Source organism: Bos indicus, chromosome 8 (assembly GCF_029378745.1).
Source record: "Bos indicus isolate NIAB-ARS_2022 breed Sahiwal x Tharparkar chromosome 8, NIAB-ARS_B.indTharparkar_mat_pri_1.0, whole genome shotgun sequence".
NCBI classification, from domain to species: Eukaryota; Metazoa; Chordata; class Mammalia; order Artiodactyla; family Bovidae; genus Bos; species Bos indicus.
In genome coordinates, this window is record NC_091767.1 from 70,553,878 (window position 1) to 70,833,590 (window position 279,713).

At 44.6% G+C, this 279,713-nt stretch overlaps 3 protein-coding genes and 1 long non-coding RNA gene across 8 annotated transcripts; 2 read left to right on the top strand and 2 right to left on the bottom strand.

The window, feature by feature from the left end:
- Nucleotides 1-76,396: 76,396 nt before the first annotated feature.
- SLC25A37 (solute carrier family 25 member 37) lies at nt 76,397-123,985 on the top strand. 5 transcript variants are annotated; one of them, XM_019966359.2, is made up of 4 exons: nt 76,397-76,748; nt 116,815-117,043; nt 119,237-119,293; nt 121,146-123,985. In XM_019966359.2, the coding sequence occupies exons 1-4, from the start codon at nt 76,539-76,541 to the stop codon at nt 121,664-121,666; spliced, it is 1,017 nt and encodes a 338-aa protein (XP_019821918.2). In that variant the 5' UTR covers nt 76,397-76,538; the 3' UTR covers nt 121,667-123,985. The 5 variants fall into 5 exon arrangements, with proteins under 5 accessions (XP_019821918.2, XP_019821922.2, XP_019821923.2 ...); XM_019966363.2 differs by lacking the exon at nt 76,397-76,748 and adding an exon at nt 77,460-77,849; XM_019966364.2 differs by lacking the exons at nt 76,397-76,748; nt 116,815-117,043 and adding an exon at nt 117,116-118,476.
- Nucleotides 123,986-131,884: 7,899 nt separating this feature from the next.
- Nucleotides 131,885-152,296, top strand: LOC109563135 (uncharacterized). Its single transcript, XR_002181304.2, has 3 exons — nt 131,885-133,165; nt 135,183-135,388; nt 150,497-152,296. It is a non-coding gene; the product is annotated as an uncharacterized lncRNA (long non-coding RNA).
- A 39,476-nt stretch (nt 152,297-191,772) lies between these two features.
- On the bottom strand, nt 191,773-197,639 carry NKX3-1 (NK3 homeobox 1). The gene is made up of 2 exons (XM_019966367.2): nt 197,263-197,639; nt 191,773-194,676 (listed from the first exon to the last, which is right to left on the bottom strand). The coding sequence occupies exons 1-2, from the start codon at nt 197,573-197,575 to the stop codon at nt 194,270-194,272; spliced, it is 720 nt and encodes a 239-aa protein (XP_019821926.2). The 5' UTR covers nt 197,576-197,639; the 3' UTR covers nt 191,773-194,269.
- Nucleotides 197,640-229,781: 32,142 nt separating this feature from the next.
- Nucleotides 229,782-234,224, bottom strand: NKX2-6 (NK2 homeobox 6). The gene is made up of 2 exons (XM_019965743.2): nt 233,948-234,224; nt 229,782-230,407 (listed from the first exon to the last, which is right to left on the bottom strand). The coding sequence occupies exons 1-2, from the start codon at nt 234,222-234,224 to the stop codon at nt 229,782-229,784; spliced, it is 903 nt and encodes a 300-aa protein (XP_019821302.2).
- Nucleotides 234,225-279,713: the final 45,489 nt, after the last annotated feature.

The window sequence follows — 279,713 nt, forward strand, 5'->3', positions numbered from 1 at the left end:
AAGGCAGGAGATATAAGAAATATGGGTTCGATCCCTAGGTTGGGAAGATCCCCTGGAGGAGGGCATGGCAACACATTCTAGTATTCTTGCCTGGAAAATCTCGTGGACAGAAGAATCTTGTGGGCTAGAGTCCCTAGGATCACAAAGGATCAGACACGACTGAACATGCCAGCCTATCTCTCATTCTGTCCAGTTGGGTCAGGACCGTGGCCTTGTTAAGCAGAGTAATTTCATCCCCTGGCCATTATGAGTGGCACATGAATCAAGCTGTCCTGATTAGATATAAGCTACATTCTTTTTTTTTTTTAATTTATTTATTTATGTGGCTGTGCCAGGTCTTAGCTGCAGCATGCAGAATCTTCCATCTTCATTGCGGCATGTGGGATCTTTCCTTGTGGCGTGCAAACTCCTAGTTGTGGCATGTGGGATCCAGTTCCCCGCCCAGGGTTCTAACCCAGGTCCCCTGTATTGGGAAGGCAGAGTCTTAGCCATTGGACAACCAGAAGTCCCAAAGCTACATTCTTCAATATCAGATTCATCTGCAAAAAAGATGATATTTTGATTTTTGTGTAGATTTTGTTTCATTTCTCAAACCATTCAGACTTAGGCAGGAAGCAGCAGGTTATTTATTGAATTCCTTCACGCCAGCTACCATATTATTCTCCTTCTCAGCATCCTTTGTTAGTTCCTCTTCCCCTCTAGGTCAGAGTTGAAATTCCTAGCAAATCAACTCTGGGAATCAGTAGGCTGATCGGATTTTTATCGACAGATTGACATCATACCCATCTCCTTAGCATGACACCCCAAGGCCATGATTAAATCCCTTCCAGCTTTTTAAACCTCTTGTCCTCACACTGCTTCATATATTCCCTGTGTTCTAACATGCTTATCTACTTGCCTTCTCCTAGATTATTTCTTATTTTCATGTCTCTGTGTCTTTACACACATTTCAATGGTTGGACTACTTCCCTCTTTCTTGACTGCCTGGAAAAAACCTTCCTATTCATCCTTCAATTTGCACCTTGCAATTGTGTGTGGTCGTTTGGTTGCTAACCTCCCCTGGTAAGAAAGTCTCTCTCCTTTACCGCTCAGCACCATCATTTGGTATAACCACTGTTGGTTTTTGCTGCCATCTTATTCCTCTGTGTATTCCTGCACTTTGTGTTCAGTCGTGTTCGACTCTTTGCGACCCCATGGACTGTAACCTGCCAGGCTCCTCTGTCTATGGGATTTTCCAGGCAAGAATACTGGCGTGAGTTGCCATTTCCTTCTCTAGGGAATCTTCCTCAACCAGGGATCGAACCTGCCTCCTGTGTGTCTCCTGCACTGTAGGTGGATTCCTTACCTGTTGAGCCATTGGGGAAGCCCTCTGTGTATTCCTGCTGCTGCTGCTAAGTCGCTTCAGTCATGTCCAACTCTGTGCGACCCCATAGACAGCAGCCCACCAGGCTTCCCCATCCCTGGGATTCTCTAGGCGAGAACACTGGAGTGGGTTGCCATTGCCTTCTCCAATGCATGAAAGTGAAAAGTGAAAAAAAGTGAAGTCGCTCAGTCATGTCTGACTCTTCGCTACCCCAAGGACTGCAGCCTACCAGGCTTCTCCACCCATGGGAGTTTCCAGGCAAGAGTACTGGAGTGGGTTGCCATTGCCTTCTCTCTGTGTATTCCTAGCCTGGAGCAAACATGAATTCAATTAAAAAAACACATGCTATCTGCCCATACCTATTCCTCCTATCCCAGCAGAACTGAAAATGTTGTAGCTACCTTGCCTTCCACAGAAAGAGATATTGGGTTGGCCTAAATTTTCATTTGAGTTTTTCCATACCATCTTACAGAAAAACTCATGTGAAATTTTGGGCCAACCCTGTATATTTCACCCCTCTTCTACTGTGACAGACTTCTGCCCTATCTCCAAATCCATCCCTGTTTGAAATCCATGGTCTGCTTTTTTAGCATAGCTTCTCAGTAACGTCTACTAGAACTGAATTGAAGAGTTCATCTTATTCAAGTCAAGCTGAGTTTCATCTGCCAGAATCTCTGGAATTCATATTCTGCTATCCAATTCTCTTCTTATCCGTCTTAGTTTTTTTTTTTTTTAACTTTCATTTCCAACACCTCCCTAAGGAGTGTTTTTTTAAAATTTCATTTTATTTATTTATTTTTTGAGTGCTTGCCACATGACTTGTGGGATCTAGCTTTGCGACCAGGGGTCAAACTCTGGCCCCCTGCAGTGGAAGTGTGGAGTCCTAACCACTGCACCACCATGGAATGCCCTGCCTTCTTAGCTTTGAATAATACTTACTTGCATAGACATATCTTATGCCTCTTATCCTCTCCTGTTAGATTGTAATTTCTTTGAAGACAGAGACCGTGTCTTCTACATCATACCCTCCGGAGTACTTAGTACGGGGTGAGGCACATAGGAGGTGCCCAAAACATGTTTTCTAAGTGATTAATGAGTGAATGAATGACATGACCTTTCTTCTTGAGCAAAGAGAAACACTGATGAAGATTAACAGATTTTGGCAAGAGAGGTCTCTTCCCTGTTTACCACCCTTCCAGTTCCCTGAAGAGAAGGGACAGACAAGGGAGAGAAAGCAGTGGGTGATCCAGAGATGAGCTGTCTCTGTCTTTGCAAGATGCTGACTCCACTTGCCTTGTGAGCCTAACGGGAAATTTGGGAGTGTTTCTGGACTTGGATGGTGAATTTTCGCTCATGTGATGCAGGTTGAACCCTATTTTTACATTTTCTTTTCATTTCAGTTGGAATCGGACATAAGGAGTCAAATGTGTGTTTTCAGCCCAACATCCTTTCCTGGGATGCCTTTTCTGACCCCTGTTTGTTAGGCTGGCAAGAAAGTTCATTAGGATTTTCCATCACATCTTAAAGAAAAACCAAAATGAACTTTTTGGCCAACCCAGTGCAGTGGTAGGCTGTCCCCCTTGGGCCTCACACCCTCTACGTGTATCCTCTGCTTTCTTTTTTCTCTGTTGAACATTCATCATCTGACATACTACAGATTTTCTTATTTTGTTAGTTTACTCTTCATCTCCTTATATCAGTCAGGAGGCAGAAAGCATTTAGGTTATTGAAACAGGAAAAATGTAACATAAAGAGCTGTTGACTAGTAGAAGGTGGTTAATTACTGCTGCTGCTGCTGCTGCTGCTGCTAAGTCGCTTCAGTCATGTCCGACTCTGTGCGACCCCAGAGACGGCAGCCCACCAGGCTCCCCCGACCCTAGGATTCTCCAGGCAAGAACACTGGAGTGTATTGCCATTTCCTTCTGCAATGCACGAAAGTGAAAAGTGAAAAGTGAAGTCACTCAGTTGTGTCCGACTCTTCACGACCCCATGGACTGCAGCCCACCAGGCTCCTCTGTCCACGGGATTTTCCAGGCAAAGTACTGGAGTGGGGTGCCATTGCCTTCTCCGGTTAATTACTAAACGAGGTAAAAGATGAGGTTTCACGAAGGGGTGCAGAAGAAACAGATGAGAAAAGCAGCTAGCACCTCTGGCCAGGGCGGGGAGTAGACAGGAAGAAACTGAGGACCTAGGGGGACAGCACCCAGCCCACTTTCTGTTCTTATCCCCAGGCTGTGGTTCAAGTCTCTTTCAGGAGTGTGTGACTACCCCAGACTGGCTACTGTGTATTATACACAGTGCGCGCGTGCTAAGTTACTTCAGTCATGTTCGACTCTTCACAACCCTATTGACTGTAGTCTGCCAGTTTCCTCCGTCCATGGGATTCTCCAGGCAAAAATACTGGAGTAGGGTGCTGTGCTCTCCTGCAGGGGATCTTCCCGACCCAGGGATCGAACCCACACCTCTTCTGTTTCATGCCCTTGGCAGGCGGGACTCTTTACCACTAGCGCTGCCTGGGAAGCCCTCACATAATACACAGACTCAGTGCAAAACAAAAATGCAAGGCTTCTTGTTCCACAGTTATTAAGCATTTCAAGACAGTGGCAGCAGAACGTTGCATCAGTCAATGCAGGGCTTGTCTGAATGTTAGGTCCCATGGCTGACAATGTAATTGTGTAGCTCTTTGGTGACTGCAGACTTGAGTAGCCTGCTGGCGGCAAAGAAATTTGGCAGAGGGGGCAGGCTGGCTGGGATCTGTGGAAGCTGCTGTTAAGGATGTGGACCGGCCTGGGCCCCTCTGCTGTGCAGAAACAGGTGCTGGAGTGGGGACTGTGATGGTTTTTTAAATTTATTTTTTATTGCACTAGGTTTTCTTTGCTGTACATCAGCTTTCTCTACTTGGGGGTGCGTAGGCGTCTCCTGATTGTGCAGGCTTCTCTTGATAAGGAGCACAGCCTCTAGGCACTCAGACTCAGTAGCTGTGGCACATGAGCTTAGTTGCTCAGTGGCAAGTGGAATCTTCCCAGACCAGAGACTGAACCCGTGTCTCCTGCATTGGCAGGCAGATTCTCATCCACTGTGCCACCGGGGAAGTCTGGGAGAGTGTGGTTTAAGGAAAGAGCCAGGCCTTTACAGTTTACCAACCTTCAGGATTCTAGAAACTGTAGCTTCATACCCTTTGCCATTTTGTTGTCGCAAAGATATATTTCCAAGTTAGAACGCATTCTATTCACTTATATGTGATCTGGATTTACAATCTTGAACAGGTCTAAACAATGCCCATAGTCTTACCCCCAGTCTTACAGATGTTTGCAGCAGTTCTGAAGGGGAGTGAAGAGAAGATCCAGCCCAACAGAAAAGGTGACACAAGATAGGGTCACAGATGCGCAAAGAAAAGTTAATGTGAGGAGGGGCAGCAAAGACTTTTTTTTTATTGTGGCAAAATAAACACAATATAAAATTTACCAACTTGACCATTTTATTTGTTCTATTTTTACAGTCTATGGGGTCAGACATGACTTAGTGATGGAAAACATTATATTTTAAAAATACTTGTTTCTTTATTTGGCTGCACCAGGTCTTATTTGCAGCATACAGGATACTTTAGTTGCAGCATGTGGGGTCTAGTTCCTTGACCAGGGATCAAACCCTGATCCCCTGCACTGGGAGCATGGAGTCTTAGCCACTGGACCACCAGAGAAGTCCTTCAACTTCACCATTTTAAGTGTATAGTTCAACAGTATTAAATATCTTCCTATTGTTGTGTAATCAATCTCCAGAATTTTCCTTCTGAAAAAGCTCAAAACTGAAACTCAATCCATTAAACAATTCTCATTTCCCTTCTCCCCAGCTTCTGGCAACCACTCTTGTATTTCCTGTCTCTATGAATGTGGCCACTAAACCTCCGGTAAGTGGAATCATACAGTATTTTATCTTTTGTGACCAGCTTATTTCACTTAGCATAATGTCCTCAAGTTTCATCCATATTGTAGTGTGTGTCAGAATTTCCTTCCTTTTTAAGGCTGAACAGTATTCCATTGTTTGCACATACCACATTTTATTTATGCATTCATCTGGTGATGGATAGATACTTGGGTTGCTTCCACAGTTTAGCTACTGCAATGGATAGCAGTGTACAAGTATCTCTTTGAAACTCTGCTTTCAGTTCTTTCGGGTATATACTCAGAAGCTGGATTGTTGGATTGTACAGTAGTTCTATTTTTAATTGATTTGAGGAGCCATCACACTGGTTTTTGTAAGGTTGGCACCATTTTACATTCCCATCAACAGTGCACAAAGGTTCATTGTCTCCAAATCTTCATCAACACTTGTGATTTTTTAAAAAAATAGCCATCTTGATGGATATGAAGGGGAATCTCACAGTGGTTTTGAAAACTCCTTTTGAAATAGGAGGGAAAGAGGGCAGGGTGAGTGAAAAGGAAGAGATATTTTGAAGTAAACTGCCTCTTGAGAAACCTGTATGCAGGTCGGGAAGCAACAGTTAGAACTGGACATGGAACAAGAGACTGGTTCCAAATAGGAAAAAGAGTACGTCAAGGCTGTGTATTGTCACCTTGTTTATTTAGTTTATATGCAGAGTAGATCATGAGAAACGCTGGTCTGGAGGAAGCACAAGCTGGAATCAAGACTGCCGGGAGAAATATCAATAACCTCAGATATGCAGATGACACCACCCTTATGGCAGAAAGTGAAGAGGAACTAAAAAGCCTCTTGATGAAAGTGAAAGAGGAGAGTGAAAAAGTTGGCTTAAAGCTCAACATTCAGAAAACTAACATCATGGCATCCGGTCCCATCACTTCATGGCAAATAGATGGGGAAACAGTGGAAACAGTGGCTGACTTTATTTTTGGGGGGCTCCAAAATCACTGCAGATGGTGACTGCAGCCATAAAATTAAAAGACGCTTGCTCCTTGGAGGAAAAGTTCTAACCAACCTAGACAGCATATTAAAAAGCAGAGACATTACTTTGCCAACAAAGGTCCATCTAGTCAAGGCTATGGTTTTTCCATTGGTCGTGTATGGATGTGAGAGTTGGACTATAAAGATAGCTGAGCGCTGAAGAATTGATGCTTTTGAACTGTGGTGTTGGAGAAGACTTTTGAGAGTCCCTTGGACTGCAAGGAGATCCAACCAATCCATCCTAAAGGAGATCAGTCCTGGGTGTTCATTGGAAGGACTGATGTTGAAGCTGAAACTCCAATACTTTGGCCACCTGATGCGAAGAGCTGACTCATTTGCAAAGACCCTGATGCTGGGAAGGCTTGAGGGCAGGAGGAGAAGGGGACGACAGAGGATGAGATGGTTGGATGGCATCACCAACTCAATGGACATGGGTTTGGGTGAAATCTGGGAGATGGTGATGGACAGGGAGGCCTGGCATGCTGTGGTTCATGGGGTTGCAAATAGTCGGACATGACTGAGTGACTGAATTGAACCGAACTGAGAGGGACACTGAGGTAACTTATAGCTGATCTCCATTCTTAACCACTGGACCCACCAGGGAAGTCCCGGTAATTCTTTTTAAAGCAACTTCTAAAGTAAATAGAGAAAGAGATGAGATCTCTATAAATGCCTTTCCCAACCACACCCTACCCTATGCATACATGTTGGACAATCAATATTCATTGCTCCTGAGTCTCTCCTTCACTTTTGTCATGCGCTGTGTAGTTGTTTGGGTGTTGTAATTTTCTTCATATTAATACCATCACAAAAGTGTCTTCAGATAGGAAGCTAGTTGTCAGGGACTGTGCCTTCTTAGGACTCAGCTCACTGAGACTAGAGCCCAGCACCGCTCCCATGGCTGCAGCCTTTAGGAGGCACTTTAGAAACTAACAAGCCCTGACTTTCCTTGGATGGTGTTGGGGTAAAGAACCCCTGTGCCAATGTAAGAGACATAAGAGATGCAGGTCCAATCCCTAGGTTGACAAGATCCCCAGGAGGAGGGCATGGCAACCCATTCCAGTGTTCTTGCGTGGAGAATCCCATGGACAGAGGCTACAGCCTGGCAGGCTACAGTCCATAGCATCGCACAGAGTTGGACACAACTGAAGTGACTTAGCACACACACACAACTTTCCTTGTTCACACAGGGAAACCAAGGCAGATCCAGGGGAGGTGGCTTATCTGACACGGACAGCAGCATAAAAACCACAAGTGATGAATACAGCATCTGCTTGCCCAGTTAACCTGTCAGTGTCCTGGAGACAGAGAGTGACAGGTGTTGCCAACCCTCAGGATACAGCCCAGTGCAGTAAAACTCCCAGATACACAGGGGTCAGGCAGGCTCAGTGGTGGCCCCCTGGAACCAACCTCACTGGAAAGGACTTGTGTGTACAGCTGGATTCCTGCTGGGGAAGACCATGGCCCTATGACCTGCCAGGCTGTTGCTTGTTATTTTTCTAAACAACATATTCTGACCCTGCTTCCCCAGTCAGGAGCCTGCTGCAATTCCTACCCTGCATCAGGACTTTGGTCCAGAGGTTTATGCTTCTTCCTGCTCTATCCCTTAATATAATGATTATACCTGAACAGATAATTTAAGGAGGTTAAGGAGAATATTTATTATGCCTTGCCATTGCTTTGCTTCCCTCATAGCTCAGTAGGTAAAGAATCCGCCTGCAATGCAGGAGACCCCAGTTCGATTCCTGGGTTGGGAAGATCCTCTGGAGAAGGGATAGGCTACCCACCCCAGTATTCTTGGGCTTCCCTTGTGGCTCAGCTGGTAAAGAATCACCCTGCAATGCAGGAGACCTGGGTTTGATCCCTGGGTTGGGAAGATCCCCCCTGGAGAAGGGAAAGGCTACCCATTCCAGTAATCTGGCCTGGAGAATTCCATGGACTGTATAGTCATGGGGTCACAGAGTCAGACACAACTGAATGACTTTCACTTCACTTCACTTCACCCTTGCTTTATTTTGGGTATATCTCCTTCCATACGTACAGACCATTTTACATTTTTGTCATCATGGCACACCTCAGTACATAAGAGCAGTATTATCTACTTTGTGCCATGTGCGTGCATGCTTAGTCGCATCCTACTCTTTGCGACCCCAAGGGCTGTAGCCCGCCAGATTCTTCTGTCCGTGGAATTCTCTCCAAGCAAGAATACTGGAGTGGGCAGCCATTTCCTCCTCCAGAGGCTCTTCCTGACCTGGGATCAAACCCACTTTCCTTTCGTCTCCTGCATCAGCAGGCCAATTCTTTACCAGTGTGCTACCTGGGAAGCCCATAGCTACTTTGGTTCCCCTTAATGACTTGGTTCTTGGTACAATCCCTGGCATATAGCATGTGGTCAATAAAGGATCATTGAATGAACACCGTTCTATCATATGCTTCTTTCATTTCACACGATAAGACTATCTCCCTATTTGTCATAGCAAGAGTAATTGTAATTTTTAATGGTTTGCCTAATGGCATGGGATAATTTTGTTTGACTCTGTCATTTTTACTGTTCTAATTTTTTTGTAAAAAATTTCATGTACATTTTATTTAGCTTCTTGGGAATTAGCTTCAAGTAAAAGATTCCAATAGAATGATTGTATTAAAGAGGTTTGGACAACTTCATGATTCAGTGAGTATTTCTTTTTAAAAATATTTATTTACTTTTGGCAGCACTGGGGCTTTGTTGCTGGCCATGGGCTTTCTCTAGTTGCAGGGCACCAGCTTCTCATTGTGGTGGCTTCTCTTGTGGATCAGGGGCTCTAGAATGCACAGACTCAGTATATGTGGCTCACAGGCTTAGCTGCCCCGAGGCATGTGGAATCTTCTCAGACCAGGGATGGAACCCATGTCCCCTGCATTGACTAGAGGATTCTTAACCATTGGACCACCAGGGAAGTCCCAGTCAATATTCTTAAGGAGACAATGCTTCCTGGTAGAGACAATCCATTTCTGCTTTCTGTATGGTATATATTCATATTTCTATTTCTAGAGTGTGTCCTAGTCAATGATGAGGGGCACAGAAACCATCCCCAAGAGCGCCTTAATTCAGAACTCCTTGACGAGTCTAACAACATTCATCAGAAGCTCACTTTGTGTGATAGAGTTGATCTTATGGTTTCCAAGTAATAAAATAGTCTATTGACAGAAATGGCACCTTTTCCCTAGGTCCTGAAACAAAACTCCAAAAAAAATACAGTTCTGATCAGAGCAATGTCTTTACAGGCAACATCAAAGGAAGGCAGTCCTTGCTTTGATGCTGAATGAGACTTTGAGATCTCAAAACCTAAAAAAGTTTGTATGAGTTTTATTGCTCCTCTAACAAGTCCCCACAAAGTTAGTGGCTTAAAACCATGCAAATTATCTTACAGTTGTGCAGAAGTCTGACATGGTCCTCGCTGGGCTAAACTCCACAGGCTGCATTCTTGTCTGCAGGCTCTAGGGAAAATTCTTTTCCTTGCCTTTCTCAGCATCTAGAAAGTGAAAGTGTTCAACAGAAAAGTCACGTCTGTCTCTTTGGGACCCCATGGACCGTAGCCTGCCAGGCTCCTCTGTCTGTGGGATTTCCCAGACAAGAATACTGCAGTGGGTTGCCATTTCCTTCTCCAGAGGATATTCCTGACCCAGGGATTCAACTTGGGTTTCCTGCATTGCAGACAGTTTCTTTACTGTCAGAGCCACCAGGGAAGCCAGGCAGCTTCTACAGGCTGCCCACATTCCTTGGTTTGGGTATGGACCCCTTTCTCCATGTTCAAAGCCAGTAATGTCACATTTCTCCCAGACCCTTGTCCTGTTGTCATCTCTCTCTCTCTCTCTCTGATCATAGCCTGGAAAGGTTCTCTGTTTTTAAAGAAGTAATGTGTTTAGATAGGGCCCACCTGGATAATCCAAGACACTCTCACCATCTCAATGTCCTTAACCTTAATCACCTCTGTAAAGTCTCTTTGGTTCGGAAAGGTAATATATTCACAGGTTTTGGGGATAAAAGATGTGGGTATTTTTGGAGGGAGGGATTATTGTGCCAACCACAAGATCTAACCTGGACATATATTTTAAAATTAAAACTATATACAGGACTTTCCCGGTGGTTCAGTGGTTAAAGACTTCACCTTACAATGCAGGGGATGTGAGTTTGATCCCTGATCAAGGAGCTAAGATCCCACATGCTCCTGGGCCAAAAAACCAGAACATAAACAACAGAAACAATATTGTAACAAATTCAATAAATACGTTAAAACAGTCCACATCAAAAAACAATCTTAAAAGAACAATGTGCATTGACAGAACATGTAACATTATTCATTCACGTATATAAGGAATGACTAAACAGGGTGAATCAAGTACAAAAGTCAGCATGAGCTTGGAGAACTCTTCATCAGCCAGTGATACTCAGAGAAAATATTCTGGGATGCCTCTCCATCACCTCTGACACCAAGGTTAAGCCTGCATCTCTGGACCATTGAAACTGCCAGTCTGGAGTTGTCCACATCCAGGCTCTGCACAACCGCCTACACTGTTGGAAGGGGGACTGGGTACCAGGCAAGGAGAAGGGGCAGAGGGGCAGAGGGAGGCTCTGAAGGGAGCCTGGTGACCTGAGTGTCTGCTGCTGCTGCTAAGTCGCTTCAGTCGTGTCCGACTCTGTGCGACCCCATAGACGGAAGCCCACCAGGCTCCCCCGTCCCTGGGATTCTCCAGGCAAGAACACTGGAGTGGGTTGCCATTTCCTTCTCCGATGCATGAAAGTGAAAAGTGAAAGGGAAGTCACTCAGTCGTGCTGAGGATGCCCCTGTTCCCAGGGCTCTGTTAATGGGGGTTCCTTTTCAAGAACGGCATTTTCTTCCTCAGTTCAGTTCAGTTTCTCAGTCATGTCCACTCTTTTTGACCCCATGGACTGCAGCACACAAGCTTCCCTGTCCATCACCAGCTCCCAGAGCTTGCTCAAACTCAGGTCCATCAAGTCAGTGATGCCATCCAACCATCTCATCCTCTGTCATCCCCTTCTCCTCCTGACTTCAATCTTTCCCAGCATCAGGGTCTTTTTCAAGGAGTCAGTTCTTCACATCAGGTGGCCAAATATTGGAGTTTCAGCTTCAGCATCAGTCCTTCCAATGAATATTCAGGACTGATTTCCTTTAGGATTGACTGGTTGGATCTCCTTGCAGTCCACAGGACTCTCAAGAGTCTTCTCCAACGCTAGAGTTCAAAAGCATCAATTGTTCGGCACTCACCTTTCTTTATAGTCCAACTCTCACATCCATATATGACTACTGGAATAACCACAGCATTGACTAGACAGACCTTTGTTGGCAAAGTAATGTCTCTGCTTTTTAATATGCTGCCTAGTTTGGTCATAGCTTTTCTTCCAAGGAGCAAGTGTCTTTTAATTTCATGGCTGCATTCACCATCTTCAGTGATTTTGGAGCCCTCTCAAAAATAAAGTCTGTCACCATATCCATTGTTTCCCCATCTATTTGCCATGAGGTGATGGGACCAGATGCCATGATCTTAGTTTTCTGAATGTTGAGTTTTAAGCCAACTTTTTCTTCCTTGGTGATCCTCATTCTTTTGCCTCCCCAAGCTGCTGCATTCTCCCCACCTGGATCTTGTGTTTAGGAAGACTTCCCATGGAGAGGCTCTCTGATTAGTGGCCCTGCCAATAAGTGGTGGTGGTGGTGGTATGTGTGTAGCTGAAGAACTAGATTAACTGAGGTGTGTTGTTTTTTTTCCCCCTCTCTGTGTGACTAACATGAATGGAAATACAAGGGAGGGAAGCAAATTCAAAGTACTTTCCAGAAAGCCTGAAAGTGAAGGTGTGAGTTGAGAGAGGCCACTGAGTTCTGGAACACGCTTCTGATGGCAAATGAACAGCAGATGAATTTCTCTGGGGCCGCTGGGATGCGCTCTGGACCCACCTGTTACAGGGAACTCTGACTGAGGTCTTTAAGGATCACGAAGGCATTTTGACCCCAGATCCTTCTTTTTTGAGCCCTACAGCGAGGCTTCCGACTCACCACTAGATGGCGGGCAAGCCGTGGCTCTCCGCAAGCTGGGCCAGAACCCAATTGATCCTAGGTTCCTCTGAGGTGCTGAGCGGCTCACGGTAGCTCATGGAGTTCCACCTGGTAAGACACAAACGCTTCTGTCTGTGGATTACTGAATTCCATCTTAATATCCCCCCAGGACTAACCTAAGCAGTTTTTGCTCTATTCTTTGGCCCCAGTCACAGGTTTGAAAAAAATGATCCTTTCATTCCCTGGGCTCCAGAAAGGAAAAAAAAATAATGTGTCCTCATTGAAAACAAATTTGCTTAGTAATCATATTTTGTTTGTTTAAGGACAACATGGAGCCAGAGGGACCTGGGTTTGAGCTTTGGCTCTCATTCTCTGGGCAATCTTTTCTGGGCTCCAGTTTTTTGTTTGTTTTCCGACTAAAAGGAAATGAACCATCCCTGCCTGATGGGGTTGTCCAAGCATCGAGTGTTACAAGGATGGAGCATGTCAAGCACAGTGCCCAGCACTGAGTAGGCATTTTTCCATCCCACTTCTTTTCAGGGAGCAGGGGCCCTATTCTCCTCCCCTTCATTGTTCTTGTTGTTTAGTTGCTAAGTCGTGTCTGACTCTTTTGTGACTCCATGGACTGTGACCCACTCCAATGTTCTTGCCTGGAGAATCCCAGGGACAGGAGAGCCTGGTGGGCTGCCATCTATGGGGTCGCACAGGGTCGGACACGACTGAAGCGACTTAACAGCAGCAGCAGCAGCAGGACTGTGACCCGCCAGGCTCCTCTGTCCATGAGATTTCCCAGGCCAGAATACTGGAGTTGGTTGCCATTTCCTCTCCAGGGGATCTTCCCAGTCCAGGGATCAAACCTGTGTCTTCTGCATTGGCAGGTGGATTCTTTACTGCAGAGCCACCTGGAAAGCCCCTTCGCCATACTCCCTAGCTATATCAGGGCCTGGGGTGTGGATGGCAGGCATTGTGAACAAGTGGACAAGCTAGTTCATGAAAAGGACTTGCCTTGATTTTAATCCAATAGCCCTATAACTGAAATACAAGGTTTTTGTGCAGGATTCAGAAGATTACATCATAGCATTCCTGCCTGCAAATGCTAACTCTCTGATGAAAGGAGACCAAATTAACCAAAGCACATTTAAGAGTGAACACAGAAGCTAATAAATGAAAAATGATTCAGAATGTATGATACAGACTGGTTATAAATAAGTTTATAGCTCCTCCAATAGGACTCAGTTTCTCAAATTCGGCTGTTCACGATGTCAGTTTACATTTTCCCTGCTTGTCAATAGGAGGCTGTGTGTCAGAGCCTGAACATTTTGATGGGGAGGAAGAGGACTTACTTTGCAGTAGGGACATGATATCTAGAGAGCCGACCCCGCTGAGAATCCAGTGGGTGTCATGACAGCAGCAAGGGGATGGGATGGAAGTTCCTGGAGACGGATAAAAGGAGTCAGAAAAGGGAAGTGAGAGAGTGTCAAAAGCAACAGTTAGCCATTGTACTAATTGGCTGATGATTTCTTCTGAGTATGAATCAAGTCACAGAGTTTAAATCTGGAAGCTACCTTAAAAGTGTCTGGCTTGATTTCCAAAATGATGTTTGTTTTTCAGTGGCTAAATCTTTGCGACCTCATGGACCGTAGCATGCCAAACTCCTCTGACCTCCACTGTGTCCCAGAGTGAGTGTTGGGGTTTCCCTGGTGGCTCAGATGGTAAAGAATCTGCTTGCAATGTGGGAGACCAGGGTTCAATCCCTGGGTTGGGAAGATCACTTGGAGAAGGGAATGGCCACCCATTCTAGTATTCTTGCCTGGAGAATCCCATGGACAGAGGAGCCTGGGGGGCTACAGTCCATGGGTTCGTGTCCCACCCTGTGACTTCATGAACTATAGTACACCAGGCTGCTCTGTCCTTAACTATCTCCCAGAATTAGCTCAGATTCAATAGGAGCCTTTATATGATATCTCTGACTCAGTTCAGTTCAGTTCAGTTCAGTCACTTGGTCCTGTCCAACTCTGTGAGACCCCATGGCTGCAGCATGCCAGGCCTTCCTGTCCATCACCAACTCCCGGAGTTGAACACCAAACTCATGTTCATTGAGTCAGTGATGCCATCCAACCATCTCATCTTCTGTCATCCCCTTCTCTTCCTGCCCTCAATCTTTCCCAACATCAGGGCCTTTTCAAATGAGTCAATTCTTCGCATCAGGTGGCCAAAGTATTGGAGTTTCAGCTTCAACATCAGTCCTTCCAATGAACATCCAGGACTGATCTTCTTTAGGACGGACTGGTTGGATCTCCTTGCAGTCCAAGGGACTCTCAAGAGTCTTTTCCAACACCACAGTTCAAAAGCATCAATTCTTCGGTGCTCAGCTTTCTTTATAGTCCAACTCTCACATCCATACGTGACCACTGGAAAAACTATAGCTTTGACTAGCCAGACCTTTGTTGGCAAAGTAATGTCTCTGCTTTGTAATATGCTGTTTAGATTGGTCATAACTTTTCTTCCAAGGATTAAGTGTCTTTTAATTTCAAGGCTGCATTCACTATCTGCAGTGATTTTGGAGCTCCCCCACCCAAAATAAAGTCTGTCACTGTATCCATTGTTTACCCATCTATTTGCCATGAAGTGATGGGACCGGATGCCATGATGTTAGTTTTCTGAATGTTGAGCTTTAAGCCAACTTTTTCACTCTCTGCCATAAGGGTGGTGTCATCTGCATATCTGAGGTTATTCATATTTCTCCTGGCAATCTTGATTCCAGCTTGTGCTTCTTCCAGCCCAGTGTTTCTCATGATGTACTCTGCATATAAGTTAAATAAGCAGGGTGACAATGTACAGCCTTGACGCACTCCTTTTCCTATTTGGAACCAGTCTATTGTTCCATGTCCAGTTCTAACTGTTGCTTCCTGACCCGCATACAGATTTCTCAAGAGGTAGGTCAGGTGGTCTGGTATTCCCATCTCTTTCAGAATTTTCCACAGTTCATTGTGATCCACACAGTCAAAGGCTTTGGCATAGTCAGTAAAGCAGAAATAGATGTTTTTCTGGAACTCTCTTGCTTTTTCCATGATCCAGTGGATGCTGGCAATTTGATCTCTGGTTCCTCTGCCTTTTCTAAAACCAGCTTGAACATCAGGAAGTTCACGGTTCATGTATGCTGAAGCCTGGCTTGGAGAATTTTGAGCATTACTTTACTAGCATGTGAGATGAGTGCAATTGTGCAGTAGTTTGAGCATTCTTTGGCATTGCTTTTCTTTGGGATTGGAATGAAAACTGACATTTTCCAGTCCTGTGGCCACTGCTGAGTTTTCCAAATTTGCTGGCATATTGAGTGCAGCACTTTCACAGCATCATCTTTCAGGATTTGAATTAGCTCAACTGGAATTTCATCACCTCCACTAGCTTTGTTTGTAGTGATGCTTCCTAAGGCCCACTTGACTTCACATTCCAGGATGTCTGGCTCTAGTGAGTGATCACACCATCATGATTATCTGGGTTGTGAAGATCTTTTTTATACAGTTCTTCTGTGTATTCTTGCCACTTCTTCTTTATATCTTCTGCTTCTGTTAGGTCCATACCATTTCTGTCTTTAATGAGCCCATCTTTACATGAAATGTTCCCTTGGTATCTCTAATTTTCTTGAAGCAATCTCTATGTTTTCCATTCTATTGTTTCCCTCCATTTCTTTGCATTGATCACTGAAGAAGGCGTTCTTATCTCTCCTTGCTATTCTTTGGAACTCTGCATTGAAATGTGTATATCTTTCCTTTTCTCCTTTGCTTTTGGCTTCTCTTCTTTTCACAGCTATTTGTAAGGCCTCCTCAGACAGCCAGTTTGCTTTTTTGCATTTATTTTTCTTGGGGATGATCTTGATTCCTGTCTCCTATACAATGTCATGAACCTCCATCCATAGTTCATTAGGCACTCTGTCTATCAGATCTAGTCCCTTAAATCTATTTCTCACTTCCACTGTATAATCGTTAGGGATTTGATTTAGGTCATACCTGAATGGTCTAGTGGTTTCCCCTACTTTCTTCAATTTAAGTCTGTATTTGGCAATAAGGAGTTCATGATCTGAGCCGCAGTCTGCTCCCGGTCTTGTTTTTGCTGACTGTGCAGAGCTTCTCCATCTTTGGCTGCAAAGAATATAATCAGTCCAATTTCTGTGTTGAGCATCTGGTGTTATCCATGTGTAGAGTCTTCTCTTGTGTTCTTGTGTGAGTGGCTGAGAGGAGATACCCCATGTCCAAGGTCAGAGAACCCCAGTAAGATGGTAGGTGCTGAGAGATGGCATTAGAGGGCAGACAGACTGAAACCACAACCACAGAAAACTATCTCTGACTAGAAGCATTCAAATCACTACTTAAACAGTTCTAGGCACAGGGAACTCACGGCCTTGGAAGCAAGCCACTTCTTCATTAGACAGTTCTGCTTGTAATTATTAGCTCAAAATCTCCCTCCAGCTCTCACATACAGCTGCTGATTTTCCTCTGGAGCCACATAGATTACCTTGCCTCCTCTTTCAGAGGTGAGTTCTGCAACTTGCCAAGAGCCGCTGTCAATCCCATGGCCCTTAACTTTTTCTCCCCACTGCTTTCAGACATTTGCAAATGACCCTCTACATCTCCTAGACCACAAACTCCCTGAAGTTGAAGGGGCCGGCCACTGCAGGGAGGCCATTTTGTGCCTTGGTCTCCCCTGCTATGCCTTGACACAGCACTAGGTGGCGCCATGCCCAAGTTCCCATTCTAGTGCTCCAGGCTAACATGAAGATTGCCCACTTCCCCTAAGAAGTTATCAGTGCCAACCCCATCATGCCTCATATCCTTGTTTTCCTCAGGGGTCACAAGAAGTCCAAATCCCAGCCTCTGCAGTGATTCAGCATCAACCTGACCCTAGCTGCATGCTGCTATGTAGGTACCCATGTAGACAGCCTGGGGAGTTCCCTGGTGGCTCAGTGGTAAAATTTGCCTGCCAGTGCAGGACACACAGGTTCCATCACTGGGTCAGAAAGATCCCCTGGAGGAGGAAATGGCAACCCACTCCAGTATTGTGGCCTGGGTAATCCCATGGACAGAGGAGCCTGGTGGAATACAGTCTGTGGGGTCACAGAGTCAGACACGACTGAGCAACTAAACAACATGTGAACAGCCCATGTTTTGCCATCCAGTACCCTGTCCTTCTCCTCTTGATGACAGCATCGCAGTCTTCCTCTGAAGAACCATTCCATTACTCACCAACATGAGGTTCTGGTGGGTTCTGTCTACCAGGGGTGGGCAGTGGACCCAGGACCATGGCCACTTAGAGACGTCCCCATGTTAACCATCATGTATGGCTCAGGTTGGGATTTCACTGGTGTGGAAGGGAAGAAGCAGGTGGTGAGGACCACATCCACCTGGAGATGTTGGGCAGCCATCTGCTCACTGGTTGGGGAGAGGCTGCTTGAGAATACAGCTAACATAAAGGATAGAGAAGCTGAGAGACTGAAGGGATGCACCAGACTCACAGAAGACCGAGAACTTAATCAATAAAGGTTGTGTGTGTGTGTTCCGTTGCTCGGTTGTGTCCGACTCTTTTCAACCCCATGGACCACCAGCCTCCTCTGTCTATGGGATTCCCCAGGCAAGAATACTGGAGTGAGTTGCCATTTCCTTCTCTAGGGGATCATCCCGATCCAGGGATTGAACCACGTCTCCTGCACTGCAAGTGGATTCTTTACTGCCAAGCTAACAGGAATAAAGGTTGAGTATGGTATAATTGCTTCACTGCCTGGCTATTCACTCATATCTCTTTCTCTCCTTTTCTTTTTTTTCCTTCTTCTCTATCCACCCCCTCATCTGTCTCTCCCCCTCTCTTGCTCACCCCACCCTCTTCAAGTCTCCCTATTCCCTGAGACATAACTATATTGAAATTAGGCCAGTCAGTAACCCTACAATGGCCTTTAAGCATTCAAGGGAAAAGAATTGCATGTTTCTTTAAATTAAGAGCTAGAAATGATTAAGCTTAGTGAGGAAGATATAGTGAAAGCCAAGATAGGATGAAAACCAGACCTCTTGGCCAAACACTTAAGCAAGCTGTGAATGCAAAGGAAAGGTTCTTGAAGGAAATTAAAACTGTTATTCCACTGAATATATGAATGATGAGAGAGCAAAACAGTCTTACTGCTGATATGGAGAGAGTTTCAGTAGTCTGGAGATGATCAAACTAGCCACAACATTCCCTTAACCAGGGTCTAATGCCAGCAAATTTGGAAAACTCAGATGTGGCCACAGGACTGGAAAAGGTCAGTTTTCATTCCAATCCCAAAGAAAGGCAATGCCAAAGAATGCTCAAACTACTGCACAATTGCACTCATCTCACATGCTAGTAAAGTAATGCTCAAAATTCTCCAAGCCAGGCTTCAGCATACATGAACCGTGAACTTCCTGATGTTCAAGCTGGTTTTAGAAAAGGCAGAGGAACCAGAGATCAAATTGCCAGCATCCACTGGATCATGGAAAAAGCAAGAGAGTTCCAGAAAAACATCTATTTCTGCTTTACTGACTATGCCAAAGCCTTTGACTGTGTGGATCACAATGAACTGTGGAAAATTCTGAAAGAGATGGGAATACCAGACCACCTGACCTACCTCTTGAGAAATCTGTATGCGGGTCAGGAAGCAACAGTTAGAACTGGACATGGAACAATAGACTGGTTCCAAATAGGAAAAGGAGTGCGTCAAGGCTGTACATTGTCACCCTGCTTATTTAACTTATATGCAGAGTACATCATGAGAAACACTGGGCTGGAAGAAGCACAAGCTGGAATCAAGATTGCCAGGAGAAATATGAATAACCTCAGATATGCAGATGACACCACCCTTATGGCAGAAAGTGAAGAGGAACTAAAAAGCCTCTTGATGAAAGTGAAAGTGGAGAGTGAAAAAGTTGGCTTAAAGCTCAACATTCAGAAAATGAAGATCATGGCATCCCATTACTTCATGGGAAATAGATGGGGAAACAGTGGAAACAGTGTCAGACTTTATTTTTTGGGCTCTCAAATCACTGCAGATGGTGACTGCAGCCATCAAATTAAAAGACGCTTACTCCTTGGAAGAAAAGTTATGACCAACATAGATAGCATATTCAAAAGCAGAGACATGACTTTGCCAACAAAGGTCCGTCTGGTCAAGGCTATGGTTTTTCCTGTGGTCATGTATGGATGGGAGAGTTGGACTGTGAAGAAGGCTGAGCGCCAAAGAATTGATGCTTTTGAACTGTGGTGTTGGAGAAGACTCTTGAGAGTCCCTTGGACTGCAAGGAGATCCAACCAGTCCATTCTGAAGGAGATCAGCCCTGGGATTTCTTTGGAAGGAATGATGCTAAAGCTGAAACTCCAGTACTTTGGCCACCTCATGCGAAGAGTTGACTCATTGGAAAAGACTCCAATGCTGGGAAGGATTGGGGGCAGGAGGAGAAGGGGACGACAGAGGGTGAAATGGCTGGATGGCATCACTGACTCGATGGACGTGAGTCTGGGTGAACTCTGGGAGTTGGTGATGGACAGGAATGCCTGGCGTGCTGGGATTCATGGGGTCGAAAAGAGTTGGACACGACTGAGCGACTGAGCGACTGAACTGAACTGAACTGAATCCACAGCATGAGTTGCAGCAAACTCTGGGAGATGGTGAAGGACAGGGAAGCCTGAAGAGCTGCAGTCCATGGGGTCATGGAGAGTCAGATATGACTTAGTGACTGAGCAACAACAGCAGTCCAGAGCAGGGCCCCAGTTCTCTTCGGTTCTATAAAGGCTGAGAGGTAAGGAGGCTGCAAAAGAAAAGCTCGAAGGTAGCAGAGGTTGGCTTTTAAGGTTTAAGAAAAGAAGCAGTTTTTATAGCACAAAAGTATAAGGTGACGCAGCTAGGACTGGTGTAGAAGCTACAGCGAGTTATCCAGAAGATCTAGCTAAGATGACTAATGAAGGTGGCTCCACTAAACAACAGATTATCCTTGTAGACAAAACAGGCCCATATGGGAAGAAGAAGTCATCTGGGATTTTCAAGGCTAGAGAAGAGAAGTCAGTGCCTGGTTCCTAAGCTTCAAAGGACAAGCTGCTGCTGCTGCTAAGTCGCTTCAGTCATGTCCGACTCTGTGAGACCCCATAGACAGCAGCCCACCATGCTTCCCTGTCCCTGGGATTCTCCAGGCAAGAACACTGGAGTGGGTTGCCATTTCCTTCTCCAATGCGTGAAAGTGAAAAGTGAAAGTGAAGTCGCTCAGTCGTGTCCGACTCTAGCGACCCCATGGACTGCAGCCTACCAGGCTCCTCCGTCCATGGGATTTTCCAGGCAAAAGTACTGGAGTGGGGTGCCAAAGGACAAGCTAACTCTCTTGTTAGGGGCTCATTGGAAAAGTCATTAGCTGGTGACATTAAGTTGAAGCCAGTGCTCATTGACCATTCCAAAAAAGTGCTAAATTGACTCCACTTGTGCTCTATAAATGGAACAACAAAGCCAGGACGACAGCACATCTGTTTACAACATGGTTTACCAAAAACTTTAAGCCCACTGTTGAGACCTACCGCTCAGGAAAATGTTACTGCTTATTGTCAATGCACTTGGTCACTCAAGAGCTGTGATGGAGGTGGACAATGAGATTAGTGTTGCTTTTATCCTGCTAATACAGCATTCATTCTGTAGCCCAAGAATCAAGGGTTCATTTTGACTTTCAAGTCTTATTATTTAAGAAATAGATGTTGAAAAGCTATCACTGCTGTAGAGAGTGATTCCTCTGATGGATCTGGGCAAAGGCAATTGAAAACCTTCTAGAGAGGATTTCCCATTCTAGATGCCATTCAGGACATTATGGGGACTTCCCTTGCTGTCCAGTGGTTCAGACTAGAGTGATTCCTCTAATGGATCTGGGCAAAGGGAATTGAAAACCTTCTAGAGAGGATTTCCCATTCTAGATGCCATTCAGAACATTAGGGGGACTTCCCTTGCTGTCCAATGGTTCAGACTTCACCTTCAAAAATGCAGGGCATGTGGGTTCAATCCCTGGTTGGGAGGCTGAGATCCCACATGCTTGGTGACCAAAAACCAAAACATAAGGCAAAGCAATATTATAACAAATTCAATGAAGACTTTTAAAATGGTCCACACAAGAAAGAAAGAAAAGAAATTATGATTCATGAGACAAGGGCAAAATATCAACATTAACAGGAGTTTGGAATAAGCTGATTCCAAACCTCATGGATGACTTTGAGGGGCTCAAGACTTCAGTAGCAAAGTAACTGCCAAGGTGGTGGAAATAGCAGGAGAATGAGAAATGAAGCCTCAAGATGGGACTAAATTGCTGCAATCTCATGATAAAACTTTAATGGACAATGAGTTGCTTATCGATGTGTGAAGAAAGTAGTTTCTCGAGACGGAATCTACCCCTGGGGAAGATGCCATGACTTTTGAAATGTAACAAAGGATTGAGAACATTACATAAGCTTAGTTGATAAAGCAGCAGCCGGGTTTGAGATGGTTGACTCCAACTTTGAAAGAATTGTGGGAAAATGCTATCAAACAGCATTGCATGCTACAGAAAAATCGTTTGTGAAAGGAAGAATCAGTCAATGTGGCACACTTCATGTGGTCTTATTCTTAAAGAAATAGTCACAATTACCCCCACCCCGTCCCCCAGCAACCACCACCCTGATCGGTCAACAGCTGTTAACAACAGGGCCTCTACCAGCAAAATGACAACTCAGATGGTCAGTATTTTCTAGCAATAAAGTATTTTAAATTAGGGTTTCCCAGTGGTAAAGAATCTGCCTCCAATTCAGGAGATTCAGGAGACACAGATTCATTCCCTGGGTCGGGAAGATCCCCTTGAGAAGGCCATGGCAACCCACTCCAGTATTGTTGCCTGGAGAATTCCATGGATAGAGGAGCCTGGCAGTCTACAGTCCATGAGGTTGCAAAGAGTTGGACACGACTGAAGCAACTGAGCACACACACACACATTTTAAGAGTGTGTACTCTGCTTTCTTTGACAATAATATTATTGCACACTTAATAGACTACAGTATAGTGTATGCTGCTGCTGCTGCTAAGTCACTTCAGTCGTGTCCGACTCTATGTGACCCCATAGACGGCAGCCCACCAGGCTCCCCTGTCCCTGGGATTCTCTAGGCAAGAACAATGGAGTGGGTTGCCATTTCCTTCTCCAATGCATGAAAGTGAAAAGTGAAAGTGAAGTTGCTCAGTCCTGTCTGACTCTTAGCGACCCCATGGACTGCAGCCTACCAGGCTCCTCCGTCCATGGGATTTTCCAGGCAAGAGTGCTGGAGTGGAGTGCCATTGCCTTCTCCAGTATAGTGTATAGATACTGTATACTACACAGTTTGTATATTGTAAAAACACAACTTTTATACCTGGAAACCAAAAAAGTTCATGTCACTCACTTTATTGCAATATTCAGTTTATTGCAGTGCTCTGAAATTGAACCAGCAATATCTCTGAGGTCTGCCTGTATATGAGCAAATAAATTCTCTTAATTAATTAATTAATCTTCATTAATTAAATTAATCTGGTTTGAGTTGGATCTCTGACATTTGCAACTGAAAAGTTGTAATATAATTACAACTAACCTGACTCACCCATGCCCTCTGGGGATACATTTCATTGTGCCCTCTTAGAACACATGTTGAGTGCTCCACACGGTCCCCTGTATCCTCACCTCTTCCCTGAATGCCTCTTCCACCTCCTTTCATTGGGTGAAACGTGGCTCTCCCTCCTGTCCCTGGTCCCCACTCCCCATCCCCCGCAATGCTCCCAGAAGATAGTCCATTCCACACCCCCTCATCTTCAAGTACCTCAGGGCATGAACTGAACAGGAGCTCTCCTTGCTTTCTGTCACCATTTTGAAACCTCTTCTCTTTTTTTCTACTTGAAACTTTCCAGTTCTTTCAAGCTCAGTCTCCACCAGTCCTAACTGCTGTACCTGACAGCTTGCTCGTCACCGCCACACACTCACAGGGACTTCAGCTCCAGCCTCGCTCATAGACTTTCTCTTTGGTCCCCTCCTGGCCATTTTCAGTGACCTCAATTTCCACATGCATGATTCTTCCAACTCTCTGGTCTCCATCCCCTCAGTCACCTTAGACCTCCCAATCATCAGTAATCAGAACACATCCCAGAACTCAGATTCATAACCCACTATCATCTGTTATCCTTACAGCTAGCATACTCTAGTACCTCTAATGCAATAATTCTTTGAGCTTCTCACTGCCAATTCATGGTCCCCATATTCTGGATTCTATGGTCCATTATGATAGTAACTCCCCTGAAAATACACTAAATCTTTTGTCTCTCGTTTTCTATTATCCTTACCATGCTGTATTTTTATATGGGTTTTTATATTATTTTTATCATTATAAAATTATATTGTTTAAATGATTTTTATTAATATAATATTAATTATATATTATTTAATTACATTATAATATTCATTGTTATTAATAATATTTTATAATATTTCTTTTATTTTATATGTGTTTTTGCATTATTTACACTGGAAACTATGTTTCCCAGAATCTCTTTGAACAGTTCAGGGTTAGAGCTGATCAAAAGCAAAGCTGTATAAGAATTGGGAGGCAAAATGAAAGAGCAGTTGTAACACCCTGAAGGCAGTTGTCGGTTAGAGGCAGACACAAGAGTGCCAGAGGTTTGCTCTGGGTCTCTTCTTCCCAACTGCTGGCTCTGATGTCCAACAGTGATGCCAGGACACGCGGGACACATTGGTGTGAACTCCAAAGCTGTAGCCACAGAGAACCAACAATTGTGTATGGACTTCTATCTCAGCCCCCTTTGTAATCTGACTACAGCAGCTGGATGTGGCTAGCTTACAGAAAGCCTGCCAATGTCTACATGTCACTAGAGCTGGTTAGTGGCTTTTCTCTCATCCTTCAGCTCCGAATTTGGACATTTCTTCCCCAGCTCCTCCTACGGTTGTGTAAGGTCTAATTACTGTAATGAGCTCCTATTCCACAGTGTTTACTTAGCTCAGTCCCAATGACCCACTTTCTCTGAGCTCACCCCAGAGGTGCTGAATATTGCTGGAGAAAACACACAGTCCTACTGACTGGTTTCACTTGAATTCATGACCACATAGTAGTCACCTGCCTTTTGTCTGTCCAGCATCCTCTCCCTCTTCTTTGTGTAATCACATCACAGATTTCCTGACAAAGTAGCTGTCCCTCACTGAACAGTCTTGATGAGACTTTTAATTAAATCATTGTTCTTGGCTTCCATTTGGCCAATCAGATGCTCTCCCCTTGGGATTTCAATGTGGGGAGAATGGAACTTATTTATCCCAATGGTTGCCTTCTACAAGTGCCATCTGTGTGTTCTTGCTCTTGAGATTCCCCAGTGCTAAGCTAGTCCCTGGTGCTCTAGCCCTTCTTTTTCTAGGACCACATGAGCTCTCTCATTCTTCCAACAGGTTTTTTACTTAGTAAGAGCTGACATCTGAGGCACAGACCTCAGATGGGCACCCCACTCTGCCCAACAATCCTGCTAACTTTCCCTAGTCAACATATATTCTCATATTCCAAGGAATTTATTCCATATCATTTTATCTCTTCTCACACCTGTGTTCTGTTCTGCTCAACTTCAGTCTCATACTTCACTAGGGAAAGGGAAGCATTTGGCATCTTCCTATCACCAAATCTACAGACCTATTGGGAGCTAAACTCATATTTTCTGGTTTCTTTCCAGTTACAGTGCTGTCCTTATAAGTATTCTAAATCTCTCTGCTCAAATCAAAGGCCAAGTCCTCCACCTATGCTCTGAACCCATCTCCACTTACCATCTCACAGATTATATGCCTGAGTTTATCAATCTTCCCTCGCTTCCCCTTCCTCTATTGGATCTTTTCCATCAGCATACAATTGTGTCTTCCCATCTTTTAAAATATAGTTGATCCTTGAACAACATGGGGGCTGTGGGTGTGGACCATCTTTGCATTCAAAAATCCAAGTATAATTTACAATCAGTGCTTGATATCCACATTTCCTTCGTATCTGTGTTTCTACGTTCTTGGATTCAGCCAACTGAGGGTTGTGTAGTACTGTAATATTTACTATTGAAAAGTATCCCATGTAATTGGATCCACACAGGTCAAACCCATGTTGTTCAAGGGTCAACTGTACATCCTTCCTTGACTCTATGCATATCATTCCATTCTCTGCTCCCTGTTCATGGCCAAACTTTGGGAGAAAGTGATTTTTGCTTTATCATGTCTCATTCTCTCTGAAAGCTTCTCCTAACTGGGTTCCCATTTTGAGCACGCCAGTGAAAGCTGTTCTTGTGTTCTGGTCACAAACGACATCCATCTTGCCGAATTCTGCAGTTGCTTCTCTGTTCTCATCTTTCTTTTCCTCCCAGCTGCACTCAACACAATCAGTCTTTCCCTCATTTCCTAAGTTTTCTCTGTTTCTGTGATATGCCACGCCCTTTTTTTTGGGGGGGGGGGGTACACTGTGTGGCATGTGGGGCCTTAGATCCCTGACCAGGGATCAAGCTTTTGCCCACTGCATTGGGAGCACAGTAGTCGCCAAAGAACTACCAGGGAAGTACCTTCAGACTCTTGATTTTCCTCCATCTCATAGATTGCTCTAGAGATTATATGCAACACTCCACATTCCCCCTATATTTCAGTGTTTGTCATACTGTAATTATCTTGCTAATTTTTTTCATAAGCTATCTTATTTTCAGTCTTTCTCTATATTCACACCAGAATATAAAGCCCTTTGGAACAGGAATTTAATTCTTATTGTCTGTACTCTTCAATTGGCACATAGTAGGAACTAAATGTTTTTTGAAAGAAATCATGTCATGTATCCCAGACCTTTTATCATCCAGGTCACCTTTCTCTCTGTGCCCTCAAGCTGGTCACTAGCCCTCTAAAAATGTGGCCCAATTTGGAGGCCCACATGAGCACAATTACTTTTTTTTTTTTTTTTAAGATTCTTTAAAAATGTGGACCATTTTTAAAGTCTTTATTGAATTTATTACAATGTTGTTTCTGTTTCATGCTTTGGTTTTTTGGCCACAAGGCATGTGGCCTTGGGACGAGGGATCAAAGCAGCATCCACTGCATTGAAAAGCAAAGTCTTAACCACTGGACCACCAGGCAAGTCCTAAGCATAATTGCTTTGGACCCTGACAAAGATTTACCCCTTGACCTAATTCTAGTCTGGTTCCTGTGAACCCTCTTCTCAACCAGGCCCTGACTTTTGGACTTCCGTGTTCATCTCTGCTTAGTCCAGGCTTAGCAAGAATTCTGCTGTGTCAGTTTAGTGAAAATCACACTTCCTTGATTTCTGAGCAAATTCTTTATCCCCTACACTCAGTATCTTACCACCCTGGCCTGCCTTTGGCAAAAATCCTGTCGAGTTGGTTTAGGCAGAGTCCCCCTTACCCTTTAAGTTTCTTCTTAGTAATTTTCCATCAGATGACCCCGTTCCTTGGCTGTAAATCTCTACTGGCCCTTGTTGTATTTGGAGTTGAGCCCAATCTTGCTCCCCTACTATAAAGCCCCATTGTAGTATTCCCCTTGAATAAAGTCTGCCTTATCATCTTTTCTTGTTTGTTTTTAATTAATTTTTATTGGAGTATAGTTGCTTTATAATGTTGTATCAGTTTCTGCTGTACAGCAAAATGAATCAGCTGTATACATACTTTGTTGTTGCTTATTTCCTGTCATGTCTGACTCTTTGCAATGCTATGGACTGTGGCCCATGTGTCTTATGCACACCTAGTTTTTAAATAACACAAAAAATAAGAATGTTTTCAGAAAGAAAACAATCCAGTTGTATCACATGTGGAAGCAGCATCAAGGCTTTTAGATTTTTATATCTTCGTTCTTATCTCTGACACCTACTAGGTCTATGAACTTGCACTAGACACTGAAATTCTCTTGAGCGTACTGTATCTCACCTGTAAAATGCGGATGTGGGTGATTCTGGATCCAGTTACAGGGTGCTGGAGGAGTGAACCCCTTGAGGTACAGTAGATCTGTCCAGTTCATGGTTCTCTGACTCGCACTGGGATGGGGTCTTCCTCATGAAAGTAGAGGCCTTTTGGCATCTGCTCTAGTGTCATTTACAATAATGAAGCACTGGGGGTGGGGGGGGCGGAATCCCAATGACCACCAATAAGATATAAACTACCATACAGACACAGTGGGCCATTGTGAAAAATGGGCCACTGTGCAGTAACTAAAAATCATGTTTTAGAAGGATTTTTATTTTAATTATTTATTTTCATTTTTAAATCTTTGGGCTGCACTGTGTGGCATGTGGAATCCTAGTTCCCTGACCAGGGATTGAACCCACACCCCCTGCATTGGAAGCATGGAGTCTTAACACTGAACCACCAGGAAAGTCCCCTAGAAGCATTTTTAAAGATGTAAAGAAATAAGTGAAAGTAAATGAAAAATATGATTTATGTATACAAAATTATCCCAGAATAATGTGGAGGGAAGTATATGGAAATGTCAAAAGAGGTGATTTGGGATGTTAAGATTATTATTTTTCCCATTGATTTTACTTAGCTCTACGTTTTAACGTTTTTATATGTGTATACATTATATATTCTGGAAGAATAAAACCAGAAAACATTTTGATAGGCCTAATTATGTATAAAAATTCATAACCATTTATGCATTTTAACTATACTAATTCCATTTTGGGGATTCAGTCTAAGGAAATAATTTAAATTACAGAATATACTGTATTCAAACATGTTAATATGATTTTTTTCATAATAGTGTAAAATTGGAAACAGCCTAATAATGTAGGAATGATTAGCTACATTAGATGAGAATTCATCATCTATCAGAAATCAAAGGCAGACTTTTTTTCCCACAGCACTTTTAAAAAATTGGAGTATAGTTGATTTACCATGTGGTATTAACTTTCAGATGTCCAGTAAAGTGATTCAGATATATATATATTTTTTTTCAGATTATTTTCCCTTATAGGTTATTACAAAATATTGAGGATAGTTCTCTTGCTATAGAGTAGGTCTTTGTTGAATATCTATTTTATATATAGTACTGTCTGTGTTAATCCCAAACTAACTGCTAATTTCATAATGGCCCCAAATTAAACAACTTTCAATGGATAAGTTAAATACATGTGGTCAAAGGCAGACTTTTAAATTGTGTATATAAAGTCTACCATCACAAAAGATTATGAAGTAATATTCAGTGAGAAAGTAGAATAAAATTATATTGTTATTACAACTAGATAATTTTTTACAAAGCAAAAAAATAAAGCACTAAAAATCTAGAATATAGGAAGGAGATGATCATTTTGTGTGGTGAGACTATAACTGTAAATGTTATCTTGACTTTGATATGCTTTCCAAATAAAAGCATGTATTATGTGTGCAAATATTTTAAAAATTAAAAAAACCAACTATTTTAAAACAAAAAGTATCTGCTCTAGGGGAGGGAGACTGACAACTGAGCATATCTCTTTCTGGGTGGCTCCCAGAGTTGGGTGGAGACAAAAGTAATAATCGGCTGTCCTTATTCCAAGAGCCCGAGGCCCCATCCCCAGAGCAGGGGCTCCCTGGCCCCAGCCTCTCACTGCCAGATGGTACACACTCTCTTCCAGCCACACACAGCCTGGGCCATGAAGGTCCAGCCCAGGATGTGGGTCTCTCCAGCGACTGCCTGAAATCCTCAGAGATGGGGCGGCGGCAGGGGGCGGGGGGGCCTTCCATCACTCATTCCCCAGCCTGCTCCAACCAGAAAAATCCCCCTTCCATCACTGTCACCCTCTCCTGCTCTTCCTCTTTCCTCTAGGGCGCTTTCCGGAACCACGCTGATGCTAATGGACGGTGTATCTTACCGAGTTCCTTCGACACAACAGTCACATCACGTAGAACATTTTAGTGAATCCACAGCGAGGTCTGTACCCACCTTGAGAGATGTGGACAGTTACCCTCATTTTGGGCTTCCCTGGTGGCTCAGTAGCAAAGAATCTGCCTGCCAAGCAGGAGACGCGATTTCGATCTCTGTCAGGAAGATCCCCTGGAGAAGGAAAAGGCAACCCACTCCAGTATTCTTGCCTGGGAAGTCCCATGCACAGAGGCGCCTGGCGGGCTACAGTCCATGGGGTCACAAAGAGTCGAACACAACTTAGCGTCTAAACAACAACAACAAATCCTCTCTCCATTTGGTTGTTAATACTACTCCCAGTCCATGCGCTTAACCAACATCTCCTTGCAGACTGAACACCCAGCCGGTGCTCTCAGCTATACTGTCTCTCCTCCTGCAAGGGCTACCCCACTATTTTCACTGGCGGTGGCTTTCTTTTCTTATGTCCTTCTCCAGTCATCCTTCCTCCTCCAACTTCCTGAGATCAGAGGCAGCAATTTCAGTAGCCTGTGTGTGTGTATATGTGTGTGTGTGTATCGTAGTTTCTTTCCTATTACAGCCCCCACAATGGCACTTACATGATGAAACTGAAGCTTCATAATAAAAGTTCATAAAGCTCCAGTGAACAACTTTAAACTTAAAAACACTCACAACCTAAAAGTTGAGAGTTATGTTTATTCAGTAGGAATTTTTATGACTTAAGCCCAGGAGACAGCATCTCAAGTAACCCTGAGAGAACTGCTCAAGGAAATGAGTTGGAGCGGGGAAGGCGAGGGGGAGCCAAGTTATATAGAAGTTTCACAACAAAGGGCAGGTAATCTGAACATCAAAAGATTATTGCTAGTTAAAGAAAACCAGATAACCCGCGTTAAGGAATTGAGTGCTTTTCTATGTATGGGAAGATGCAAGAGTCTGGGTTCATTGAAATCATTCTTTTGAAATGTACCTTAGTTATCTGGGGCCAGAATCCCGAGTTTCCTTGGGGCTCGCTGTGGCTGCAGTCTGATGATTGCTAGATGGCAGGTATTCTTTCCTTTCTGAGTCCCCTCTGGGCTCACCAGCTCACCATCCGTGGTGGCTGCAACTGCTGATGACTGTGACATACTTCATGTACTGATTTGGCAGGTATTATTCCATTTCTCCACTTCCCTGGTGGCTCCACGATAAAGAATCTGCCTGCCGTTGCAGGAGACACAGGTTCAATCCTTGGGTCAGGAAGATCCCCTGAAGGTGGAAATGGCAACCCACTCCAGTATTCTTGCCTGGAGAATCCCACGGATAGAGGATCCTGGCAGACTACAGTCCACTGGGTCACAGAGAGTCAATATAGCTTAGCGACGCATTTGTGCTAAGTCTCTTCAGTTACTTTGTGACCCCATGGACTGTAGCCTGCCAGGTTTCTCTGTCCATGGGATTCTCCAGGCTAGAATACTGGAGTGGGTTGCCATTTCCTTCTCCAGGGGATCTTCCTGACCCAGGGATCAAACCTGCATCTCTTACATCTCTTGCATCGGCAGGCAGGTTCTTTACCACCAGCATCACCTGGGAAGCCCCTGGCTTAGCAATAAACCACAACAACTGAGTGTGACTAAACAACAACAATCAAGTGTATCAGGCTTATTAAATCTTATTAACTCTTCCAACCACGTGGAGTAAGAATTATCATCTGCATTTCATAGTTGAAAAAACAGAGGTTTAGAAAAATCAAGAAACTTGTCCACCATCACCTAGCTGGTGAGCGGCTCCCCAAAGCCCCCACCACACTTGCCTCCATGGGCCAGCTTCACAGTCTGGCTCACTCTTGACAACTTTTCTCCAACCAGTCTGGTGTTCCATCCATCAGTCCTCCCAAATCAGCCAGTGTCTACAAACCCTACTCTGGACCTGGGTCCCTGAAGGGACTAAAAAAGCAGGCAAAACATAGCCCCTGCCATGGAGTTACTGAGGAGACAGGACAAAGACACACAGAAACTGGACTTCCCTGTGGTCCAGTGGCTAGGACTTCACGCTCCCAGTCCAGGGGTCTGGCAACTAGATCCCACGTGCCCCAACTAAGACCCAGTGAAACCAATAAATAAATATTTTTTTAAAAGAAGAAAATGAGAAAAGACACACAGAAACTTAACACACAACCCCTGGGTGACCCCTGCCAAGCCACTTCCCTTCTCTGAGCCTCAATCTCCTTATCTGCACAATGAGGGAGTCGCACTGGAAGGCTGCAAGTACACAATCTTCCCCATCTATGATCACCTGAGTGTAACCCAGTTAATTACAAGGTGGGGATGCTGAGGCCCAGGGATTAGGGCCATCCCAGAAAAGAGTGGAGCAAAGCCAGAAAATAAAACCACAAGATTTGACCCTTGGAGAAACTGGCTTTGTTGCTAAGAATAGGACAAACACTCAAGAATGAGCCCAGTAGGGGCCCAGCGAGGGGAGAAGGGTTGCATTTACTGCTCTGTCCTTTTGTATCTGACAAAGCCGGAGAGAGTGTCTCCCCAGTGTGGATTTCCCCTTAGTGTTTGGGCATTCGAGGAAAAGTAAGCTGGTTGCTTCCAATCCTTTCATTTCCAGGGGACCTCAAGGTACCCTGAGAGCAGAAAGGCTACAAAATGAGTCACTTCTAAGCCTTTCTCTTAGGAACAAGAAAGAGTGCTTGAGTGTGGAGGAGGGAAGGGAGTGAAGCACCTCCAGGTTAGGAGATGAGGAGCTGAAGCAATTTGGAGGCTGCCTTTCCTTCAGGGCATTGGGGTAGGAATACACGCAGTCCCACAGTGGCTGCTCTCTGGGCCATCCTACTCCAGGTGTCGGAATGTCATCCGAACTTTCCACTGCCGATCCAGCCCCGTCTTCAGTACCAAACCAGGATACTCAGCCTGTAATTACGGCTCCACCATCCGAGGTTTATCTTTGCTCCATCTCTTTAAGAAGGTGCCTATAAATCACAGTGTAGGTAAGGTTAGATCAGGATTGTGGTAGGCTGAATAATAGCTCCCTAAAGGGATCCACTGGCTTCCCAGGGGATGCCTGTCAACACAGAGGATGTGGGTTCGATCCCTGGGTCGGGAAAATCCCCTGGAGAAGAAAATGGCTATCTACTCCAGTACTCCTGCCTGGAGAATCCCATGGACAGAGGAGCCTGACCGGCTACAGTCCATGGGGTCGCAAAGAGTCGGACACTAAACAATTTAAAATATATCTTTTTAGATATAATTCACAGTAATTCATTGTAAGCAGAAAGCATGATTGCTTCTCTTTGCTGGTTCTTGGATATCTGGATTAAAAATTCATTTTAAAGGAACCTCCCTGGCAGTCCGGTGGTTTAAGATTCCGTGCTTCCAATGCAAACAATGCAAGTTCCATCCTAGTCAGGAAGCTAAGATCCCACATGCAGTGTGGTGCAGCCAAATGAGTATAAAAATATTTTTTTAATAAAAATTATTTTAGGTTAGTGGAGAAAGGCAAAACTATAATGAACCAGACTTGGCAAGGCCTAATTTTATATTGGCGATACGAAACTCTTGCTTTTGTATTTGAAAATTAGTTTTAAAATCTCTATATCAGACGTGTACTGACTGAGACTGCCCTTCCTTCAGTGCATCTAGGAAGGAAATATACTTCAGTATACCCACTCCAGTATTCTTGCCTGGAAAATTCCATGGACAGAGGAGCCTGCAGGGTTACAGTCCATGGAGTTGCAAAGAATCAGACATGACTGAGCAACTGAGTATGAATGCATGTGTACTTTAGTATACAGGACACAAAGACTAATATATATACTAGGAAAGGAGAAAAAATTAGCAAGTTAATTCCTCTTACCTGTGTGTTTACTTCCATCCAAGTGAAGAATCATTTGTTCCATTCTGTCCAAAATGGGGGCATCTACATAGAAATAAGTATCTTTTTTAGGCACTAACTTATCAACTTCATATGCATCATATAAACAGCTCATAATTCTAGGTCTTCTAACAAGGCAAATACACTAACCATTAGCTTTGGAACCAGATGTGTAAATAAAAACAAAACACATGGTTTGCTTATCATTCTTCCCTGAGAAGGAGGTAGCATGTGGATTTCAGTTTTGCCGTATGTCTTGGATATGTTTGTGCTTTACATGTAATTATTATTCACAAACATGATGTTTATCACACATGATGGGAATTATCATTGACTCTACAAATCACTATCTGGAATAATGACTGTTTGGATTGTAATTCTGCTGATGAGCAAAGGTTTGAACAGTAGCATACAAAAATCCAACCAGCTCAGGCTAAGGTGCAAGTTCTGCTCTAGAAGGGAAGAAACTTTGTATCCTATTATAAGATAATCACTAAAGGAATGTTGCCTATAAACTTAAGTCATACACAAAGACTGCAGTAACCCTTCCTCCCAGGTAATGAGCATTAAGCTAAAATACTTTTGTTTAGCTCACAGGAAACATCCTGACCAGGCCCATCTGTGAATAGCTATAGGAAGGCAGAAATTAACACATTTCTACCAAAGTCTGGCTGGAGCAAGGTCTTTACTTCTTAGCCTTTTAGTATAAAAGAAGTCTGAATTCTAACAGAGAAGAGTGTTTTTTGGGACACTAGTCCATCTTCTCCAACTGCTGGCTTTCTGAATAAAGTCACTAACTATTCCTTGCCCTAACAACTCATATCTTGATTTATTGTCCTATCTTATGATGAGCAGTAGGAGCCTGGACTCAGTGGTAACAGTGTTGTCATTAGGTATTAACCCACTTGCTTTCCAAAGCAGCTAGTAAATGTTTACTAGAGCTCCTTGTATGAGTCAAATGACAGAGCATGGACAATCATTAGATACTGAGAATGGTCTTTACCATTATTCCCTCGTGACTGTACTGTTGGCTTTGTGGAGGTACCAAGATGGGGCTCAAAGAAGTATCATCTGTTCTACCCTAAAGAACGATAATAAAAACCTAAATATGAAACAGAAAATAAATCGTTAACCAGTTCTGTTAATGAGCTAGTTAAAATCATTAACTAATTCTGACACAGAATTGGAAGAGACATCAGTGAAGGCATGAACTGGACGTCCAAAGAGAAAAGATTAACATATATATACTGCTGCTGCTGCTAAGTCGCTTCAGTCGTGTCCGACTCTGTGCGACCCCATAGACGGCAGCCCACCAGGCTTCCCCGTCCCTGGGATTCTCCAGGCAAGAACACTGGAGTGGGTTGCCATTTCCTTCTCCCATGCATGAAAGTGAAAAGTGAAAAGGAAGTAGCTCAGTCGTGTCCAACTCTTAGCCATCCCATGGACTGCAGCTTACCAAGCTCCTCCGTCCATGGGATTTTCTAGGCAAGAGTACTGGAGTGGGGTGCCATTGCCTTCTCCGCATGTATACACTACTATGTCTAAAACAGTAGGGAAGCCTGGCATGCTGCAGTTCATGGGGTCACAGAGTCGAACGACTGAGCAGCTGAACTGAACTGATGTCTAAAATAGATAACAATGGGAACCTACTGTATAGCACAGGGCACTCTACTCAGAGCTCTGTGGTGACCTGAATGGGAAGGAAACCCCAAAGAGGGGATGTATGTACACGTGTAGCTGATTCATTTTGCTGTACAGTAGAAACTAACACAACATTGGAGAGCAACTATACTCCAATAGAAATTAATATAAGAAAAAGAGAAAGAAATACGATGCCTCCTAAGAGAATAAACGCAACAAATGAGAGGTGGGCTTGTTGGGTGTATCTGAGGCTGCGGTTGGATCTGGCGGCCACAAGCAGCTTGCGTGCTGTTGAAGTAAGTTGGTGGTGTTGCTATTCAGAGTCTACATCATGTCTGCTTTGCGACCCCCATGGATTGCAGCACACCAGGCTTCCCTGTCCTTCTCTATCTCCCAGAGTTTGCCCAAGTTCATGTCCACTGAATCATCTCTGTGCTATCCTCAGGGTAGAACACGTATAAACAGTGCCGGATACTATTTTTAAAGGCCCAGCTGCTGTTGCCTGTAGGTGGACACTGATAACCTAGAGTGCCCAGGCATGGTTCTGAGTGTCATCCTGTAGTTCCTTCTTTCCAAGGCAGAGGATCACCCCCACAGCATGTTCTTTTTCCAGGCTGGTACTCACTTGCAAGGGGTGCATTTTAGGATTTGGTCCTGAATGTGGGTTCTTTGGGATTCATGGTAATTTAGGATGAGTGTCCTTAAAGACTGTTTCACATAGTATGGTTCAGAACTTGTTGTCTGAGCTGTCCTGGGTCAGTTTCAGCCCATGAAGTGAGTTTTTCCTGGGCTGGGTCCTCTCTGGACTGGGGAGCCCGGGACCACATCTCACTCTTTTGTTATATCCCCCTCCCTATCTTGCCCAGTGACAGGCCTGGAAGGATACACCCTAAACCTGAACCAAATTACAAAGTTAAATGGATGTCAGTGGAAGGATTTCATGGGATTTGATTTTTTATTTATTTATGGCTGCACTGGGTCTTCATCGCTGCCCCTGAGCTTTCTCTAGTTGTGGTGAGTAGGGACTAGTCTCTAGCTGTGGTGCACGGGCTTCTTATTGCGGTGGCTTCTCTTGTTGCAGAGCACTGGCTCTTTGCACCTGGGCTTCAGAATTGTGGTGCATGGACTTAGTTGCTCTGTGGCATGTGGGATCTTCCTGGACCAGGGATCAAACTCGTGTCCTCTGCTTTGGCAGGCAGATTCTTAACACCTGAACCACCAGGGAAGCCACTGGTGGAATTTTAATAGCAACCTGTGAACTTGAGAAGCTAGGGAGTAAGGGAGAATGAGTCTTCCTACCATTCACATTGTCAGAGTTTCTCTCCTTCTGTAGGCTTGCCTTGAAATCACTGCTAGACACATTTCTTGTCTAAAGATAGGTAAGTAACTATCTTCAAACAGACTGGGGATGTCTCTAAAACTTCCAGGACCATATCTGAAGTTTTAATGGCAATGAGCCACTGATTACTTTTTGCCTCCATTCCACCTGGGGAAAAATCCCTCAAGTTCACTTTACTCTGAGGCCAATGGACAGATATGTGAAGGGCCTCCAGGCCATGTGGGCTGCTGGACATGGAGAAGGACATGGACAACGGAGTGTCTCAGAGCCAAATACATGGAAGACAGTCCAGGCTGGATTTGTCCTCACACACAGCACAAGACAAAGCAGAGACTGTCCACCCAGCCACAGCCTCCCTGTGTGGGGATCGCTGAGCTGGGGGCTATTTCCTCCACTGCAGACCTGGAAGCGGTGAGTGTGACAGCCATAGCAAGCTGCTCTGACATTCAAGTCTGAACAGGCATAGGTGGGAAGACCAAACCACCTGCCCCTTCCTGAGGGTATTAGGGCAGATGTGTAGCTGTAATGTCCCTTCCAGAAGCAAGAACACCTTCTTAACCCTTTGGTGGCATTTGCCTCTTGTAGATGGGCACTGGGGCTTCTCTGGTGGCTGAGTGGGTAAAGAATCTGCCTGCCAATGCAGAAGATGCATGGGTTTGATCCCTGGGTAAGGGAGATGCCCTGGAGAAGGGCATGACAACCCACTCCAGTATTCTTGCCTGGGAAATCCCATGGACAGAGGAGCCTGGCGGACTACCGTTCATGGGGTCACAAAAGAGTCGGGCACGACTGAGCGACTAAACAACAACAACAGATAGGGCACTGCCCTGGGAGGGGCACATGCCTTGGATCATATAGTGGGAGCCAGTGGGGGACCCCTGGCCTGTGGCTCTAACTCCCAACTTTGCCCAGAGGGCCACCCTGCCCTAACCCCACTGGCTGTCACCATCAGATCTAACTTCTCTTCTAGAAAGTACTATTCTCCCATTCTTCCTTTTTTTTTTTTTCTGTCCTTGTGGCGATTTGTTTTTGTTTGTTCCTTGTTCATTTTGTTCCACACTGGTTGGGGAAGTAGACTGGGGAGGCCCAGAATCTCTGGGCTATGGGTGGGTTGCTATCTCTGGTGCACAAGTCTCTCTGCAGGGCTCACCCCTCCCTCGCAGCTGGCAGCTGCAGCAGGGAGATGCCTGCAGTCTGGAATCTGCAGTGGTCCAGCTGAGGGCTGGCTCCCTGCCCCTGCAGATGGTCAGGATGACGCCTTGGCTGTGTCAAGCATCTTCTATGTCACCCCCACACATGTGGGGCCCCGCAGACCGTTTCTTCTCTCCTCCTGAGGTTTCTTTTTGCTGCTCTTTGGTTGAGAATGAAAGGCTTGGAGATTGCACCCTGTTATCATGTGACAGTCATTTACAGCCTCAAGCTCTAAGTCAGGGGTCAGGAATGAACCCAAAAGGAGGCATCACTGGGGAGGACTGACCACGCTGCTCTAGCTTGGGCCAGGCAGGCAGAGGTGTATGTGGAGCCCAAGAGCCTTCCCCTTGGTCTTCTGTGCCTCAGTTTCCCCATTTGAACCAATGTCCTCAAGTAACAGAGGATGAGATGGTTGGATGGCATCACCAACTCAATGGACATGAGTTTGAGCAAACTCCAGGAGATAGTGAAGGGCAGGGAAGCCTGGCATGCTGCAGTCCTTGGAATCACAAAGAGTCCATGGGGTCACATGATTGAGTGACTGAACAACAACCTCAAACAACTTATTGCTCTCAGAGCAGAATACTTGGAAAAACCTAAAAATATAAAGAAAAAAATCACCCACAATTCTCCCATTAATATCTTTCTGTTTTCATCTATTTTGCATAACTGAAACACCCTGCCTATACAATTATGTATCCTGCTTTTAAACGATGTGTGTGTGTGTTAGTCACTCAGTCATGTCTGACTCTTTGTGACTCCATGGACTGTAGCCCGCCAGGCTCCTCTGTCCATGGGATTTCCCAGGCAAGAATACTTGAATGGGTTGCCATTTCCTTCTCTGGAGGATCTTCCTGATCCAGGGATCCAACCTATGTTCCTGCATAGCAGGCAGATTCTTCACCACTGAGCCACTCGGGAAGCCCGTGTTTAAACAATAATCTTTCCATAATGAACAAATCATTCATGTTCATTGCACAACATTCAGAAAATTGAAACACAAAGAATTAAAATGACTTTTTATTGCTCCTTTGAGAAATAACAAGCATTAATATTTTCATGTTGTCTTTCTAAGTCTTTTTTAAAAAAACTTTTTTTAACTTTATTTTTCAACTTTTTTAGCCACACCATACCTGTGCTAATCCAAGCACCCAATTCTCCCCCCGCCCCCCCCCGCCCCCCACCCTCCTTGGCAACCACAAGGCTGTTCTCTCTGCCTGGGAGTCTGTGTCTGTTTCATAGAGAAGTTTATGTGTGTCATAGCTTAGATTTCACATGTAAGTGACACCACATGCTATTTGTCTTTCTCTCTCTGACCTACTTAACTTAGGATGATGATCTCTAGGTCCATCCATGTTGCTGCAAATGGCACGAGTAGCATTCCATTGCATATGTGCACCACGTCTTCTTTATCCATTCATCTGTCAATGGACATTGAAGTTGTTTCCACATCTTGGCTTTTGTGAATAGTGCTGCTAGGAACATAAGGGTGCGAGGATCTTTTCAAATTATGGTTTTGTCCAGACATGCCTAGGAGTGAGATTGTTGGATTATATGGCAACTCCATTTTTAGCTTTTTGAGAAAACTCCATACTGTTTTCCATAGTGGCTATACCAATTTACATTCCCACCCACAATGCAGGAGGGTTCCCTTTTCTCCACATACTCTCCAGTATTTGCTCTTTGTAGACTTTTTAATGATGGCCATGCTGACTGGTACGAGGTAGCATCTCACTGTAGTTTTGATTTGCATTTCCCTAATAATTAGAGATGTTGAGCATCTTTTCATGCGCCTATTGGCCATCTATATGTCTTCTTTGGAGAAATGTCTATTTAGATATTCTGCCCATTTTTCAATTGGGTTGTTTTTTTTCTTTGTTGTATTGTATGTGCTTAATTATGGCAACCCACTCCAGTACTCTTGCCTGGAAAATCCCATGGATGGAGGAGCCTAGTGGGCTGCAGTCCATGGGGTCTCAAAGAGTCAGATATGACTGAGCAACTTCACTTTCACTTTTCACTTTCATGCATTGGAGAAGGCAATGGCAACCCACTCCAGTGTTCTTGCCTGGAGAATCCAAGGGATGAGGGAGCCTGGTGGGCTGCTGTCTATGGGGTCGCACAGAGTCAGACACGACTGAAGCGACTTAGCAGCAATAGCAGCAGCATGGGCTTAATTGGGCTTTCCTGGTGGCTCATCAGTAAAAGAATCCACCTGCAATGCAGGAGCTACAGGAGATATGGTTTTGATCCCTGGGTCGGGAAGATCCCTTGGAGAAGGAAAAGGCAACCCACTCCAGTATTCTTGCCTGGTGAATCCCATGGACAGAGCAGCCTGGCAGGCTACAGTCCATCGGGTCACAAAAAGTTGGACACAACTCAAGCAACTTAGCAAGTATGCATATGCATGGGCTTAATTAGCTTGGCTTTTAGATGAGGAAGTTGAGGCACAGAGAAGTTAAGTGCTTTGCCTAAGATCACAGAGATAAGAAGTGGTAGAGCTGATATTCTAAGCCAGTTGGTTTCCAAGTCTCTGCATATAATCCTCTCTCTCTTTTTTTAAAGATTTTTTTGATGTGGATCATTTTTAAATTCTTTATTGAATTTATTACAATATTGCTTCTGTTTTAGGCTGTGGTCTTTTGGCTGTAAGGCATGTGGGATTTTAGCTCCCCAATTGCACTCATCTCACACGCTAGTAAAGTAATGCTCAAAATTCTCCAAGCCAGGCTTCAGCAATATGTGAACCATGAACTTCCTGATATTCAAACTGGTTTTAGAAAAGGCAGAGGAACCAGAGATCAAATTGCCAACATCCGCTGGATAATGGAAAAAGCAAGAGAGTTCCAGAAAAACATCTATTTCTGCTTTATTGACTATGCCAAAGCCTTTGACTGTGTGGATCACAATAAACTGTGGAAAATTCTGAAAGAGATGGGAATATCAGACCACCTGATCTGCCTCTTGAGAAATTTGTATGCAGGTCAAGAAGCAACAGTTAGAAATGGACATGGAACAACAGACTGGTTCCAAATAGGAAAAGGAGTATGTCAAGGCTGTATATTGTCACCCTGCTTATTTAACTTATATGCAGAGTACATCATGAGAAACGCTGGACTGGAAGAAGCACAAGCTGGAACCAAGATTGCCGGGAGAAATATCAATAACCTCAGATATGCAGACGACACCACCCTTATGGCAGAAAGTGAAGAGGAACTAAAAAGCCTCTTGATGAAAGTGAAAGAGGAGAGTGAAAAAGTTGGCTTAAAGCTCAACATTCAGAAAACGAAGATCATGGCATCCGGTCCCATCACTTCATGGGAAATAAATGGGGAAACAGTGGAAACAGTGTCAGACTTTATTTTTTGGGGCTCCAAAATCACTACAGATGGTGACTGCAGCCATGAAATTAAAAGACGCTTACTCCTTGGAAGGAAAGTTATGACCAACCTAGATAGTATATTCAAAAGCAGAGAGATTACTTTGCCAACAAAGGTCCGTCTAGTCAAGGCTATGGTTTTTCCTGTGGTCATGTATGGATGTGAGAGTTGGACTGTGAAGAAGGCTGAGTGCCGAAGAATTGATGCTTTTGAACTGTGGTGTTGGAGAAGACTCTTGAGAGTCCCTTGGACTGCAAGGAGATCCAACCAGTCCATTCTGAAGGAGATCAGCCCTGGGATTTCTTTGGAAGGAATGATGCTAAAGCTGAAACTCCAGTACTTTGGCCACCTCATGCGAAGAGTTGACTCATTGGAAAAGACTCCGATGCTGGGAGGGATTGGGGGCAGGAGGAGAAGGGGACGACAGAGGATGAGATGGCTGGATGGCATCACTGACTCGATGGACGTGAGTCTGAGTGAACTCTGGGAGTTGGTGATGGACAGGGAGGCCTGGTGTGCTGCGATTCATGGGGTCGCAAAGAGTCAGACACGATTGAGCGACTGAACTGAACTGAACTGAACTGAATCAGGGATCAAGCCTGCACCCCCTGCATTGAAAGGTGAAGTGCTAACCACTGGACCACCAGGAAAATCCCTATAACTCTCTCTTACGAAGCCAGTCCAGCTGAGTGCAGGCAACTGGGAGACTGAGCGTAGTGGTAGGGTAAGTATGAACCATAATTTTAGTGCATTCATAGAGTCCCATGTCATGGGTAATAGGCCCCTGGCCCATGTATATTTTTGAGGGAGCTCATTAGCCTTCAGAGTCTGCACAGATGTTATCTGGGACTTGCCTGGTGGTCCAGTGATTAAGACTCCCCACTTTCAATGCAGGTATTGTGGGTTCAATCCCTGGTGGTGAAACTAAGATCCCATAAGCCACCCAGTGCCACCAAGAAATTTAAAAAATAAAAACAACAAAAAACAAGATGTTACGTTTTAGAGGGACACTCTATATTTAGGAATAAAATGATGTGATGTGTTTTCTTCCAGATAATCCTGGTTGGGAGCAGGGTGGGGTTACACAATGAACACATGGGGTGTAAGTGATATAAAATCAGCTGTGAGTTGAATTTGTTGAAGTTGAGTGGTAGATCTATGAGGGCTCTTTCTTCTCTTGAATTTGCTGACAATTTGCCATGCTAAAATATTTTTTAAAAATCTCAAATCAGGGACTTGCCTGATGGTCCAGTGTTTAAGACTTCTTGCCTTTCAATGCAGGGGGTGCAGGTTCAATCACTGATTGGGGAGCTAAGATTCTGTATGCTTAATGGTCAAAAAATCAAAACACTAAAAAATAGCAGTACTGTAACAAAGTGCTGCAGCCCACCGGCTGGAAAAGAATGGGACAGGACTTAGGGACTGAACAACAAGAACTGTAACAAACTCAATAAAAAAGAATTTTAAAATGGTCCACATCAAAAAACACTTTAAAAAAAGAATCTCAAGCCATTAGATAGCTCAAGAATGACCTTTGAAGGGACATTCTAACCCAGAGTATAAAGGTTCAGAGTAGAATATAAAGATCCAGTTCTTTGTTGGGTGTCTAACTTCTTAATTGAAAATAATATTATTTATTTATTTCTATTCTGACCTAAAAAGCTTCCCCAGTGTTGCTCAGTCTGCAGAAACATTCTCAAAGGGCACAGCTTCTCATTAAGAACCTGTCCACTGAGTGTTAGAGGTTTGTTTATTCATTCAAGAACCCTTCTTTTTGGAACTTCCCTGGTGGTCCAGTGGCTAAGACTCCGAGCTCCCATTGCAGGGGCCCAGGTTTGATTCCTGTTCGGGGAACTGGATCCCACATACCGCAACTAAGACCCAGCACTGCCAAATAAATAAATTTTTTAAAAATAAATATCTTTTTTAAAAAAAAAGAACTGTTATTTTCCTCTTGAGCAGAGGGATGAGCTGTGAGGGAGATGGCTGAGTTTGGGAGAAAAGATACATGAAGGAAAAGTTAAGCACCCAAGGTAATTGTTTAGCAAATGTTGTTTCAAACCTTAGTGGAGGCTAAGGGATAAGGGAGGAGGGCATGGGTGTGTCCCCCAACCAAGGGCTTAGAGTTCCTGAAGGAAGGAGGACCCAGCCTGGAGCCTGGATTCCGGATGGCTCTCTTTTTCGTCACTCACATCCTTCTCATCTGACCGTCCTGGGGCTGAGGACCGTACATAAGATGGTACACTTTGCAAAGAGAGATCTACTTTCTAGCCAGCCAGACCAAAACAAGAGAGCACTGCTGAGACTTGTGGACACAGTGGGGTAAGGAGAGAGTAGGATGGAGTGAGAGAGTAGCATCAAACATATATATAACCGTATGTAAAACAGATAGCCAGTGGGAATTTGCTGTATAGTACAGGGAGCTCAACCCCCTGGTCTGTGACAACCTAGAGGGGTGGGAGGGAGACTCAAGAGGGAGGGGATATATGTATACTAACAGCTAGTTCACGTTGTTGTACAGCAGAGACCAAAACATTGTAACTCAATTATCCTACAATTAAATTTTTTAAAAATAAAGCATTCAACACCACCTCTTCTCCTTATATGGTGGCAAACATTCAGATAAAACTGGCAGCTGTGTGTTTTTTCAGTGACTTTACTTATGAAGAAGACTGGCAGTGTATGGCATGTATGTAACATATTCCAAACTGGATTTTACCCTAAAAGAGATTAGATTAATAGAAAGCAGAGGTGGGATGGGCTCAGCCCACAGACAATAAACTAGTGGAGTAAACGTCTGTGCGCTCTTGCTCAGGGAAGCTCCTAGGTCTCTTAGGACCACATGCTCATGTTCCGCCAATGGAAGTTCAGTGAGGTTGCACCGTCCCCTCCTCCCTCGGGCATCCGGGCTCCTCCCTGCCTGGAAAGCCAGTGTTTAGTTTCTGACGTCACTCACTATGCTGAATGCCTGGATTCAGGGCAACACAGAAAGTTGAGATCCTGAGCACTGTAATTACACCTCTTCCTGGATTTCAAGTAGGGCCGATTTGTGAATATGCCAGATTTTTCCAGGTCTGGAGGCAGCAGGCAAGGGCCAGTCACACACGGCTAGTGAGGCTGCAGTTTCCTGCTCTGCCCCCACTGCAGTGGCTTGTGCGCCCCAGGGCCAGAGCTCAATGGCAGGGTCACTATAGCCTCCTTCCTGCCCACACCTGCGCAGTCGGCTTGGGGTGCTGATGGCACAGCTCCATGGGGGAGAGAAATGGAAAGGTGAGCCCAAGGTGGGCATCTCTGGAGTCAGGTTCTCTGTGGATTCATGAGAAGTGGCCGGGAGGGCCTGATTGAGGTTCTGCAGGACTCCAAGGATACCAGACTCAGAATAATTGGGGTCCCGAGTAGTAATTTCCATTTTGTACAGAAAGGCACACACGTTGGCGTAGATAAGGCAGAGATTTAAGCTCTCCTTGCTTCCAGTCAGTCCTGAGAGGCAAGACTGAAAGGTGGCAAAAACTCAATTTTCAAAAGCTGACTTCCTGGGCAGAGACCTATGCCTGGAGTAAGGCACCCCCACAAGTGAGGCATCCAGGGGTTTCTTCATTGGTGGGCAAACACCGGCTTTCCATGGGCACTGAAGTTTTCATAGCTCCCCAAATTCCACAACATGGACTCTTCCAGCTTTTACATGGGAAGACCATTCCCCACCCCCCTTATTCTTGGCTTTAAAGACTTCTCCCAATTTCACTAAAGTCTGTTAAAAGTTCATTTTTGAGATGCAGATGTAGAGAACAAATGTAGGGATACCAAGGAGGAAGGGGTGCTGGTGAGATGAAGTGGGAGGTTGGGATTGACATATATATACACTAATTTGCATAAAAATGGATAGCACAGGGAACTTACTCAGTACTCTGTGGTGATCTAAATGGGAAGGAAAGCCCAAAAAGAGGGGATGTATGTATATGTACAGCTGATTCACTTTGTTGTGCAGTAGAAACTAACACAGGCTTCCAGGTGGTGCAATGGTAAAGAATCTGCCTGCCAATGCAGGGGACGAAAGAGATGTGGGTTCGATCCTGGGGTCGGGAAGATCCCCTGGAGAAAGGAATGGCAACCCGCTCTGGTATTCTTGCCTGGGAAATCGCATGGACAGAGGAGTCTGGCCGCCTACAATCCATGGGGTCTAGATGAGTCGGACACAACTGAGCACATACACACACAGAAACCAACACAATATTGTAAGCAACTATACGCCAATAAAAATTAAAGAAAAAAGTTCATCTCACCTGTGAGATCTGTTTTCTTGCTTAGGTGAAAGGACCAGGGAAAGCCCTTATTTTTCCCTGATTAAGGCTGAACAACTGAAACTTGAGTCTTTTTATCTTAAACCTGAATGTAACCTGAGGTGTATCCATTTGAAAAAAATGCCAAGTAAGGAATGAAGTTCTCCCAACTTACTGCACTGGTCAGGTGCAATCTGGAGAATTCTGTTAACTTCTGCGTTTCACTTAAAAGAAATGCTGTCTATTTTATACTTCCAGAGGAGAGACCAGGATGTGGAGAGATCAAGAACTCTGTTCCAAAAGGACTGGTCAGCAATGACAAGTCCAGGGAAGATAAAACTGGAGGGGACAGGAGAGCCAAGTCCGAAGCACTGAAGGCCAAGGTTGGCTCAGAAAGGCAGAATCAGGGCAAAGGTTTGGAGAGAGGAATGCTGGAGGACAGATTTTTACTTTCTAACAGCAAGAACCTTCTAATAATTAGGCTTTTTAAACATGAGATGAGCTTGATGAGTCAGGGCCTGGTCAGGCAGCAACCAAGCAGAGGCTGGACAGCCACTCCTAGGAGAAGTGCTGCAGGGGGATTCCTGCATTGGGCAGGAAATGAACACCAAGATTCTGTTCTTTTGTAACTCTCTGAAATGTCAGTCCTATACATCATAAGTTAGGGGACAGATAAAAAATTTCAGTGGCTTTTTAAAAACATAGAGAGTTTTTGTTTATAGAAATGAAAACGGAATGATGATCAAAAAATGAAAACCATAGATCATTTTTTCAGGCTCCTTGCAGCACTTTGATTTCCTGTGTCTTTGTGTTCTTCTTAATCTCAGACTCTGTTTTCTTTCTTTTACTTCTACCCATATATCCTTATACTCTCTTTATCTCTCCTTTTACACAGAAGGTTTTCATTTGTGCCATGGGTGGTAGGTCTTTGGAACATATTAGAGGAATTTAAGGTCTGGTTACTTGGAAATGGTTAGAGCAAAAAATCTTACCTAACCTGGTAACTGTTATACTTTTTCTCTCTTCTCCAACCACATGTTTTGGTCAGGGCCGTGTTTTGGTTTCAGAAAAATCATTAATGCTGATAATATTACAAGTAAAGAAAAAAAAAAGGAGAATTGCCAGAATGATTCTGGAGGAATATGCACACAAGGACAACCAAACTAATCTTGACACAAAAAAAGAAAAAGAAATAATGAGAACTTTCCATAATACTAGAATTGCCTACACTGTAATTACAATAATTAACATAACGCTGGCAACAGAATACACATCAATTAAACAGAAAAGTCCAGAAAGAGACTCAGTAAGTATATAATTAAAGTTCCATTTAAAAACTGCTTAAGAAAAAGAGGTGACTTTCATGAAATGACTAACTCTTTGGAGAAAAAGAGAGTCCCCCAAAATTTCAAAGATAAACCAAGGAAACGGACGTGACTTAGCGGCTGAACAAAGTGTCAAAGCCACAATAAACCATATGGGCAAATGGCAAAACAAAAAGGAAAGTATTAACAGCATACATGAAAAAAACTTAATGTCATAACATATGAAAAGTTGTTACTAATCAATAAGAAAAAGAGGAATGTCTCAATGGAGGACAGAGTAAAGCACAAGAATAGTAAATCAACTCAGAAGAAACTCAAGTGTCCAATGAACATGAGGCAGTTGAATCTTGGACTGATGGCAAATTAAAGCTATGAGGTGCTATTTTTAAAAATCTATCCAATGGACAACATACTTTTGTTCAATGTAAATAGTTAGCATTGGCTTCAGACCAAGGAGCCTGGTGGGCTACAGTCCATGGGGTTGCAAAGAGTCGGACATGACTGAGCGACTTCACTTTCACTTTCACTCAGTTTCATACGGGCTTCTTATACTGAAGTGTGTGTGAATTGATGTCGATTTTTGATAGTATACTTGGCAACACATCTCAAAAGCCTTGAAAATAGTCAGCCTCTTTGACAAAGGAAGTTCACTTATGAGAATTTTTTTCTAAAGAATTCATTAGGGTTGTATGCTAGGGTTCAGTTATAGGAATGTTTGCATTGAGCAGAAACTAGAATCAATCTAAATATCTAACAATGGTGACTCAGTAGTGACCATTTAATCAATTTTGACATGTCCTGTGTAGCCATTAAAAATGTTATAGAAGACAATAAATGCTGGAGAGGGTGTGGAGAAAAGGGCACCCTCCTACACTGTTGGTGGAAATGCATATTGGCACAGCTACTTTGAGAAACAGTACAGAGGTTTTTCAAAAAACTAAAAATAAGATTGCCATATGATCCTGCAATCCCACTCCTGGGCATATATCTGTACAAAACCATAACTCAAAAAGATACATGCACCTGTATGTTCATAGCAGCACTGTACACAATAGCCAAGACACAAAAACTACCTAATTGTCCACAGGTGAATGTATAAAAAAGATGTGGTACATATATACAATGGATCGTCCTAACTCTGGGATCGAACCTGGGTCTCCTGCATTGCAGGTGGATTCTTTACTGTCTGAGCCACCAGGGAAGCCTCTATACAATAAAATACTATTCAGCTATTAAAAAGAATGAAATAATGCATTTGAGCAACGTAGAGGGACCTAGAGATCATATGATATCATTTATATGTGGAGTCTAAAATACAACACAAATGAACGTATCTATAAAACAAAACAGACCCACAGAGAGAACAAACTTGTGGTTGCCAAGGGGAGGAAGGTGTGTGGGGGTGATGGATTAGGAGTTTGGGATTAGCAATGCAAACTATTACATGTAGGATGGATAAACAACAAGGACCTACTGTATAGCACAAGGAACCATTAATATATTCAAAATCCTGTGATAAACCATGGAAAAGAATAAGCAAAAGAATGTATATATATGCATAACTGAGTCACTTTGCTCTACAGCAGAAGTGAATATAACATTGTTAGTCAATTATACTTCAATAAATTCTTTTTAAATGTCGAATATTTCATCACATGGAAAGGTGTTTAAGGTGTGTATTTCTGTTGCTGTTGTTACAATAACTCTTTTGTTCTAGTTAGTTTGTTCTTTCTTTAATGGCATACATTTTGAGTCAAAGAAGGAGATTGGGAGCTGGAGCAGAAATGTGGCTCCAGGGTGGCTTGGTGTCCCAAACCATTCTCCTGGACACAACCCGGGAGCACTCAGCCTCTGGTCTGAAGAACTCCTGGCCACGCTCTGCATTTTGTGTGCTCCGTGTTGGTGTCCATGGCATACCAGGGCTGGAAGAATGGACTGAGGGTGAAATATAGCAGCCCAGCCCTCCTGGTAACTTTTCCCTGTCACGTGGCTTCTATTCCACGTCCTCCAGGCCTGGAGCTGTGCGAGGTCCTGGACTGTTAATCAAGTTAAATCCAAGAACTGTCCCATCCTCCAGTTTACAGTAAACATGCCATCAGGCACGAGCGCCCAAGAGCTGGACAGCAATTCCAGGGCAGGCACTGGGGAGCCAGCATCTTCGGGGAGAGACTTATTCTCCGCTCGCTTCCCCTCCCCTCCTCATCCCTCTCCTCTTCTCCCCACCCTCCTCCTTTCTCTCTTCCCTCCAATCCCCTTCCTTATGCTCCTCTAGGGATAGGCCTGAGGCTAATACACTTGGGAGAGGAGAGCCTCTTTGAAAAAACAAGTACAAAATTACAAAATAAAATTCAAGTACAGGACCTTGAAAAGGTTCTGTGTAAGTGAGAGGCCGGAACATAAGCTTCATAGCTGTTGTTGTTGTTCAATCACCAAGTCGTGTCCAACTCTTTGCCACCCCGCGGACTGCAGCACACCAGGCCTCCCTGTCCCTTACCATACCCTGAGTTTGCAATACTGTTCTTTACAGCATCGGATTTTACTTCCGTCACCAGATATATCCACAACTGGGTGTCATTTCCGCTTTGGTCCAGCCAATTCATTCTTTCTGGAGCTAATGGTAATTGTCCTCCACTCTTCCCCAGGAGCATGTTGGATACCTTCTGGCCTGGGGGGCTCATCATTTGGTGTCATATCTTTTTGCCTTTTTATACAGCTCATGGGGTTCTCACGGCAAGGATTCTGGAGTGGTTTGCCATTCCTTCTGCCAGTGGACCATGTTTTGTCAGAATTCTCCACTATGACCTGTCAGTCTTGGGTGGCCCTACACAGCATGGCTCATAGCTTCATTGAGTTACACAAGGCAGTGATTTCATGGTAAATCCACCTTTAACTCTGAATTTGGTTTTTATCACTCGCATGTATTTCCTTTTAGTTTATATTGCTGATGTATTCCTCCTGCTGCTGCTGCCTGAACTACATTGAATATTGTTTTTCATATTGTTGAGCTTTATATAAATGGTATTCTCCATGAAATTTTTATGCAGCTTGTTTTTCTTACTCAGTGGTACATTTGGGAAGTTTATCCAGGTTGATATGAACAACTTCAGTTTCTTTTAATTGCTATATTCCATTGTGTGACTCTCAGATTGTACCTACTCTTTCCTGCTGCAGTTTTTCAGTAAAAGCAGCAGGATATGTACATATACATATATATAGATATCTATATATAGATATATATATAGATATATATGCAAGTTGTAAACAAACACACAAACAGACTGCAGAGCAGGTAAATCAGTGTCGTTTTGTTGTAAGACTAGACTAGAATTAGGTAAAAAAAAACATGATTTAAAAAAGAATTCAGAAACAATCCTAGGAAATTGGTATACAATATAGAAGCATTTCAATTCAATAGAGAAAAATGGACTATTTAATAAATGGTATTGAGAGAATTGGATATATATAGATAAAATAAATAAAAGCAAATCTCTACCTTACATGATACACAAAATTACAGTTTAGATGAATTAAAAACTTCAACCCTCAAAAATACAAATTATAAATATTAGGCAAAAATGTATACCAAAATATCATTATGATCCCAGGGAGAGGGAACCTTAAATAAGTCATGGAAAGCAAAACTCACACAGTAAAAGGCCTAACAATTTAAATCAAATTAATGAATAAATGTTATCTAAAGTATAAAAAAAGAACCTGAAAAATAAAAGATACCCCAACATAGAAAACAAACATGATTATCAAAGGGGAAACTCAGGGGGAAGGATAAATTCAGAGTTTGGGATTAAAATATACACATTATTGTATATAAAATAGATAACCAACTGCTGCTGCTGCTAAGTCGCTTCAGTCGTGTCCGACTCTGTTCGACCCTAGAGACAGCAGCCCACTAGGCTCCCCGGTCCCTGGGATTCTCCAGGCAAGAACACTGGAGTGGGTTGCCATTTCCTTCTTCAATGCATGAAAGTGAAAAGTGAAAGTGAAGTCAGTCATGTCCGATTCTTCGAGACCCCATGGACTGCAGCCTACCAGGCTCCTCCATCAATGGGATTTTCCAGGCAAGAGTGCTGCAGTGGGTTGCCATTGCCTTCTCCGAGATAACCAACAAGGACCTACTATATAACAGAGGGAACTATATTCAATATCTTGAGATAACCTATAATGGAAGAGAAAAAAAGAATATATATATGTATTTATTTATTGTGGTTGTTTGGTCACTGAGTCCTGTCTGACTTTTTTCAGACCCTAAGGATTATAGCTTGCCACTCTTCTCTGTCCATGGGATTTCCCAGGCAAGAATACTGGAGTAGGTTGTCATTTCCTATCCAGGGGGTCTTCCTGACCCAGGGGTGGAACCCATGCCTCCTGCATTAGCAGGCAGGTTTTTTACCACTGAGCCACCAGGGAAGTGCATGTGTATGTGTGTGTGTGTATATATATACACACACACACACACACACATATGTATAGCCAAATCACTTTGCTGTATATTTGAAACTAACACAACATTGTAAATCAACTATATTTCAAAAAAAACTAAAAAAACAAAACAAAACCAGACATCCCAAACAACATGAAAGGCAAGCTGAAGACTAGGAGAAAATTTTGCAACTTATGTAACAAAGAATGGGTATAACAGATATAACAGATATATGTAGGAAAACAAACAAACAAACAAACACCCTTTAGAAAAATGAGCAAAGGATATGAATAGGCAATTCATAAGAGAGGAAAAACATGTAAGAAGATGCTCGAACACAGTTTTCATCAGGCATCTCCTAATGAAAACATTGGAGAGATACCATTGTATACCTAATATACTGAGCATTTTGAAATGTCTGGTAGGTGAAGCATTATTGAGACTGCTGAGAAGTGGGAACTTCTAGATTCTGTTTTCACACTTCAAGATGGTGGAGCCACTTGAGAGGCAATGTGGGCATAGCCTTGGATCCACAATTTCCTCTTGTAGGAATCTGGAGTCTTGAGACACAGAAAAGACACATAGGACATTTATTGCAATGTTGTTGGAAGTAGTGAAAAATTGTTAACAATCCTAAATATCCACTAGGGCTTCTCTGGTAGTTCAGATGGTAAAGAATCTGCCTGCAATACAGGAGAGCCAGGCTCGATCCTGGGGTCAGGAAGATCCCCTGGTGAAGGGAATGGCTACCCATTCCAGAAATATTGCCTGGAAAATTCCAATGACAGAGGAGCCTGGCAGGTTGCAGTCCATGGGATCGCAAAGAATCAGATACAATTGAGCGATTAACACTTTCAAGTATCCACTAAAAAGAGAGAGGATAATAAATAAAATACGGTATAGTAATACAATGGAATACTACTCAGCAGTTAAAAGAAATTCACCTGGTCAATATAGCAACACAATTAGATTCCACAAATACTGCTAAATTATAAAATCACACCTATAGAATAATGCCTCTTACATAAACACAGCACACAAATACATCAATATACAATGATCAGGTTCTGGAGGGCCTCCCAAGTGGAGCTAGTAGTAAAGAACTTGCATGCCAATGCAGGAAACATAGGAGACCTGGGTTTGATCCCTGGGCTGGGAAGATCCCCTGGAAGAGGTCATGGCAGCCCACAGGTGTATTCTTGCCTGGAGGATCCCATTGACAGAAGAGCCTGGTGGGCTATAGTCCATGGGGTTAAAAAAGAGTTGGACAGGACCTAGTGACTAAACAACAACAATACATATTCTTTTTCCTAAAATTTTCACAGTATTTTCTCATCACATTTGCAATAGGAAACCAGTTATTTGTCAAGGATTGTTGCAAGTTCAAAAATTCTTAAAAGATTAGCTTTAGGTTACCTTTAAATACACCCTCCTTTCTTCCCCCACCAGCTTAAATACATAGCATGTGTTTGGGAAGACTGGCATGTTTTATTGCAATATTAGGCACATTCCCCAAACTGTGGAAGTAGAGAAAAAGGTTCTGGGAATTATTTAGTTTAGTTTAGGGGGATCAGGGGAAATAGCTCTTATTTTTAACTCACCGATGTTCCATTAACCAGGACACTCCAGAGACTTAAGATTTACTGACAATCAATGTTTAACCACGGTTAAATTTAGCTACTTTCTGGGGATGAAACTTCTCAGATAGCTTAGAGATTTTCATCTCTTTTACATTTTTACACTGTAATGATCTGGAGTAGAAAAATGTATAGAATGTTTCAGGTACTTCTCTGCCTTCTTCAACAGAAAAGAGTATCGAGTTTCAGCTTTTCCAACTTTGCTATTTCTAAAGGTTGCCATATTGCAACACTGTCAGGATCTGTCTTATAGCAACACTGTCTTTCCTGCTAAGGCTTTGGAAGTCAATTTCTTGGAATTGTTTGTAAAATAATCAGTGTATGGGGCTCACATGAAGAGGATTGCCTCAGATAAAAGAACACACAAACTTCATGGCATCTATTCTGGCTTTTTCACAACCCCCCTTTTCCCCTCCTCTTCTTTCTGGTTTTCAGGGACGTTCTGAAAGTGCTGGCTGCAAGCATGGAAGGTGATACAGGTAGAGAAGAAAGAACAGGATTATTTCTTGTAAAACAGTGATCTCTATCAAGATCAAAGCTTTAGCTGTTGGCACAGGGCTCTTGCCACAGAACTGAGCTACCAATAGATGAAATGCATGCATGTGCTAAGTTGCTTCAGTTGTGTCCGACTCTTTGCAACCATATAGACTGTAGCCCACCAGGCTGGAGTGGGTTGTCATGCCCTCCTCCAGGGGATCTTCCCAACCCAGGGATCGAATAATTCTAAATGAAGACAAAAACCATAACCTTATAGCAATTGTACAGCATCTGCTAGAAAATTTTGTGATCTTATACAAGAATTTCCCAAGATACAGCAGGTGATGATTAATGAAGCCTTTGTAAGTAACAGCCTTATACATACATACAAGTGTTGTGCTCAGTCGTGTCCAACTCTTTGTGACCCCATGGACTGTAACCCACCATGCTCCTTTGTCCATGGGATTTTCCAGGCAACAATACTGGAGTGGGTTGCCATTTCCTTCTTTAGGGGCTCCTCCCAACCCAGGGATTGAACCTGCATCTCCTGAGTCTCCTGCGTTGCAGGCAGATTCTTTACTCACTGAGCCACCTGGGAATAGTCTTGTACATCTGAGTAAGGTGGGGGTCCAAGAGGGTCCATACAGAGCTGGATCTATAATCTCAGGCCTACTCTTTGTAAAACCAGAAAAGGGAAGGGAACAGAGGGTATGAAATGGAGCCACGAACCTCAAGAATCACAGATAAGGTCTTTTCTTTTCTTATGCACAGGTCATGTTCATTTTTCCTCCTATTGCAATAATCAGGCAGCAACACAGAGAAGTGATGATTCACAACTACATTCCAAGGCTCTGAGTCAGGAAGTTAGGGCTCATTTGATGTTATCAGTTAGCTGGCAGTGGTAGTGACCAAATCTAATAAAAACACAAAGGACAGAGGTTTCAAATTTCTTTCAGAAGGATTATGCTCACTCTAAAGAGTACAGGACTTGTGCAAATTGCTCCTGCCATATGTTCATGTGAGATAAACTCACAGAATACTGTAGCAGAGAGATAGCCTGTTCAGGTATCTCATACATAGATACGATGTTCATCGGTAGCAGACGCAGAGCAGATGGTGGCTCTGAGTGAGTTGAGGTTGTTGCTCTGAAAATTCGAAGAGGATGGAGATGAAAGCATAGGAGTTAGGGATAGACAGGCTGTCTCTCCCATCTCCCTTTGCCTCAGTCCTTTTTTCAGTAAACAAGGAAGCTCATCCTTTCCCAGCCTTAGAAAAGGCAAAAATAAATGATGCCTGTGGAAGTGCTTAGAGTTACTTGGAAACAAAAGTGACTGTGTTAGAATGAAGTATCATATTGTCTCTCCTTGGGCTTCCCTTGGTGGTTCAGTAGTAAAGAATCTGCCTGCAGTACAGGAGACACGTTTTTGATCCCTGGCTCAGGAAGATCCCCTGAGAAGGGAATGGCAACTCACTCCAGTATTCTTGCCTGGGAAATCCCATGGACAGAAGAGCCTGGCAGGCTAAAGGCCATGGGGTCACAAAGAGTCAGACACAACTGAGCAACTAAACAACAATTGTCTCTCCCAAGAGACCTAATCCTTGTAAGGGAACAGGAGAAAAACTTCTTTGGTTTATCAACTGTTGCCCTTTAGGGTAAGCTCAGTCTGAAGGTTGGTTCCCATTCTAGGAGATTCAGAACAACCACAGCCTTGGGATATTGTGAATATGCCTGAACTCCTAGAATATGTGTCCTGGAAAGGGTCTGAAGATCACTTCCCTCATTGTATAGACACAGAAATGAAGTCCCAGAGAGGTGAATGGACTTCTCTGAGGTCACACGGCTTTTCTCAAATACATAGCTTCAGTTGATGAGCCCAGGGCCCTTTTCACAGACTTTCTCAAATGAGGTCCTCTGAGATTGCATGTCAGAATCACCTGACATGTATCTGGGGGCACCAGGGAGGTATTGGTGAAGAGAGTTGATTATATAAATGCACATTCCCTGATCTGAATCACAAGCTTTGGGAACAAGTACCTGAGAATCTGTATTTTAGGATGAAACAATTCTTTTTTTTTTTTTTGGCTGCACTGAGTCTTCATTGCTTCACGTGGGCCTTCTCTAGCTGTGGCAAGCAGTGGCTACTCTCTGGCTGCAGTGCACAGGCTTCTCTTTGCTTCTCTTGTTGTGGAGCATGGACTCTAGGCGCATGGGCTTCACTAGTTGTGGTACATGGGTTTAGTTGCTCCATGGCACGTGGGATCTTCTTGGACCAGGGATCGAACCTGTGTCCCCTGCACTGGCAAGTGGATTCTTAAGGATGTCAAGGATGGGAAGTCAAGGATGAGGGAAAGATGAGGGAAGTCAAGGGTGAGGCGATTCGTACACAGCTCTGCTTTATTTCAACAATACCTTGAAGTGTTGCTTCTAAATTGCGTACTTAAAATGGCCACCCTTAAGGAATCATCTCCTAGAGAATATGAAAAGAACATGTGCTATTAGTTGCCACCAGACAATGCCATGTCCTCAATTAGCTACATCGTATGACCGTCAGTCTCCTGTAGGGCACCATCATCTTATTGAATATTCTGAACAATCAAAGCACATTTGGAAAACAAACACAGCTCATGTGGTCCCTTTAAGAGACTCTCTTTGCCTGGGTTTGGGGATGGGTGTGCTCTTCTTTGCAGGTCACTCCCAGCTTATCTTACTGTCCCCGCCACCTCTCTGAGACATCTGGTTTCATACAAGTGTCTCTGGCCTGAAAGTAGATAGATTCTGATACAGGGCTGAACCCACCCTTCCCTTAATCAATGCAGAGTGACTTGTCAGGTCCATGGGAGATAAATAAAGCTGAGATCGTCCCTGTAGAAGCCTCCTGGGAGGTTAAATAGGGTATGTAAACAAGTGATGGGGTTGCCAGCAGCTTCCACGTAATGCCCACGAAGGGCTCTTTGCACAAGGACCTCAGCTGGGCTGGGCATGTCCAAGCAGAGTTCATCTGAAAGGGATGAAAACCTCTGAACCCAGCTGGATCCCTGGTTACTCCATAATGGCTCAAGGTTAGGGAGGATCTGTCTCTTGTGTGCTCACGCACTGGATTTCTCCCTTCCTGCCTCCCAGCAGGTCCTTAACGGGCTTCAGAGTGCCCAGCTGGAGTCAGAGTGCCCAGGCAGCAACAGCAAAGATGGAGCCAGATTTCAAGAGAGGCCCCGTCATAGAGAACCACTCATTAAAAGACAACCTTCATGTCAGCAAAACCCCAGGGTGTAACAAAAGAGAACTGTAGAACTTTCCTTTGATCTGCACCTATTTTTTTTAAAAAGGTAGTTTTTAGGTTTGCAGAGAGGTCAGAAAGGGCCATTATTTGAATTTCTCTGAAATCTGCTCTAGAAAACAAAACCAGAGGCTCCAAGGAAGCAGGGGCCTGGTGTTCCCCAAAACGCGTCTCAGTGTCTAGCAGCTAAGACAGTGCTCAAAAATGTGTCAGATAATAAGCCACTATCTGGGGGTGGGACTTCCCTGGTGGCTCAGTGGTAGAGAATCCACCAGCCAATGCAAGAGACACGGGTTCTATCCCTAGGTTGGGAAGATCCCCTGGAGAAGGAAATGGCTACCCACTCTAGTATTCTTGCCTGGAGAATCGCATGGACAGAGGAGCCTGGCAGACTACAGCCCATGGGGTCACAAAAGAGTCAGATATGGCTGAGCGATTGAACAACATTCTGAGGGTGACCACTGGAGGCACGCCACTTCCTGCTAAATGGCATTCATTGACACACGGTGACCTGACACACAGCCCAGGGTACGAGCTGCAGACTTCTAGACTCAGCAGCCCTGCTTTTGTTGGTGCCTCGAGAGTATTTTGATGATCAGGGGCTGATTTGTATTTATCAAACTCCCAAGAATGATATGTGGAACTGGAATGCCAAGTTACGCAGGAATCACAGTGAGAAATAAATATGCTGGGGCCTCACGTGTCCTCTTTCTGTGAGCTAACCCTCCTAGAAACCAAAGGGTGACCAGATGGTGACCTAGTGAGCAGACAACCAGAACCAGGGAGACCAAATGAATCAGATTTCTCAGGGCAACAAGATAAGTAACAGGATTTTACACAACTGCCCAGCCAAAGGCAGGCTTCCCTGGTGGCTCAGAGGTAAAGAATCCACCTGCCAATGCAGGAGACATGGGTTCGATCCCTGAGTTGGGAAGATCCCCTGGAGAAGGAAATGGTAACCCACTCCAGTATTCTTGCCTGGGAAAACCTATGGACAGAGGAGCCAGGCAGGCTATAGTCCATGGGGATCGCAAAAGAGTCGGGCACAACTTAGCAACTAAACAACAACAATAAAACCAGCTATAGGCACCAAAATACAGTCCTGCCATCAACGCTTACGACTCCGATGTGTCCTGGTTTCTGAGCGGCTGTCACAGGAGGGGACATTGAGGCTTTGCAGAGGGTGCCTCTTCCTACCTCTCTGCACAGACAGGTGCTGCTGAGGTTTCCATCTCTGACTCTCCTTTCACTTCTAGATTTCAAGACCATTTCTGAACAGCCCATTGTATCATTCCCCCAGTTTTATTGAAATGTAATTGACACACAGTTCTGTGTGAGTGTTAAGCTGTATGCTTAATGACTTGAAGTATGTATGTTGCAAAATGTTACCACAGTAAGTTTAGTTAACATCCATCACCTCACACAATTACAAAATACTTTTTATTCCTGATGAGAACATTAAGGATGTATATCTCTTACTAACTTTCATATATACCATACAGTGGTGTTAACTGTAGTCATCACGTGGTACATTAATCCCCAGGACTCATTTATCTTGTAACTGGAAGTTTGTACCTTTTGAGTCCATCCAATTCCCCTCTCCCCTCTACCTCCCAGAAACACAAATCTGTTCTCTTTTTCTGAGTTAGGTTTTATTAGAGTCTACATCTAAATGAGATCATATGATATTTGTCTTTTTCTGTCTATTTACTTACAGGTGGTGCTAGTGGTAAAGAACTCACCTGCCTATGCAGATGTAAGAGACCCGGGTTCAATCCCCTGGAGAAGAGAATGGCAACCCATTCCAGTATTCTTGCCTGGAGAATCCCTTTGACAGAGGAGCCTGGTGGGCTATAGTCCACTGGGTCACAAAGAGTTAAGTTTGCAAAATGTCGAACACAACTGAGTGACTTAGCACCCACATGTGCAATGCATTTACTTAGCAGAATGCCTTCAAGGTCCATTCTTTTTTTTTTTTTCCCCTTTAATTGGAAAATTGTTACTTAGTCAGTTTTTGGGAACCTGGGCATCCTCCCCTCTCTTTCAGGTGACAGCCCACCTCTGATGTGAGCAGACTTTGGACTTATAACCTCCAGAAGGAAGCTAAAGTTCCCTCCTTGCCAAAGTGGTGAAGGTTATCGTTCTGTAGCCACCCCATCCCCCCCCCCACCAAGTATTGGCGTGTGTGCTCAGTCATGTCTGACTCTTTACAGCTCCATGAATTGTCGCCTACTAGACTCCTCTGTCCAAGGAATTTTGCAGGCAAGAATGCTGGAGTGGGTTGCCATTTCCTTCTCCAGGGGATCTTCCCCACCCAGGAAGATAATCTGAGTCTCTTGCATTAGCAGGCGGATTCTTTACTACTGTGCCACCTAGGAAGCTCCCAAGAACTAACTGATAACAGTTATAAATCATATTTCTATATAGAAGATCAATTTAAGGATTTTTTTTGTTTGTTTCACCTTTTTCTCTCTCTACCCTCTCAGTGCCATGGGTATATTACGAAGAGCTTTAGATGAATGTTGGTCAAAACCTCTAAAGTCAACTAAGGAGGCCACTGCTACTGAGAAATTCACTAGCATGGACTGTCCGATCTGCCTGCGGAGTCTCTGGTTTCTTTTGGGAACAGAAATCTTCAATCTGTGAGATCCAGCACATGGCAACAGAGAAACAACCACTCAGAAGTCACAGGGAACAGAAAAGCATAGAATCAGAAGGAAGTGATGATCAGAGAGCACCCAGAACTGTGGTCAGCGCTTTCAGGCACTTGATGTTTGTTGACTGACCGTCTGAAGGACTGAATGAATACTTGAATAACCCAACCTCCTCATTACACAGAGGAGGAAACTGAAGCCACAGGGGATGTTGATTTGCTGAGTCACGTAGCATAGCAATGGCACCTGGGACTGGCTTGTAGGGGACCTGAGTCTCACCTCTGTGCTCGTGTTATCACAGTGATGGCAACCGGAAAAATTAAGGAGAGCTGGGGTGGAGTGAAGGAAATAAGGAATCATAAAAGAGTAAAATGACTTAAAATACAGGCATACCTTGCTTTATTGCACTTGGCTTTATCAGGCTTCACAGATATTGAGTTTTTTTTTTTTTTTTTTTGATGAATTGAAGGTTTGTGGCCACCCTGCAAAGTCAGATGATGGTCTGCAGTTTTGACATAATGTTATGTGTGTGTGCTCATCATGTCCAACTCTGCAACCATAGATTGTAGCTTGTCAGGCTCCTCTGACCACGGAATCCTGCAGGTGAGAATACTGAAGTGGGTTGCCATTTCCTACTCCAGGGGATCTTCCTGACCCAGGGATCACCTTCATAGTTAATAGACTACAGTATAGTATGAACATAACTTTTAAAAATTAAAAAAAAATTATATTGGAGTATAGTTGATTTACAGTGTTATATTAGTTTCAGGTGTAGAGCAAAGCAAATCAGTTAGGAATATACATGTATCCAGTTTTTAAGATTCTCTTCCCAAGCAGGCTGTTACAGGGTGTTGAGTTGACTTCCTGGAATGTGCCTGGTCTAAACTGAGATATGCTGTGAGTATGAAATACATACCGATTTCAAGGACAATATGAAAAAAGGGTAAAGTGAGCTTGTGGCACAGTGTTAAAGAATCTCCCTGCCAATGCAGAAGATGCAGGAGACATGGGTTCTATCCCTGGGTCGGGAAGATCCCCTGGAGTAGGAAACAGCAACCCACTCCAGCATTTTTGCCTGGAAAATCTCATGGACAGAGGAGCCTGGTGGGCTACAACAGACATGACTGAGCAACTGAGCATGCATGCTTGAAAAAACAATGTAAAATATCTCATCATAAATATATTGAATAAATTGGAATAAACAACATATATTATTAACATTCATTTCTCCATTTTTACTATTTTTAATGTGGCAACCAGAAAATTTAAAATTACATTCATGGCACTGTATTTCTATTGGGCAGTGCTGGTTGACTCTGCTTCAAAGCATTTAAAGACCATCTCAAATACAGAGTGCAATGCTTATAAAATTAAAATGGGCATTGAGTGTATGGAAGTGTGTATTCTCCAGCCATTATTTTTAATCACCTTTTAAGTAAAGAAACATAGAGGTGGTGACATGGGAAATTGTGATGGCAGTAACAAGGTAGCCTGCTTATTAATCAGAGAAATTGACTCTGAAAGACAGTAATGATACAGTCAGTGTTGGTTCAGGCTTTATGCCTCTCATAGGACATCTTGACCTTCGTAACATCCTCAGAAGCTGTTGGGGGCATTTGACGCCCCCAGGGAGGAGGCATAAAGAGTGGGGCGGCAGCATGGAGTTACTGGAAGACCTGGCTAGCTCAGTGTAGCCTCATATAAGTCACCAAGCCTCTAGGTTTCATCCTTGGTGCAGTCTTTGTGCTATACCAAAGTGCTATCTCTGGAGTCCCATCCTCAGCCTTAGAACCCGGAAGGGCTTGAGCACAAGACCGGAGATCTCTATGCCTCCATTTCCTGTTTATAAGATGGAGACGAGGACAGTGCTTTCTTACAGACTGATAGAGACTCAACAAGATAGTTCATGCCTAGTAAATGCCTCCAAAATGTTAAAAACAAATAAAAACTTACAAACTGAAAAGGATCTTAAGGGCCACTCAGTCCAACTCCCACCCAAACTCACGAGTGCCCATGTATTTCCCCTCATATCTGGTCTCCCTTTGTTCACTGCCAATGGTGGGAATCCTATTATCTCATAGCGCAGACCTTGTTTGTTTGTCTTTAAATTTTATTTTATTGTGATTAAGTACCATAATGTTACCATTTTAATCATTTTAAAGTGTACAGTTCTGTGGCATTAAGTACATTTCCTTGTTCTTATATGAACTTCCCACCATTCAGCTCCAAAACCTTTTCATTATCTGAAATGGAAACTGTACCTGTTAAACAATAACTCCTCATTCTCTTGTCCCCCTAGACTCTGGTATCCATTGTTGTTTCTGTCTCTATGAATTTGACTACTTTAGGTATCTCAAGTAGTTGGAACCCCATAGAATTTGTTCTTTTGTGTCTGGCTTATTTCACTTAGTGTAATGTCTTTAAGAGTCATCTACACTGTAGCATGTGTCAGAGTTTCTTTCCTTTTTAAAGTTGGATAGTACTCCATGGTATGTGCATACCATTTTTTGTTTATCCATTCATCTGTCGATGGACACTCAAGATTTTTTTTAGACTGTTTTGATGTGGATCATTTTATTGAAGGCTTTATTGAATTTGTTACAGTATTGCTTTTGTTTTATGTTTTAGTTTTTTGGCCGTGAAGCATGTGGGATCTTAAGTCCCTGACCAGGGATTGAACCTGCACCCCCCTGTATTGGAAGGCAGAGTCTTAATCACCGGACTGCCATGGAAGTCCTGACCCTCAGGTTTTGAATGTCTCTAACTATCAGTTCTGCCACCAAGTAAGCTCAGTTGTGCCTTCCTGTGACTTAAACCCATCTACCCAGGTCTGCCCTTGAGCGAGAGCATCAGACTGGGTCCCTGCCCACAAAAATCCCTGGATGTGAACCACCACCTCCTCAAAGACTGAGCAGTGTTTCCTAATTTCCACACCTTCTGCCATTGTGGTTTAAGTCTTCGGATCCACTTAAGTTCTTTGGACTGCAAGGAGATCAAACCAGTCAGTCCTAAAGGAAATCAACCCTGAAGGACTGCCAATGGAAGGATTGTTGCTGAAGTTGAAGCTTCAATACTTTAGCCACCTGATGCAAAGAGCATTGGAAAAGACCCTGATGCTGAGAAAGATTGAAGGCAAAAGGAGAAGGGAGCAACAGAGGATGAGATGGTTAGATAGCATCACCAACTCAATGGACATGAATTTGAGCAAACTCTGGGAGATGGTACGGACAGAGAATCCTGGCATGCTGCAGTCCAAGTGGTCACAGAGAGTCAGACATGGCTTAGTTACTGAACAACAGCACTGATATAGAGGGGCTTCCCCGGTGGCACAGTGGTAAAGAATCTGCCTGCCAATGAAGGAGATGCAAGAGACATGGTTTTGATCCCTGAGTCAGGAAGATCCCCTGAGTAGGAAATGGCAAGTCACTCCAGTATTCTTGCGTGGGAAATCTCATGGATAGAGGAGCCTGGAGGGCTACAGTCCATAGGGTCACAGAGAGTCGGACATGACTTAGTGACTGAGCATGCATACACGAAACTTCCTGATCTCGTGTTCAAAAGGAATCACCCTAAACACATACATGTAGGAAGCTTCTTGTATTCAGAGGAATGACCATAAACTGAACTGACTTATATTCTACTCCAGGATTAACTTCCCTTTCCTTGACCCTTTACTCACACAGCTGAAGAATGCGTTGCCTTTTCCTGGCAGCCTTATTTCACCAATTCATTTATTGAACAAGTTTTATTGGTTGGCTCGTAAAGGTGAGGCAATTCAGTTAGTAGTTTAGAGCTTGAACTCGGAGGCTGGATTTCCTAGGTCAGAATCCGAGATTCATCCTTTACAATGAGTCATTGGACTTCAACTTCTCAGGGCCTTGCTTCCTTATCTATAAAATAATAATAGTAACAGAACCGGCCTCACTGAGTGGTTGTGAGGATTATGTGAATTAGTGCTCAAACATGAGAAGTGTGCCTGGCACTCAATAAATGTGCTATTTCTCTGCACAGGGCGCTGTGCCGGGTGCTGGGGGTAAGCAGTCAGCCAGACAGACCAGCTCTGGACTCTTTGTGGTTCCCAGTCTAACAAAATGGTCAGACAAGCTAACCATTACACGACAACCAGAATTTATTCATGGTTTGTTAAAGATATGTTTTTAAGTAGAAAAACACCTACTACACGACAGAGTATGAAGTCTTATGAAAAGATTGCAGGGTGAGGTGGGGGCACAGCAGGGGGGCACCTAACTCACCCCCACTTATTCACTTACTCACTAAGAATAAATTCTTATTTGTGCAGCCTCTATGAAGAACTTATGGAGATTCCTCAGAAAACTAAAAACAGTGTTGCCATATGATTCAGCAATCCCATATATTCTGGGCATATATTCTGAGAAAACCACAATTTGAAAAGATATATGCACCCCAATGTTCATTGCAGTACTATTTACAATAGCCAGGATGTGGAAGCAACCTAAATGTCCATCAACAGATGAATGGATAAAGAAGATGTGAGATATACATATATATACACACACACACAATACACATATTGTGTATATATATACACATACAATACACATATTATATATATACATAAATGTACATATTATATATATACTACACATATTGTATATATATATACAAAATGGAATATTAGTTAGCTAAAAAGAAAATGAAGTAATGTCATTTGCAGCAACATGGATGGATCTACAGAAAATCATACTAAGTGAAGTAAGTCAGAAAGAGAAAGACAAATATCATAGGATATCACTTATATATGTAATCTAAAATACAACACCAATGAGCTTACCTACTAAACAAAAAACAGAACAGACTTGTGGTTGCCAAGAGGGAGGGGTTGTGGGGGAAGAATGGATTGGGAGTTTGGAGTTAGCAGCACAAGCTGTTATATATATGTACAGCTGAATTACTTGGTTGTATACTAGAAACTAACACAACATTGTAAGTCAACTATCAATAAAATAAATATTTTTTAAAAAGCAAAAACTATACTTATTGAGTTCCTACTAGTATTAAGTATGATTGCTGATTCTGGGAAGTATCTATGAACAAAACAGAAATCTCTCTCCTGGGAAGCTTACATTCTACTGATAGGAGACAGACAACAACATAATAAATGCAACCATAAATAATAATAATTAGTCTGCACACAAATAAATAATAAATACAACTCTACTGTCTGTTGGAGGCACAGCAGGATGATTCTTGATAAATTTTACATCCTACATGAGTGACAATTAGGACTTTGGGATGACTCCAGAGCTTTCAGCTTGAGAACTAGAAGCAAAGCTGTGAGGTCAGGATGCTTCCCTGAGGAAATGGCATCTGACTGGGGACTGGAAGGACAGATAGCCACCATCCAAGTGAAGAGAGGCAGGAAAAAATCCAGGGAGCTGTAGCTTGTCCTCAGCAGACAGGCAACTCTAGTATCGCATAGTCATATCAGTCCAGGAGGACTCCGTCCTGCCTTGCATGTCCACAAGGCTCAGGATTTAAGGGTACAATTTTATGTTTTTAGAGATTTAAAACACAACCTTGACTTTCAGCCTTCCAAGGAGCTACTCCTCCTAGTATTGTGTCTTCTAAGGGGTTGATAAGTTTGCATTCCATGATTTTTTCCAGTAGTTGATAAAAAAAAAAAAAATAGTTGAACCAAACTTGGTCAAGGACAGCGTAATATGTCACACCTCCTTTCTTGCTTATATTAGCTCTATTAATCAACCTCCTTGGGTAGTACAGCTTACAAATCAATCCAACCATAAGATAACGTTACATGGCCAGCATTTCTCCATCTAACTCTATAATAACAGCCCTAAGGGTCAAATGAAATAAGATACGAGAAAGTGCTTAAAAGTTCGCCACAACTGCTAAGTGGTTCAATGAATTAACTATCTATCTAACTATCATTGGCTGGGCGGTGGGGGGGGGGGCGAGGGGGGAGGTTGGGGGGAAGAAAGAAAGGGAGAGGAGGGAAGGAGGGAGAAAGGAAGGATAGAAGGAAGGAAGGAAGGGAGAATGAAAGGAAGGAATAAAGAAAACTCTCCAGAGTTCAACAAGCTGCCATTGCTTAGCATGACTTGGACACCAAACATCTGGGAATGGAGAGACACGGAGATTAAATGAGCACACTGCTGTCACAGCCCAGGTGATTAAACGACAGAGCAGCCTCTCTGTATTTCCCTCTGGATAAACGTGCAACATTGTAAAAAACCTCACACCTGAGTAAGTGCACAGCCTTTTAAAAGAAACATGCTTTACTCACACCAAACTGATGCACTTTGAGAGAAGGCTATAGCTCTTTGAAGTGACTTTTGTGAACTTGACGCAAATGGTAAGAATCTGAATTGGTCCTTTTTATGATCTTATGGCGGAGAAGGCAATGGCACCCCACACCAGTACTCTTGCCTGGAAAATCCCATGGACGGAAGAGCCTGGTAGGCTGCAGTCCATGGGGTCGATCAGAGTCAGACATGACTGAGAGACTTCACTTTCACTTTTCACTTTCATGCACTGGAGGAGGAAATGGCAACCCACTCCAGTGTTCTTGCCTGGAGAATCCCAGGGACGGGGGAGCCTGGTGGGCTGCCATCTCAGGGGTCGCACAGAGTCGGACACGACTGAAACGACTTAGCAGCAGCAGCAGCAGCATGATCTTATGGGGGCTTCCCTGATGGCTCAGTGGTAAAGAATCTGCAATGCAGGGGACGCAGGAGGCGTGGGTTCAATCCCTGGGTCAGGAAAATCCCCAGTAGGAGGAAATGGCAACCCACTCCAGTATTCTTGCCTGGGAAATCTCATGGACAGAGCAGCCTGGCGGGCTATAGTCCATAGAGTTACAAAGAGTTGGACACAAATTGAGCGACTGAGCAAGCAAGCAATTATCATATGAAAAAGAAGTCTATTAAATCAGGGGTCTCCAATGCCTGATGATCTGAGGTGGAGCTGATGTAATCATCATAGAAATAAAGTGCACAACAAATGTAATGTACTTGAATCATCCCCAAACTACCCTCAAACCTGCCCCAAGCCCGTGGAAAAGCTGTCTTCCATGAAACCGGTCCCTGGTGCCAAAAATGTTGGGCACTGCTGTTAAATACAGCAAGTTGTGTTCATGCCCTCATTAAATATGCTTGCATGTATCAAAAACATTTTGATAAAAATATTATAGACTAGCATTTTTGAAAAAAAAAGAAAAAGAAAAAACTCTTAAAAAACAAAATTAACTGCTGGTTAAGAGACAGAAAATCCTTAATAAACATTAGCATGCTATGAAAAATGTCCATGGCCACAGTAAGAGCTGACAAACACTTGTCAAACACAAATGGGGAAATGACATTTCTGAATATATATATTGTTGCTGTTGTTTAGTCTCTAAATTGTGTCTGACTCTTTTTTTTCCAGGCAAGAATTCTGGAGTGAGTAGCCATTTCCTCCTCCAGAGAATCTTCCCAACCCAGGGATCGAATCTTCATCTCCTGCACTGCAGGCAGGTTCTTAATCACTGAGCCATCAGAGAAGCCCCCAAATATATTTATACATATACACACACACACAGACACACACACAGACACACACACACACACACACACACACATACGTATAAAGTGTTCTTTATATTTCTTTTTTAATCCTACAACATAGGAATTAATGTGTCCATTTTACAATTGAGAAACTAGACCCAGAGATGCTAAGTAATTTTTCCACGGACACACAGCTAGGTAGTAAGTGATAAGTCAGGACTTTTGAGTTCAAACTGCACCTTTTCTGCTATGCTCTGTTTCCTCCTCGATTGATTAAACACAAGCCAGTTGCTGCCCTGTTTTGTGCGGGAATCTGTGCTAGGTTCTGGGTCTATAAAGGAGCATAAACCAGAGACTCTGCTTTCCAGGACCTAGGATCCAGATGAGGGACTAAGATGTGTACTGAAACAAACTACAGTACAAGGAAGTAAGTGATAAATGTCCTGAAGGTGAGGTAGCACACAGTCCTAGAGAAGTTCAGTGAAGAAAGCTGTGAGGGCTTCAGGGTCAGGGGGGCTTCCTGGAAGAGGTGATTGTTATTAATTCATTTGCATTTATTCAGTCAGAGCCTACTTTGTGCCAGGCATGGTGTTAGGCACCGAGGACAGAGCTGTGAAGATGTGATATCCAGTGTCTATTTCCTTGAAACTTACAGTGTGTGTGTGAAATAGAAAGAGAGAGCAAGAAACAGAATAATCAAATAAGATAATTTAAGAAAGTAATCAGTGCTATACATTTAAAAAAAATGATCATGAGGCTTCTGGGTGGTCCAGTGGTTAAAGAATCTACCTGCCAGTGAGGGAACACTGATTCTATCCCGGTCTGGGAAGATCACACATGCTGCTAGACCACTAAGCCCAGGTGCCACAACGGCTGAGACTGTGCTCTAGAGCCCACGCACTGCAATGAAGAGCAGCCCCCACTCACCGGAACCAGAGAAACCCTGAGCAAAAGCAAAGACGACCCAGGGCAGCCAAAACAAAAGCAAATAAAAAGAATCAAGATTTTAAAAATGAGACTGTGGGACAGGTTTACATTGTTCTGAGGAAATGACCTTAAGGTTGAAACTGAAAGACCAGAATCTGTCCATGGGAAGAACAGGCCCTGGAGGTTCCAGATATGGGAATATCACCTCCTAAGGAGCTCCTCTGCTATGCTCAGCCATCTGGAAATATGACAACTATGCTTCCTGGAGGATCATGAACACCAAATCCTTTACCTTTCCCAAAAATTTTTTAAAAATTATTTATTTTATTTTTGGCTGTGCTGGGTCTTTGTTGCTGTGTGGGCTTTTCTCCAGTTGCAGAGAGCAGGGACTACTCTCCAGTTGTGGTGCCCGGGCTTCTCAACGCGGTGGCTTCTCTTATTACAGAGCTCGGGCTCTAGAGCGCCAGGTTCAGTAGTTGCAGGGCGTGGGCTCAGAAGCTGTGGACCCCGGGCTCTAGAGCATAGTAGTGTCGCACAGGCTTTGTGGCTCCGTGTGTGATCGTTCTGGACCAGGGATCGAGCCTGTGTTTCCTGCATTGGCATGCAGATTCTTTACCACTGAACCACCATGGAAGCCCAACAAATTCTTAATGATGGTAGGGCTCGGTTTCAAACTGCCCTGTGGAATCTGGCAAATATGGCTGTGTGCTAATGTGCTGTGTCATGTCAACATGACTAGAGAGGAGCATTGATGACTATTGATTTTTACCAAACAGGCATCTCAGATAAGACTAATGACGGCAATAAAGGAGTCTTATCAGCTTCCAGGGTTATTTCAAAAGCAGGTGAATGAAAAAGTACTGAATCGAACACCTGGGTTTTTACCCCAATTCTGCCACTATGCACTCCTGTGTCCGTGGACAAGTTATTTTACCTGTTAGATTTCTTTGGTCACTTGTGGGTTGGGTTTATGTTGTTGTTTAGTCACTAAGTTCTGTCCGACTCTTTTGCAACCCCATGAACTGTAGCCTGCCAGGCTGCTCTGACCACGGGCTTATAGGCTTTGCCATATTCCAAGTCTCTTCTACTTCTCAAGCTTTGCAAATCCACACTCCCAAGAAAAGTGTAGCACCTTCCTTTAGCATTTGTGACATGTGCTTTGGAAGAAAAGCAAATGTCCCCTTTTTCTCTCTTCTCCACCAACTTTCTGTGTTCAGAACCTTGGGATCTATGGTACAGCATGGTTTAACTTCTTGGAGATCACAGATGCATGCACAATTTTAATGTTATTTTATAGGAATATGGACTTCCTTTGAAGGAAACGCTTATTCCTGCAATAAATCTTGATTGTTCACTCAATTTACATCCTCAAGGAACTTAGGACCATATAACTGTAAGAATAAAAGGAAGGTTGGGACAGCCATGAAGGAGGCATGAAAGAGTGGTGGGGTTCAGCTCACTTCTGAGGGTCAGAGAAGGCTTCCTGGAAGGGGAAGCATCTGAATTGAGAAATGAGCACCTTTGACAGGTAGAGACCTGAAGAGCCCTCCCTTTGGAGGGTGTAGGACCATGGGTTTAGGGAGGATGTTCAGGGATGGGTACTTCCTAAAGTATTCCTGCCTGGGGAATTCCATGGACAGAGAAGACTGGCAGGCTACACTACATGGGTCCCAAACAATTGGACACGACTGAGTGACAAACACTTTCACTTTTCAGGGATGGAAAAGCAAGGTCTGGCTAGAAGTACGGTGACCATATCCTAGTTTCTCCAAAGCTACCTTTTTCTGTCCTAGTGGAATGCTCACAGATGCCCCTTGTCACTCAAAAAGTATCCCAGTTTGGATGATAAATTACATAGTCACCATAGCTGTAAGTGACATTCTCTCAGAGGCCTGATCTTCCCCTGGTTGAAAGGATCCAAAAGGAGAAGAGTCAGGAATGACTGAACTTGCAGATCTGTCACTTGGTAAAACAGAAGTAAAATGTACAGGAAAAAGTAGCATTAGAAGGAGTTACCAAGTAGGAGGAAAGATTATGAATTCAGTTTTAGATCTGAAAGATTCAGCTGGAGGGCAATCAGAACCTCTTTGGGTCCAGCTCCTCCTTTCGCAGATCAAAGGACTGGGGGCAAAGAATCTGAGTCAGGACTGGAACCCAGGTATCTCCCACCTCGGTCTGTAGCTTTAGTCTTTCTACCTCCCTGTCCTGAGCTCAGTAGTGCCCCTCCAACATGCATGTCTGCTGAGAACCTGTGGTCTTATTTAGAAATACCTCTGCAAATACAATCAAGTTAAGATGAAGTCATCCTGGTGTAGCACGGGCCCCTAATCCACTATGGCTGCTGTTCTAACAAGAAGAGGGAAATGGGGACTTCCCCGGTGTCCAGTGGTTAAGAATCCGCCTTCCTATGCAGGGGATGCAAGCTCTATCCCTGGTTGGGGAACTAAGATCCCACATGCTACAGAGGAACTAAGATCCCACATGCTACAGAGCAACTAAGCCCATGTGCCATAAGTACTGAGCCTGCACGCCGTAACTAGAGAATCTCTGTCCTGCAATGAAACGTTTTGCATGATGCAACAAAGATCCCCTGCGCCGCAACTAAGATCTGATGCAGCCAAATAAATACATTAAATAAATAAATATAGAAAAAAAGAAGAAGGAAATGTGCGTGTAGACATGGAGACAAATAGGGATGTGACAACGGAGGAAGAGACTGGAATAACACATCTAAAGCCATGGAATGTCGAGGATTGCCAGGGAGCCACAGGAAGCTAGGAACAGGTCAGGAAGGATACTTCCTTAGACTCTTTGGAAGGAGGGTGGCCCTGCCGATGCCTTGACCTTGGACTTTTAGCCTCCGGAGCTGTGAGACAGTATGATGCTGCTGTTTCAAGCTGCCCATTTAGGGTGTTTTGTGATGATAGCCCTAGGACCCTGCTCCATTGTCTGAGCTTCAGGTGGAGCTAGGTGTCTTAAAATTCAACATTCAAAAAACTAAGATCATGGAATCCAGTCCCATCACTTCATGGCAAATAGATGGGGGGAACAATGGAAACGATGACAGACTTTATTTTCTTGGGCCTCAAAATCACTACAGATGGTGACTGCAGCCATGAAATTAAAAGACGCTTGCTCCTTGACTATAACTAACCTAGACAGCATATTAAAAAGCAGAGACCTTACTTTACCGACAAAGGTCCATATAGTCAAAGCTATGGTTTTCCCAGTAGTCATGTATGGATGTGAGAGTTGGACCATAGAGAAAGCTGAGCACTAAAGAATTGATGCTTTTGAACTGTGATGCTGGAGACGACTCTTGAGGGTCTCTTGGACTGCAAGGAGATCAAACCAGTCAATCCTAAAGGAAATCAGTCCTGAATATTAATTGAAAGGACTGAAGCTGAAGCTCCAATACTTTGGTCACCTGATGTGAAGAACTGACTCATTGGAAAAGACCCATCACCGAATCAAAGGACATGAGTTTCAGCAAGCTCCAGGAGTTGGTGATGGACAGGGAAGCCTGGCATACTGCAGTCCATGGGGTTGCAAAGAGTTGGACACTACTGAGAAACTGAACTGACTGAGGTATCTGGGAAGCACAAGAAAATATGGGACTGGAGTGCAGAGAAATGGTCAGAATTGAAAGCCCAGCCAGGGTTGGGAATAGGAAAATGGAAACTGAAGCGAGGACCAAAGGGAAGATAAGGGGCGCTGAGGACATCCTATGGGGAAGGAGAGGCGGCGAAGGAGGCAGAGAGCATTGTTAGAAGGGCAGGAAGAGAGTGGAAATAAGGGAGGAATTCCAGGGGAGGCTGGGTTGAGAGGTTTGTGCTGGGAGAGATGGGCTGATCTGGAAGTGTGGTCATGGGTGACCTTTTCAAGAGCTTCTTTAGAAAGGTGCAGGAGATAAAAACCACAGGAAGTCTTCAGGAGTCTAGTGAAGGAAGGGTAGCTGAGGCAATCATTCTTTTGGGGACTTCAGGATAGAGGAGTAAAATAGGGCAATAGTTTAAGGTGTGGAGCCAGAAAGAGGGATTTTGTTAGGCTACAAAGGACTCAGTATATTTGTGGGAAAAGGCTGAGGAGAGGGAAAGATTACAGGTGCAACCTCTTTCAGTGGGTGGCCATGCAGGGCCCAAGATCACCATGCAAACACACCGTTCTGGCACACCCTACCCAACACTGAGCCAATACTTTGCTTCCACTGGGGCCTCAGGGCTCTTCTCCCCCCTGCTCCCCCTTCCACCCTTGGGCCTTGAGACATCCACTAGGTGATGGGCTCTTGAGTGACAGTGGAAATGACCACAGTGCAGAGACCATGATGTGAGGAGGGGGCAACTGGCATCGTTGAGCCTCATCCATGAAAGTGCAGGGGGCAGCTGCCAGGGAGAATGGCACAGGAATCCACAAGACGGGGAGTCTGTGGATCCCACCATGTATCACAGCAAGGGGTTCCAGCCTTATCACAAGGGGCTTAAGCAGCAGGGTCTGCGACAAACTGGCAGGCTCCTGGGAGATTGCTATTGTTCATTCACTCAAGTCATGTCCAACCTGTGACCCCATGGACTGCAGCATACCAGGCTTCTCTCTCCTTCACTGTCCAGTGGAGCTGGGCAACACTTAATTCCCTGATTAAACCTCTAGCTCTGACCCTTTCTTGTCACCATCCTTTATAAAAGGAAGACCAGTAAACAGAGGCAACTCTCTGTCTTCTGTGCCTGGAGGCTTGCCCTCACCCCTTTCTTATTTGGTGGGAGGGCTCCATTTCTTCTTCGGTCTCAAGAGGAGACACATCCCTAAGGATGAATTGCAGATATAGCTTTTAGGACAGTCCTTGCTTCCTCAGCAAAGACAGTGCTGTCCTTGGGAAAGCAAAGGCTTCTGGGATTACAGGGCCAGATGTATAAATGAGTGAGGGATCCTGCATGTCTAGTGGCCCTCTCAGCCCTCCCAACATAAACCCTTGACTTAAAAATAATGAAAATGTGGAGGAGTGCACATTGCAAAACAAAAAAAAAAGCAAAATGCACAGCCACACCAGGTACCCAGCACACTATGCTCTAGGAGACATCACACCATGCAGTTCCTCCATGCACCCCTCCCCCGCCACCCGCCCCTGGTAGAGGAATTCTAGAGCCCCAGGGGAAGACACTGCATTGACTAAATTCTGGGCAGAGTGTTAATATATACGTGCATTGCATGAGTGGGTACGCAGATGTCAGGACTTGAGTAATTATTGTGAGAAAAGCAAGATTTTGGAGAAAGCCTGAATGTCTTCCCTGTGTAGCATTAACTCCCTTCTGTCTTCCTTCTTCCAAACACTCTCAAATTATATATAATTCATTGTAGGCTTTTATTGTATTTTTTTGTTTCTGTATTTCTTTCACTGTGTGTCAATTCTAAAGGAAATCAACACTGAATATTCACTGGAAGGACTGATGGTGAAGTTGAAGCTCTAATATTTTGGCCACCTGATGTGAAGAGCCAAATCACTGGAAAAGACCCTGATGCTGGGAAAGATTGAGGGCAGGAGGAGAAGATGAGATGGTTGGATGGCATCACCGACTCAATGGACAGGAGTCTGAGCAAACTCTGGGAGAGTGAAGGACATGGAAGCCTGGTGTGCTGCAGTCCATGGGGCCACAAAGAGTCAGCCATGATTTAGCCACTGAATAACAACGTGTTAATCACTAATGTTCATCGTCAGCAGGTGTGGAAGCAAGCCAACCAAAAGGGCCAGAGTCACACAACTGGTCAGAGGTGGAACCCAAGCTTGAACATGTCTGTGATTCCAACTCAAGTGCTATTCCCCCTACATTCTCTGTGGCTTCCTGCTTCTAAGTGGACTCCCAGTTGGGTGAAGGCAGCTGGGAACCAAAGACATCTTCAGAACTTCAACGTTCAGGAACCTTACCTAAGATTCAGCTGGAACCAGCAAGTCATCCAAGTCTCCTGGTTCACCCCGCAGGGCAGGATCACAGCTCTGTCCCTGCATCCCTGTGATGTTCCCTTCTTGTTGGCAGTGGAGCCAGAGCATTGGCTCACAGTGTCTGGGGGATGTCACCCCCCTCCCAGCAGGCCTTCCACAGAGGTCGAGCACCAGGGCTGGCCACTGTATTCTGACATCCAGAGATACCTCCCTCATTATGATGCCCATTTGTTACTGTACAGAATATTGCTGAATGGGAAACCTAGGCGGGGTCTCCAGAGATGACTCTCAGACTCACAACTCGTAACTGGCTTCCTAAGGGAAGCCCCACCGGATCCTCCAAGGTGTAGGAGGCCACCTATGGAAGCTATGGTGCTGCCACCTTCCCTGTTGCCACTCCCATTGCCACAACTGCCTTTCAACATCCATGAACTTGGGGTCCAGACACTGTGATGCTATTGTAATAGGCAAGCCACTGCCCACCCCAACTGCTCCTGATCCAAGGGTCTAGGATTTTGCTAGGCAGCATACAACAGCAAAACAGCAGGATGGTGGTCTCTATTTGCCTTCCACCTCCCAGAACTCTCTAGTTCAGCTGTCAGAATTTAAGTCATATCTAGAAAATCCCATGGACGGAGGAGCCTGGTGGGCTGCAGTCCATGGGGTCGCTAGGAGTCGGACAAGACTGAGCGACTTCACTTTTCACTTTTCACTTGCATGCATTGGAGAAGGAAATGGCAACCCACTGCAGTGTTCTTGCCTGGAGAATCCCAGGGACGGGGGAGCCAGGGGACTGCCATCTCTGGGGTCGCACAGAGTCGGACACGACTGAAGCGACTTAGCAGCAGCAGCAGCAGACTCCAACTGCAAGAAATGTGGTTTAAATTTTCTGGCCACTACAGTACAAGAAGAAGTTTAAGGTATTGAGGGCCAAACCACTATAACTACCACATTTGGTGAGAAAAAATACTGAATATTCATAATAAATATTTTGAAGATTTTCTAAATGCTTCAGCTTAACATTTAATGAAATTTTTTAAAAATTGTATGTCTGTGAAGATTATGAGGATGTTCACAAATGCCAAGAGTGCGTTTAAGCATCTACGGGCTGACTTTTCTCCACCAATATCACCACTGCAGAGTTCAGGGGTTTTCTCATCCATCGAGAGAGTAGATCCTACAAAGAATGATCCACTTTCATTCTTTATATGTTTTTCAATTACAGAAACAATACAAGCATTGTTTGTCTGAAAAATATAGTAAACATAACTGTAATCCTACATCACTATCACCATAACCACTTCACTCTTCTTATGTGCATATTTACATCTTGGTGAATGTAGTGTTCATAGAACTCTGCTTTGTTTTCTTACCTACATCATAATTATTTCCCATGTTGTTGCATAACCACAATTAATGGCCTCATAATATTTCACTAACACAAGTATCGTAATTGCTCAGCTATTCCTCTCTAGTTGAACCCTTAGCTTGTTTCCAATTATTTATTACTATGAACAATGCTTTGAAGAGCATCCTGTATTTTCAGAGTGTTGGTCACTGAAGTGAGATGATGAGTTAATACTTACTGGTTAAAGGGTATCTATTTTTAAATGAGTATCAACAGGTTTTAACCAGTGTGTCTTGAAAATCACCTTTAGCAAAAGCAGGGAAATTTGTCTCCAGGAATGACTAAATGCAGAGCTTGTTTTTACCTATCCCATCTTTAGCACTTCTCTTGGGAGCAACTATTGGCAGCTACTGAAAATTCAGAAACAGTCCCCTAGGTCTTGAAGCCTCTATTGACATTATTCACATCACTGAATCTCAAATCCCGGGGAGCTGTCTGGGTGACTGTGACTCGAATCTTGGGACCAGGGTGAGGCCAAGGAGGAGATACAGCATCTTCAGGGTCTCCCCCACCCTTTCATATCTCAAGGAACAGCTTTCCTGACTAGAAGTCTTCTACGGATAAGATGCAGTAAAAGTTGATCAGCTCAAGCCAAATCTCAAGCCCAGAACATGCACATTTAGACACACATTTCAGGGAGCCTTAGATAAACAGACAGGTTACTCCCCTAATTTTTGATTCCTCCCTCTTCCTCCCAGATGGAGAAGACATTATTATTTAGGTTACAATAAAGTAACCTGGGTTACACTTTATTTAAGAAGATATTTAATAGCTTGGGATGAGTTTATGAACTAGAAGACCCGAGTCTTTAAAGAACTATACATGTGCACTCAGTTGCTCAGCTGTGTCTAACTCTTTGTGACCCCATGGACTGTAGCCCCTCAGGCTCCTCTGTCTATGGGATTTACCAGGCAAGAATACTGGAGTGAGTTGCCATTTCCTCCTCCAGGGGATCTTCTTGACCCAGGGATGGAACTCGGGTCTCCTTGCTTGGCAGGTGGACTCTTTTCTACTGTACCACCGGGGAAGCCCAGGCAGATGCAATGCTGCAAGATTTTACTCTCTTCGTCACTTTTCTCTCTATTGTGAGGCCAGGCGTTTAAAGCCTTTCCTGCCCGAGGAAAACGTGCTGAAGGTGCCCATTCAGAAGGGCTTCATCCTGGTGACCATTTATCGTCTTCACCAGTCCAGGGCTGTGTGGCTTTAGCCCCTTTGTGAGAATAAGGAGGAATAAACTTTGCTCTACGAATCACGTGTTTTCTTTTGAGAAAGAAAAACTTTAGTATTCGCGCCAACGAAGCAGCCTGGCGCAGGATCTCGAGATTTCACTTTGTTCCCTCCACGGTACATGCTCTTGTGCTGCAGAAAAGGAGGTGCACCCCTCGTATCGCGCAGTGGGTCCTCAATTCTGGAACTCCATCCACCCCCACGTGCGCCCCCACTCCTCCTCCAGCCACAATAATTGCTCTATAAATGACATTCGCAGTAACTTAGCTGCTCCAGGCCCGAGGAATGCCAAAGCTTGCTGAGCAATACTGTTGGCAACAAAATCCCGGGGTCTGTGGGTAGACTGGCCGCTGTTCCGGATCCCCCTCCAGCCGCAAGCACTTCCCCCTCTGCGGTCCGGGTGACCCTTCCCAGCAGCTGCCCCCCTGGCCTGCTCCAAGCCAGGCAGCACCACCCCACCAGGAGGTAAGACGACTTCCCGGGACACCCCACGTCCTCCTCTCGCCCCCGTCCGGTAGCTTGGAAATTTGCACTGGACAGTTACGTCACACAGGGAGGCGGGTCCCCACTATCCTGCACACCAATGGCGCGGCCGCAGCCCGTCTCTTCATTTTCAGTGATTGGTGTCTCGGGCCCCTCTGCTCCACCCCAGCCCGCCATGGCGTCAGGCCCCGCAGCACCGGGGAGGTGGTTCCCACTTTAAAGAAGTGAAGTTTTTCGCCCCCTCCCCCGCCCCGCCCGCCTCCTGCAGCCTCCCGCGCCGCGCGGAGCCGGCGAATGGAGCTACGCCGCGGCGGCGTAGGGAGCCAGGCTAGGGCGCGCAGGATGGATGGGGACAGCCGAGATGGCGGCGGCGGCTGCAAGGACGCCGGGTCGGAGGACTATGAGAACCTGCCGACCAGCGCCTCCTTATCCACCCACATGACAGCCGGAGCGATGGCCGGGATCCTGGAGCACTCGGTCATGTACCCGGTAGACTCAGTGAAGGTGAGGCGCCAGGAGACTTCAGAGAACGGGCGAGCGCACGCGTGTGCTTATGCATCCCGCGCGGGAGCCGCCTGGAAGCAGCCCTCCGCAACCGCGCTCTCCTTAGCGCCGCGGCGCCCCCCGGATCTCCTGGGTCCCACCGGGAGCTGGCGCGCGCAGCCGGGGCGCCTGGGAGTGCGCCGCGTAGCTCCTTCCGCTGTGCGCTTGGGCCCCCGGGGGCAACCCCCACCCCTCCCGCGCCCACGAGGGTGCCCCAGCCGGCGCCCCGCTTCGCCGCTCCCGCCGAGTTCCAGGCCCAGGCTGCTGGCGGCGCTGCCGCCGGCGAGGAGAAGGCGAGAGCACCGCTGGCCTCGGCGGTGGCGGCGGGGCTCCAGACGGAGCCGGCCGGTATGGCTTTGAGCAGTCTTACCACGTCTGGCCACGCGATCGGAGGGTTTGCGGTCCCGGCTGGTCGCGGCTCCCACTGGCGCGCTTGGTGTCCGAGCCGCGGCGAGTGGCGTCAGCTGGCCGCTGCCGGGTGATCGGGGCTCCCGCACACGTGCGCCGTCCCCGAGGGGCTCGCCGCCGGGAGCGCTAACCATACTCGCGCCGAGAAACGTGGCCCCGACCCGGCTGGCCCGGCCGCCCGCCCTTTGGCAGCCGAGCAGCTGAGAGGCAGTGAGATTTACAGTGACATTTGCCTTCTCATTTTGTTGTAGGGAGGCGGGCAGGCAGGGAGAGCGCGTGCTACGTAGCCTTTCTTATGGGTTGTGTAATAGCCGTTCAGTTTGCCCCGCGCTTCCCGGGTAGTTTTAAATGCATTGCTGTCAGGAGGTAGCTTTAACCAGGCGGATTTTTGCCTGAGCTGCACTAAGTCAGCTTGTTCAGGATACAGAATGGCCAGAGGATAGATAGAGTGCTACGGGGAAGTAATACTATTATTGATACATTGCAGTTCTGTAGGCAGAACTCATCTAATTCGTACAGTAGCCGTGGGAATTAACATGAAGAAACTGAGGCACAGAGCGGTGAACGGGATTAGCCTGCCAGGGCTCATGCACCACGGGTATCCGCCGACTCCAGCCCCGGTATGCTTCGGAGATTTGGGGACTTCTCTAGGTGGTGAGTTCCCCAACTAGCGTCTGTATCTTGTTTCTGATGCTGGCCCCACATGAGCGGTGGGAAGGCCAGAATGTCTAATGCAGAGGGTTTTCCTTGCTCTGAGCAGTTCTTAGAGCTGGCAGTCAGTGGCTGAACAGACACCAATCCAGAGAGAAGGCCATGGGCATTCACATTAAGGTGAGCCCCAAGTCTTATGTTGTGCTGCTGGGTCTTAGTCATCACCCCTCTGCTCTCCGGCATGCCAGAGGGAGATTAAAGAAACCGTCCTTGCCTGCCAGGGTTATGGAGGCCACAAGGAGATTTTTTCTCTTAGGTTTTCAAAGTCACTCCAAGAAAGACCGTGGACGGACACCAGGTGGCATTTGTATAGGAAATAATCCTTCACATGTAATAAAAAGTCCCCATATTTGAAGTTGTTGTCTCAAGTGCCTTGGACAGAGTGTGGGAAGGTTAGGAGCTGGGAGATGTCATTTGAGCAGGCATGAGCCGTCAAAGAACTAGACCACTTCTGAGGCTCTTGACCTCTGCTGTGAGTTTGGTTCAAGGCATCATTGGAGCTTGTTTTTAGGGTTAGTTATGCCTTTTGAGCTCCCTATGACACTCTTGGGTGCGTGCTAAGTCGCTCAGTCGTGTCTGACTGTTTTGCGACACTATGGACTGTAACCCATCAGGCTCCTTTGTCTATGGGTTCTCTAGGCAAGAGTGCTGGAGTGGGCTTCTACTCCCTTTTCCAGGGCATCTTCCTGACCCCAGGAATCTAGATCTCTTGGATCTCCTCCATGGCAGGTGGATTCTTTACTGCTGAGCCACTGGGGAAGCCCCTTACAAGGGGTTAGTTGCATGTGTTTGAATTGTGTGATCTGTGTTTAGTTTCTTCCCTGCCCCTCCTTCTGCTCTCTAGGTGTTGGTATGTTTTGATCCACTTGTCACTATGTACTTAGTATTGCTTTCTGTAGCAGTTTTCACTTGTGGATGGGTTAATGTCATGTGTGTGGTCCTGGGCTGTCATTTTGTGGAACTTGACTGTAAAATGAAGGTTTGGGGAACCTTCCCTGGTGGTCCAGTGGTTAACTGCGCTTCTGACATAGGGGGCACGAGTTCGATCCCTGGTCTGCGAACTAAGATCCCACGTGCTGTGTGGTGCAGCCAAAAAATAAAATAAAATTTTAAAAATAATAAATAAAATACAGGTTTGGGTTAGCTAACCAGGAACAATTTCTAGATTCTCGGATTATAATCCTGGCTCTGAATAAAGACCCTTGGGGGTTCTGGTTTTGAGCATCCCGGTTTGGCTTTAAAGTACCTCTTGGTGGTTTTTTTTTTTTCTTTTTTTTTTTTGCTACAGTTTCTTTGGATTACTCTTTTCATTTTGCAGTGGGGCTAAAAAGCACAGAGAGAGTTAAGTGGCATGAGCCCCGCTGTGTGACCCCAGCAAGGCTGCAATGGAGGTGTGCTGAAACCAACACAAGTGTCGATGTCCAACATGAGATGTCAGGGGCCAAGGAAATGCTCCACTTGGGGAGACCTTCACTGTGTTCTTCTTAAATAACAGGGATGGTGGAGACTGTGAGTAACTGAGTCAGGAGCCCTGGGTTGGGGTTCAAGCCCAGCCCCTAACTTGCTTCATTCTTTAGGCACTGTTCTGTCACTAGGAAAATGGGGGCTATGGACCAGTTAATATTTCCTATTTTTCACCTGTCCTCCTTTCTACGAACACAGAATACTCATTGTCCTCTTTTTATGTTACTTGCAATTTGAAATAATTAATTACACTTGAAGCCCAATCAATGTAAATTGTATCTTGAGAGGAAAAAAAAGGTTTTGTTTTGTTTTTGTATTTTATAAGGCACACATTTTTAACCTTGATCTTGTAAAGTTCAGTGAGCGTGTTGGATGGGCCTGTGTTTTCCAGTTTTTCTCTCCTTTTTGGTGTGTGGACCATGGTGCTCAGGACTGGTCACTTTGATTTCTGAGCCCAGCAAGCTGCTGTGTTGTGTCTTAAGTGTGGAAAGTCAGCCTGGCTAATGCTTCACATTGTAATATTGCATATACTTTTCTGTGAAATCCCCTCCACCCAATGTCACCTTAATGACTTGCATTTTTCAAAGGGTGGTGACCATTAGTGGGAGAAACATTCTTAAAAAGCCAGGTTGGTGAGAGTACAAAATATTAAATAGAAGCATGTGTGGCATGCGGTAAGAAGTACTGTTGCTCTGTGACAGTCTGGGTTGTGTGTATGTGTGTTCCCTGAGTGGCTGTGCAAAATGTACCTCTGGCTAGGCCAAAAAGTCTGAGAAAACACTGAACCTCATCATCACTAACACCTCTCAAGTTCCAGCAGTCAACAGCCTGTGATTCTTAAGTGGGGATTTAGAAGACTTTTGGCAACTTTCCTCCTCCTTTCTGTGTCTTCCTCTCTCCCTTGGCCCCACGGTAGTGGCATATGACTGCTTACTCATCTGTAAAGGGACAGGCTGCCAGGACCTCGCAGTGGTCCCAAGGGAGGGAGCGAGGGGACCCTGTAGGGCTGTCACCCAGAGGTCGCCATGACTTGTTGCATTCCAGCTGGGGCTTTGCAGCAGCTCTGCCATACGCCTCTCTCCCCCTGGTGCTCCAGAGGGGCCAGTGGTGTGGTCGCCTAGACCAGCACTTAGGGTGGACGTGAGAACCCCTGGTCCGGAGCGCTCAGGACTGTGGGGAGAATGCCAGGTGGGTGGAGGAGGAAATTCCAACCAGATTAGGCACACCGCTCTCCGACCATGCCCTGCGTCCTGCGGTGGCGAAAGCAAGGGCAGAAGGAAACAGGAAAGATTTGAAGCAAGAGAACTTCCGCTGACCCTTCTCTTGCTTTGCTTGTCAGGGAAACGCAGTCCCTTTAAGCTCTGCTGGGGGAAGCCCTCCTGCCCCGCTAGGGTGCAGCCGGATGGCAGGGCACTGACAGCCAGCCGAGCTGGTTGAGTCTAAGCCTTCTCTCTAGGAGCTGGTGGGTGCTGAGCCAGTTGGAAGCCTCGCTTGGCCTCGGGGGTTTCTGTCCCTGGCAGTGCTGAGCTCCGAGGAGCAGCAGCAGCGAGGCGGGCAGGTGCCAGGCAGCTCAGTGTTCCTCCACCTCTGGCTTTCCTCATCTTGGTCTCCGCAGTGCCAAGCAGACTGCTAGGGTCCTCAGTATGGAACGGGGTGACGAAGGCAGCTGCCAGCGTCCCTCCCTCCCACCCTCTCCAGTGCTTTCAAAACCACATACAGCCCAGGAGATGCCACTCTGCTTCGAAAGAGTGTGAAATCCCAAGTTGCTCTCGTTTTTTGCGACAAAAGTTCAGTGATTTTTCAGTCTCCTTCCGATCCTGCCCTTCCTTTCTTCGCCATCCTCCTTCAGTGGGAAGGAGCACTTTTCTATAAGGTGGATCTGGGAGTGGCATGGAGTCCAGCGAGGAATTCTTTTTGAACTTCTGTACTGTTGTTTGTTTCATGAATGCCCAGGCCACGTGCTGATGCCCAGGCCTGGGGTCTCTTGGAGGAGTGGGGGCAGGGATCTGGTCCCAGAGACAGCGCTCGGCCCCCACGTGGCCCCTTTCCTGCCTGCCGCTGGCCCCCTCTGTCCGGAAATGGGGGAGGGCAAGGCCAGGGCTTGGAGGGTAGCCCCTGAGATTACAGCAGGCAGCCAAGGAGACCTCAGATCTTCAATAGGGGAAGGCACTGGGGCTAACTTGGAGGGGGAGTTCAATTACATTTTTCAAATCACGCCTTGGGGTGCACAAGGGGTAGGGGGCGTGCCCTTGAGGTAGAGGGCTTGTCACATAAGGCAGAGGGTGTCGCTCTGTGGAGTGGGCATCCTATGCCTTTCTTGGTTGCCCCTGGGCACGTTTTAGCCACTGTGGCCCTTTCATTGATTAGGGCCTTTGTCCCCTCGATCTTTGGGGTGGTGACCAGTCTCCAAACTCGAGTCCTGCTTTCCTTTGTTTACAGGCTTGGGGTCTGGACCCCTCTGGCATTCCCTGACGCCCTGGATGAACTGGTTTGCTTGTGTTCAAGGAAACCTTTGGCGGTCTCTCTTGAACCCCCGAACTTTCTGGCTTTTTTCCTGTGTCCCCTGGGTCCCCAAGGTTTCCTGCCCAGAGAGTTTTCTTTTTGTTTTTAAATCTTCCTTGTGAGTTCTGCTTGGCCCAAAGCCTGCCCTCCTCTCCCAGTCAACACCTTGGAATGTTCACTGTCGCCATTTTTCATAGGAAGCTTCCTCCAATCACTTTAACTGCAAGTGAAAGTGAAAGTGAAATCGCTCAGCTGTGTCTGACTCTTTGCAACCCCATGGACTGTAGCCTGCCAGGTTCAACTGTCCATGGGATTTTCCAGGCAAGAATACTGGAGTGAGTTGCCATTTCCTTCTCCAGGAGATCTTCCTGACCCAGGGATTGAACCCAGGTCTCCTGCATTGTAGGCAGACGCTTTACCGTCTGAGCCACCAGGGAAGTCTCAGATGTGCCCTCAGACTCCTTCTGAGCCTGAATTCTCACCGGCAGAGAACTGGCTTGGGGTAGTTCAGATCCCAGGCTTTTGACTTACCGGTTGGGTGGGACACTTAGCTTTTCGGAGTTCTGGTAGTTTCCTTATCTATGAAATGCAGAAGCTAATTTCCTTCCTGCTTTCTCTTTCCTGAACCAACTTTCCCTGGCTTCCTTCTTTATTTTTCCCCTGGACCCTGTGAAAGTTCCTTGTAATTGACTCCTTTACATCTTCACTGAATGTTCCTTCCTCCTCCCTGTGCCGATAGACACCCAGCGCTTCTCCTGAGGCCTCTCCCTAATGCCTCTCAGGTAGAGATGATGCCCATTAGTTTAAATCAGGCACCTTGGGGCTGCGACCCTCCCACTGTTACTTGCTCACCCTATCAAGCTCTTCTTTCCCTTTGAGGCTCCTGCCCTCCACTTCCACCAGCATCTGTCCCTCTTCTCCCCTTGCTCACCCTATCAAGCTCTCCTTTCCCTTTGAGGCTCCTGCCATCCACTTCCACCAGCATCTGTCCCTCTTCTCCCTGTGTTACCACTCACCTTCTTCTCCACTGGGATGGCAGGGTGGGTAGAGGGAGGGACTCTTGATCCAGACTGTGGTCCTGCTTCCCACTTGGGTGTGACCTGGGGCAAATGTCTTCACCTCTCTGCCTGGTTTCTCCATTTATAAAAGAAGGAAAAAATGGTACTGATGTCCTGGGTATCTGTGAGGGTTAAGTCCTTACAGCGGTTATCATTACCTCCTGTGTAGGACTGTCCTCTGGGTGGGACCTTTCAGCTTCAGTACCATCATCATCAATGACAATGTGATCCAGCCACTTTCCTTCATCCTCTGGATGTTGACATTGGCTCACAGACTGTTCGTCCATCCTGAATTCTATTATCATCCTGAGAGTGTTCCATTTTGGTCACCACTTGACTAACATCCAAATGCCTACATTCTTTTTTTCTTTTGCCTACTGCACAGTCTGTGGAACTTCCCCAACCAGGGATCAAACCCATGCCCCCTGCATTGGAAGCACAGACCACCAGGGAAGTCCCAAATCCCTCTATTCTTTACGCCACTCAGGTTCATGGCTGTTACTTCTAAGGGCCTTGTCCTGGCCCTGAACCTTTCTGCCCCTGGAATCGTGCATTCAGACGTTTCAGAGTCTGGCCACAGCTTTCTCATGGTCACACTGTGTGAAGACTGTCTCCTCTTCTCTGTCTCATCTCATCGCATCCCTGGCTTCCTCATCCAGCCTGGCCCCCACAGCCCATCACTGCAGCCACTCTCCAGCCCATAGTTTCTTTGCCTTTGGATCTTCCTACACCTGCCTGCCCACATCTGATCCCCGACAACCCACTGCCCACAGGGAAGCCCAGCCCTTCAGGAGAAACCCTCACATTGTGTCCACTGCTGCCCTGTGTGCCAGGCGTTTGGGGCCCCAGCCTGGCCTTCCCTGTGCTCTAGTCAGTCGGCTTCCATCCTGCTCAGCAGCTGCTTCAGACCACCTTGCCTCTCAGACTCCCACCCTTCCACTTTTTTCAGCCTCAGTGTGGCATCTTGCTCTCTGTTCCTAGAGGAACCCGGACTCCATCAAATTCTTCCTCTAACTGTCCTTCCCACTAGCCTGCCAACCCCTGCCCCTTCTCCTATTGTAAAGTAAGAGGGTCCTTCCTTCTTCTAAGGAGAATCAGTGGGTGTAGCAACCAGTGATGTACACCTGGGTTTGAATCCTGGCTCTTCACCTGGGCCATCTTACTTGACCTCTCTAAGCTCAGTTTCCTTATCTACAGATTGGGAATATGAATCCCAAGACCCAGATTCTTTTTTACTGAAAAAGTGGGCATGACGTATGTAAAGCTTTTGCTGCAGTGTCTGGTGCCTAAGTTCTCAATAAAGGTCATGGTCATAGTTATTTTGGTCATCTGTCTCTTGAGTAACCCAGTTCCAGTATCTTGGCCTCTACCTCACCCCCACCTCCAGCCATTGGTTCCTTCTTAAGAGCATTTCTGAATCCATACTTGTCTCATCTTAAATAACAAACCAACCCCAGGCAGCTCACCTTGACCCCATGTGCCCCAAGAGTTTTTTCTCCTTAAAATAACATGTGTTGGGAAAGGATGGTTGACACTCAGTTTCTACCTCCTCCCCTTGTCACCTCCCCCTCCCCCCAGACCTCTGGCATTTTGCATCTGTTTAGTCACTGTCTCCTGCAGTTTGTTTAGATTCATGTCTACTGAGTTGGTGATGCTCTCTAACCATCTCATCCTCTGCTGCCCTCTTCTCCTTTTGCCATCAATCTTTCTCAACATCAGGGTCTTTTCCAGTGAGTCGGCTCTTCGTGTTAGGTGGCTAAAGGATTGGAGCTTCAGCTTCAGCATCAGTCCTTTCTGGTGAATATTCAGGGTTGATTTCCTTTGCACCCACCGCTCTGCTGAAACCCCACTAGGCTACCAGCGATTTCCTGGCTAATAAATTCAGCTACCCTTTTCCCGGTCCCTCTTGATGACAGGCAGCCTCCTGGTCTTCTTTTTGTCTCTCGGGACACATCTCTTTTTCTCCCTGGGTGCTGATAACTCACGGTTTGCACATCTGTGTCTCTGGTCGGGTCTGTCTGGGAGCTGGGTATCCTGTTGCCTTGGAGACATGTCCAGTTGGCTGCCTCAGTGTCCATCATGGACATCCTGCCCTCTCCTCTGGTCTTCCCTTTGGCCTGGGCCCCCTTCCTCAGAAGGCTGGGGATGGTCTTCAACATTTCCCCCATTTCTGCCCCTCTTCCCCTCTCCCCATATGCTTCCAAGACCTGTCCACTCCTGCATCTGTGATACTCCTTAAATCTGTTTTCTTCTCCCTCCTGCTGGTTCAGGGGACTCTGCCTCTGTCTCCTTTACATTGCAGGCTTCCCTGATCACAGAGTCACAATTGGATAAACCTGCCCTTTCTCTCCCCTCCTTTTTCGCTCTCACTTCCCTACTGCCCAGACCTGCTTTTCTCCACAGCATGTGTTACCCTGTAACCCACAATACCATTAACTTATATGTATTATTTACATAGTTTAGTGTTTTTTTCATAATTGTAATATGATCTCCATTGTTCACAGTCTGTCTTCCCTCATTCGAATGTCAGCTCTCAAAGGGCAGGAATTTTTGACTCCTTTGTTCTCTTGAGTGTTCCCTTTGCCAGAAATAGTTCCGGGCACATAGTAGGTGCTCAGTTAAGTATTTGTTGAATGAATGCCCACAAATCCTTCTTAGCTGATCTGCTCATCCCCAGTTTTCTCTCCTTAAACAGGGAAGAGTAATAATACTCATCCTACATACCTTTCAGATCTACTTAAGTCTTAGAAGAAAATGCAACCAGGTTTGCAGTGATCACAGTTTATAAAGCTTAAAGCTCTCTGCAGGTGCCAGGCTATGGTATTTATTATCAAATGAGGATCATGTTAAAGGGGCGGAGTTAGCTGATTGGAACTGAAAATCCAGCCTGTTCTCCATGGTGCAGCAGAGCCTGAGAGGGGCCTGAGGGGGTCGAGCGGCAGCCCCATTGTCTCAGTTCACTTCCAGTAGTGTCTCCACCTGACACCACATGGCTGTCCCCACTGCCTTCAGAATAAACCTGGACTACCTTGAGTGGCATGCTGAGGCCCAGACCCTCTTCCCCTCAGACTTATTCTCCAGAGACACATAAAGGTTTTCTGTGACTCTTGGTTGAATGAATCAGTTGTTTTAAAGAGATGTGAGGTGGGGGTGGGGGAAGTGCTTTAAAACCTGCTATTAAACAAGTGCTGGTTTTTATTTTGTTTTGCTTAGCGTTGTTTGGGATCCCTACTGTCCTTGGCCAGACAGAGACTCAGCCCCTTTGTCTGTCCGTTTTCTATGGTGGAACCCACAAGCCCCCGTTGAGGCTGTTTATTCATCTGGCCACCCACTTCATTCGTTGCACACTGACTGAGGGCCCTCCTTACCCAGGCAACCAAAATAAGTCCTGGCTCCTATTTCCAGAGCCTGCTCCCTGTAATTAGACCCTGAGCTTAGGTGATGAGACCAGCTTGCTTTGGGGAGAAGAATGACCCATCTTGATATTGACTTTCATATGGGTGCGAGGGCCGGGGTGGGTGAACTCAGAAGGGCTCAGGCTGCCATCTTGAAATTCTGGGGCCGGCAGGGCAGTGTCACTGGGGCTCTTTGCTGGGCCCTCTTGAGTTGGCTTCTTCCCCTCTGGGAAACAGTGGCCTTCAGTTGTACTGTGCCCCACCCCCCACCACACACACACATCCTCTTCCTCACCCCTGCAGTTGTTAGTCATTTTGGAAGCTGAAATTGGCTCCCAGAAGGTAACTTTGAGAACCACCACCCCCCACCCCGCCCAGTAATCCCAGCCTGCCGGGAAGGGCCGTAGTCTGGTCACTAAGAAGTGTTTTGGTTTCACATTCGTGCTTTCTCTCTGAAGAGAAAACAAAACGTGTTGAAATAGAGCGAAATCCCAGCAGCAGCTTGGTTGAAGCAAAAGTTGCATAACAGGTTTAGGAAATGTCTGGCCACCGTGGGTCAGGTGGAGGGACTGCCACTTCGTGTCCCTGAGAGGACATCCTCCGGGGCCACCAGCTTCTGGATCCATCACACACAAAATCCTGTGAGCGACTGAGAAAGGCACTGTCCCCTGAGGTCTGGTGGCAGAGGCCCCTGATGGATCTCTCAGTGTGGCCTCGGCCTTTGTTCCCTGGAGATGCTGCTGTGGGCAGGCGTTGGGGAGGGGGGACGTGTGTGTCATACTTGTGCTGGTGTTGGGACCCCTGGAAAGCTGTGGAGGTGGGGGTGGAGGGGTCAGGCCCCATGAATTTAAGTCCCCATCCTGCCACTCATCTGCTTGGAAACCTGGATGAGTTATTTCTCTGGCTTGGTGTCTCTGTGTCTCATAGACTATTATTAGCCGCCTGGACTGACATCATCTGTTTACCTACTGGACAGGGCTGTTGAGTAGCTCAGGTGGGATCACGTTTGCAGGTGGCTTGTCTCAGTCGTGCCCACCTCTGTGTGACCCCATGGACTCTAGCCCACTAGCCTTCTCTGTCCGCAGATTGTTCCTGGCAAGAATTTTGGAGTGAATAGCCATTTCCTTCTCCAGGGGATCTTCCTGACTCAGGGATCAAACCTGCGTCTCCTGCATTGCATTGCATTGCATTATCCTCTGAGACACCAGGAAAGCCCAAACCTTGACAGGCCCCACTAATGACAGATCGTATCAGAGGTAATATGCTGAAATAAGGGCCTTTCAGGTTAACAGCATGGGCCCTGAGTCCAGACTGCCTGGCTGGTGCCTGGACAAATTGCTGAAACCTTTTTGTGCCTTATTTTTCTCATCTGTGAAATGGGAATAAAACACTACACACCTCATAGTGTGTTGCTATGAGAATGAATTATGCTACAACTAGAATGTTAAGAATAGTGTCAGTGGTAAGTGGTAAGCTCTCACTTTATATTAGCTCCTATTATCATTTCTGAAAGTGTTATTACTTTTTTTAGACTGATTTTTTTTAATTCATTTTTTATTTGCATTGGATCTTAATTGAAACACACGGGATCTTCGTTGCATCAGGCAGGATCTTTCGTTGCCGTGCATGGGCTCTCTAGTTGTGGCAGATGGGTTCAGTAGTTGTGGGACACATGGGCTTAGTTGCTCCACATGTGGAATCCTAATTCCCTGACCAGGGATCATACCCACGTCCCCTGCATTGCAAGGTGAATTCTTAACCACTGGACCACCCCAGAAAGTATTATTGCTTGAATGCTTGGTTATGCTTGTATGTTGCTGTTGTAACTCTATCTTGCATTATTTTCGTGTTGTTTTAACCTATATTCTGTCACTTGATCCTCTTAGCTCTCCTTTGAAGATAGGAAAAAGCACCCACAGTCTCTCATTTCATAAATGAGAAAACTAAGCTTCAGGACAATAACGTGGCCTGGAACTTGTGCCTCTTTCTGCTGTACCAGCACTGAAGGTACTGGTACAGACCTTTATACCATTGACAAAGTATAAAGCTCTCTGCAGCTGCCAGGCCATGGTATTTATTACCAAACTGGGATCCTGTTAAAGGCAAGTTGAGGAAAGGAATCAGGTAGGAGCAAGCATGTGAAGTGCTGAGATGTAGACTCATGTTAATGATGGCAGAGCCCTTGAGCTGGGTTCTGAGAGGAGATTTTGGGGTTCCAGCTGCATTTTTGGGAGGGAGAAACTGGAGCTGAGGAAGCTCTGGCAAAAAGTCATAGTTTGGCATGGAACTTGGAGCTCTAACATATAGGTAGGAGTTCCTTGGTCACCTATTCCAATATGTAGGGCAAGGGGATGATCACAAATGGTTATTACCATAGGATATTTTTGGTTCTCTCTGGCTTCTTTCTCTGGAGCAAACTGCAGCTGCTATGGCACATTCTCATTTTAGCGGTGAGTCAAAGTAGGACTCAGTATAGTAACTTGATTTTGGATTAGCTTAAGGATTCCTTTCCAAAAGACAGCCTAAAAATGACCTATGGAAAGAGTACTACATCATAGCTCCTTGGTCTGCTAGGGTTGCAGTATTCTCATCTCAAATAGGGAAGAGTAACAATGCCCGCTGCACCTCCCTTTCAGTTCTACTTAATACATGTGGTAAGAAAATACAGCCTGTTTTGCAGTCAACAGACCTTTATACCATTTACAAAGTATAAAGCTCTCTGCAGGTGCCAGGCCGTGGTATTTATTATCAAACTGGGATCCTGTTAAAGGGGTAGGTTTAGCTAGTTGGAATGGAAAATACAGGCTCTGGTTCCGGCCACTGTAGGATTCGCTGCAGCTGCATGGCCCTGGGCACTTAGCCTCTCTTCTTACCTTCTGTGTCTCCCATCTGTTGAATAAAGACCAGGGTGGCCGTCTGCCGCCACCTCTTTCGCTGGGTAATCAGGAAGAGCCAATTATACTCTGGGGCATGCTCAGAAATACATTTAAAATTGATGATGTCGGACCAGCGATGAGAGGCCTGCATACAACTACTGTGATTAAGGCCAGTGATTAAGGATTCCTCCAGAGAGTGGGGCCCCTCCCTTTCATCTCCATGGGGTTGTCACCTTAGAGGCTCCATTTCATTTTGCAGGTGAGTCTGTCCCCTTGAGTGGCTGGCGGGTGAGGTTGGGGACTGAGAAAGGTGGCCGATCATCCTGAAGCGTGACTCTATCTGCTGATGCCCTTACCTGCCTTGGTCCCTTGCTGCTCTGTGTGCTACGGTTACTCATGGCCACTGATCATTGAAAGGAAGAAGGGGAGGCGGTAGGGCACAGATGCCTTTGTCCTGGGGTCCCTGGTCCTCCTTTCCTCACACTGCCCACAGGGAGGGGGTTTTGCTGGCATGTTGCCTCGCTCTGGGCCTGGCAGATGGTGTGGAAGGTGGATGTGAGGGTGGGTGCTGGCAGCTGCAGGAAGCTTGCCAGCCAACTTGCTAGGAATGGAAACATGCAGGGCCCTGCCTCTGACTTGCAGTGGGGTGCTCTGCTCCCCTGGAATAGAGGCTGTATCCCATGGGTGTCCCAGGGCTGTCTCCAGCCTGAATTAGAGAAACAAGTGATTGCCTGATAATCAGATCTCAGAAGCCACACTGAAGAAATAGGGGCAAACCTTTCCAAGGGAAAGAAGATGCTGTTGTGTGTGTACATGAGTGCAAAAGTCTAAGGACGAACCCAAGGCGTGTCATGGACTGTAGAACCAGCTCTCTTTCCTTAGTCACTGTTTCCACCGCTTGTTTGCTAAGTGTTGGCTTGCATAAGCCTGATTCATGGAATTTCTCTACTGAGAAGGAGTTAAAAGCCATGTGTAAAAGTGCAGCATCATCCCCTAGTCTTCATTTTAATGAGAAAATTAATTCAGAACTGGGAACATGTGGGTGTGACTACATGTGCCAAGCACTGGAAGCCTGGAGGCTTCTTGCCTGTGAGGTCCATCCTCACAGAAGTCCCCTGTCTGCCAGGAGGACAGAGGTATCATTGCATCATTCCTGGAGGGGGGTGATGAGTCTCTTCTCACAGAAACCAAACCTTGTCAAGAGCAGTCAGGAAAAGGGCCCTGGAAGAAATAATATATCAACAGCTGTATCTAGACTGAAGGAGATATAGATGGTAGGACAGAACTGGACGATTCCCTCTCCCCTGGGATGTCACAGCCTGTCCCCAAGGTGCCTGGCCATCCCCAGGACACCTGTACCCTCCCCTGTCACTCTGCTTTTGGGTTTCTGCTCCGAACCTTCTGCCCACAGAATTAGCCGAGAAAGTTTTTGTGTTTGGTGGGGGTGGTCACACCAGGGCCTGCCCCCATTCTGAAATTCCTTCTTCTTCCCTCCCCCCACGTTCTGAATTTTAATTCACTGTTCGACCACCAAGTGACTGCTTGGCAGCATCCAGGGAGGCCCAGCCTCCCCCTGGTGGGAACTTTCCCTGCAGAGCTGAGGACCAGAGGAGTCAATAACACAGAGGAAGGGAGGAAAGCTGTCATGTCACAGGCATTTCTGCTCATAATCGGCTCCTAACTGATGGGTGACATGAGTGGCCAATGCCAGCTGGAGCAGCAGCCAGGCAAGTAGCTAAAAATTAAATACAGTCACATGATTTGGTGAGGTTTAGGGTTTGCCTGAGTAACCTTTTCAGGCCCAGATCACAGTTTAGATCACGAGAGAAATGTGGCAAAGACAGAGGTTAATCTTGAGCCCCACATGGGGACCTGTGATGGATACTCAGATTCCTGCCTCATTCCTCGTCACTTCTTTTTAATGACATTTAAAATTTTTCTATTCATTTATTTTTGGCTTTGCTGAGTCTTCACTGCTGCATGGGCTTTTCTCTGGTCACGGCAAGTGGGGGCTGCTCTCTAATTGCAGTACTTGGGCTTCTCATTGCAATGGCTTCTCTTGTTGTTGAGCACAGGCCTTAGGCTCACAGGCTTCAGTAGTTGTGGCACACGGGCTCAGTATTTGTGGCTCCTGGGCGCTAGAGCACAGGCTCCGTAGTTATAGCGCAGTGGCTTAGTTGTTTCACTGCATGTGGAATCCTCTAAGACCAGGGATTGAACCTGCGTCTCCTGCATTGGCAGGCAGATTCTTTACTGCTGATCCACCAGGGTCGCCCCCTCCCTGTCACTTTTTAAAGGCAGCTGAATAGTTGGAAATTTTTTTTTCCTGCCCTCTCTTTTCTTTGAGTCCTTCTGTCTGTGGTGGATCCTTCTCTAAATGCAGAGAGTTCAGTTCCTGGGGCTTGTCCATACACCTCCAGTGATTCTGATAAGGCTGGAAGCTGCTGGCTCTTGAGGATTTTCCTTCTGGTGCCCGTATCAGTCCAGGTTAAGAGAGAAAAGCTGCTGGATCTCCCAGCTTCTAAAAACTGAGTCCTGTTTCTCCACAAGACCAGTCCTGTGACATGGGCAAGAACTGACCGACCCCAAGGCCAGCCTTCTCTTTCTTTGTCTGTGGATTTCCCTGGCATCTGACGTCTTTGTTACTAAACCTGCTGGGTGTTTTGAAGGAGGACGTCGGTGGGCCTTTTTCAGTGTCGCTTAACAATGCCGAGCTGTTCCCCAGGAGAAACAGTTGGGGTACAAGCAAAAGTTGGATCTGCTGGACATTAAACCATAGAAGATGCCCTGCTGGAATAGGGGTTGTCAGTGAAAGGGTTAATAACCTAAAATGAGCAAGAGAGACTAGAGAACTCTCTTTTAGTGTAAGTGTGTTTAAAAACTGTTTTCCCTAGAATCTTGGCTTCTCAGACAATCACTGAATTAATGAGTATATTTATGCCAGGAAGTGTGAAGCGTTAAATAAATTTATTTCGAAAATGACTGAAGATTTATAATGAGTCCTCAGAGCAGCAAGAATATCGGCTTCACTCAGTCAGACAGAGCAAGACAAATATCATATGATGTCACTTGTGGAATCTAAAAAAAATGTTACAGATGAACTTATTTACAAAACAGGAACAGACTCAATGACAAAGAAAGCAAATTTACAGTTACCAAAGGGGAAGGGGGATGGGGAAGGCATAAATTAGGAGTTTGGGATTAACAGATACACACTACTATATATAAAACAGATAAACAACAGGAACCTACTGCATTGCACAGGAAACTATATTCAATACCTTATAATAACCTATAATGGAAAAGAATCTGAAAAGGTATTTTATATATGTATATGAATTATATATGAATCACTTTGCTATACACCTGAAATTAAATAGCATTGTAAATCAGCTATAATTCAATTTTAAAAAATACCTAAAGCAAGATGAAAAATACATTGATTAAAAAAGAAAGAAGGTCAGCTTTAGCAATTTTTCTTTGTAAAAACAACAGAATAATAATAAGGAATACATTGACAAGTTAGAGTGACTCCTAGTTCCTTCTTTGCCTCCAAGAAAGTCTTTTGAGGTTCAGAAGGAAGTAGAGAAGGAGTTGACACTGCAGTTTGTCACCGTGGGGTCTGTTATCCTTGGAGTTATCGCTGTTCCCTCCACTGGCATCTGTGACTGATGCTTCCCCTGACCTGGTGTAAAAATTCTCACTTTAACCTTCCCTTGAATGTTTCTTCCAGGGTCTTTTGAGTTTTATGATAATCTAATCATAAGAAAATTTCTGAAATTCCCTTTCAGAACCTAAAAAAAACGAAAGTTAACTACAGAGCTGGGCTTTTACTAGAAGTGGCTTTTAAATTGAAAACAGATTTCTGATCCTCTCTGAGCAGCCAGAGTTGAAGGGACAGGAAGAACCTTTGCCAACCCAGAGCTTGAGTATGGAGGGCAGGGAATGAAAGGAAAAACACAGCAAAATGGGTCCTTTCTCTGGAGACACACACAGAACATTTAATTTGCATTTTAGGGTGAGTTATAATTAGCTTGTGATAACCAGAAGCCCACCAGCCGAGTGACTCTTAGAAAGCATTTCAGTTGTCTGAGTCTCAGTTTGTTCATCTGTAAAATGGCAAAATGGAACTAAAACTATATGGTTTCTTAGGAAGCTTCTAGTTCTAAAAGTTCTGCTCTTTGTTTGCATGGGCTGTATAACTTTGGGCCCTGTCCTTTGATTTGGAATGTAAAGTATAGACTTAACAAGCACTTCAGCTTGAAGGAGGAAGCTAGGAAGACGACCTCCCCCACCCCGACACACACACCCTGGAATTAAAAGAACTAGATGCCCAAATACTTTTGGGGGACCTTGTTTCCTAGAGTATCTGCCAAGAAATGGTAGTCTATTTAATTTACTTGAAACTTTTTAACTGCAATACTAGAAGACTGTGAACTGTTCATTCAGACAATTCTAGAAATGCTGAATGGCCACAGTCCCACCCTGGAATCAAGGGGAGCCATGTAGCCGATGCTTCTGGAAGGCTCTGTTTATAGCTCTCTGACTCCTTCCTGCCTGGGCCATTTTATGAGCTCACAACCAGGAAGCTGAGTCATCGAGGGGTCAGCCGGCACGGCCACGGTCACCCAGCTTTGCCAGCAGCAAGGATGGGTGAGCCCAGACAGCTGGGGCATTTTGGGTGAACTTTGGTGGGAATGTCAGGATGAAGGGGCCACTCCTTACCTTGGAAGGCTTGCTGCCGCCACTCCCATCACGGTGACGGGAACACCATCACTCCCTGTGGCTTGTGTTCAGGTCAGAACCAAAGAGACTGAAACATTGCATAGAGGGTCAGCTGACTGTCTTCTTTTCAGGGCTCAGCACAGGCTGCGCTGTGCTCCTGGTACCCAGCGGGCTGCAGGGTCATCACCTTCCTCGGGGCCTCTGTTCACATCCCACCTGCCGCTACCTACATCCCGAGGTGGCCCCCTTCTTCTCCCATGCTTCTTTCTGCATGACTCCCCCAGGCTTCTGGTCACTGCTTCAAAGTTGCTTCTGGGACCCTCGAATCTAAACTCGGTCCCTGCCTTTGTTGTCACAGCATTTTTACCTTGTCCTTTACTTCAGGATGGTTTGTTGTTGTTCAGTTGCTCAGTTGTGTCTGACTCTTTGCAACCCCATGGACTGCAGCACTCTAGGCTTCCCTGTCCTTCCCTATCTCCTGGAGTTTGCTCAAACTCATGTCCATTGAGTCAATGATGTCATCCAACCATTTCATCCTCTGTCACCCCCTTAGTTTGTAACTTTTTATTTGTATGATTTTGGGTTTGCTCTTTCCCTCCCCTCCTGGACTATAACCTCCTTGAAGGCAGGGACTCTCTGCCTACCCCAAGCATCCCCAGCTCCCCTAGCAACACACTGTTTGTTGTTGGGAGAATCTGTTGGTAGACTGACCCTGTTTTACCAACACAAGACTCCTGTGGTCTGGTCCCTCACTTTCATCCCCAGCACCCATTCATCTCTCCTCCCTTCTGGAAACACTTCTTGTCATTCGACTTTGGTTTAAATCATACACTTGAGCTCTGTTTCCAGGATGAGGGTTTTCATCGATAGGAAATCTCATCCAGGATCAAACGTTCTTGCCATTCTCTTCGGCATCCAGGGAAACAAAAATAGCTCCCCTCGAACTTAGAAAATCATTTGTCTGTGTAGAAAGTAGTACCTGCAAGTGGATTTTGGAGACTGAAAGGTGAATGTCCAGAATGTTACCTTTGGCATCTTTCCTCTGAGACCTTTAGCACATCAAGCCTGGTGGTTCTGGTCTTTTGTCCTCTTTCTCTGTTATCGTCTGGTAGGAAGGGTGTGTGAAGAAACCAGAGAACATCCCCTCCAGCTGTGACCTGGCCCTGCCTGCACGTAAATCATTCAGCCTTACGGAGCTGATTTGACAGCAGTGTTTGTGGGAAATCTGGCTTCAGTAACGTCTGGAAAATTTCCCTGCGGCCCGTCCTTAGCCCTCTGGTGTTCCCCTCAACTCTGGAGCTTGGCTCTCACGGGGCTCATATCCTGGGCTCTTATCCTGCGTGTTAGGCCCCAGAAAACATGAAATGTCTCGCTCCATGGGACATAGATGCTCAGCAAGCAGATGGCCGTTTGGGGAGGAGAGTGCATCCGGGCCTTAAAATGCCCGCTTTGTGAATGAAATACAGTGTACCTCAGAGCCCTCCTCCATTGATTATTATTATTGTTTGTTTATTTTTGGCTGTGCTGGGCCTTGGTTGATGTGCAGGCTTTTCTCTAGTTGCGGTGAGCAGGGGCTACTCTCATTGCGGTGGCTTCTCTTGTTGCGGAGCACAGGCTCAATAGTTGTTGTCCACAGGCTTAGTTGCCCCGTGGCATGTGGGATCCTCCAGGACCAGGGATTGAACCTGTGTCTCCTGCACTGGCAGACAGATTCTTTACCACTGAGCCACCAGGGAAGCCCCTCAGTTCTTGAGTGTCTGTTGCAGTAAAGCACAGTGCTGGGGCACAGAGATCACAGCATCTGAGGCTGCCTCTCCCTTTGTGTTTCTCTCAGACTTTAATAGGAGGCAGGCATGCAGACGCATCACCTGATATAATTAGTAGTAGAGGAATGAGCAAGAGAAGGCTGGCGACAGGGTAGCCTTGAAAAGGCTTTTTTTTCCCTGTGGGTAATAGGCTAATCGTGAGGCTTCCTTTGGAAGGTGTGGTCTCTGTGGAGGGGTGTGGAAGCCGGTCTTGCAGAAGCTGGCAGGACCACTCTTGACTGGGGAACCGTGCATGGGGCTTGTGAGGTACCCGGCTCTCTGAGTCCGTCCAGGGTGGATCCGGGAGAGCTGTCACCCACAGCCCTGAGGGGGCCACCTCTGCTCCCTGGCTCTGAAGGCAGGGCAGGAACCACCTGCGTGGTCATCCAGTCTCTCAGATACAAATGAGTGGCTGGTTTTTGGCAGCTACTGCCACACCTGAACAGGTGGGATAGTGCTTCCTGGCATGATGGCCTTGGGCTGGGACAGGCCTGTGTGTACTGGACAGGGAAGCGCTGCATCATCCAGGCTGGGGGTCAGCCTGTGGAAAAGGGTGAGCATCCCAGCTCTGCATCTTAAGCCTTTCTATTGTGTGTGTGTGTTTAGTTGCTCAGTTGTGTCTGACTCTTTGCAACCCCATGGAGTGGAGCCCACCAGGCTCCTCTGTGCATGGGATTCTCCAGGCAAGAATACTGGAGTGGATTACCATGCCCTCCTCCAGGGGATCTTCCCAACCCAGAGATGGAACCCATGTCTCTTGCATCTCCTCCATTGGCAGGCAGATTTTTTCCCACAGTGCCACCTGGGAAGCCCCAAAGCCTTTCTATCTTCCATCAAAGCTTCTGCCTTCGTTCCATCTTGGGTGGAATTTCCAGGTACTTCCTCAAGGCTGGGAATGTTACTGTGTCCATGGGGATTACATGGTGCATTTGAGACCCCTGACCACCTTCACCAAACAGATAAACAAACCCCAAACTGCTCTCCCAGGTGTTCAAGGAAACCTCAGGGAACTATTGGATTGTGGCCAGACTTCAGACTGTGATTTCAGAAACGCATGTGGAGTGAGCTATTGATTAGATTGTTAGCATTTAAAAATTGTGGTTATTAGAAAAATTATTTTAAATTTAAAAATGTCTTAAAATTTAAAAAGTTGTGGTTAAAATACACATAAAACTTGCCATCTTAGCCTTTTTTCAGTGTGCATTTCACTACTGTGGTATATCGACATTACTGTACAACCATCATCCCCATCCACCTCCAGAACTTTTCTCATCTTTGCAAACCGAAACTATCCCCATTAAACAGCATCGCCTCATTGTCCCCAGCCCCCTGGCAACCACCATTCTCCTTTCTGTCACTTTGCATTTGACTATTCCAGATACCGCATCTAAGTGCAATCATACAGTGTTTGTCTTTTTGTGACCAGTTTATTTCACTTAGCAGCATGTCTTTGAGGTTCATCTGTGTTGTAGCACTTGTCGGAATTTCTTTCCTTTTTGAGGCTGAATAGTATACCATTGCCGGAGAAGGCAATGGCACCCCACTCTAGCGTTCTTGCCTGGAGAATCCCAGGGACAGGGGAGCCTGGTGGGCTGCCGTCTCTGGGGTCGCACAGAGTCGGACAGGACTGAAGCGACTTAGCAGCAGCAGCAGCAGCAGTGTACCATTGCATGGATAATATCACCTTTTGTTTATTCATTCATCCATGGATGGGCACTTGGGTTGCTTCCACTTTTTGGCTCTTGTGAAGAATACCGCTGTGGACTTGGGTGTGTATATATATATATGTCTTTGGGACTCAGTTTCAGTTCTTCTGGATCTATACCCAGAGGTGGGATGACTGGATCATGTGGTAGTTTCTATTTTTAATTCTTTAAGGAACTTCCACACTGTTTTCCATAGAGGCTGCACCTTTTCACACTCCCACTGACAATGCACATGGGTTCTGATCTCTGCTGGAATTCTTTTTTTTTTTTTTAATACAGCGTTTTAAATTTTTATTTGTCTATTTTTTTATTTTTGGCTGCTCTGGGTCTTCGGTGCGTTGTGTGAGCTTTCTCTAGTAGTGGCAAGGGGAGCTCCTATTTGTTTTGGGGCACAGGCTCCTCATTGCGGTGGCTTCTCTTACTGCAGAGCATAGGGTGTTTGGGCTCAGTAGCTGTGTGCGTGCGCTTAGTTGCTTTGAGGCATGTGGAATCTTCCCGGACCAAGGATGGAACCTGTGTCTCCTCCACTGGCAGGTGGATTCTCCACTGTGTCACCAGGGAAGTCCAATACAAGGGTTTTTAAGCCGCGGTTCTATAGTATAGATGTATAGTATCTAACGTAGCGTACATTTACTGGTGGCTCAGTGGTAAAGAACCTGCCTGCCAATGCAGGAGATGTAAAAGATGCAGGTTCAGTCCCTGGGTCAGAAAAATCCCCTGGAGAAGAAAATGGTAACCCACTCCAGTATTCTTGCCTGGAAAACCCCACGGACAGAGGAGCTTGGTGGGCTACAGTCCATGGGGTTGCAAAGAATTGGAAATGACTTAGCAACTGAGCACACAAGCACACATCAAATTAAACACTTCCCCTCTCAAGCATTTGTTTTCCAAAGGACTCTTTAGTGGCTTTATAGATTTAGAATGTTAGAAGTCAAAAAGAGACTTAGAGATCATCTAAGACTTAGAGACTCTAAGACTTAAAATCTCTAAGACTTAGAGATCATCTAAGATCAGACTAAGTCTTAGTCTTAGAGATCATCTACGGACTCTATTCACTGGATGTGTGTGCGTGCTAAGTCAACTTTAGTTGTGTCCAGCTCTGTGCGACGCTAAGGACTGTAGCCCACCAGGCTTCTCTGTCCATGGGATTCTCCAGGCAAGAATACTGGCGGGGGGTTGCCATACCTTCCTCCAGGGAATCTTCCTGACCCAGGGATTGAACTCATGTCTCTTCTGTCTCCTGTAATTGACAGGTGGGTTCTTTACCACTAGCACCACCGGGGAAGCCCATTCATTGGACAAGTATTTGCAATTGTAATGGATGGGTGACTAGATAGAGGAAATCTCCCACATCTCGGGTTTACCTGCTGGTGGGAATTCCTGTGGATACCCAGCCAGGAGTTCCTTAGGGACTTGTTGGCAAAGCTGGATGGAAATTGAGGTTTTCTGACTCAGCGCAGGACTCTCTCCTTTCTCTGGAATATCTGTGCCCGGTAGTACCATGTGGGTTTATTTATGCCCAAAATCTGAGGGGCCTGAGAGCCTGCCCCACCTATGGGCAGAGCATAGTGGAGGGAGCAGACACCCTGTGCCCAGTCCTGTAGCTCACTGTGGCCCTGGCTGCCTGTTTCTCTGCAGTTCAGAGGGTTGTGGGTGCTTGAGTGCTGGGGAGGACCTTTACCCTGTGGTGACCCTGCAGGAATGGGTGCCAGTCAGCAGTGTCAGGGAACCTTGGCACTTAAGGGCCTTACCCTTGCCGGGGCCCTGGACTTCAGCACCAGTTAAAGGTCTGAACTGTCCTGGGCTCTTAGTGAACTTTCTGCAGCTCTTTTGTCTTGGGCCCTCTGCACTAGCATAAATTGACACTAGCTTTTCCCTCCCTCCTCTTTGACTCTCCAAGTTTCCTTCCTTATATAATCAGGATTAATGTAAGCAGCAGGTTCCATTCATTTAGAATTGGGGAGCAAAGGAAGGTGAATGTGGAAACGGAGTGGGTGGGAGGGACAGAGACCCTTAGAGGCTATTATGTACAAATCCCCTCACTTTCCTGGGCTTCAGATTCTCTTCTGTTAAGATAGGCAGCAAGAATGTAAGGGCTGCCGGTCACTCCCAACAATGGCTCAGGTCATCTCATCCAAATAGGCAGTGATTTGTGAGGTGTTGCTTCCAACCAGGGTGGATTATGGGGGCACCCTTCTCTAGGAGGTGGTCATCTTTTAAAGGAATTTAAGTTAAAATGACGTCTTCCTAGGAATTTCTATATATCTCCTCCCCACCCCCACCAAATTGGGAATTCCCTGTTGGCTCAGGAAATCTGCCTGCAATGCAGGATACCTGGGTTCAATCCCTGGTTGGGAAGATTCCTTGGAGAAGGGAATGGCTACCCCCTCCAATATTCTTGCCTGGAGAATTCCATGGACAGAGGAGCCTGGCAGGCTACAGTCTATGGTGCAAAGAGTCAGACACAACTGAGCGACTAACACCCCCATCAAAAAGAATCAAAAATGTAAAGCCCCAGCAGCTGGATGCCAGACCCCAGGCAAAGGGCTTTTCATTCATTGTATTTTTTAATCTTCACAGAGACTAGAAGGTGGCTGCTGCGATGAGTGCCATTTCCAGAGAAGGAAACAGGCTGGGAGGGATTGAGTAACTTGCCAAAGGTGCAAAGGTGGGAGGAGGAAGCTGCCGGGCTGGGATGTAGGTCACATGGGGCTCCAGAGCCTGTTCCGTTGGTCTTTGAGGGTCTGGACTCCATTGGAAACCACAGGGCCACCTCCCCTTTGGCCAGCCTCTTTCTGTCGGAGGGGGTTAGAGTGGGGATTCCATTGCTATTGCTTTATTTCTTTTTAAAAAATATTTATTTATTTATTTTTGGCTGTGCTGGGTCTTCATGGCTACTTGCAGGCTTTCTCTAGTTGCAGTGAGTGGGGGCTACTTTCCGGTTTCGGTGCGCAGGCTTCTCGTTGCAGAGTATGGGCTCTAGAGCACAAGCTCAGTAGTAGTGTTGCACAGGCTTAGCTGTTCCATGGCATATGGATTCTTCCCAGAAGGGGGATCAACCTGTGTCCCCTGCGTTGGCAGGCAGATTTCTTGCCACTGGACCACCAGGAAAGCCCCAAGCCCTTTATTTTTATCTGTTTTACCACACTGTGTGGCATGCGGGATCTTAGTTCTGGACCAGGGATCAAACCTGTGCCCCCTGCAGTGGAAGTTCAGAGTCCTAACCACTGGACTTCTAGGAAAGTGTCCTGTCCCTTTATTGTGAGGTTGTAGGAACTGTGGCCTGGAGTCCTCAGTGCTCTGTGGCTGGTAGCTTATTTCTGGGACCCTGGGCTCTGTTTAATTTCTAGCCTATCTGATTCTGTAGTCTTAATGATTCAGTTCAAGCCTGTAATGAACATCCTTTGTGCCAAACAGCCATTTATGAGCAAGCGGGGAAAAATACCCACATCTCCTATCTAGGCAAGATTAAGCTAGTTTGGGTGGTGGTTCTTAATGATATTTCAAAGACATTTGTATTAACACAGGTGATTCCATACTTGCTGGAGCCCTTTTACAAAAACTTTTAGTAATGGTCACATTTACCAAGCATCTCCTCTACTGTGCTACGTGCTTTTTTGTTGTTCAGTTGCTAAGTCGTGTCCGACTCTTTACAGCCCCAAGGACTACAGCATGCCAGGCTTCCCTGTCCTTCACTTCTCCAGGAGTTTGCTCAAACTTACATCCATTGAGTTGATGATGCCATCCAACCATCTCATCCTCTGTTGCTCCCTTCTCCTCCTGCCCTCAATCTTTCCCAGCATCAGGGTCTTTTCCAAAGAGTCAGCTCTTTGCATCAGGTGGCCAAGTATTGGAGCTTCAGCATCAGTCCTTTCAGTGAATACTCAGGGTGGATTTCCTGCTAAGGGATGGCAACCCACTTCTTGCCTGGAGAATCCCAGGGATGGGGGAGCCTAGTGGGCTGCCGTCTATGGGGTCACACAGAGTCGGACACGACTGAAGTGACTTAGCAGCAGCAGCAAGGGACTCTCAAGAGTTTTTTTCTACATCACAATTCGAAAGCATCAATTCTTTGGTGCTCAGCCTTCTTTATGGTTCAACTCTCACATCCGTACATGACTCTTGGAAAAACCACAGCTTTGACTAGACGGACCTTTGTCAGCAAAGTGATGCCCACAAAGTAATGTACTTATTATATTTTCTCATTTGGGCTTCCCAGGTGGAGCTAGTGGTAAAGAATTCGCCTTTGCAGGAGACACAAGAGACACGTGTTTGTTATTCATTCCCAGAAGCATATGAAGTAGAGATTTTATCCCATTAGGCCACTGAATGGCAAAGAATTTTAGTAACTTCGCCAAAGGTGTGCCGTTCAAAAATAGTGCAGTGGTTGAGGATGGGGCCATTACTGTGTCCCCAGATCCTAAGACCGGAGTCTGGCATGTTGTCAGGGCTCAGTATGTGATGGGTGACCGAATGGATGAACTTCAGACCCCAGGCACTATCTGATTGGATGAAATTTCTTTGAGATTCCCCGATTGGGATTTTTATAGCAAAATAATAGTTGAAGGAGGGTCAGGTGGGCAGGATCTGGGAGTTGGAGAGCTGTCCTGTCCTGGGGCAGTGGTGACCACCTCTTGTAGCTTAGGCAAGTCACACAACTTTTCCCGCATCAGCCAGGCAGCGTTGTGTGAGCTGGAACTCTGAAATCAAGTGGAAGCCCAGAGGAAATCCGCTCCCCACCCCTGTCATGCAGAACAGGTGATGGCTGAGCTTTGGGGGCTGAAGTAGGGAGTGGGACTGTCTGGACTCTGCTTCTTCCACACACAGTCAATGTGCTGGTGCTCTGAGTGTGGGGGAGGGGCGTGATCATGTGCTCCCAGGTCACTTCCATGGGGACACTTGTATTAAACTTCTTCTTCAGTGTGCAGTGGTGGCTTAGCAAATTTGCCCAGATGCCAGGAAGACAGAACACTTGGGAGAACGAGGTGTTTTTCCAGCTCTGCCTCTGATGTCTTGTCCTCACTTGTGGGTGGGATGTTTTTAAGCCAATGATATAGACAAGCCACTGAGTCCAGGGAGGCTTCTGGGAGGCCAAGTGAGTGAAATTCTTCCTTGCAAGCAGCCTGGTCACTGGAGCATTTTGTCTCGCGTGTTTTTGAATCTTGACTGAGTGCTGAACGTTCATTGTCAGTCAGGATGTCTTTCCAGCCCACAGCCTGAATGGACAGGTGATTCAGGGTCTTTTCCAGGAGAAAGGTGAGTTCATGTTGAACTAGCTGCTAGTACCCAGTTCTGTGTGAGCCTAGTGGTGAGGCTGATGGCCAGAGTTGGAGAACAATGATGCTGTGTGACCTCCAAGGGACTAGGTTCTGACAGCCCGTAAGTACCGCCTGGATAGAGACCTCCACCCCTCAACCCTCTGCCCCTGGCCCTTCCTGGACTTCAGCATCAAGGATTTAGGTGTCTTTGAGGCATCAAGGCTACTCGATCTTTAAAAGGTTGTGTACTTGAGCTGGTGTACATGTGACTTAGCACAGTTGTAGAAGTGGGGTGGCATCCCTGGTGGCTTAGACGGTAAAGAATCTACATGCTGTGTGGGAGACCTAGGTTCGATCTCTGGGTTGGGAAGATCCCCTGGAGGAGGGCATAGCAACCCACTCCAGTATTCTTGTCTGGAGAATCCCCATGGACAGAGGAGCCTGGTAGGCTACAGTCCTTGGGGTCACAAAGAGTCAGACACTACCGAGCAACTAAGCACAGCACAGCACAGAAGCAGGGCACATCAGAGATGAGGGAGAAGTTGCAGGTCCTGAGTGACCTTTCCAGTCCACATTTTCACGAGGTGGGGGTCGTGTAGCCTGGTGGTTAAGGGCATGGTACGGAGCCAGTCTATCTGACTTCCAGCCCTTTCTGTACTCTGTGACCTTGGGGCCAGTCGCTTATCCTACTGTGCCTCAGTTTCTTTGTCTGTAAAGTGGGTAGAGTTAGCTGGTGATGTGACTGCTAATATTATAATTATTTATGTGTAGAGGCATTGGCGGAGAAGACAATGGCACCCCGCTCCAGTACTCTTGCCTAGAAAATCCCATGAACAGAGGAGCCTGGTGGGCTGCGGTGCAGTCCATGGGGTCGCTAAGAGTCGGACATGACTGATCGACTTCACTTTCACTTTCATGCATTGGAGAAGCAAATGGCAACCCACTCCAGTGTTCTTGCCTGGAGAATCCCAGGGACCGGGGAGCCTGGTGGGCTGCCCTGTATGGGGTCGCACAGAGTCGGACACGACTGAAGCGACTTAGCAGCAGCAGCAGAGGCATTGGGGCTCAGAGAAGTAAGGCCGTTTGCCTAAGGCCACACAGCCCTTCAGGGCTTCCCTGGTGGCTCAGTGGTAAAGAATCCACCTGCCAATGCAGGAGACATGAGTTCGATCCTTGGGTAGGGAAGATCCTCTGCAGAAGGAAATGGCAACCCACTGTAGTATTCTTGCCTGGAAAATCCCAGAAACAAAGGAGCCTGGCGGGCTACAGTCCATGAGGTCCCAAAGAGTTGGAAACGACTGGGCAACTAAACAGCAACAGCACAGTCCTTCCTGCTGCATATGGGGCTTGAACACAGGAACCCAGCCCTGGCTTGTCTTACTAGAGCCAGGCGAGGTGGGTCGCAGTGACCAGTGGTCCAGCCTTTCCCTGTACCTAGTGCCCCCTGCAACCCCCTCTCTGTTTCCCAGTGAGATCTCCAGTCCCACCCATGAAATTCCAACCCTGTTACCTGTAATCTTGGGAATTTGGCTGCCTCTAGAGCAGAGGTAATTTAATCCTTTGGGCGGGGCACCAACTAGGTGCTCCCAGCATGTGGGTACACTGGATCTGAGCCAGGTACAGATTATTCCATCCCTCCCTTCTGCTATAGAATTTTCTTGAGAAAGGGAAGAAGAAGCAGGTTTGGCTCCCAAGATAAAGGTATGTGGGAATGGCATCCTTGGAGCCACAGGCGGGCGAGGTTGTGCTGTGAGCTGCTGCCGGGGAGGGAGACCTCCATGGCTGTGCTGTTACAGTGGCCTTGCAGCCTGTAACGGGACGCGGGACCCGGTGGAGAGGGCTTCTGTTGCCTGGTGCCTTCTCCCAGATGTGGCTTCTGTGCGACTCTTGTGTCAAGTGAGGGACGTAACCATGGAAAACACTTGACTGGAAAGTAAATTCCAAACACCTTAGCAAGCTCTTCAGGCAGGGCCTCCCCTAGTCCAGCCCCGACCTGCCTTTTCTCCCAGCCAGCAAATGTGTTGTTGTTGTTGTTTAGCTGCTAACTCTTGTCTTACTCTTTTTCAACTCCATGGACTGCAGCCCGCCAGGTTCCTCTGTCCATGGAGCTCTCCAGGCAAGAATACTGGAGTGGGCTGCCATTTCCTTCTCCAGGGGATCTTTTTGGACCACGGATGGAACCCGAGTCTTCTGCATTGGCAGGTGGATTCTTTACTGCTGAGTCACCCAGGAAGCCCCAGCAAACGTGTATTCATCCATCATCTAGGGTTCAGCCACTCTCCTGAGTTCAGGATCCTTCTCCATCCACATCTTACTGCTGCATCCCCTGATGCATGCCCTCTGGCCAGGCCCGCCTCCATTTCCCAGACTCACTAGCCCATTCACAGCTCCCTCAGTTAGAATATTCTCTTTCTCTGCTCTGTTTACATTTTGTTCTTTTCAGTCAAAGTGACACCTACAGCTAAGTCAAAAAATCAAATAGTGTGAAAGAGATTACAATGACAGCTCCATTTCTTGCCAGTGTGAATACCATCCTTTTTTCCAGGTGTAGCTCAACTAACCCCTCTTCGGCCACCCTTTCTGGGTCGAAGGTGCTCTGGGGTTTGTGGCCTGTTACCAAGAGAAGTAGTGTTTGGTGCTGTGGCTTTTTCACTGGCAGGCCAAGGAGGAACTTGGTTTGGGTTGTCTTGGTGGAATTTGTGTATTTCTACCAAATACATCAGGGAAGCTCTTCAGTTAGTCCTGTTTTGTTTTGTTTTATTTGAAGTATAGTTGACTTACAACATTGTGTTAGTTTACTATGCAATTTACAATGTTGTGTTAGTTTCAGGTGTACAGCAATATATATATATTTTCAGATTTGTTTCCATTATAGGTTATTATAAGATATTATTCCCTGTGTTATATAGTAGGTCTTTGTTGTTTATCTACTTTATATATAGTAGTGTGTATCTGTTAATCCCAAACTCCTGATTTATCCCTCTCCTCCACTTTCCCCTTTGGGAACCATAATTTGTTTTCTATGTCTGTGAGTCTGTTTCTGTTTTATAAGTCAATTCATCCGTATTATTTTTTAGGTTCCACATGTTAGTGGTATCATCGCTTAATCCTTTTGTCTCTATAAATACCAGCACCTCTTAAATACACTTCTAGTGGGCCTGAAACTTGCAGGATTGTGTTCTGACGATGTGTGTGAATGACAGATGACCGGGGTCCTTTGCAGTCCAGGCCCTGAGCTGTAGAGGCAGCAGATAATCAGGAGCATATGAGGCTGGTTGGTCTGATGAAAAGAGCGAGTGTGCCCTTGGTGAACATTGGGCCCCATGGGAAATAAGTGAAAAGGCAGCTTGGGCCTGAGGGTTTCCTCCCTTGTGTGTGAACCCACCCTTCCCCCACATTGGGGCCGCCTGAAACTCTGGGAGGTCTGGGCCTTCCCATAGGCGAGGCATGGACAGTGATGCCTGATTTAGCCGGAAACATGTTCCCACCCCCTCTCACCTCATTTTCTGTTCACCTTTTCTCCCTGGTTTTCCAGTGAGCTGACCCTTTGGCTGCTCCCATGTTGTTGTTGTTCAGTTGTTAAGTTGTGTCCTACTCTTTGTGACCCCATGGACTGCAACTTGCCAGGCTCCTCCGTCCTTCACTATCTCCCGGAGTTTGCTCAAACTCATGTCCATTGAGTCGGTGATGCCATCCAACCATCTCATCATCCAACCATCTCTTTGCCGCACCTTTCTCCTTTATTCCCAGCATCAGGGACTTTTCCTGATGAGTTGGCTCTTTGCATCAGGTGGCCAAGGTATTGGAGCTTCAGCTTCAGTGTCAGTCCTTCTCTGAATAATGAATATTCAGGGTTGATTTCCTTTAGGATTGACTTGTTTAATCTCCTTGCTGTCCACGGGACTCTCATGAGTCTTCTTCAGCATCACAATTTCAAAGCATCAGTTCTTCTTTGCTCAGATTTCCTTATGGTCCAACTCTCACATTTGAACATGAATACTAGAAAATCCATAGCTTTGACTGTCTGGACTTTCGTCAGCAAAATGATGTCTCCCATGTAGGGGTTCTCAACAGAGGCTTTCAGAATGCAAATGCCTGGACCTCCCCACATACCAACCCCCACATGCTTCTGATATATATTCTCCCAACAGCCCCCTGTTTTTTGCAGGGTGTGGGAAGCAAGGAAGGGCTGCTTTAGAGGAGTCATTTTTCTCTTTCTAGTTCCTAAGTTTTCCTTTTGTTTAAAAAATAACATAAACAAAGTATATTCTCCTACGTATCCACTTTTGCCAACTTGAGAGACATAAAAAGACACCATTTGGAATTTTGAACTTGGAAATATAACCCGGGTTCAATCCCTCAGTTGGAAAGATTCTGCTAGGAGGGCATGGCAACCCTTTCCAGTGTTCTTCCCTGGAGAATCCCATGGACAGAGGAGCCTGGCGGACTTCAGTCCATAGGGTCCCAAAGAGTGGGACACGACTGAAGCGACTTAGCACACAGGCACGCACCTCAGATCATCCGGCATTAAGCCCTGGAGTTTGGGAACCCTGGTCTTACAGGATTTTCTATGTTGCTCTGATCCTGGTTCATGTGTGGGGAGTGATGCTGGCGATATCCTCAACGCCTGAGTTTTTATGATTTCTGCACATGTTTTCAAAGGGCCAGGGCGTGACTGTAGGAAGTATCACCAGGATTCCATCCCCTGTAATGAATATAATAAGGCCACAGGTTCCGTCCGAGTCAGGACGCCGCTGTTTTGAACTCAAGTGCTGAAAGTTTTACTGTGCGTTAGTTCCCTTGATGTGGTTTGGGTTTCTTCATCTGCTGTACATGTCTCCTAAGGATTCTGGAAGGCGAGATAGGGCTTTCCAAGCCCTCGATGAGGTCTGTGGCTTTGCTCCGGAAGACAATCCTTTCCCCACAAAAAAGAAAAGCTAAAAAAAATGTAGAAAGTGCCCCAAAGAAGTCTTTCCCTCCTGGCCTGCGTGGGAACCGGCTCTTGGCTGCAGTCTGTGGCCCAGGCAGCTGTGCAAGGGGGCTGGGGCGTCCACAGCAGATAGATCCCACACACGGTGCCGTGGATGGACCGTGGGTAAAAATGGGCTGCAGGGGGAGGCCTTGCACCATGGGTGGGTGGCTGAAGGGCTTAGAAAACAGGGAGAGGGCTGGGGGCGGGTCCCGAAGTCCAGCTTTGTGGTTTGTTGATGATGTCAATGCTACTTGGAAACATTTGGCAGATGGGAGGGAATTAAACTCACCAACTTGATTTCTAATGCTGAAACAGCCACTGGGCGGCAGATGCTAACATTGTTTGGCATTTTCCTAGCACTTCCTGGGTGCTTAAACCTTCTATCCTTTTTCCCGGAAGGCATCTGGAGCAGAGATTCCTGAGTGACCTTCTGGAGTGCAGCCCTCGTTCCTTTATGGGAGCAGTGCCCTCTCATCATGTTTGTTCGTTCACACCATGAACTCGGAGCCCTGTGCACACCCCTCCCTGCCTGCCTCCCTATCACGCCTGCCTCCGAGGAGGAGCATGGCAACTGCATTTGAACGGATGGATGGATAGGATTTCCCAATATCTTTTTCTGGTCCCGGAAGTGCCGCATGTTAGGGGAAGTTTTCTTATTACTTGGTTTTTATTTTTGAGGGATTCAGAAAGAAAGGTTGGGAATCCCCAGCTGTGTCCAGGTTAGGTGGACAACAATGGCTCAGAGATGCCGTGGGAGCTGGGGCCAGGCTGGGCTGTCTTTTGTGGGATATGCTGGGAGGTCCGAGGGCTCCCTCCCGGGCCCAACGTGTCCTCTTCTTTTCTGGGGGACACAGACCTGTGACTCTTGGGCAAGTCCCTCTCCCATTCTAGGCCACAGTCTCCCAGCAGAAAAAGTAGGTGCTGAGCCAGCTCTGCTTTCCACCCAGCACTTGAAGCCCATGTTATACGATCCTTGGAGCTCACCTGGGACAGAAGACACATTTTCCACTCCCTCCCTGCCCTCTCTATAAGCCAACAGGCCTGCAAGGAGGGTTTCTCCTGTTCTGTCTTTTTGAGGGAGAATTTGAGGAAGGGGCTTGTCCCCTCCATTGCAGTCTTGCTGGCCATGATGGAGCCCGTTCAATAAATACAGTATTTATATCACTGATGTGAGTCTTCCTGTAGAATTGATGTTCTAGTCCTTGGGACTGTGGGGGATGGGGGCAGTGGGTGGGGCCAGGCGGGGAGGGGTACTTGCTTAGATCAGATGCACTGAATGGCAAAACCAGTCTCCTAATCTTGGGTGCATGCTGAGTCACATCCAACTCTTTGGGACCCTATGGGCTGTAGCCCACCAGGCTCCTCTGTCCTTGGGATTCTCCAGGTAAGAATACTGAAGGGGGTTGCTATGCTCTTCTCCAAGGGATCTTCCCAACCCAGGGATTGAACCTGTGTCTCCTGCATCTCCTGCACTGCAGGTGGATTCTTTTGAATCTGCCCTTTTGAGAGCAAAAGCAGTATGCAGATTGACATGGAGTAAAGCTCCCTCCCAAACAGCACAGGGCTCTTCCTGCTCATTTGTCCCCCATCCCCCTTCTCAGGTCTGGTCTTCCAAGCTGTTCCCTGCTGCCTATTCTCTGCAGGGGCTCCCCAGGGGATCCTGCTAACCCCTTGAGTGATCTCTGCACTTCCTGCTTCCAGGGTGTGTGCCCTTGGCCACAGCTGTGTTTTCTCAAGCGTATTCTGCAAGGTGTAACCCCTCATTCAGAGAGAAGAGGCTTCCATGGCCAAAGACAGATGTTGAAGTGCCTTGAAACAAAGCTCCACAGTCGACTTTCCTGCAAAACTTTCCAGAGTCCTGGACGCACTAATGTACATTATGAATTTCCAAGAGAGGAGAATTAAAATGCAATGAATGAGTGTTTATGATATGGAAATAAGAGAGCTGGACAGCTAGGCAGGAATTGAAACCCCAGGATAGGAATGGCAGTTGGTGAAATTCTGTTTCTGTTTTTTTTTTTTTTTTTTTTTAATTCTAATTTCTGCCCTCTCTCTCTGCCTCTTCATTCATTCATTTTATTTTTCCTTCTAGTCACCCTTACACCCTGCCTTTTTAAAAGATTGTGGTAAAATATACATAACATCAACTGTACCATCTTACCCATTTTAAGTGTCCTATACAGTGGCGTTAAGTGCGTTTATATTGTTGTGCTCCCATCACCACTATTCATCCACAGAACTCTATATCTTGCAAAACCCCAAATCCTACCTTTTACACAATAACTCCCCACATCCGCTCCCCTATCTAAGCTCCTGACAGATCATGATTCTGCTGTCTGTCTGTATGAATTAGAGGTCTCTAGGACCTCAATCACCTCAGATATGCAGATGACACCACACTTATGGCAGAAAGTGAAGAGGAACTAAAAAGCCTCTTGATGAAAGTGAAAGAGGAGAGTGAAAAAGTTGGCTTAAAGCTCAACATTCAGAAAACTAAGATCATGGCATCTGGTCCCATCACTTCATGGCAGATAGATGGGGAAACAGTGTCAGACTTTATTTTTTGGGGGCTCCAAAATCACTGCAGATGGTGACTGCAGCCGTGAAATTAAAAGACGCTTACTCCTTGGAAGGAAAGTTATGACCAACCTAGACATCATATTAAAAAGCAGAGACATTACTTTACCAACAAAGGTCCGTCTAGTCAAGGCTATGGTTTTTCCAGTGGTCATGTATGGATGTGAGAGTTGGACTGTGAAGAAAGCTGAGCACCGAAGAATTGATGCTTTTGAACTGTGGTGTTGGAGAAGACTCTTGAGAGTCCCTTGGACTGGAAGGAGATCCAACCAGTCCATTCTGAAGGAGATCAGTCCTTGGGTGTTCATTGGAAGGACTGATGCTGAGGCCGAAACTCCAATACTTTGGCCACCTCATATGAAGAGTTGACTCATTGGAAAAGACCCTGATGCTGGGAGGGATTGGGGGCAGGAAGAGAAGGGGATGACATGGGATGAGATGGCCTGGATGGCATCACCGACTCGATGGACATGGGTTTGGGTGAACTCCGGGAGTTGGTGATGGACAGGGAGGCCTGGCGTGCTGCGATTCATGGGGTTGCAAAGAGTCAGACACGACTGAGCGACTGAACTGAACTGAACTGAGGACCTCATATAAGTGGAATCATACACTCTTTGTCTTTCTGTGACTGGTTTATTTCTCTTAGCATCGTGTCCTCAGAGTTCACCCGTGTTGTAGCATGTGTCAGGTTTTCCAGGTGATGCCAGTGGTAAAAACTCTGCCTGCCAATGCAGGAGACACTAGAGACATAGGTTTGATCCCTGGATTGGGAAGATGCCCTGGAGGAGGGCATGGCAACCCACTCCAACATTCTTGCCTGGAGAATCCCAAGGACAGAGGAGCCTGGCGGGCTATAGTCCATGGGGTTGCAGAGAGTCGGATGGACACGACAGATTGAGCACGGTAGCACATGTCACAATTTCCTCCTTTTTTAAGATGAATAAAATTCCACTGTGTGGGTGGAATTCTGTTTATCCATTCTTTTTATCACATTCTGTTTATCCATTCATCCATTGATGGACACTTGGGTGGTTCCCTCTCACTCCTAACTTTTTCTCCTTCTCTGGCCGACAGGTAGATAAAAAATGCCGTGCTCTCATTTGTACATTTTATAGGCAGAGTCACAGAAAAAGAAAAAGAAAAAAAGGCTACATTGATTATCTCCTCTCTGGCTTCAGTCCTTGCTGCCTCACTTTGCTCTGCCCACCTTGAGCTTCTCTCAGTCTGTCTTCTGAGACTGCTTTCCTGATCTTGTATAAATGGTCATTCTTCCCTTATCTGGTACTTTGCCCATCTATTTCCTCACTGTCTCCTGGTGCCTGACACCGAGTGGGTGCCCCCTGCAGGCAGATTGGAGAAGTGACGGTGCTTCAGAACTTAAGAGGCACTGGATTCAAGCCTGGCTGTGGGGGTTGACATGGGCTGAGAGGGGGCTTCCCTGGGTCCTCAGTGCTCATGGGCCACTTGCTTCTGTTCTGGGTATAGCTTATTGAATGTGGCCTCTCCTTGAGTAGTCCAACACCTGAGGACAGAGAAGTCCAATGAGTGTGCAGACACCCAGCTGGCCTTTTATAGGAGGATGGTTGAACCCACCTGCCAATGCAGGAGATGCTATTTTGATCCATGGTCAGAAAGATTCCCTGGAGAAGGAAATGGCAACCTACTCCAGTATTCTTGCCTGGGAAATCACATGGACAGAGCCTGGTGGACTATAGTCCACGGGGTTCCAAAGAGTCAGACATGACTAAGTGACTAAACACACAGACACACACACACACGTGTGTGTGTGTGTGTGTCTGTGTGTGTATGAAACCTGAGTCACCTTGTTGGACACCTGAAACTAACCTCACATTGTAAATCAACTACACTTCAATTAAAAAAGTTTTGAGTCAATTCATGTTGGGGTGATGCCCAGATATTTCTAGACATTTCCCAGGTGATTTTGATAATTAGCCCCTGTTCTGATCCTCCCCTTCATTTCCCAGTTGAAGACTCTGGGGACCAGAGAGACAGATGCCACAGCCAAGGCCACTGCCTTGGACCAGGATGCCTTCTCTTGGCTCCTCACTGCGGTGCTCTGTGTTCTCTCACACGGCCACACCCTTGCTTGCCAGGGTCTGCTGGGACTGAGAAAGGCCATCCTCCGTACGCTAGCCTTGCCACCCAGGCTAGAAATCGTGAGGGAGGAGGCTTGGGCCGCTGCTGCAGACCTTCGCCAAGGTGGGTCGCTCCTCTGGGAGTGGGCATGGCAGGAGCCACTTCTTATTGACAGGCTCCAGCTAAGTCCCCAGGGACAGCCTGCTTCTGCTCCCTTGTGGTTCAGAGGCTCACACTCTGGGCTTGAGAAATGCAGCCAAAGAGGATTTTTCATTAATGAGGAAAGCTCTACATATAAAGGGTGATGGAAGGGACAGGTAATTCCGGGAAAGTGTGCTTGTATTTAGGGGCTGTAAGAGACATAGAACTGCTTTACCCTCCTTGGTATCTGAAGTTGCTGGTGTGTTTGTTTGCTTATCTGTACATTTAACAAATATTTATTGCCCCCCTACCCCCACAGGTGGTGCTAGTGGTAAAGAACCAACCTGCTAATGCAGGTGATAGGGGTTTGATCCCTAGTTTGGGCAGATCCCCTGGAGAAGGAAACGGCAACCCACTCCAATATTCTTACCTGAAGAATCCCACGGACAGAGCAGCCTGGTAGGCTACAGTCCATGGGGTCACAGAGAGTCAGACACAACTTAGTGACTAAACTATATATTAGTTTATATAGTGACAACAACTATATATATATATATATATATATAAAACTGAAATGACTTAGCACGCATGCACCCCGTGATTAGACACTATAATAGGCGTTAGAGTGTGCTGTGACTCAGACACAACGCCGCCTCCATGGAACTTTCTGGAACTCAGTGGAATGTTCTGGAAGTCTGTGTTCAAGAACCGTATTACTTAGCCTCTTGAATGAATCCCTTATTGTCATTAACCAGAAGGATAGGAATAGACATTTAATTTTCTCAGCCATTCTCTAGAAAGAGGAAGCTGAGGCTTAGAGAGGTTAACTGTCTTGTCCAGGGTCACACCATAAGTGATAAGATCAGTTCTGTCTGATAGCAGGGCTTGCCTTCTGGGCCACCTGGTTGTACCACCTCCTGCCTCAGGCTCCTGGTTTTTATCAGAGCAGTGATCAGAAAAGGCCATGGGAAGTAGGAAGCTTCATTTGCTGTAAAACTTGAGAAATTTCAAATATCCTTTAGAACTGAATGCTAGAGAATCTGCCGTCCCTGAAGCACCGTATCTTCCTCTTCCAAGGACGGCACTTTGCATCTCACGTACATTATTGGCTCCCGCCTGCAGTGCACTTTAGAGCAAAGCCTGGGTTTTAAGTCAGCTACCGCCCTGGTTGGCACACTCTCCCACTTCTTTGTTTATAGTGTGTCCGCCATTATTGCATACATGTGTGTGTAAGCTCAGTCGTGTCTGACTCTTTGCGACCCCATGGACTGTAGCCCATCAGGCTCCTCTGTCCATGACATTTCTCAGGCAAGAGTACTGGAGTGGGTTGCTATTTCCGTCTCCAGGGGATCTTTGCAACTCAGGGATTGAACTTGGGTCTCCTGCATTGGCAGGCAGATTCTTTACCAACTGCACCACCTGGGAAGCCTTTTGAAATGCGTTGGAATAAAAACTCAGTTAAAAAGATACAGAGACGCTGACCCCGTCCAGTCTACCCTGGGGAATGTGGGGCCCAAGTTCTGGTGGCTTCTTCTGATTAGTTCAGGGGCATTTTCACTAGTCTGTGGTAGAAAAAAAGGAGAGGGAACTAGTATTTATTAAAACTAAATTCAACTTAAAGACCAATTTGGTAATCAGAAGTAGTCTTGACTTTTTTTTTTTTTTTTGAAGCATTAAAATTGTCTTGGGACTTTCCTAGCAGTCCAGTGGTTACAACTTTGCACTTACACTGGAGGGGGCAAGGGTTCAATCCCTGGTCAGGGAACTAAGATCCCTCAGGCCATGCAGCATAGCCAGAATAAAAAGAGTTCTCTCTTTTAGGAAATGATTATAAAACAGGGCAGTGGTGCCTGTAGCTTCTATTGCTATTATGTTTATGTCCTTTCTTGGCAAAATGAAAATTTGCCTGTGGTGTGCCCATTTTCTTTGTGGTTTTACTAGCTGGCAAAGTCCTGTCTGAAAATGACCACCAGTTTGGTTTTCACATTGTTCCTCTGAGCCCCGGGGTTCCTGGGGTGGGGTGGCGGGGGTTGGATTTCGGCTTGGGGAGTGAGAGGAGGGTGCAAAGCATTTTGTCTAATTTACAGTCAGAGGCTCTTCTGTTTTATAGATTAGTTTCTGTATGATTTTGTCTGGAGGTTGAAGGGTATTCCTACCAAAGTTTGGAGATGCTCTAGTCTAGACTGTGCATGTGTTTGGGGGAGAGGAGCAGGGGAGAGAATGCTGCTTTTGCAGGACTGAGCCGGTGATCTTTGTCCATAAATATTTCTTACCTGCTGTACTGGTCAGGGCTCTTCAGAGAAACAGAGCCAATGGGTTATATGTGTGTGTGTGTGTGTGTGTGTGTGTGCATGCATGTGTGTGTGAGAGAGAGTTGGTTCACATGATTGTGGAGACTGGCAAGTACAAAATCAGTGGAACAGGCCAGCTGGGGACTCAGGGATGTGTTGATGTTATAACCAAAGATTAGAAGCAAAATTCTTTCTTCCTGGGGGACATCAGGGTTTGGTCATTTTACCCTCTTCAGGCCTTCACCTGATTGAGCGAGGCCCACCCATGCAGTGGCAGGTAATCTGCTTTATTCAGAGTCTGCTACTGCTAAGTCACGTCAGTCGTGTCTGACTCTGTGCGACCCCATAGACGGCAGTCCACCAGGCTTCCCTGTCCCTGGGATTCTCCAGACAGGAACACTGGAGTGGGTTGCCATTTCCTTCTCCAGTGCATGAAAGTGAGAAGTGAAAGTGAAGTTGCTCAGTCGTGTCTGACTCTTAGCCATCCCATGGACTGCAGCCTACCAGGCTCCTCCGTCCATGGGATTCTCCAGGCAGGAACACTGGAGTGGGTCACCAGTGCCTTCTCCGTATTCAGAGTCTACTGACTTCAAATGTTAATCTCATCTATAAAGTGATACTAATCTCATCTATTAAGGTGATGTTAATCTCATCTATAAAATGTTGCTTCACAGCAGCATGTTTGACTGTAGTTGGAGCCAGCCTGAGTACTATGACCTTGTCAGGTTGTTGACATATAAGATTAACCATCACACCTACTCAAGTGCCTGGGGGGTATGATGGGGATGACAGAAATGGGGAAGGCTGGTCTCTGCCTCCAGGAGGCAAGACTATACTTAGGAAAAAATTAACACATTATTGACCAGTGTGATGTGAGAGAGAGTTGGTTCACATGATTGTGGAGACTGGCAAGTACAAAATCAGTGGGACAGGCCAGCTGGGGACTCAGGGAGGAGTTGATGTTAAAACATGTATTAACTCCACAGGCATTAGTTTTTGCAAAAATCCCCCGGTCTTTAATGTGTTAAGAACATGACCATATATTTCAGTGCTAACTTGTAGTGATGAAATGTAAAAAGTATTTAGAGGAGATGAGGGGGCGAGGGATGGAGGATTCCATGGAGATTTATGGTAGAGGCTGAGCAGGAACTTTAACAGCACAGAGGACTCAGATAAGTGAGGACACAGAAGTCTTGAGAACCAAGTGGGAACCCTTGGATAATAATAATACTTCTATTTGACTAGGTCTCTGAGTTTATCGCCACCTTCCCTGGTGGCTCAGATGGTAAAGCATCTGCCCACAATGCAGGGGACCAGGGTTCAATCCCTGAATCTCTCCAGGAAGATCCCCTGGAGAAGGAAATGACTACCCACTCCAGTATTCTTATCTGGGAAATCCCATGGACAGAGGAGCCTGGTGGGCTACAGTCCATGGAGTTGCAAAGAGTTGGACATGACCAAGTGACTAACAGCGCTGAATTTCTTAAGAGTTTTCAGACCCATTGTTTCATTTGATGCTTGCAGCAACCTTGATTTTTTTCGTTGAGGCTCCCAAGGCCCAGAGAGGTTAAGGGATTCATCAGAAGTCACACAGCTTGCCTGGAGGAGGGCGTGGCAACCCACTCTAGTATTCTTGCCTGGAGAATCCTGTGGACAGAGGAGCCTGGTGGGCTATAGTCCATGAGGTCACAAAGAGTTGGACACAACTGAAGTAACTTGGCATGCACGCACTCACACAGCTTGCCAGTGTCTGGGCACGTCTTTCTACTCTAAATCCTGCCCCTCATCGTTTATTCGCTTTGTTGGGTATAATGAAATCCATGTGAGTGTGTGTATGTGGGTGTGTGTGAGTGCATGTGTATGTGTGTGTAGGGATAGAAGATTACTCCAGGAAGGAGAAGAATAAAAGTTATCTTCACTCAGAAACCCTGTGAAACTATAAAAAAACGACTTATTTTTCTCTCCCTTTCTCCCTAGATCTTCCTTTCCCTGTTGACCAGCTTCATTAATCCCTCTCTCTCCTTTTGTCGCCCTCCCCCAGACACGAATGCAGAGTCTGAATCCAGATCCCAAAGCCCATTACACAAGTGTCTACGGAGCCCTCAAGAAAATCATACGGACTGAAGGCTTCTGGAGACCCTTGCGAGGCCTCAACGTGATGATGATGGGCGCGGGGCCAGCCCACGCCATGTACTTTGCCTGCTACGAAAACATGAAAAGGACTTTAAATGCCGTTTTCCACCACCAGGGGAACAGCCACCTAGCCAACGGTATTTGCAAGCGTTTGTCTGGAGTTAGAAAGGTCTCTCCTTCAACAGACCCTTCCCCAGGGTTCTCCTCCCTGTGACCCAGCTGCCTGACGCCTCATCTCCGCCACGCTTGCTTACGAACCAAGGACTTATGTGTGTGCACACACACTCAGACATACGCGCACACACCCACACAGACACACACACACGCACGCGCGCTTTTTTTTTTCTTTCCCCTCCTTCGCTTTCTGAAGCCTGGGGAGAATCAGTGACAGAGGTGTTTCATTGTTGAGTGGGTTTTGCCTTTTTGCTTTTTTTTTTTTAACATTCAAAAGCAATTAATGATCAGATCTAGGGGAAAAAAAAACACCCTGAATAGGAACAAAACTTTTGAATGCTGGATTCCCAAAAAAAAAGTTATGTGGACAGCTTCTTTGAGACTATTTAAAAACTGACCCAACAGGTCTCTACAGCATCAAGATCTAACTAAGCTTTACAAGGTCAAGAAGTTTTATGGCTGACGAAGGATTTGCTCCTGCGCAAAGGACCTTTCCCTCCTAAACTTCGAGGGATCTGGGAATTTCACCCCCAGTCTCTTCCGTTTGTTGCATCTCTCTGCAAGCAAGGGCTGAAATAGTTTTCTTTTGTTCTGAGGGAGCCAGGCGGGCGGTGGGGTGGAAGGGGGAGTGAGTTGGCCACAGGCAACTGTTACGTAGGCTTGGCTTACTGGGTTCGGCTCCTGTGGGTTTGGTTCTGGTTGGTTTCTGTTTAGGTCTGGAGTGCAACTCTGGCTGGTGGCACCAGGAGTCTTTAACAAATTTATTTTTCAGCAGCGGAGAGGTAGATGTAACTGGCAGAGCAACTTTTTTTTAGTACCTTCTCCAAAACATCCTTCCCATCAGCAAACGTTGGTAAAAATGACTCCATCTGGCTGGTTGGCAGACATTTATTTTGCTTTTTAAAAATTGGCCCCTACTTCCCCATTTGTCCAAACGGTCACCAAGATCTCCAGTCTTGGTATCTCCAAGTTCATGGTCTCAGGGCCCCGCTTTTGCTAAAACTGCCTCTTTAGCTCCTTGGCGCCTGGACCCCTTGGAGGCGAGTTTATGTTTATGTCAAGGTCTGCCTAGCGCAGTTACCACTTCACTGTGGTGTGCTCTGGTTGCATTCTGATCTTTCTGCAGATGATCCTACGTGTGTGTGGAGGAGGGAGGGGGTTACATAAGCATTTCTGAAGCTTTAGCCTGTGTCCTTCATTTCTCCCACTTTCCAGCGGTTGTCTTGATTATTGGGCAGTGTGACCTACAGAGAGAGGAAACCCAGAGTCAAAAGCAAAATTCCAGGCCGGAATCTGGCTTTTGAAGCCAGGCCAGAGGAGACCTGGGCTTGGTTGTCCCTGAGACATGAGACATGGCCGTCCCTGAGACATGTCATCGCTTTGCAAACTAACCCGGGTAATCTGCCATCGGCAGGTCTTCTGAGCCTTTTCCCCTTGGCCATTTGCTTAAAAAAAAAAAAAAAAAAACACAAACTTGGATTTCACTAAGTAATTTTCTTAAAACTGTCTCTTTTTTCCCCCTCCTGTGTGTATGTTATTGTTGTTTAATTGGTAAATCATGTCCCACTCTGGGGCCCTATGGACTGTAGCTTACCAGTCTCCTCTTTCCATGGGATTCTCCAGGCAAGAATACTGGAGTGGGTTGCTATTTCCTCCTCTAGGGGATATTCCCAACCCAGGGATCGAACTGGCGTCTCCTGCATTGCAGGTGGATTCTTTACCACTGAGCCACCTGGGAAGCCCCTCTGCTTGTATACATGATATCTCCTTCGATTGCCCCAATTTAAGGGCAGAGTGAGTTAATCTATAGACAAAGGCCAGGGATGAGAAAGAATTAAAATGTCAGCGGTAGAAAAAGCCACCAAAGTGTGGTTTCCGTTAACATCCCATGTTGGCAGGTCTAGCCTTTTCCTAGGGAAAATGAGGGTTTCTGCCGAATTGAAATGTGTGTAACGGTGTCTGTTACCTTCCCCATTTTTATCCAGGATTTTCCATGATTGCTTTAGGATTTCAGGAGTTGGTGCTCACCAGGGTGGACGGGTAATGAGTTTTGCTTCTTGGAAAGCCAGGTCCAGGGTTCTGTCTGACTTTACGTTCCAGGAACTTCCTGAGAAGCCCCGGTCCCAGAGGGTAATTTTCTGGAGTTTGTTTTACAGGGATAGCTGGGAGCATGGCCACCCTGCTTCACGACGCAGTCATGAATCCAGCAGAAGGTAATGTTTCATGGTCCCAGGGAGAGGCAGCAGGGCCTGTGCAGAGGGGCAGGAGCAGAAGTGGGGGGCGGGGCAGCAAGTTGGGCAAGGGGACTCCTGGCCCCAGTCGGAAGATGCAGGAGAATTCTTGACCATGTTCTCAAAGGCCTTGAGAAGGGATGTGAGCATTTAAGCTCTGGGATTCCTGTTCACTTAAACAGAGCTTCTCAGGGTGGGATCCATGGACCAGTAGCATCTGTGCCTCCTGGGAGCATGTTAAAATGCTGATTCACAGATCCCACTCCAGACCTACTAAGTCAGTAGACCTGCTTAACAGGTTCTCCTGGTGGTTTTTTTATATGCTGTTGTACTACTCTGAAACCTGTGTGTGCTCACACGTGCACACACACAAACACACACCCTCCTGGTCCTTGTTCACTGTTACCAAGCGTAGACAGATTTAGAAGAAACTTGTCAGAGGTCATCCATTAGGGGTTATGTTCAATTTCCTTTGTTAAAAGACATTTGAAATTATTACGGAAAATTTCCAACAGGCAGATGTAGGGAGAAGAGTATGGTGAGCCCCTCCCCCCGCCATGCATGCATCATTCTACTTCATAAATTAACATTTGGCCACTTTATTGTAGCTGTCTCTTCTCACTTTACCTTTTTTTTTCCCCTTCGAATTTTGCGAGCATTATAAAACAATTCTTAGCTGTGCAGATGAGTTCTGTTGGCTTTTTCTATAGCCTCATATCCTTAGTGAGCTCGGGTCTGAGTAGGAAGGGGTTTTTGGACCTGGTGCCGAGCATAGTTTCAGCTGGGTTAGTGTCTCTGTAAGATGTTGGCCTCTCTCCTGCTTCCTTTCCTCACCTGAAAACAGTCCCTTGCCAGAAGGGAGAATCAGAGGTTAAAAAGTGCAACATCTTAAGTATTGTAAGTTTGGTTTTGTCTTTTAAGGTTACAGTTTATCTGCTCTCAGCTGCCTCCCATGCCCCATCAGACAGGAAATGTGTTCTGACCTTCCAGGATGTAAGGGGTCAGATGGGGAGGCAGGCTGCTGCTTCCTTGGGTTTAAGGTGATTCAGAGTCAATGACCAGTTAGTTAGCCCATGTCAACTGGGCAAGAGTTTTATTTCAACTCTTTTTTCAGGGGATTAAAAAAAAAAAAATGAAGTTCAACTCTCTCCTTTTCTCCTTGACATTATATCTTTATTCCTTTAGAATTAAAGCACACTGTATGTGTTTATCTTGCAGTGCTTGGAGACAATTAAAATTCTAAGCCTAAGGGACCACAGTATTTGTCCTTTGAACCACCAGTTACTTTTTATTAACAAAGCCTGAGTCCTCATTGGAGTTTGTCATCGAACTTGGGCTAACATCATTCGAGTGTCTCTTTCAAGAGCACTGAGACCCGGAAGCTAAAAACGCTGTCAGCGGGGTGGAGACCACTGAGAATAAAAGACAGGCCACGTGTCCAGTAGACATAGTGGGACAGAGGAGGGCAAAGGAGCCAGGAAGCAGGATTGCAATCCCCGGCGTGTGAGATGCCCAAGGCAGCCAGGACCTGGGGGATCAGCTCGGGGAATCTGAAGTGGCTGCCTGGTGTGGGGGCCACCTGAACCGAGTCAGGCAGGAGAAACATCAAGAAAGAGCCACATCCTGGCTCCTGGCACTGGGTCCCGGAGGCATGTGTTGAAACCGGGATGGCCGGGAGCTGGCCCCCTGGCAGTTTCTCGGGCTGGGGCTGGGTGTGTGTGCTAGCTGTCCATGCCCATGTCTAAACTTGCTTGTTTCTCTTTATGGCTTGGCTTCCCATCTCACTCCGACCCGGGGTGGGGCCAAACCCAACCCCCGTGCGGCCCGACCACAGTCGTGAAGCAACGCATGCAGATGTACAACTCGCCGCACCGGTCGGCCCTCAGCTGCATCCGGACAGTGTGGGGGACGGAGGGCTTAGGGGCCTTCTATCGGAGTTACACCACGCAGCTGACCATGAACATTCCCTTCCAGTCCATCCACTTCATCACCTACGAGTTCCTGCAGGAGCAGATCAACCCCTACCGGGGCTACAACCCTCAGTCCCACATCATCTCAGGCGGGCTGGCCGGGGCCCTGGCCGCCGCCGCCACCACCCCCCTGGACGTCTGTAAGACCCTCCTCAACACTCAGGAGAACATGGCCCTCAGCCTGGCCAACATCAGCGGCCGGCTGTCGGGCATGGCCAATGCCTTCCGGACGGTGTACCAGCTCAACGGCCTGCCCGGGTACTTCAAAGGTGTGCAGGCCCGGGTCATCTACCAGATGCCATCCACCGCTATCTCCTGGTCTGTCTATGAGTTCTTCAAGTACTTCCTCACCAAACACAAGCTGGAGAATCGAACTCCCTACTAAAGGAACGGGCTGTGGGAAGCGACGCCGGCGTCTTTGATTGTGCAAAGGCTTTCTTCCTGCCTGCACCCACTCCCCTGCCCTCACACCAAGATTGTTGGGGCACAGGGTTGGCAGGAGGGGCCTTCCGCGTGCCCTGATCCCTTCTTAGAAGGAGGAGAGGACAGGACAGCTGCTTACCCGATGGCCATCCGCTGGGACATACCAGGTGATAGCAGATGAGGGCAAGACCGGCAGGGGAGCGAGAAATTGCTATTTCTCTTCCTCCCCCACCCCGAGAGCGATGTAGCTTTTCCTTCAGTGTAGCATCTCCTCCCCTAGAATCATCCATAGATCACACAGGAGGGAAGAACGTGTGCAGTGACTGAAAACATTAAACAGGAAACAAGAAGTTATGTATATAAAAGTCCCAGTACACAGTATAAAATAGATGGATAATGTTTATCCTTTATTTTTCTATGTAGAAGTTTTTGAATTTGAGTGTGTGCCTGTGTGTGTGTACAAGCAAGTGTTACAGCTGAGAATATAAAGCTGTTTAAAAAAAATAGAGGGGCTGAGTTTTTCCATTAGGTTAAGTCACAGGGTACCAAAGTAGTACATTGCTCCATGTGGCCTAAAATTGTGTTGAGCTCCCCATGAAAGTTCCACTTGAATGTAAAATAATAAGTATAAGGTTTATATTTTGAATTTCTCTTTTCATAGGGGAAAAAGGTACGTTGAAAAAAAATAATACTTTTAGCTACTTTTTTTTTTTAATCCTTATTCAATCAGTCACCGTCATGTGCCTTTTCCCTTTGTCTTTTGCTGGAAATTCCAGGACCAAAGATCTGACCCTGGGGCTTTTCCTCTAGCTGTGAGCTCATCCCCCGCCACACACACACATACTGGGCGGCAAGCATGGCTCATGCTGGAGCACGGTGGCCCCCAGTGGAATTAGGGTGGCCGGTCTTACTAAAACCATTTCCTTCCCTTTGGGTGACGTGAATGTACGCCTCACAGAGCTAGCACTTAGAAGCCCTTGAAATGCCAGTGCTTGTTGGGCAGGCAAATGGAATCAATCCTACCTTGATCCTTGGACTTCATTCTCCATCCACATTTTAACCCAGGCACTTCAGGTATTCTTGTCTGTGTGTGTGTTGGACTCAGTCCTGATCTGTGTTTCCCTGTTCAGTTTTAGGGATTTTAAGAAACACAGGCAGTGTATCTACGACATTTATCTGTTTCCCCTGCCCATCACGAATGTCTCCCTTAAAAAGCCTCTCGCTGCCCAGGTTCTCCTAGCAGCTGCTGAAAGGACCTGGGCCCTCGTGCACAGTCAGGATGCCTCTTGAACCGTCTTGAACCTCGTGTGGTACATGCCACCTGGGGACATGCCGCCTTGTTTTCTGAAATGGCACATCTGAGCCAGATTATCCCTGGGAGCAAATGCAAGCCTGTTTCCTTCAGCTATGCCTTCCCAGGCCTCTCTTCAAGACCTAGTGGCTTCGCAGTTTTCTTTTAAAATGAGTAGGAAGCAAGTGTGTGTTTTCATTCTGACTCGGCCTGGTCCTGACCTTGACCTTGGCAGGGTCCATGTTGTGCATTGTCACCAGGCTCAGACCCGGGTTCCTTGGGGTGTGCTCTCATTCTCAGGAAGAACTCAGATGGTCCTGGGACATCAGCATCTTGAGACCTTGCACACTGTGCCTCCCAGGATAGTTTGCAGGTTATGGACAGCAGAGACCCACATCAGACAGCTCCTACACGTGCCCGATGAACAGGGTCTTCTCCTGGGCTGGGAGGTTTGACTGCTGACCTGTCCCCTCTCAGAGGTAGCCCCCACCCCCATCTCTCCAGTGGAAGTCTGTTGCAACAAGCTTCCGTCCCACTCAGGGATGCAAAATGCCCACGGAGATCAAGCTGCTGGGGGAAGTGTTTACGTCTCTCTAAACATACCCCTAAACATACTCTCTGTTAGTGTTAACGTTAGGCAAATGGAAGAAAGACCAGGTCGAATTCTGAAATAATTATTCAGCCTCCCCTCCTTGTCCACTTCATACACCACCATGCTGCAGAATGTTCCTTATTTCTTAAGGATGAGTGTGCCTGTTGAATACAAATGTACTGCTGCTGCTTAACTTGCGAGATGCATGGCGTATGTTACCGTGCTGGGCCAGTGTCGTTTCTTAAATGCCCATCGTAAATACCATGGTTTCTGCCTCTCAAGTCATCACCAACTCTTGGAAGAAGGGGAGAAATGTGTGATTCTGTGTGGGGATGTTTCTGATGTGCTGCTACAGTTGTGACACTGGAGCTATGGAAAATAAAGCCTTGATCTTTGAAGTGTCGTGGGTTCTGTGGTAGGGATGTAGACATGAGAGGGAAGTGGATGGAGAAAAGGAACCTAACTCATGGGATTTGTGCCTCCTGCAGTCTCATGCATTAAGGACCAGGCTCTATGGCTTAGATGGAAAGTACCCTTCAGCCCACTTATCAAAACTGAAGCAGGTGGCCGCCTTGGCCAGCCCAGGGATGGTCAAGTGAGAGGCCCAGGGAATGGCTGGGAGCATCCTTGGGTTTTGCTCAGCTCTGCTGGCAGCTCTTCTATCTTTGTGGGACCACGAGGTTGAGAGGCTGATGGTACCTGTGATGCCCAACCCTCTTGCCTGCTACATTCATGCCTATCTTCTCTGGCTCTCTCTCTTCCTTCTTCCCTTTGGGCGTGTGCTAAGTCACTTCAGTCGTGTCTGACTCTTTGCGACCCTATGTACTGTAGCCCACCAGGTTCCTCTGTCCATGGGATTCTCCAGGCAATAATGCTGGAGTGGATTGCCATGCCCTTCTCTAGGGGATCTTCCCAACCCAGGGATTGATCCTGCGTCTCTTTCGTCTCCTGCATTGCAGGCAGATTCTTTACCAACTGTGCTACCCCTGGGGCTTCTTCTGATTCCTTTCTAAGTCCCACCTCCACCAGGTTCAGCTGCTTTCCCTCTGAGTGCCATCCTAATGTTCATGACAATATTCCAATAGCCATCTAAGGCAATAATTGGACAAGTACTCAAAAATGCCTATCCCAGGCTTGTTCATGAAAGTCAAATCTGGAAGCACACTGGATATCAATGAAGAAGTTAAATGACTGGGGACTTCCCTGATGGTTCCCTGATGGTTAAGACTTCGTTCACCTTCCAATGTGGGGAGTGCATGCTTGGTCCCTGGTTGGTGAGCTAAGATCCCACATGTCTCATGGCCAAAAAACCAAAAGGTTAAGCAAAAGCAATCTTGTAACAAATTCAATAAACTTTTATAAAGGGAGTTAAATGATTTATAGAGCGCCTGAGCTCTCCAGGTATTGTAGTGGGAAGGAAGGAATTTTCGCCAGGGACCCCAGATCAGATACATTGTTTAAAAACTTGGACTTTCCAATACATTAATAAAATTTGAGAATACTTCCAAGCTTAGTGATTTCTCTAGTGAAAGTGTTAGTTGCTCAGTCATGTCCAAGTCTTTGCAACCACATGAACCTTAGAGCCCACTGTCCATGGAATTCTCCAGGCAAGAATACCAGAGTGAGTTGCCATTCCCTTCTCCAGGATCTTCCCGACCCAAAGATCAAACCCAGGTCTCCTGCACTGCAGACAGATTCATTACTCTCTGAGGCACCAGGGAAGCCCAGTCATTTCTCGAGTCTTACCTCCTAAAAGTAACATTTTGGGGACATGTGAGCCCCCTTTTCTGAAGGAGTGGATATGTGATGACTCATCCACGGTTTAGAATTCCATGGTTATCTGTTGACATGGCTTCTTTAAAAGGCTCTTTACTCGTGGTTTTATTCACTGGTGGCAGCCATAATCTTTCACTTTCCATAGCGTGTGGGCCATCCGAGAAGAACTACTAGAGGATATAGGACACAAGCGCCACCTTAGGAAGGACAGTCCAGCCCATGACTGCGGTCCTCTGAAACTCCTATGTGAGAATAAAAATTATAAATTCGAGATCATAGTGGAGATTTTGGGGTCTCCATCCCAAGGCAGTTGAAGCTTGGGCCTTGCCTTAAAGTTCTTGTGAATTTCTGTTGTCAAGGACTCACTGCTGAAAGCTCGTACTGCAAAGCAGAACGCCCATGAAGCTCAGGGCGATGGATTGTGAACGCTCAGTTCTTTGTCATTGTCACCCTGACCCTTGGTGGCTGTCTTTAAGAGAAGTGCTCACTCAGTCATGTCCGACTCTTTGTGACACCATGGGCTGTAGCCCACCAGGCTCCTCTGTCCATGGGATTTCCTCAGGCAAAAATACTGGAGTGGGTTGCCATTTCCTTCTCCAGGGGATCTTCCTGACCCAAGGATTGAACCTGAGTCTCTTGCATTGCAGGCAGATTCTTTACCACAGAGTCACCTGGGAAACCCCCATACTACACTTGATCTTAGCCAAAAGGTTTTGGGAGCCTTTGTTCTCATCATTTGTGTGTGTGTGTGTGTGTGAGAGAGAGAGAGAGAGAGAGAGAGAGAGAGGGAAGATTCTGGCTTCTGCTGAATGTTGAGAATATTCTTTTGAAGGATGCTTCTAGCATTGGTTGACAGGTGACAGATGTATATCTCAACATTCAAGTTTTGAACTTCATGCAATCAGGTGAGTGAAATAGGACAACAAATCCTCTCCCTTTGCCTGATTGAATCTGTATAAAGTTTGGAATAAAATAATGTATACATTTTAATAAAAGTAATTATGGATACCCATATGCCATTTTTTCCTGTAGGGCTGGACTTCACAAGGTTTTAATGGATGTTGCTTTATAGTAACTACTTTCAATAACGAGAGTCCATGACAACTGAAATTACCTGGAATTCAAAGCAATGTCCAAACTTCAACTGCCTTGGGTCTAGGACTAAAAGAACATCACCAGTCTGGAGGCTGTTGACACTCAAGTGGTAGCAGCTTCTTTTGGTTCTTCCTGATTTTCTAGCATCTCCAGTGGTCTTATCCATGGTTTAATGTAGATAGCTAGGAAAAACCTAAACAGCAAAATAAAACCAGAGACATCATTTTGCTGTCAAAGGGCCATCTAGTTAAAGCTGTGGTTTTTCCAGTAGTCATGTACGGATGTGACAGTTGGACCATAAAGAAGGCTAAGCAAAGAAGAATTGATGCTTTCGAACTGTGGTGCTAGAGAAGACTCGAGAGTCCCTTGAACTGCAAGATCAAACCAGTCAATCCTAAAGGAAATCAACCCTATCTTCATTGGAAGGACTGATGTTGAAGCTGAAGCTGTAAAACTTTGGCCACCCAGATGCTAAGAGCTGACTCACTGGAAAAGACCCTGATGCTAGGAAAGATTGAGGGTGGGACGAAAAGGGGACGACAGAGATGGTTGGATGGCATCACCAACTCATGGACGTGAATTTGAACAAACTCCACGAGATAGTCAAGGACAGGAAAGCCTGGTGTGCTGCAGTCCATAGGGTTGCAAAGAGTCAGACACAACTGAGCGACTGAACACAACAAAAAATAAGGAAAGTGTATAGTCAGACTGGTGCCTTAGCTGCTAAAGAATCCACCTGCCAATGTAGGAGACGCAAGAGATGGAGGTCTGATCCACGAGTCAGGCAGATACCCTGGAGAAGGAAATGGCAACCCGTTCCAGTTTTCTTGCCTGGAAAATCCCTTGGACAGAGGAGCCTAGAGGGCTGCAGTCTATGGGGTCACAAAGAGTCAGACATAGCTGAGCACACATGCATGCACACACAGTCTTTAGGCAGGGGCCAGGGGCTCAGGGCCAATTATATGACTCCTCATGTTTTCCCTCAAGCATTTGATAGTAAATTACACACAAAGAGGATCATGATTAATGGTCCTGAGATGACAATCGTACTGGGAACAACAGCCAGGAACAAAGAATGTTCTTGATGGAAATACGGGGCCAAACTCTGAACCTGTTATTCATTGTGGTAGAAAAAGTCCCTTCACACAGCTTGGAACATGGGGTTCTAAGCCTCATGGTGTTCCAGTGAGTGAGGGTTGCCAAAAGCACTCATTCACAGAAGTTCTTGGATGCTTACTCTCACGCTTCACTTGATCCAGCTTCCTATTTTGAAGAGATTATTTTTGCTGATTTGACCTAGGCCAAAAATCTTAGTTTATTGATGCTATCTTGTAGTTCCACCTTGACCTCTGTAATTCTTTCGTCTTTATGATCAGCAAGTTTCTGAAAGCCAAATTTGAAAAGCATGTAATTACCTCATACTGAATACTAATACAAGAATAATTTTTATTGCTGGTAGAATGAGGTAATTTATTTGCTCTGGTTCATTTTAACCATTGAATCATAGATGAGTGCAGTTCAAAGACCTGGACACTGTCCTGTGTGTGTGTTAGTCACTCAGTCATGTCCGTCTCTTTGCAACCCAATGGACTGTAGCCGAACAGGCTCCTCTGTCCATGGGATTCTCCAGTCAAGAATACTGGAGTGGGTTGCCATTTCCGTCTCCAGGGGATCTTCCCAATCCAGGAATCGAACCTGGGTCTCCTACATTGGAGGCAGTTTCTTTACTGTCTGAGCCATCCTGATGGATACTAACTAGCTGGGTAATCTTGAGTGACCTTGGACATATCATTTAATCTCTGGTCTAGTTTTCTCACCTGCAACATGAAAGGGTTGGGTCAGATGACCTGTAATAGCTCCTCCAGCTTCGATAGCCTGTGTTCTTCTAATCCAGGCTCTATTCAGTGTTTAAGTCTGTAATTAAAGTAAGATGACATGTTTTTTATGTGAGATGACAAGGAGAATCTTCGCAGGCCTTTTAGCCTACCTGCCAGAATGAATCATTCATTATTATTTTGCTTTACAGAGACTCACATCTCACTTCCTAAACTACTCTACAAATGAAATAAAAAATCAGGAACTCAGTACAGGCAAATGATGGATGTAAATGTATTTCACATCTTTGTTTTTACTGTATCTTTATTTTTTTTTATGACAGGTATTTTACATTTAATTTCTTAGTTCCATGAGGCTTTATGTTTTTACTGTATCTTTAATGGCTGCATCTCTATGCAGTGGTAATTGGATGATTTGCCTGTGTCATTCTAAATTCTGAGTGAGGGCTGTTGTCTGTGTTGAACTCCAGGTCAGGTGCCTGAAAGAAAATAGGTCATCTTGAGAACCTGCAGCTTCGGGAACGTGATACCAGCAAACCCTTGTTTTCACGTTGTACATCACTACAGGAAGAAGTCAGTGAGGTCTTCCTGTGGCATTTTTTAATTGTAGAGTCTATTATGTCTAAACTTTTGAAAATTACATACTTTAATTTTTAGAACAATTTTTGGCTCACAGTAGAATCGAGGTACAGAGAATTCTCATACCTGCTGACCCTCTACATATGCCAGTCCCCCCCAAGATCAACATCCCTACCGGAGTTGTACGTTTGTTACAACTGATGAACTTACATTGACACATGGGGCTCACTCTTTTTATTGGATCATAATTGCTCTACCACGTTGTGTTAGTTTCTGCTGTACAAGGAAGTGAATCAGTTATTTGTATACAGATATCCCCTCCGCCACCCCCATCCCACCCCTCTAGGTGATCACAGAGCACAGAGCACTCCCATTGCTGCACAGCAGCTTCCCACTAGCGATCTATTTTATACCTGGTAGCATATATATGTCAATGCTACTCTCCCAGTTTGTTCCACCCTCCCCTTCTTCCCCTGTGTCCACATGTTCATTCTCTATGTCTGCCTCTCTGTTCCTGCCCTGCAAATAAATTCATCTGTACCATTATTCCAGATTCCACATATATGCATTAATATATGATATCTGTTTTTCTCTTTCTGACTTCATTCTGTATGACAGACTCTAGATCCATCCACCTCTCTACTAATGACCCAATTTCATTCCTTTTTATGACTGAGTAATATTCCACTGTAGAAACCCTCTTGCACTGTTGGTGAGGATGTGAATTGGTACAGTCACTATGGAGAACAGTATGGAGGTTCCTTTGAAAAACTAAAAATAGGGTTCCTTCCTGGTGGTGTGTACATTTTATGGGTTTGAAGAAACGTGCAATGACGTATGTCCACTATTACAGTTTCACTGCCCTAAAAATCCTGTGTGCTCTTCTGTTCATCCCTACTTCCCTCTAACCCCTGCAACCATTGATCAATTTGCTCCTCCATAGTTAATGACTTTTCCAGAATGTCATAGTATACAGTATATCATCTTTTCAGAGTGGCTTCTTTCAATGTATTTTAATTTTCCTCTATGTCTTTTCATGGCTTGATAGCTCATTTATTTTTAGCATGGAACAATATTCCATTGTCTGATTGTGCCAGTTTTTTAAAATTTATGTTTAATTTGAGGATAATTGCTTTACAATGTTGTGTTGGTTTCTGCCCTTTAGCAACATGAATCAGCCCTAGGTATCAGCCATAAGCCCCCCACCCCATCCCACTCCTCTAGGTTTTCACCAGGTTGAGCTCCCTACATTATACAGCAACTTCCCACTAGCTATCTGTTCTATATATGGTGATATATACGTTTCAATGTTACTCTCCAATTTGTCCTGCATTCTCCTTCCTCTGCTGTGTTCACAAGTCTATTCCAGTTTTTTTTTTTTTTTAATTCATTCACCTACTGAATGACAACTTGGTTGCTTCCAAGTTTTGGCAATTATGAATAAAGCTGTTAAACACAGGAAGCCCAGTCTGGCGCTCTGTGATAACCTCAAAGGGTGGGATGGGGGCAGGAGAGGGAGGCATAAGAGATAAGCAATATATGTATACCTGCGGCTCATTCGCGTTGTTGTATGGCAGAAACCAACACAATATTGTAAAAATCATAGAACAAACCAAAAAAAAAATTGAATAAAGCTGTTATAAACATCTGTGGGCTGGTTTTTTTTTTTGAGGACATAGTTTTCAACTCCTTTGGGTTGAAAGAAATGTGATTATCAAATTATATGGTAAGATTATTTTAGTTTTGTAAAAAACTGCCAAGCTGTCTTTCAAAGGGGCTACCATTTTGCATTCCCATCACAAGCAAAAATCAGCATTAATTGTGTTTTGCAAACCCCTATTGAGTTTGGAATGCCTTAGGGCAGGAGTTCCCAGCCTCTGGAATCTAATACCTGATGATCTGAGATGGAACTGATGTAATAAAAATAGAAATAAAGTGCACAATAAATGTAATGCACTTGAATCATCTCAAAACCTTTCCCCAACCCCAGTCCACAGAAGTTTCCATGAAACTGGTCCCTGGTGCCAAAAGGTTGGGGACCACTGCCTTAGGGGTTAATCAACACTGGATTTAGGGTGAAATGGCAACCAGTCCTGTAAATTAGAGTGGAGGAAGGGGGTGTTCAAGAAGCTTGTAAATGTCATGTGTGAATTAAGGATTATATCTGTAAGAGTAGAGTATTCGCTCAGTCGTGTCAGACTCTTTGTGACCCCATGAACTGCAGCCCACCAGGCTCCTCTATCCATGGGATTCTCCAGGCAAGAATATTGGAGGGGGTTGCCATTTCCTTCTCCAGGGGATCTTCCCAACCCAGGGATCGAAGCCGGGTCTCCCACGTTGTAGACAGACGCTTTACTGTCTGAGCCACCAGGGAAGTCTTATATCTGTAAGGATGTCATCAAAATCAGTTCAGTAGCTCAGTCGTTTCCGACTCTTTGTGACCCCATGGACTGCAGCACACCAGGCCTCCCTGTCCATCACCAACTCCCAGAGTTTACCCAAACTCATGTCCATTGAATTGGTGATGCCATCCAACTATTTCATCCTCTCTCGTCCCCTTATCCTCCTGCCTTCAATCTTTCCCAGCATCAGGGTCTTTTCAAATGAGTCAGTTCTTTGCATCAGGTGGCCAGAGTACGGGAATTTCAGCTTCAACATCAGTCCTTCCAATGAATATTCAGGACTGATCTCCTTTAGGATGGACTGGTTGGATCTGCTTGCAGTCCAAGGGAGTCTTCTTCAACACCACAGTTCAAAAGCATCAGTTATTTGGTGCTCAGCTTTCTTTATAGGCCAACTCTCACATCCATACATGACTACTGGAAAAACCATAGCTTTGATTAGATGGACCTTTGTTGGCAAAGTAATGTCTCTGCTTTTTAACATGCTGTCTAGGTTAATCATAACTTTTCTTCCAAGGAGCAAACATCTTTTAATTTCATGGCTGCAGGCACCATCTGCAGTGATTTTGGAGCTCCAAAAAAGAAAGTCTCTCCCTGTTTCCACTGTTTCCCCATCTATTTGCCATGAAGTGATGGGACCAGATGCCATGATCTTAGTTTTCTGAATGTTGAGCTTTAAGCCAACTTTTTCACTCTCCACTTTCACTTTCATCAAGAAGCTCTTTAGTTCTTCTTCACTTTCTGCCATAAGGGTGGTGTCATCTGCATATCTGAGGTTATTGATATTTCTCCCGGCAATCTGGATTCCAGCTTGTGCTTCTTCCAGCCCAGCGTTTCTCATGATGTACTCTGCACATAAGTTAAATAAGCAGGGTGACAATATACAGCCTTGACGTACTCCTTTTCCTATTTGGAACCAGTCTGTTCCATGTGCAGTTCTAACTGTTGCTTCCTGACCTGCATACAGATTTCTCAAGAGGCAGGTCAGATGATCTGGTATTCCAATCTCCGTAAGAATTTCCCAGAGTTTATTTTGGTCCACACAGTCAAAGGCTTTGGCATAGTCAATAAAGAAGAAGTAGATGTTTTTCTGGAACTCTCTTGCTTTTTCGATGATCCAACGGATTTTGGCAATTTGATCTCTGGTTCTTCTGCCTTTTCTAAATCCAGCTTGAAGATCTGGAAGTTCCCGGTTCACACAAGGATGTCACAAATTAGAGCAAAAAAGTGTTTGAGAATCAATGTGGGAACACACTGTCTCCACGTGGATAGACCATGTAACTTACAGATGTTAATTCTATAGTGCTAGTATTTGATTCTCAGAACAATCTTTTTTTTTTTTTTTTTTTTTGCTGAATTTCTATTTCTGACCACAAGGTGGCATCTGATTTTCATTAATACACAAGACACATCTCATCTCTCACTCTTCAAACTGGAAAGCCACATTTGTCTCAGCTTCTGGACCCTAGGTACCAGAATTTTTTCAAATGGCAGCATTTCCAAAGGATATTGCATTCCTGTGGGTTTCTATAGGAGTCGAACTAAATCTTTTGTATCTGTAAGTCAGATCTGTATCAAGGCATGCTTACGAATATTTCATTTATTGATCACTGTGTTGAAGATACTTCATAGCCTGGGAACGTTTCCCATATGTTTCTTTACCTTACGCCCAATGTTGGAGACATGAATTATTTTGATATGTGCTTATTATATGCCACATGCTATTGTGTTTGGGAATGAGAGAGTACAGAGAAGTCTTTACTCAGAGATCTAACTTGCAAGATGGGTCTATTCCAGGTACATGTATGAAACAACCCCGAAGGAAAAACTCTCAAGGCAAATTGTCTAAGTTGAAGTCCATTATGATGAGTACGGTTTCTAGATCTGTGAGGTAAGTGATGAAGTGTGATAGTTTTGCCCTTGTGTTACCTGCACCTTTCACAGTACCTGCAGGAGTCATGACTCAGCTGAAAACTGTGGACTTTGGGGCCACAAGTGTATGCCTGCTAAGTTGCTCAGTCGTGTCTGACACTTTGCAATCCCATGGGCACTCCTCTGTCCATGGGGATTCTCCAGGCAAGAATACAGGAATGGGTTGCCATGCCCTCCTCCAGGGGATCTTCCCAACCCAGGGATGGAACACATCTCTTACATTTCCTGCACTGGGAAGTGGGTTCTTTACCACTAGCGCCACCTGGGAAGCCCTTGGGGCCACGAGTCCTAGATTCCAAAGCCAGCTTGCTATTGGTGGGCCCTTGGACAAGTCGCTATGACTGTGCTCTGTGTTTTCTCTCTGTTACGTTAGGAGAGGATGATAATCAAAAGCTTAAAAAGACTGTTGTAAAGATTGAGTGAATAATATAAATGAAACCAACTGCCGGTGGGTGTTAGGGCCCTGAGTTTCTCCTCTATTTAACCGTGTACAAACGTCTTGAGCTGTGTGTACTAAGGATTTGGCTCAGAGGTATCATTCCTGTGTTCCCTTGTGCAAGGCCATTGTATCTGTTAAGCACTGTAGATTCAGCACCTTAGGAGTGCCGGCTTTACAGAGAACATTGGGACTGTTTGGAAAACAAAAAGAAATGTATTGATTTCCGAAAATGAAACCAAAGAATCAGCATCAATGGACATTTCATTAAATATATATAAAATATTCTATCAACTTAAATGCTCCAAGCTCTTATGTCACCATGTAGAAATTATATTTAACATGGATGTGAGTAAATTAAAACTTTTTTGAGTTGATGTGAAATGAAGACTTAGGGACGCAAGCATAAAAAGTTCTAAAAAAGTTTCTACTCCTATGGCTGGTGTAGTCATGAGATCCTTAAGGATGAACCTGGCTTGGCAAGACAGATGAGACAGAGCTGGTCTGGGGGCATTTATCAGCCCTCCTTTTACTGTCCCTCAATGTCTAGATCAGATAGCATAGGGTGAGCCTGACAGAGGATGAAGAATGGATTGGAAAAGGGGTTCGGTGGATTCTTTCTCATTAGTGGATACTTCTTGACTTCTCAGTAATAAGGCAATTAACAATTTATATTTGACTTATGCTTTATTTTGAAAACCTAGCAGTATCCATCGATCCTTTCCATTTGCACTGAGAGCCCCAGAAAAAGAAATGCTCTTGGTATATGTTGGCAATATGAGAGGACATTCATGCTATAGTCTGTTTCTTCTTATTTACTAAATGCATGCTTTATTGAAGAATATCCAGGCTTCCCTCGTGGCTCAGTGGTAAGGAATCCACCTGCCAGTGCTGGAGACATGGGTTTGATCCCTGGTCCAGGAGGATCCCACCTGCCATGGGGCAGCTAAGCCCATGCGCCACAACTACTGAGCCCATGCTCTACAGCCCATGCTCTGAAAAAAGAGGAGCTGCAGCAATGAGAAGTCCACACACTGCAACTAAAGAGTAACCCATGCTTGCTGCAAGTAGAGGAAAGCCCTTGAAGCAGCAAAGACCCAGCATAGACAGAAATAGATTAATTAATTTTAAAAAGGAATGTCTTCCCCTTGGGTTGAGTTGTGCACTACTTTCTCCTTCTGTAAAGGTGGGGCGTGCTGGATGGAACTGAGAGATAAGCAGAAGCATCTGTGTGTCATAGGAAGAAGAGGAAATGCTTCATCAGGAGCCCAACAGAGTGACTACTAGGCTGCTCACCAGACAAAAACCCCACTATATGCCAATAAGGATTTATTTGCCAGAGAAATTGGCGCACGTGTGTGTGTGTGTGTGTGTGTGTGTGTGTGTGGCAGGAGGGGTGGCTTAGCTTCTTTGCAAAAGAAGACCTCAATGTGTAGAAGCCACACTGGTTTGCTTTATAGAGAGAGGATGTTTATACACTTAGACATCTATTATGCTCTGCCGTTGATAACAGTGAGATTTGTATCCATTGTTTTTCCAGGAAGCTATTGAGCAAAGCAAGGAACATGATCCTAGGAGGCGCTAAGGCACAGCTATCTGTGATTTTTTGAAAGACTACTGAACCTGAAACACAGCTCAGGAAAGTGAGGCCCGAGGAAACGTGACCAGGATGTGCAAACTGAAGAGCAGGGCACCTGAGCTGACTGGAGAAGGAGCAGCCACAGCACGCTGAGCAGAGTTTACTTGGTTTGTTGAACAGGTGTCATGTCTGTCATACATCACTAAGCGCCAGGTTGATACAAAGGCGACTTCCTCCTCCTTGTGATGCTGTTGTTTGCCCTTGACATCAGGACTGGCAGGGTGAGAGAAGAGAGATGGCCATAATTCAGCTGAATGGGGCTCAGGACCCAGTGATCTTTAGCTAAGAGCACAGACTAAGAAAGAGCAAGTCCTGGTGCAACCAGGTACCTGAGCCCTGCCTCCCAGTGTCCCCCATACTAAGTCAGAGGATGTGGGTGTCTCCAGGGGCTGGTCCCAGGGACTTGAAGTGCCTAAGAGTGCTCTCACTTTTTCTTCCCGTTGTATTGGAAAGGCTGTGAGAATAACTTACCTAGCCTGCCCTTGGATAGAACTGTAGGAGGGAAAAAGACTATTCTGGAGGATCATCAGAGTTGCAGAGCCACCTCACTTTAAGTGATGGTGATGATGGAGTTCAATCTGGTTTACATAGGTAACATCGAGTATCAGATGCACCTAGTTTATTTCACAAAAGGATGTACACTAAGATTCTTTTTAAAAGCAAGCTGCTTTGGTAAATTGTTAAATATTGAAATATGCAAGAGTCCCATTTGTACTCAGCTTTTAGAAATATGGATGTTGACTTAAGAAAGGGATATGAGAAAGTGAAGAAATTAACAGACTGATGAATTTTTTAAAATTATTTATACATTTAAATTTACATTGAGAATAATTAACTTGTTTGGTGTTCGGTTTTGAGTTTTGAGAAATGCATAGAGTCATGTCACCATCACGATCAAGGTACAGAATAATTCTATCACTCCCACGAACCTTCTTGTGCTTCCCTTTCATAGTCAATTTTTTCCACCAACCCTAAACCTTGACAAACTGCTCCACCACTATAGTTTTGAGTTTTGCAGAAGGTCATATAAATTGTAGAACGTTGTCTGTTATATGGATGCATCTCAGCTTGTTTATCCATTCACCAACTGAAGGACATTTGAATTGTTTCTAGTTCGGTGATTATGAATAGAACCGCTCTAAACATATGCATATAAGTTTTTGTATAAACATAAATTTTTCTTTCTCTAAGGTAAATATTTAGGAATGGGATTGTTGAGTTATATGGTAAGTGTATGTTTATAAGAAAAATAGCTTTCTTTCTGCCAAATACTTTCTAAAATGGCTATATTGTTTGCATTCTTACCACTGGAATAGTGGTAAGAACGTGGCACTAATCAATATAAAATAATTTTTGTTCTTACTGATCACACATATTTTCAAGAATTGAAGACAAGAAAAATAGGTTTTTATTCCAAGTTTTAGAATTTCTGTTGTTCTTCATCTTTCCTCATTCCTGAAGTTCTAGGTTTTCCTTTGGTATCATTTCCTTTCAGCCTCAAGACCTTCTTTTAGCATTTCTTTTAGAACAGATTCTCTGGCAATGAATTCCTACTTTTTCTTAATCTGAAAATGTCTGCTTTGCCTTGTGGAGTATAGTTAGTGGTTTTAAAGTATGGGTTGACGTCTCTTTCAGCATGTTACAGGTGGCTGTTCCGTTGTCTCCTAGCCTCTATGGATCTTGATGAGAAATCTTCAGTCCTTTGACTGATGTCTCATACATGTAATGTGTCATTTTTGTCTGACTGTGTTCAAGATTATTTTCTTCCTATATGTTTTCCATCAATTTAGTTATGATGTTTTGGTTTTTACTGAGTTTGTCTTGCTTGGGATTCACTGATATTCCTGACTGTGTAAATCTCTATCTTTCACAAAATTTGGAAAGTTTTTACTCTTATTTCATCAAATATCATTTCTGTACCAATAGCTCTCTTCTCATTTTGGGACTTAAAGACATCAGGGTTAAACGTCCAACATCGTATCACAAGTCCCTAAAGCTCAATTTATTTGTTTGTTTTAAAACTTGTTTTTCCTCTCTTCTTCAGATTGGAAAAGCCACTATTGATCTACCCTCACATTCACTTTTTCTCTTTTCATCTTCATTCTACTACTGAACTCAGGCAGTGAATTCTTAATTTCGGATATAGTTTTTAGTTCTACATGTTCAACCTTTGCTTTTTAAGTTTTCTCTTCTTTGATGAGAATGTCTATCTTTATATTGTCAAAAGTATATACCTATATCTCATGGTGTATATTTATAATACTGCTTTAAAGTCTTGTCTGATCATTCCAACATCTAGGTGTTGACAGGGTTGGCATCTGATAATTGTGTCTTGAGAAGTTGCCACCTTTTCCTAGTTGTTGGCATGTGGGTAATTTTAGATTGTATCCTGAACACATTGAATAGTATGTAGTGAAAATCCAGGTCCTATGAAAATCCTCTGGAGAATGTTTATTCTTTTTATTCTTTTGTTTTTTACAGATTTTTTTGATGTGGACCATTTTTAAAGTCTTTACTGAATTTGTTATAATATTGCTTCTGTTCTTAAGTTCTGGTTTTTGGCCCCAAGGCATGTGGGATTTTAGCTCCCCAACCAGGAATCGAACCCACACCCTCTGCATTAGAAGGCAAAGTCTTAAACACAGGATCTCCAGGGAAGTCCCAATATTCTTTTTAAACATTATTTGTTTATTTCGAATGCACTGGGTCTTTGTGGCTCGGCGTGGGCTTTCTCTAGTTGCAGTGCAAAAGCTTCTCACTGTGGTGGCTTCTCTTGCTGCAGAGCACAGGCTGTAAGGTACACAGGTTTCAGTGGTTGCAGCACAGGAGCTTAGTAGTTGTGGTGCCTGGGCTTAGCTTTTCCTTGGCACGTAGAATCTTCCCCAACCAGGGATCGAACCCATTACCCCTGCATTGGCAGGTGAATTCTTAACCATTGGACCATTGGGAAAGTGCCCAATATTCTTTCTAAAGGAGACAAAACTATCACTATTAAAAAACATCATGTAAACATAATGGTTTAGCTATTAATCCAAGAAAAGCAGCTAACAAGCCAACAGAATAAAGAATGAATGAAGTAAAATATGACGTTGTTCCCAAAGCACTGAAACTTAAAAGCCAGATCAATGTAACAGTATAGAGAGCCCACAAATAAACCCAGCATGAAAAAAGTTTCATATATAATAAAGGAAAAAATCACATACCAGGAGATAAAGGAAGAATCGCAAGGCTACTTGGAAATTTTCATTTAAAAAGGAAAAAATTAAATTATATCCCTACCTCACACTGTGCATGGTATACCAAAAATATTCAAATGATTAAATAATTCAGTGTAAAAGATGAAAGCAAAAAATAACCTTTAAAATCAAGGATTATTTTCTGCAAAAATTGAAAATATAAAGCAAAAGATGAATAGAGTTGACTACATGAAAAATTTTAATATATGTATTAAAAACATACAAGATTGTTAGGGGTAAATGGGAACTCTGTGTTACCTTTGCAACTTTTATGTAAACCTAAAACAATTCCAAAATAAGTCACAAAAAAATGTCACACACATACACACACTCAGACACACAGTATCTATCATAATTATGAATCTATATATCCTTTTCCACTTTGGGGAATTTATTTTCCAAATATACTTTCACGTGTACAATGTGACCATTGTCACAAACCCCTGGTTCAGTTCTTGTCATGTTATTTGCAATAGCAAAATATTGTATACAATCTACGTAGCAAGTACAAGGAACGGGATTTCCCTGGTGTCTTGTGGTTAATACTCTGAGCTCCAATGCAACAGGCTTGTATTTGATCCCTGGCTGGGGAGCTATGATCCTACATGCCATGTATCACAGTCAAAAAGAAAGGAATTATAAGGAACTACTTTAAAAAAGATGCAATGAAATGCCACCCATCTATTTACATAATAAGAAAGCTTCTGATACGGAAGAGTGTCAAAGAAAACAATTTTTTAAGTTAAAAAACACACAGAAATAAAAAAATAAATGAAGAAAAACCCCCCAGAAGGCAAAGTTTTATGTTAGTTGAGGTGTGAAAGACGAGGTGAGAAAACCTATTGATATTGCTTATCTGTTCAAAAGAAACTCTAGAAGGAGAACCTGCCATTAGAGCCATGTTCTGTCTGTCTTTAATGCTGGGTGTTGTTTTGGAGTATTTTTCTGGGTAGAGGGTTGCTTCTAGATGCACTGGAGCTTATATTTCAATTTAATTAATTAAAATGGATACTGCATCCACATGGTACAGACATTAAAGACATAACTTTTCAGGGTGAATACTAATAACGTGATGGTACTAGGATATTGACAGCAACTGGACGATGAAGGACAGGAGTGGGAAAGTGAGATTTTATGGAAATAACTGAAGTAAAAAGCAACGGCTCTAACTGCAGATTCTCAAACATTTGGCATGGGCACATATGGAAGAAATGTTATTTTTAAGTCCTGGGACTTTCCCTTAGTCCACAGAATCTCTGATCACATCAATACCCATTTGCTCCACCTTCCTGAAGGTTCTACTTTCACTTCTGCATCAGGCTAGTTGTTTCAGATGCCATCAGAAGCAGAAACTCCAGAAGTAATGAAATTTTTCTCCAAGGCTTGCTGATGAGTGGTCCCACCATGAGCCAGCCGTCTGCTTCTCCTAAGAAGACACTTAAGACGTGAGCAGTCATCTGGGATTCCCAGCTGTCCAGATATGAATTGTGGTCCTTGTAAACTCAGTATCCATTCACGTACACACACCTGTGCTTCCCAAGAACCATTATCTGGTGTTGAGTGTGTGTGTTGTTGATGTTCAGCCGCTAAGTCATGTCTAACTCTTTGCGACCCCATGGACTTATAGCCCTCCAGGCTCCTCTGTCCATGGAGTTCTCCAGGCAAGACTACTAGAGTAGGTTACCATTTCCTTCTCCAGGGGATCTGCCCAACCCAGGGATCGAACCCATGTCTCCTGCACGGGCAGGTGGATTCTTTACTAATGAGCCACCATGAAGACCTACAACACCTTCTAGGCTGTGTGTGTATGGTAGAATTATCATATTTGCACCAAAGCAGTATTTCTTTGACTGAATCTTCTCAAAACTGGATAATCCAACCCCTCATATTTTCTTGGGTCCTTTGGAGTTTCTGAGTTGCATACGGGCTCAGGAATATTTATCTGGATTTGCCCATCTTGTCTTTGTTTTTATTGTCCCTGAGAATTCTGTCTCCAAGAATTCTGTCTCCAGAGTCCTGTGGTACCACTGGGTCTCTGGATCACAGGGAGCTAGCAGTGGCTTTGGATTCTCGTGACTTTGTTACCCTTCCATTCTGTGCTCCAACAGGTGAAGGCGAAGTGTGGAATCTGCCTTCTGCCTTTACAACCTTTAACTGAGGGCACTGGAAAGCTCTGTGCTCCATGTGAGCAACTGGGACTCTGAGCAACCCCAGGCTTCCAGCATCAACATCTAGAGACTGGTCAAGAGAATAATCCTAATGCATACCTTGCTGTATTTAAAACTGCCCACCCCAGGACTTCCTTGGTAGTCCAGTGGTTAGGAGTTCGCCTTCCAACGCAGGGAATGTGGGTTCGATCCCTGGTAGGGGAACTAAGATCCCACATGTTGCAGGGCAAGTAAGCCCACCCGCCGCAACTACAGAGAAGGTCACGCACTGCAATGAAGAGCCTAATGCTACAACTAAGACCCAACACAATGAATTAATTAATTAAAAAACCACCCATCCCCCATTATTAGCCATTTCTCCCAAACAGTGCTATGATCCTCATTTCAATACACCCAGCCTGATGATTTCTGTTTTTAATCCATCTGCCTGCCAGGTGAGTCAAAGGGAAGCCTTTATTTTGTATTTTTTCATTTTTATTGGAGGCTAGTTGATTTACAATGCTGTATTAGTTGCAGGTGTACAGCAAAATGAATCGATTATACATACATACATATCCACTCTTTTTAGATTCTTTTCCATATAGGCCATTACAGAGTATTGAGTAGAGTTCCCTGTGCTATACAATAGGTCCTTATTAGTTATCCAGAAGTGATAATATATAGTTGTGTGCATATGTCTGTCCCAATCTCCTAGTTTATCCCTCCCCTCCCTTACCCCCTGATAACCATAGGTTTGTTTTCCACATCTGTGACTCCGTTTTGTAGATAAGTTCATTTGTATCAGTTTTTAAGATTCCGCATATAACAAATATTGAATAATATTTGTCTTTCTCTCTGACTGACTTCACAGATGTATGACAATCTCTAGGTCCACCCATGTTGCAAATAGCATTATTTTGTTCTCTTTATGGCTGAGTAATATTCCATTGTATATAGGTACCGCATCTTCTTTATCCATTCCTCTAGAAGCTTGAAAACTCTTGCTCCTGAGGGCTGGGAGCCAGGCTCAGGGGTCATTGAGCTGCTTCCCATGAGTATCTCAACATCACCGGATTTGCAGTGAAAGCCTTCCCTGTGTGTCTCCGTAACACACACACACACACACACACACACACACACACACACCTGCAGCAGTTGTACACTTACAGAACTTGCAAAAATGCGAATAGCTTCTAATAGTGTTTAGATACATTAATGGGTGCCATCACCATTAATGGGTGCCATCACTAACGCTTGTAATGTTTTTCTTGTTTTTTCCTCCTTATTGCTTATCTCTAGATTCAGGGCTGAACCCAGAAGTGGGGCTGCCCAGAGCAGGCCTGTTAATTGATATCCTGTTACATTATTGTTCTCTAAATGTTGCTTTTAACATTTACATTTATGGACAGGCTGATGGCTGCCTGGGGGAAAACCAGAGAAAAGAAATGCCAGGGGGTGCCCCAGCCTCTTTTAACATCTTTAACAACAGCAATCTGCTCTCTTCAAAAACCTAAGCTCATCTGGCCCCACCTTCTCAGAAGGAAGTTAAGTGGTTATGTCTTGTTGTTTGGGGGCTTCCCAGGAGGCTCAAGTGGTAAGAACCTGCCTGCCAATGCAAGAAATGTAAGATGCTGGTTCAATCCCTAGGTGGGGAAGATTCCCTGGAGGAGGGCATGGCAACCCACTCCAGTATTTTTGCCTGGAGAATCCCATGGACAGAGGAGCCTGGCAGGCTACAGTCCATGGGGCTGCAAAGAGTTGGACATGACTGAAGTGACTTAGCATGCATGCAGACGAAAGTAGCCTCAGATTGACCCTGAGTCTACTCAGTTTTATAGGTGCACCCTTGGGTAAATCTGTGTGCAGGCTGCTCAGCCTCCTCTCTGCAGATGCTCAGCTCTTGAGGAGCAGCTGCAGCCACAGCCCTATGTTCACATTTGAAAAACCTGCCATGTGTTCTCAGGAAATCCACCTGTCAAACATGGGACGGACTTGGAATTAACTAATATTTTCTGCAGTGGAATCTCCTGGTATTATTTGTAATCACTGTAATCATCTTAAAAATGTCTCTACTCTCTGCCTTTTCAAATCATACTAATCCTTTGAGCCACTACTAAAACCCACTTTAAATAAATATATTGAGCATCTGCTATGTGTTAAGTACTGGCTGGACCCCGGGGAAAGGCAGCTCTTTTATAGAGCTGACACCCCTGACCTCAGGCATACAGATGGGGGGAGGGCCATAAATGAATACATAAGTAATTAGAATTCAGGGTTTTAGAATATAAGAATTATATATACAGGATGACCTAATCTGGACATTTTTTTCTTTTTTCTGGCAGCACCGCAGGGCATAGGGATCTTAGTTCTTCCATCAGGGATCAAACCTGCACCTCTTGCAGGGGAAGTGCTAAGTCTTAACCTCTGGACCACCAGGGAAGTCCCAGTCTGGACATCTTTGAGAGCAAAAGGGGGAATCAATTAATATATAAGCAGGAACACCAGGTATAAACTGGGACTGTGGGACTTCCCTGGCAGTCAAGTGGCAAGTACTCCCTGCTCCCAATACAGGGAGCTCGGGTTTGGCCCCTGCTCAGGGAACTAAGATCCCACATGCTGAAGGGTACAGCCATGAATAAATAAATTAGGACCGTCTCCAGCAAACTGGAATATAGGATCATCCTATTAGTTAATAAAATGTTACAAGAACTTGAAAAACAGAGTACAAACTCAGATTGAGAAGATGGTAGGAAGGCTAACTAGAGAATGCAACTTTTGAAATGAAATTTATTTTTTTAATATTTATTTGACTGAACTGGATCTTAGTTGTGGCATGTGGGATCTAGTTCCCTGACCAGGGATCACACCTGGGCCCCCTGCACTGAGAGCCTGGAGTCTTAGCCACTGGACCACAGAGGAAGTTCCTGAAGTGGAATTTAAATAAATATGCTCATGGTTGTCAGATGGAGCCCTCTCAGGAGAGAGAACCCTGCAGGGACATACGTGGTGAATTCCAGGAATACATATAATGAATATTTCAGTGAGATCTGAATGCAGGGTGTAAGGTAGTGACAGATGAATCAGGAAGATTAGGTCAGGTTCTGATGGTGTGATGTCTTAATGTTTTCCTAAGATTTTTGTTCAGTTGCTCAGTCGTGGCCAACTCTTTGCAGCCCCGTGGACTACAGCACGCCAGGTTTCCCTGTCTTTCACCATCCCCCAGAGTTTGCTCAAACTCAGGTCCATTGAATCAGTGATGCCATCCAACCATTTCATCCTTGAGATGTTTGGGCTTTAAAGTGCTGGTGACAAGGAACCACCAAAGATTGTTGAGCATAAGAAGGAGCAGATAAATAAGGTAGAAGACAAATTAGTGATGTCAAAGGCTGGAGTTAGAGAAGCCAGTTAGAATATAGATCAATGGTCTAATGAGTGTAAGGCCCATGAGAGTGAAAAGAGAATGGAATTTTGACCTAGACTAGAAGTCTCGGTTCAGTTGAATATGAAAGAAAGTAGGAGAGGTCTCTGGACCAGCTGCCTGCTTCAGTTCAGTTAGTTCAGTTCAGTCGCTCAGTCGTGTCCGACTCTTTGCGACCCCATGAATCGCAGCACGCCAGGCCTCCCTGTCCATCACCAACTCCTGGAGTTCACTCAGACTCACGTCCATCGAGTCAGTGATGCCATCCAGCCATCTCATCCTCTGTCGTCCCCTCTCCTCTTGCCCCCAATCCCTCCCAGCATCAGAGTCTGCTTAGTGCTGCCATTACTTGAATCAGTGAACTCTGGAGGAGCTTGTTGAACCTGATGGAGGGATGAGCTGGTGAATTGTGCTTGGTGCTTCTGTTCAGAGACTGAAGGTGAAAAACAGCCCAGTTGTCTCCATGGAGTGTCCATGGGGGCCCTGTTGGGAGCTGCCCATGGGTGGCATGCTAAAAGATTGCAGTACAGCCCAGTCCAGGACCTTGAAGTGGTTCCAGGGACCAGAGGCACGAGCCTGAATAGGACAGGATTCTCGGGAGAACAGACCTCATTGCTGGGAACTGCTGCCAGCTCTTGGGCACTGCAGCTAAGGACAGCTGCACACAGGAGAATGGAAGAACTACTGTAATGGGCCACAGTTGACAGGGCTCCCTGAAAAATAGCCAACAGGGACTGTGAGGGACACATTATCCATCCACCCCATCTCGGCTTTCTCTGTCACTAGAGGACATCCTTGTTAAGGGTAGAAATAGTTGGATTATTCACATGATCCACAAGGACGAAGCAGTACATGTGGTGGTACTGTGGGCCCCTGAGCCAGACCCCATAGCATAAAGATGCCCCCACTCTCCCTAGCTAGTCCCGACATGGACTGAAAGTATTGTTGTTCAGTTGCTAAGTCGAGTCTGACTTGGCGACGCCATGGACTGCAGCACACCAGTCTCCCCTGTCTTTCACTGTCTACCAGAGTTTGCTCAAATTCATGTCCATTGAGTCAATGATGCCATCCAACCATCTCATTCTCTGTTGTCCCCTTCTCCTGCTTCCTTCAGTCTTTCCCAGCATCAGGGTCTTTTCCAGTGAGCTGGTTCTTCGCATCAGGTGGCCAAAGTATCAGCACTTCAGCTTTAGCATCAGTCTTTACAATGAATATTCAGTGTTGATTTCCTTTAGGACTGACTGGTTTGATCTTCTTGCAGTCCAATGGACTCTCAAAAATCTTCTCCAGCACCACAATTTGAAGGCATCAATTCTTTAGCACTCAGCCTTCTTTGTGTTTCAACTCTCACATTCATACATGACTACTGGAAAAACCATAGCTTTGACTATATGGAGTTTTGTTGGCAAATTGACATCTCTGCTTCTTATTATGTTGTCTAAGTTTGTCATAGCTTTCCTTCCAAAGAGCAAGTGTCTTTTCATTTCATGGCTATAGTCACCACCCACAGTGATTTGGATCCCAAGAAAATATACCTTCTTGCTATGTCCTCACGTGGCAGGTAGAGAGAGAAAAAAAGAGAGAGAGGGCCTCAGAGAACTGGTCTCTCTGCTTCTTCTTTTAAGAACATTTAGATAAGGTCGTGAGGGGGCCCCACCCTCATGACCTCATCTAAATCTAATTACCTCCCAAAGCCCATCATATTGGAGGTTGTGTGAGTGATAGTCGCTCAGTTGTGTCCAACTCTTTGCGACCCCATGGACTGTAGCCTGCCAGGCTCCTCTGTTCATGGAATTCTCCAGGCAAGAATACTTGAGTGGGTTACCATCTCTTTAGGGCTTCAGTATATGGATTTTTGGAGGACAAAAACATTCAGTCCATAGCACCTTGGAACTTCTTTCAGCCTTATATCATCACTTGCTGGAGGGAGAGAGGCAGCAGGGGTGATGATACTGGGAGCATTATGGTTTCTGCGAAGAACTTCTCTTTTAAAAAAAACTCTCAACCAAACCATCACAATTAATCCCTGTCTTAAGTGCACCAAAACACACTTTAAAATGGGCAGGTCTTATCCCTGGAATGTACTCTTCGGATTAGGATCAATTTTAGACATATCATTTCTTTAGCTAAAGTGAAGGGAAAACAAATTTTATTTGATCTTCCTTAAGATCTTTCCTCTCTTACTTCTCCTGCCATCAAATTCTTACCTCAACTGAAAGGCCATGTTAAGTGCAAGGCAAATTCTTTATCTCTTTGCATAGAGATTAGCAATCTCTGGGTGATGGAAGTCTCAAGTGACTGACTGCTGCCAGTGTGAGATGTGTGACCTTATGAAAATGCTATGCTTTCTGGGTTTCAGTCCTTCATCTCTACAATCATAGGTTATCCTTGTTATTGAAAATCATGGGTATAAAATCTACTTGAAATTGGGAACAAATGTCCAAATTAAAGAGTGACAGGGACTGTATATTGAAGAACCAAACTAAAAATCTTAAAAATAAGTTTACTTTGTATATAAAATATATTTTTAAAATTTAAACTGTTTTATTGTTAGAATGAACCAAGAATGACGTAAATGGTCATTCCCTTTGGAAGTACGTGGTTTTTCTGGCAAAACTGTCTGTTGGCATAATACAATAGCCTTCACTTCTTGATTGAGTTTAATCCCACGATTACAAAGAGGTTAATTTTGGGGAAAATATTCAAGAATTTCATTAATTTGTTCAAGGGCTTCTCTTAATTCAAAGTTACTCAGGTCATTCTTTTTGGAAATTATTTTTATGTCACCCTCTTTGATTTTCTCTTCTTGCGTTAACCATTGTATTGCCAGCAGCTCTTCATTTATCAACTGTTTTGCATGTGATTGAGCAGTTCAACACCAATTTGATTCAGTAAGATTTTTTATTTTACTTTTCAACCAGTTAGCATTGTGGTTGGTATTTATAATGATCAGGGAAAGAGTAGACAACAGAGATGTTGACCCAAAGAGTAAAACTAAACACCAGCACTGAGGGAGGAGGGATGTTTGAGATGGCACCCATTTTTAAGTGGAAAATCATTTAGTGAACATTTTCTGATTAAAGCCACTTTTGCTTCCTTATATAGCTTGTAGCTTAGTTCCCTGGATGATTCATGTTGGGATAATAAGGATCCACTATAGGTTTTAGAGGGGCTTCCCAAGTGGCTCTAGTGATAAAGAACCCATCTGCCAATGTAGGAGACATAAAAGATATGGGTTCAATTCCTGGGTCAGGAAGACCCCCTGGAGAAGGGGAAGACAACCCACTCCAGTATTCTTGCCTGCAGAATCCAATGGACAGAGGAGTCTGGCAGACTACAGCCCATACAGTCATAAAGAGTCCGAAACCACTGGGGCGATTTAGCACACACACACATAGGTTTTAAAATTTGAAACCCATTATGGTCATTCCTCGTACATTTGACATGGTTAAGACAAAGTGGGAGTTGTATGAATAACACGTCTTGCTTGCTTTTTTAGCCAAAAAAAGTACGAAATAATAACTATCATGTGATATTTCTTATATGCGGAATCTAAAAAAGGGTACAAATGAACTTATCTATAAAACAGAAATAGAGTCACAGACATAGAAAACAAGCATGGCTACCAGGTAATAAGGAGAGGAGGGATAAATTGGGAGACTGGGATTAACAGATACATGCTACTGTATGTAAAACAGATAACCAATAAGGACCTATTATATAGCACAGGTAGCTCTGCTTAATACTCTATAAAAACCTATATGGAGAAAGAATCTAAACGAAGAGCGGATATGTTTATATGTATAACTGATTCACTTTGTTGTACAGCAGAAACTAACATAAGATTGTAAATCAATTGTACTCCAACAAAAATTTTTAAAAATACATATTTAACATTTTTCTAAGACCTAACTAGGAGCAGTCTGCACCTACATGAATGTAAACTCCCTGGGACATTTTCCCATCTTGATAAATCCAGAAGTAAGAATTCAAGTTCTTGACACAGGCAACATGCCCAGCAAATGCTAGCTGACTACACTAAGGCGGAAGCATGAGAGGGATTCTTTCACTAAATAGTTATGTTATCGTGATAATCTTTTATTTTCCCAAAATCTCAACTGCAAAATGAAGAAAAGGGACTGAAAAACCTCCAAAACTCATATACAGTTCTAAGATTTTTTTGATGCAGACCAATTTTTTTTTTTTATTGAGCTGAGTTTTCATTGCTGCACGTGGGCTTTTTCTAGTTGTGGTGAGCGGGGGCTACTCTTTACTGTGGAGCACAGGCTCTAGGCACACAGGCTTCAGTAATGCAGCACTTGGGCTCAGTAGTTGTGGTGCACGGGCTCAGTTGCTCCAAGGCATGTGGAATCTTTCAAGACAAGGCATGTAACTCATATCCCCTGCCTTGGCAGGCATATTCTTATCCACTGAACCACCAGGGAAGTCCTGATGTGGACCATTTTAAAGTCTGTTGAACTTGTTACAACATTGCTTCTGTTTTATATTTTAGATTTTTAGCCAGGAGGCATGCGGGATCTTAGCTCCCCAACCAGGGATCAAACCCGCACCCCCTGCCTTGAGAAGACGTAACCACTCTACTGCCAGGGAAGTCCCAAGATTCTTTCGCTTAGAGTGAAAAGCAGCCCCCGTACCACTTCACAAAAAGAAAAAGCCACCTGGCATCAAGGTGGCAGCGCTTTTCACTGAGTGGGGAGATTTGATACATACCCTGCACAAATAAAGTGCACATTTTAAGAACTTCCCAACACAAAAATGCACAACTGCTGGCTCTTCTCAGGCTGTCGTTTGTTCTTGGAGAACGGCAAGGACTTAACGTCCTGAAGACTGGTGTGTGTTTTAGTATCTGCCCAAAGTTCAGATCTAACCTAAAGTTTGCTTTGGCCATGCCTCTATAGAGGTGTCAAGCCATTTCTAAGCAGGGGATAAATGGGAAGAAAGCTTTGTAAAACCTCTAGTAACCCAGCTTGTTTGAAGGTTTGGTTGCATCACAGTTGATGGGCTAACAATCCTTGTCTTCCACCTGGATCGCTGGATGTTATTGACATGGGGAACATTTCCTCAATGCTTGTCGTTTAACCAACAGGTTGCTGGAATAGGGAGTTTTGCTTTTTAGACATTTTTGCATACTTTGATTATAGTATCTTGAAGCGAGTTTGGAGGGAAAGATTCTATAAGCTCTATTTTCTCTCCTTGTAAAATGCTCCATTTGGCACTTGTTACACATGGTTTCTGGGCTTCCCAAGTGGAGCAGTAGTAAAGACTCTGCTTGTCAATGCAGGAAACGAAGGAGACGAGGTTTCAATCCCTGGGTTGGGAAGATCCCCTGGAGAAGGGCATGACAATCCTCTCCAGTATTCTTGCCTGGAAAATCCCACGGACAGAGGCACCTGGTGGGCTACAGTCCATGGGGTCACAAAGTGTGTATCTGTTAGTTGCTCAGTCTTGTCCGACTCTGCAACCCCATGGACTGTAGCCCACCAGATTCCTTTGTCCATGGGATTTCCAAGGCAAGAATACTGGAGTGTGTTGCCATTTCCTTCTCCAGGGGATCTTCCCAAACCAAGGACTGAACCTGAACCTGAGTCTCTTATGTCTCCTGCATTGGCAGGCTCTTCTTTACCACTAACACCACCTGGGAAGCCCTTATTGAAGTATAACTGATTTACAATGTTGTGTTATTTCTACTGTATAGCAAAGGGATTCAGTTATACATATACAGATCCCTAAAATCAACAATAATTTAAGTGCCTCTTAACATGCACAAAACATTAACATCTTTCATTTGACACATCAGTTGAGCACCAGCTATGTGTCTGAATCTGGTTTGGGTTCTTTACCTAAACTACACTCGTGTGAAAGTGGTGCCATCAATCTTACAATACAGATAAAAGTGATTGCCTGAGAGGCAAACAAGTATATGACTTGGCCTTCTCCTTAGGAAGCTTCAGTTTAGTTGAGAACACAACATTTGCACATATGAAACAATGGCTAAATAAAAAATATTATAGTAAACATCAGCTTTCCAGAACTGTCAAAAGTTAACTCATCCTGGTAAAATAATCTAGTTTTCTGGGTATCTGAGAGATGTCCCTTAAAACATAAGATAGTAGCATTAAAGGCAGTTAGTAATCATACTTAGTTCCAAGACAACAGTTCTTTTAAGACCTACTGGAGTATGTGTATAAGACAGTTTCTATGTTGGGATCATTTGTTATTTTATTGTACCTATGTTTTATGGTTTTTCTCTCTCCCCCCTTGTAATTGGTTTGTCAATGTACCTTTTAATTTACTGATGACAAACTAGCAAAGGTTTGAGAGCAGACTGACTGATTTTATTAGGTCTGGTTGTAAAACATGCAACAAGTTAACCCTATGGATTTCTTCCTTCAGGAAAGAAGGAAGCCGAAGATATGTAAGCCTATGGATTTCGTCCTTCAGGAAAATTCCTCAATCTTTGAATGGACTACTCAGAGACCCTCTCCTCCTTGTTTCAAAACTCCTTATCTGATCCTTGCTTTTATTCTGGAAAACTGAGAAATCAAGAAAACTGAGGTGCTAGATAAATGAGGTACATTTCATTTACTATTCTGAACATGATTGAGCATTAACATGTGACGGACATGGTTATTGAAGTTATGAATAGGTAGCAGATGAACAATCTCAAGCAATGTAGGGAGAGAAAAGCAGTAATTGTGTAGATATCTTTCCTCTGGAAAGTAAGGAATCATATTTATTAGAAGCATCTTAGGCATTATCCTCATTTTTTGAAGGATATATTGAAGCCAAGAGAAGTTAAGCAACTTGTTCACTTCTGCAAGCTCACACAGAACCAGTTGTAAAATCTGGTCATTTGATCTTAGGTCCAGGTTTGGATTAGTTTTCGTCACAATAAATGACCACTTGTTTCTGAGTTGAACCAAAGGAAGTATATCTGAGGGCCCAGCCTCAGACATTTACTTACATGACAGAAGGAAAGGAAGGGGAGAGCCCATGACCGCAACCACAAACCCCCCACCCCACCCCCCACACACTCCTCTAAACCCACTAAGGAGCCTGGAAGTTTGAGCTCCACCTTCTTTTAGAGACTCTCCAGGAAAATCATTGACCGACTCACATCTCTGGCGGTGGCAGGCCTGGACCTGTGGACCAGCCTTCCAGAGCTGACACCGTACTAAGGAATCACTAGGCTAAAGAAAGAAGGGAAAGAGGAGCCTTAGAGAAACAGAGGGATTATGGAAGTTGCTTTAGAAAACAATTTTTAAAACTGCTTTATTAGGGTATAATATATATTAGATGAAATTCCTCTATTTTAAGTATAGAGTTTGATAAATTTTGACAAATATCACATAACCACTTCCAGTATCAAGTAATGTAATATTTCTATTACAGCCCAAAGTTCCCTCATGCTCCTTTGCAGCCCATTCCCTTTTTCCATCCCAGGTCCAAACAGTCACTGACCTTCTTGCCACTGTAGCTTTGCCTTTTCTAGAATTCCATAAGAATGGAACCGTGCAGGTCAGAGTCTTAGGTCTGACTTCTTTCATTAATGTGTTAATATGATGAAATATATGACTTGATTTTCAAATACTAAATGAACATTGAATTCCTGGGATGAACTACAGTTGGTCATTGTATATTTTTATCATTAAATTGATGGATTAAACTTGTTAATGCTTTGTAAAGGATTTTGTATCTATGCTCATGAGGGATATGAGTATACAGTTTCCTTCTAAAGTAATGCCTTGTAATGTTCTTGTCTGGTTTTGATAACAAGGTAATGCTAGCCTCATGCATTTTGAATTAGGAAGTATTTTCTCCTCCTCTATTTTCCGGACGAATTTGTGTAGAATTGATATATGCATTACTGTGTGTAAAAGAAATAACTAATGAAAAGAGTGTAGCACAGGAAACTCTACTCAGTGCTCTGTGGTGACTTAAATGTGAAGGAAGTCCAAGGAAGAGTGGATACATGTATGCGTTTATGTATAGCTGATTCACTTTGCTGTACAGCAGAAACTAACACAACTATTGTACAGCAAATATAGTCCAATAAAAATACTAAGTAACTAAAAAAAGACAATTATTCTTATATTAGGATGGTAGTGTTTTAAGGACTGGGTTCTCTGAGTGGGTCTTCACTTTATGGTTTCGGATATTGTGTCAACACAGAATAAATAAGAGTGTCTTGTGTGTGCTGTGCTAAGTCTCTTCAGTCGTGTTCAACTCTTTACGACCCAATGGACTGTCATCCACCAGGCTCCTCTGTCCATGGGATTCTCCAGGAAAAAATACTGGAGTGGGTTGCTATGCCCTCCTCCAGGAGATCTTCCTGACTCAGGGATCGAACCCCCATCTCTTACGTCTCCTGCATTGGCAGGCAGGTTCTTTATCACTAGGGCCACCTGGGAAGCCCAAGAGGATCTTATAAAAAGCCAAAACAAAGTGATTTTCAATATTTTCACTACCAACGACCCATTTTACTTTTTATACCTTCTACAAAGCAAGGTTTAAGAGATATCTTATGCATCAATTATTTTTAGTTAATACAAGTTAATCTGAGACATGCCACAGCCAGTTAGAGTTTCTTGTTAGAATAAACTATCTGGTTGGATTTTGTATAATATCACTAAAAGAAAAAGTCATACTAAGCACTTATCAAGAACTGATTGTGAGCGAGGCATTGTTCTAAGTGCCTTCCTTGCATCAGATCAGGTAAGCTTCACAGCCATCATGTGAAATACACACTGTGGTTATCAGTACCTTGCTGATGAGGAAATGAGTGGCTAGGACAAGGCTCCACAGCTAGTGAGTTGTGCTGCACTGAATTTAAGGCAGTCTGACTCCAGATTCTGAACTCTGAAACCTTTATAATGCAGAGTTGACACTTGAATTGGATCATGTGGTTACCTGAGTGTAAATAAATGAATGATCATCCTTAGGCTTTCTGAAATAATGAAAATAGCACACAGACATCCATTACTGCTTTGGGATCACCTAAGCAGAAGTCTCTGCTTTAAAATTTAGATACCAATTAGCATCCTGAGCTTTGCTTTGGATGACTGAGTGCATACTCCACAGCATCTTTAAGGAACCCAAAGAACGCTAAGAGACAACCCTGATGTAACTGGTAATAAACAGATACGGGGGCAACCTTCCCCAGTGTTCTTGTAACCTAACCAGAATTTTGTTTGAAAATGACTGGGCTTATTTTCTAGATTCCACATGTATGTGTTAATATACGATATTTGTTTTTCTGACTTCTCTCTGTTTGACACTCTCTAGTTCCATCCACATCTCTACAAATGACCTAATTTTGTTCCTTTGTATGGCTGAGTAATATTCCATTGTATATATGTATCACATCTTCTTTATTCATTCCTCTGTTGATGGTCTTATTTGCAAAACAGAAGCAGAGACATAGGCATAGAGAATAAATATACGGATACCAAGAGGAAAGGGGAGGGGGGAGGAATTAGAAGATTGGGATGAACACATATACACTATTGACACTTTGTATAAAATAGATAACTAATGAGAACCTACTGTATAGCACAGGGAATTCTACTTAATGCACTGTGGTGACCTGAATGAAAAAGAAATCCCAAAGGGAAGGGATATATGCGTGTGTGCGTGCTAAATTGCTTCAGTTGTGTCTGACTCTGCGACCATGTAGACTGTAGCCCACCAGGCTCCTCTGTCCATGGGGATTCTCCAGGCAAGAATGCTGGAATGGGTTGTCAGTCTCACCCCCGGGGAATCTTCCTGACTCAGCGATCAAAGCTGCATCTCTTATGTTTTCTGCATTGGCAGATGGGGTTCTTTACCACTAGTGCCACCTGGGAAGCCCAGATATATGTCTACGTATGGCCAATCCGTTTTGCTGTACAGTAGAATCTCATACAACACTGTAAAGCAACTATACTCCAATAAAAATTATTTTTAAAAAAGAACTGGGCTTGTTTAAAAGAGAAAACACCTCACCCAATGGTCTATTAACCTGCAAATATGTATTTAGGGACATTTGAAGTTGTTCTATTTACCTAATCATTACTAATGGCTACTTTGGATCTATGACAGCTCAACGTGTAAATATGGCTCTTAGACATTTCTCAAGGTATGATACTGGCCCAGTTGACCAGAACAGCTTCTTAAGAGAACAGGATTTCCTTGAAGCAAAATCTGAATATCAAACACAGCTCAGGAGGCTTTAGGAGTTTCTTAGTGGGTCATTTTGAACTGCTTCTCCTCGAGCTAAATGCCAAAATTTACCAGGAAATTTGGGTCCCACTAAGATCTGAACATTGACAAACCTAAAAGTCAAACACTGATTTTTAGAAAATGAAAACAAGGTCAGCACAATTCTTCATGGGCAATAAATAGATAATAAGCAAAGAGACATAATTCAAAAAGAGTCTGTGCGGCCAAACCAAATAGACTAGGTAGGGAAGTTATGATAGTTCTGATTACTAAATAGTACACTAGAAATTGCTGATATTGTTCAGAGGGAACGCAGATGTTATTCCAATATATTATAGTGTATTGAGAAATGATTAGCTTGTCTGGTGATGCTCACCGCTGACGCATTTCTGGGGATCCTAACATCTTCCAAAGAATCGCCTGCCCTTCTCTGCTGTGCCAATGAGGCATAGTTTCCATGGCCCTGCTCAGATCCCGTGCTAGTTGGACCAGATTCAACAAAGTGGAGATTCCCAGGTGGTGCAGTGGTAAAGAATCCGCCTGCCAATGCAGGAAATGCAAGAGATGCAGGTTCAATCTCTGGGTCAGGAAGATCCCCTGGAGTAGGAAATGGCAACCTACTTCAGTATTCTTGCCTGGGAAATCCCATGGACAGAGGAGCCTGGCAGACTACAGTCAATGGGGTTTCAAAGAGTTGGACACGACAGAGTATGCATGTGCGCAAAGTGCCACAAACTGGGGACCTTAAAAAAACAGAATTTTTTTTCTGTTACGTTCCGGAGGCCAGAAGTATGAAATCAACGAGCAGGGCTGTGCTCCTTCTGAAATCTGCAGGGGAGGAGGTTTCCCTGACTCTTCCAGCTCCTGGTGCTGCCAACAGTCCTTGGGCATCCTTGGATTCAGATGCATCACTCCAGTCTCTGCCTCTGTCATCTCATGGCCTTCTCTCCTCATGGGGGTGTGTGTGTATGGGTGTGTGTGTGTGTGTGATTACATGGCCTTCCCTGTCTGAATCTCCCTCTGCCCTTCTTTTGAGGACACCAGTCATGTTACATTAAGGACTCACCCTAATCCAGTATGTCCTTAATGAATTACATCCTCAAAACCCCTGTTTCCACCTGTGCCTGTACCTCTCATCTGTTCCTCACCATATATTCTCTCCTATTATTGGCTGGTACTATTCTCTGTATGTCTTGCCTCCCTAATTTTACTGTAAACTCTTTGACTGGTAAATAATTTTTACTCAAACTCCACAAAGCACTGGAAATAGTGACATGATATCAGTGGCCCCTTCTAATCTTAGAGCAATTTTATACTTTTCAAAATTCTTTCTTATACATCATCAAACATGATTCTGTCAATACCCCTGTGGATAGCTGGCATTATCCTAGTTTTATGTCCACGGGAATTAAGATGCACAGAGCGGTGGTGAGACATGTGGCTTGGGCTCAGCCAAGGCAACTTTTGTTGAAAAATGTCTCTTCCCTCCCCCTCATTCCCTATAAATTGATTTTTAATGAGTCAAGAGTCTCTTTGGGGGCTAAAAAAAAAGCCCTCTTCTTGGATGTTGCAAAGCACCCGAGCCCATGTTCCACAGCTATTGAGCCTGTGCTCTAGAGGCAGGAAGCTGCAACCCCTGAGTCCATGTGCCACAACCCCTGAAGCCCAAGTGCCCAAGAGCCTGTGGTCTACAAGAAGGGAAGTCACCACAATGAGAAGCTCATGCACCGCAGCTCGAGAGTAGCCATGGCTTGCCACACTTAGAGAAAAGTCCTTGCAGCAACAAAGACCCAGCACAGGCAAAAATGAAATAAATAAAATTATATATATAATTCTCCATACTCTGAAGGCAAAGTGAGGAAGAAAGTGAGATATGTATAAACCCAAGGTCTCCCTGTTCCACTGGCACAGCATTTGGAAGAAAGTTGCAAAGCCACCCAACCCTCCTTCTGTTTTCTTGAGCACCTCCCACCCTTTTCCTCCAGCATAACAATGGAAAACCTCAACTTTCTTAGACTTCTAACCCACCCCCTACCCTCTCAGTCTAAGAAGTAGCTGCTCCTCCTCTTTTTTTTTCTTAATAATAAGTATCCAAATAGGAAAAGGAATACATCAAGGCTGTATATTGTCACCCTGCTTATTTAGCTTATGTGCAGAGTAGATCATGAGAAACACTGGGCTAGAGGAAGCACAAGCTGGAATCAAGATTGCTGGAAGAAATATCAATAACTTCAGATATGCAGATGACACCACACTTATGGCAGAAAGTGAAGAAGAACCAAAGAGCCTCTTGATGAAAGTGAAAGAGGAGAGTGAAAAAGTTGGCTTAAAGCTCAACATACAGAAAATTAAGATCATGGCATCTGGTCCCATCACTTCATGGCAAATAGATGGGGAAACAGTAGAAACAGTGGCTGACTTTATTTTTCTGGGCTCCAAAATCACTGCAGATGATGATTGCAGCTATGAAATTAAAAGATGCTTACTCCTTGGAAGGAAAGTTATGACCCACCTAGATAGCATATTCAAAAGCAGAGACATTACTTTGCCAACAAAGGTCCATCTAGTCAAGGCTATGGTTTTTCCAGTGGTCATGTATGGATGTGGGAATTGGACTGTGAAGAAAGCTGAGCACCAAAGAATTGATGCTTTTGAACTGTGGTGTTGGAGAAGACTCGAGAGTCCCTTGGACTGCAAGGAGATCCAACCAGTCCATCCTAAAGGAGATCAGTCCTGGGTGTACATTGGAAGGACTGATGTTGAAGCTGAAACTCCAATATTTTGGCCACCTGATGTGAAGAGCTGACTCATTGGAAAAGACCGTGATGCTGGGAAAGATTGAGGGCAGGAGGAAAAGGGAATGACAGGGGATGAGATGGCTGGATGGCATCACCAACTCGTTGGACATGGGTTTGGGTAAACTCCAGGGGTTGGTGATGGACAGGGAGGCCTGGCATGCTGTGGTTCATGGGGTCGCAAAGAGTCGGACACGACTGAGCGACTGAACTGAGTAAGTATCTGATGGGAACTCCTTCAGCATCCTCCACCTACCTTGCAAATGGCTAGAGGTGGGCAGGGTAGAAGAAAGGAGGTGGGTGTGAGCAGGAACAGGAGTCAGTGGCCTCCTGACTGTGCACAAGTACTAGATACAGGTCCCCAGTCTCCAGACGCAGGGGTGCACAGGATGGAGGCCGTCCTGCTCTGAGCTGGAGGAGGGCAGACAGAGGAGCCCTGGCTCAGGAAGAGGCTCTCCTACTGCGAAAGCCTGCTGTGGCCACCTGCTGCCATTGTCTTTCTCTCTTTCCTGGGACTCACAAAGGAGAGCTTGAAAAATTATAATCAGCTTAGAGAAGACAAAAGGGGCCCTTCTCTGGTGGCTCAGATGGTAAAGAATCTGCCTGTAACGCAGGAGACCCGGATTCGATACCTGGGTTGGGAAGATCCCCTGGAGAAGGGAATGGCAACCCACTCCAGTATTCTTGCCTGGGAAATCTCATGGACAAAGGAGCCTGGTGGGCTACAGTCCATGGGGTTGCAAAGAGTCAGAGATAACTGAGTGCCTAACACTTTCTTTTCACTTTCTGGTGGGTTGAGGAGAAGTGGAGGGAGGAAGAGGAGAGACAGAGACAGAAAAAAAAAAGGAAAGAGATAATGAGAAAATTCTAAGTAGAAAAACTTAACAGATTTTTCCGAGTGGTAAGCTCAAATGTGAGATGCTCTATTGCTTCAAATGGATGCATAGTAACTAGGCTTTTTGGCTCTGAATTCTCACTTTATTCTTTTGCCTCATGACCTTCTATTCTCATAGCTGGGCATCATCAGGCAGTTAGCAGTAAGAAAGGTGATTTAAAAGAGAGAGAGAAGTTATATCAACAATGGAACAATTAAAGTTGAAAGGCTCTCCAAGTTTAGAAGGACAATCTGTTTGCACAGGTGAAGAGTGCAAAGAAAATTGGGGGAGCAGGCTAAGTGGGTGGCTGAGGCCCTTAAAGGGAGCTTAAAACTCTAAATAAAAAGGTAAGTAGAAGAGTAAGATTTCAGGCAGTGAGATTCTGTCTGCCCTGCATGCCCACTCTCTGCGCATGCCTGTGCTCTGGGACATCCACAGGTAAACACATATGCACTCAAAGCTTCTCCAGCATTCCTAGACCTAGGGTCTAGCTGGAGTCTAAGGAATGGAGCTCTGAGTAGGATCAAGCAGGGACAACTTTACTGCTGGGGGTCACATAAAATCCCAGGATCCTCATTCAGAAGTGAACACAAAATCTTTAAAAATGTGCCACAAGTCTTGAGGACTCTAGAAGCCTTAAAACTCTAAAATTAATGAGGGATTCAGGCCATGGGTCCTTGTGCTGTGCTACTATGATAAAATAGATCAGAGATAATAAACAGTTATGAGTCTGGGACTTCCCTGGCTGTCTAGTGATTAAGACTTTACCTTCCAATTCAGGAGGTGCAGGTTCAATCCCTGGTTGGGAGTGAAGATCCCATATTTCTTGGGGCCAAAAGACCAAAACATAAAAAACAGAAGCAATATTGTAAAAAATCAGACAATGACTTTTATAATGATCCACATCAAATCATCTTGAAGAAGTAAAAGGTTATTAGCCTGGAAAAGCCAGTAAAGGGCTGGAATCTAGGGAACTGAAGTGCCACCCATACCTGTTCCCTGAGTAAAGTGTTATCCTGTACATCTCCTTCTCCTGTAAGTGTTTCTATGCTTTCAGACTCCAATGTACATACAGATTACTTGGGATATTGATAACAGAAAGATTCTGATTGAGTAGTTCTAGGGCAGACCTGAGATCTTGCTTTCATAGAAAGCTCCTGGACAGCCAGTAGTCTATACAATACCTTTGCATGAATTAGAAAGATGTACCCTTTTCTGAGCAGCCTGCAAGGGCTTTTGCAAAAAGAATCCTTCTCCCATGTGAACTGGCTAGTGATAAGTAGGTTGGATTTCAGCCCCTGCACTCTTTTGAACAGTACCTTTGAACAGTGCACAATCTGCCCAACTGTACAGGGCCATCCTAAAACCTCATATGCAGCTGTCTCCTAGACTACCGCTAAGACAGCCCTGCTCATGGTCCATCAGGGATAGTCTGCTACTCTCTCTCCTTAATGGCACTACTCAGCAAGTTCATCAAGTCATACTTTCCAGCTCTTATTCTTGCATAGGACTACCTATTTTCCTTTGGAGACTGCCAGAATGACACGTGGGAATGAACTGATTCAATCTCCTACTTAAGGAGAGTTTGGCCCTTTAAGGGTTCCTCACTCGCCAGTGCTCGCTTACTCAGCCTAGAGCCCTAAGCAGGGGTCATATCGTTGTTCCCCATTCACTGTTTCTGCTGGAGTCCTTGCATTTGAAGTTTTATACCTGATGGCATGTATTAATCCAGGATCTAAACAATCAAACTCCTGTGCCTATTTTCGTATGTGATTATTATCTGGTTTGCTCAAGTCTTTTGTTTCTCATCAACTATAACTCTTTCTTTATAGGAGATTGGACATAAAAGCAGAGAGCCAAGGACCTGAAATTTCACTAAGCTGTCTGTTTACCTTGGATGGCCGGATCCAGCGTGGTGCCGGACTCGGAAAATTGTCCTAGTCACGCCTCTGCCCACGTTGCCTTGTCCTGTCCTATTATTGGGGAAAAGTCAAAAATATTTGTCTACCAGTGTGGCCAAATTCTTTTCTTTATAGGCTCTTAAGGTCAGGTGAGGAGAACCAAGGAACCAGTTAGGAGGGGTGCCCTAGCAAAAATAATCTCAGTTGCCCTGGGCTTTATTCAAAGCGTTTGGTGCTGGCTATTCACATATCTGGCTTCCCTGAAGGCTTAGTGGCAAAGAATCTGCCTGCAATGCAAGAGATGTAGGAGACACAGGTTTGATTCCTGGGTAGGGAAGACCCCCTGGAGATGGAAATGGCAACCCACTCTAGTATTCTTGCCTGGAGAATCCCATAGACAGAGGAGCCTAGAGGGCTACAGACTACAGGGTTGCAAAGAGTTGGACACGACTGAAGCGACTGAGCATGCACACACACATTCACATATCTCCGGAAAAAGAAACTTTTGGCCAAGGACAGAAAATTCTAGTTTCTCTAAGTAGCAGATAAAAGGAGCAACAAAGTAGGACCTCCAGGCTAGCAATTTGAAGGTTTCTATTCTATTCTTCAAATTGCTAGCCTTTGGTTAAATCTATGTGTATGTGTTAGTCTTCCCCGATAGCTCAGTTGGTAAAGAATCCGCCTGCAATATAGGAGACCCCGGTTCGATTCCTGGGTCAGGAAGATCTGCTGGAGAAAGGATAGGCTCCCCACTCCAATATTCTGGCCAGGAGAATTCCATGGACTGTATAGTCCGTGGGGTCGTAAAGAGTCGGACACGAGTGAGCGACTTTCACTGGCACATGTTAGTCGCTCAGTTGTGTCTGACTCTTTGCAACCCCATGGACTGTAGCCCACCAGGCTCCTCTATCCATTGGATCCTCCAGACAAGAATACTGAAAAGGGTTGCCACTGAATACTCCAGGGGATCTTCAGTGAAGCAACAGAACTACATAATGTGGATGATTACTTCTAGTTTTTAAATTGTAAGAATCTATGAAGTTTGGTGGCTTTTGCTTTTTTTTTTCCAGTTAAAGTAAATTTATGAACTTAGAAAAAAAGTATTGCATATTAAAAGACAGTGGAATGAATTTATAATATGTAGAGGTGCAGCTTTCCTAGGGCCCTGTCTGCCAGGTGGCCTCATCCCTTTACCAAAGCTTCGCTCTGTTGGAGTGCCTCTCCATCTAGCTCCCTCAGCTTCCTGTACTTGGTCCCTCCATGTCCTTTTTAGACTTCTGTTTGGGGAGAGCCACCCCAAGCTACTTCTACTCCTTTACTAAACTTCAAAATTACCCATTCTGAGAGTTCCACAGGCTTCCTGCCGGGATCATGACTTATATAGACCCCATTTGTTAAAAAGAGTCATTGAGAGCTGCCAACTTCTGCGGTGGTGGAGGTTTAGTCGCTAAGTCATGTCTGACTCTTTGCGACCCCATGTCCTCCCTTCCCCTCTTCTCCCCTCCTACAAGTAGGTGTGTGCTTAGTTGCTAAGTCGTGTCCAACTCTTTTGTAGCCCCATGGACTGCAACTCCCCAGGCTCCTCTGTCCATGGGATTTCCCAGGCAAGAATACTGGAGTGGGTTGCCATTTCCTTCTCCAGGGTTTCTTCTAGACCCAGGGATCAAACCCTTGTCTCCTGCACTGGCAGGTGGATTCTTTACCGTTGAGCCACCTGGGAAGCCCTTTTGACGCAAACCCCCAACATAATCTGTAGCCATTATTTATTCCTCACGCCCATCCCGACTGCCATCCAGTATCTCCCTGATCACCATGCTCTGCTATTTTCCCTCTTTGTCACTTTAATTCAGCCACAGAAGCCTCCTAGTTTTTCCACAGACTGCTAGACATTTTCCTGCTTAAAGCCTCATTTGGTTCTTTCTCTTATCTGGATCACTCTTCTCCAAGATGGTTTCTTGGCAAAACTGCCCATCCAAACCCAACGTTCTCATTTATCTTGCTCAACAGTCTCTCTCTCTTTTTTTTTTCATAGCGACAACTATCTTTGAATATGCCATATGGTTTATTTATATATAGTGCTTATTGTTCATTGTACCATCGCCATTGCCCTGCCCAAGGCTAGTAGACTTTGTTTATTCACTGATGTATCCTAAACATCTAGAACATGTCTGAGACATCTTAGTGACTCAATACATATTTGTTAATTGAATGAACCTTTATTTTTAGAATTCCTGTAATTGAGCAAAAAGTAGATGCAATTGAAATATGTATAATATCATATATGAAATGAGTTGCCAGTCCATGTTCGATGCACAATACTGGATGCTTGGGGCTGGTGCACTGGGATGACCCAGAGGGATGGTATGGGGAGGGAGCAGGGAAGAGGGTTCAGGATGGGGAACACATGTATACCTGTGACAGATTCATTTTGATATATGGCAAAACGAATACAATATTATAAAGTTAAATAAAATAAAATTTAAAAAAAGAAAAAAAGTAGATGCAAAATAACATATAAATATAAATAGGTATCATGAATACATGTGTATCCACTACTCAGCTCAATTTAAAAAATGACATAACCTTTACCTTTGAAATCTTTCTGTGCACCTCCCTGCATCGTTTCCTGTCTTCTCACCACTCAGAGGGGAATCCTGCCATTTTTTACCTTATCATTCCTTTGCTTGTCATCATAGTTTCACCAAATATGTTAGCATCTGTAAACAACATTTTGTTCAGATTTATGTTTATTTGATGTATATATATTATATATACTTATCATTGATGGCTCAGATGGTAAAGAATCTGACTGCAATGCAGGAGACTCAGGTTTGATTCCTGGGTCAGGAAGATCCCCTGGAGAAGGAAATGGCAACCCATTCCAGTATTCTTGCCTGGAGAATTCCATGGACAGAGGAGCCTGGCGGGCTACGGTCCAAGGGGTAGAAAAGAGTCAGACATGTCTGAGTGACTAACACTTTCACTTTTTTATTCCTATTATTACAAAATGCCATAGGCATTCTTTTTTTTTTATTTGTTTCATTAATGTTGATTTCTCTATTTTTTAAAATTATGGTAAAAACACTGACATGAAACCTAGTCTCTTAATAGATTTTAAATGTGCAATATAATATGATTAACCACAAGCAAATGTTGCACAGCAGATCTCTAGAACTCATCCATCTTGTATAGCTGAACTTTACTTGCCTTTCTTGGTTAACATTATGTTCTTAAAGTTCAACTTTGTTTTGGCATATAACTGTAATTCACTCGCTTCTCTGCTACAAAGTACTTCACTATAAGACAATGCCATAATGTTTCAATAATAATACTGTGGATGAAGACTTGTGCCCTTTCCACTGGTTTTTCTTTTTTGCTATTGCAGAAATGCTACTCTGTCATCCTTTCATCTGTGTCCCCAGAGCTTGTGTGCAAGAGTCTCTCTAGCATAACAGACCTAGGAGTAAAATTGCTGAGTCATATGGTTTGTACATCTTTAGCATTACTGAGGATGTCTAGTTGTTTTTCAAAGTAACTGTACCAATTTGTCCAACTCCCAGTGTTCTGGTTGCTCACATCTTTGTAGAAACTTGATGTTGAAAGAATTTAAAATTTTTGCTAGTCTAATAGGTGAGAAATCTCTTATCACAGTTTAAATTTTCATTTCTCACTGATTATTTTACCATGTTTATTGGCTACTTGGCTCTTCTCTTCTATGACATGTCTGTTTGAATCTTTTGCCCATTTTTTGGATGATTTATGTTTTCCATAGTATGTATAAATTCTTTAAATATTCTTTATATATATATGTACTATATATAATATCTTTTCTCAATTTGTGGTTTAAATGATATCCTTTAATTAATTTAAGCTCTTAATTTTACTGTAGTCTTTTATAGTTTATAGCTTTGTTTCTTGATTAAGAAATCCTTTTGTATCCCTACATCATAAATATACTCTCTTACATAGGCCTCTGAAAGTGTTATAGTTTGTCCTTCGCATTGAAGTCTTGAACCTACATGCAATTGATTTTTGTGAATTGAGTGAGATAGAGGTCGAATTTCAGTTTTTCTATATGGTATCTAATTTCCCCAGCAGACTCATTGGAAAAGACCCTGATGCTGGGAAAGATTGAGGGCAGGAGGAGAAGGGGGCGACAGAGGGGGAGATAGTTGGATGGCATCACGGACTCAGTGGACATGAATCTAAGCAAACTCCTGCAAATAGTGAAGGACAGGGAAGCTTGACATGCTGCAGTCCGTGGGGTCACAAAAAGCTGGACACGACTGAGTGACTGAAAAAGAGAATGGAGCCCAAAGCTAAGTTTGCCCCTTCACTATTTTGATTCTGGGTCATAATAGGTGTGCAAAGACTAATTCTTTTTTTCAATTGAAGTTTAGTTGATTCACAATGTTTTCATTGAATAGAGAAGTGATTCAGTTATATACACACACGCACATATTCATATTCTTTTTCAAATTCTTTTACATTATTGGTTATTACAGGATTTTGAATATAGTTTCCTGTGTATATAGTACATCCTTGTTGTTTATCTATTTTATTATAATGGTGTACATCTGTTAACCCCAATTTCCAATTTAATCCCCCTCCCCTTTTCCCTTGGGCTTTCCAGGTGGCACTAGTGTTAAAAGAATCTACCTGCCAATGCAAGAGACACAGGAGACAAAAGTTCTATCCTTGGGTCGGGAAGATCCCCTGGAGTAGGAGAAGGCAACTCGCTCCAATGTTCTTGCCTGGGAAATTCCATGGTCAGAGGAGCCCGGCGGGCTACAGTCCATGGGGCCGCAGAGTTGGATGTGACTGAGCACACAGCTTTTCCCTTGGGTAACCCTAAGTTTGTTTTCTATGTGCATAGACTAATTTCTTGATTGTTAATGAAGATTTTATTGCCCTCTTTTTCATTCACGTGAAATGAGCAGGACCCTGCATGGTGAGGGAACTGAACTCTGAACTCTGATGATCTAGGTCTTCTGGGCCAGAGCACTTCCCACTTTCTGAGGCTGACTGTCTTTAATCTGATACGCATGCCAGAGTGCGCCTCAAGTGATGGCAGAACCAGAGACATAAAGGTCTGAGCTGATTTTGACCCCAAGGAGACAACAACCAAAATGTTCTCTGGGAGCAGCTGCTGTAGTGAGCTAGTTCATTTAGAGATTCATGCATGGCTGACCTGAACACCTGTACTCTAGTGTGTTAGAAGAAAGTAAAAGGATGGCGGTGGTTTATGCATATCAGTGCTTCCACTGGCAAAAGCCTGCTGGGTAGCTTGACTTAAATTTACCAGAGGAAGGTAGGACTTTCTCTGATGATCAGCCTCTCTGGTAGGGCTTCCTGGGTCCCCTCCTCATTTTCTCTTATTGGAAATGCAGCTCTGGGAAGGAGGTGTCTCTAAGGAAATAATCAGAGCTGTTGTTATGCAGCTTATAGGTTCCAACTCATGGTTTTAACCAATAGCGTACTATTCCTAGTAATTTCTCTGTTTGGGCTTGTCTTCATTCTTGTTAAAGTCTTCCTTTCCCATGTTCCTTTGAAAAAGGGTTTATATGTACCGTGGCTTATGCTTTCAATGTCCCAGGTCTGCTGGGCAAATAAGACACTCTATCTCAATGCGTCCACTTGGAGAAAGATTTTATTAGGTAAATACAGTATTAAGTCACCTTTTCATCAGAATGCATACAAAGATGTTTGGCCTTTTGTCGTTTTTCCTTCCTTGCCAAAGGAAATGATCCACTTACCTCCCTGAATTGTTCTTCGTGTGTGTTCATAGGAGGCAGATGTCCTTAGGGGGAGGAGATGTGTCATCTACTCAGAAGAAACTTTCAGGGTTGAGGCTTCTGGTTTTAATCTTGTTGGCTGGAGCAGGCAGCATTTCTTTGGCTGTAAAACTGGGTACATTTAGAGACATAAACCCGGGGAAGAATTGAATCAGTGCCCTCGTGCTTGATACACAGAGTTTGCTTCTGAAGTGAGATAGTCACCGTAAGAAAGAAAGAAAGAAAGAAAGAAAGAAAGAAAAATCTCAGATTCCAGTGTAGGTAATGAACGGGCAACCACATGAATATATCAAAGAGGCAGTTATTGCTCAGTCTTTTCTCAGTCTTTACCAGAGACTAAGGCTGTGTGTTTTGATTATTTTTCCCCTTTAAACTTCTCTGGAAGTTCATTTAACATGATTTCCGTTAAATAAGAATATCATGGAAGTAAAGAATCAGATAGCAACATGACACAATTTTCTTCTGACTTTTGAAGCCTCTTGGGGCAGGCTCGGGCCCTGGCGACTCAGGTCAAGGTGAAAGGGGGAAAGAGGAAAGAAAGCAAGTTCTGGCTCTTGCTGCTTGTGCATGGAGACAGCAGAGCAGATGGGGAAAGACAGAGTCCCTTCTGAAGGTATGAGCTGACCCAGAAGACCTGTATGAAGTCTTGTGGCTTGTTATGTTTCCGAAGTGCTCTCAGAGCCAAGAGAACAGTAGTTTGAAAGAAAAGGAGAGTGGTTAGGAACTGTGCGCCCAAGAGGGACCACGTTAACTTCAGTGGTCCTTCTTCCCACCCAGGGAACACACACACCTTTTGCCTTGGGTAACCACGAGTTTGTATTCTATGTGCAGTTGGCTGCCCCATCTGGTGGGCTTTGCAGTAGGCAGTGGGGGGGATGTTTTGTTAATGGAATTCAGCCTAAAGCCTGACCACTGTTTCTCCCAAGGGTAAAAGAACTCTCAAGAACACCCATAAGTTCCAACAGGCAAGCCCTCAGCACATTCAGTTTGTTTACCTTGGTTGCTCTTCTCACTAAATGTTGCACCATTGTTATTTTTTCAAAAGGGCAACCGTGAATAATCCTTGCCTCCTTGAACCAAGCCAAGGGATGGTATTATTGAGAGCAGGTGATTGTTTAGACAGGAATCAGCAGAGTTCTCTCTGGAATGGACTGGACAGTAAATATTTTGGGCCTTCTGAGCCATATGGTGTCTTGCAACTCATCAAATAATTCAATTTGAAGTGAGAAAGCAGTCAATGTGGCTTTGTTCCAGTAAAACCTTAATATTTGAACTTCACATACATTTTATATGTACTTATACTGTGTTCTTCTTTTGATATTTTTCAGCTATCTAAAACCGGTTAAACCATTCTTAGCCTAAAGATCATGCACATGGCAGGCTGGATTTGCCTCCATGGTCCATGTAGGTTGTCGACTCCTGGTCTAAAGTAATGAAAATCAATATTTTGGAGTAAAAAAAGTGCTTTATTTATTTTTTAAATTTACTCAGTTGAATTTTATTAATTACTTATTTTTGACTGTGCTGGATTTTCATTGCTCTACATGGTCTTTCTCTAGTTGTGGTGAACGGGTGCTACTTTTCATTGCTGTGAGCAGGCTTTTCATTGCAGTGGCTTCTCTTGTGGAGCAAGAGCTCTAGGCATGCAGGCTTCAGTAATTGTGGCTTGCAGGCTTATTGAGCAGAGGCTCAATAGTTAAGATATATGGGCTGAATTAATCTTTGACACGTGGAATCTTTCTGGACCAGGGATCAAACTGGTGTCCCCTACATTGGCAGGTGGATTCCTATGCACTTACCAGCTGTTCAAATGGTCAACTGTATTGAATTATACTTTGCATACAATAAGAAGTACCCATTAAAAATTTTAGTAGACTAATTTTTAGAGCAGTTTTAAATTCACAGCAAAATTGCGTGTGAAGTACAGAGTTCTTATATACCCCTTGTCCACACTCATGCATAGCCTCTTCCACTGTGAACATCCCCCACCAGAGTGTGCATGTTACAATCAATGAACCTCCATTGACATATCACTGTTACTCAATGTCCATACTTTATGTTAGGATCAACTCTTGGTGAGGGTTTCTCTGGTGGCTCAGAAACTAAAGCGTCTGCCTGTAATGTGGGAGGCCTGGGTTTGATCCTTGGGTCGGGAAGATCCCCTGGAGAAGGAAATGGCAACCCACTCCAGTACTCTTGCCTGGAAAATCCCATGGACAGAGGAGCCTGGTAGGCTACAGTCCATAGGGTTTCAAAGAGCTGAACATGACTGAGCGACTTCTCTTTTTTTTTCTTGGTGATGGACATTCTATTGGTTTGGGCAAATGTATAATGACATGTAACTACCATTATGGCAGCATACAGAGTAGCTTCATTGCCCTAAAAATCTTCTGGCTCCACTTATTCATCCATCCTCCCCATTAAAAGTACCAATTTAAAATTTACAGTTCAATGATGCATCTTCGCTCAGTCATATCCAATTCTTTGTGACCCCATGAACTGTAGCCCACCAGGTTCCTCTGTCTGTAGAATTCTCCAGGCAAGAATACTAGAGTGGGTAGCCATTTCTTTCTCCAGGGGATATTCCCAAGCCAGGGATTGAACCTGGTTCTCCTGCAGTTCAGTAAGTATTGACAATTAATCCAATCATGTAACCAGACTGCTACAATATAGACCTTTCTAAAGCCTCATGAAGTTCCCTTGTGCTCCTTCTTAGCCACTCTACCATCACCTCTGCTGCTGCTGCTGCTAAGTCGCTTCAGTCATGTCCAACTCTGTGCGACCCCATAGACAGCAGCCCACTAGGCTCCCCCGTCCCTGGGATTCTCCAGGCAAGAACACTGGAGTGGGTTGCCATTTCCTTCTCCAATGCATGAAAGGGAAAAGTGAAAGTGAAGTCGCTCAGTCGTGTCCGACTCTTCGAGACCCCATGGTCTGCAGCCGACCAGGCTCCTCCGTCCATGGGATTTTCCAGGCAAGAGTATTGCAGTGGGGTGCCATTGCCTTCTCCATCACCTCTAGCCTTAGACAAGAAATGGTCTGATTTTTGTCATTTAATAGTTTAGACTTACCTTTTCTAGAAGTTGATATGTAGCATGTACTCTTTTGCGTCTGATTTATTTCGCTTGGTGTGATGTTTTTGAGATTCATCCATGTTGTTACATGAAGCAACTGTAATTCTTTCCTTTCTAAGGCTGAATACTCTCCATTGTGTGGCTGTACCCCATTTATTTATCCATTTTTCTATTAATGGACTTCTGGGTTTTTCTCCTTTATTTCCTATTATGAATAAAGCTGCTATGAACTTTGATATACAAGTCTATGGGTTAAACATATATTTTCATGTATTTTGTCTAGATACCTAAGAGTGGAATTGCTGCATCATATGATGTGTATATTATTTGACTTTATAAGAAACCACCAAATTTTCCACAGTAATTGTACCATTTTACATTCTCGCCAAGGGAATTCTTATTATTCCACATCCTCACCAACACTAGTGGGGTTGCAGAGGTTACAATTTGCATTTATCTGATGACAACAAGTAATGTTGAGCATCTTTTTATGAGTTTGTTGGCCATTTGCTTAACATCTTTGTGAACTGTCCGTTCACATTTTTGCCTTTTTAAATTGAGTTGCCTTCTTATATAAGTTGTGAAGTCTATATATTTTAGGTATGTGTCCTTTGTGAGATATATGTATTGCAAATATCGTCTCTCAGTGTGTAGCTTGTCTTTTCATTTCTTGATAAAGTCTTTTGATCAGCAGATGTTTAAAATTTGATAAGGTTATATTTATCAATTATTTTATGACTTTAAGGAAAAAATTCCCTTTCAATATTTAAAAATTCCGTGGATGGATCCTCATATGATGGGTATATTTTAAGATCTATAAATTGAGGAAATACATAAAACAAAGGCTACTCAAGTTTGTTTCTTTTTTAACAGCTTTACTGAGATATAATGCACACACTATCAGATCAGTTGCTCAGTCGTGTCCGACTCTTTGTGACCCCATGAATCGCAGCACGCCAGGCCTCCCTGTCCGTCACCAACTCCCAGAGTTCACCCAGACTCACGTCCATCGAGTCAGTGATGCCATCCAGCCATCTCATCCTCTGTCGTCCCCTTCTCCTCTTGCCCCCAATCCCTCCCAGGATCAGAGTCTTTTCCAGTGAGTCAACTCTTTGCATGAGGTGGCCAAAGTACTGGAGTTTCAGCTTTAGCATCATTCCTTCCAAAGTAATCCCAGGGCTGATCTCCTTTAGAGTGGACTGGTTGGATCTCCTTGCAGTCCAAGGGACTCTCAAGAGTCTCCTCCAATACCACAGTTTAAAAGCATCAATTCTTCGGCACTCAGCCTTCTTCACAGTCCAACTCTCACATCCATACATGACCACAGGAAAAACCATAGCCTTGACTAGATGGACCTTTGTTAGCAAAGTAATGTCTCTGCTTTTGAATATGCTATCTAGGTTGGTCATAACTTTCCTTCTAAGGAGTAAGCGTCTTCTAATTTCATGGCTGCAGTCACCATCTGTAGTGATTTTGGAGCCCAGAAAAATAAAGTCTGACACTGTTTCCACTGTTTCCCCATCTATTTCCCATGAAGTGGTGGGACCGGATGCCATGATCTTCGTTTTCTGAATGTTGAGCTTTAAGCCAACTTTTTCACTCTCCTCTTTCACTTTCATCAAGAGGCTCTTTAGTTCCTCCTCACTTTCTGCCATAAGGGTGGTGTCATCTGCATATCTGAGGTTATTGATATTTCTCCCGGCAATCTTGATTCCAGCTTGTGTTTCTTCCAGTCCAGCGTTTCTCATGACGTATTCTGCATATAAGTTAAATAAACTGGGTGACAATATACAGCCTTGACGAACTCCTTTTCCTATTTGGAACCAGTCTGTTGTTCCATGTCCAGTTCTAACTGTTGCTTCCTGACCTGTATACAAATTTCTCAAGAGGCAGATCAGGTGGTCTGGTATTCCCATCTCTTTCAGAATTTTCCACAGTTTATTGTGATCCACACAGTCAAAGGCTTTGGCATAGTCAATAAAGCAGAAATAGATGTTTTTCTGGAACTCTCTTGCTTTTTCCATGATCCAGCGGATGTTGGCAATTTGATCTCTGGTTCCTCTGCCTTTTCTAAAACCAGCTGGGACATCAGGAAGTTCACGGTTCAAGTATTGCTGAAGCCTGGCTTGGAGAATTTTGAGCATTACTTTACTAGTGTGTGAGATGAGTGCAATTGTGTGGTAGTTTGAGCATTCTTTGGCATTGCCTTTCTTTGGGATTGGAATGAAAACTGACCTTTTCCAGTCCTGTGGCCACTGCTGAGTTTTCCAAATTTGCCAGCATATTGAGTGCAGTTCCACACACTATATGATTTGCCAATTTAAAGTACAAAATTTAGGGACTTTCCTGGTGGTCCAGTGGTTAAGACTTCACCTTCCAATGCAGAGTGTGTGGGTTCCAGGCCTGGTCGGGGAGCTAAGATCCCACAAACCTACTGGTCAAAAAAACAAAACATAAAAAAAAGAGGCAATATGGTAACAAATTCAATAAAGACTTTAAAAATGGTCCACATAAAAAAAACTTAAAAAAAAAAATTCAGTGTCTTTTTATTATACTCACAGATAACATGTAACTGTAACCACAGTCAATTTTAGAACACTTTCATCACCTCAAAAAGAAATCCCATACCCTTTAGTCATCACTCTTTCATCTCCCCATTGTTTTCCCCAGGCCTGGGCAACCACTAACCTACTTTTTGTCTCTATAGGTTTCTCTGTTCTCAATATTTCATGTGAGTAGAATAATATAATAGATAGTTTGTGATTGGTTTCCTTCAATTAACATAATGTCTTTAATATTCATCCATGTTACAGAATATATCAGTACTTCCTTTCCTTTTTATGGTTGTATAATGATGGCACATTGATGGACATGTCACACTTTGTTTTTAGTTTCATCAGCTGATGGACATTTGGGTTGTTTCCATGTTTTGGCTATTATTAACAATACTTCTGGAAACATTTGTGAATAAGTTTTTGTTTGGACATTTGCTTTCATTTCTCTTGGGTATACAACTAGGAATAGAATTGTTGGATCATATAGTAATGTTGTGTTTAATCATTTGAGGAACTGTCAGATTGCTATAGAAAGTGTCTGCGCCATTTTAGTTTCCCACCAGCAGAGAGTGAGGGTTCTGGTTTTTCCACATTTTTGTCAACATTTATTATTATCTGAGGGCCTCCCAGGCAGTTCAGTGGTAAAGACTCCACCTGCAAATGCAGGAGATGCAGGAGATGCAGGTTGACCCCTGGGATGGGAAGATTCCCTGGAGGAGGAAATGGCAATCCACTTCAGTATTCTTGCCTGGGAAATCCCATGGGCAGAGGAGCCTGGGGGGTTATAGTCCATGGCAGCACAAAGAGTCGGACAAGACTGAGCAACTAACTGACATACACAGAGTGGATATGAAGAGATTACATTGTAGTTTCGATTTATATTCTCCTGATGACTAAGGAGGTCGTTTATTGTCTGGTTTTATACCTTCCATTGACAAGTCTATTTGTTAATAGATCTTTTGCCTACTTAAAAAATTAGGGTTTCGTCTTTTTATTACTGAATCATAAGAATTCCTTAATCGTCTGGATAAAAGTCTTTTATATATGATTTTCACATATTTCCTCCTATTATGTGAATTGCATTTTCACCTTCTTGATGTTGTCCTGTGAAGCACAAAAGCTTTTATTTTTGACGAGGCCCAATATATCTACTTTTTTCTTTGTTGCTTGTGTTTTTTGTGTGTCATATCTAAGAACTCCATGCTAAATTCAAGATCATGAAGAGTTCTCCTTATGTTTTCTTTTAAGAATGTTATAGAAGTTCGCATCAGTTTCCCGCCTGGCCTGATGTAGCCAGACCCGGTCCGGTCCGGTCCCTGCGCCTCTCAACGCCTCGGTGAGGCCGGGTCCGCAGTGCCGGTCTCGGGCAAAAAAAAAAAAAAAAAAAAAAAAAGAATGTTATAGCTTTAGTTCTTACATTATATTTTTGCTCCATTTTGTATTAATTATGTTTATGAATAAGGGTCTGATTTCATTCTTTTGCATGGGGCTATTCAGTTGTCCAGCACCAATTGTTGAAAAGACTGTTCTTTGCTCATTGAATGGTCTTGGTACTCTTGTCAAAAATCAGTGGAGCAGAGATGTATAGATTGATTTCTGGACTCTCAATTCCGTTCTATTGGTTTATGTGTCTATTTTCATGCCAGTAGCATATTGTCTTAATTACATTGCTTTGTAGTGAGTTTTGAAATTGAGAAGTGTGAGTCTTCCTACTTTGTTCTCTCTTTCAAGACTGTTTTGGCTCTTGATTGTCTCTTGCAATTCCATATGAATTTTGGAATCAGCCTGCCATTTTCTACAAAGAGTCAGATAGGATTCTTATAGGGATTGCATTAAATCTGTAGATTAATTTGGGAAGCATTGCCATCCTAACAATGTTAAATCTTCTGTTTCTCTATTTATTTAAATTTCCTTTAATTTCTTTCAACAATGTCTTAAAGTTTTCAGAGTATAAATTTGCCCTTCCTTTGTTAAATTTATTCCTTAGTATTTTAATTCTTTTTGATGTTATGGTAATGGAATTGTCTCTGAAATTTTGTTTTTTGGATTGTTCATTGTAAGCATATAGAAATACAATTGATTTTTATATATTGATTTTGTTTCCTGCAACATTGATGAATTTATTAGTTTTAATACTTTTTAGTGTATCCCTTAGACTTTTCTATATATAAGATAATATTATTCACAATAGAGATAGTTATATTAATATTTCTTTCCAAACTGGACAACTTTTATTTCTTTTTTTTACCTTGATGTCCTGTGTGGGACCCCCAGTGCAATGTTGAATAGAAGTAGTAAGAACAGATATCTTTGTCTTATTCTTGATCTTAATGGAAAAGCATTCACTCTTTCACCATAAGTGTGGTCTTAGCTCTGTGTTTTTTACTCATGCCTCTTATCAGGTTGAGGAAGTTCCCTTCTATTCCTAGTTGTTCAGTGTTTTTATCGTGAAACGGTGTTGATTTTTTAAAAATGCCTTTTCTGCATTTATTAAGATGTTCATGTGATTTTTTGTTTTTCACTCAAATTTTTAATAAATTTGTATTATTAATAACAATGACATCTACATGATCAAGAAAAATTATTTCTTCAGTGTACAGACTGATTGGTTCACAATGTAGCCTGACAAGCTCCTCAGTCCATGGAATTCTCCAGGTAAAAATACTGGCGTGAATTGCCATTCCCTGCTCTGGGGGATCTTCCCCACCCAGGGATCAAGCCCAAGTCTCTTGTATTGCAGGCAAATTCTTTACCTTCTGAGCCAGCAGGGAAGCCCATTAATAGCAATGGCATCCACGCAGTCAGGAAACATTATTTCTTCAGTGTACAGACTGGTTGGTTCACAACAGTGGATTCTTGGTTGTTTTGAAATGCTGCTGTAAATCTCAAATCCTGTAACCACAAATTCAGAAGAAGTGAAGTGAAGTCGCTCAGTTGTGTCCGACTCTGTGATCCCATGGACTGTAGTCTACCAGGCTTCTCTGTCCGTGGGATTTTCCAGGCAAGAGAACTGGAATGAGTTGCCATTTCCTTCTCCAGGGGATCTTCCTGACCCAGGGATCGAACCCAGGTCTCCTGCATTGCAGGCAGACACTTTACCCTCTGAGCCGAAACAAATTCAGAACCACTTCTCAAATAACCAGATGGATTCCTAATAATGGGGAGTGCTCAGTGCTTTACTTTGTGCTGCTTGTCAGTTTACATGGTGTTGCAGAGTCCTATAGTTAGAAGAGACTTAATTGCTTAAGCTGTATTCTGTCCAGTGCAGGAATCTCCTGTGCAGTATCCCTAACACATGGTCATCAGCTTGGAATACACTTAGTTAAGAAAGCAGATATTTTGGAAAAGGAGCAAAGGGCATTCTGTTATAAAGCTTTGGTATCATTTTCACAAAGGCACAGGTTGGGTTTTCTGTATATAGTTACTTGATATACTCAGAGTCAGAAACTCAGAATTTCATGCTTGGCCTCAACCTTGATTTGCTGTGTAACTCTAGTCAAGTCTCAGCTCCACTAAGCCTCAGTTTCTTTCTCTGTTAAATAGTAATAATAATGATAATAATGATGATAATAGCATCTCATTAAGTATATGCGTGCTCAGTTGCTTCAGTTGTGTCCGACTCTTTGCAAGCCCATGGATCATAGTCCACCAGGCTCCTCTGTCCATGGGATTCTCCAGGGAAGAATACTGGAGTGGGTTGCCATTTCCTCCTCCAGGGGATCTTCCTGATCCAGGGATCAAACCTTCATCTGTTATACCTCCTGCATTGCCAGGCAGGTTCTTTACCACTAGCGCCATGTGGGAAGTGACTTTTTCATAGAAACTGGGAGGCTTAAAACAGTAATTTATATGAAGATAAATAATATAAAATGATCTTCTAAATTCTAATTATTAGTATCAGGCTACCTTGGGATTAATGTCTTTAAAAGCTAGACACTCAGTATTCACATCAATTCCTTAAAATTTCAGAAGAGCAGAGCCCAAGAATTTGTTTTCTGTTGGTGTAGATGAAAAGTTCCATAGGTACTTGGGTTGGAGTTGAAACCTAAGTCAGGAGAAAGGGCGTTGGCTGAAGAACTTAATGATAAGGGAGTAGTATGGAGCCGGATGGAACACCCCAGACTCCACTCCAGGACAGAGCTCTTCTATGAAACTCCTATGGGGCCTCCTCCCCTCCTAGTATGTGGCAATATTACTACAAAGAAACCATCCCCACAAAGCCCTCACAGTGCTAACATTGCTTTGGCTGCTGCATTTCAAGTCTGGAAGGAAGATTATAAATAACATTCTGATACTAACAGAGAGTTGTTTGGAAGACCAGTTTTGTAGATTGTTACCTTATATTCAGTAGTTGATTTCTCCTTGTACTGACCTTACCAAGAAGAAGCTGACAAAGAGTGGAGGAGTCAACCCGTTCCTCCTAGAGCACGTAGCTTTGTTTTCCTGGTTCTTCTGCATCTGAGGACTTCATGTTGGCATTTGCTCTGAAGGGAAAGTAAGAGCTCTCAGAATATTTGTATTTCCCCAAGCAAACCATAAACCTCCAAATTTGTTTCTCACGTCTCCCTTTCCTCTCTCTCTCTATATAAATCTCAAATCTAAGTACCCATGGTGGTTGTTATTCAGTCGCTCAGTCATGTCTGACTCTTTGCGACCGCATGGATTGCAGCACACCAGGCCTCCCTGTCCTTTGCCATCTCCTGGAGTTTGCTCAAATTCATGCCCATTAAGTCGGCGATGTCATTCAACCATCTCATCTTCTACTGTCTTTTCCTTTTGACCATGGGCTCCTATTCAATTTAGACCTTGGGCATGTAGCGCCATGAAAATATTTGAGCTAAAATCTCCCAGACAGGATCAGCATCACTTGGTTTCCCCCTTCAGGTGCGATGTTCTGAACGCAAGAGCAGAGGAAATCAGATGTGAACTATGCAGAGAGCCCGCGCTTCTTTCCCAGTGCCCAGGGGAGGTTCCCTGTCCTGGGAAATTACTTTTTAGGGGGAGAAGAGGGCAGCAGAGAGCCCTTCTGCTTGACCATCTGCTGCAGGAGCTGGTTTGAAAATAGCAAAACAGTAGCAGTTGCTGGATTGATCCTGTCAGCTGGAACCCTTGCTCCCCTGAAGAGCTGAGGTTAGCAGTTGTGTTTGTTACTCTGTTACTGTTCTGTCAAGCTGGAGAACAGTCCAGCATTAAAAGGACCTGGGTGCGTGGGAGCTTAGAGCTCTTAACAGGCGCTGCACTTTTTCAAAGGAGGCACAAGTGTGTTGAAAGTGGAGCACAGCCCTGCCAAGGTCCTTCGCCAGGGATGACAGATTGCATTGTCTGTTCTTTGCTACTTTGCTCTGATGGGGTAGTGGGCATCTCTGAGTCCGTGGGAGGTGCTGGGGCCTTGTAAATGTAACATTTCCTGGGAGCCCATGGCTCCCACCTTCTTTTGCTGTTTTGTCTTAGTTTAAGGACCAAACCAGAGCTGATTGCTTGGTTTTCTTTCCCAAACACTCAGAGTCCAGTAAGAACCCTTCAAAGAGTGTATATAGCTGAAGTACTTCCAGAATCTCCTGGGTCTGCCTGGCTGGCACAGCTGGTTGGAAGCACAGTAACAAGGGCAAAGTGCGGGTCCTTTCCCTTGTGCTCCACTTAGCTTTGTGCTGTTTCATGGCCATGGGCTACACCTGCTACCTCAAACCTGCTAAAATGTCATGGATGAATGAATGCAGATTAAATGTCTAACACAGCACCCAAACAGTAGAAGATATTTAATCTATGTTTGCTCAATGAATGAAAGCAAATCCATTAGAGAATCTTAGAATGACAACAATAAAATTGATTTTAGGGTTTCCCTGGTGGCTCAGTGGTAAAGAATCTCCCTGCCAATGGTGAAGACATGGGTTTGATCCCTGATCTGGGAAGACCCCACATGCTGTGAAGCAACCAAGCCCAGGTGCCACAACTACTGAACCTGAGTTCCCAGCTCTAGAGCCTGGGAACCACGACTACTGAAGGCTGAGTGCCTAGAGTCCATGCTCTGCAACGAGAGAAGCCACTGCAATGAGAAGCCCACGGACCACAACAAAAAGCAGCCCCCATCCAGTGCTACTCGAGAAAAGCCCACACAATGAAAGAAGGACGCAGCACAGCCAAAACATAAATTATAAAAATAAAGCAATCATTCTTAGAAAAATAAAATCTTATTGCAAACCCAGGGTCACATAGCTTTTCTCCTATGTTTCTTTGGAAGTTGTTAGTATCGCATTTTATATTTAGGTCTATAATCAGTTTTGAGTTAATTTTTTGTGAAAAGTGTAAGTCTGTGCCTAGATGCTCTTTTGTTTTGCATATGGATGTCTAATTGTTACAGTATCATTATTGAAAAGACTATCCTTTCTGCACTGAATTTCCTTTGATGCTTCTTTGTCAAAGATTAGTTGGTTATATTTGTGGGGGTCTATTTCTTGGCTTCCCTGGTGGTTCAGTGGTAAAGAATCCACCTGCAATGCAGAAGCAAGAGTCTCAGGTTCCTTCTGTGTATTGAGAAGATCCCCTGGAGAAGGAAGTGGCAACCCACTCCAATATTCTTGCCTGGGAAATCTCATGGACAGTGGAGCCTGGTAGGCTGTAGTCCATGGGGTCAAAAGAGCTGGACATGACTTAAGGACTAAATCATCACGACCAGTAAGTCTTGAGGTCAAGTAGAGTCAATCCTTCAACTTTGTTCTTGATCAGTATCGTGTCGGCTCTTCTGGGTATTTTGCCTTCCTGTTGTGTTTCAAACCTCTTTGACTCTTTGCGTCCTAGCTCAGAGCCTTAAATAATCACAAGTTCTAAGTTAATTGTTAACTGTTTGTCTACCCCAGGGTACAGCTAAGGCCATTTTAATATTGCTTGAAAAGATTCTTTTTTTTTTTAAGTTGTCTTAAATTTTCCTTCTGAGACATTCTCAACACTATAAATTTTGTATGTAATGCAAATGGATTATTATTAGTACTAGGCACCAGAATTATTCTTGGAGAAAAATGTGCATTGTTTGGGAAAATATAGAAGGCATGAGACAAAACAACAGAAGTGGTGACAATGTGCTGAGATTGAAACAGGGAGAGCACTCTCTCTGTTCTCAGGGAGACGGTCCAGAAAGAGGGAAAGAAAGAGAAAGGAAAAAGGAATTCGTTTAAAGGAGGTCCACATTCGATGAAGCAAGCAGTAGAAATTCCACAATTTAAGATTAGGGACTTTCAGTGTTAAGTTGGGCTTCCCTGTAGCTCAGCTGGTAAAGAACCCACCTGGGGACCCTGATTCGATCCCTGGGTAGGGAAGATCTGCTGAAGAAGGGACAGGCTACCCACTCTAGTATTCTTGAGCTTTCCTGGTGGCTCAGCTGGTAAAAAATCCACCTGCAATGCAGGGGACCTGGGTTTGATCCCTGGTTTAGGAAGATCCCCGGGAGAAGGGAACAGTTACCCACTCCAGTATACTGGCCTGGAGAATTCTATGGACTGTATAGTCCATGGGGTAATTTGAAAATCTTCACGTTGCTATGGTGTAACACCTATTTTTGTCTCTCATCACCTCATTTTTAGTGAAGCTGACCACACTTATGAATACTTTGAGTGAAAAGCTCTGTTTTGTTTTAGGAATTCAAGTTTTGCTTCTGCAGTGAAGAACAGAGATAGCAAATGTGGAAATTGAAAATAAGATGAATCCACCTAGAAATTGGTAACCATCTTACTGAATGTCAGGATTTTGATTGGGCAGGAATGGAAGTTTAAGCTAAGCCTATGCAGCTCTCAAGGGGCCAGGAGACCCCAGCTAAGCTAGCATCGGCATTATACATATTACAATAAAGGCTCCTTTATAATTCTCAAACTACTCTAATAGTATTTTTTCTTTGACTCCATCAACAATCATGTAAAGGGAATCTTTTCTTTAGATTGTATAAATTTAACTCAACCTACATTAAACTGGACATTGTGACAAATTACTGAGAATCTGCTTGTATGACATCCTATGAAAGTTAAAAGTGAAAGTGTTAGTGGCTCAGTCATGTCCGACTCTTTGAACTATAGGCCCAGTCTGCCACACTCCTCTGTCCATGGAATTCTCTGGGCAAGAATACTGGAGTGGGTTGCCATTCCCTTCTCCAGGGGATCTTCCTGACCCAGGGATCAAACCCAGGTCTCCTGCATTGCAGGCAGATTCCTCACCATTTGAGCCACCAGGGAAGTCCATGACAAGTCATATGCAAGCTTTATTTTTATGTTTTAATGCATTCAAACATATGGCAGTAGGAAAGGCCTAAGAGCTTCAAAAATGGAAGAGAAGTCATTGAATATAGACTGACAGAGCTGGAAGAAAAGTTAGGGACTGTCTTACAGATGAAGAAGTTAAGGTAAAGGGAATGAATAGTTTTCCCACAGTCACACAACTTTTGAGCAGTAGGTTTACTGGATCAATGTGAAGAGAAAGTCTTTTTTTCTCTGCTACAGGAATTTCTACAGTGGACCACCTCCCTATAGTACTTAAAGATCCTAACTTGGCCTTGGAAGAGAACTTGACCAAGTCAAGAATGTTTATGTCTTTAGATCCTTGCCTCTGTTTCATAAAATAATACTGGAGGATGGGGAGGGAGGGAAGGCTCAAGAGAGAAGGGATATATATAATTACGGCTGATTAGCATTGATGTATAACAGAGATCACCACAACACTGTAAAACAATTATCCACCAATAAAAAAATACATAAATAAAATAATACTGGAGAAAAAAAATGATGCACATGATCATAAAACACTGAACTTTAGTTTTTTCAGAAGTACCCCCCTCTCTGAGTCCAGATTTTGGAGGACATTGGTGAATGAGGTGCTGGCAGACAGTGAAGTAGTTAGGTAGGCTTTTTCCCACTTACTATGTCTCCCAGGACTGAAGATAGTCAACTGAAAACCAATCAATATATGTTTCACTTTTGTTTTCTGTATAAATAGTTGTCTTATCTGAAATGACCTTTTCCAAGAGCTAATAGCCATAAATTTTTGCAGCTGGATATGTTTAGAAATGCCTCTTGGCTATTTTTGTTGATTTATTTTCTTCGTCTGTATTTGTACAGTCCAGCTTTGGGCATGGAAGCAAGCAGCCCTGGGCACTAGACCTTTACCTCAAATGATGTAAACTCAGGGAACACAGTCTCTCTCCTGTGGGAAAGACCCCATTTGGAATCCCACAGAGTTATAGCTCAGACCAGGAGAAATTACTACCTGTTGGAGAATCATATTCAGTTCCCTTCGTGGTAACTTTGGTCTGCTTCTCCCCATGCCTGTTTTGAAATCTTATCTACCTATCTACATATCATCTGTCTTTCAATCTCTCTATCTGTAACTCCAATGTCCAATAATACAGTGGTTATACATTGAAGTGAAAGTCACTCAGTCATGTCTGACTCCATGGACTCCATGGACCCCATGGACTGTAGCCTGCCAGGCTTCTCTGTCCATGGGATTCTCCAGGCAAGAATACTGGAGTGGGTAGCTGTTCCCTTCTCCTGGGGATCTTCTCAACCCAAGGATCAAACCCAGGTCTCCTGCATTGCAGGTGGATTCTTTACCATCTGAGCCACTGCCTTCCAGTGCAGGGGACACATGTTTGATCCCCGATCTGGAAAGATCCCACATGTTATGGGACAACTAAGCCCATGTGCTCCCTAACAAGAGAAACCACTGCAATGAGAAGCCTGTGTGCTGCAGCTAGAGAAAGCCTGAGCAGCAATGAAGACCCAGCACAGCCAAAAATAAAGTAAATAAATTTTAAAAATTATTTTTAAAAAGGGCCACAAAAATGAAAAGGCAGATAGTATTTGCTATGTCACTTCATGGAAAAGCATATGTAAGATAAGTTAAGTGACCATTGCATATAATTATAGTATGCAAATTTTATTTATACATTTGGGTAAAATTTGGACAATTTTTTCAAAAAGAAGAAAATGAGCTGACAAATCTCTTTTTTTAAGTCTTTATTGAATTTTTTATAATATTTTTTCTGTTTTATATTTTAGTTTTTTGGGGCATGTGGGATTTTAATTTCCCAACCAGGGTTTGAACTCACATTCCTGAACTGGAAGGCAAAGTCTTAACCACCAGACCACCAGGGAAGTCCCTGAGCTAACAATTCTTGATGACCTAATATATGCTGAGTTATCTCACTTAATGCTTAGAATAACCCTGTAAAAAGGCATTATTGCCTCCATTTAAAGAGGAAGAATCTGAGTTCCAACAAGGTCAAATAACTTGCCAAAGGTGAGATAGCTAATATAAAGGTACAACCAGTGTTCCAGGTCAGTCCTAAAGCTAAAATCCATGTTGTTCTTACTATGCCATGCTGCACTGAGAGAAACCCAATCAATTATTGATTTAGGTAAAGAGCTTAGAATTTTTTGGTTAAAAATTAAAATAAAAATAAATACAAAGATATTTTTGCTCTCTGTATTTGCTGAGTAACTGATTTCTGAGTGAGGGAAGGAAACAAGAATGGTACCATGGAGGGAAATCGTCATCCGTCTTTTTACTGTTACCCCTTTCTGGACATCCATTTCCCAGGCAGCAATATACAGGCTCTGAGGTCTAAAGTCAAAAGGCTTCTATGAAAAGAATGCAATCATTTAAGCCCTAAACATAAGACAGAGCAATAAAGCAATCAGTATGGTCAGGACTAAACTTAGATGCAATTTAGAAATAGAATTTTTTTTTTCTTTCTAAACCTTCAGCATTCTTTCCCCTCTCTTTTATAGGGATCCATTTTCAGTACCACAAGCTGTCTCTATTGAAATTAATAAATTTATTCCAGACTTCTGAGTGGTTCCCTGAAGATACTTTGGTTTTAGAAGCTGCTATAGATCCCACTAACACAGGCTTCCCAGGTAACACTAGTGATAAAGAACCCACCTGCCAATGCAGGAGACATGAGATATGTGGGCTTTGATCCCTGGGTTGGGAAGATCCCCTGGAGGAGGGCATGGCAACCCACTCCAGTGTTCTTGCCTGGAGAATCCCCATGGACAGAGGAACCTGGCAGGCTATGGTCCTTAGGGTCACAAAGAGTCAGGCACGACTGAATCAACTTAGCATGCACACACATAGATCTCACCAGCTACCCTAATGAGTGAGGGGCATGCATCGTAAGTTTTGAATAATAGGGTGACTCTAGGAAGAGTGAAGAAGATTCTAGAGCTACCTTTTGGGTTCTTTAAGTTTGGCTTGGTATTAAATTTGAATTATTAAACAAGTCAGTATATTTAAAAAAATAAACATTAATATCAGGGGATAAATGATTGAAGTTTAATTCACTTCTTTTCCTAAGATTATTTATATTTTAGCTGGAGATGGAACTCTTAGGGTTCAAGAATGAATCTCTAAGGGTGGGATTTCAGATATCAATCAGCAGGTATCAATTAATCCACATGCCTCCATTGCTCCTGAAATTACAAACTTGGTTTCCCTTATGAATCAGACATGGGACCTGGAAAGCTGAATTGATTCAGTTCACCGCCATAAGGGTTAATTGATCCATTTGACAAAGGAGCAGCTGAAACTCGGAGGAGCTGTGGAAATTTCCCTGCATCTCACAGTTTGTAGGTGATAAATGGGTTAGAACCCAATACCTCTTCCTATGGGGCTTCCCAGATGGCACTAGTGGTAAAGAATCTACCAACCAATGCAGGAGACTTAAGAGACATGAGTTAAATCCCTGATTGGGAAAATCCCCTGGAGAAGGGCATGGCAACCCACTCCAGTATTCTTGCCTGGAGAATCCCATGGACAGAGGAGCCTGGAAGGCTATACAGTCCATGGGGTCGCAAAGAGTTAGACATGACTGGATCAACTTAGCATGCACGCACACCTCTCCTTAGAATTATAGAACCAGAGGGCTGGCAAAGATTTAAAGTTGCAACATGCATGTCTATCCTCCTTAAGACCTCCTCACCAAATAGCTGTCACCTCCCCGTGACAGGGAACCTCCATCAGCCCAATGATTTTTCAGACATTGCTGTTCTGAGTACTATGTCACCTTGATGACTCCACTAGGAGGACACAGGAAAAGTCTAAAATGTCTCTTCTCTTCTCTGACCCCTCTGTTTCAAATCCTTGCCTATTCCAGTTGTACTTCTCTGAACTTGCTACAGTTTACCTCCAAATATGGGGCTCAGAACCAAACCTAGAGCTGCAGGTGAGGTCTGGACTCATTCATTTAGACCTTCATTCAACAGACATCTGTTTGATCAGTGCTAAACTTCATTCAGCTCAGCACAGAGTAAAGAAAGATGCTTCACCCCATTATTCAGGGCAGGATATGGTTTTGGTTGCTATCCAAGATCAAATTCATTCTGGTTTTAAGGGTTTATGGTCGGCTAGCTCTCCTAGGTTCTTTCCCATGGCCTCCTGTTGCAGCGTGTGCCTCAGTCTCTACCACTCTGTTCCTCTGTGTGGGAAACTTCCCCTATTTGTACGAAGACCCAGTCTGCAACTCTGGGGCGTGTGCCTACACAGGCTTTTATAAAACCCATTTGGATTGTAGTGAAAACACCTTTCCTCAGATCCCAGTCCAGCTTTTTTTCCTTCCTGATGCCAAAGTTGACATATCCCCAATCTATCTCTGTAATAAAACCTAATTGCCAGGACCGGGAGCCATCTCTGCACTCAGGGGTCGATCAGGAGCCATGCTCACATGTACACACAGATGCTTCTGCAGGCTGTGGAAAACTACCCATCCAGTCCGTTTCCTGTGGCTTCCCACTCTGTTATCCCTCCTTCCCTGCCATTGCTTGTCACATGCACTTGAACTGATTGCGAGCAAAAATAGGCAATAGCCCAGTAAGAGGGCACATGATTTAAGTCCAGGTCCAAATAGCATTTCTGGAGCCAGGATTCTGGAAACAGGAGGCTGCAGAACTTTGCCATCTGTACTATCCTACCTTGCTTGTGTATTTCCTCACTCACACCATCCCTCCTCGCCCTGCTCTTTTCCCTTTCTCTATTGAAAGAGCTCCTTTCAATGGAATCTCTTAATGCTATTTCCACATTTATGGAGGGTATTGTCTACCCATTAATCAGATAAGCAAGATTTAAATTCCAGAGAAATAAATCATTTGACCCTATGAACTGCTTTTAATGGTCATCCCCTTCCCCTTCCTACCTGTTGCAAGAGGAATAACAAGCTTCTCCTATCTTTATGATAGGAGGTAGTTCTGCAGCTTAGAAGGAGGTTCTTACCCAGTGACACACACTTGGAGATAGGGGTGCTGGATCCTTCATACTTCGTTTCAAAGAGATGGCTACCAGGTTCTTGACAAAGACATTCTTGAATCATAATATTGACAAAAGGCTTGTCTAGTCTTCAAAAGGGTTTATATACATTTCAAAGAAATGTTGTTAACATCTTTAGCATCATCGACTCAACGGACATGAGTTTGAGCAAACTCTTAGAGCTGGTGAAGGACAGGGGAGCCTGGCATGCTGCAGCCCATGGGGTCGCAAAGAGTCGAACACAACTTAGCAGCTGCACAGCAATGCCAAAGACCCTGGGACTGTTGTCCTAAGCTTCCATCATCAATTCACTCTTTCAGTTTGTACATTTCATGAAGGGAAAGAGCTTCTCAAGAGAAAAGCCTGCACCCTCCAGAAGCACCTCCCTTCTTCAGTTCAGAAGCTTCTCACTCTTGTATCTTTGTTTTGTCGGTTCTTGTCACAGGAAGGAGACGTGGACCTTCTAACTGAGTCTCTGCTAAAGCTAAATCAGCATCTCCTTGTGTGCAGGTGCTGTGGCAAGCCTCCCAGTACCCGTTCCTCACCTCACTGTGCAAGGCATGGGACCCGCACGTGTTCGCACGTGTTCACCTCTGATGAGTCAGATCTTCCTTGAAGGGCGGGGAGGTTGTCAAGAATCTCAGTATCAACAAGCTCTCAGCATGGATTGAGGGGGAGATTCCAAACTTTTTCGTGAGAGAGAGATATTTCTTCCCCATCCTCCAAGTTCGTGCTGTGAATATTCCCCGCATTCTTTTCCATAAAAGAGCTCAGCAGAGCCAAATCATTTTTATCAATTTTGTTTTCAGTTGTCATTTAGATCAAGTTTAAGCTTTTCTAGTTTTGAGTTGGAGTTCTGACGCCAAGTCTTTGCAACTAACAAAGACCTACCATATAGCTCAGGGAACTCTCTGGTCAATACTATGTAACAACCTAAATTGGAAAAGACTTCGCAAAAGAATAGATATAGGGATGGGCTTCCCAGGTGGCTCAGTGGTAAAGAATCCACCTGCCAATGCAGGAGATGCAATTTGATCCCTAAGTTGGGAAGATCCCCTGGAGAAGGGAAATGGCAACCTACTCCAGTATTCTTGCCTGGGAAATCCCTTGGACAGGGGAGCCTGGGGGGTCTACAGTCCATGGGGTCACAAACAGTCAAACAAAACTGAGCAAATGAACAAACAAGAATGTGTATATGTGTAACTGATTCACTTTGCTGTACACCTGAAATGAACACAACGTGTTCATCAACTGCTGTGCTTAGTCACTCAGTTGTGACTTAGTTGTGTCACTTAGTTGTGTCTGACTCTTTGTGACCCCACGGACTGTAGTCCGCCAGGCTCCTCTATCCATGGGGATTCTCCAAGCAGGATTACTGAGGAGGGTTATCATGCCCTCCTCCAGGGAATCTTCCCAACCCAGGGGTTGAACCCAGGCCTCCCACACTGCAGGCAGATTCTTTACCGTCTGAACCACCAGGGAAGCCCAAGAATGCTGGAGTGGGTAACCTATCCCTTCTCCAGGGGAACTTCCCAACCCAGGAATCGAACTGGGGTCTCCTGAATTGCAGGTGAATTCTTTACCAGCTGAGCTACCAGAGAAGCCCACTAATCAACTGTAATCCAATATAAAAAGTTTTTTTTTAATTGTGCTGTCACAAGGCATAGTGCCTTCCTCACCCTGTGAATCTTAGCCACCTTATCCATCTCTGCACACACCCTTTTGTAAAAAGTTTAATGTTACTGATTTGGCAGGAAGAGGTGTAAAAATTATGTCACTGTTAAGACAGGACTTAGTCCTGAAAAATGTGTTGTCACGGAAGCATGACAGTGACTGACAGATGTTAAATGACACCCACTGTTCCCAGTGGTGCACAAACTAAGTATTTCCAGGTAAAAACTGCTCCACAGGAGTGGGGGGAAGAGTAGTCTTTCCTGTCTTCCAGGGTAGTCCGAGTGTGTTGTCAGTCTCTTCCGAGTTGGAGAGGGGGTAATAAATGCTTCTGGATTACCAGGGTAGCCAAATATCCAGAAAATTTGAGTCCTTTCAGGATTTTCTAAAATTAATTTTGGCTGCACTGTGTCTTGGTTGCTGTGTGGATTTTCTCTGGTTGCGGCGAGCTGAGGTTACTCTCTAGTGGCAGTGTGTAGACTCCTCATTGCAGTGGCTTCTCTCGCTGTGGAGCACAGGCTCCAGGGCACGTGGGCTTCAATAGCTGTGGCACCTGGTCTCAGTAGTTGCGGCTCATGGGTTCTAGAGCTCGGGATCAGTAGTTGTGGTGCATGGGTTTTGATGTTCTGCAGCATGTGGGATCTTCCCAGCGAGGGCTTGAACCCATGTCCCCTGCATTGGCAGGCAAATTCTTAACCACTGGACCCCTTAAGAAGTCCTGGATCCTTTCAATTTTGAGTAAGGGATTAAATAGAATGATCTGGGTTTTCCTGGATTACTGTTAAGTCCCGTATATATGAATCTTCAAGTTGTAAACTTTCAAAGATGTGAACACATGTTAGCATGTCCAATCACCTAAGTTAGTTCGAGTGTCTGGTGTACACTGTCATGTGTAGACAAGTGACTGTGCTTTTGTGTACTTCGTACTTACAATACTTTATAGAGTATAGTCATCGAGTGTCTTTATTTCAAGCCCAGGATATCTGGAAGCAAGTGTAAAAGCGGTGGTGACATATCTGTATTACTGTAGTTTTCAAGGTGTAGACTGTATGATGAACTATGTTTTCTTAATTTTTTGTGTATGTTTTTATGCATTATTTGTTTGAAAAATATTATAAAAACCTATTACAGTACTGTACTATAGAGCCCATTGTGTTCATTGGGTACCTAAGCTAACTTTGTTGGACTTAAATAAACTGGACTCACAAACTTGCTCTCAGAATGGAACTCATTCATATGTAGGGGACTTAACTCTCTCGAGGGTTTTTTTCTTTATTTTTGGCTGCACTGTGGGGCACATGGAACTTGCCCAATAGAGGATCAAACATGTGCCCCCTGCAGTGAAAGCTCAGAGTCTTAACCACTGAATTACCAGGGAAGTCCCCAGAGAGCCTTGTGAAGATGTCAGAAGGTTTAAGAGGAGGAGGCTTGAGAAGAGAGTGTAAGAAAAACTGAACATCTGTTCTCTGTAAAAACAATAAGCAAACAAAACAAACAAAACCGATCAAGCCGCACTCCTAACTCCTCCCTTCCTGGCTGGCTTCTCCGGGTAGCTCTCTCTTGTCCTGGCACCCGTGAGACTGAAAAGTGCTGCAATGAACATTGGAGTACATACGTCTTTTTCAATTATGATTTCCTCAGGGCACATGCCCAGTACTGGAGTGGTTGTGTCATAGCGTCATTTTAGCCCTAGGTTTTTAAGGAATCTCCACACTGTTCTCTATAGTGACTGTGCCAATTTGCATTCCCACCGACAGTGCAAGAGGGCTCCCTTTTCTCCACACCCTCTCCAGCATTTATTGTTTACCAACATGGATTTTTAGGCTTAAAACAATCCATGACTATCCTTTAAATGTTCCAAGGAGAAAATGGAACTTTCCTCTGGCTGTCACCCCTTCCTCTCTGCCCCAACACCTCCGTGTCAAGGACTGTGCCCATCACTGAATTGGCTGGAAACAGGTAAAGATGGTCCAGTTAGACGGGGCTGCACAGGGCTCCCAACCCAGATCTGTATGCTAGATCTCTCCTAAACCCCGCATCAGGCCCCAAGTAAAGCTCAGGAAGTAAGTCCAGGCTGTGTCTGGAGCCTTTGTACAGGTCAGAGAAGGACACACGACGGGAGACCAGGGTTTTGCTTTCCCTTGCTGACTTTTGACAAGCTAGACTGTCTGGGAAAGTTTGCACGAAGGCCAAGTCTATGGCTAAACTCGGAGCTCCTCACGTTCCAGGACTATCATTCCTGACCCTTTTCTTGGACAGTAAATAACTCTTGGCTTTGACAAACCAGGCCTGGTGACACATTGGTGATGGCTGTGGGTGGGGCAGAGTCTGGGTGTCTCCAAGCAGAGCCTGGGGCTCTGAGCCTAGTCTCACCCTCTCGACTCCTATTTCCTCATTGCAAAGATGGTGGTAACTGTGGCCCTGAGAGTGACCAAGGCCGCGGTCAGATGTCTCACAGTGAATCCTGTGGTGCTCCAGGCTCCAATACAGGGGAGTCACAGCCCCACAGCTGCCAGGAATATCAATGGTGATGACCCACAGCGTATCCCTCAGGGGCCAGCACCTCACCCGGAAAGGCACTGGATCGCCCAAGGTTACTGCCACTTTCAGGAGGTGGCTGATGCTGGGATACGAGTGCCCATCCTTTTCTTCACCTGGGACATGTGGGCTTTGGGGCTTCTTAAAGTATCAGGTGAGGACTCAGTCATAACCTGCCTTAGGGGTCAGCTTCTCCGAGTCCTCAGCCATGTCATACTCACTTCCTCACAGGCAGGAGAATTTCCTGCGCTCGCCTCAACGGAACTACTGCCTGCAGCTCTCCCACCCAGGGCACTCAAACTGTGACTTTCTCTTCATGGCCACCATTCCCTCAGAGGTCAGCTTTAAGACGCGAGGTATTACTTACACATGTAAAGCTGACAGCCAGCGCGAAGCTGCTATATAGCACAGGGAGCTCAGCTTGGTGCTCTGTGACAACCTAGACGGGTGGGAGGGAGGTTCCAGAGGGAGGGGTTATATGTATATATGTAGCTGATTCCTGTTGCAGAGGAGAAACCAACACAACATTGTAAAGCAATTATTCTCCAATTAAGAAATTTTAAAAGGTACTTAAAAAAAGACATAAGGTATTAACATCATGCCAGAAAAATGACTTGCTTTGTAGTTAGAAGGAAAAAATTTTTCAGATGTATATCTTTGATATTTATTTCCCTTTCTGGAAGCTATAGGGCTTCCCAGGTGGCTGAGTGGTAATCTGCCTTCCAATACAGGAGATGCAAGAGATGTGGGTTCGACCCCTGGGTTGGGAAGATCCCCTGGAGGAGGGCATGGCAACCCACTCCAGCATTCTTGCCTGGAGAATCCCATGGACAGAGGAGCCTGGTGGGCTATAGTCCATGGGATCGAAAAGAGTTGGACACGACTGAAGGACTGAGCACCCACGCACTGGAGGCTATGGCTTTCCTACGGAGGCCTGGGGAGGACCAGTGGGACTTCCAGTGACAAAGTTCCAGTGACTCTAAAAATCTGTACATAAAATAACTTGAGAGACAGATTGAAAAGAAATTCCAAATTCCACAGACTCGCTAAGGTGAGACGCTGGAAGACGGGGGTGAGGTTAGCAGAGTTTTGAAGGTAAATTAGGAAAGTGACAAGGAGGTGGGGAACTTTCGAGGGGAGAGATTTTTCTCTAATTTCCTGGATTACTTTTAATGGTTAAAAAATTATCCTCATCTGTTCATTTACTGCAAGAGTTCTTGTAATTTGAGAGCCTTTCAGGAGAGGGGAGGATGGCTGTGGATTTATACAGAGAGTTAAATCTCATGACATGAACACGCAACGGGAGGCCCCACCTGTGTGTACAATGTACTTAAAGGATTAGAGCAAACTTTGGAATTATGATATGTTTTACCTGGAGCAGGCACCTTACTCTTTAAGCTGTTATTTCCTTGAAGGAGGTGGGAGGAAAGAAAACCATCAATTCTCTCAGGTACTCAGGTGCATAAGACTCTCTGCTTGTGGGACTTAATGAAGATTTAAGTGCAGGTGGATAAAAGATGCATTATTGATATATTTAATTTTAAACCTATTTTCAATACTTGTGATTCCAGTTCCAAGGTGTTGCTTGCCTGTGCCCTGAATGAAAATGACATTTTCAGGGAGATACAGAGACCAAGGGGCCAGAGAAGCAGTCATAGTCTAAGGGGCTAGTGAGTGTACAAAGGGGAATTTTTTATTTTTTCTGTCTTGGGTTAAAACTGTGTGTGTTCTTTCTTATGTAAAATTTAAAACTTTTTCTTTAAACTGGAATATAGTTGCTTTAAAATGCTGTGTTAGGGACTTCCCTGGTGGCTTGGTGGTAAAGAATCCCCTTTAGGAGACACTGGTTCGATCCCTGATGTGGGAAGATCCCACAGGCTGCGGAGCACTAAGCCCATGCACCACAACTACTGAACCCGTGTTCTCTATAGCCTGGGAGCCACAACTACTGAGCCCATGTGCTGCAACTACTGAAGCCTGCTTGCCTGAGAGCCCGTGCTCTGCAACAAGAGAAACCGTAACTAGAAAGTAGCCCTTACTTGCTGCAACTAGAGAAAAGCCTGAGGACCAAAGAAGACCCAGCACAGCCCCCACCCCCAAAAAATGCTGTGTTAGTTTCAGGTGTACAGCAAAGTGAACCAGATATACGTATACACACATCCCCTCCTTTTGGGATTTCCACAGAGCACTGAGTAGAGTGCCCTGTGCTATACAGTAGGTTCTCACTAGTTAACTACTTTATCCATTTGTTGTTATTGTTCACTTAGTCTTCTCCAACTCTTTGCGACCCCATGGACTGCAGCATGCCAGGCTTCCCTGTCCTTTACTATTTCCCCAAGTGTGCTCAAACTCATGTCCATTGAATCGGTGAGGCCAATCAGATACATACGAGCATATATACGCCAATGAATTTCAAAAGAAGGTTGCTTCTTTGGAAGTGGTTCCCATGTTCCCTTCAGGGTCTTCAAGAAATAAAAGTAAATACTCAACATTCTCAATTTTTCCAAATGTATCCCTGGGCTGAAGGAGGTGATTATTAAAATGACACAGACATTTCTTTCCCCTCCAGGTGATTAACCAGTAACAGAGTGGTGGTGGTGTTGCTGTTTAGTTGCTAAGCTGTGTCCAACTCTTTTGCAACCCCATGGACCATAGCTCCCCAGGCTCCTCTGTCCATGGGATTTCCCAGGCAAGAATACTGGAGTGGGTTGCCATTTCCTCCTGCAGAGGATCCTCCCAACCCAGGGATCAAATCCACATCTCCTGCATTGGCAGGTGGATTCTTCACCAGTGAGCCATCAGGAAAGCCTGTAACAGAGGGTAGAACATTTATAAAAGAATGATCATCCTCTGCTATTCACTAAGCTACTAATTTCCATTATTTACTCTCCATAGATTAGTCAGGCAGGCAGGTGGGAGAACATGGTAACAAGAAAAACTCAGTAGCATGCAGTCTTTAGGAAGCAGAAAATCACACACAGATATGTCTAAAAATGACACCGTACTTTATTATTTTAAAAACACTCAGGTGTTACAAAAAATACATAGAAAAATAAAGTTTGCGGTATTTGGCTAAACTTCGATTCACAGATTTGTGTATTAAGATTGGAGCAGAGTCCATTATACACATGGAGAACCTAAACCGATTTATTAAATAGGATAGACACAGGTCTGGGTCCGGGGTGCACCCCCCAGTGTACCCATCAGGAATGGATATATTAGCTCTTCAAATGTTGTTCTACCAGTTTGGCTATGGCTGAGTGACTATGGGGGAAAAACAAGATGGATTCACCAAAACAAATCATTCTAAACAAAGACTTTTTTTTTTCCTTTTTGCAATACAATGTATATTACAGTAAAATGTTTAACACTTGCAGGTTTGGGGGCTGAAATAATTCAATGCAGAGGGAGGCAGAGAAAGGGTCCTGACCAGAGAGTGAGCACTGAACGCTTAAGACATGTAAGTAGGAGAAAGCCCTGCCTCTGTGCCTCCATTTCTGTGCAGGCAACACATGGCACTGGACAGTATTTCAATGTGGAGCTCAAACAACAGAAAATGAGGTGAAATGAGCCAACCTTCTATCAACTTTGGCAGTTTTGCCACAAACAGTAAATTGGACTTTTTTAAAAGGAGGAAATTGAAAGGTTTTTCACTGAACAGAATTAAGTAGCAGGATCAAGAGATTTCCAGGGCTTGGGATACCTCATTAGTAACTGGCTTTTTTTTTTTCATGCTGATGTCTCCCCTCTCCCAGGTCACCTGAGATAACAGAATAAAAACAGAAGCATGGCCAGAGTTTTCCTGTGCCCTCTTCTCATTCTCTCTGAGGTCACCAGGTAACTCACTTGGGGGGAACCTCCACTTTTTTGATAAGCATTAAACACAGTTCCTGAAACATCTGGACAGTTTCATTGGCTTGGTGATGGAAGCCACTATGATGTGTTCTGAAAATGGTTTCCTTTTTTTCTTAGCCTCTTCCAGCAAAGTGCCAGTCAGCCCCATCAGCCTGCTCATGGGTGGGGCTTCCTAAAGTCCACGCCCCCTTCCTTCACACCCCGCCCCTCATCCCTGGATTCCCACCAGACAGCTCCATGGCACCTGACCCTTCACTCTGCTGTGTTCTTCCTTACGGTGTGAAAGCTCACTACCTTTTACCTCCTTTGCCTGCAGGGATCCCAGAGGGTTTTGACTTTGAACTGTAACAACAGAGCCACCAGAAAGTCCTATAAAAGCAGCAGTGACCTTCTGAAACTGTCATGTCTTTAAATAGATTTGGTATTTAATGCTGTATATTTTTAAAGAAAAGACATAAGAATTGTTAGGGTTTTTTTTAACATGCATGTCTTTTAGCCAATTCAGAATCTGCTCCCCCACTACTTTTCTTTTTTTAAACCCAGGAAGAGATAAAGCTTTGGTGGGGGGTGGGGGAGACAAGATCTCAAGGCTATATAAGCAAGGTGTATGTTAGGTGCAGTCATAAAAGTCTGGACTGAAAAGAAGTGCTTCAGTGGGTGACTGCCATGGAAAAGGAACAAAAAATAAGAGGAGGAGGAAGGAAGGAACTTAAAGAATTATGTGATCTGTCACACTGTAGTATGAACTACAGCCCCAAAACTCCAGGAACCTTCTTATTCTAAATTCTCAGGCCCAGAGCAAAAGGTCCAGAAGAGGATTTTTTTTTTTTTTCACCTTTTGCTAAGGACTCTTCCTTAGATCACTGTCTTGGATATGCAGAGATTCTCCTGGCCTGGGCTCACCTCCCGCAATAGAGTTTGGTTTATACAGCTTGTCTTAAGGCCACAGTGAGTGCTTCTTGTTCTACACGGGCCACTCTGTAAATACTTAAGTTGGCATATTATTTTAAAAGGAATAATCAGAAGCTTCTATTTTCGTCTCCTCCTTCCCATCTCCATATCCTGTGCCAACTTGTGCTGGGCACGAAAGGTTTCTCTGTGAGGTCCTCTGTTTCTGTCTGTCCCAGAGACAAAGAGAAACCTTGGTTGTAGTCCAAGGCCAATGAGAGGCTTTTGACCTTCAGTTTATTTCAGTAGGTGACATCCTGAGCCGCCCTCCCCCTCCCCCTTCAGGTGACCTCTTTCCGAGTGGATGCTCAGTTACACAAGAGGATGGAGTTGGAGGAACAGAATCCTCAGAAGTGATGTGGACAGATCCTGAAAAGTCACCCAAGTGCCAGAAAGAACACTTGGCTCTATCCCTCCCTACTTCAAGCAGGGGTCTAAAAGCAAAAACAATCCCCCCTTCTATGTTGGGGGAACAATTTGGATATGAAACCATTCCCTGTCCCAGATCCTTCATTGGCCCACCAGTGAAGAATCTGGGATTTCCACACAAACCTCCATGTGTTCTGGTCTGTCTGTCTCTCACTGCCCAGCCCTTCCTGACCCCGGGGCCCTTCCATCTTCCAGAGGGGCCACCTAGAGAAGACAGTTCTTGATCTACTGTGGATGTCAGAGCTGGTGTTACCAGAAAGCTGGACTCCAGCCACCCAGGCAGTAAACGTAGGGGTAGTAAGGGTAGGTATTGTGCACAGAGATGAGGGAGCCCTGTGAGAAGCCCTCCTCTTTGAGAGCTGGCAAGGAAGAGTGCTTCTCCAGGTTGCCCAGGTCCGAGGTGAGCTGCTTCCGCTTGGTCTTATAGCGTCTGTTCTGGAACCATATTTTCACTTGGGTCTCCGTGAGCTTGAGGTTCTTGGCCAGGTGAGCCCTTTCGGGGGCAGACAGATACTTCTGATGGCTGAACTTCCTCTCCAACTCAATGACCTGAGTGTGAGAGAAGGCAGCCCGGGAGCGCTTCTGAGGCTGCTTGGTGGCTGGGGGTAGGCTCTGTAAGGCGCTGGGAGGGTTTTCACAGTCCAGCAGATAAGTTTCTAAGTGCCCATTTGGAAAGGAGAGGGGAGAAGCAGGGAGGGGAAAGAAAACGTTACATGGTAGCAGCAAAGAGAACAGAATTCTATCTACCCTCATCTCTTCTGAGTGAACAAACAGCCCACTGTCAGTTTGGATACATTGCACTAAGGAACTCCTTAGTTCTTATGACCAACCTAGACAGCATATTCGGAGAAGGCAATGGCACCCCACTCCAGTACTCTTGCCTGGAAAATCCCATGCATGGAGGAGCCTGGTAGGCTGCAGTCCAGGGGTCGCTACAAGTCGGACAAGACTGAGCGACTTCACCTTCACTTTTCACTTTCATGCACTGGAGAAGGAAATGGCAACCCACTCCAGTGTTCTTGCCTGGAGAATCCCAGGGACCAGGGAGCCTGGTGGGCTGCCGTCTATGGGGTCACAGAGAGTCGGACACAACTGAAGTGACTTAGCATAGCATAGACAGCATATTAAAAAGCAGGGACATTACTTTGTCAACACAGATTGTCTAGTCAAGGCTATGGTTTTTCCAGTGGTCATGTATGGATGTGAGAGTTGGACTGTGAAGAAAGCTGAGTGCCGAAGAATTGATGCTTTTGAACTGTGGTGTTGGAGAAAACTCTTGAGAGTCCCTTGGACTGCAAGGAGACCCAACCAGTCCATCCTAAAGGAAATCAATCCTGGGTGTTCATTGGAAGGACTTATGTTGAAGCTGAAACTCCAGTATTTTGGCCACCTGATGTGAAGAGCTGACTCACTGGAAAAGACCCTGATGTTGGGAAAGATTGAAGGCAGGAGAAGGGGATGACAGAGGATGAGATGGTTGGATGGATGGCATCACCGACTCAATGGACATGAGTTTGGGTAAACTCCGGGAGTTGGTGATGGACAGGGAGGCCTGGCATGCTGCAGTTCACGGTGTCGCAAAGAGTCAGACACAACTGAGCAACTGAACTGAACTGAAGAGTTCTAACTCCTAAGAACTGCTTAGGAGTAAGGAACTCCCTGAGTGGGGCTGCTGGCCAGTCATGTAGATTACGTGTTAATTTCTTAATAGTCATCAGGTCTGCAAAGTAGGAGAGGCTAGTGCTAGAACTTTCTGCCCTATTGCCCTGTAGAGTTAAATAGGGATTCTGTATCTGTCTGGAGGAATGGGAGATGGGAGGCAAGAAAGACTGAGAAATAAGATATCAGTAAAGTGGGGCCCCCAAGGCATCCAGAGGGTCATCCAGAGTTAACATTTGGGTGACATGAGAGGGCTAGTGTGGTAGGAGAGTTCATTCTCTGGGTTTAATCCCCTTTTGCTCCCCTTGTGGTTCACCTGGTTAAAGAATCCGCCTGCAATGTGGGAGACCTGGATTCAATCCCTGGGTTGGGAAGATCCCCTGGAGAAGGGAAAGGCTATCCACTCAAGTATTCTGGCCTGGAGAATTCCATGGACTGTATAGTCCATGGGGTCACAAAGAGTTGGACACAACTGATTGACTTTCACTTCACTTTCCCTCAATAAACTGTTTCTTTCTCTCTCGCTCTGCAGTCATGTCTGAACTCTTTGCAACCCCACAGACTGTAGTCAGGCTCCTCTGTCCAATGGGATTTTCAGTGAGCCCCTGCCATACCTCATAGGAAAGGTGCCTATTGTATGGTGAGGGTGGATACCTAGACTTATCGTGGTGATTACCTTGTAGTGTATACAAAGATCAAATTATTATGCTGTACATCTGAAACTCATAACATATTATGTTCCAATTTTACCTCAGTTAAAAAACTGATAGAAAAAAAAAAAGTCTACTCTAAATGTTCCCATGAAGTTATATATATAGCTCCTGGAGACCAGAGGGGCTCCTTGACTTGCTAGTCTGTTTTGTTTTTTTTTGGCGGGGGTAGGGGGCTTAGTTGGACCATTTTTTAAGTCTTCATTGGAATTGTTACAATATTGTTTCTGTTTTCTGTTTTGGTTTTTTGACTGTGATCTTAGCCCCTCTACCAGGGATGGAACCTGTACCCCCTGCGTTGGAAGGTGAACTCTTAACTGGACCCCCAGGGAAGTCCCCAAGACTTATTGTGTTTTATTGCCCATGGGACTGGGAAGCAAAGGGCATCTTTGCTGATCAAACCCTGACTTATTAATATTAATATATTATTTATCAATAACTCGTTATATGTTAGTTATTGTGATTGCCAAGAGGTAACTGCGGCTGGCGAGGATTAAGGGTTGAGAGGTGGCTGGGATTGGTTTCGGGTTTTCATCTGGGACTGGAGCGTGGTGGGCGCTGTGTGCGTGCTCGCCTTTGAGCTCTGGGCACCAAGAACCCGCTGCGCAGGGCACCTTGAGGGGTGAATCAAGTCCATGTCTAAATCCTGAGCAGCCCTGATGCCGGGGCTCAGGGTTAAGCTCCGAGGCTTGCCCGTGGCGGAGGCCGTTAAGTCCCTTCGCCTGTCGCCGCGGGGCCCCGCAACCCTGCCGCCGGAGCTCCAGGAGGTCCGCCTAGCACCCGCCCTCACGCGGTTGCAGCCTGCGGGCCTGCCCATTCTTCCTGGGGGACCCAGCCCGGCCCGGCCAGGTCTCTCCAGCCTCGCCGGCTTACCTGGCTCGGTCTCCACCGGCTTCTCGGCCTCCTCGCTACCGGCGCGGGGCTGGTCGCTCTGCTGGTCCTCCGGCGCCCGGGCGCAGCCTCTTCTTCCCTCGGGCTCCGGCTTTGGGTCTCGCCTCGGGTACTGCTGACGCGAAGGCTGCGGCTGTGGGCTGCCCGCGTGACCTCCGCGCCGGTCAGCGCCGTCCCGAAGGATGTCCTGGATGAGGAAGGAGGTGAGCGGCTTGGTCTGGGTGGGCGGCACAGCCGGGGGGCTGCAGCCCGCGGCCCCCGCGTTCCCCAACTGTGGCTCGGGAGTCCGGAGCATCCCGGCGTCTTGGCCCCGGCGCCCGCCCTCAGGCCCCAGAAGCAGCGCCCAAGCTGCGCCCGCCGCTCCCGCACCACTTTCACTTTCCGCGGCCCCGCGCACTTATAGCCCTTGGGGCGCGCCGGGCCGCCTTCCCATTGGCCGCGCGCCCGAACCGCGCAGCTGATTGGCCGCCCGGCGCTCCAGGTGAACGAAAAGGGAAGTCCCTCGCACGGTCTCGGTCCAGTCTTTACCATAAAGGATTTCTTTCACAAGTTCCTTCTTCAGGATCCTGGCTCGTTTTACCAGGCTGGGAGAGAAAAGCAAAGCGGATCTCCTTTGCTCCAACACACAATATGTTTAGCTGCTTCTGGGGAATCATGATGCAGAAGAGAAATACTCTATTTAGCTCTTGGTGCTGCTGCTGCTAAGTTGCTTCAGTCGTGTCCGACTCTGTGCGACCCCATAGACGGCAGCCCACCAGGCTCCCCCGTCCCTGGGATTCTCCAGGCAAGAACACTGGAGTGGGTTGCCATTTCCTTAGCTCTTAGAGATTGTTAAAGTGCCTTTACCTGCGTGCATAGTCGTGCAGTCGTGTCCGACCCTTTGTGAACCCATGGACTGCAGCCACCCCCCAGGCTCCTCTGTCCACAGGGATTCTCCAGGGAAGAATGCTGGAGTGGGTTGCCATGCCCTCTTCCAGGGAATCTTCCCAACCCAGGGATGCAGCCCAGGTCTCCCGCATTGCAGGCGGAATCTTTACCATCTGAGCCACCAGGGAAGCCCAAGAATACTGGAGTGAGTAGCCTATCCCTTCTGCAGGGAATCTTCTCCACCTAGGAATCGAACCAGAGTCTCTTGCATTGCAGGAGGATTCTTCAGCTGAGCTACCAGGGAAGTCCAAAGTGCCTTTACTCGCAAAGAAGTAGGTGGGGCAGTTTCCTTCATCCCACCTTACAGCTGAGAATTGTGGGTGCCCGTCGACAAGGAGACATCTACTAAATCTAAGACTGTCAAAGAGACGTGACAGCTAAGTGCAGGACCTGACCCTGGCTGGATTCTCTCTTGCACTTTATTGGGACAGTCAATGAAAGTGGTAATAAGACCAATGGCTTAAAGTGTTGAATCAGTGCTACATTTACTGAAGTTACGAACAGTACTGTGATTGTATAAAAGAATATTCTTGGGAAATAATCACTAATGTATGTAGGGGCAAAGACCCATAATGTATGTAACTTACCATCAATTGGTTCGGAACCAATGATATAGATAAATTCTATATGATAAAGTGAATGGCTTAAAATATTAATTGGTGAATCCAAGAAAGGGTATATTGATGTTCTTTTGAACTATTTTAATATAAGCAACTTTTCTGTGGGTCCTAGTCTAAGACACCTTTCATTCAACTGAAAACTTTTCAAGACGATCATATGTTTGTGTGTCTGGGAAGGAGGGAAAGGAAGCAGGTTATCGTGGATAAAGCAATTGCTAAAGAGATCCACACTGTACAATGGGAAGGTCTTTGGCAAAGATAGTTTTCTTCTCTCATTTTTTCATTTAAAAAAATTGTTATGTTTTCTTTCAAAATAGTTATAAATTCCCAGGAAGCTTCAAAATCAGCACTCCTAACTTCCTCCAATGGTGACATATTATATGACTGTAGTATAATATTAAAAAACAGGAAACTGACATTGATACACACCACTAACTAGCCTACAAACCTTATTTTATTTTTACCACTTAAAAAGCCTGCATTCGTGTGTGTCTGTGTGTGTGTGTAGCTCTATGCAATTTTATCACATGGATAGATTCTTGTAAAGCCACAATTAAGATACAGATTGTATTTTTCCAAAAAACACCACCACACACACACAGAAAACCACCCTGATTTAGAATTTTACCAACATTATTACTGGTACATCCCCTTTTACATTAAATATTCACTTTGTCTTTTTCTGTCATATTCAAAATTCTATTTTGACTTTATTATCTGCATTTCAACTTTGTAAATGGTGTTTGTCTTTAATTACATGATGAAAGTAAAAAACAAAAAAGGATATGGAATTGTCCCATCACCACAAAAGTACTCCCTGTGCTATCTCTTTATTTTTGTGTACCCAAACCCCTTCTGTCCATCAGGCACCTCTGGTAACACTAATCTATTCTGTATAATTTACTACCAGGAGAATATTCTGTAAGTGGAATCAAGCATCATACAGCATGTGACCTTGTGGAATTGGGGATTTTTTTTGCTGAGGATGATGTCTCTAAGGCCACTCAGACTGTTGCATGTATTAATAGTGAATGCTTTTTTAAATTGCTGAATAGTATTCTACTGTATGGATCTGCCAGTTTGTTAATCGTCCACTCACTGAAAGACAAATGATTTGTGTCCAGGGTTTTTTTTTTTTTTGTTTTGCTCTGTTTTGCTATTTTGAATGAAAGTGTTGTAGACATTCATGTACAGATTTTTGTATAAACATGATTTTTCATTTCTCTCAGATAAATGTTCAGGGATGCATTGCTGGGCCATATGGTAATTATATGTTTAGTTTCGTAAAAACTGCCAAACTGTCTTCCAGAGTGGTTGTACCATTTTTAGGTTTCCACCAGTAATGTATGAGAGTTCCACTTTCTCCACATTTCATCAGCAGCATTTGGTGTTATTGTTATTTCTTATTTTAGCCATTCTAATAAAAAAGAAAGCTGAGCACTGAAGAATTAATGCTTTTGAACTGTGGTGTTGGAGAAGATTCTTAAGAGTCCCTTGGACTGCAAGGAGATCAAAACAGTCAATGCTAAAGGAAATCAGTACTGACTGTTCAGCATGAAAATCTGATGCTGAAGCTGAAACTCCAATACTTTAGCCACTTGATGCTAAGAACTAACTCAGAAAAGAGTCTGATGCTGGGAAAGATTGAAGGCAGGAGGAGAAGGGTATGACAGAGGATGAGGTGGTTGGATGGCATCACTGATTCAATGGACATGAGTTTGAGTAATCTCTGGGGTTGGTGATGGACAGAGAGGCCTGGCGTGCTGCAGTCCATGGGTTCACAGGGTTGGACATGACTGAGCGACTAAACTGAACTGAATAAGTGTGTAGTAATAGCCCATTGGGATTTTAATTTTTAATTTGTATTTCCCAAATGGCTAGTGATGTTGAAAATCTTTTCATGTACTGTGCCTTGCATATCTCCTCTTTGGTGAAATATCCATTCAACTCTTTACACATGTTGTAATTAAATTTGGGGGGAGTTGTTGTTGAGTTTTGATTTTTTTTTAACATATTCTATATATGTCTTTGTTGAATGCTGCTGCTGCTGCTAAGTCACTTCAGTCGTGTCCGACTCTGTGCGACCCCATAGATGGCAGCCCACCAGGCTCCCCCGTCCCTGGGATTCTCCAGGCAAGAACACTGGAGTGGGTTGCCATTTCCTTCTCCAATGCATGAAAGTGAAAAGTGAAAGTGAAGTCGCTCAGTCTTGTCGGACTCTTAGCGACCCCACAGACTGCAGCCTTCCAGGCTCCTCCGTCCATGGGATTTTCCAGGCAAGAGTACTGGAGTGGGGTGCCATTGCCTTCTCCTCTTTGTTGAATATGTGATTGCAATTATTTTTTCCTAGTCTGTAACATGTCTTTCCATCTTTTTAACAGGATATTTCATAGAACAAAACTTCTTTATTTTGATGAATTTTTATTTTACAAATTTTGTTATTGTAAGTCTAAGAACAAAGCCTAAGAACCCTTTGCTTATTCCTAAGTCTAAAGATGCACTCCTGTGTTACCGTCTAAAAGTTTTAGGTTTTACTTTTAAACTCATGATCCATTTGACTTACTCTTTGCATATGATATGATATTTAAGTTGAGTGGCCTCTTCTCATTTCTAAAATTTAGAGCGGGGTGGCATTTCAGATCAGTGTGGGGAAATGTAAATTATTTAATATCCAGTACTGCCACTTGGCTTCCCTGGTGGCTCAGAGGGTAAAGCATCTGCCTGCAATGCAGGAGACCCTGTTTGATCCCTGGGTCAGGAAGATCTGCTGGAGAAGGAAATGGCAACCCACTCCGGTACTCTTGCCTGGAAAATCCCATGGATGGAGAAGCCTGATAGGCTACAGTCCATGGGGTCCCAAAGAGTCGGACATGACTGAGCAACTTCACTTTCACTTTCACTGCCACTTGGAAAAAATAAAGTTCTATCCTTATAACAAAATAAACCCCAGATGACTCAAAGATTTAAAACATAAACAGGCACAGGAAAAAAAAAATAGTTTAACCACATTCATCATTTTGGAAATACAAATCAAAACCATGTTTAGATACCTTCTTTCCACCTACCAGATCAATAGAGATTAGAAAGACGGATGGTGTCTAGTGTTTGTGGGTGTATGAGGAAGAGTTGCTCCCATACTGTTGGAGAGTAAGTCAGTTTTGTATATTTGGATGCCAGCTTGGCAAAACCTGTCAGAATTAAAACTGGGTGTATCCTTTGACACAGGTATTCCATGCTTTGAGATTTACCCTGTGCTATGCTGTGCTTAGTCACTCAGTCATGTCCAACTCTTTGCAACCCCAGGGACTGTAGCCCACCAGGCTCCTCTGTCCATGGGGATTCACCAGGCAAGAATACTGGAGTGGGTTGCCATGCTCTCCTCCAGGGGATCTTCCCAACACAGAGATGGAACCCAGGTCTCCTGTACTGCAGGCGATTCTTTACCATCTGAGCCACCAGGAAAGCCCAAGATTTACCCTAAAAATCTACAAATAGACAACATACAGACTTGGGAATGTGTCTTTAATTTGGTCGGAGTGAGATTCAACTTGAAAAAAAGTTATAAAATGAACTCATTGTGTAAAAAAAAAAAGTAGTCACCAGTTATCTATAGGATATTTTACATTTGAGCATTTTAACATACAGAAAATTCTGGAAGAGTATAAATATCTCAATAGAGCAGTTTCAGTTTCCTCTGGTCAGTGAGTTGGAGATAGCAGATTGGAAGAAGAGGAGCAGAACAGAGTGCATTTCCTTGTACTGATTATAATTTTTAAAATTAAAAACTGAGAGCCAGAATTGAGCTTGGGCTCCTTTCTTCCATCACCTCTTCCTCAGATATCAGGTGTGCCTTCAGGATGGGGACACAGCCCCAGCACTTTCCTTTACATCGCTTCACATGTGTTCCTTTGGTGCTTAGTATTTCAGATGTTTTCCTTGTTTGTATAGTGATTGCAGCCATGAGATTAAAAGACGCTTACTCCTTGGAAGGGAAAGTTATGACCAACCAGGATAGCATATTCAAAAGCAGAGACATTACTTTGCCAACAAAGGTCTGTCTAGTCAAGGCTATGGTTTTTCCACTGGTCATGTATGGATGTGAGAGTTGGACTGTGAGGAAAGCTGAGCACTGAAGAATTGATGCTTTTGAACTGTGGTGTTGGAGAAGACTCTTGAGAGTCCCTTGGACTGCAAGGAGATCCAACCAGTCCATTCTGAAGGAGATTAGTCCTGGGTGTTCATTGGAAGGACTAGTGCTGAAGCTGAAACTCCAGTACTTTGGCCACCTCATGCGAAGAGCTGACTCATTGGAAAAGACCCTGATGCTGGGAGGGATTGGGGGCAGGAGGAGAAGGGGACGACAGAGGATGAGATGGCTGGATGGCATCACTGACTCAATGGACGTGAGTCTGGGTGAACTCCGGGAGTTGGTGATGGACAGGGAGGCCTGGCGTGCTGCGATTCATGGGGTCGCAAAGAGTCGGACATGACTGAGTGACTGAACTGAACTGAACTGAACTGATAGTGATGAGTATCCCTACCTGTCATGAGGGAGACTGGGGTTCGATTCCCCAAGAAGGAGCCAGGAACTTCCCTGGTGGTGCAGTGGTAAAGAATCTACCTGCCAATGCAGGAGACATGGGTTCAGTCCCTGGGTCAGGAAGATCCCCTGGGGAAGGAAATGGCTATCCACTCTAATATTCTTGCCTGCGAAATCCCCTCCTTGCTATGTCAGTGCAGCTTAAACTGAGTGAAAATGACAGGCATAGGAAGGCACAAGGGGCTATGGCAGGCTTCTTTCGATGGAATAGAGTTCTGGAGAAGACGAAGCACCCAATTCCAAGATGCCTTGATTGCAACACCTGCAAATGGCAACGGCGAGTTAGGTTGCAGATAGAATTCAGGTTGCTAACCATCTGACCTTGAGATGGGAAGATTATTCCGGATTATCTGTGATTCTGTGATCACAGGGCTTTTATAAGAATGAAGGAGGCAAGAGAGTCAGAGTCAAAGGAGGAGAGGTGACACAGAAGTAAGGTTAGAGTGATGGGAAGTGAGAAAAACCCAACTGGCCTTTGCTGGCTTTGAAACGGAAGGCAGGGTGTGTGTGAGCTAAGCAATGTGGGCAGCCTCTAGGAGCTGAAAAAAGCCAGAAGTTTGTTTCCCCACCTTCATGTCCTCCCTATAGTAAAACCAAAGATTTTCTAGCACATGTGGGAAAAGAATTGTTTGGAAGCAGCTTCTGGTAATTCGGTGTGTCTTAGAACCAAGCCCTCTGGGAGGTGAGAGACAGAGTTGCTTTTTTTGAAAAGAGGACAGTGGCTAGTAAAGTAGCTCTGGATGTGTGACCTGGGGCAAGTTACTTAGCCTTTCTGAGCATGCCTCAGTTTCCTCATGCAAAATGGGCATGAAAACAATTGTCTTCCTTGGTGGCTCAAACAGAAAAGAGTCTGCCTTCAGTGCAGGAGACCTAGGTTTGATCCCTGGATTGAAAAGATCCCCTGGAGGAAGAAATGCAGCTCTCTCCATTATTCTTGCCAGGGAAATCCCATGGACAGAGGAGCCTGGCTCAGAGTTGGACATGACTGATAGATAAACACTTTCCCAAGGATTATTGAAAGGAAAGGTGAGGCCTTTCACAATAAAGAACCTCAGCAGCTGGCATGTAGAGAATGCCCAGAAATGAGTCGTTTCTATTAGTAGGGTTAGGTTCTAGACCCACCTGCACAGTAAACCTTATTCACTTATTTATTTATTTGGCAATATCAATCAGGTCTTAGTTGCAGCACGTGGGCTCTTCCTTGTGTAATGTAGGATTTTTCCTTGTGGGTCCATGTAGGCTCCAGAGTGCATGGGCTCAGTGGTTACGTGCACAGGCTTAGTTGCTCTGCAGCATATGGGCTCTCAGTTCCCTGACCAGGGACCAGACCTGCATCTTCTGCATCTCAAGGGCAGATTCTTAACCACTGGATCACCAGGAAGGTCCCCACAGTAAATCAAATTTGCTTTTTCCAGGCGCACTGCACACTCCCCAAACAAATAGGAGCTCTGAATCTAGATGTGTCTGTGTTAGTCCATCAGTCTCGATCAGTTAGTCGGTCACTCTTCGTGACCCCATGGACTGCAGCCTGCCAGGCTCCCCCACCCGTGGAATTCTCCAGGAAAGAATACTAGAGTGGGTGGCCATTTCCTTCTCCAGGGGATCTTTCAGACCCAGGAATCAAATCTGGGTCTCCTGCATTGCAGGCAGATTCTTTACTGCCTGAGCCACCAGGGAAGCCCCTAGTAAAACTGGGGAGGAGAGTATGATGAATAAACAAACATTCTTGAGGTGTCTATATCATAATAACCCAGTATTCCCGGTCCCCCCTTGTCTGGGAATAAGACTCCACATTCCCAATGCAGGGGGCCAGGGTTCGATCCCTGGATGGGGAACTAGACCCCACATGCCACAGCTAAGTCCAGGTGCAGCCAAATAAACTTTTTTTTTAAAAATAAGTAAATGAAATTGTTTAAAACAAACTGATCCAATCAAATGGAACAAAACTTGAGAAATTTTGTTTAAAAAAACTATGGCTGATTCATGCTGATGTATGGCAGACACCAACACAACATTGTAAAACAATTATCCGTCAATTAAAAAACAAAACAAGAAAAGACCAAAACAAAACCCAATATCCCAACTCTTTGTCTCGGTTTTTCAAGGCCTCCCATGCACAGGCCTCAGCCTCCATGCCTTCTTTCCCCCTTTCCTTCCTCGCCAGCATGGTCCCCTGCCGTGACTGCCTCTTCTGTCATGGTTCCCACTGGCATCCTGCCCGGTCCTATCTCCAGGCCTCTGAGCCTACTGTGTGTGCATTTACAGTCTCTTGTTCATCTTCACCAGTTCTGTTTCTACCCAGAGACTTTGGAGACTTCTCCAGACTCCAACGCTGACTCTGCTGCTCATTGGAGCATTTGATCCTCTACGGCCTTGGAGGATTTCATCATTTTCTGCTTCTCCATTGTATGGTTGGCCTTCTTGAAGGTCAGGGCTGTGTGTCAGCTCTCCTTGTCCTGCTCCCTGCAAGGAGAGGGAAGAGAATTCACACGTTTTGAGTGCCCGTGCTGAACTGGCTCACTATGGACATTTCATTTGCACTGCAACCCACTGGGGATCATTTTTGACTGATAAGTAGACAGAAGCTGAGAGAATGAAGATAACACACTCAGGTTCTCACAGCTAACCCAGGTTGCTCAGGCTCCAAAGCCAGTGTCTTCCTCATAAGCCATACACTGGGCACAAAGCAGAGCTTCCCAGGTGGCGCTAGTGGAAAAGAATTTGCCTGCTATTGCCAGAGACATAAGAAATGCGGGTTCGATCCCTGGGTCAGGAAGATCCACTGGAAGAGGAAATATTACCCCATTCCAGTATTCTTGCTGAGAGAATCCCATAGATAGAGGAGCTTGGAGGGCTACAGGCCATGGGGTTGCAAAGAGTTGGACATGACTTAGCAAGAGGCATATAGCACAATCCATAGACATCTATGTGCAGGTTGCGGTGGTGTCTTCCATGGCTTCTTACAGAGTCCCTGGCTTTGTCTGCCCTGTTTCCTTGCTTCTCTCTCTCTTCTCCCATGGGAGCATGATAGCACTACCAAAACGAGGGACAAGAGGATGAATTTAAACCACTCTCCACAGAGTGGACTTCCCTGGTGGCTCAGATGGTAAAGTGTCTGCCTACAATGCGGAAGACCAGGGTTCAATCCCTGGATTGGGAAGATCTCCTGGAGAAGGAAATGGCAACCCACTCCAGTATTCTTGCCTGGAAAATCCCATGGACAGAGGAGCCTGATTGGCTACAGTCCATGGGGTTGCAAAGAGTTGGATACGACTGAGCGACTTGACTTTCTTTTCTTTCCACATAGTTAGCTTGGATCAGAGGCACTGCCCCCCAGCGGTTCAAAGGCATTTCCTACCCCATGGATATCACTCCAGTAGTACATTTTTTCCCTATGGCATTTAGGTTAAAATGATTTTCCTGGGGATGTCGCTGGTGATCCAGTGGTTAAGAGTCCTTCTACCAATGCTGAAGACACAGGTTCAATCCCTGGTCTGGGAAGATCCCACATACCACAGAGAGACTAAGCCTGTGGGACACAACTACTGAGCTTGCATGCCTAGAGCTGGTGATCTGCAACAAGAGGAGCCACCCAAATGAGAAAACTGTGCATCGCAATTAAGAGGAGCCCCCTGCTCACCGCAACTAGAGAAGGCCAGTGCACAGCAACAAAGACCCAGCGCGGCCAAATAAACTAAAGAGAGAGATGACTCTTATGTGTAAATATGAAGATGCTCTGTGAGTCTGATGACAGTTTAAGCTACCCTCAGTTACCCAATGGCATGATTTAATCAGACATTATTTTCTACTTCTTGGTTGGCAGAGTGCATAAATGCAGGATATGAAGGATGTAGCATGAGAACAGAGGGCAAGGGGACCAGTCTGTGGCCCAGGAAAACTAGCCTTGGAGGTGGTGTGGGGTGTGGATAGTACCCCCAAGAGGCTGGACCTGTGCTTCTCGGACTTTCAGGATGTAGAGAGATTATACAGGTATCTTGTTCAAAGGCAGACTCTGCTTTAGGTCTGGGTGGACCCTGAGAGTTCTGATTTCTAACAGCTCTAACGCTTCCGGTCCAAGAACCTGCCTCCTGCCCACCACCACCAGTAGTGAGGGCCTGAGGGCTCCGGGAGCAGTACGGGGAGTGGAGGACACTGAGCAGAGGGCATGGAGGCTGCTGTAGCCCTGCATAATCGACTCCACTTCTTTTGCAGGAACTGCTGACCTTACACGTGCCTGTGCCCGATCTCTCTGCTTTGAAGCCCATTCATGTTTCAGATGCCACACTTGCCAAAATACCTCTCTCTCCCTCCATCCCAAGACCCTTTGAAAATGTCTGTAGGTACTTCCTAATGGTCCAATGGTTAAGAATCTGCCTTCCAAAGCAGGGGACGTGGGTTTGATCCCTGGCCAGGGAACTAAGATCCCACATGCCATAGGGCAACTAAGACTCGACAAAGCCAGCCAAATTTAGGGGAAAAAGAAAAGATCTGTTCCTCCAACTCTGTACCTATTTCTGCCAGTTTTCTCTGCAGACTTCTCTGTATGGCAAAAGGGCTTTGGGTCTGAGGGAAAGTTCGGTAACAGAGAATGACTCAGTTTTGCTCTGCTTCCATGAGTGCTGATCAACCAAGAAAAGCCATTAGGGAGGATTTATTGGGCAATAGGAACCTAAGAGTATTTTGTTAACGGTGCCCCTGGTCACCTGCTCCCTGCGCCCTCCATGGCTGCTTGCTTCTGGGGAGCCCAAGGCTGAGGAGGGGGGTCTGCAGAAGTTTCCATGGGCTCTAACTGGGTGGCCGTCATCCCTCTGCACTTAGTCTGCTCGACAGCTTAACAAAGGCCCCCACAGGGACATGTGCTGGGGGCTGTTTGTCTAGGGAAGGAGGCTGTGACCTTCTCACAGCTCTCCGGCTGCCACAAGCAATTTGAGACAGACTCTCTCCCACTCCCAGCTCTCAGCAGCCCCTTCCCCATAAAACTGGGCAGGCCATCATAGATGGTGCATCAGAATGATGGTATCCAATGGGGGATGCAGTGGTAAAGAATCCACCTGCCAATGCAGGAGATGAGTTGGGTTTGATCCCTGGGTCAGGAAGATTCCCTGGAGAAGGAAATGACAACTCGCTCCAGCATTCTTGCCTGGAGAATCCCATGGACAGTGAAGCCTGGTGGGCTACAGTCCATGGGGTTGTAAAAGAGTCAGACTCGACTTCATACACATGTATGCACACATCATCTGAGAAGGGGCAGAACCAATTTCTGAGGATGCGGTGGGTGCACATCCCTCTAGAGTGAGGGGCTGGAGGCTAAGACTGTGCTTGGCTCTCCAGAGGGTTCTACTGATTCCCTTGACTGCACAGGGACTGAGGACATGAGAGACTATCCCACAACAAAAACTCCCATCTTCCAGAACTACCAAATGGGGTGTCTCTGACAGACATTTTTCTGACAGTCATTCAGGACAATACAGCCAGAGACCCACTGATCAAGAAAAAAGTCACTCAGCCAGTGGTTCATATTTGGCCTGAGACAAGTCTTGCCCAATACAAGCAAGGACGGTCATGCTGTTTTCACACTTCACAAGGGAAATGACCACCCAGGCATAGAGGGAAGGATGGGGAAGTACTTCTAGACCACCCTGCAGTGCCCTGATGCTGGAAATGCTTTAGGCATCCGCAAAGGCTTTCATCCCATTAATATATTTACCCAAGTTTCCATTTCCTCTGAAGGGGCTTAGGGAGGGGAAAGAGAGGAGATAGAAAATGAGCTGGAAGGTATGGAGGCAGGACGTGCTAGAGAGGGAAATGTTCAGGACCAGGAGGCATCTGGCATTCCTATCTATTTATTTTTGATTGGAGGATAATTGCTTTACAATGTTGTGTTAGCTTCTGCTGTACAACAATGTGAATCAGCCGTAAGTACACATGTGTCCCCTCCCTCTTAATCCTCCCTTCCACGCCCCCATCCCACCCCTCTAGGTCATCGCAGAGCACTGAGCTGAGCTCCCTGTGCCATACAGAAGCTCACCACTAGCTATTTTACACGGGGTAATGTATATATGTCAATGCTGCATTCCTATTTAAAATGCACAGAACTGGGTGTTGAGAGACCCAGGGAGTCATTTTAGAAGTGTGGAAACTGAGGTTCGGAGAATCAAAATAACTCATGCAAAATCACATGTTAGTGACCAAGTCAGGAAACTTTAATCCATGTGTCTCAATCTTAGGTCAGTTTTATTTCTATCTCTTAAAACATGTAATTTCTATTATAAGATGTTTTAAGGGATCAAAACATGCAGAGATAATTGCGATCATGTAACTTATGGCAGATTTTTATTTTTATTTTTTGAGAAATAAAATGTTACAGGCACAGCCAAAGTGTCCTTGCCAGGATTTTATTTCTATGACATACCAATGGATGGTAAGACCTTTAAAAAAAAGAAAAACTGTTCATGGCTCCTGTTGGCAGTGTCAGCAGGTAGCTGATTGATAAGTAGAAAAACTGATGGGTCAATTCAAGCATGACATTGCTTCTCCCTGGAGACTCTGGACAGAATCCACCTGGGTAGAAGAGGCAGGGGGCGGGCTGGGGTGGGGGAGTGGGGTAGCAGGAGAAGTCCAGGCTAACCAGGTGGTCTAAGAGATGAGGCTGGGGGTGGAGGCTGCTGACCTCTTGTTGCTGAGCTTGGCTCAAGGCCCCTCAGAAACTAACCCTTGTGGGCATAGTGGGCCCAGTGCATCCCTGATGGCTCTCTCCCTCAAACACAGATAGAAGCCACTGGTGCCATCTGTGTTCTGAGCAGGAGAAAAAGTGTGGAGAGAGTGGCTGGGGATGGGGAAGAAGGCTGGGTAAGATGCTTATCTTGATAAACAGACTTACCCACTTCCTCCAATGAGGGCTCAGCACTGAATGGGGAAACCGGCCCATCCAATGTCTAGCCGTGTTAGGACCACCCAGCATTTCATGCGGATGGCATGAAAGATCTTTCTAAACCAGCAAGATTCAATGATACAGAAATCATTGACCTGGCACTAAAACAATAGGAGCTAAAAGTTACCTGACATTTAAAATGTAGTGTTCCAAGTATTGTGCATGCATGCCAAGTGGCTTCAGTCGTGTCTGACCCTTTGCCACCCTATGGATTGTAGCCCGCCAGGCTCCTCTGTCCATGGAATCCTCCAGGCAAGAATACTGCAGTGGGTTGCCATGCCCTCCACCAGGGGATGTTTCCAGCTCAGGGACTGAACCCTCATCTCTTATGTCTCCTGCATGGAGCGGGTTCTCTACCACTAGTACCACCTGGGAAGCCCTCCAAGTACTATATTTTTCTTATATTAACTTGGTCCTCACAACAGTCCTCTGAATAGACACTATTTTATTCAAAATATTTATTTATTTATTCCTGGATGCATTGGGTCTTAGTCACAGCACTCTGGATCTTTCATTGTGGCTTGGAGTTCTCTAGTTGTGATGCACAGGCTCAAGTCCTCTAAGGCACCTTGGATCTTAGTTCCCAGACCAAGAGTCAAACCCGTGTCCTCTGCATTGGACGGCAGATTCTTAACCAGTGGACTACCAGGAAGTCCCTGAATAGATACTCTTCTACCTCCACTTTACAGAGGAGAAAACAAGGCACAGATAGGTTGACTAACTTGTCTGCAGTCACTCAGCTAATAGGTGCCCAAACAAGAAGCATACCAAGCAGACTGGCCCTGGATCCTGGCAGCAAGATCATTTTCAGATGAAGTTTTACTTGGATGCCAAATATATGACAGATAAAGGCAAACCTGGAGCCGCTGAACAGAGGCAAGGGGCCGGTGACTCCTCCCCTCCAAACACACTCAGATCCATCTGTCTGTCCCAGTGCTGTCCTGGGAACCCTCGTGGTGTTTCAGAAGCTACTTGGAAAACCACTCGACGAGGGGCCTATGCAACTGACTCTCAAAGACTGGCAGCTTCAGGATGGAAGGCTTCATGGAGGAGGTGGGCCTTTTAAGGAGCAGGCACATCAAGAAGAGTGGAGTAAGTAGAGCACAGGAGGAAGGGCCTGCCTGGGAAGGGTAGCAACCTCGACCACCACACAGAGTTTATACCCGCAGGCCATGGGAGGGCTGTGGAGAGTTTGGAGCAGAGAGAAGTGACACTGTCAAATTCGTGTTTTAGTGGATTTCTGTGGGTGTGGGGGACAGAGCAAGTCCTGGCCTATGTGTTCCCTTACCACCACTTGTACAAAATCAATGCTAAGACAGTCAGCAGACAACACTGAAGACCCGGAGGCTGGTGTGGATCCCTCAGGGTGTGTCCGGCTACCCTGGGGACAGTGGGTGTGTGTACACACTGTAGCCAGTAAGTTATGGCTTAAGCTGGTAAGATATGCTGGTGTTCATGCATATCACCCTTGGACAATTTTGATCCTCTGGGGGGGAGCCATGATCTTCTGATCCACTCATGGTTCCTCTACATCACTGCCCTATTGCTACTGCCTGCAGCCTAGGAGCAAGCTTTTAGCAGCATCACAGCCTGGCCCACCCTTGGAGCCGTGGGCCTGCTCTGTAGTCAGGGTAGTTTTATATCAGGAGGATTTTACAGTATTAGGTAGGAGCATATGAAGGGCCCAAGAGTTGTATTGCCTCATTTCTTCACCTCTCAGATAAGAGATGCTGCTATTAAAGGGCTGTGATTAATGGGATTCCATGAGCGGATGGCAGGTTACAAGACCCATGGATGGGGAAGATGCTGAAAAGAGACAAAACCCACTTCTCCCAGAGCCATGGAGGAATATAAAGGTGGCATTAGTGGCAGGTCTTTGGCCACGAGGACGTTTTCACTGTCCCCTGTTTTCTATTTGTTGCTTCACGGATGATATTGTGAACCCCAGAGACAGACTGAAAGGATGCAAAGTCATTCACATCATTCTGAGAGACTGGATCATTCACTTTGGATTTATGGAAAGTCTCTTAGGCAGCAAGAAAATCAAACCAGTCAATCCTAAAGGAAATCAACCCTGAATATTCATCGGAAGGACTGATGCTAAAACTGAAGCTCCAATACTTTGGCCACTTGATATGAAAAGCCCACTCACTGGAAAATGCTGGGAAAGATTGAGGTTAGGAGGAGAAGGGAGCGACAGAGGATGAGATGGTTGGATGGTATCATTGATTCAATAGACATGAATTTGAGCAAACTCTGGGAGATGGTGAAGGACAGGGAAGCCTGGTGTGCTGCAGTCCATGTGGTCACAATGAATCGGATACGACTCAGGGACTGAGAAACAACAGACACGTGGAAGCACCTCCTTACACAGAGGCTGAGGCCCAGGGCGGGGGTTAACCCAACCCAACCCACCCAGCAAAATATACTGCACTGCCATTCATCCCCTTCCCCTGTAAGATCTGCTCTCACAAGGAACCATCAAAATGATGGTTATAGGCAAGTGAATTTCCCTGGGGCAGGATAACCCTCAAGAAGAATGGATTCTGCAGCTGAGGCAGACCTCCCAATGCCCTCTCATATTTGTTATCTTGCCTGGTACTCACTATGTCCTGTGATGAAAAGGATCTGGCTTGGTCTTTCAGCCTGGAGTTGGAAGGAAAATGCCATTTTGTCTCTGACTATGCAGCTGTGAGGATGTGATTCTGAGCTGCCAGGGACTGTGTACTTGGCCATAATTTCAGCCGGCCCAAGATAATGAAATTGACCAGGTAGAGAGAAACGGAAATGAGAAGTGGCTGGGAAAGACTGGATGAACTCCAATCCCTGCTTTTAGCCAGTTTCACCGTAAGCCTTCCTGCCACTCAGCTCTGGGGGTCAAGAAATTGCCTGGAATTTTTTTTGCTAAGGCTGGTGTAAGTTTGGTTCTTATCACTTACAACTCAGAGAGTCACAGATCACCACCGGTTTAACTAACTCCATTTCATCCAAGATGAAGTTGAAGCTGGAAGAGATCAAGTAACCAAGTAATTTTGCCTTCCCTGGCTGAGTGGGTCAGTGGCAAAGCCAAGACAGATCCAGTAGATTTAATGACATGAATGCTCAAAGCAGTCATTAACTGAAGGAGTCAGGAAACTGCTGTGAGTCAAGAACAGTTCAGGGTATATATGTATCTGTTCTCCCCCCAAACCACTCTCCCATTCAGGCTGGCATGTAGCATTGAGCAGAGTTCCCTGTGCTACACAGTAGGACTTTGTTGGATGTGTATGAATGGCTGAGTCCCTTTGCTGCTCACTACCACAACATTGTTAATGAGCTATACCCCAATACAAAATGTTTTTGGTGTTTAAAAACAAAAAAACAGTTCAATGTGAAAAGAGCCAATCAGATTAGTTTCCTCCCAGGGTGTTTGGAGCCTGAGAGAAAAGTGAAAAAGAAGACAAGGTTGCAGGCTAATCTAGTGATATTTACTTTATCAGCCCTTCAGAGCTAGTATTCCACACCCAGACAGTTATATTTTATTATAGATACCCAAGTTCGCCCAGCAGTTGTAAATAGAATCAGTGGGTTTATATTCAGACTCAAATTATAAACTCTATGACCTTGGGTAATTCCCTCACTTTCCCTGGTTTCCTTTGTGTGAGAATAGTACTTCCGCATATGACTAATAAATGAGGCCGTTTATATGGAGGATATCTGAGCCCTGGAAAGCACCCCACAGATCTTGTAGCCACAAGTATCATAATGCTATCATAATGTTATGCATCTTTGTCACATTGAAACCACGGCCAACAGCTGGTATCTACGGAGCCCTTAATCCTTGATTCACTGTCTCCTTCTGTCCACTCCCAACTGTCAACATCCAAACCGGAAGACAAAGGGGTTGACCTGAAAAAGAAATCTGAAACACTGCGTTGGAAGCAAAGGCTTTTGGGTGGAGGCCCAAGGAATTTGGGGAATTCCCTTCCCCCTAGCCACCGCATAGTGGGGGAAATTGGAGGCAAGAGTGTCCCCTAGTGGGCAGTTTAAGTGCTGCAGTCATAGGCAGAGGGTTGCTTCATTGGTGCTATTGTGTGCTGTGCTTAGTCGCTCAGTTCAGTTCAGTTCAGTCCCTCAGTCGTGTCCGACTCTTTGCGACCCCATGAACAGCAGCATGACAGGGTTCCCTGTCCATCACCAATTCCTAGAGCTTACTCAAACTCACGTCCATCGAGTCAGTGACGCCATCCTATCATCTCATCTTCTGTCATCCCTTTCTCCTTCCACCTTCAATCTTTCCCAGCATCAGGGTCTTTTCCAATGAGTCAGTTCTTCACATCAGGTGGCCAAAGTATTAGAGTTTTAGCTTCAACATCAGTCCTTCCAATGAATATTCAGGTCTGATTTCCTTTAGGATGAACTGATTGGATCTCCTTGCAGTCCAAGGGGCTCTCAAACTGTGGTCTTCTTCAACACCACAGTTTAAAAGCTTCAATCCTTTGGTGCTCAGCTTTCTTTATAGTCCAACTCTTACATCCATATGTGACTACTGGAAAAACCATAGCTTTGACTAGACGGACCTTTGTTGGCAAAGTAATGTCTCTGCTTTTTAATATGCTGTCTAGGTTGGTCATAGCTTTTCTTTCAAAGAGCAAGCGTCTTTTTTTTCATGGCTGCAGTTACCATCTGCAGTGATTTTGGAGCCCAAGAAAATAAAATCTCTCACTGTTTCCATTGTTTCTCCATCTCACTCAGTTGTGTCCAACTCTTTGCGACTCCATGGACTAGAGCCCGGCAGGCTCCGCTGTCCATGGGGATTCTTCAGGCAAGAATACTGGAGTGAATTGCCATGCCCTCTTGCAAGGGATCTTCCCAACACAGGGATCGAACCCAGGTCTCCCGCATTGCAGGCAGGTTCTTTACTGTCTGAGCCACCAAGGAAGCATATTTATGCTGTTACCTCCCACACAAATGTTCTTGGATTTTTGTTGTTGTCCAGTCACTATGTTGTATCCAACTGTTTGTGACTGCATGGATTGCAGTGCGCCAGGGTTCCCTGTCCTTCACTTGGGTTACATGTAATATTTTATGTAATATGTCTACAAGATTGATTCTAAATGCAGATGTCCCTGGCAGACAGCAGGGCCCCATGGGAATATCTGTGATCTCTTACATCCCAAACATCTGAATGGGCTTCTCAGGCCAGACCTTTTCCCGCTTAGCACTCTCTCTGAGGCTGGGATGCAATATCAGGATCAGAAAGAAGCACAGTTACTCAATGTCACACAGCAGCCCGGGTGGGAGAGGAATTTGAGGGAGAATGGACACATGTATATGTATGGCTGAGCCTCTTCTTTTTTCACCTGAAACCATCACAACATTGTTAATCGGCTCTACTCCAAAACAAAGTAAAAAGTTTAAGATTAAAAAAAAAAAGAATCACAGTCAGAAAGCATGTGTTGGATGCTCAATCACTAGCAAACATAGCTATATGTTTAGCTAGTTGAATAACAGTAAACAATCTGTAATATGTATGAAGTGGTCTAGTGGCTTTCCCCACTTTCTTCAATTTAAGTCTGAATTTGGCAATAAGGAGTTCATGATCTAAGCCACAATTAGCTCCCAGTCTTGTTTTTGCTGACTGTATAGAGCCTCTCCATCTTTGGCTGCAAAGAATATAATCAATCTGATTTCAGTGTTGGCCATCTGGTGATGTCCATGTGTAGAGTCTTCCCTTGTGTTGTTGGAAGAGGGTGTTTGCTATGACCAGTGCGTTCTCTTGGCAAAACTCTAATAGCCTTTGTCCTGCTTCCTTCTGTACTCCAAGGCCAAATTTGCCTGTTACTCCAGGTGTTTCTTGACTTCCTACTTTTGCATTCCAGTCCCCTATAATGAAAAGGACATATTTTGGGGGTGTTAGTTCTAGAAGGTCTTGTAAGTCTTCATAGAACCATTCAACCTCAGCTTCTTCAGTGTTACTGGTTGGGGCATAGACTTGGATTACCGTGATATTGAATGGTTTGCCTTGGGAACGAACAGAGATCATTCTGTCATTTTTGAGATTGCATTTCAGACTCTTTGGTTAACTATGATGGCTACTCCATTTCTTCTAAGGGATTCCTGCCCACAGTAGTAGATATAATGGTCATCTGAGTTAAATTCACCCATTCCAGTCCATTTTAGTTCGCTGATTCCTAGAATGTCGATGTTCACTCTTGCCATCTCCTGTTTGACCCTTTCCAATTTGCCTTGATTCACAGACCTAACATTCCAGGTTCCTATGCAATATTGCTCTTTACAGCATCGAACCTTGCTTCCATCACCAGTCCCATCCACAACTGGGTGTTGTTTTTGCTTTGGTTCCATCCCTTCATTCTTTCTGGAGTTATTTCTCTACTGATCTCCAGTAGCATATTGGGCACCTACCAACCTGGGGAGTTCATCTTTCAGTACCCTATCTTTTTGCCTTTTCATACTGTTCATGGGGTTCTCAAGGCAAGGATACTGAAGTGGTTTGCCATTCCCTTCTCCAGTGGACCACATTCTGTCAGACCTCTCCACCATGACCCGTCAGTCTTGGGTGGCCCCACAAGGCATGGCTTAGTTTCACTGAGTTAGACAAGCCTGTAAAAATTGACTTAAAATTCAGTCTTAAATTGAAGAAAGTGGGGAAAGCCACTAGACCATTCAGGTATGACCTAAATCAAATCCTTTATGATTATGCAGTGGAAGTTAGAAATAGATTTAAGGGGCTAGATCTGATAGACAGAGTACCTGATGAACTATGGATGGAGGTTCATGACTTGTACAGGAGACAGGAATCAAGACCATCCCCAAAAAAAAGAAATGGAAAAAAGCAAAATGGCTGTCTGAGGAGACCTTACAAAGAGCTGTGAGAAGAGAAGCGAAAAGCAAAGGAGAAAAGGAAAGATATACCCATTTGAATGCAGAGTTCCAAAGAATAGCAAGGAGAGAGGGGAAACCCTTCCTCAGCGATCAATGCAAAGAAATAGAGGAAAACAGTAGAATGGGAAAGACTAGCAATCTCTTCAAGAAAATTAGAGATACCAAGGGAACATTTCATGCAAAGATGGGCTCAATAAAGGACAAAAATCATATGGACCTAACAGAAGCAGAAGATATTAAGAAGAGGTGGCAAGAATACACAGAAGAACTATATGAAAAAGATCTTCACAACCCAGATAATCATGATGGTGTGATCACTCACCTAGAGCCAGACATCCTGGAATGTGAAGTGGGCCTTAGGAAGCATCACTATGAACAAAGCTAGTGGAGGTGATGGAATTCCAGTTGAGCTAATTCAAATCCTGAAAGATGATGCTGTGTAAGTGCTGCACTCAGTATGTTACCAAATTTGGAAAACTCTTCAGTGGCCACAGGACTGGAAAAGGTCAGTTTTCATTCCAATCCCAAAGAAAGGCAATTACAAAGAATGTTCAAACTACCACACAATTGTACTCATCTCACATGCTAATTAAGTAATGCTTAAAATTCTCCAAACCAGGCTTCAGCAATACATGAACTGTGAACTTCCAGATGTTCAAGCTGGTTTTAGAAAAGGCAGAGGAACCAGAGATCAAATTGCCAACATCCACTGGATCATCAAAAAGGCAAGAGAGTCCAGAAAAACATCTATTTCTGCTTTATTGACTATGCCAAAGCCTTTGACTGTGTGGCATGACAATAAACTGTGGACAATTCTGAAAGAGATGGGAATACCAGACTGCCTGACCCGCCTCTTGAGAAATCTGTATGCAGGTCAGGAAGCAACAGTTAGAACTGGACATGGAACAACAGACTGGTTCCAAATAGGGAAAGGAATGCTTCAAGGCTGTATATTGTCACCCTGCTTATTTAACTTATATGCAGAGTACATCATGAGAAACGCTGGGCTGGAAGAAGCACAAGCTGGAATCAAGATTGCCGGGAGAAATATCAATAACCTCAGATATGCAGATGACATCATCCTTATGGCAGAGAATGAAGAAGAACTAAAGAGCCTCTTGATGAAAGTGAAAGAGGAGAGTGAAAAAGTTGGCTTAAAGCTCAGCATTCAGAAAACAAAGATCATGGTATCTGGTCCCATCACTTCATGGCAAATAGATGGGGAAACAGTGGAAACAGTGGCTGACTTTATTTTTCTGGGCTCCAAAATCACTGCAGATGGTGATTGCAGCCATGAAATTAAAAAATGCTTACTCCTTGGGAGGAAAGTTATGACCAACCTAGACAGCATATTAAAAAGCAAAGACATTGCTTTGTCAACAAAGGTCCGTCTAGTCAAGGCTATGGTTTTTCCAGTAGTCATGTATGGATGTGAGAGTTAGACTATAAAGAAAGCTGAGCACCAAAGAATTGATGCTTTTGAACTGTGGTGTTGGAGAAAACTCTTGAGTGTCCCTTGGACTGCATGGAGATCCAACCAGTCCATTTTAAAGGAGGTCAGTCCTGGGTGTTCATTGGAAGGACTGATGTTGAAGCTGAAACTCCAATACTTTGGCCACCTGATGCAAAGAGCTGACTCGTTTGTAAAGACTAAGATGCTGGGAAAGATTGAGGGCAGGAGGAGAAGGGTATGACAAAGGATGAGGTGGTTGGATGGCATCACCGACTCAACGGACATGAGTTTGGGTAAACTCCGGGAGTTGGTGATGGACAGGGAGGCCTGGTGTGCGGTGGTTTATGGGGTTGCAAAGAGACGGACACAACTGAGCGACTGAACTGAACTGAACTGAATATGTGTGAAATAGCAACAGAATATAATGGAAAGTAAATGAACTCTGGAGGCTCAACTTCTACCTCTATCTTCAGTGGTGGTGGTTTGGATAAGTTTCTTAAACCCACTCAGGAAAATGGAGCAGGTTTGGCAGGAGAAAGGTAGAGAGAGGTGGGTTTGTTTTTCGGTTGAGCTGTCTGGGAAACATTCAAATGGAGGTGTCCAGGGAGTACTGGGTAATTTGGATCTGGAATTCAGGATGGAGGTGGGAGCTGCAGCTGTAGGTGTGGGATTTGGGAGAAATGGTAGGTAACCTTCAGACAAGCCAAGCACCATGACTATAGACACGTCCAGCCTTCAGTGTCATCTCACAGAGTCCTTGGCCCTCATGCATGTTAGCACCCATAGCCCTCTCTACATCTGTCTACACAGATTTCCCATGTTTTTCCTCCAGCCTTCCAAATGTGGGGCTTGTCTCAAGTTCTGTCTCTTTGAGGGTACCTTCTTTTGCCTCGATTTATTTCTCCTCTAAACATTTATTGCATTAGTATCAGCCAATCTTCTAATTACCTCCTTGTGTCTTCTATCAGTTAAGATATGCATTCAGCTGCTATAACAAAGGTCAAAATAACAGTGGCTTACATGAGACAAATGTTTATTTTTCTCTCATATAATAGATGGGGTGTAAGCAGATCCAAGCTGATACGGTGGTTTCCTAGTGCTGGGGACCCAGGCCTCTTCCATCTTGTTGCTCTGTCATACTCTAAGATAGCTTCTACTGCTCCCACCATTTCATCTGTATTCCAGCCAGGAGGTGGAAGAAAAAGGAAGTGGAGGGAAGGTCTCTTCCATTTAAGGCTATGTCTTTAAATGTTACACACATCACTTCTGCTTATACCTCTTTTGTTGTTGTTGCTTACTTACTCAGTCATGTCCAGTTCTTTGCAACATCATGGACCATAGCCCAACAGGCTCCTCTGTCCTCGGGATTTCCCAGGCAAGAACACTGGAGTGGATTGTCATTTCCTACTCAAGGCATCTTCCTGACCCAGGGACTGAAAGTTTGTCTCCAGCAAGTCTCCTGTGTTGCAGGTGGATTCTTTACTGCTGAGCCACTAAGCCCTATATCCCTTTAACCAGAACTTAGCTGCTTGGCAACCCCTAGCTACAAAGGACTCTGGGAAATATCATCTTTAGCTAAAAGGTTTTGTGCTTAACTAAAACTCTGGGGTTCTATTACTAAAGAACAAAGGAGGAAACAGATATTGGATGGTATCTAGAAGCCTCTACAGCATGTTCAGTGAATTGAATGATTTATATGTTCATAATGTACCTTTTCTAGTTTTTCCTGTAGCATATTTGGCTGAATAGGTAATTGTCTTACCCATAGTTTTATGATCTTGAAGATAAGGACTCTGTTTTCTGCATCCTTGAATTCCTCTGATTTTGTATATATTTTGAAAATGATACTGGTTGTACGTCCCCCACAATGTTCGACCTAATTTTCCTTGTTAGTGTTAGTTGCTCAGTTGTGTCTGACTCTTTGCGACCCCATGGACTATAGCCCACCAGGCTCCTCTGTCCTTGGGATTCTCCAGGCAAGAATACTGGAGTGCGTAGCCATTCCCTTCTCCAGGGGATCTTCCCTACCCAGTGATCGAACTTGCATCTCCCACATTGCTGGCAGATTCTTTACTATCTGAGCCACCAGGGAAGCCCCTAATCTTCCTTAATATTTATTAATTAAAATTAAGTTGACCTACAGGAGAGTGGCTAGGATTAAACAGAGGGATTCTTTTTCACCATGGCCATATCCCCTGGCTGACAGAAATTCTTAGGGTCCCTGATGTCAGAGATTAGATGATTCCTGCCAGGAGTCAGATTTCTATCCACGTATAGGGGGTCTTTCTTCCAGAATGTACTGACTCCCAAGGAGCCAGGTCAGAGCCCAACTCTTTAATGCAGACTTTGTGGGGCCATGCAAGGAAGCCGGACAGCAACCATTCACTCATTTGTTCAATCAACAAACAGTATTGAGCCCCTTCTCCATGACAGGCACAGGGTGTATCAGAAGCACACGAGGGTCTGAGGCAGACATGAGGCTGATTGTTTAGATGGGACAACAGACAGAGGGTAAATGCATTATGATAGGGAGGTCCAAGATGCTCTAGGAGCGGGTCCTGGGAGACCTGAGCTACAGAGAATGTCCAGGGTAGGTGCCAGAGGGCCCAGCGAGGGACAGGAAACAGAGGCCACCAAGAGAAAGGCTCTCAAATCATCCTACCGTCTCCTTCTCCCACTGAGTCCAAAAGTCTGTTCTTTATGTCTCTGTCTCCTTTGCTGTCCTGCACATGTATGCCTATGGCTAATTCATATTTGATGTATGGCAAAAACCATCACAGTATTGTAAAGTAATTATCCTCTGATTAAAGTAAATGAAAAAAAAAAAAGAAAAAAAGAAAGGCTCACCTTTGGCCCACTGAAGTCCTAATTTCAGATCCAATTTCCTGGGCCCTAGGGTTTCAGGCAATTAAGCTGGGCCTGTGACAGGAGGAAGCAAAAGCTACTGATGTCTGCATGGGAAGGAAGCAGGTCTGACTGAGACCAGCTTATGAGGACGGCCCCAGAGGGACTAACTCAGAAAGCGCTCTGAGGTCTGTAGCCGAACTGCGGGTATATCAGCTTTTCCTCCAGTGGAATCTGGACTGTGTCACTAAGACCACATCCTTCTATCAGGATGACTGGGATGGGGGGTTGGGGAGGGCTTGCCAGAGTCTAAACAGAGAAAAAGGAAGGCAGAGGGACTTCCCACGGAGCTTTCTCTCCCCAGGTGGGGGGAGGTGGGAATGAGGAGAAACAGCTCAGTCTAAATTCTCTCTGTTCTCAGGAGCTGGCCACTGAAAACATGAATCAGCCTCTCTGGGGGCACAGAGTCAGAGGAAAATGCAGACAAATGTGGGCAAGGGTGTGCCACAGTCAGAGCACTCAAATATTCTGTCTGCTGACAAGTGCCTGAAAAGGCAGTTATATCTGTCCATCCATCTCCCACCTCCCTGGCATCTTGTGTTTTTTTGCGTACTCAGTCACATCAGTTTTGCCTGATTCTTTGCAACCCCATGGACTGTAGCCCACCAGGTTCCTCTGTTTCCAGAGGGATTTGGAAGCAGGGGATTTGGAAAATGGGATTTCCTAGGCAAGAATACTGGAGTGGGTTGCTATTTTCTCCTCCAGGGGATCTTCCCGACCTAGGAATTGAACCTGCTTCTCTTATCTCTCCTGCCTCAGCAGGTAGGGTCTTTACCACTAGCACGACCTGGAAAGCCAGCGTTCTGTCTGCTCACAAGCGCCAAAAAGGCAGTTATGTCTCTCCATGCACATCCCACCTCTCTTACTTCATATTTGTCCCCTCTGGATGCTTTACAAAACATCCCTTTTAAGCTTTTTTTCCCCCAGGAAATAAAGAAAACAGTGTCACCTAACAGTCACCTGATTTGTGTGAGGACATGAACTGCTTATTGAGTATTCAGTGGAAGTAACCCAGGATAGGGGGAGGAGTCTGGGGTCTAGTCACAGTTCTGTCCCTAACTTAAAGGGTGGCTGTCATCTCTCTGACCCTCGGACTCTTTCTCTGCAAATGGGAACAGTAAAATGCTCTGCCTTTTGGATGGAGGTGGTGCGTACACAAGGAACTCATACAGAAGGTAAAAGGTTGTTGTTATATAGGTAGAAGGGCTCCCCAGGTGGCACAGTGGTAAAGAATCTACCTGACAGTGGAGGAGACTCAAGAGATGCCACTTCAATCCCTGGGTGGGGAAGATCCCCTGGAGAAAGAAATGGCAACTTGCTCCAGTGTTCTTGCCTGGAAAATACCATGAACAGAAGGGACTGGTGGGCTGCTGCCCATGGGGCTGCAAAGAGCCAGACATGACTGAGCAACTGAACACACACACACACACACACACACACAGAAATCTGTATGCAGATGGATCCTTGCTTTGTAAAGCATAACAGTTCTTAGAAGCCATGACCAATTCCAGCTAGAGAATACAGCAGCCATACCTGTGAGTAAAGACTTCCAGCAGTATCCTGTGTTTATAGCAACCAGCTGGTTGCATTTTCAGTAAATAGTATATTGAGGCACATACATTCAATGGGGATATAATGCAGCAATGAGAATGAGCACACTTAAATTCTACCCACCTCACAGATGAATCTCACAAATATCAAGTTGAAAAAAAGAAGCAAGTCACTAAAGAACACATGCTAACTAAAAACAGAACTACTATATGACCCATTAATTCCATTACTGAGCACGTACCCTGAGAAAACCATAATTCAAAAAGACACATGCACCCCCAATGTTTCATTGCAACACTATTTACGATAGCCATGACGTGAAAGCAATCTGAATGTCCTTCAACAGAGGAATGGATAAAGATGTGGTACATATATACAACGGAATGTCACTAGGCTATAAAAAAGAATGGATGGACCTAGAGTCTGTCACACAGAGTGAAGTAAGTCAGAAAGAGAAAATAAATATATATCAACGCATATAGGTGAAATCTAGAAAAATGGTACGTGTGTGCCAAGTCTCTTCAGTCACGTCCAACTCTGTGCAACCCTATGGACCATAGCCCGCCAGACTCCTCTGTCCATGGGATTCTCAGGCAAGAATACCAGAGTGGATTGCAACGCCCTTCTCCAGGGGATCTTCCCGACCCTCTGTCTCTTTCGTCTCCTGCATTGGCAGGTGAGTTCTTTACCACTAGCGCCACCTGGGAAGTCTAGGTATCTCTTAGAAAAATGGTACAGATGAACCTATTTGCAGGGCAGAAACAGAGATGCAGACGTGGAGAATGGATGTGTGAATGGGAGGGTGGAGGGGGGGCAGGATGAATTGAATTGAGATTGATGTATATACACTGCCATGTGCAAAATAGCTAGCTAGTGGGACTCTGCAGTATAGTGCAGGGAGCTCAGCTCCATTCTCTGTGATGACCTAGAGGTGTGGGATGGAGGTCCTAGAGGGATGGGATGTATATATACATAGAGCTGATTCACTTCCTTATATAGTGAATACAAAGAATACAAAATACATAAGCCAATATATTTTATAGTGAATATAAAAGCCAACACAACATTGTAAATCAACTATGCCCCAGTCAAACAAAATAATACATGTACTACGAGTCTATTTATGCAACATCTATAACCAGGCAAAATTAAACCATATTGTTGGGGGATGTTTCCATATGAGTAAATCCATAAAGAGAAGCCTATGAATTATTATCACGGAAGTCAGAATAGCTGGTATCTCCTTTGGGGAAGGAAGGAGGGAAGAGGTCTGAATTCTTGGAGGGCTTTGGCGAGAAAGGCTTCTGGGAGCTGGCACCCCCTACTTCTTGACTTGGGAAGGTGTACATTTGTGTTTGTTTTGCAGTAATTACGTTGTGTGTGTGTCTTATATGTAGTCTTCTGCATATATGATCTAACCTACAATTAAAAAAACATAAAAAACATTTGAATCAATAAAGAACCACTACTAATTAGAATAATAACCTCAGAGATCTACCTCCTTGATTTTATAAAGAGGCTGAAGCCCATAGAGGATACAAAGCTTGCTCAAGTTCACCTAGCGTGTCTGCAGAAGACACGCCTAGTCACACTGCAGAAGAATGAAGTCCAACAACTCCTAACTCGGGTCCTCCATCATCTTCCATCTCTCCAAAGAGGCCTCTTTCTGGATGGTGGGATTTGGGAGCACAGCTATTATGCCTGGGAATTAGTTCCCTTGTTTTGTGAAAAAGGAAAAGGGCAAGTTAGTGGACTAATGTGGTGATGACCTAGTATAAACTGATGAGTACAAACACTTTTTTAAAGGATTAACATATTTGTTTATTAATTTAAAACTGTTAAACACAGTACATGTTAATATAATTATATTATCCCAAACAAACAAAAAAAACAGTTAAGAAGAGTGGCATTGTTTCACATTTTTGAAAATTTCTTCAACATTTGGTTTAATAGAAGATGGCTAGATTTTCATATCTGTGTACTCGGTCTGTGGCAATACATTGTTTTAATAAGTATGTGAAAAAAAATCCGTGCTCACATAGAATATGTGGCTGTAAGAAGAAGCAGTATTTTAATAACATTTTCAAACAAGTATGGATATTCTTTTTTTACATTAAGATTTTTTATTGGAGTATAGCTGCCTTGCAAAGTTGTGTTAGTTTCTGCTATACAGCAAAGCTATATATCTATATATATATATCCTCTCTTTTTTGGATTTCCTTCCCATTTATGTCATAGAACACTGAGTGGAGCTCCCTGTGCTATACAGTAGGTTCTATTTTATATGTAGTATCAATAGTGTATATATATCAATCCCAGTCTCCCAATTCATTCCACCCTCTTCCCCCTTGCTGTCCATACATTTGTTCTCTATGTCTGGGCCTCTATTTCTGCTTTCCAGATAGGATCATCTATACCACTTTTCTAGATTCCATATATATATGTTAATATACAATATTTGTTTTCCTCTTTCTGACGTAATTCACTCTGTGTGACAGAGATAGGTCCATCCACATCTCTACAAATGACTCAATTTCATTCCTTTTTATGGCTGAGTAATTATAAACACTTTCAAATTGAATCTTTAAAGCTTTAAATATGCTCCTCCATGTTTTTGGAGGAGGAAATGGCAACCCAGTCCAGTACTCTTGCCTGAAAATCCCATGGATGGAGGAGCCTGGTAGGCTGCAGTCCATGGGATTGCAGAGTTGGACACGACTGAGCGCCTTCACTTCACTTCACTTCTCCATGATTTATCTTCATAATGACAAAATTATGGGTAAAATAATACCAGAAATCTCTGGCCACCCTGAGGTCTACAGTTTGACTCATGTTCCATCGGATTTGCAGATAGTATCAAATGAAGCTGGCTTCAAGGGCCAGGGTGGGGGGTTGAGGGGGAGGAAGGACAGGGAGCCAGGAAGTCTGCAATTTTATTGACTTATCCACCTGGCCTAGGTGAGACCCTAGCCCTGGGACGGTCAGGAAAGGAACCTCTGCTATCTCTCTGAGAGCTTTTTTGTTTTGTTTAGAGGTCAATTACTTCCCATTTGGGAAACTTGTGAACATTAAGAGGTGGCTGGAGTGACGGGACTGAACGATGCAGATAAGAGACTGATTGCTTACAGAGCGGCTCCCTGGTGAAAGCCCTGCCTTGGATAAGCGGCTCTCGGTAAGACACACAAAAAGGGGCAGCTTTCAGTGCGAAGGAGAGATTACAGGACGGAAGATGGGCAGATGATGGGGGTGGGCTTGATGAGCTGAGAGAGGGATGTGTTTTAAAGTGATCCTGACAGGATCACTTAAAGTAGGGAGATGGGAACAGAGAGTTTTCCTTTGCTCTCCTTTCCTTTTGGAAAGAAATCTTAGTGTCCTGTGAATCTCAAATTTCCAAGCTCTTATCTAAGGGAAAAAATCACACGGGTTGCAAATGGACGAGGTTTTGTTATGGGTTTTGCTTGTTTGCTGGGGCCAGTGAGTATGCTTGCTACAGCAATCCAGACAGCAAAACAGAAAATGTCCCAGGTCAATGGAGTATCTTGGGTGTCTGTGAAAACAAGACCCACTCCTGCCTCCCGCTCTCCCTTAGCCAACTGAATCCAGTTTACAAAGTCGCAGAAGCCGCCCTTGAACTGCATCTCCCACTACTAGAAAATATGGGTCAAGCTTTGGTATGTGCTGGGTTACTTTCTTCATCCCTAAGTCCTAGACCTTCGTCAGTAAGCAGTGTCTTTCCCCCAATCACCAGGCGAATCCACCTCCTCTAAACACCTTCTCTAGGCATCCCAGCTCACATGGGATTTTCATTCTTTCTAGAGAGCTTACTGTCTGTCTGCCCTTGACATGTAGCATATCCCACCTCGTATTTTTAGATGCCCTGCTCATGTTAGTCTCTGGCATGCAGTTAGATAATAAATTCCTTAAGGGCAGCAGCCAAATCTTATTTTCTCTTGTGTTCCATGTTCAGCGATGAGTGAGATACTAATGATTGAACTAAGCTCCCGTCCTCTTCACTTGCAGACTTGACCACAGCCATCGCTCTCCCTCTGGGTGTTTCCATGTGGCACAAAGCCTGGAGGGCGCTGGGAGGCAAGGTCTATTCAGAACAACACTGCTGTACACTGGAAACTAATACAACATTGTATTGGGTTGGCCAAAAATTCCCATACAATCTTACAAACTTTTTGGCCAACCTAATAAATCAACTATATATCCAGAAAAGAAAGAAACGAAAAGAACAACACCTGTCTGGTAACCACTTGTTGGGTTGCAAGAGAGTGGAGGGTGAAGAGAATAGCATTTAGTAATTTTCTACTCTGTACCGAGTACTTTGCTAGATCCATACAAGGATGACTTATATTTCTAGGTAAGAACTTTACCCAAAGAAGAACAAAAGAGTCTTAAAAATTAACATATAGTAGTCTAGAATCTGATCTCAGGGAAATTTAATACAATTTTTTGAACAACTGAAGGCCAGAGAGATGGTTGTTCAGTGGCAGTACAGAATTTAACTCAACTGTCATAAATCTAAGGCCAGTGTCCAAGAATAACTTTTCCTCTTGTAAGGAATAACTCCTGCCCCCAAAGTGAAAGAAGAATGACAACACTCTGACAGATTTCTCATAATGGTGATTTTAATTGTAGTCACTCTCTTTTCTAGTCTTAGCTTAATTGACCAAGGAGTATTTATTGAGAGTTCCCAATTTAAAATATACAGACTGTACTTTTTAATCCCAGGCATATAAGACTGACTATAATTGAAAGACCCCACAGGGTGGTTTCTAAACACACTTTTATTAACAGATTTTTATGGAGAAATAAAAGAGAAAAGGGATGGAAGCAAAAAGAAGAGAATGTAAGGAAATTCTAGTAAAGAGAAATATGAGTAATTACACTTGTTCTTAACTTACACATAAACTTTAAGAGATACAAGCTGTCAATAGTCAGGCGTAGTTTACATAGTACCAAGCAGTCTGTGTTTTCCACATTGGTAAAACACACACAGACACACACATACACACACACACACAAAACTAGGGCAAATTCAGAAATGAGAAAATGCAGGGCTGGTACAATTTAAATATTAGAATTTATTAAATAATAGAAGTTAACTTTTGATATGGAGAAGGCAATGGCACCCCACTCCAGTATTCTTGCCTGAAAAATCCCATGGACGGAGGACCCTGGTGGGCCGCAGTCCATGGGGTCGCTAAGAGTCACGATGGAGCGACTTCACTTTGACTTTTCACTTTCATGCATTGGAGAAGGAAATGGCAACCCACTTCAGTGTTCTTGCCTGGAGAATCCCAGGGACGGGGGAGCCTGATGGGCTGCCGTCTATGGGGTCGCACAGAGTCGGACACGACTGAAGCGACTTAGCAGCAGCAGCAGCAACTTTTGATAAGTTAGTGGTCCAGGGGATGAAAATGCATACTTTTTCATTGTCTTAGAAAAAATATATATATATCCAAGAAAAAAAGAAATGAGTCTGATTTTCCTACTAATACCTACCAAAGACAACTTATTTGATACCCATGTCCCCATTAATAAAATGAGTTTGTTTTCAGTCTTCAGTGAGCATGGTTTCAAACATATTTGTGCCTGGGGGAGTTATAATTTCCCCTAAAGTTCAGGTTTCCTGCCCATTATGTTAGGACAACTGGAAGCTCCTTACCTGATGGAAAGTTTAGAAGCCTGCTACCTTCTGAAAGAAAATCTATAGGAGCAGGCTGGGAAGGGGGTGGAGAGAGGTAACCCCTCCAAGAGCTGAAAGCGAGTTTTGTCTCTCTAGGGAATTCGCTGTGTACTGAAGATTAGAATTTCTGGGTTTCATTTTTACTTTATTCTAAGCTCTTTAGCAGATATTGAGAAGTGGATAAATTCTAATGGCATATACACAAGACAAACACACAGACACATATATTTAGGCTGAGCTGAAGACAAGAGATAAGATGCACTTACAGTGAGGGAAGAACTAGAGAGTGGTGGATACCTTCTAGAGAACAACTGTGGCTCCAGAAAAAAAGCGCTCGCCTAGATTAACACCGAGTCCCAGGGAGTGTAGCCCTGGAAGGGGGTGCTCAGCGCAGACTAACCCCCACAGGAGCATGTGTTTCGCACAAGTCTTCTTCGCTCCTCGGTCCTCCTCTTCCAGGCTCTTCATCCCTCTCCCCTGGCTCATTTTCTCCTTCTTTCCCGCCTCTTGCCTTTAATTGAGGGGTCGAGACCCTCTACAACATCCCCATCATCTCGCCATCCTCCGGGGCTGCCGCACACAAATAAAAGAGCCTCGCAGGCCCTGGGGTTGAGGCCTGAAAAGTCTCCTGCCTCAGTACTAATCTGACCCCCGAAACTGTCAGCCACCCTCGGCTTTTCTCCTTCCCGGGTGTCGCTGGGTGGGCGGCTGGCGGAGGCCAGGGTTTGCGTCTTTTGGGAGGAGCTCGCCCCCAGGGCCTTCAGCTGGATGGCTGCTCTGGGGGCAATTCGCAGTCCCAGGCACCGCTCGGGAGAGAAGTGCCATCGGGTCGCCTGCTTCCTCTTCCGCGGCGGTCCCTCGTCCCGGCCGCGACCGGACAGCGGGGAGGCGGGACTGAGCTTCTGGTCAGGGTGGCATATCCGAGATAAGACGCCTCACCAGGCCCTGACACCCTGCAGTGTGGCGGGCAGAGGGCTCTGAGGGCTGGCGCTCGGCCCACCTGCGCCGAAGCCCGAACTGGCCTGGGGGACTGGGGGTGCGGGGCCCGGGGGTGCGCCCGCGTAGCCGCCGCCGTAGCCGGCACAGTAGGGAGCGCCCGCGTAGTGGCCGTAGCAGGAATAGGGCGCCGCTGCCGCCCCGTAGGGGCCGGGGAAAGCGGGAGGGCCAGGTCCCAGGCAGGGCTTGCCATCGCGCACCAGCACGGGCACCGCCACCCGGCGCGGCGCTAGGGGGTGGCCCGCCAGTTCCAGGGACTTGTCCTGGCGCTGTCTCTTGCACTTGTAACGTCGGTTCTGGAACCAGATCTTGACCTGCGTCGACGTGAGCTGCAGCGCGCTGGCCAGATGCTCGCGTTCCGGGGCCGACAGGTACCGTTGCTGCTTGAAACGCCGCTCCAGCGCCAGCACCTGAGCCTGCGAGAAGAGCACGCGCGGCTTCCGCCGGGGCCGTGCCGTGGGATGCTCCGCGCCGTCCCCGCGCGCGCCGCCGCCGCTGTCCCCTGCGCAGCGCTCAGGCACCCGGGTCCCGCCGCCGGGGAACGAGGCTCCGCTGAGGACGGACTCTAAAAGTACAGGAAGGAACACTGTCAGCGCCAGCCTAAGGCTCACCGGAGCGATTTTTCCAAGGGACGCCCCTCCTCCCTGGTAGCCTTCACCTTGCGTGCCGGTCTCTTCCTTCTGCTTACCCCCTCACCCCGTCCCAAGTCGCTCTAAATGTTCCTTTCCCCCAAGTTGTCTCTTTTGTACCCGTGATGATGATTGGTGCTAGTGGTTTAGTCCCTAAGTCGTGTCTGACTCTTGCGATCCCATGGACTGTAGCCCATCAGGCTCCTTAGTCCATGGGATTTCTCCTGGCAAGAATACTGGAGTGGATTGCCGTTTCCTTCTCCAGGGGATCTTCTGGATCCAGGGGTTGAATTCAGGTCGCCTGCATTGCAGGCAGCTTCTTTACCGACTGAGACACCAGGGAAGCATAATGCAAGTTGTGACTCTCTGTGTTTCTCAGTGTACAGCCGATTCCCCAAGGTTAGACTCTTGATCAAGACTCTAAGCTTCATTTTCTTCTTAGAATGTCTGTATGCGAGCTGTTCACTTTGACTGCAATTCTCAAGTGTGGGTAAGTTTGGGGAAACTTTTACTGCCAGTCTATTAGATAGAGATTAACCTTAGATTGCTCATAGTGAAGAGAGAGAGAGAGCCTGGTTATCTATTTGTGGCCCCTGCTTCTAATGCAAGTGCTGGGGGCTCCAGTGCTACCCACCTATACTGACATCCTTGCTTCTTTTGTCATCAGGGACCCACCGCATGTTTCTCGAACATGATGCTTTGTAATCCAAATTAACAAAACAAAATAATTTTTGGCTTCTGATTTTTGGCTCAGAAACTAAGGTTCTCTTTGCAAGTATATAAATTTGAGATCCACATTTGGCTCTTTTTTTAAAAAGTGGGCTCTTTGCTCTTTGGGACCTCCCTGCAAGCAGGTAGCATTGGCTCCTCCCTGACTTCCTGTTTGGAAGAGGCAGAGCTCCTCGAATATCACCCCAGGGCAGCTGTGCCCAGCCCCACAAAATGCAAGCTTCCTTTCCTTTTATTGTACGTCTCTCCTATTTTGGCAAAGCTCTGTTTTTACCCAAGGATAAGAAGGGAGGCTTCCCAGGTGGATCAGTGGTAAAAAAAAAAAAAAAATCTGCTTGCATTGCTTGGCAGTGCAAGAAATGTAGGAGACTCGGTTTCTATCCCTGGGTCAGGAAGATTCCCCTGGAGAAGGAAATGGCAACCCACTCCAGTATTCTTGCCTGGAGAATCCCACGGACAGAGGCGCCTGGCAGCTGACAGTCCATAGGGTCGAAAAGAGTCAGAGACAACTGAGTGACAGAGCAAGAACAAGCAGGGAGGCAGTGCTAAGTTTTCATGAAATTCATGAGAGGAGAAAACCGGAATGGGGAGTGCATGTGTGTGTGTGGTGAGGTAGAGCAGGATGCTCCTAATTAGAACCAGTGCTGTCGGAACCGGCTCAAATCCACAGCCAGCTGGCACAGTCTCCTGTGGGACTGAACTGTTTGGCATTTCAGATTGAGGAAACAAGACCTTCCCTCAGCGAAGCTTGTGTTCAGACAAACTGAGAACATCTCTCCCCACAAAGAGGAAAAATATTGACAAGGGTTTGTTTTCTTAGCAAATCAAAATGTAACTACTGGCCTTCAGTGACTCTGCGGAGCCAGCAAGACCCCATTTGGGAGTTGCTGACCACTCAGGCCGAGGGTATTCAGGCCACCTCAATCCCTCCTGGTCACAGTTTGGAGTCCCTGTCACCCTGTGTCCCTGAAAGCAAGGTGGGGGTGGAGGAGGAGCACAGAGTCCCCCAGGAGTGTCTCTTCCACGTGTGATCAGTGGCTGCCATGGCCCCTGGGCTTAGATCCTGGAGCTGGACCAGGCCCCTTCTCATTGTCACTGCCCCAGGTGCGGCAGCAGAGGAGGAGTGCACTGCAGTGTCTTCAGCTTCGAGGTGATAGCAAGAGTCAGAGGAGTGTGACGCTTCTTCAGCAAAGCCAAAATGAAAGGTCAGTTGGCTGAGCAGCACTGGGGGAGTTGAGGGCTTACAGTCTGCTGCAGAATATTCACAGGTTTCTTTAAGGACACAACAAAATACACATTTCTCCAGGCTCCTGGCTGTTGTTGTATTGTTGTTCAGTCATGTTGTGTCTTACTCTTTTCGACCCCATGGACTGCAGCACTCCAGGCTTCTCTGTCCTTCAGTATCTCTCAGAGTTTGCTCAAACTTCACTGAACACATGATGCCATCCAACCATCTCATCATCTGTCATCCCTTTCTCCTCCTGCCCTCAATCTTTCCCAGCATCAGGATGTTTTCCAATGAGTTGACTCCTCACATTAGGTGGCCAGAGTGGAGTTGGAGTTTCAGCTTCAGCATCAATCCTTCCAATGAATATCCAGGGTTGATTTCCTTTAGGATTGACTGGTTTGATCTCCTTGCAGTTCAAGGGACTCTTGAGTCTTCTAACTCCAAACTAGCATCTTTATTTTCTTCATGTGGTTAGTTTGAGGTTAAAATAGAGTGGCTGTGGCATAGCCTGCGTGAGGAGACCTGACCTGTGAGGATCATCCTGAAGCCCCCAGACCTGCATGAAGGCTGGGAACTGAGACGCAGAGTTTGGCAAGAGGAAGAGTGGCTTTTTCATCCCTCAAACTGTTGGGTCTCCCCTGGCAAAGCTGCCCGGATGGCAGAAGCCAACCCATCACAAGCCCTGTCCACCTCTTCCCTCCCTGCAGCTAGACGCAGATCCCTGGGTCTGTCTGCCAATGCACAGGTTGTGCCTTTGGAGACCGGACACTGAGACTTTGCTGGAATCGTCTGTCTCCCTGAGCAGCTAAAGCTCGAGCTGCCCTTACTGAGCTGCAGTCAGAGGAACTACTAGGCTGGCCACTCAGCAAGCCCCAGGAAAAGACTGGGCTGGGACTGATCCCAGAGCCGAACAGAGTTTCCTCTCCCAAAGTGCCCCGCTGCTTTGATGGCTACACTTTTGGCAGATGGTCTAGGGTAGAGAGACACTAGGAGATGGCAGGAAAAGCTGGTGGTGATGAAGCACAGCTAAGATACTGCAGAGGGTTTTGCTGTAAGAAAGAAGCTCTGCTCTGTGATGACCTAGAGGGGTAGGATGGGAGGGAGGTTCAGAGAGAGGGGATATATGTATACTTATGACAGATTAACTCTTGTTGTATGCAGAAATCAACACAACATTGTAAAGTAATAATCCTCCAATTAAAAATAAATTTAAAAAAAGGAAGAGAAACTGGAATTTCTGGGAACTGCCTCAGTGAGTAGGGGGGAATGTGTTTCTGGGAATCATGTAGGACAGGCTGTGGAAATCGTGAGCCCCCAAGATTCAGGACCTTATTTACATTAAGATGTCTGGAGGGGACGGTAGAGGGGGCTGAGAGCCCAGTCCTTCTGACTCTTCGAGTGAAGAAAAATGGGGCCCGGAAGACCAGGAGATGAGTGTCCCCCACAAACGCCAATTGGTAATGATCTAACCCCACTCCTTGTTCTCCCTGTAAGATCCAAAACCCCAGCTCGTACTCACCTGGCTCACCCACCGGTTTAGCGTCCATCTCTGTGACTAACTCACAGGGACCCCTGGAAGGCTCCGACCCTTCCTGCCTTCTGTCTTCGCTGTCTGCGCTCCGGATGCTGGGGACCTCGGACCCTCGCTGTTCTGGGACTGGTCGCAGGTACTGAAAGTTTTCCGGGCTCCTCGGTGTCCTCTGGAGTTGCAAGGCATCCGGGCCGAGATGCTCACGCTCCAGGCTCAGGATGTCATTGACCGAAAAGGGAGTGCAGGTGGCGGGGTTCAGTAACATCCCAAAGGCGGAGGGGGCGGGGCTGGGGCGTCCCTGGTCCCCACAGAGCGGAGCGCCCAGAGCTTTCCGTTTTGTCGCTGCAGACCCCGCAGACCCAAGATTTGCGACAGACGCCCAGCGTCCCGGATTGCGCCTTCCCTCTGGACCATCCTTGCCAGACGATTGACCCGGAGAAAGAGTGACAAAACCGCGGAACCCCATTGGTTCTTGCAGAATCCACGTGTTAACTTAGCATCGTCCCCGCCCGCCAACCGCCCACCCGCTGCAGTCCTTTCTTCTCTGCTCTCCTAATTTCTCACCAACCTCCAGCCACTTTCCGGAAGGTTTGGGTTTTCAAAAGCAAGGAAAAGGGGAGAGAGTGCGCGCCGCTCGCATGTAATGTGAATACATTACAAACCAGAGCTTCCGAACTCAACCGTGGGTCCCTCCGGACTCTCCTAGAAAGTGTGCGGAGATGGGGGTGGAACCCTTGCTCTGCAACCCGAGTCGGTCCCTCGCGATCTGGCTGGAAAACTCTAGAGCGAGACCTCTGGGCACGCGCAGAATTGGAGCTGAACGTGGGAGTCTTGGTGCGCGCACCGTCGGGGCCAAACGGCTGGGAGCTCCTTCCAGGGAGCAGAAGCTGGACCCCGGAGGAGTGAGTCTTGACCCTCCACGGCCAAGACTGATGTGGAACTGTCTCATTTATAGCCGAGTCGGGTGCGGGAAAGCGAGATCTGCCACTTCCCAGGAGGGACCTCTCAGCCCTGGAGCTAGGAAAGGCTATGCCGAAGGAGACTCTGGCCTCTTAGCAGGCTCGCGAGTGGGTGGAGAGGAGGAAAGGAATAGCTCTCGCCCCGGTGTAGGTGCCAGACAGGGGCTCACTTTACCTTTCACGACTCTAAGTTCCTTCTTTTCCTCCCCTAATTTATCCTTCCCAAAGTTGTCTTGAGTGTGTGAGCATGCGTGTAGGAACACGGCGCCCCATGAAAGGGTGCTATATTTTGACTAGCACCAAATCTTCAGAAAAGATCCTTGGACACAGCCAGCGCCGAATAAAGGGAGCCTGTGTGTACAGTGAAGGAAATGGCAACGAACTCCAGTATTCCTGCCTTGGTAATCCTACGGACAGAGGAGCCTAGTGGGCTACAGTCCATGGGGTCGCAAAGAGTCGGACACGTCTGAGCGGCTAAGCAGGCACGTTGGTGTGTACAGTCGTTAGGAACAGGCAGGTGGAGTCCCCAGACCCGGACTCACTCTGGAACGTATCAGCGTAGGCTTTGGGCAAAGTATTTACTCTTCCAATCTCAGGCGTAACGAAAAAAAAAAAAAAAAGGAGATAAAAAAATAAGCCCATAATAGGATGACTGTGGCAACCCACTCCAGTATTCTTGCCTTGAGAATCCCAGGGACAGAGGAGCCTAATGCGCTGCCGTCTATGGGGTCGCACAGAGTCGGACACGACTGAAGCGACGTAGCAGCAGCAGCAGCAGCAGCAGCAGGATGACTGTGAGAATTAAATGAGATTATGTGTGTGTATGAAACTGTAAGGATTATGACTACTTATACTACATGGTTCAGTCAAACATAATTCGAGGTCAACGGTCAGAGCAGAGAATCTAAGAAATTTAAAAAATTTTTAAAATTTTAAATCCAAATGAGACCTCATTAGAGTTCTTTTTGGAAATTCAGATAAAATGTTTCTCTGTGGGAGAGGGAGAGGGTGGGATGATTTGGGAGAATGGCATTGAAATATGTATAATATCATATATGGAACGAGTCGCCAGTCCAGGTTCGATGCATGATACTGGATGCTTGGGGCTGGTGCACTGGGAAGACCCAGAGGGATGGTATGGGGAGGGAGGAGGGAGGAGGGTTCAGGATGGGGAACACATGTATACCTGGGGCAGATTCACTTTGATATATGGCAAAACCAATACAATATTGCAAAGTTAAATAAAAAAAAAAAGAAGTGAAAAAAAAAGAATTTCAGTAAATTGAAAAAAAAAAGTTTCTTAAATAAATCGTCTTTGGAGAGCTGGATATTGTAAGAACTGACTGGGCATGATTATTTCCTGAAACCTGGATAAACTGTGTACATCTCCCCAGTCTAGTGGGCACAAAATTTCTTGCAAAAATTAATGTAAATTTGATGGTTCTGCCAAGAAATGATTTCTATATACTGTATCATTTGATCTTTACATCAAAGACATACCCAAGTGTTTTCAGTCTCTCTTTTCTTTCATTACTGAGGAATTGAAATCAGAGAAGCTAAGCAACTCAGGAGGTGACCCAACTCCTCAATGGCAGGGCAAACCGGACTCCTGTTTTGCCAAAACAAAATCCTCCCACCTCCCTGAGACATGGCTTTGCCCTCAGAGATGTCAAAATCTTTCAATGACCCATAAATGTATTTAAATGTTTTTATTTCATGATTATAATAGTCATGCACACTTTGGAAAAACTAAGGAAAAGTTGAAAAGAGCATAAGCTCCATATAGAGATGATATTTTAGCTCTCTTAAGTATGTATTTCTGCATGTATGAGCTCATAAGGTAGATGCAAGCTTCTATTTTTTAAATTTACTTTATACTCATGTCTAGCTTCAATAGAGTTTTTACAGTTATATTTTTAAATGGCAATGCAATAGTCCATGTTATGGCTGGCCACCTGATTCAAAGATCCGACTCATGTGGGGCAGTTCATGGGGTCGCAAAAAACGGGACACTCCTTAGCCACTGAACAACAGTGAATGAACCGTAATAAAGTTTATAATTTTAGATTATAGCGATTTATTTTCCTGTCGCTGCGAATAGTTCTTCAAAGAACATCCTTATCAACATTTTGGATTATTTCTAGGGATAAATATTAGAATAAACAATGAATCAAGTAATACAGTGCTCCTAAAATACATTCCACGACTTCCTAGAAAAGCAGTATTAAGATACCCTCCTTTCAGAGGTACAAGCGATAGGTAGGTGAATATTTATAACAACCACCGGGGCACCCAAAACGTGGCGAATTTCTTTATAGAACTTTTCCATTCAGAGCACGTGGTGTGGGCGCTCCTCCTACTTCGCTCCCACATCTGGCTCAGTCCTCGCCTTCCAATCTCGGCTGGGAGTGGATCCTGTTTAAAAACTTTAAGCCGCAAACCTGCCAGCGCGTTATTCTAGCGTGGAATTCTCTTGGTGAACTACCGCGCTCAAGGAAGTCATAGAAGAAAGAACATCTTGAGAGAAATTGGCATCAGCAGCCGTGAGTTAAAATCCTGCTCTCAGATCCCCAGTTTGCTGCAGGGATCAATCGAGATCTGGGACATGGGAAGGATTCCCAGCCCCTCCCAAGCGGTGCAAACACGAATCTTCGTTACCGAAAGGGCTCAGGCTGCCCCAGGCAAATCCGAAGTGCGCTGGGCCACCACGGCCGCGAGATCAGCGGGCGCAGAACCTGCACCTCAGTGCCCGGGGCTTGGCTCCCAGAGTCACCTCCGCGGCTTCGGATCACCGGTTCCCAGGACATCGAGGCAAACCGGCCGAGCCTCCCGGACCCCTACCCTTTCCTCCGGATTCAGCGCCAGGGCGCACAGAGCCGCGCACAGGAGAGTGCAACAGATGCGCCGATCTCGTCCCTTCCAGGTCAATCTGTTGCCGCCACGTTAGGAGCAGCCGGCGGCCGGAGGAGAGCTCGAGCACCGGCGGTCTGCTGGAGCGCGGGAGTCCGGGAGGGGAGCAGCGTGACCAGGCCCGGCGTGGACAGAAAAGTCTGGAGTCCCGGCTCTTACACGCAGCCTGGTACTCAGCGCAGCCTGGACTAGGAGGTGCAGTGTGTGTGTGTGTGTGTGTGTGTGTGTGTGTGTGTGTGTGTGTGTGTATGTGTGTGTGTGCGTCCCTTGGGCCCGAGTGGAGCAGCCACCATCTCTGTACTTAAGATAGAGCGGACTGTGCTGGGCGGCGGGGAGTGGTGGTGACCCGAGCGCATCTGCCTTCCTCCACTCGACGAACACAATAAAACGCTCAAACAATACTAGGTCCTCAGGCGTGTTTTGAGCGCTTACCTTGCTCCAGTTACGCCCAAGCTCTGAACATACTGAGGAAATGAGTGGTCTTCGCCGTTTAATTTTATTCCATTCTGGCAAGGGAGCATGTCTGCATGCTCAGTCATGTACGACTCTTTGTGACCTCAAGGACTGTAGCCTGCCTGGCTCCTCTGTCCATGGGATTTCCCAGGCAAGACTACTGGAGCAGGTTGTCATTCCCTCCTCCAGGGGATCTTCCCGACATAGGAATCGATCCTGCGTTTCCTGCACTGGCAGGCGGATTCTTTACCGCTGAGTCACCTACGAAGTCCCCTTCAAGGGAGACAAACTCCTGCATCATTCCCACGAAGTGTGATACCTGGCACAGTCATATGGAATTCATACACAATATTTATTGAAACTTTTCCCATTGGTGGTCAACAAAAGTTCTTTTGTCCCCCTATTTCAGACTTTCCCAAAATGAGGATATTCCATCTTTAAAATTTGATATACAACAGGCGACTTTCCAGCCTGGCACTGAGGTCCATGGACTTCCAGGAAATCAACTGTCTCCAAGGTCTTTGATGGGAGTCCCCGTGGGACTGGACTGGGTCCCTGGGTCTGTGGTCACAGACCAGTCACCAGCATAGTAACTCTCCAATCAACATTTGTTCCATAAAGGAACTTACTTGTTTTCCTGGGAATAGTCCCTTGGATACCCTGAGGGCTGACTCAGTGGTGTCTCTGGACTGCAGGAAGTGGGGGGACTGACCGCCCTCCCCCTCAGTGGCCCTTTCTGCTTTGCCATGTTTTTTGTGGGGTTCTTTAGCCCACAGTCTTAGAAATTTTATTTAAATATTTTATATTCTAAATTAATCCTAGAAAATATAAACTCAACAGAAAAGAGTTTAGGCTTTGCTGCAAATTGAGGTTTTCTTGGGGGGGAGTGGGTGTTGTGGTGGTACCAATGACTTTATTTATCTGAGGTTTTGTTGATGTATAATGTTATGTAAGTTTCAAGTATACAACACAGTGATTTTTAAATTTTTAAAAGTTATACTCTATTTATAGTTATTATAGAATATTGGCCATTTAGAAATATTATCCTGGTGGCCCAGACAGTAAAGAACCCGTCTGCAATGCGGGAGACCTGAGTTCGGTCCCTGGGTTGGGAAAATCACATGCAGAAGGGAATAGCAGCCCACTCCAGTATTCTTGCCTAGCGAATCCCATGGACAGAGGAGCCTGGTTGATTACAGTCCATGGGGTTGCAAAGAATCAGACACGACTGAATGACTTAGCACAGCACAAAAATATTATAATAGCTTATTTTTGAATATGTGAAATGTTAATGTAATTCTTAAAAAAATTTTTATGTGGACCATTTTTGAAGTCTTTATTGAATGTGTTACAATATTGCTTCTGTTTTTTGCCCCCAAGGCATGTGGGATCTTAGCTTCTGACCAGGAATTGAACCCACATCCCCTGCATTGGAAGGTGAATTCTTAACCACTGAACAGGCAGGGGAGTCTCGAAACATTAACGTAATTCTACAAGTTAAAATTGTGCAAAAAGAAGTGGCCACACCCCTTTATCCTTTCTATTTCCATTCTCTATCTATCCTGGTTCCTGTATACTCCCAATCTCATTGGTTCTCTGGTACCCCCCTGTTTTGTGCAAATGAGCAGCTACATTTATATATTTTCTATTTCTCCTTCTTCCTGAGCTGACTAGGTAGCATAATATGGGGACTCTTTCTTGTTCCAAAGCAATGACATTTACTAAGATTTTTGTGTTAGTCAAATCAATCAGTCCTCCTGACTGGTACTTGTAGATGGCTCTGCTTCATAACACAGGATGTCACAGCTGCAACAACGGTATCTATGATGTCTATGCATTTTCTACCTACCTCTCCCTTGCTCCCCTGGAGAAGGAAATGGCAACACACTCCAGTATTCTTGCCTGGAGAACTCCATGGACAGAGGAGCCTGGTGTGCTACAGTCCCTGGGGTCGCAAAGAGTTGGACACGACTTAGTGACTAACACATTCCTTTGCTCAAAATAAGCTATTCCATGTCTACAGTATACTCAGAACACTGAGCATCTCCCGCGGTTCGTAATTGCAAAGGTCTTTGTAGCCTCATTCTCACAGAATGCCTAATTGTAGTTTTAAAGTAAATCCTTTCAAAACAACTCAATGGGTTTTCTCTTTTTTTCCCTTCTTTTTAGCCTAATTGTCTCTGTTTTATAGATAAATAACACAGATGGTCCAAAATCAAACAGCTACCAGAAGAAAATTAGAATTCAGGTTTTCTCACTACAAATGCTGGTTTCCTTTCTGCCATATTCCAGTGTTACAAGACATCAGCCTTCACCTCTGCTGCCCACTTTAATTTCCTCAAGAGAAGAAAGGAAGATTTGAAAAAGAAAAACTGAGAACAATTTGACAAAAAGAATTGGACTCTTTTATGTACAGTTTTTTATTTTAAATTCATATTTACATCTCAACTTATGGATTCTCAAAATAATTCTGTGAGTTGTATAAAGCAGTTATTATTTCTAGTTTGCAAAGGAAGAAACCAAGACAGAGTACACTTCAAAACCTGTTTTGAATCACCTATGTCTCCTCATTTTCAGGATGGTGCTCTTTTGTGTATAGCACAAAGACTAATATAGTTGCTTAGTTATCATCTTTTCTTAGGTTTCTTCTTAGTTCTTTGCTCAGTACCCTTAGCACACTTGTTTCTAAGAAAAATGCACTACATATTTTTAAATTTCACTGAACCTACTACTCCAATATTTCCCAAATTATTCCAGTCAATTCAGTAGAATTTTTTGAGTGCCCATTACATATGGGGAAGGTAAGCACATAATCTATCATTTAAAGCAGGACTTTTAAAAAGGAAGGATTCATTAGACTGTTCCAGGGACCTGACCCAGGGATCAAACCCGGGTCCCCCACATTGCAGGTGGATTCTTTTACTGCTGAGCCATCGGGGAAGCCCATATAGTACTTTGCAAATACTCAGGACACAGAGATAAATAGTACCTACTCCAAAATCCTCCAGGAGTATCCAGTCCAGTAAGAAATAAGACAGGTGAACTTTTACTGTAAATGTCACCAGCATATCTTTATTTGGTAGACTGGCATTAATGTGTCTAATTTCACCTAACTGATGAAGGAAACGTTTTTATTTATAATGATATTTTCATCATCAACATCTGTGATGTGGCTCTGATTACCGTATTTAACAGAGTGGTTAATACTGGTGCATGCTTTATTATACTGCACAAAGCAGGCATACCTACAGTCACATGCCTAAGGCCCACTCACTGGCACAGGACTCTCCCTAGACTAAGGGCTGCTCCCAGTACCCATTCCAACTAATAGATACTCTCTCACAAGTTGCTTTTTTTCATTTAACAATATATTGGTTCAAAAAGACCTACCTTATTCTTTTTTCACAGTTGCCTAGTACTTCATTGTGTGAATGTACAGCGTTTATCCAACTACTCTCCATTGACTGAGTATTAATTAGGTTTTCCCAGCATTTTGCAAGTACAAACAATGTTGCACTGAGTGATATTGTTGCTGTGTGGTTTTGTACCATTGGAGATGTATCTTCAGAGCATATTCCTAGAAGTGGGATTGTGGGTCAGAAGCAAATGAATATATAATATAAGTTCAATTGCCAGGCTCCTGTCTGGAATGGTTGTAAGGCTTGCTTTCCACCAGCAATGTATGAAAGTGCCTGTCTCCCCTGTAGTATCCTGGTCCAAAGACTGTGTTATACCTTTTAATTTTCACCAATCTGATGAGTGAGAAGTGGTATCTTGGTATTGTTCTAATTTGCATTTCTCTAATTATGAGTGAAATGGATCCTCTTTTTATGGGATATATATGTATGTGTGTATGTATGTACATGTATAAAAATACACAAGTATATAAACAAATACACATTTGTTTGTTGTTTATTTGACCCCTCAGGGGGCACGTGGGATCCTAGTTCCTTGACCTGGTGTGGAACCTGCACTCCCCAACTCCCAACTGGAAGGGTAAAATCTTAACCACAGGCCCACCAGCGAAGTCCCAATATACATACATTTAAGTTATATCTTCCATTTTCCATCCAATTTTAAGAGTTTCTATACATGTTAATGTTGGGCCACCTGTGCTATATGTTACAAATATTCTCTCCTGTTTGTCAGTTATCTTTAACTTCTATAGTCCTTTTGGTCAGGTATTTTAAAATGTAGTTATGTGTATTAATCTTTTCTTTTTAAAAATATTTGTTTATTTGGCTGTTCTTGGGTCTTACTTGGTTGCAGCTTGGGGGACCTTCGACCTTCCTTGTGACATTGGAGATCTTAGTTCCCTGACCAAGGATTGAACCTGGGGTCCCCTGCATTGGGAGCAGGAAGTCCTAGACGCTGGACCACCAGAGAAGTCCCAGTCTTTTCTTTTATTGTCTCTAGATTTGAGTCGCTGTGAGAAAAGCTTCTCCTACACCCAGGTTAATCACCCCTGCTTTCTTCTAGTATTTGTATAATTCCAGATGTTTATTTTTAAATGTACTTGGGGTGCATTCCAGTGTATGGTGTGGGTTGAGGACCTAATATTATTTTTTTCCAATCAACTGTTTTGGGACCATTTAAAGATTCGTCTGCAGTGACTTTCAAAGGCACTCTCTGTGAACCTCTGAAAAATGTGTGCAAAAATCGCAGGGTTAGGAGAGGAATATGAGTGGAGTGAAAAGTGGAATGGAGGAAGAGATTTATCAATTGTTTAAAAAACAAGTAGCTTTTCAACTTCTCTTCGTCATCTCTCCACAATCCCCTTTTGGTGTCGGACACAGATATAGTCTTGCTGCCAGACCTCTGGGGCTGGACGCCCCCCTCAACCCCCCAAGCCCGGCGACCCGGTGTGGAGCTTGGGGACCCTGAGCCTCCTCCCGCCCGCCTGCCTCAACTCGGGAGCAAAAATGACTGTTCCCTAGAGCCGGGGAGGGGGGTGAGGGCGGGGATGGGGACACGCCGGGGCTACTCTACGGGGCCATCCCGGTCCCAGGAGGCTTAGGTGAGGATTCGGGAGCCACAGGCAGGGGCCGGGCCTCGGTGATACTCTGAGCCTCTTATCTGGGGCCGGGCTTCCAGCTCCATTTCAATTAACATTCCAGCGCCTGGCCGCCTCGCAGCCAGATAGCGCCGACCACCACCCCGCGGGAGTGAGTCCCCACCCCTGAAAAAATAAACTCGGCCCCAGCGGCTCTGTATGTGTGTGTCTGAAGGGGGTAAGCGGTTGCAGAGATTCAGGTCAAATAAACAGCTCTGCCCAGAGCGAGCCGTGCGGAAGCTGCGCGGTTGCGCCGCAGGATGGCGAGTCTCGGTTGCGGTCCCGGTGGGCTCCCGGTGCCATGAAGCCCGGTAGCCGAAAAGCCGCAGATGTGCCGCGGACTTGCGCCGGCTGCTGCGCGGTCCCTCCACACTGCCTGACTGCAGGTGCTCTTTAGTAACCTGGCAGTCACCTGTCTTGCTGAGCCTTACCCATACCCCCCAAAGCCTGTGAAGTGATCAAGTGCATCGCCTCGTCCCCAGGGCCCTAGAGAGAGGGGCTTCACACAGACAGCCTGACCTTCGGGGTCAGACAGATCCTTTCCAGGCAGTTTTTAGTATCTGGTGACTTGCTCAGCTTGGGCATCCATGATCTCATTGATGTCCCTTTGAGATAAGTACCTCAGATCTCAGCATCTCATTCCCAGGGATGGGGTGTTGAGGGGTAGAGTTCCAGTAACTTGTTTATAGCCATTGGCTTTCTGAGGGGGCAATGACAGGCTAGCACACAGAACTTTGGAGTCTGGTTCCAAGTTGCATCTTCCTTATGAGGTCAGGCACTGGCAAACTGCTATAAATGATATTGTACTATTATTATTGTTATTCCCCACGAATGTAAAAGGTTTCAACATCTCAGGGTGCACTGGTGGAATTCAGAGCTGCCTGTTAACTGAGTGTGTGTGTGGAATATCCAAAGTAACAAACATTCTAAATGGAATATTTCTACAAAAAAATTCACTGTAACAAAACATCAGAAACTTCTTTATTCCTTTAACAATTTCACATTGTTCAATTATTTTTTTCAGAACTCACCATCCAGGGGCCTTCGATTGCCCTCTAGAGCCAGCCTGGGCTTCCAAACTTGCTCTTTTAATTAAAAAAAGTATAATACAAATAAATGCCTTGGGTCTTGTGTGTTTGATTTTAAAAGGCAATTTAAGCACGTCCTTTATGAAAACTAGAAATCTGCTAAGGTGTGTTGGGTGAAGATTAGACTAAAAGACAGTAATTGTGAAGTAAAGTGTTAGTCACTGAGTTGGGTCTGACTCTTTGCAACCCCAAGGACTATAGCCCACCAGACTTCTCTCTCCATGGGGTTCTCCAGGCAAGAATACTGGAGTGGGTTGCATTTCCTTCCTCACGGGATCTTCCTGGCCCAGGGATCGAACCTGCATCTCCTGCATTGCAGGCAGATTCTTTACTGTCTGACCTACCTGGGAAGCCCACTTTGCATATAAGGACTTTAATTTGTAATGTAGTCCTGGATTTCCGTGCTTGTTAATCCTGGATGGATGCTAAAGAAAATGGAAACTCTTCTGAGATCTCTCTCCCAGAAACTTATGGATATTTCCCTCAGAATCCAGGGAAAGGCATGTGGGCCCCTGAGCTGGGGGAGGGTCCATGGCTGAGGGAGCTGCAGGAGCAGATCCATTACCCTCTCCCCAGTGGGCACTCTCCCCATGTAAGTGGTAGCTGAGGGACAGCCTCCTGGATAAAGACGGAGCACACAGGCACAGACGGCATGTTGATATTTGGTGCCCCCAAGATAAATTACACTGATAACCAAGTCCGTTTTCCCTTTCCATGTCTTCCCCAGACAGTCTGACGCTGAGTTAGATGCATTAGAGAGCAGGATGGCTCATTTAAAAGCCAACCTAGGGAAGGTCTGGTGTTCTGAAAAGGTCCACTTTACACAGAAGAATATGCCTAGAAGGCTCTCACTCCCCCAGAGCCCTTTGACCAGCTCTGTTTGGCAAGGCTCCTTCTGGCCTCTGCTGTTGTTGGATTCCCTCCAGGGCCTGGATGCTGTAGGCCAGCAGTCCCCAACCTTTTTGGACCCAGGGACGGGTTTCGTGGAAGACAATTTTTCCAGGGACCAGAGTGGGTGGGATGGTTTCGGGATGATTCAAGTGCACTGCATTTACTGTGAACTTTATTTCTTTTATGATTATTTCAGCTCCATTGCAGATGATCAGGCATTAGATTCTGGAGACTGGGGATCCCTGCAAACTGCCTTGTGTGCTTGGAACAGGGTTGGAGTGGCTCTGTAGCCACAGAGTCCTGGGCTTGTCTAGGGTACAGTGGAGGATGGGTGGGAAACAGAGAAGCAGGTGATACATTCTTCCTTCTCAAGCCCTAGTAATTTGGAGAGACTGGAGAACAGGAAGTGATATTTTAAAAGGATACAAAATGTTTGACTCTGATCCATCAGACAGACTGTTATATATCCAAACCTGCAGTGTTTTACTTCCTATTTCCTTTTGACCTCTCTGGGAATGTCTGAAAACAGAGACAGGAAGGGAGGTAGTAAAACTATGCTTGTTATAAGACATAGGCTAGACATTTGTCCAACCACATCAACGCAGAGAATGAAACTGCCAGTCCAAGGAATGATTGTTATATGCTAATTCCAAAGAGGGTCCTTCCGTCAAAAGCTAATATTTGGCCACTAATTTACAAAACTCTAGGCATTATTTTTCAATTCATGGCAAATAGATGGGGAAACAATGGAAACAGTGACAGACTCTATTTTTGGGGGCTCCAAAATCACTGCAGAGTGTGACAGCAGCCATGAAATTAAAAGATGCTTGCTTCTTGGAAGAAAAGCTATGACCCAAGTAGAGAGCATATTAAAAAGCAGAGACATTACTTTGCTAGCAAAGGTCCATCTAGTCAAAGCTATGGTTTTTCCAGTAGTCATATATGGATGTGAGAGTTGGACTATAAAGAAAGCTGAGCGCCGAAGAATTGATGCTTTTGACTCTGGTGCAGGAGAAGACTCTCGAGAATTCCTTGGACAGTTAGGAGATCTAACCAGCCCATCCTAAAGGAAATCAGTCCTGAATATTCATTGGAAGGACTGATGCTGAAGATGAAACTCCAATACTTTGGCCACCTGATGTGAAGTACTGACTCATTTGAAAACACTCTGATGCTGGGAAAGATTGAAGGTGGGAGGAGAAGGGGATGACAGAGGATGAGATGGATGGATGGCATCACCGACTCAATGACATGAGTTTGAGTAATTTCTGGGGGTTGGTGATGGACAGGAAGGCCTGGTATGCTGCAGTCCATGGGGTCAAAAAAAGTCGGACATGACTGAGCGACTGATCTGAACTGAACTGAGGCATTATTTTTATCAACAGCCTCCTTCTCCAAGGGATCTTCCCAACCCAGGGATCTAAGCCACATCTCTTACATCTCCTAAATTGGCAGGATGGTTCTTTACCACTAGTGCCACCTGGGAAGCCCTTTCTATGTTATTATTATTTATCTATTTTTTAAATATTCAAGAAAGCCATAATCCTGGATAAGATCACCGAAAGCATGAGTATAAACGAAGAAGAAAAGAAAGGCCAAAACCAAATTCTCATGCAGACCAAAAGCTAAGAGTTTCAGAAATTCCTTGGTGATCCAGTACCTAGGACATGGCTTTTTCGTGGCTGTGGTCTGGGTTCAATCCCCAGGCTTGGAACTAAGATCCCAGGAACTAAGTTTCAGAACAGGAAACATTCACAAACCAACTGATCTGAATGCTGCAAAAAGAGTCAATGTCATTTTAAGAAATGTGCTCGATTGTTCTATATTAAAATAAAAAAGAGACTTTACCATAAAATATATTTTGAGAACTTACTTGGGTTGGATACTGGATAAAAAAGAAGCCACCAAAGACATTTTGGAGGCTTCTTTGGTGGTCCAGTGGTTAAGAATCTGCCTGTCAATGCAGGGGACACAGGTTCAATTCCTGGCCTGGAAGATCCTGCATTTCTCAGAGCAATTAAGCCCCTGTGCCACAACTAACAGGCCCATGCGCCTTAGAACCCGTGATCCACAACAGGAGAAACCACCACAATGGGAAACTTGCACATCACAACCAAGAGGAATCCCCACTCTCAGTAACTAAAGAAAGCTTGCATGCAGCAACAAAGACCCAGCACAGCAAAAAAAGGAATGAATGAATTTAAAAAAAAGATATTTTAGGGACAAAAGAAGGAATTTGAATTTGTTTTTTAAAGGTCTTTTCCCCAGTTTTACTGAGAAGTTATAAATTTAGGGTATACAGCATAATGATTTGACTTACATATATTGTGAAATGATTACCATAGTAAGCTAACATCTATCATCTCAAATAGATATCCCTCAAAGGAAAGAAAAAAAATGTTTTTTGCCTTGTGATAATAATGCTTACAATGGACTCACAACTTTCAAATACAGCATACAGCAGTGTTTACTGCTGGCATAATTATTGCCAGTGTGTACATCACATCCCTACTACCTACATAGCTTATAACTGGAAGTCCTGGTGGCTCAGACAGTAAAGCATCTGCCTGCAATGTGGAAGACTGGGTTCAATCACTGAGTCGGAAAGATCCTCTGGAGGAGGGCATGGCAACCCACTCCAGTATTCTAGTCTGGAGAATCCTATGGACAGAGGAGCCTGACAGGCTACAGTCCATGGGGCCGCAAAAAGTCAGACATGACTGAGCAACTAAGCACGCACAGCACACCTTTTGACTGCCCTCATCCAATCCCCACCTTGACCTCTGGTAACAACAAATCTCATCTTTTTCTATGAGTTTGTTTTGTTTTTGTTTTAGATCCCACATATAGGTAAGATCTCAGTATTTGTTTCTGACTTATTTCATTTAATGTAATACCCTTTATGTCCATCCATATTGTCTCGAATGGTAGGATTTCCATTTGTTCATGGCCAAGTAATATTCCATTGTATATACATACCACATCTTTATCCATTCATCTGTCTATGGACATTTAGGTTACTTCCTTTTCTTAACTATTGTGAATAATGCTGCTATGGACACAGGGGTGCAGATCTCTCTTCAGCATGGTGTTTTTGTTTCCTTCAGATACATTCTCAGAAGTAGAATTTCTAGATCATATGGTAGTTCCCTTTTGTAATTTTTGGAAGATCTTCCATTTTGTTTTCCATAGTGGCTGCACCAATGTACATTCCTACCACCAGTGCGCAGGGGTCCCTCTTCTCTACCCCCTCACCAGCATTTGTTATCTCTTTTTCATGATGGCTGTTCTAACAGGTGTGATGTGGTATCTCATTGTGTGATTTTTTTCTTTTCCATTGTGGTTCATTTTAGGAAATAAAATACAGTTCCCTGTACTATGCAACAGGACCTTATTGTTTATCCATTCTATGTATAAAAGTTTGAATCTGCTAGTCCCGAACTTCCAGTCCTTGCATCCTTCTTCCTCTGCTTAACCACAACTCTGTTCTCTATGACCGTGAGTCTGTTTCTGCTTCATAGATAAGTTCATTTGTGTCCTATTTTAGATTCCACATGTAAGTGGTATTATATAGTGTTTGTCTTCCTCAGATATTTGAATCTGAATGGGTATTAGATGATAGAATGAATATTAATTTTCCTGGGTGTGATTATAGTAGAATGGTTTTGTTTGAAGTGTGTGGGATGAAGAGTCATGATACATGAATTTTCAAATGGTTTAGTAAAATATGTATGGAGAGAGAACAAATATGGCAAAATGGTAATAGCTGGTGAATAGAAGGATTTGGTTGTTCTTGCCTGGAGAGTCCCAGGGACGGGGGAGCCTGGTGGGCTGCCGTCTATGTGGTTCGCACAGAGTCGGACACGACTGAAGTGACTTAGCAAAAAAGAAGGATTTGGGGTTATTTATTGCACTAATCTTTCAAATTTTCTGTAAGTTTGAAAATTTTCAAAATAAAAAAGTTAAAGAATAAAAGATTGGAAGAAGACGAGGAACCAGAAAGAAGCAGAAAAGTCAGAGGGTGAGACCTGGAAACCAAGTGAAGAAAGCAGGTAAGGAGCTGCCGCTGCTGCTGCTAAGTCACCCCAGTCGTGTCCGACTCTGTGTGACCCTAGAGACAGCAGCCCACCAGGATCCCCCGTCCCTGGGATTCTCCAGGCAAGAACACTGGAGTGGGCTGCCATTTCCCTCTCCAATGCATGAAAGTGGAAAGTTAAAGTGAAGTCGCTCAGTTGTGTCTGACTCCTAGCGACCCCATGGACTGCGGCCCACCAGGCTCCTCCATCCTAGGCAAGAGTACTGGAGTGGGTTGCCATTGCATTCTCCGAGATAAGGAGAAGGGAACACAAATGATGTTAAGTATTCTTGGGAGGTCAAGTAGGATGATGGAAATGATAGATGGATGTAAAAACATTATCAGTGGTGACCTTGGCAGGGCCGTTAGGTAGAGTGAAGGGATGACAACCAGCTTGCTGGCTCAGCCCAAAGAATGGGCCTGCTGACTCTGAAACTGGGTTTTCAGAAGCCAGGACTGTATGTGTGTGTGTGTGTGTGTGTGTGTGTGTGTGTGTTTACAGTTCTGGGAACAGAAGTGGTGAGTGAACTGGGCAGCTGCACTCAGGGTAGGAGGGGTTCCTGGAGAGGGCCAGGGATGGGGAGGGGTCCCTAAGCTCCTATTTAAAAAAAAAATTTTTACTGGAGCATAGTTGATTTACAATGTTGTTAATTCCTGTTGTACAGCAAAGTTATTAGGTTATACATACATATACATTCTTTTTAAAATATTCTTTCCATTATGGTTTATCATAGGATATATATATATACATTACAACCGTGTTAGTTTCTGCTGCACAACAATGTAAAACAGCTGTGCTGTGCTCACTCACTCAAACGTGTGAGACTTGTTGTGTCCCTTTGGACTGCAGCCCGCCAGGCTGCTCTGTTCATGAGATTTCCCAGGCAAGAATTGCCATAGAGTTTACCTGAAAGCTCTTTTTTCTTCTTTTCTGTTAGAGATCACACAAGATTAAAGTCCCACCAGGCTTCCCTGGTGGTCTAGTGGTAAAGAATCCACCTGCTAATGCAGGAGATTCAAGAGACATGGATTCAATCCCTGGGTCGGGAAGATCCCCTGGAGTAGGAAATGGCAGCCCACTCCAGTATTCTTGTCTGGAAAATCCCTTGGAGAGAGAATCTTGGTGGGCTACAGTCCATGAGGTTGCAGAGTCAGACATAACTGATCGACTAAACAATAACAAAGTTCCAGAGGGCCCAGGTAGACCACTTACATCTCAAAGGCAGAAGAGAAATATCAGTTCCTCCTAGGGGGCTAGTTTCACCAATAACAAAAGGTTCATTTTGATACAAGAGCAGAGCTGTTAAAGGCCATTGTTCTCCAGATCTCTCAGCAGCCCGTTTTGACTCGCCCCTCCCAGAAACTTTTGGGTCCCACTGGCAACTTTCTATTTCCCGACTTTTGGCGCTCACAGGAGTTTCCTAGGTCTCCTGCCTGCTCCATCAGTTGTTGGGCTGCACCTCACAGGGCCTACAGGGGTTAGCTTGCACAGCATAAGGAATGAAGAAAGAGCCAGGAGTTAGCAACAGAGACATTGTAACCAGGAAGGGTTAATGTTGAATTCTTGCTGGATCTGCTTTTGTGACTTTAACCCTCATCTGGCCACTTTTGTAAGCACACATAATGGCCTGCCTCAGGGAGATAACCTGAGCCGTCCTCTCAGGAAGAACTGTAAGGAAATGAAACCAACACATTCTCCTGCCTCAGGGAGAAGTAGATGTTTTTCTGGAACTCTTGCTTTTTCCATGATCCAACGGATGTTGCAATTTGACCTCTGGTTCCTCTGCCTTTTCTAAATACAGCTTGAGCATTTGGAAGTTCATGGTTCACACACTGCTGAAGCCTGGCTTGGAGAATTTTGAGCATTACCTTGCTAGCACATGAGAAGAGTGCAGTTGCGTAGTAGTTTGAGCGTTCTTTGGCATTGCCTTCTTTGGGATTGGAATGAAAACTGATCTTTCCCAGTTCTGTGGCTACTGCTGAGTTTTCCAGATTTGCTGGCATATTGAGTGCAGCACTTTCACAGCATTATCCTTTTAAGGTTTCAAATAGCTCAACTGGAATTCCATCACCTTCACTAGCTTTGTTTGTAGTGATGCTTCTTAAGGCCCACTTGACTTCACATTCCAGCAGGTCTGGCTCTAGGTGAGTGATCACACCATTGTGATTATCTGGGTCATGAAGATCTTTTTTGTATAGTTCTTCTGTGTATTCTTGCCACCTCTTCTTAATATCTTCTGCTTCTGTTAGGTCCATACCATTTCTGTCCTTTATTGTACCCATCTTTGCATGAAATATTCCCTTGATAGCTCCAATTTTCTTGAAGAGATCACTAGTTTTTCCCATTCTATTGTTTTCCTCTATTTCTTTTCATTGATCACTGAGGAAGGCTTTCCCATCTCTCCTTGCTATTCTTTGGAACTCTGCATTCAAATGGGTATATCTTTCCTTTTCTCCTTTGCCTTTAGCTTCTCTTCTTTTCTCAGCTATTTGTAAGGCCTTTTCAGACAACCATTTTGCCTTTCTGCATTTCTTTTTCTTGGGGATGGTCTTGATCACTGCCTCCTGTACGATGTCACGAACCTCCATCCATTGTTCTTCAGGCACTCTGTCTATCAGATCTAATTCCTTGAATCTATTTGTCACTTTCCAGAAAAACAACTACTTCTGCTTTAATGATTAAGCCAAAGCCTTTGATTGTGTAGATCACAACAAACTGTGGAAAATTCTTCAAGAGATGGAAATACCAGACCACCTGATCTGCCTCCTGAGAAATCTATGTGCAGGTCAGGAAGCAACAGTTAGAACTGGACATGGGACAACAGACTGGTTCCAAATCAGGAAAGGAGTACATCAAGGCTGTACATTGTCACCCTGTTTATTTAACTTATATGCAGAGTACATCATGTAAAATGCTGGGCTGGAGGAAGCACAAACTGGAATCAAGATTTTTGGGAGAAATATCAATCACCTCAGATACGCAGATGACACTATTCTTATGGCAGAGAGTGAAGAAGAACTAAAGAGCCTCTTGATGAAAGTGAAAGAGGAGAGTGAAAAAGTTGGCTTAAAGCTCAACATTCAGAAAACTAAGATCATGGTATCTGGTCCCATCACTTCATGGCAAATAGATGGGGAAACAGTGGAAACACTGACTTTATTTTTGGGGGCTCCAAAATCACTGCAGATTGTGATTGCAGCCATGAAGTTAAGAGACACTTGCTCCTTGGAAGAAAAGTTATGACTAACTTAGACAGCATATTAAAAAGCAGAGACATTACTTTGCCAACAAAGGTCCATCTAGTCAAGGCTATGGTTTCTCCAGTGGTCATGTATGGATGTGAGATTTGGACTGTAAAGAAAGCTGAGTGCCGAAGAATTGATGCTTTTGAACTGTGGTGTTGGAGAAGACTCTTCAGAGTCCCTTGGTCTGCAAGGAGATCTAACGAGTCAATCCTAAAGGAAATCAGTCCTGAGCATTCTTTGGAAGGACTGATGCTGAAGCTGAAGTTACAGTACTTTGGCCACCTGATGCAAAGAACTGACTCCTTGGAAAAGACCCTGATGCTGGGGAAGATTGAAGGCAGGAGCAGAAGGGGAGGACAGAAGATGAGATGATTGGATGGCATCATTGACTCAGTGGACATGAGCTGAACAGGCTCTGGGAGTTGGTAATGGACAGGGAAGCCTGGTGTGCTGCAGTCCATGGGTCTCAAAGAGTAGGACACGACTGAGTGACTGAACTGACCTGAACTGCCTCAGGCTTGCCATCCTAGGGGACATTTGCAAGCACTGAATAGTCTTTTTGCTTTGTTTTGTCCCCTCCCCTCCCATCTGTTATTCATAAAAGAACCTGGCAACCAGGACCTGGGAAGATGGCTATTTAGAGACACTATCTTGCCATCTTCTTGGTCAGCCAGCTCCCGAATAAAATCCCTTCCAAGTCTCTTGAGAGTCCCTTGAACTGCAAGGAGATCAACCAAGTCAGTCTTAAAGGAAATCAACCATGAATATCCATTGGAAGGACTGATGTTGAAGCTGAAACTCTAATACTTTTGCCACTTAATGCGAAGAGTTGACTCACTGGAAAAGACTCTGATGCTGGGAAAGATTGAGGGCAGGAGGAGAAGGGGATGACAGAGGATGAGATGGCATCATGACTCAATGGTCATGAGTTTGCACAAACTCCAGGAGATAGTGAAGGACAGGGAAGCCTGGTGTGCTGCAGTCCGTGGGATCACAAAGAGTCAGACACGACTGAGCGATTGAGCAACAACAAAAGTCCCAACACCTGGTCTTGGATTCATTGACTTCTTGGGCAGCCAGCAGAAGTAGCTTGGACTTGGTAGCAACATCAGTGGTTTACTGGAAGGAGGCACATACACCTGTGAAGCAAGGTCCCGGAGCGAGAGCCCACTGTGTGTGGCAGAGGAGGGCAGCATGTGGTGGCAGTCTTCGCTCCCAGTGGGTGAGGGGCTTGGCCCTGACGTTTTATACATGTTTTGGTTTTGTGTGTTTACTACATTTTATACCCCGTCTCCAATTAAAAAATGATAGAGGACATGTGAAGCAGGTTTGAAGGGACCCTCGATATTTTCTGGTGAAAGGACAGGGGAGTGGAAGGATAAAGTTTTGCTGTCGTCAGCTACGCACAAGTGAACTACTGGGAACTTCCTGGTGGTCCAGTGGTTAAGACTCTGCTCTTCCACTGCAGGGGCATGGGTTCCATCCCTGGTGGGGAAGTCCTTCATGACCCACGGCATGACCAAGACAAAAGTGAGTTACTCTAACACATTGTGGACATCACAATATTCCTTAGCAGTGATTCATTAAAGTCTCACCTTAAGTCTAGTACAGAAGAATAATTCCTATTTTTATTATAGTGAACATATCAAGTCTTAGCCGGACAGTATCTCATTTTTGGGGGAAGAGCCCACTGATCAAGAAAGTTAACCATCTCTCTTTCATAGACTGATTTAGTCTCTATCCGAAATCAGGTGCATTGTGAGGTAAGGAAGTCATCTTAAGGCTGCCCAAGTTCTGGCCTCTGACCCAGGGGGACCCTAAAGTGGAGACTCTCCAAGCCACTCCTCTTCTGTAGGGAAATCGAAAGGGAGTGCCTTGGGGAAGGGAGGGCTAAGTAGCAGGCATGTTACTGGGAAGGAACCCACCTGCAGGGAAATAATTCTGTAGCAAAATTAGAGAGGCACTCGGACTCAGAGAAGGTAGAAGGTGGGTTTGCTGGCAAGGCAGCCCTTGTTGGTTGATTGGTGTTTAAAATGGAAAGAGATATGCAGTGCTTGTCCCAGCGAAGAAAAAAATTGTATACGATTTACATGCAGTTTGCGTTTTCACATTTACATGCTTCATTTATTATGATTTTAATAAAATAGCCATAACTTTAAGTATATATTTTGAAATATACATTGACACATGCACAAAAATCGTCTCTTGGATCGTTTGAGTTGGAAACGCCAGGTCACAGCTGCTTGAGCTCGGACGGGAAAAACCTAAGCTCTTTGCTATTTCCAGTTCAAGAGGCAGACTCCAGAGGCTGAGCTCTTAACAACCACATCTTACAGTCCTCCAGAATGACAAGTCCACTGACAGGGCCAGGTCGTTTCTCCCTCTCTCCTCTGGACTTTGAGAGCTCTGCTAGACTCTCTCTCATAGCTTTCCTCCCAAGATCTGGTGGCGCTCACCTGACTCCCAGGCCCAGGCTGGCACTACATAGCTTCTTCCAACTCTGGGGAAAATGGTGGTGGTTTAGTCGCTAAGTTGTGTCCAACTCTTGTGACCCTATGGACTGTAGCCTACAGGTTCCTCTGTTCATGGGATTCTCCAGTCAAGAATATTGCAGTGAGTTGGCATTTCCTTCTCCAGAGAATCTTCCCCACTTGAGGATCAAACCCTGGTCTCCTGCATTGCAGGCAGATTCTCTACCGACTGAGCCACCAGAGAAGCCCACGGGGAAAATAGGAACCTCAGCCTCAGCTAAGCAGAAGCCTGAGCAGAAATCCCTTTTGCCAGGTCCTCGTCAGAGACTGGAGCTGCCCGGGATCCCCTTTTCCCACCCCGTCCCCAGCCTAGACCGTGACCCGGTAGATTTTCTCGAAACGGAAGGAGACACGGAAACATCTGAGTGGCCCAGGTCTCGGCGTTAGACCTGCGGAGGGGCGGGTGTCCACAGCGCGGTGGCGAAGCTCTTGCGACATCGCGAACAAGGACCCAGTCAGGAGTGATGCTGGAAACAAGTAAAGGGATGGCTTAATCGCCTCCATAGCGTTTCTTCGAAGTATGCGACCGTGGAGCCTGTTTTGATTTTTGAATTCACTTACTTGGGGACTCACTGTCCCCTGCGAGGCTGCTGGAGTGGTGGGCTGGGGGGAGCGGGGTGGGGTGGGGCTCCCCGCGGCGAGTACCCCTCCTCCGGCTCCCGCTGCTCTTCCTGCGCGCTGTGACCGGCCAGAGTTGGGGTGGGGGTGGGGGTGAGGGCGTGACGGGAATTGTTTTCCCGAGACTTGGGGCCGTCATTGTCGTTCCAAAGGCCTCCTGGGGTGGCCCCTTCACCGGCCGTAACCAGACACCTCGAACTGCTGACTGCGCAAGGCCGCCGGCGCCAGGGGGCTACAGGGGCGCGGCGCTGGCATCCCAGACTCGGCTTCTTGGTGTCACCTCTCCCAGTGGAGACGAAAGCCATAATACCACGAGGTTCCCCCATCCCGTCCTGACTCAAGAAGGGGAGAAGCTGGCATTCACTGCACGCCCTCGAGGGGCACTTCGGCCGTTTTACCAAGCTCTCTAGTTCCCTACCCTGCTTCCTTGTCCTGCTTGGATTGGATTTTCCTTGGTAATGTTATTCACTTAATAGTTTGTTAATTACACCCACTTTCAGAAAAGGTAAATATCTGTTTTAACCTGGCTTTAGATCATGCTTGCGTTTGTGCTGAGTCAACTCAGTCGTGTCTGACTCTTGGAGACCCTATGGCCCAGATAACCATGATGGTGTGATCACTCACCTAGAGCCAGACATCCTGGAATGCGAAGTCAAGTGGGCCTTAGAAAGGATCACCACAATCAAAGCTAGTGGAGGTGATGGAATTCCAGTTGAGCTATTTGAAACCTTAAAAGGATGATGCTGTGAAAGTGCTGCACTCAATATGCCAGCAAATTTGGAAAACTCAGCAGTGGCCACAGGACTGGAAAAGGTCAGTTTTCATTCCAAAGAAAGGCAATGCCAAAGAATGTTCAAACTACTGCACAATTGCCCTCTTCTCATGTGGTAGCAAAGTAATGCTCAAAATTCTCCAAGCCAGGCTTCAACAGTATGTGAACCGTGAACTTCCAGATGTTCAAGCTGGATTTAGAAAAAGTAGATGAACCAGAGATCAAATTTCCAACATCTGTTGGATCATTGAAAAAGCAAGAGAGTTCTAGAAAAACACCTACTTCTGCTTTATTTATTAAGCCAAAGCCTTCGACTGTGTGAATCACAACAAGCTGTGGAAAATTCTTCAAGAGATGTGAATACCATATCTGACCTGCCTTCTGAGAAATCTATATGCAGGTCAAGAAGCAACAGTTAGAACTGGACATGGGATAACAGACTGGTTCCAAATTGGGAAAGGAGTATGTCAAGGCTGTATATTGTTACCCTGCTTATTTAACTTATATGCAGAGTACATCATGTGAAATGCTGGGCTGGATGAAGCACAAGCTGGAATCAAGATTGCTGGGAGACATATCAATAACCACAGATATGCAGATGACACCACCCTTACAGCAGAAAGCCAAGAAGAACTAAAGAGCCTCTTGATGAAAGTGAAAGAGAAAAGTGAAAAAGTTGGCTTAAAACTCAACATTCAGAAAACTAAGATCATGGCATCTGGTCCCATCACTTCATGGCAAATAGATGGGGAAACAGTGGAAACAGTGAAAGACTTTATTTTGGGGGGCTCCAAAATCACTGCAGATGGTGATTGCAGCCATGAAGTTAAGAGACACTTGCTCCTTGGAAGAAAAGTTATGACTAACTTAGACAGCATATTAAAAAGCAGAGACATTACTTTGCCAACAGTCTGTGTAGTCAAGGCTATGGTTTTTCCAGCGGTCATGTATGGATGTGAGAGTTGGACCATAAAGAAAACTGAGTGCTGAAGAATTGATGCTTTTGAACTGTGGTGTTGGAGAAGACTCTTGAGACTCCCTTGGACTTCAAGGAGATCCAACCAGTCCATCCTAAAGGAAATGAGTCCTGAATATTCATTGGAAGGACTGATGCTGAAGCAGAAATGCCAGTTCTCTGGGCACCTGATGGGAAGAACTGACTCATTAGAAAAGACCCTGATGCTGGGAAAGATTGAAGGCAGGAGGAGAAGGGGATGACAGAGGATGAGATGGTTGGATGGCATCACCGATGCAATGGACCTGAGTTTGAGTAGGCTCCAGGAGTTGGTGATGGACAGGGAAGCCTAACGCGCAGTAGTCCACGGGGTCGCAAAGAATCAGACACAACTGAATGAGTGAACTAAACTGATCTGATGAGCCACATGATGAAGGGTAGAGTCTTGAAGATTAAGCTGTAGTTTGGCTAACCTCATCTTCTGCAAGTCTCCCCAGGTGGCTCAGTGGTAAAGAATCTGCAAGCCAATGCAAGAGCTGCATGAGATGTGGATTTGATCCCTGGGTCGGTAAGATTGCCTGCAGGAGCAAATGGCAACCTACTCCAGTATTCTTGCCTGGGAAATCCCTTGGACAGAGGAGCTTGGTGGGCTATAGTCTGTGGCATCGTAGAGTTAGACACAATTGAGCACAAGCACAATAACAATCTATTGCAAGAATTTGGCTGAGCCACACAATTTGAATTTCTTTTTCCTCACATGAAAAATGGGCATAGTAACCTGTATCATTGGGTTGAGAATCGTTGAGGGAAAAACCTCCACATGAATGTACTTTTTTAAAGAGGTAAGATACTGACCACATATAAAGAATTGATATTTTATTCTTCAGAATGTCAATGGCAAGCATGCTCAGTTGTGTCTTTCTCTTTGTGACCCCATAGATTGTACCCGGCCTGGCTCCTCTGTCCATGGGATTTTCCATGCAAGAATACTGGAGTGGGTAGCCATTTCCTTCTCCAGGTAATCTTCCCCACTCAGGGAATGAACCCGTATCTCCTTTGGATCCTGCACTGGCAGGCAAATTCTTTACTGCTGACGCCACCTGGGAAGCCTCTTTATTCTCACAGATTTGCACTAATTTCCCAAACAAGGTAGATTGATATGGTTAAACACACAAATAAAAAGGATATTAAGTAGATGTGCATACACACAACCGTTTTATTCTAAAGCAAAAGCTATATACTCTTCTCTCTGAAGAGATTTAAGAATCATGGTTCATTTTTATAAATCATCAAGATTCTTAAGAAATAGCATAGAAAGAAAAAAAAATAACAGTTTGGAAGGGCAATGCTAGCTGTATCTCACAGCAACCTTGTGAAAGTGAGTTGCTCAGTTGTGTCTGACTCTTTGCAACCCCATCGACTATACAGTTCATGGAATTCTCCAGGCCAGAATACTGGAGTGGGTAGCCTTTTTCTTCTCCAGGGGATCTTCCCAACCCAGAAATTGAACCCAGTTCTCTCACATTGCAGGCAGAAGGGAAGCCCCACAGCAACCTTAGGGGAACATATACACTGGGGATGCCCTCTCTCGATCCGGACTTGGGGAGTCATTCTCAATCAGACTGATTGTACTTGGTGCTTTCTGAGCAACTCTGTTGGCTCATTTTTGGAAGTGACAGCCCTTCTTTTATTCGGTGGGTTTTCCCCTGTAGTAACATATAGTTCAGAACAAAAGACAAGCTTTATCTGAGCATTAGGTTGCAATGTTGTATACCAAGGTAGTTGGCAAGAACTTGGAAACTAATACTAGTTTGTAATAACGTATGACAAAAAAGAATCTGAAAAAAAAAGTATTAATGAATCATTGTATTGTACACCTGAAACTAACACAACATTGTAAATCAACTATCCTTCAATTAGAAAAAGAATGAAGGTTCATCAATCAATTAAAAAAACAGAATTGGAAGAGGAGGCCTGAATTCTAGTCTTAACTTAGCTATTAACTGTAGATGTTAATTGGTGCTTATTACAGATCTCTTTTCCTGAAAATGGACTTGTTTGTTTATTAATGGTTTTTTTCATTTCTCTTAAGCAAGGGTTACCAAATACTGATCCTTTGGAGGTGGCGTGTTTGACCTATACTTCTTAAAAAAACCCAACTACTTAATTAATTAATTTTTAGCTGCCCTGGGTCTTCATTGCTACACATGGGCTTTCTCCAGCTGTGGCAAGTGGGACTACTCTCTAGTTGCAGTGCACAGGCTTCTTACTGCAGTAGCTTCTCTTACTGTGGACTATGGGCTCTAGGGTGCTCAGGCTTCAGCAGTTATGACACGCAGACCCTAGAGTAAGGGCAGTAGTTGTGGGGCATGGGTTTAGTTGCCCTGTGGCATGTGGAATCTGCCTGGACCAAGGATCGTGTCCCCTGCATTGGCAGGTGAATTCTTAACCACTGGACCACCCAGGAAGTCCTGACCCACACTTTTTTTTGATAATTTTAGATCTATTAAAAAGAGAACTTTTATGTTCAGACAAAAATTGAACAGAAAACATAGAGTTCCTGTATGAACTCCCCCAGTTCCCAACAGTATACTCTATTATTAACATCTTGCATCAGTGTAATTTTGATCTTATAATTTATGAACCAATGTTGATACATTATTTTAAACTAAAGTCTGTAGTTTACATTAGGTTTCACTCTTTGTGTTGAATACGCTATAGGCTTTGACAAATATATAATAACATGTACCCTTACGGTGTCACACAGAATAGTTTCACTGCCCTGAAACTGCCCCGTGCGTTTACCTATTCACCCTTCCTTTTCCCCGAGTCCCTGGGAACCACTCCTCTGTTTACTGTCTCTGTAGCTGTTGCCTCCATGGAATGTCATATAGCTGGAATCACACAGGAGGTAGCCTTTTCATATTAGCTTCTTTCACAGTGATATGCATTTAAGTTTCTTTCATGTCTTTTTGTGACTTGATGGCTCATTTCTCTTTATTGCTGAATATTATGTTATTGTATGGATGCACCATGGTGTACTTATCCATTCACCTGTTGAAGTTCATTTTGGTTGTTTCTAGTTTTTGGCAATTCAGCAGTTCCACTTTGGGTATTTATCTGAAGAAAACAAAAACATTAACTTGAAAAGATATGCATATCTCCAGGTTCACTGTAGCATTATTTATAATTGCTAAGATATGGGAGCAACCTAAGTGTTCACTGATGGATGAATGGATAAAGATATATATATATATATAATATTCATCAATATATTATGTATATATTATTCATCCACCAAAAAAAAGAAGTCTTGCCATTTTCAATAACATAGATGGGCCTTGAAAGCTTTTTACTAAGTAAAGTAAGTCAGACAGAGAAAGATAAATACAGTATACTCTCTCTTATATGTGGAATCTTAAAACAAATGAAAAATCCTCCAAATCCCAAAGCTCATATATACAGAGAATGGATCAATGGTTGATACGCAGAGGGTGAGAGTTGGGAGAAGTGGGTAAACTTTTCCTTTTTCTTTTTTTGCTTTAAATATATTGTTTCAATTAAAAAAAAACACACAGAAGAAAAAGAAAAATAAAAAGTCATTTCTTGGTCCACACTGTATTTTAAAATGTTTGAATTTGAACCAATATTTTAAAAAATGGAAACATTAAAAAACAACTCTGACACTGGACAAATATAAATTAAGTTGAAAGATATTTTATAAAATAACAGGTTTGTTCTGGTTACTGTGGTTGTATAACAAATAACCCCAACACTTATTGGTGTAAAATAGTCCTTTATTATACTCATGGCTTCCATGGGCCAGGAATTCAGAAAGAGCACACAAGGGGTGGTTTGTCTCTACTCCGTGATGTCTGGGTCTCAGCTAGAAGACTCCACGCTCAGGGCTGCAAATATCTGAAGGCTCATTCATTTTCCTATTTGGCGGTTGATGCTGGCTGTCGGCTGGGACTTTGGCTGGAGCAGTTGGCAGAAACACCTGTATGTGGTCTTTCCACATGGCTTGCTTGGCTTCCCCATAGAGTGGTGGCTGGGTTCCTAGGGAAAGGAGAGAGAGAGAGAGAGAAAGGAGAGAATCAGACAAATGCCTTATTTTCTTTTTCTGATCTCGCCTCAAAATAGTATTATTTCAATCACACTCTACTGGTCAGAACAGAAACAATCCCACTCAGGCTCAAGTGGAGGGGAAACAGACTCCATTTCTTCTCATCTTTTTTTTTTTCCTTTCTGACTGTGCTGGGTCTTCGTTGCAGCATGTGGCTTCTCTAGCTGTGGCAGGCGGACTTTAGTTGCCCCACAGCATGTGGGATCTTAGCTCCCCAAGCAGGGATCAAACCTGCAATCCCTGCATTGGAAGGTAGATTCTTAACCACTGGACCACCAGGGAAGTTCCAAGACTCCACTTCTTAATGGAGAGTAGTAAGAAGGTTCTGGAAGAACATGTGGGACTAGAAATATTGTGATCATTTTTGGAAAATGCATTGCACTGCAGACCCAGAATCTTTAAAATTGTCAAGGTCATGAGAACCACAAGACTGAATACCTGTTCTAGAGTAAAGGAGGCTAAAAAGACGTGGAAATTGAATACAAAACATTAACTAGGGTTTTCTTTTGTTGTAAAGAAAAAGCATTATTGGAAAGTTAATAAAATCCAAATAAGATACCAATGCTAATTTTCTGGTTTTGACGATTTTAGCACAGTTATACCAAAGAATGTATGTAGGAAATATACAGTCAAGATATTTAGGTAGAGGGGGTATCATGTCTTCAGCTTCTCGGTTTAGAAAGAAGATTTTTCATCTATCTATCTACTTATCTGTCTGTTTACACACTCTCACACACACACACACATACACACAAATCTTTGGGGAAACTTGGTGAAGACTGGTGAAGGGTACATGGGAATTTTTGTGCTCTTTCTTGCAACTTTCTGTAACTTAAAATTATGTCACATTAAAACTTTTGAAAGGCGAGACAAGAAACACCAAATCTCAATTTTTTTTCACATTTTTTAAAAATTGAAAGAACTGCCAACATTCGAATTGCATTTCTCCACGATAAAAATGGAGTTGAAGAATGGCAAATTGACTTTATATGTCTACTAAAATTATTTTTATTAATTTGAAAGTTTGAGCAATACATTCATATGGCTCAAAAATTTAAAAAAATATATGTGATGGTATACAGTGAAAAAGTTTGCTCCCATTCTCCACCTCTCATCTACCTGCTCCCATCACTTTGCTCAATATGGCTACTTTCTTGATTTCTTGGGGGAACTCTTCCTAAGTTCCTCTATGTGAGCATAAGCAACTCTGACTGTATGGTCTGATTCAGCCCCCTTTACCTAAAAGGAAGTATTTCCTATGCAAATCTATACCCTTTAGCAGGGCATTCATTCCCAAGTTTGCCCCACCCATCCCCTGCCTTTAGTTCATGCCCTACTTGCTTCACTCCTTACATCAGGGATCCCCAACCCCTGGGCCACAGACTGTGCCAGGCTGCACAGCAGGAAGTGAGTGGCAGGTGAACAAAAGAGTAAGGCTTCATCTGTATTTACAGCCACTCCCCACTGCTTGCATTACTTCTTGAGCCCCACCTCCTGTTAGATCAACGGTGGCATTCTCATAGGAGCGTGAATTCTACTGTGAACTGAGTATGCAAGAGATCTAGGTTGTGCTGTCCTTATGAGAATCATCCAGAAACCATCCCCGCCCCTTGTCCATGGAAAAATTGTCTCCCATGAAACTTGTCCCTGGTGCCAAAAAGGTTGGGCACTGTTGCCTTATACAATCTCAGACTTCATATAAGCAGACTTCAGCTTTTACAAGCTATATCTTGAAAAGCTTGTTGTAAAGGTTATTTGGGAAAATGTATGTCAAAGTAAATTTCTACCAGTGTACACAAGATAGATCACATCCATATGTACTTGTTCTTTGAATGGATCATTGAGATAACATATTTGAAAAGCAAAATCTGATAAATGCTAGCAGCAGGGCATTGGTGACCCTTGATAGGTGGTAATGAGAAGCATTTTTCTCAAACTATAGTGATGTTACTTTTCCTTGACGCCTCTCCATGGGTCCCTATCTTTTAGAACCAGCTAACCTCTGATTTGGAGAAGGAAATGGCAACCCACTCCAGTGTTCTTGCCTGGAGAATCCCAGGGACAGGGGAGCCTGGTGGGCTGCCATCTATGGGGTCGCACAGAGTCGGACACAACTGAAGTGACTTAGCAGCAGCAACCTCTGATCTGAGCTTCCCTGGTGGTTCAGTGGTAAAGAATCTGCCTGCAATGCAGGGGACGCCGGTTTGATCCCTGGGTTGGGAAGATCCTCTGGAGAAGCAAATGGCAAGCCACTCCAGAATTTTTGCCTGGAAAATCCCAGGGACAGAGGAGCCTGGCAGGCTACAGTCCATAGAATTGAAAAGGGTCAGACAAGATAGCGACTGAGCATGCAAGCAGCAAGTTTCTGTGTGTCAAGTCAGTGTACAGAGAACTCCCAATTACATTTCTATTTACCAGCAACAAAGAGAAATTAAGTAAAAATAAACAATGGATAATGGGATCAAGGAATGAAGAATCCAGGAATAAATCTTTTAAAAATGGGAAGGACGACCTCTACTGGTAAAAACTATAAATGGCAATAAGTGTTAGAAAAGACCAGAGCTTTTGGTGCATGGAGTGTAAACTCTGCCTCTGTCTATGCAGGACCTGGATTTCCTCCCACTTTTGAACTTGCTCAGGCTGCTGGTTCTTCTCTCTTTCCATGGGGAAAAGGGTACCCATTGGCTGCCTCAGACCCAATTATCATGGACCCACCTAGGGCAGGAAGTTCTGTACTGGTTGTCCAGAGTGTCAACCCAGGGTCATACCCCAAAGTTTTCCTTAGGGTGTTCATGTAAGTCAGTGAAGATCTTGCTTAATAAGAATGTCTTGGTCTAGACGGCTAACAGGTACCAGGCCGAGCTGGCTGAGGGCTCTGTGGGAAGTCCATCAAATCGACTTTAAGGGTCAGAACATCTGCTATCTCCAAGACAAGAGAACCCAAGTCTAAGTAAGGACTATGGGAACTGTCCCCTATATTGTTTCAAAATTCCAGAATCCTTACATTCCCATAAAGCATCATTGTTTGCAACTCCACACCGTTTCAATTTCTAGTATTTCATCTTAAAGGGCCTCAAGATTTTATATTTTAAAAATGAAGGGGTGTCACGGAGTTCCAATGTTTCTGGAAAGACTGTGAGCTGGCCTGTAGATGAGGTGCTTTAAGTCCACAGAGTCCACAGATAGTCCACTGAGAACAAACTGCATGAATACAAACTTCATGTTTAGGCTTGCCTAGAAAGAAGCTGAACATCTGGTCACAACTTCCATTATCTCAGAAAAATACCCATTTGACCAAGCACCAGGGCTTCCTTGGCAGCTCAGGTGGTAAAGAATCCACTGCCAATACTGGAGACCCTGGTTCGATCCCTGGGTCAGGAAGATCCCCTGGAGAAGGAAATGGCAATCTGTTCCAGTACTTTTGCCTGGAGAATCCCATGGACAGAGGAGCCTGATAGGCTGCAGTCCATGGGGTCACAAGTCAGACATGACTAAGAGAATAACTCTTCACTTTCACTTCACTTACCAAGCACCAAGATGGACTCTAAAATACAAGCATTCTTAAAAAAAGATTTGTTAATGTGGGCCATTTTAACATCTTTAATGAATTTGCTATAATATTGATTCTGTTGTTTTTATGTTCTGGTTTTTTCACCATGAGGCATGTGGGATCTTATTAACCTGACCAGGGAACGAACCTGCACCGTCAGCCTTGGAAGGCAAAGTCTTAACCACTGAACTGCCAGGAAAGTCCAAAGACTTGAAATTTTTTCATAATTATTTTAAAGGAGAAATCAGTGGACTTGCTAAAAAAAATCTAACTCACATAGTGAAGCTTATCAGTTCAGTTCAGTTGTTTAGTTGTATCTGACTCTTTGCAACCCCATGAACTGCGGCACGCCAGCCCTCCCTGTCATCACCAACTCCCGGAGCTGGCTCAAACTCATGTCCATTGAGTCGGTGATGCCATCCAACCATCTCATCCTCTGTCGTCCCCTTCTCCTCCCACCTTCAATCTTTCTCAGCATCTGGGTCTTTTCCAATGAGTCAGTTCTTCACATCAGGTGGCCAAAGTATTGGGAGTTTCAGCTTCAGCATCAGTCCTTCCCATGAATATTCAGGACTGATTTCCTTTAGGATGAACTGGTTGGATTTCCTTGCAGTCCAAGGGACTCTCAAGAGTGTTCTCCAACACCACAGTTCAAAAGCATCAATTCTTCAGCACTTAGCTTTCTTTACAGTCCAACTCTCACATCCATACATGACTACTAGAAAAACCATAGCCTTGACTAGATGGACCTTTGTTGGCAAAGTAATGTCTCTGCTTTTTAATATGCTGTCTAGGTTGGTCATAGCTTTTCTTCCAAGCAGCAAGAATCTTTTAATTTCATGGCTGCAGTTACCACCTGCAGTGATTTGGGAGCCCCCCAAAATAAAGTCTGTCACTGTTTCCATTGTTTTCCCATCTATTTGCCTTGAAGTGATGGGACCAGATGCCATGATCTTAGTTTTCTGAATGTTGAGCTTTAAGCCAACTTTTTCACTCTCTTCTTTCACTCTCATCAAGAGGCTCTTTAGTTCTTCTTTGTTTTCTGCCATAAGAGTGGTGTCATCTGCATATCTGAGGCTACTGATATTTCTTCTGGCAATCTTGATTCCAGCTTGTGCTTCATCCAGCCCAGCATTTCACATAATGTACTCTGCATATAAGTTAAATAAGCAGGGTAACAATATACAGCCTTGACGTACTCCTTTCCCAATTTGGAACCAGTCTGTTGTCCTATGTCCAGTTCTAACTGTTGCTTCTTGACCTGCATACAGATTTCTCAGGAGGCAGGTCAGATATGGTATTCCCCTCTCTTGAAGAGTTTTCCACAGCTTGTTGTGATTCACACAGTCGAAGGCTTTGGCATAGTCAATAAAGCAGAAGTAGATGTTTTTCCGGAACTCTCTTGCTTTTTTGATGATCCAACAGATGTTGGCAGTTTGATCTCTGGTTCCTCTGCCTTTTCTAAATCCAGCTTGAACATTTGGAAGTTCATGGTTCGGTTCACATACTGTTGAAGCCTGGCTTGGAGAATTTTGAGCATTACTTTGCTACTACTTTGTGAGATGAGTGCAATTGTGCGGTAGTTTGAGCATTCTTTGGCATTGCCTTCTTTGGGATTGGAATGAAAACTGATCTTTTCCAGTCCTGTGGCTACTGCTGAGTTTTCCAGATTTGCTGGCATATTGAGTGCAGCGCTTTCACAGCATCATTTTTTAAGGTTTGAAATAGCTCAACTGGAATTCCATCACCTCCACTAGCTTTGTTTGTGGTGATGCTTCCTAAGGCCCACTTGACTTCGCATTCCAGGATGTCTGGCTGTAGGTGAATGATCACACCATTATGGTTATCTGGGTCATGAAGATCTTTTTTGTATAGTTCTGTGTATTCTTGCCACCTCTTCTTAATATCTTCTGCTTCTGTTAGGTCCATACCATTTCTGTCCTCTATTGTGCCCATCTTTGCATGAAATGTTCTCTTGATATCTCCAATTTTCTTGAAGAGATTCTATTCCCATTCTATTGTTTTCCTCTATTTCTTTGCATTGATCACCAAGGAAGGCTTTCTTATCTCTCCTTGCTATTTTTTGGAACTCTGTATTCAAATGGGTGTATCTTTCCTTTTCTCCTTTGCCTTTAGCTTCTCTTCTTTTCTCAGTTACTTATAAGTCCTCCTCAGATGACCATTTTGCCTTTCTGCATTTCTTTTTCTTAGGGATAGTCTTGATCACTGCCTCCTGTACAATGTCACGAACCTCCATTCATAATTCTTCAGGCACTCCATCTATCTTTATTGCCAAATTCAGACTTAAATTGAAGAAAGTAGGGAAAACCACTAGACCATTCAGGTATGACCTAAATCAAATCCCTTACAGTGAAAGTGACAAATAGATTCAAGGGATTAGATCTGATAGAGTGCCTGAAGAATTATGGATGGAGGTTCATGAAACTTATGGTGGTGGGTAATAGTCATAGTGCGCTTCCCAGGTGGCTCAATGGTAAAGAATTCACCTGCAATGTGGGTGACACAGGTTCGACCCCTGGGTTGGGAAGATCCCACATGACTTGAGGCCAAAACATAAAAAAAACCTGAAGCAATGTTATAACACATTCAATAAAGACTTACAGAAAAACGGTCCACATTAAAAAAAAATGCTTAAAATATCATCAGTCTAGTCAGTAGGGACCCTGGCTACCCCTGCAAGGTCTTTGGTTGTCTGGGAAAGATCGAATTTCCTTGAGATTCAGTCAGTCAAACCATACTGGTTTTTCCCTTCAGCCTAGTTTGAGCTTAATTTAGGCAGGTCAGGCAGCATAATTGTCGCTGAGACCCAGACTTCAGTAACCCTTCATCAGGGAGGGCAGTAATGCCAATGAGTTGAATCACCTTGGTCTCGCCCCAGACAAGCTGGTTTCCTGCCCCAGAGTGACCAGTTTATCCCCTGTTTCCAACTGCTGCTTCAGCTTTTGAGTTTTGAGTTTAATTTCATATTATTTTTTGTTATAGTTGCATGTGTAACTAGAAGACCAGATAGTCTTCCCAGGTGGCTCAGTGGTAAGGAATCCGCCTGCCAAAGCAGGAGAAGTGGGTTTGATCCCTGGGTCTGGAAGATGCCCTGGAGGAGGAAATGGCAGCCCACTTCAGTATCCTTGCCTGGAAAATCCCATAGACAGAGGAGCCTGGCAGGCCACAGCCCATGGGGATTGCAGAGAGTCGGACACGACTGAGAACACATATGCACAGATAGTCTTATCTTTTAAAACTTTACACACGGATGGACCTAGAGGTGGTCACACTGAATGAAGTACGTTAGACAGAGAAACACAGATATTATATGATAGCACTTATACGTGGAATCTAAGATAAGGCTACAAATGAACTTATCTACAAAATGGAGTCACACATATAGAAAACAAACTTATGGTTACCAGGGGTTAAGGGAGGGATAAATTGGGAGATTGCAAGTGACATATATATATATATACACTACTATATATAACTATATATAAAATAGATAACTAATAAGGACCTACTGTGAAGTACAGGGAACTCTACTCAATATTCTGTACTGACCTACATGAGAAAAGAACCTGAAAAGAGTGGATATTATATGTGCATGTATAATGATTCACTTTGCTATATACCTGAAACCAGCACAACATTGTAATTATATTCCAAATAAAAATTTAAAAATATGTAAGAGAAATAGCTACAACTAACTTTCTATAGCAGAGGATGATAAAAGTGACTAAGCTATTATCTAAATTTTTTCTCACGTTTTGTGTCTTCCTCTTTGTGTACTATATTTTTATTTTTTCTTTTTAAAAATATTTATCTGACTTCACCAGGTATTAGTTGTGGCACGTGAGATCTTTAGTTGCAGTATATAGGATTGATTTCCCTGACCTGAGATCAAACCCCAGTCCCCCTGCATTAGGAATCTTAGTCCCTGGACCACCAGGGAAGTCCTGTATGCTATATTTTATTCTTTTGTAATGAAATGACAAGGCAGAGAAGGAATTTGGATGAAATCTTTGTCTTAGAGTTTTTAAAAAAATATACTTATTTATTTGTCTGCACCGGGTCTTAACTGTGGCACGTGGAATCTTCTATCTTTATTGCAGCATGGGGGAATCTTTTAGTTATGGCAGGTGGGATCTATTAATAGTTCCCTGACCAGGGATCAAACCTGGGCCCCTGCACTGGGAGCTCGGAGTCTTAGCCACTGGACCGCCAGAGAAGTTGCTGTCTTAGAATTTTTAACAGAAGTAATTCCCAGCACCACTGTGGGGGAAAGGGTCTCTGTGTTAGTTTCCTGATTTTCTATGTAAGGAGTGTAAGTAACAGACAATATTTATAATTTCAAAGTATCATTGGTAACACAGAAAAAAAGCAACACAGTACATTTTCAATGGTGAAATAGATGTGTAGTGTATTACAGACAATATTCTTTTGTACTCGTGGAATAGTTTAGTGACCATGAGAAAATTTCTGTCTCAAAAACACTCAATAATTGGGAAAACAAACCCATTTTATAACAAAAAAATCATTTTAAATAAAAAAATGGCTTCTTGTCATTTGGTATAACTTTTTATGCTTAGCCTTATTGGAATATATTTTTAAACTATTCAGCACTTGATAAAAAAGAAACCAAAGAAAGGTATGAAAAGTAAAGAAAAATTTGACTTAACAATTTTACTTCTGTATGCTACAGAAGGAATACCATAATTATGTACAAATTTATCCTCCAGTGTGGTGATTAGAATGGTATTTGTAGCTGAAATACAGAAAAATCTTAGATATTCATTAAAAGGTATTTTGGTGATCATACAATGGGATAGAACATAGTCACTTAAAACTTACTGGATTTGGAAGAAAGATGTGTGTGATATTTTTTAACTGAAAGTATGAGTTGTAGACGAAAAAAAATAACAAGATTTCACATTTGGGAAAGTGTGTGTGTGTGTGTGAATTCACAATGGATTTTTGGGGCTTAAATATAGGAAGTAAAAAGTATACAGATGGAATGTTAACAGTTGCTAACTTTGAGACTGGATACATGGAGTGTCCTTTATACAAATCAAAAGACAAATGATGGGATTATAGGCAATTTTTGGTGCCTTTTGAATTATATGTATATATAAAAAATCCTAAAACAATGTAAGATGAAAGCTTGAAGGCCAAAAGGGGATGCATGGGGAAACTTTGAGCCAACACTGCCCTCTGCTGGGGAAGTTGTATCATGCACCGGCTTGGTTTACTCCAGGACCAAGAATCCGAGGGTCAGATTCTTCTGCGAGAGCAGGGAAGGCCGCTGGGAGATTACCCACTTGATTGACCTTCAGACCTGGGCTCATGCCAGAGTTTCCAGGGCTGCACCCACGGAGAATCGAGTGGAACAATTTACTACTGGAGCCAGGTATCTGCTTTCATGAAGAAGCCCCGTGCTTGGTGCTGATCATGGGATGTAGGGTCTTGTCTCTGCCCTTCCGAGTAGCTTTGCAAACTGAACTGGTCGATGAAGTTAGCTGTACTGGTTTATATTTGTTGTTGTTCAGTTGCTCAGTTGTGTCCGACTCTTTGTGACCCCGTGGACTGCAGCGCGCCAGGCCTCCCTGTCCTCTACCATCGCCTGGTTTACATAGGAGGCTTCTGTGGAGCTGGAACTAGAAGCCAGACCCTTTGATTCCTAGCCCAGAAAGTTCTTTGAAATCCCACTCCCCCAGTCCTCCCTTGACATTTGACAGTGATGAGGTCCGATTTATTTTTGTGCCTTGAAACCACGTTTTGCCAGCAGTGGCCTTGCCCGTACCCTGTGGTCTTTCCTCTTAGTGCCACCTGGGCCTTACCCGGACTTTGTCCTCTGGCTCATCTCTTTGTTTCAGTCACAGCTGGGTCCTGGGAATCCTACACCAATAAGTTAGGAATTGAGCCCCTTTTACCTTATTTTCATGGGGAGCCTCCCGAACATAGACCCCAGAATTGGAAGGCTTGGCTGGAATCAGGGTCCACTATTTAACAGCGATGAGACCTTGGGCTGGAGAGAGCAAATATTTACGCATCAGTTTCCCCATCTTTAAAGTGGCAGCAAATAATATTACTGTTCCTCTTAGGTCCCTGGAGAAGGAATTGGCAACCCACTCCAGTATTCTTGCCTGGAAAATCCCATGGACAGAGGAAGCTGGTAGGCTACAGTCCCTGGGGTTGCAAAGAGTTGGACACGATGGAGAGACTGAACATGTGTGAACCCTCTTAGGGTGGTTAAAGGATTAGGTGTGCTAATGTATGTACAGCATCTAACCACAGTGCCTGGCACTTGATATATTTGCTCTTCTTTTTCTAATGCAATATGGCAGCTCTTGGGATCTTGCTGAAGAAAGGTGGCAATGGCATAAATGGCCCCCTTTCATTTCATAGAAACTACCAAATGTCCATTTAATTCTGAAGAAAGCTCCCTGCAGAGAGGGGAAAATGTATAGAAATAAAGGCACTAAAAACTTTAGAAAATAAAAATTATTTCCTATTTTCAAAGTTCAAAATTTTTTCTAAAAATTTAAAACTCTTCCTGTTTTCCAGCATCTTCACATGAGAAATTAGACACCCCACAAATGAACATTTTTTTTGAGAAAACTACTTTATGCATAATGTATTTCTAAGCTAACAAAATGACTTTAGATCCTTACTAAAAATTAAAGTATCGAAAGTGTTCAAATACTTGAGAAAGAAAAACCAAGCTGGAGGCAGCATACTCCCTGATTTCAAACAATATTATAAGACCTTTGTCATCAAAACAGACATATAGATCAATGGAACACTATTGAGAACCTAGAAATAAACCCATGCATATATAGTCAGTTAACTTACAACAAAGGAGCCAAGAATACACAATGGCGGAAGGACAGTCTCTTCAATAAATGGTATTAGGAAAACTCCATTCTCGCCACATGCAAAGAACAAAACAGGAACCATTATTTTACACCACACACAAAAGTTAACTCAGAATGGATTAAAGATTTGGATATAAGATCTGAAACCATAAAACTCTTGGAAGAAAACATAGACAGTAAGCTACGTGACATCAGTCTTGGCAATGAATTTTTTTTTTTTTTTTAGATCTGACTCCAAAAACAAAGGCAACAAAAGCAAAAATAGACAAGTGGGAGACTTCCCTGGCAGTCCAGTGGCTACGACTCCCAATGCAGGGGCCCCAGGTTCAATCCCTGGTCAGGGAACTAGAGACCACATGCAGCAACTAAGACCTGGGGCAGTCAAATGAATAAATAAAAATAAATATTAAAAAAATAGACAAGGAAGACTATATCATACTAAAAAGCTTCTGCACAGCTAAGGGAACCTTCATAAAATGAAAAGGCAACCTACTTAATGGAAGAAGGTATTTGTACATCATATATCTGATATGAGTTAAGATCCAAAATATATAAAGAGCTCATACAACTCAATAGTCAAACAAGCAAAAGCAAAGTGATCAAAAAATGGAAAGAAGATCTGACCTTAAGCTAATGAGAAGCATTCCTGATGGATAGTCTTATTTTTCAGAGACCTTCTTTTCAGGGAGTTATTTGGTATTCTCCCATGTGAGTATGTCACGTTAATTTATTTTGCAAATAAAAAAGTGTTCAGATACTTGCCCAAACTGCTTCTCTTCCTGATTTCATCATTACTGGATATTTTTGTATCTATAAGAAGGGTATTTTTAGAAACACAGGTTTGGGAGTGGAGTTTATTCTGCTAGAGAAGCAGGAATGAGGTGTTGGATATGGGACACACAGTGTTTAGGGGAATCCAGAGTGAGGGGGTGAGGCATCTGGGACGTACAGGGGGCCTGAGGACTCAGAGCACAAAGCGGGCTGGGAATGCAAGAGGTAAGAGCGAGCAGAGAGCAGGTGTATCGGGGCCAGGCAGGGGCTCTGTATATAAGTGGTTTCTCAACTCTGTTGCATGCTGGAACCACTGCAGTGGCTGAAAAATGTCCCCAGAGGTAGTAGGCCCTAATCCTTGGAAATTTGTGAATGTTACCTTATTGGAAAAAAAGGCCTTTGCAGATATAATTAAATTAAGGATTTTAAAAAAAATGATTTATTTTTGACGGTGTGTGGGGTTTTTGTTGCTGTTTGGGGGCTTCCTCTAGTTGCAATGAGCAGCGGTACTCTTTGTAGCAGTGTGTGGGCTGCGCATTGCAGTGGCTTCTCTTATTGCATGCTTCTCTTATTGAGGAGCATGAGCTCTAGGCACACGGGCTCTGTAGTTGGGGGCACACGGGGAATGCTGGATTCAATTGCTTCAGTGTGAAACTGATCATTACCCAGACTTGAAATCTCCATTGATTAAGACTTGGAAACATGGATCTTCATTTTTTTTTGCTTTCCTAGAATTGTAGATTCTCACAGCTCAGAGATCATAGGCACACCTCAGAGGCACGGTTGTCCCATTTCTCCCTCTCCCCCATTCCCCAAGCAGGAACCCCTTGCATATTGCCTTTCCTTTTCTTTCAGTGTGTTAAGGACACTTAACATGAATCTCCCCTCTTAACAAACTTTATTTTATTTTTTTAAACTTTAAATTTTATATTGAAGTATAGCTGATTAACAATGTTGTGATAGCTTCAGATGCACAGCAAAGGGACTCAGCATACATACACATGTATGCATTCCCCCCCAGACTCCCCTCCCATCCAGGCTGCCACATAACATTGAGCAGAGTTCCCTGTGCTGTACAGTAGGTCCTTGTTAGTTATCCATTCCATCCCAAACTCCTTATCTATCCCTTCCCCCCATCCTTCCCTCTTTGTAACCATTGGTTTTTGTCTAAGTCTGTGAGTCTCTTTTGTAAATAAGTTCATTTATGTAATTTCTTTTTAGATGCAGCATAAAAAAGATGTCTTGCAATATTTCTCCTTCTCTAATCTGATTTACTTCACTCAGTGTGACAACCTCATGTTGCTGCAAATGGCATTATTTCATTCTTTTTACCGGCTAATAAACATTAAAAAAAAAACAAAACTTTTTCTTTTATACTGGAGTTTAGCTGATTAACAATGGTGTGATAGTTTCAGGTGAACAGTGAAGGGACTCAGCCATACATATGTATGTATCCATTCACCCACAAACTCCCCTCCCATCCAGGCTGCCACATAACATGGAGCAGAGTTCCTTGTGCTAGACAGTAGGTCCTTGTTGGTTATCCGTTTTAAATATAGCAGTGGTTGATGGCTAATAAACTTTTAAGTGAACAGTCCAATCTGATACGATGTTGTACAGCAGATGTCTAGAACTTATCCACCTTGCATACCTGAGATTTCATCTCATCTAATGACATTTCTTCATCCCCCTCTTCCTAGTCTCTGGCAACCACCATTCGACTCTCAGATTCTAGGAGTTTGATTATTTTAGATACCTCAGATACATGGAATTATGCAGGATTTGTCTTATTGATCCCTTGGAGAAGGAAATGGCAACTGACTCCAGGATTCTTGCCTGGAGAATCCCATGGACAGAGGAGCCTGGCAGGCTATACAGTCCGTGGGGTTACAGAGAGTCGGATATGATTGAGCATGCACTCATGCTGCTGTCTTAGAGGCAATTTTTTGGACTCTGGTGTTGCTCCAACTTGTCACCTGGATATCTCAATGGGGCACAGTACTTCAAGTGTAGCTGCCTAGCAGGGGTCACCAAGGTTCACGCACATCTTAGATCAGGCTTCTGCTGATGTGGCCACCAAGCAAAGAACACGCCTAGCTCTGTATTTGCAGGAAGAGTAGTCTTACCCTCTAGGTCCCCTAGATGGTGCTGCTTGTCAAGTGTGAGTGTTTCTTTTCTTTTTTTTTTTTTCCCTTTTTCTTCTGAAGCTGCTGACATCTCCCTGTGACCCCCAGGCTGATGTCAGTGTCCTTCATCTTAGTGGAAAGTTACTGGTGTCCGACTTGGTGAGTGATGTCAGAGATGCTTTCAATGGGAAATAATCTGTACCTCTGGGTATTTGAAAATGCTTTAGGGTAGGAGCGTGTTGTCTGACTTGTTTATGCGTATGGCATGAGGCTTTCATTCTTGGTTGCATGACTATGTTCAGATACACCCTGTGCAAGGAAGGGGGGTTGATATTTACGGTGACTTGTGTGGGGAGGGAGAGCAGGAGGAGAGAGATGTCAGAGTGAAGGTAGAGTCCATACCTTTTCCTTAGCCCTTTCTTTCCCTGATCCAACTTTTCTTGAGATAGGAAAAATGTCTGTGTCTCCATCCTTCCTGAAGTGCCACTGGGTCACATCCATTTCTTCCCATGATCAGGAATCTTCCTATCAAGTATACATTCATTCACACCTATAACTGGCTGAAATTACCCTGATCTGGGAATCAGAATTTTCATATCAGAGATAAAATGATACTTTAGGAATGTAAGGAAACGTAAAAAATAATTTAAAGAAATAATTTTTGGCTGTGCTGGGTCTTTCTTGTTGCTCGGGCTTTTCTCTACTTGTGGCAAGTGGGCTACTCTCTAGTTGCGGTGCCCGGGCTTCTCATTGTGGTGGCTTCTCTTGTTGCAGAACATGGGCTTCAGGGCAAGTGGGCTTCAGTAATTGAGACACGTGGGCTCGGTACTTGGGGCTCCCAGGTTCCAGAGCACAGGCTCGATAGTTGTGGTGCATGGGCTTAGTTGCTCCACAGCATGTGGGATTTTCCAGGATCAGGGATTGAACCCATGTCTTCTGCATTAGCAGGTGGATTCTTTACCACTGAGCCATCAGGGAAACTTGAGGATGATGGGGAGGGTTGAACATTTCAATGGGGGAAGACCATGGACATCAAGAGGCATGGGTGAAAATCTGGGGAGGTGCCAGACAGCAGAAGGAAGGACTAAGATGGAATTGGAGGGAATGAAGACACTTTGCCAGGTGATATTGAGAACTGCTGGCCTCTTATAAGAATGGGACTCTCCTGATGCAACATGGATGCCCTGGGAGCAATGTTGTAGCAGAGGAGATGCTCACTATACTTTGCTAGGGTTCTTGATACACGTCTGTGTGTACTGTAACCAACTTACAGGTTCTCTTTGTTCCCAGTAATTGCTTTATGTTGAGAAAGTCACTACGGAATAAACTCAAAGTTTTTGGAGAAGAAAAGTTTGGTTGCTCATTGGTGAAAACAGGTGGGCTTCAGCTCTTGGTGTAGTTTGTTGGGTGCGATTGGCAACATCTTATGGCTTTGTTCTGTCATTTTAGGCCATAGGTGGTCATCTGCTGGAGCAGCAGGTCACTGTGAGAATGTTGGGGCCAGATCAGGCTCAGGCTTCCAGTTACCTTGAGCTTTAGAGGAGTGAAATGTGAAATAAAGGGAGAGATGATCAGAGAAGCAATAGCAGTCACCCAAGTAATAAGTTCACTTGGATTGGTCATTTCCAGTTTTCTCCTTGTAGTTAATTTCCACGCATGCTAAGTCACTTCAGTCGTGTCTGACTCTTTGTGACCCTAAGGACCATAGCCCGCCAGGCACCTCTGTCCGTGGGATTCTCCAGGCATTACAGTCTAAAGTAAGACTTCTCTCCTGACTGCCTTCGTTTTCCTTTATTTGACTCTGCAAATTTGAATCCAGTTTCGGTATTTTATAGCCCGCTGATTTGGACGTGCAAACAGTATGTTGAGGAAAGAAGGGTAGGGAAACTGAAGAGGGAGAAAAGGCTGCCTAGGGAACAGAGTCTCTTGCCATCAGCGGTGTGTGTCTTGACCCTTGGGATGCAGGCTTACAAGCTGATGCAGGCATCTCCCACTCCTCTGTGATGTGGTTGTGCTTCCTGACTCAGGTGATGAGACACACAGTTCTTACAACTTATCTGATTTCTTAAATAGACCCAAGGTTCTAATATGTCTTACTTGCACACACCATCAACTCCTTCTAAGATGCTGGCTGATAAAGGCTTAAAATATCACCTCACCTAGGGATTTTGGACTTTAATTAAGAACTCTTGAAGGAAATCCAAACTCCTTAGCTTTGTATTCAGTGTCTTGTGTTCTGTCCTCAGTCTTATATTCCTAGACATATCTCCCCTTTGAATGACTTTCAAGCCATCATGTCATTAAACAATGAGCTCTTCCAAAGCAGGTGTATGATTTACTCTTTGGTTCTTGTGGCATATGGAAATGGCAACCCACCCCAGTATTCTTGCTTGGGAAAATCCCATGGACAGAGGAGCCTGGCGGGTTACAGCCCACGGGGTCCCAAAGAGTTGGACACGGCTGAGTGACTGACCACATTTACGGTAGACACCTAATGAATCATGCTTCCCTGAATTCAAACGCTGTGAACTCCCCTCCCTCACTAAGTCAGGGCTGACCTTATGACTTGCTTATACAAATAAAACCTCGTGGAAGGGATGTTGTGAAAGTTCTGGGTCTAGGCTGCAGGAAGCCTTGCAGTTTTTGCTCGCTTGCTGTCTTGAGTGCTGTATGAGAAAGCCTGGGTTGGCTTCCTTCTGGATGTAAGTTCCTGGTAAGAGGGAACCCCTGGAGTATGAAGACCTTGTGGAGAGGGAGAGGGCCACCTAGGTGCTAGCCAGTTGCAGTCATCTTGGTGGAGATGCCAGACTATATCTGAGGCCATTCTGGATTTTCCAGTCTTGGTGGAACCATGAGATGATCGTAAACGGGAGATAAGCCATGTTCCTGAGCCTTGTGTAGACTGTAGACTTTCGAACAACTAAATGGTGGTTGTTGTCCTAAGCCACTAAGTTCTGGGATATTTGTTACACAGCCATAGATAGCTGATACAGTATTATAAGTCATCTTTGTATCTGCATGCCAGAGTTTCATCAGTTGACTCAAGATTTCTTAGGCATGTTTCATACTTTCTCATGCCCCCATGACTATGTTCCTCCAGCTTGAAAAATCAACTTGGGAAAATTCATTTTTTCCTTTTATCTATCAAAACACAACTGATCCCACCTTCTCTGACATCCCTAGGACTGATCCTCCTCCTGTTAAACTCCTTTGATGCCTCCTGCTATTTGGCATATCCTGTCTTTGTCTATATATCTTCCTCACTAGTTAAATTTTAAACTTTTTAAGGTCAGGTTCTATTGTTTTAAACATCTTTATTGAGATATGGTCTTCTCTGGTGGCTTAGATGGTAAAGAATCTGACTGAGATATAATTCATGGACCAATGAATTCACTTATTTGAAGCATACAATTCAAAGAGTTCTAGTATATTTGCAGAGTTGTGCAACTATTACCACAATCCCAGTTTAGGATAATTTTATCACTCCAGAAAGAAATTCCATACCCACTCCACCTAACCTCTAGCTTAAGACAACCACTAATCTACTTTTTAACACAAATTTTTATTGAAATATAGTTGATTTACAACATTGTGTTCACTAATCCTGGACTTCCCAGGTGGCTTGGTGGGGAAGAATCCAAGTGCTAATGCAGGAGATGCTGGGTTCCGTCCCTGGGTTAAAAAGATCCCTTGTAGGAGGAAATAGCAACCCACTCCAGTATTCTTGCTTGGGAAATCCCATAGACAGAGGAGCCTGGTGGGTCCATGGGGTTGCAAAGAGTCAGACGTGACTGAGTGACTAAGTAAAGCACAGCAGCACAGAAATCTAACCATTTCTTATTGACTAATTTAGAGAAACTTCTAAATCTTTTTAAGACCTTCAAGAATGATAACACCTTAGATAAAAGGGAAAAATCCAATTTCAGGTTTACTGACAGGAGCAGAGAGGAACTTTTACTGAGGAAGGTTTCCATAGCACTTTGTGCATCGCCCCCTGTTCTGTTACTTTGTCTTCAAAGGTGAGTGTACTGGAGCAAGGACGTGGTGGGATTCTGAGTCAAAGCTTGCCTCTGCTGGTTGCTACTTCTGAGGCCTAGCACTAGTTACCCACCTTCTCTGAGCTTCAGTTTCCTCAGTGATAATTCTTCATAAAGAGATGACACAGAGGGTAGAGTTCCCTGTGCTACAGAGTAGGTTCTTTTTAGTTATCTATTTTATATAGTTATATCTTGTTGTTGTTGATTAGTCACTCAGTCATGCCCGACTCTTCACAACCCCATGGACTATAACTTGCCAGGCTCCTCTGTCTGTGGGATTTCCCAAGCAAGAATACTTCAGTGAGTTGTCATTTCCTTCTCCAATGGATCTTCCCAGCCCAGGGATTGAACTCCTGTCTCCTGCATTGGCAGGTGGATTCTTTATCACTGAGCCATCAGGGAAGCCTATTTTATTTATAGTAGTGCACATATACCAATTCCAATCTCTCAATTTATCCCTGCCCCCTTATCCTTTGGTAGCCCCAACAAAAATTAAAACAAAGGAAAAAATAAATGACACACAGGGGATACTCCTCACTATCATTTCAGTTGCTCAGTCATGTCCGACTCTTTGTGACCCCATGAACCACAGCACTCCAGGCCTCCCTGTCCATCATCAACTCCTGGAGTCCACCCAAACCCATGTCCATTGAGTCAGTGATCCCATCCAACCATCTTATCCTCCATCATCCCCTTCTCCTCCTGCCCT

Bases quoted from the DNA above. Each gene is read 5' to 3' on its own strand.
- SLC25A37 (XM_019966359.2), top strand. From the start codon at position 76,539: ATGGAGCTACGCCGCGGCGGCGTAGGGAGCCAGGCTAGGGCGCGCAGG. The intron at 76,749-116,814 runs GTGAGGCGCCAG...GCCCTCCCCCAG, and splicing joins ACCCGGTAGACTCAGTGAAG to ACACGAATGCAGAGTCTGAA. The intron at 117,044-119,236 runs GTATTTGCAAGC...TTTGTTTTACAG, and splicing joins GAACAGCCACCTAGCCAACG to GGATAGCTGGGAGCATGGCC.
- NKX3-1 (XM_019966367.2), bottom strand. From the start codon at position 197,575: ATGCTCCGGACTCCCGAGCCACAGTTGGGGAACGCGGGGGCCGCGGGC. The intron at 194,677-197,262 runs GTAAGCCGGCGA...ATGGGCACTTAG, and splicing joins GCCGGTGGAGACCGAGCCAG to AAACTTATCTGCTGGACTGT.
- NKX2-6 (XM_019965743.2), bottom strand. From the start codon at position 234,224: ATGTTACTGAACCCCGCCACCTGCACTCCCTTTTCGGTCAATGACATC. The intron at 230,408-233,947 runs GTGAGTACGAGC...CTGTACTTTTAG, and splicing joins TAAACCGGTGGGTGAGCCAG to AGTCCGTCCTCAGCGGAGCC.